The sequence below is a fragment of the Zootoca vivipara genome, chromosome 13 (genome assembly GCF_963506605.1).
Source record: "Zootoca vivipara chromosome 13, rZooViv1.1, whole genome shotgun sequence".
Taxonomy (NCBI): Eukaryota; Metazoa; Chordata; class Lepidosauria; order Squamata; family Lacertidae; genus Zootoca; species Zootoca vivipara.
Genome location: NC_083288.1, coordinates 12355734 through 12644091, shown reverse-complemented (window position 1 = coordinate 12644091; position 288358 = coordinate 12355734). Strand labels below are relative to the sequence as shown.

The 288358-nt window shown below is 45.7% G+C and overlaps 6 protein-coding genes across 12 annotated transcripts; 5 read left to right on the top strand and 1 right to left on the bottom strand.

Annotated features, from left to right (window-relative positions):
- Nucleotides 1–50825: 50825 nt before the first annotated feature.
- MEIOC (meiosis specific with coiled-coil domain) lies at nucleotides 50826–67546 on the top strand. Of its 4 annotated transcripts, XM_035135831.2 has the most exons (8): nucleotides 50826–51001; nucleotides 51881–52009; nucleotides 55700–55860; nucleotides 58769–58873; nucleotides 59367–61215; nucleotides 62731–62865; nucleotides 64421–64601; nucleotides 65913–67546. In XM_035135831.2, the coding sequence occupies exons 2-8, from the start codon at nucleotides 51968–51970 to the stop codon at nucleotides 66140–66142; spliced, it is 2703 nt and encodes a 900-aa protein (XP_034991722.1). In that variant the 5' UTR covers nucleotides 50826–51001; nucleotides 51881–51967; the 3' UTR covers nucleotides 66143–67546. The 4 variants fall into 4 exon arrangements, with proteins under 4 accessions (XP_034991722.1, XP_034991723.1, XP_060138305.1 ...); XM_035135832.2 differs by lacking the exon at nucleotides 50826–51001 and having other exon boundaries at nucleotides 51196–52009; XM_035135834.2 differs by lacking the exons at nucleotides 50826–51001; nucleotides 51881–52009; nucleotides 55700–55860 and having other exon boundaries at nucleotides 58199–58873; nucleotides 61091–61215.
- A 2020-nt stretch (nucleotides 67547–69566) lies between these two features.
- CCDC43 (coiled-coil domain containing 43) lies at nucleotides 69567–79170 on the bottom strand. Its single transcript, XM_035135835.2, has 5 exons — nucleotides 78989–79170; nucleotides 75418–75505; nucleotides 72906–73041; nucleotides 71464–71522; nucleotides 69567–70386 (listed from the first exon to the last, which is right to left on the bottom strand). The coding sequence occupies exons 1-5, from the start codon at nucleotides 79151–79153 to the stop codon at nucleotides 70199–70201; spliced, it is 636 nt and encodes a 211-aa protein (XP_034991726.1). The 5' UTR covers nucleotides 79154–79170; the 3' UTR covers nucleotides 69567–70198.
- Nucleotides 79171–83070: 3900 nt separating this feature from the next.
- Nucleotides 83071–103245, top strand: DBF4B (DBF4 zinc finger B). Its single transcript, XM_035135105.2, is given in 14 exon segments — nucleotides 83071–83124; nucleotides 83840–83947; nucleotides 86486–86655; nucleotides 87812–87985; nucleotides 90046–90096; nucleotides 92583–92652; nucleotides 95655–95707; nucleotides 96427–96463; nucleotides 98227–98272; nucleotides 98657–98764; nucleotides 99479–99599; nucleotides 101337–101458; nucleotides 102538–102983; nucleotides 102986–103245. Coding segments are annotated over 13 exon segments (1674 nt in total). The 5' UTR covers nucleotides 83071–83124; nucleotides 83840–83910; the 3' UTR covers nucleotides 103225–103245.
- A 5747-nt stretch (nucleotides 103246–108992) lies between these two features.
- On the top strand, nucleotides 108993–172121 carry ADAM11 (ADAM metallopeptidase domain 11). 4 transcript variants are annotated; one of them, XM_035134762.2, is made up of 27 exons: nucleotides 108993–109395; nucleotides 110755–110972; nucleotides 121386–121462; nucleotides 127245–127311; nucleotides 132918–133003; nucleotides 133776–133842; nucleotides 135738–135804; nucleotides 141006–141073; nucleotides 141523–141597; nucleotides 143130–143201; nucleotides 143564–143730; nucleotides 145098–145182; nucleotides 146157–146247; nucleotides 147157–147208; nucleotides 147332–147431; nucleotides 149072–149143; nucleotides 149820–149912; nucleotides 151770–151850; nucleotides 152194–152244; nucleotides 153210–153273; nucleotides 155345–155444; nucleotides 155586–155705; nucleotides 156498–156666; nucleotides 157250–157364; nucleotides 158227–158317; nucleotides 161230–161247; nucleotides 168860–169438. In XM_035134762.2, exons 1-27 carry the CDS (start codon nucleotides 109329–109331, stop codon nucleotides 168873–168875), a joined length of 2349 nt encoding a protein of 782 aa, XP_034990653.2. In that variant the 5' UTR covers nucleotides 108993–109328; the 3' UTR covers nucleotides 168876–169438. The 4 variants fall into 4 exon arrangements, with proteins under 4 accessions (XP_034990653.2, XP_034990656.2, XP_034990655.2 ...); XM_035134765.2 differs by lacking the exons at nucleotides 161230–161247; nucleotides 168860–169438 and adding an exon at nucleotides 171432–172121; XM_035134764.2 differs by lacking the exons at nucleotides 161230–161247; nucleotides 168860–169438 and adding an exon at nucleotides 171429–172121.
- A 5123-nt stretch (nucleotides 172122–177244) lies between these two features.
- Nucleotides 177245–270841, top strand: SCN4A (sodium voltage-gated channel alpha subunit 4). The gene is made up of 26 exons (XM_060282321.1): nucleotides 177245–177361; nucleotides 197534–197861; nucleotides 199351–199471; nucleotides 200005–200092; nucleotides 200952–201080; nucleotides 204225–204316; nucleotides 205946–206245; nucleotides 209676–209739; nucleotides 210826–210967; nucleotides 212056–212268; nucleotides 220219–220377; nucleotides 221383–221500; nucleotides 224500–224738; nucleotides 229570–229743; nucleotides 232920–233276; nucleotides 237672–238118; nucleotides 247115–247247; nucleotides 248029–248183; nucleotides 248951–249124; nucleotides 250077–250199; nucleotides 252235–252522; nucleotides 254814–254867; nucleotides 255012–255149; nucleotides 257984–258088; nucleotides 260444–260714; nucleotides 263886–270841. Exons 2-26 carry the CDS (start codon nucleotides 197592–197594, stop codon nucleotides 265202–265204), a joined length of 5673 nt encoding a protein of 1890 aa, XP_060138304.1. The 5' UTR covers nucleotides 177245–177361; nucleotides 197534–197591; the 3' UTR covers nucleotides 265205–270841.
- Nucleotides 270842–275959: 5118 nt separating this feature from the next.
- CD79B (CD79b molecule) lies at nucleotides 275960–285309 on the top strand. Its single transcript, XM_035135812.2, has 5 exons — nucleotides 275960–276115; nucleotides 278349–278633; nucleotides 280110–280228; nucleotides 282748–282789; nucleotides 283597–285309. The coding sequence occupies exons 1-5, from the start codon at nucleotides 276046–276048 to the stop codon at nucleotides 283696–283698; spliced, it is 618 nt and encodes a 205-aa protein (XP_034991703.1). The 5' UTR covers nucleotides 275960–276045; the 3' UTR covers nucleotides 283699–285309.
- Nucleotides 285310–288358: the final 3049 nt, after the last annotated feature.

Below are 288358 nucleotides of genomic sequence, written 5' to 3'. Positions count from 1 at the left end.
GCTGCAAGGCTGTTGGAAAGAAAGGAGGGGAGACCACACTTCAAAGCTTCCATCCCTTTCCCCAACACCTCCAAATCTTCCAAAAAAGGGGATGGGAGTCCCGGGATCGCAAAACACCCAGGGCCACAGAGTGTCTCCCATTCCCTATAGCGAAATGGCATGTACTGTTTTATCCACCCTCCATTACTCCACTCATGGTAGCAGCAACCCCCTTAAGGAGAGGACACAGATACAGTAAATATGTACCATACAAAAACAGGGGTTGCTGTTGACTTGAGTGGATCACGGGCAATATTGTGTCTCGGAAAAATAACCAGCAGATACTGGCAACTTTCCTGAATGGGGATGGGACAGCACAACCTGATGGGATGAAGGAAGCTGAACTAAATGAAAGGCGTCCTGGGGGCAGGACAGGCCACTCCCTTTAACTCAAATTCAGGGCCACAAATATGCTGCTTTTTGCTTTCTGAAGTTATTGTTACCAGCTTAACCCCTCAAAAGGGACTCTTGGCTTTGCAAAGGTCACATTCAGATCTCTCCAGGAGTGCATCTTCTGTTTCATATACCCTTTGCCTTTCCCACTGAGCTACCCCCTGAGCTTGCTTTTGTAGCTACCGTTCTTCTTATGCAAGTAGTGGCTTTCTCGCAGCCTCCACCCCCACTCTCCTGCAAAATGCTGGTCCCAAAACACACAAAGGCAGAAATACAAATGTTTTGTGGGCAGTGCTGTTGCGTTGGTCTGCATAGAGGCATTGTTCTTACTACAGGGCTCCAAGGACGCCTCCAAGTTCTTCATATAGCCCTTCAACTACTATGACACGGAGACTTCTGCAGGACGTAGTTTCATTTTGGCTTCCTCCTTGGGTGTTGTGTGGAGAGTGTTGTGTGCATCGGATTAAGAGTGCTGTCATGGCATGGTGGCTGCCTAGCATAGCAGGAGCAGAAGATCAACCAGTACTTTCCACTGCAATTTTTTACATCTAAGCAGCAGGTTTTTGTCAACTTGTACATTGTAATCTTACCTAGATTACTGTTACCCTCTTATAAATCTTAGCTTGATCACCTCAACCTCACCTCTTGTACAGAATTGTATTTTAAGCCAGCAATGGACCACTTGCCAATTATATCATATTCCTAGGGATTTATATGCAGAGCAACTGAGCTTTTGCAAGCAGCTCTGATAGTAGCGCTTGTAAACATTGTTCTGCAGAGGTCTTGCAAAGTAGTCTGGGTTGCTCTAAAGGTCGTTTTTCCCCCCCTGCAGAGTCCATTTCATTAATCTCATTCCTAGCCATATTGCTCAGGACGACACAATTAAATGTCAAAGACTCATCAGCAAATGTGAACAGTCCTACACCAAGAACCATTTCAGAAATATCACATAAGATGGAGGCTATGAGTAATCTTTCAGCAGTGTTAGAAGTCATGGCAGTTCAATACTGAAATGCTTGGTCTTTGCTCCCTGTGTTCCCAGTCCCTTGTGACATTTTGTATGATCTGCAAATCACAAAAGACAGAAATTTTGTATTTTAAAAAAGCTGGGATTTTGGGCATCGTGAATCCAGAAAACAGGAGATCAACAATAATAGTGTACCCAGAGGCTAGAAAAAAACAGACAGGAGAACTGCCCTTGCTTCGAGGGGGAGATGGTTAGCAGAGAGACCTCTCTCTCCTCTGCTTTGCCATTCAACCTTTCTAATTCACTTGGGTTTTGTCAGATTCAGTTTCAATGAAATTTGCTAAGCAATGTTATAACAAAGTAACAAACCGACTTCGCAAATGCTGAGCTTAGCTGAGCAAAGTCAAACATTTTGCCAGGTAGCTTCTCTGCAAGTATACAGGCACCTCCCCAGTTGTACATGATCAGCACATGTCTGACCGCTGACATGTGTGCCATTTTCGGCACCAAAATGGGGTGGGGGCAGAACGGGGACAGAAAGAGATGGAACCAACTTGTGCAGGGACTCCCCTGGATAAAAATATGCCTTATAAAATCCATGGGCAAAAATAGGCTTTATTTCACTTGGGTCAAAGACCCAGTTTGGCACGCCCTCTCCCATGTGCATTTAATACGTACACAAAGGCACACACAGAGGCTGGGAGCCTCAATGGCGCCCCTCTGGGGGCTTCACCCGGGGCAAACAACCTGGCTAGCCCATAGCTACAGCACTTGCAAGGCACCATTTCGGGTAAACTTTGCTAGGCCTGAGCTGCTGAATCATTCAAATTAGTCTCAAAAGCTAACCAGGAAACTACATATGTATGAATAATAAAGACCCTAAGTCACAACTTATCCTTAAAGCATTACAATGAGCAATATCTTGAATGATTTTCCTTTAGCATAGAAATACAAGTGGAATGATTGCAAATAGAGAATTTGGTCTGGCAGCATCAAACTTCCCCACATCTCCTTGCCATGGATGACCCCTTAGGAAACTGAGGGCTCTCTTAATCCTTTGGGGGATTTTCCTGGTCAAAGCCACAAGGGACTACCTCAGAAGATAGAATCATAGAATGGAAGGCACCCTGAGGATAATCTAGCCCACCCTCTGACAGAATCAGCGCAGAATCAGAACAGAACTGGAATAATATGATATATCCTGTTGGTTCGAGGAACAAGTCTAACTGCCACATTCTAGACAGGGGGGCTAATCTGTGCCCCCCCAAATGTTGTTCAACTACAACAGGCACCCCCAAACTCAGCCCTCCAGATGTTTTGGAACTACAACTCCCATCATTCCTAGCTAACAGGACCAGTGGTCAGGGATGATGGGAATTGTAGTCCCAAAACATCTGGAGGGCCGAGTTTGGGGATGCCTGAACTACAACTTCCATCACTCCTGACAGTTGGTCATACTGGCTCATGCTGTTGGGAGTTGTAGCTCAGCAACACCTGGAAGGCTGCAAATTAACCATCCCTACCCAGCAGAAGTTTCTATACTGTCTTCATGCCCCAGTGTAGAGTGAATTGCAGTAATCTAGGGATAGGGAACCCCCAGTCAGCATGGCCAATTGTCAGGGACGATGGGAGTTAGTATTATTTATTACATTTATATCCCACCTTTTGTCCCAGGAGCTCAAGGTGGCAAACATGATGTTCCCTATGTTATTCTCTCACCATCAAAGGAAGGGGCTAGGTTTGGGTTAGTTCACCCATGGATTTTCATGGCTGAATGGGGACACAAGTTGCTCCTGGCCACCAGTGCCATCTGCACGTCCATAAACAAGGATGGAGTACCCCTAAACCTGTGAGGCTGTTTCTTCAATGGAAGGGCAGACCCGTTCAGGACAGCTTGAATATCTTCCCCGGTTCCTCTGAACCACCAAAACAACAGCTGCTTTAATCATATCCGAATTATGTTTCACTTAGTTCAACCTCTTCTGTTTCAAAATGGCCTCCGGGCACCAGTTCAGAACTTCCACTGTCTCATCCCATCCCATGTCAGATTAGATCATACAAGAGCTCTAATGTTGGGTGCAACTCCTATGTTGATGGCAACACAGGCCAGATCTCCATATGACCTCAACTGGAAGTTTCATGTAGATTTCAACAAGTGATGGGGACAGGATGGAGTCTTCTGGAGATGTATGTGTCAAAGGCCATGGGCTAGTGCAGAGTCCCCCAGCACCACCTTCAGAGATTTGCACTTTAGGAAGTATTGAAGACACCACAAAATGGTAGCCCCCCAAAACTCAAGCCTGCCAGGCTGCCCAGAAGGATAGTACAGCATCAAAATCTGTGAGAAGTCCAAAACAAGGAACAGAGGTACACACCTTCCCATCTATCTCCTGGTGCAAGTAATTTTTATTTATGTAAGTATTTGTATACTGCCATTCATTAAAAAAAAACAAAACAAAGTAATTTACAACAATCATACAATAAAAACTATGTATAAATGTAAAAACAGAAATCAGCTAACTTCCACAGGAATGTATTTTCTTAATTGCCTGCATAAGCTTAGCGGAATAGAAGAGTTTTCAGCAGGCATTTAAAGACTGAAACCGAATGCACCAACTGAATCTCTATTGGCAGAGCATTCCACAGGCCTGGACTGATGACACTAAAGGCTCAGTTTTTTGTTGCTGTCAGATGAGCCTTGCTAACTCGGCAGACAACCAACAACAGGCGTGAAGATGATCTCAGTGACTGAGTTGAAATATAAGGGTTGAGGCGTTAGGTCAAGCACCCCCAAACTCGGCCCTCCAGCTGTTTTGGGACTACAATTCCCATCATCCCTGACCACTGCTCCTGTTAGCTAGGGATGATGGGAGTTATAGTCCCAAAACAGCTGGAGTGCCAAGTTTGGGGATGCCTGGGTTAGGTGATCTCTATGGCACCCATCCCCCCCCCGGACCCAGGTGGCTCTGTGGGTTAAACCACTGAGCCTAGGGCTTGCTGATCAGAAGGTCAGCGGTTCGAATCCCTGTGATGGGGTGAGCTCCCGTTGCTTGGTCCCAGCTCCTGCCAACCTAACAGTTCGAAAGCACGTCAAAATGCAAGTAGATAAATAGGAACCACTACAGTGGGAAGGTAAACGGCGTTTCCATTTGCTGCTCTGGTTCGCCAGAAGCGGCTTTGTCATGCTGGCCACATGACCTGGAAGCTGTACGCTGGCTCCCTAGGCCAATAATGCGAGATGAGCGCGCAACCCCAGAGTCGGTCACGACTGGACCTAATGGTCAGGGGTCCCTTTACCTTTACTTTTATGGTACCCTGGGCCTAAGGGCTTTAGAAATACTTGAACCTTGCTTGGTAGTAGTTGGGCAGCCAGTCTGAATATTTTAACAATGGTGTCATATGTGCAGATTTGTGTCCCCATCAACAATCTGGCCCGCACATTCTGTACCAAATGGAGCTTCTGAATCAGGCTCAAGTGCAGCCCCCCACAGAGCACATTGCAGTAATCCAGCCTTGAGGTTACTAATGCATGGACTGCTTTGCCTGTCTAGGAATGGCTGCAGCTGACCAAACCACAGAGGACACCTGGGCCTCTATGACAGAGATGCATCCAAGAGTAGTCCCAAGCTATGCATCTGCTCCTTCAGAGGGAGTGTGACAGGTAACTTTCCTATCTTCCAGAAAAGGGAACCACCGACCTAAAGAGCCTCCACCTTCCAGAATCCAAGCACAGTTTATTGGTGCTTATCCAGTCATCTACCAGGGTGACCTGTTAGCCTGTGCTGTTGGCAGCCCCTAGCCACACACCAAGCCCTGAGTTGAGGTGAAATCCTACATGCTTACCTAGAAAGGCCTTGATCCAGCGGTGGCAGGGAGGCACGGCATGGGTGTAGGCCTTTGATGTGTGGCTTTATTTTGTTTCCCAGAGGGGCAAGTCAAAAAAGAGGGCAAGCAGCCAGGCACAAATGCCTGCCTGCCTCTTCTTTGCCAGACGTAGGCAAGGTGGCTTTGCTTTGATGTGAACTAATTACCCCTGCTCTGTTGTTTCAGCTGGCTCAGTTTGGCTCAGTTCTGGGAGAAGTCAATTAAGGGGCCGAGCCTAACTGCCACCCACCCCCTTGCACCATGTCACCCATCCCCCCCCGGCCACCTCCATCGCCCAATACTCAATATGTTCCCAAGGCCTGCCAAGCAGCCGGAAAGGTCCCATTCGTTCCATGTTTGGCCATTTTGGCACAAGCCAGGTGCTGGAAAAGAAGAGGGGCAAGATGAGGGGAAATCCAGCTGGTTTGGAGTTCAGCTGACTGGATGTTTCTGCTAATGTATGCTAATTGCAACCTTGGCGGAGGGCGTGCAGGGGGTGTTTGTAATTTTCAAGGGAGTATGTGTGTGTGTATATATGTATAAGCAATCAAGGTATTCAGCTGAATGCTGCAGCCCCAAAAGTGCAGTAGAGCAGAAAGCACTGGACAATGCAAACATCACTAAGGTTTTAAAATCTACCCTTCAGAACCCTTCCATTCCCTCTGGCTGTGGGAAGAAGTGGGCTGCGGATTATCTCTCTCTCTTAAAGAAAAGTGCCTGGAAAGCATTTAGGGAAGAAAGAGGTTGCTAGCATCTCCAGTATACCGCTACAATCCAAAGTAGGAGAGAGACAGGCCTTGGCTCTTATAACTCTACCTCCTCCACTCACATTCATCCTGGCTCTTCAGAGCTCCCCTGCTAGCCACAGTGCTCCAGGCACACCATAAATCAGGCCTGAGGCCTGCCCTGGATGCACCACGCCAATAACAGCACTGCTGTTCAATGCAATTTCTGAAAGAGGGAGACAGTGAAGCCTATGCTGAAACTGGGGATAGGACAGAAGTCCACAGAGAAAGTGACACCCTCACCTGCCCTGTTTTCTTCCTGCCTTCCATTGAACCAGGGGTGTGGAATCCCCTTCTGCCCAATGGTACCCATGGGAAACCTTCCAAGACTGCCTGTCAGTGGTCTGTGGAGCCAGAGGGGAACATCGGTGGGACTAGAGGGGAAAGTGGGTGCAGCAACGGATATGGCTCTTTCCTTTGCATAGTAGGCTACATTCCTGCCGCAGAAGAAGCCAGACGTTTCTATACGAACACGCACACACACCCCACACACTTCTTCCTCCAGGCAAGCAACAGGCATCATTATGCTTCAAGGACGCACTGCAACCCAGCAAAGACTCTTGAGGATGTTCAGCGAGAGAGCTAATGAAGGAGCCAGGGGGTGGTGTGCCCTGAGGGAAAGGGGCATGGCTTGGGGGTAGAAAATGCCTGTGAAGAGTGCAGAAAGGACTGGACGAAGCTTTCTATGCCCTGCGTGAAACCCTGTCAAAGTGAAAACCTGAGGCTCGGCTTCAGTCCCTATTTATAATATAGGGATAGTCGTCATGTTAACTCACTTCGTTGTGAGACGTCTTCAGGAGAAGAAAAGGCTCAGGAGTAAACCCTACACAAGTGGAATCCTTAAGATGGTTGAATGGTGCCTTGTACACCTCCTTTCGGCAACTACTGCAGCTCTGCTTTACTTTGGACCCCATCAGTGAAGCCCAGAGACAGGTCTGGTCGCCTGGAAAGCCCAGGACCTCCATACACACTGCCCAGGCCTAGTGGAAGTCACTTCAGTGCTGCTAATGTAGCAAAAACAACGCGGGAGGCAGCATTTACTAGTTATGAGTCTCTGCCGCCACAGCAAGCACTGTGATTCTCCAGCAGCTTGACTTCACCCCCGGAAGTACAATCTATTGTCTCTCAAGACAGAGGGATGCCCACAATAATCATCATGACCAATCTTAAATGGTTGTTGGAAGGACTGACAACAAAATAATGTACTGTATGTGTATGGATTGTTTTGAACACCCAAAAACACTACAGTGGTGCCTCGCTAGACGAAATTAATTCATTCCACGGGTCTTTTCTTATAGCGAAAAATTCGTCTAGCGAATCCCATAGGAATGCATTGAAATTTTTTTGATTTTTTTTTTTGCCCATAGGAACGCATTAATTGAATTTCAATGCATTCCTATGGGAAACCGTGATTCGCTAGACGAACTTTTCGTAAAACGCATTCGTCTAGCGAGGCAACCTCCGCTCGAAAAATCCTTTCGTTAAGCGGAAATTTTGTTAAGCGAGGCACCACTGTACAGAAATACTATTATTATTATTATTATTATTATTATTATTATTATTATTATTATCATTATTATTATTATTATACAAATGCAACAGTGCAAATGTGTTGTGGGCCATGCTGTTGAGTTCATCTGCATGGAGGCATTGTTCTTGTAGCGGGGCACGTATCTTTCTCTGGGGATCTTTATCTGAGTTGTCCAAACAGCCCTCTAACTGCTTTGCCATGGCGATGTAGTTTCATTTTGGGTGTTGAGTGTGAGTACGTGTGTGTGTGTGTGTGTGTGTGCGCGCGTGCGCAATGGGGAAGAGTGATGTCATGGCATGGTGACTGCCTGGCATAGCAAGAGCAGGAGATCACCCAATATTTTCCATTGCCATGCTTTAAACAGCAAAGTAGTTCATACTGTAATGGTATGATTCAAGGCTGACCAATAGATTTAAATCCTTTTAATTCTGACACACATTTCTTTTCCAGTGGCCACAAATAGGCTAACTAGGAGCAAATTAAATAAATGTTGGGCAAATTGAGCTGTCACTCTGGTCTCAGGTCTTGGAAGCAGAAATTGCAGGGTTATAGATATGAGAGCTCTGCCTCTGCAGCAAATCAGATTGAGAAAAGTTAACTACAGAGGGGTCCTTCAAAGCTTGCAGAGCAAATGACCTTGCAACATGCTTAGCTTTTTATGAGCTGTTAATTGCCAATAGCATTATTTAGAACATCTTAATGAAGATGGTTCTGACCATAAACAAACAGGTAATTGGGGCAGAGGAGACAAGGCAGGAGCGGCAGGAACAAATTGGTTCAAAACCGCCATCTCCAATTTCAACTAGATATCTTGGCAGGTCTGGATGTGGGCAGATGCATTTATCTGTAATCCTGCATATATGTGAGTAAAATACATGCAAGTGAATGAGCCCACAAGCATAGCTAAGAACCAACCCTGTAAACTATTAGAAAGTTGAACTACCGGTAGGGGTCTGGTTTCTAGCCTCACCATACGTAAAATGGGAAAAGCACCATCACCCTGAATCAACGGGGGCATTTCAAGACAACCTGTTTATTGAACATTTATCCTGATTAATTTGCATTGAGATTAGATGATGCTGCCAACTTAATGAGCGTTCGTTCTTCCTTGTTTGCAGGGAGGTTAAATGCTGTTGTATCCAAAGCAAGTGTTCTCACATTTTCCAGCGCACTTTCCAAACACTTTCCTTATTGCCCAAAAGTCCAAGCTTTTGGGGAAGCAAGTTTGTTGCACAAGACCCCCCCAACCAACTATAACTGTGTGACCAGAATTAGCCAGTGCGCGATTGAAAGTTACCAAAAAAGAGCACATGGAAGCACCCAGAGTTGTGGAGAGAATGTGCACACGCAAAGGTTGCAGCTGGTAAATGGAAAGGGGTCTATAAAGAGGCAATACTTTAGTAACCACCTCTCTCGGACACCCTTGACTTTATCTCCCAGGTAACGATTATGAAGAGCAAAGCCCAAGCTCCCCATAGGCATTCTTGATGTCTGCCCCAGAGCTTCCCCTGGAAGCTTCAATACAGCTATTATTTAGGCTGGCTTTTAACATCAGGATGAGCGGGTGTTGAACAATTTCAATCTATTTTCATACAGTGTATTTTTAATCAGATAGGATTTGAGTGGGACTCCCCCCCTGCACCCTTGAGACTAGGAAGGGAGTAAGAAAAAGACATCTTGCTGCTCTACAGAGTGTGAAGACACTCTGATTGTCAGCAGAGATACATAGAGAAATCTGGCGTCTCCAAGGAAAAGGTCATGACCGATAACAAAAGGGCAAGAGGCCAGTTCTGCCCCACAGCCAGAGATCCTATTTCCAGGGATGGGGGAACTTGAAACAAGCCTGTTTGCTGCCCTCCCATCACCTAGGAATAATCAGGACAGGGGGCGGCTGTGTCAACAAATTATCAACCCCAGGACTAGGGAGGGTAATAAAGAATGAAACATGCTGGACAGCAGAGAGGTACAATCTGCAGTCTGCGGTCCCCCACAAAGCCTGAAATAACTTGTCTGCTCAGCCTCAGATGATGGGACGTTTAGTTATCTGACTAAAGCACACACAAAGAATGGCATAGACCAGGACACATCTGAAGGGAAGATTCCCTACCAGACCATGTTTCAAATACCAGAGCTCTCCAGCACCAGACTACATTTAAGTGGGGTATCAATGTCCACCTGCAATATGGTCTAGAGTCTAGTGAGATGGGCTTACATCTGGGGATGGGAGTGTTTGAGCTTATTCACACTTACCTTTTGCTCTGCTCTTTCCAGGCTCAGGCCCACAATTTAAAGTTCAGTGTTCGAGCATTTTGTTTTTCTGTTTTTGCCCTGGAGCTTTCACTGCCAAAACCTGCTCTTTAATGCTCAGTCAGAGCAAACATCAACTCAGGTTTTCCATGGATTGCTGCTTGCTCTGAGTGAGCTTTAAAGAGCAGGTTTTCACACAAAAAAGCTCTGGAGGAAAAAAAAGGGTGAGCAGACATGGAGCTTTAAAGAGTGGACTATGTCTGGAAAAAGGAAAGGAAAGGTAAGTGTAGATAAGCCCTTTGTTTCAGTTGCTGGGCTGTGTACTCATTTCCAATTTCCTCTGCATCTAGGGCACTCTCACCACTGGTCTGGGAAGTAATGTACCCATCATGTCAGACACAATTCATACCTACTCTGTCATTTCTTAGGAAAAACTGCATTTTGAGGCGCACCCCCTCAAAAAAAAACCCCAGCTTCAATCCAAATGAAGAATAAGACAAACCTGGCTGCATTTTAAGTTGGTGATGAACTTTAGAAAGGCTGCCTCAAGGATGATCTAGTTCCAATCCCACACTGATGCAGGAAACCCGCAGCTAGAGCATTCAAGATCCCCATAGGCGGTGGCTCATGCTGTCAGAAGGTTCTCCCTAACCTTTTAATCTATAGCCCCTTTTTTGAATTTTGAACCCAATGGACCAGATCCTACCCTCTGAAGCATCAGAAAACAAATGTGCTCCATCATCTATGTCAGGGGTGGCCAACTCCCAAGAGACTGCCATCTACTCACAGTTAAAAACTGGCAGTGATCTACCCCCTTTTTGGGGTTCAGGTCAAAGTTATTGAGCTTTTCTAAGGAAGGAAATCCCCGTTTTTTAGGGGTCCAGGGCAAAAGTGTTGAGCTTTTTTTAGGGGAGCCAAAGTTGGTGGGCTTCTTTGGGGGAAGACAGTGATCTGCCAGTGATCTACCACAGACGTCCAGTGATCTACCGGTAGATCATGATCTACCTGTTGGACGTGCCTGATCTACGTGAAATCCCTTCAGATCTAATGCATTCACATTCATTTTGAACTAAAGGACAGCACGCCAGCAAAGGGATATGAAACACTGACAGGGAGACCGTGTGGACTGTATACACACCAGACCTTTAAAGCACATTCAAAGTGAGTTCTGGGCCCTGAGTTTACCCCTTACAGAGCTACAGTTCCCAGCAATCCTTAACAAGTGACTGTGCCCAGAATTATTTGAAGGAAAGAATGCACTTCAGAGGTGCTATAATGTGTTATGATGGTATACTTTATGGCATGCAGCCCAGAAATTAGATGATAGGGTACATGGCATGGGGGTGACACAACTGAACAGGTACACAAACAAACCTCCTCGGGTGTAGAGAACCAAAGCACAGTTGTTCCAGCCTGCATAGGTTGGTAATGACCTGCGTAGATTGTGCTGTAGCTATTTCCTTCTCTATGGATCATCTCAACTCTTAAGGAGTAAATTATCACAACAGCTTTATATCCATTTCTCCCCCCCCCCCCCCGCAGCCCTGGGCCTATTTTCTTTTCTTTCTTTTTTCTTTTTTTGAATATAAAGATCTTTATTGCATATTAAAATTTCAAAGACATACAGAAAAGAAAACACATATATATAAGAAAAAACAAACTTTACAACAATTCAAAAATATCAATTGATATAACTAAACAAACTTAAGAATCTAAATGCTCCAAGCCTTGGATATAAGGAACCGGAAAGAAAGAGAACTAGAGAGAGGAAGAGAATCGAGCAAGGAAAGTATCTAAGGTAAGTCGGTATGGGGGGCGGGGGGAAAGAGATAAATAGACGGGCAAGAGTTGATGAAAATAGTTAAAAGAAACAGTGCAGAGTAAGATTTGACTTCCAAACACTTATAACCGGTTTCATTTCGTAATTAAATTCAATTAGGCTTCTCCTTCTTATCCTACATTTAGCTAATTTTCCTTTTTCCCATTTCTTTATTTCTTATCCACTTGTGCCTCTTAATCTAAACATATCACCAACTTTGTGCTGATCTTTTGTTTATGAAAATAATCCTCTACATATTTCCACTCTTCTTTTACATTTTGTTTAGGTGTCTTTCTAATTAAAGCGGTTAATTTCGCTAGGGTCATATATTCTGCTAGCTTTATATACCACTCCTGTATGTTTGGGATCCTATCTCCTTTCCAATTTTGGGCGATCAGCGCTCTGGCTGCTGTGCATGCATAGAGGAGAATGTTCCTTCTGTCCCTCGGTATATCCTCCGGGATCATGCTCAGCAGCAGGATCTCTGGCTTTTTTTCAAATGTGAACTTAAGCATTTTTTTCAGTTCTTCGTATATATCTGACCAATAGTTACTAATCTTGTTGCACCCCCACCAGCAATGATAGAAATCACCCAATTTCTCTTTACACTTCCAACATTTATTTTGTTCATTTCTATAAATTTTAGCTAATTTAGCTGGTGTCAGGTGCCATCTAAATGCCATCTTCCATATATTTTCCCTTATTGCCATGCACGCTGAGAAGTTTATATCATTCCTCCATAATTTTTCCCATTGTTTTACATAAATTACCCTCCCTATATCTTGAGCCCATTTTATCATTGTATGTTTAACTAGCTCATCTTTCATTTCCCACTCAAGTAAAAATTTATACATTTTTGCCAATTGTTTCCCCTGATTTTCTAATAAAATTTCCTGCAATTTTGATCCCTTTTCCTCAAATCCTACTGCTTTATGTTTCCTAAATATGGATTGCACTTGGAGGTAATGTAGCCAGCTCTGACAATGTTGGTTAATCTGATTATATGGTTTAAGCTCATACTGGTTATTAATTTTCCTAATCAATTCTTTGTACGTTGGCCAGTTGCCCCCTTTAGGTTCTTTATTTGTCGCTGACATTTCTAGCGGTGAAATCCACCAGGGGACTTTAGGTTCTAGTAAATTTCTAAATTCTTGCCATATATCGAATAAGGGTTTCTTAAAGACATGATTAGTAAATGATGAGTATTCTTCTCTCTTTTCTTTCAATAGGTGTGCATGCCAGCCTCCGATGTTCCTGAAGCCCTCCAGTTTGAGTAGTTCTATATCGTCCAACAGGAACCATTCTCTCATCCAACACAAGCAGGATGCTGCATAATACAATTTCAAGTTTGGGACTCCCCAACCACCCCTTTCTTTTGCATCTGTTAATATCCTAAATTGAACTCTTGCTTTCTTACCTTGCCAAATAAATTTGTTTAGATCCTTCTCCCATGTCTTAAATGTGTCTTTTTTAATTTTTATCGGCAGCATTTGGAATAAAAATATCAGTTTTGGTAATATCATCATTTTAATTGCGGCGATCCTTCCTGCAAATGTTAAATTTAGTCCCTTCCAATTCTCGAAATCCTCTTTTATTTTTTTCCAAATCTTCTCATAATTATTATCAAATAAATCCACATTATTATTAGATATAATTATTCCCAAATATTTGGTTCTTTTCACTATCTCCCAATCGCTAATCCTTTGTATTTCCTCTTCCTCCGCCTTCCTTATATTTTTGATCATCAATAGGCCCTGGGCCTATTTTCATGCAGCCCTCTATGAGCAATTGGTGCAATAATCTGTTCTGCCCTTACAGGCTTCTTGGGAGTGAGGGCCCCAACCACCCCCTGCTGTTTGTCCACCCTTGGCAGGTGAGGGGAAATTTTGGCCCTCCAGATGTGGCAGAACTACAACTTCCATCAGCCCTAGGAAGCATAGCTAATGGGCAGAGATAATGGTAGTTGTAGTTCAGCAACATCTGGAGGGCCAAAGGTTCCCCACACCTGAGATAGGGTCTCTGTGCTTGAGGTCAGGTGGTTGGCAGGACTAGTGCAATACACAATTTAGCTGCCTGAAGGAAAAGACAAGATGGTTCCCCTACCCACTATCAATTCCACATGCAGAAACCAGCTGGCCTGGCAGCTGAATATTACTTCAATGCTATTGATGGGAAAGCATCCTCCACTACACCTGATAGCATTAAGGTAAAAAAAGATAAAGGTAAAGGACCCCTGGTGACTATGGGGTTGAGGCACTCATCTCGCGTTCAGACCAGGGAGCCAGTGTTTGTCTGCAGACAGCTTTCCGGGTCATGTGGCCAGCATGACTAAACCACTTCTGGCGCAACCGGACACTGTGATGAAAACCAGAGCCCATGAAAACACCGTTTACCTTCCCGCTGCAGTGGCACCTCTTTATCTACTTGCACTGGCATGGTTTTGAACTGCTAGGTTGGCAGGAGCTGGGAGAGAGCAACGGGAGCTCACCCCGTTGTGGGGATTCGAACCGCCAACCTTTTGATTGGCAAGCCCAAGAGGCTCAGTGGTTTAGACCACAGTGCCACCCGCTTAGGGGGATGCAAGGCACCCGTATGATACACAGAAGGGAACAGGGCAGGATGGTGGTGACTGCCACAGCTGTCCCACCACTAGCCATCATATTCTGCCTGAAGTAGCAACCTCAATCTGTCTAATGGTAGAGCCATAGCTGTCAAGTTCTCCCCTTTTTTTTAAGGGAAATTCCCTTGTGCTGAATAGGCTTCCTCGCGAGAAAAGGGAAAACTTGACAGCTATGGGTAGAGCTGGTCCTGGTGGCTGGACAAGGTGACCTGTTGGTTCCTTTTCCAACGTAACATTTTGCAAATTTCCTTTTCTCTCTTTCTAGGCTTCTCTCCTACCCCAGTATCACTTTCTTTCCTCCAGCTGCCCTCCCTCTCCCTTAATTACTTTCCCCCACTTTCCACTGTACCCCCTTAGTGCCAAGCCAGCTATGACAAGAACAACAGCAAGGGAGAGGGAAGGAGGGAAAAGGCCTATAGAACAAAGCCCTTGTGAGAGGGGGGCGATTTCCTCTCTTCAAACAACTCCAGATGCTGAGACACACACTGAGCCAACAGCTGAGGCTTGAAATGGATGGAAGTGTGTGTGCTGGTGGGGGGGGGCGGTTGGAGGGAGGGGGAGGGATGCATGCGTAAAAATAAAAGAATAATGAGAGCAGGAAAAGGAAATAAATGCAACAATAAACTAAACGAAATGAGAGTGGGGGAAAGTTTAGCAAGGGGGTAAAAAACAAAGGTATCAAGCAAAGGGAACCAGAAAAACAAAAGAAGCAGATCAAGAAAAGAGAATGAGAGAGCAAGGCAGCAAAGGGGGGGGGGCTGCGGGGGGGGGAAACATAAGCAGCAATTAGGCAAGGGAGAGAGAGAGAGAGAAACGTGGTTCTATGTATAGAAAGGAGTGATTGATGAGTGCCCAGCATTGGAATATGTGTCTACATTCCACAACATTTTCCTGAGGCTAGGAGAAGCCCGGAGGGAAGAAGGGAGGAGGCTGTGGTGTAGCTCTCCAAGAAACATTTACAGTATGAGCGAAGTCTGGACTGCAAGATGAACTGCAAGCAGGCACACATAGCTTGCACACCATACCCAACTGCAAAACCACACGGCACAGAGCAGAGCACACCATGGAAACACCTAAAGCTCCCAGGGACACATGTAAGCCATAGAGCACAAAAAAGGCGTGGATGTGACAAGAATCCTGGCGAACCTCAAACTTTTATGTCATTCTTACTGCATTTTTTGTGTTAAATTGCAAGCCAGTCTGGCCTGAAGCTAGTGGTGTATAAACGTAAGCTCACTAATGAAAGCTAAAGCGACTCTATTTTGCAAACAGAAAGCCCAAATTCTCTGCGCCGACAAGCCAAATTCTGCATTTGTTAGCAACCAAGCAAAGAAAACCAAAACTGGTTACCTAAACATTTGTCTTAGGTTGTGTATACACCATACATTTGAAGCACATGACTTCTCCCAAAGAATCCTGGGAACTGTGGTTTGTTACGGGTGCTATATCTTTCTGAGGGGTAAAGTTCCCAGGATTCTTTGGAAGAAGTCACACGCTTTAAATGTGCTTTTAATTGTATGACGTATATGCAGATTTAGAATCATTATTCAAAGATGGGATAGGCAACTCTGTACATTTTAGATGGCGCTGCTATACTGTAGTTTACAGTAGGTTTCTATGCAGCTTCTATGCAGTAGGTTTTCTATGCACCTACAGCTTACTTAGGTTTCTATGCTCACCCAGCAGCAACATCAAAAGTAAAAAAGGTAAAACATAAAGGACCCCTGGGAGGTTAAGTCCAGTCCAAGGCGACTCTGGGGTTGCGGTGCTCATCTCGCTTTCAGGCTGAGGAAGCTGGAGTTTGGCCACAGACAGCTTTCAGGGTCATGTGGCCAGCAGGACTAAACCTTTATTGGTGCAACGGAACACCGTGATGGAAACCAGAGCGCACGGAAGCACCGTTTGCCTTCCCGCCACAGCAGTACCCATTTATCTACTTGCACTGGTGTGCTTTCAAACTGCTAGGTTGGCAGGAGCTGTGACAACAGTAGTGGCAGCAGGGAGAAAGAGGAAAGTAAGAGCAACACACACACACACACAACTTCAGAGCTCCATGGAAATAGGCATCACTGCTGCTGAAAGAGAACTGGCATGATGGGGATGTAGAGTATGTGCAAAGGAGAACAGCAAAAAATTGGACTCCATCACCAAAACTTTGATAACATTCAGATTAGCTGAATGTTATCAAAGTTATCAATGGATGCCCAATGCCCAGGAAATGACTGTTTTGGGAGGGGAGAACCATTCCGGAGAAAGGGACATGACTTTCTTTCTCCACCTCCCCTTTCCTCGGCTGGGGATGAGGTCATCAAGCTGTCTGCGTGCAGAAACAAAGACTCTGGAGAAAGGCAGAGAACTTCCATATACTGAATATACTCAGCCAAATGCAAATATTAAAAAACCTTATTCTAAAGAAAACTGGACTCAGGTTAAGTGCTTCACCCTGAAACTTGACCACTTGGAGAATTGAGGAGAGAACAACTAAATTGTTCTTGCAATAACCATAAAAGCTAGAAATGTGAGGCTGGTTTTTTTTGTTTTTTTTAAAAGCTATGCCAGTGAGCAACTAGATGCTGATCATTTCCCATGGTTTACAGCTAGTGCTTATCAAGAGAGATGCCTGGGATCCAGCAATCCTTGCATTCAATCCATTGTCCCCCGTGTTACATTGGCTACTGAGTGTGTGCTTTGCTTGTTGCGTCCTGTGGTCTCCACCGTGCAAGACGAGCTGGGTCAGGTGGCCCCCTTCATCCCACCCAAAATGTTTTCTGCTTGGGGGTTCAGCAGGTAATGTGAGCATCTACCCCCTGCCTCTTCACCCTCCTTACCTCTTTGCTTCCCTCTCCTCCACCACCCCTGCCTCCTTCCGCACTAGCTAGCTTCCACACATTTCTCGGCACTCAGTAAGAGTCTATTTGAAAGCTGCTCAAGTCCCTGGACGAATTCCAGAAGAGACATGGAGATTTGCTGGCTGCGAGTAGCTCTGAAAGGGAAGGTGGGGGATGGGTGGGAGAAGGGGAGCAGCAAGGTAAATGAAGCCAAACATCATGGCTGAGGTAGTTTATAGGCCAGACTTCCTTTTCTAACATCCATCGAAGGATGGAGAGGAGAGGCTGTGGCTCAGTGGAAGAGCACAAGCTTTGCATGCAAAAACCTCCCAGGTTCAATTCCTCCAGGCAGGCTGGGAAACAGTCCAGTCTGGAAACCTAAGGCACTTTGCTGCTTGAGGTAAAGGACAAGATTCCACATACAGAAGCCAGTCAGACTGGCAACTGACTCTTACATTGAAACTAGCAACAGGACAACATCATCCATTGCATCTGAGGCCAGCAGGCTAGTTTAGGGGGTATAGGGCAAATTGTGCATGCTATACACATGCCTGTCCTCCATCACCTCGGAACCACTTCCCACCCCTGGTATCTGCCGCCTAAAGCAGCTGTCTCGCTCTGCCTAGAGATGGCACTGAGAGGCTTGCCAGGATAGTTCAGGGGTAGGGAATATTTTCAGTCTGGTGGACTGGACCTTGAAGTCCCCTACCCTTGGTGGGCCATTTCAACAGGGCTGCCCACCTGTCAATCATACCGTGGTGTCAGGTGACCATTTCCCCCTTTTTGCACCACAGCTTGAGCTTAAAGTGTCCTACAAAGGAAGATCCTGGCCAATCCAGGCAGGACTTGAAGTGACTGCCAAGCAGCTGGTGGCAGATGCAGACCCTATTGGGTTTGGTTCCACATGCGAGTTCCCAATCAGAAAGTCCGGAAGCAGCCGATCCTAGCGGGGCCTGAAGTAACTGCAGATTGGTTGAAAGTCACATTTTCAGCAGGGATCAGCTCCACTCGGGAGCTTGGATTAGAAAACCTGGGCCTGGATTTGGTGTCACACACGACCCCCTACGCACAGGTCCTTTGGGACCCAGAAGAGAGCAGAATGTGGGTGGAATTGGGCATAACGGGGCAGGGTGGAGTGTAACAGGGCGGAGAAAGCTTATGACCGCTCTGCCGAAGCATGCAGAGCAACGGAACCCCTGTGCAAAATGGTTGTCACCTGTATTTAAAAGTCAGTGGATATAAGCCTTGCTTGCCAAGAAACAACTGAAAGTGCATTTCAATGCTCCTAATTGTTTCTTTGCATCAACAATTTTACCTGCTTCACACTTGATGCCATGTATGCTATGTGCTAAACCACAGAGCCTAGGGCTTGCCGATCAGAAGGTCGGCGGTTCAAATCCCTGCGACAGGGTGAGCTCCCGTTGCTCGGTCCCAGCTCCTGCCCACCTAGCAGTTCGAAAGCACGTCAAAGTGCAAGTAGATAAATAGATACCGCTCCAGCGGGAAGGTAAACGGCGTTTCCGTGTGTTGCTCTGGTTCGCCAGAAGCGGCTTAGCCATGCTGGCCATATGACCTGGAAGCTGTACGCTGGATCCCTCGGCCAATAAAGCAAGATGAGCACCGCAATCTCAGAGCTGTCCACGACTGGACCTAACGGTTTGGGGTCCCTTTTACCTTTTTATGCTATGTGTAGGGTAGGTGGACGTGACTTGGTGGAAGGACCCTCGTGGGCCAAAGTAGGACTACTAATTTGATTAGGCTTGCAGGCTGGAGGTTGCCCACCACGGAGACAGACAAAACGGAGATAGATGGATTAATAGACGGACGTGGTAGAAGGCAGCTTAGTTCCTCCGTTCCTATGAAGTATGGCAACTCCAGTGACAAGAAAAGACTGGGAATCTTCCAGAGGGTTTAAATGAGGGAAGGGCTATGGGGCAAAAGCAGTGCTTAATTCCAAAAATTTGAGAAGCCAGGGCTCCAGCATGGCTAGGCATTACACACCCAAATTCCAGTTGTATATGAGGAAAGGGAGGAGTCCTTAGCTTTGCAGTGAGCAGGGAGAGAGAGACTCTGTACTATACTGTATAAACCCTTTTCTTTATTTCAACATCACAAATAGCAAGCCTGAACACAGTGACTGAAGAAAGCTGCAGGTCAATCTCTCTCTCCATCAGGATGAGTGGGGAATGGGGAGGAAACCACTCTGCCCATGCTCAGAGGCACTCTTTTTTACATTTCTCACAGGGCTGAGCTTTGGTACTGAAAACAGGTTCAAATTGGGGCCTATTCCAACACCACCATGACACGGACCGCAAAAGCAGATATTAGCGGGAACTCCCTTGTGAGTAAGGTGGCCTGTTGCATTGCCAGCCACAGAGGCATTTTTTTCCACACTTGCAACATAAAGTGAAAATTGTTGGAGATCTTTCTTTTCTTTTTGTAAAACACACCCTGAGATGGAGCCTGGAGACTGCAAAATGGAATTTGCTGCCTGAAGCAGCTTGTTTATGTTGTTTCATGGGAAGGCTGAGCCAGTGGGACTGAGATGTTGCAGGACCATTGCCTGTCTTAGGGAGATAAACCAGGCCCAGTTAAAACACATGCTTTAACACAGCGTGGTCTTTTAAAAAAACCAACCTGTAAGTAGCAGCTGCTGTGGAGGCAGTCAGGTTTGTGATTGCAGCGCATGGTGGTAGAGAAGGATTCTGTCATTTGCCTTGCCTGCCCGAGTCCCAGTAAAAAATATCACCTTACTGATGCTGCTATTTACATTGTGAGGCGAAGACGCTCCCATTGGCATCAGTGTCAAACTACGGCCAGAGAGACGCAAACCAGGGCTTTGTCCCATTTATGTTGTGGAATCACTGGCTAGGTTACCTGTTGGCCTCAGTTTCCCTTTCACTAAAGGGTGACCTAGTTATTCGGGGCTGTACTGAGGATAAGTGTTCTTATTTTTTTGCAGAGCTGTTGCACATGTTAAAAGAGCAGAAAAAGAAATGAATATGTGCAGCTCAGGGTGCTCCTTAATATCACACATTACCCTGATGCACCTTAACTTTAACTATAAGTGCTATCATTCTATTCTCCCCCCACTTTATTGTGGTTGCTTATTGGCCAATCTATGGTATCTGTCTCCCTCCACCCAGTCTTGGAATCACAGAGCTCCTGGCCTCAGTGCCCAGCGTACCATTAGCAGTAGCAGGCGCTACTCCTGCCCTCATCCCTACAGTGCCACCTGCTGGAAGAGGTCAGAAACGAAGCAGCACGGGTGACGTTGCTCCATGTCCCATTTGGTCATATAAGACTTGGCAGTGAAAACTTTCCTGCCTCCTGTTTGTAACATTTTTAGGAGTCAGAAAGAGACTTTGCTCCCTTTTCCAAACCCTCCCCAAAGACTTTAGGGAGCAGCCAGAGGCCCAATCAGCTCGCAGACAGTGGTTTGGCAAGCGTGAGGCCCAGGTCCACTTTCCCAGCATGCACTTCTTCCTCCCATGGGTTCTCACCTTAAGCAAAACAATGCCCTAATGGAAAGCGAACCTCTCCAGGCTTACAGACTTGGTGGAGGGAAGTTCCGGAGCAGCTGTCACCGAATTTGGGGGAGGGGGAGGGTGGAATTTGCCTTGGTTTGGGAGGGAGGAGGCTCCCGGAGACAGGGCCGGCTATGAATTCTGGGAATGTTTATGCAGCTGCAGTCTATTAAGGAGGAGGGATCCTTTCCTTTTATTAATCCCAGCCTTACAGCTCAAAAGGAGCCTCCTAAAGGCAGGCGTGTGTGCGCTCGCTCACTCACTCACGTGTGCAAATAGGTGCACAGTGACTTCAAGGATATCTCTGGGGAACACGGTGCGCTTGCTAATACTTCCAGCTAGCCAACGCATCGTTTCTGGAGTGAGGGGCGTCAGGGCTTTGTCCTCTTAATTCAATATGTGTCCTGGATGGACTACTTGGGGTGATGTGTTAGGGAGGGAAAGCACTTTGCACGTGCTCAGAGCATTATTTTTTTTACATATCAAGGTGTGCATTTTTTAAAAGCATTAAGGTACCTGGGGTTAAACTCAACTTAAGCCATAAGCCATAATTCCGGATTTCGGGTAAGGCGAAAAGGCTGAAAGCCTCATTTCAGACAACCACCACTGTGCTTTCTCCTGCAAACGTCAGAATGAGAAACATCCGCACCTTCTGACACGTTCACAGGATGTGTTTCAGCTCCAAAGCCAACACAGTCCTATGCTCACAGCTCAGGCCATTCACACACAACAGAGTCAGCCGAGATGTGCCCCAGACATGCCTACAGTCAAAGTCCAAGCAGCAGGTTGCAGGGACCCTCCCTGCCTCGCCTGCTGCCGGGGCATGCCCTTCCCAGATGCCTCAGCAGGGTCTAAGACTTGCACACTGCTGCTTTTACATCCCTCTGACTTCCCACGTGGAGCTCAGCTGCTGCACAAACACAATCCCTCTCTCTCTGTAATCCTTCAGCCCTCGTTGGGCGTAGAGGTCCTTTAAAGGCATGCTGTGTCAGGAATAGGGCTGTTGGTGTCCCACAGTCATAGAGCGTCGCTGTGGCACACAGAATTCAGCATCCTGAGAATCTCAGAGCCAGGCTAGATGGGACTCAGGAGTTCCATGATACTGATCTTCTGCATTCATTTAAAAAATGGACAGCAGCCCTGTCTATGTGTGTGCATGTGCACATGTGTGTTTGAGATTCATATCAGAACTGTGGCACTGGGGAAGAAGGGATTTAACTCTTTCCCTCCATGCTATTTTCCAGATGAAAACTATATAGTACTTCTCACTTGCTGGATCATCACCTTGTCATGGTGAGTGGGCTTGCACGTTCCTATGAACCTTGTGAGCAAAGCCATCGGGAGTCTCGTACTGGAATTCACTGGAAATCTGGTCTTGTAGGCTACTTGGCCAAAGTAAGTTCAATCCGCTATACTGACTTGATAAAAGGGATTATTCTACGAAAGACTCAAAGATGCCTCCTGATGAAGCACCAGCCCCCAACAGAGCAGTGGTGATTTGTGGGGTCGCCTGTATCCACTAAAAGTGGCATCACACCAAAATTTCACAGTAGGAGCTCTCTGCATCACATGAAGCCACCTCTTTAATAAAAAGACCAGCCAGGGAGAATAATATATGAAAATCGTGTTCTATAAGCCTTCTGGAGATAGACTGCATCTGCCTATCAGGCAGTTCTGATTCTTCAGAAGCATAGTAGAATGTCTGTGTGTTTTGTGCCAATAGGATGAGACGCCCATTGAAACCAACAGGATGTGTACCTCTTCTGTAACTGACTCTAAAACAGAGATTGTTTCCCCCATTTGTCTGAAATCCCACCCCATGGCAGCAATTTGAGGATAACATTTCAGCTGAGCAACACACATGAAAGGGTGGCACCATGGATCTTCTTCAACTATAAAGGTTTGTGAATCAAATGAAACCATCTGTATATATTTCTCACTAATTTTGGCCTCAAAGTTACACATGTTCTCTTAATTACATCTTTAAGGTCTGAACCTTGAGAAGTCTAGCTGGCACAATCTGCCAGCCCTTGCTGTTGGGAATGTACGGACAAGTTCCAGGCCCCTGTGGGGCAGTGTGAGGACTCGGAGGCACCTCTCTTTGGGGCGGGGGCAGCTCAGAGACCAGGGGTGGCAGCAGCGACTGCCCAGAGGACTCCCAAGGAGGGGAAGAGGAGAGGAGGCTGAGGAAACACAAGAGTGATCGAAAAAGGATGAGAGGCTGGCGGCTCTGCAGGCAAGTGGTGACATAACTGGCCCCTGAGCCCCACAGGGGCAGAAAGAATGTAGCTGGTCAAGGACTGAAAAAGGTTGACAACCTCTTGTTGGGGTCTGAGTTTCCAGGTGGAGATGACCACAGCTAGGAAGGAGGATTGTAGAGCAGCCTGTATCAGAGGAAGCTGCCAGACCAGCTAACTCCATAAACTGGTGTGTATGCAAGATGGAAAGTTGAGAAAAACTGCAGGTACCCTGTCTTTATTTTTCAAGTAGGATACCAAAGTCTAGATAACTGAAGATAAGGATTATGTTTACAGAAACCTGCCATCGCAGATGGTTACACTGATTAGACGACCCTTAGGGCAACTTTGAACCATTGTGGTGCAGCTGTTAACTGGCTAATGTGCTTCACTCAAGATGTGGTTTCATCTCAGAAGCCTATCAACTCTACCTCAGTATCCTTTGGTTAATAAAGGCCCTCTATAAACCTAACATGCAATTATTCTATCAGTGTAATGACCTAGACTAGGCAGGCCGTTTCACCATTAAACACCAACCCAATACACCTTGTTCAAATTCTGGCTTTCCCATTTTAATAAGTGCCCTGTGGATAGAGACACTGCGCCATAAAGTGCAAAGAGGCACACCCACCCTGCTCCACTTGGTTGTATAAATTCCTGCTTCACAGTAAACATGATTGAATCAACTCCACAGAGAAAGCTTGTTTTTCACGAAAAGTCCCTCAATGCTTTATTGGGGGAAGGGAAGGCAATTGATAACAGCAGGTGAAGAGTGAAAACTTCAACTGTGCAACACAGGTGAGAGAATTAATACGGGAGCCAACAATGGAAACTCAAAGTGGTGGTTTGTATCACTTTCAGCAGAGGTATTTGCTCAGAAGTGGGCAAACTGGGAACAGGAAATGCATAATAGGACCACATGTATTATGAAGCATCTCTGGTTTCTGGGTAAAAAAACATTTTATTTATATGAAGAAAATAGTTTCAAGTTCTCTCGCACACACAATTTTTCTTGAGACACAGAGCCCTCTCCATTCCAATTATAACATTTCCTAACTTTCATGATTACAAACATTGATTCCTCACTGTATTCTTCTAAGACTGTAATCCATGCACACTTACATGAAAATAAACTCAACTGAACTCAGTTAAGGCTCACCCACACTTCAGCAGAAGCCCAAGAGATTTTCAGCTTGTCTCTACAAAACATGAGTCCGAGCAGTTTTCTGTTTGCTCTGCTGGCTTCCCCAGGAAAGCCTGCTACTTAGCGCTGAATTATTAGAGCAAATGTCAATCTGCGAATTGATGTTTGTTCCAGCTGAGTGGTAGAGATCACACTTTCCCAGGGGGAAGTGGTAGGACAATATTGGAATAGAATAGAATCATAGAGTTGGAAGGGACCCTGAGGATCATCTAGTCCTGCTTCCTGCAATGCAGGAATATGCAGCTGTCCCTTAAGGGGATCGAACCTGCAACCTTGGCATTATCAGCACAACACTCTAACCAACTGAGCTATAGATGAGCCCTGAAACCTAATCACTATGGAGTAAGCATTCATTGGATCAGGCCTGATAAAGACAGTTTGGTCTTCAGTCATCTGTAATGCAAACAGCAGTACCAATAATGACTAAATAATCTTACAAATAGTGGTTACCATTTCAGAATGCTGCCCTGCTCTTCTAAGCTTTCAGAGGCTACCCTGAGCTAGAGTTCCCATCAAAGAAAAGGGCAGAAGCTATAAATAATAATAATAATAATAATAATAATAATAATAATAATTCCAAAAGATATAACATCATTCCCTGTACAATTCTTTTCCTCACTCCTCCCTTTTCTCTGGATGTTTCCAGCAAAGTTCAGGCTAAGAAAACATTTTCATTCTAACACTGCCAACTGCCAACTTGAACCATGAGAGATAGAGGCTGCACTCAGAATTCCAGAAATCTAGCAGAATCTAAGTTTAGAGTTCACTTCCATGTTAACTGCTTCCAGATAAAATCCGTTTGCATCCCTGCAAAACCCAAAAATGGTGGGACAAAATTTGGGACAGTATTCCAGCTCTTCATATGGATGAATCATGGGGGAACAGAAGTGCACGTGCGCATAAAGGAGGGGTGGCAACATGCCCGATGACGTCTGCTGTTGTGTCACAACACACCCACTGGTGTGAAGGAAATTCAGTGTGAAATGGGGGTATATCAATAAAAAAATCCACATGTGACAGGCAATGGGAGAATAAAAGGAACTTTAGAAACTGAGACAGAAGCACTAGCATTATAACCAAGAAAACTAACACAATAATTGCTATGTCTCAATACAACCTGCACACACTTAAAATAAAAGTTATAATCAAACTCTGCCCACTTGTTTTCAGTCTGGAATCTCTACTACCGGTAGCTCCAGTTAGCAAAGATAAGATTAGTGGTACCTACCCCAAATGCTTCTGCAGAGTGGCTTGTCCAGCTTCCTGCTTGTCCACATCTTCAGAATTTGCGTTAATGATCCAGACAACAGTAAACTTTAAATGCCTGCCTGAGCCACATCCTTCTGAGTTCACTCAGTCCTGTCAGAGAGGAGGAGAGACATGAGTTGCGAGGGGCAGTTTCCACGACATCCATGGTGAATGCGTTTGTGGATTCCTGGTCAGGAAGGGCGGCTTGGAGGAGCACAGATTGCACGGCCCCCTAAGCCCTTTTTCAGAGGTCCAAAGAATATGCAAGAACATAATTTCACAAAGTATGTAGTGAACATGAGGACACGCATACCAGCCAGGGCCACAGCACTCCCAGCCACTGTTGGGCTAAGTGTATTTAAAAAGCCTCTCCACGATCGCAGGGTAACACAGGGTTCTCAGACCAGGGCAGGGACTTGTAAGCATGTTCAGCCGGTTGTGCATACAAATGCCGTCCAGACCTTTCCACTCAACATGGGAAGGTCTGTTATGGAGCAGCGGGAATTAAGATATCACAGGCATTGGTCCCCTAGCACATGCACCCCCAACCTTCTACATATTTTATGCTCATAAGCATTATTTGAACACCTGAATGGGACTCTAGTTTTGAGCACTTCACTTCTGAATCAAACTGGCCGGCAGCAGCACAGATTGGTGGATAAACCTAACTTGGGAGGAAGAGACCTTCAGGATGTCCTCTTTGAATTATTGCTAGCCTGGTCAAAATGGCTTCCTAAGGCTACAGAAAGTACTTCTGCTTCGTTTTTTAAATAGCAGCTAAGGCTGCTTGGGTGAGCAAGCAGAAGCAATGCAAGGCTCCAGCCCTCTTCAGCAGAAAACTGAAATAAAGATAATTTAGAAGAAAAAAGATGGCTCCCCTCAAGGGACTGTACCACCCTGCCACCTGAGTAAACCAATATTTCTTAGCAAGAGCAGCTGTGGATCACAAAGAGCCTGCCACGCACTCAACAACAGTCCCTCACTTTTATGGCATCCTGGAGACATGGCTTGAATGAATTATTTACTTCTTGTTTTCTTATTGTAAAGATTAATAGTAGCCTGGTATGTATAAGGAAATCAGAATGGCAATGCAGGACAGGAAGAGAGGTGTTAACCTCCCCTCTTGCAACTCTACTGCCAGTTACAGCTGAAACCCCACCACCCAAAACTGCTCTACCCTATATGGGAAAACAAATAGGTATCTATATAATGTGTTTATGATTTCCCCTGCAGGACAAATACTTTGAACGTACATATGTCTTTAATTTATTGGTGGCTTTCTACAAAGTAATTTGCACAAATAAAATTCCAATACACAATACAAAATTATTTTTTAAAAATCAAATATAAAACCAGCAGGGTGATCAGAGCTTAAGAAGTACCTCCCTTCACCTGCTTCTCTCCACCCTCCCCCTGCCCCCAATGTAGCCTTGAACACCAAAGAGTAACTCAGGAAGAGACAAACAACTGCTGCAGAGATTCTTGGTGCAATGGGTGAGCACGTCTGGCTGTTATCCAGAAGGTTGGTGGTTCGAGTCCACCCAGCGATGGCTGTGGGCAGATTCCTGCATTGCAGGGGTTGGACTAGATGACCCTCGGGGTCCCTTCCAACTCTACAGTTCTATGATTCTTAACATGTAAATGCCCAGGAGGAGAGAAATGTCTTTGTCTGATACCAAAGTTGGTAGTATCTGCACAGCAGTTTCAGGGGCAGTTTTAAAATCAGAAATATGGTAACGGTGGAAAGTGGTAAGCCCTCTCTCTACAGTGCCATGTTCCCAATCCAATTCCTTCACTGGATATGACTACTAAAAGGCTTTTTTAAATATTGTGGAAGATATTGGTCACACATCTCCCAAGTCATGTCTTGTTATGGCATAAGGCTCTGTTCAGACAACACATTTTCAGAGATGTGAAGTGTCATGACATACAGAAGATGTTAATTTGTCTGTTGCACAACTGTCACCAGCAGTTTCTTTCCCTGGGCCTTGATAGGAACCTCCTAAATATTGAAATGCAATTCAGAGGACTGCTCCACAGCAGTCTTGCAATCTCTACAGCAGCTTGAGGGAGATAATTTATACTAGGACAATGTTATGGGCAGAAAAGGTTAAATACCTCCAGCTGTCCTAGCCAAATTAGCACCCCCAACTCTTTGACAGTATGTCATAAAAAAGAAAAAAGTGGCATCAATAGAAATGAAAGAACAAATCATAGATATATGAACTATCTGGAAACATCAACAGTACCTTTGAAAGAACCTCGACACAGAGAAGAATTTTAAAAAGTACTTCTGAGCCAGAGCAGAACACCCTGCAATGTTAGCAAGAACAAGAGAAAATGATGTTGGAAATGGCTGAAAAAAGGGAGGGGAAACAGTAGCTCAGACTTGGCAGAGGTAAGTTTGAGACAATGGGCACTCATCCAAGGAGAGATAGCAGAGACTGGGGCCAAGTGATGAAGGGTAAAGATCAGGTAAAGAATGTGGAGTTGTAGGTCCTTGGCATAAAGGTGGCATTGAAGACCAAATGAATGAATAATGGAACCAAGAGGGAGATTATGAAGAGGGAAAAAGAAGAGGAGTGAAAGAAGAAAAAGGGGGAAAGTAGGACCATTCAAATACACTAAAAACAAACAAACATACCATTAATAAATACATGACAAAATGGTACTCCAAAACGCCGAGAGAAGTGAATGGTGAGGTGTATCAATGAAGGCTCGACTGAGATTCAAAAGAAATAGTACAGACAAAAGATCCTTAGCTCTTGCTGTTAAACAATCATTCATAGTATATATTCTTATGGTCACTTGCACACTCTAACTCCTATTTCAGCTATGTGAAGCAGTGTCAACATGTGAGTCTGACTTGCTCAAGGCCACCAAGAGATGAAATCTGAACTCAGGTACCGAGGAAAAGTCCAGCTCTTCCATCTGATCAATTGCACTGGCTTCATAGTAGTAGCCAGGAGCCACAGTTGCTTCTTTGCCCTCAGTCCATCAGTGTCAGGATGTAAAGTGACAGAGGGCAGAAAAGGTGCCTCTGTTGCTCAGGGTCTTGGTAATAATTAGAGAGGGGCTGAGGAAGAGCACTTCCTCTCCAGTTATCTCCCATGATGGCTGAAGAATGAAAGGCTGAGGATGGCCCCGGGGAAGACTCACCTTGAACACACAAATATTACAAAGCACTTGGCATCCATTCCAAGGATGCTCCACCTTCAGAGACAGATAGACAGCCAAATCACCCATCTTAGGCCAAGCTACACGAGACACTTTTAAGGGAAATAGCAGATGTTGGAACACAGTACGTGGGGGAGCGGGGGTTAAACCTTTTATCCCACACCACAGCCCTGATAACTGTGTCTACCTCTTAAGCTGTTGTTTGATGTGTGGAGAAAGTTAACTTCAGGAATCCTGATGAGAGCTCTGCTTTAAGGGAGCCAATTCTGTGTAGTCCACAAAGCTGACTTCTCCCAGGTAAAACTGGGTTGTTTCGGTGAGTGGAACAGCAGGTGTCACTGATTCCATCCACAAGGGAGCTGATGGTCATAGAGCTAAGTCTATACCCCTGCAACAGACTATCAAGTAAGAATGTCTAATGAAAAATGGAACATGCTTTGGGGGGGGGACTTTTAAAACTGTTTCAGCCCGATTAAGGGAATCCTCTTTGAATCTCTTACATAGGTAGCCTCTTCCCCCTTGTGAATTAATCCCACATGATACCAGGAGCAACATCAACCTGTCGAAGGGGGTGTAGGGAGGCTGGATTTTACATACATATGTGGTAGTTTTGCAAATTTTGGGTTTTGTTATTTAAATAATTGAGTTTGATATACAAAACGGATCTACAACCTTCCCCTCAACTTGCTTTATTTGGAATAAATGACATGCCTGCTCCACCTATTGCTCATAAAGAACTTTAAATGTTCTTCCTTGTGGCGACACACATGGAAATAGCCATACGTTGGCGTACTGCCTTGGGCTTGAAAATTGAAGCATGATACCCCAGAACATGGACAATAGCCCTGGCTGAAAAGCTGATGTGCCAGATTCCTGTGACCAAAGGGAAATCTAAACCACATGTTTTCTATAATGTGTGGTAACAGTTTTGGATTATATGTATCAATACAACTGTGTTTATAATGCCCTGTGATCTCATGGTAATATGTGGAAATATTTTTTGGACTGAACTTTAAGAATTTGATTTGATGTTTTTAAGCAACACGGTTGATGTGTTGTGAGTTATGTTGTTTTATTGTGATGTGAAAAAATAAAAGAATTTTAAAAAGAGACCCCCCCCAAAAAAATTATACCCCTCCAGCATGCACTTATCTGCTGCCTGCCTCATTACCTATGAAGGTAATGTTATGAGCGCAAAAGAGACCAAACTACACATATACAATTCAATGTGCAACATTGGCACAGAAATTTGTTCTATTTTCTTTCAAAATGGAAACTCAAACCATCAGCATGTTGGTGATTATATGTAGCATTTACATATTTGCACATATAAATATGCTCCTCCGTGCATCTGTTGTTTCTTTTTGAAACATTTATACAGTGCACTTTCCATGTTTGTTTATTTGTATACCACTCTTCGATTATATTCCCAGGATAGTTTACAAAGAGAATAAAACAATTAAAATGTATACACAAAACAACGCAAAATAAAACAAGTAAAAGCCACAGAATCATAAATGAAACATACCGCAGGACTAAGACTGAATCTAAAAAGCGCGGGGGAAATAAAAAGGACTTTGCCTAATGCTGAAAGTGCTCTACACACAAACTGCGTTCAGGCATTTGTCAGAACACACAAGGTCTTAAAACAGGGGGAGGGGTGTACCTGTGTCTAGTACCAACATCTTTGCATTGAACTGCCAAGATGACGGGGAGGAGAAAGAGAATCTAGGCACAAGGGGTGTAGCAGGGCCTCACAGGATGACGGAGGATGGCAAGGGGATGGAGGTCAAAGTACAGGAACCAGAGCAGCAGAACCCATCACAAGAGGAGCCTGTCCTCCACGATTGCAGCAGGCTCTGAAGTGTAGGGAGCAGTGGGAGAGGGACTCTAGGAGGCTGAGGCATACAAGGGTGCAGAGCCCAAGCTCCCTAGCTGGCTAGGAGGGGCTTGCTGGCTCCAGGAAGAGGTGTGATTCCTCAGCTGGAGAAGGCTTGGGACAGGTGAGGGTCACATGCCTTATCAAGCCCAGATGCTGCAACCAGCATGCCAAGTACAAAAGGGAAGCAGAACTGAGGTGCTATGCATGCTCAACTGCCCATGTTGATTGACCTCTATGGGACTGTGATTTGGGTTTGATGCTGGACTGTATTCTGACTGCTGAATTTCAGACTTGGCTAGGCCCTGGACTGTGTTTCCTGGACTTTGCTTGTGTCATGGCTTGACCCCTGGACTTGGACTTGACACACTAACTTGCTGCCAGGTAGGCCAGGGGTTCAGGACCACCTTGAGTTGGTTTTTAAGAGGCTTCTGTTGAACACGCTTAGAAACTTTCCAATGGCATATTTCAGGTTTTTTTGGAGGGTGGGAGTGAGGATGTGGGGTTAGGGTGAGAATTAGCTACACCATTAACTATGCAGATCTTCAAAACGCTTAACATGATTTGGGATGCTTCTAAATTGCAGCCACCTCTGGGGTGGCTCACTGCAGCTGTTTAACAACTGATTATGCCACTACTGTACATAAAAGTCTGCCATGAGCGGGATTGGGCAGCCCACTGAAACTCCAGGAGCAATTTAGGGGAAATGATTATAACAATTTGTCTGGCATTTGTCCAAGGCATCCTCAAAGCCAACGAAAATGCCAGGGGGTGGTTAATGAATGCAGATGATTAGGACCTTGGCTCTGTGCCTTACCCTAATGATGTTCAGTTTAACAAATCATTGGATGCAGTGCTCGGTGCCATCAATAATAAATTGAATTTTTTCTTTTCATTTCTCCTTCACCCCTGCTTACCCCTCATATCTTGCCTTATTGTCATTTAGATCATCTTTTTTTGTCTCCATTTGCTTCTGTGCAATCCGCAGCGCCATAAATTAAGATAAACAACACAGATTTTTTTTTTAAATGACAACAGCATGTGACCCTGAACACAGGGTAGGTCATTCATAAATTCTGATTGAAAATCAGGAGAAGCTTATTGAATAATTTAAGCGGCATAAATTCTGAAACAGTCTTTTTGCAACAGCCTTCCCCAGCACTCCAGATGCTGGACTCCGGCTCTGATCATCCCCAACCAGCAGAGCCAATGGACAGGGATGGTGCAAGCTGTAGTGCTGGGGGGCACCAGGTTGGGGAAGGCTGGTCTGGCAGATTTGTGGAAGCAAAGCATCTGACTGGATTCATGACAAAGCCCTCCATGTTGTCTGGGGCTGATGGCAGCTAAAGTCTAAAAACACCTGGAGGGCCACAGATTTCCCACCTGCATTCAGAGATGTACCTAGGCTCCCTTGTGCCCTTGGCAAGGAGCTGTATTGGTGCCACCCCTCCATCGCGCAATGGTCAATGCCAATGACCAGATTCCTCTGCCGAGGCACCCAGAAAAGCCTGTGCGCCTTGCCCGGCTGCCCAGAGCAGTGGAGGAGTGGCCCAGGAAGTGTGCAGACAGGTGGGTGGGCTTCTAGCCATTCTGGACCAGAGTGGAGAGGTGCCATTTTTTGCTCCCCCACTTGGGCTTGCGCGCTTGGCGCAACCCCTAGGTACGTCCCTGTATGCATTAAGTGATCATGGCACCAATAGACCTATCCTTCATGTCCTAGTTAGATTCATCTCATTTGTCTGTGCTTCACCTTGCCTCCCTCCCTCCCTCCCAGTATTCCAAGTCTTTTTGACAGAAAGCTTTTTCAACCAAATATGCCAGTTGCTGGCCCAGCCGTGCTTGCCATACATTAATCAAGCCAGCTCTGTTTTCTTTCTTGATAACAAGGCCATCCCCTCTCCCCTTTGCCTTCCTGGCTCAAGGATTTCTCAGGAACTGGGCTGTCAGAAGAAGCCCTTTCAAAGGCACACCAGAATGTTTCTCTTTCATCTGCCTGTCTCCAGGGCCCTGCCCTCACCCCCTGATGCACAGAATGAACAGAAAGACTTTCTATCTTCCCCAGGCACCTCTTCATAACTTCCTCTTTCTCATTCCCACCTTCCTTTCCCCATCATAATGGATGGGCTTCAGGGAGTACGTGAGCCGGGCGCAAAAGGAAATGACTTCCCCAACGCAATAAAATCAGATCAAATGCAAAATTGTGTATGTGTTTATGTGCATTTTTCTGAGCAGGGAGGTCGATAGCTTTCATAATATTCTCAAGGGGGTGCCTGACCCAAAGAAAGGACCACTGCTTTAAATTCTCTGTGAACCCACACTTTGGGAACTTTCCACCCACACTAGTTCTGCTCAGTACTAGGCTAGACTGCCAAAAGTTTAGCAAGCATATTTGGGCAGGGGCAAAACTAGGTTTTATTTCACCCAGGTCAAAGACCCAGCTTGTCACCCCCCCCCCCCTGCACATTTACACACACACACACACACACAAACTGGGAGCTTCAATGGCCTGGGGCAAGAAACCCAGCTTATAGCTATAGAACTGGTTGGGAGCAAAGGTAAATTTGCAAAGAAACCAACAAGAATCAGTAGCCCATAAAAAAAAATTCTGACCCATAGCTTCCACACATTTATAGCCTAAAAGACCTTTCATGAAACCTTGGTTCTATCCTATTTGTGGATAGAAAATTGGAGGGACTGTTTCACCAAATTTCTCCAAAGGGAGTAGAACAGGGGTCAACAACCTTTTTCAGACGTGGGTCGGTTTATTTGCATCACCCACAACCTGTACTACTGAGGAAGCCCAGGATGGCGAAACAAGGTTAATATTACGGAAATCCTTGTCTTTGGAACTGGATTCTGTGGAACTGAAACTACTTGTTATGTGGATTGCTGGGACTTTATGAACTGACGCAGGTGGAACAGACACTTACAAATGTCTAGATGTAATCCATGAACTGATTAGAGTATGAACTGATCCACTGGATCTTCTGCTTTTTCCATTGAATTTTATGACTCATTTCTGTTGAAATATATTCTATGATACAGTGAATAGTATACTTGATTTTGCAAGAGTGCAGCTGGTTATGTCTCGTGTGATTATTAAGTGTATTTTCACGTAACCCAAGGTTTGATGATGGTTTGACTCTAGAAGTGAAGCAATAGACAATAGACACATCTGCTCACTGTGGTGGGTCTCCATGGCTGATCCCCAAGTTCTCTCCCACAAGCCAGGAACCCCAGTCCTAGAAAGCCCAACCCTTTAACCAGATGCAGCCCTGCAAACTTGAGGCACTGTGGGGTCGGCAGCTGAGGAAAACCCATATTTGAACTTTTGTCCGATCCTTGCTCCTAGTTATTCCTGGCTGTCCCGCCCATCCCTGTCTCAGCAGCATTGTGAGTCAGACGGGATGGAACAGCTTGGCCTCCCATGGGATGCCTGATGCCTGCCAAGGGTAGGGAGAATGTGGTGTTTTTACAAGCTGCTTGCTCCAAGACTACAAAGAGGATGCATTCCTGCATATGCTCTTATCACTTGAAGTGCTGTTACTGAGGAGGAACACTTAAGCAAAACCAAAGAAGGGAGGCCTGAGAAATGCACAGACGCAATAGCCATAGTTACCCAATGGAACAAACCAAAGGCCTGTTTACATGATTAGAAGTCCTGGGATAGCCACTTTTGAACTCTAGGAATATATTTACATGCTCTAGGAGAGAGGATGAAATAGCTTGAAAGAGTGTCAATGACCCTTAGGATTCCCTCTTTCATTCCAGAGTAAGTGACCATGAGAACAAGAGCAGGGTGGTTGTCTCTGGTGGGGAGCCTTGACAATCCCCCAGAGAAATACTGTGACCTGTGATAGAATTGACTCTGTAAGATAGACAGGGTGGGAGTGTGGCCTAGCTACTCATGTTAGGACACCAGAAATGTTATACGGATGATTGGCTTCCCAAATTGACCAGACGAAATCTCAGGCAGTTTAACAGATTTTATTGGTTTGTCGGACAAAACAATATGGAGCAGCAGGGAAAAAACCATTCCTCATTCTGCCCGACCCTTGTCCATGTACAGAGAGCTTTTATACCTTTTTGACAGAGTGAAGGTCCGCCTTATTGCAATATCTCATCAACCAATCAAGAGAGAGCACTCCAAGATACAAAGTCACCCGCCCAACTCCACTAATTGGTGCTAATTGTTCATTATTGCAAGTGGAACTACCTGACCCTTGCCTGACCCTGATATATGACCTCCTAATTACCATCTGCCTCCTGACGCTGCACCCATGTCTCCCTGTGGTCTAACAGCTCATAACGATGTCTCGCACCTGTAGACTTGCGGTGAGCTGCGTCCTGGAGAAACGGTGTGAGGGACAGAAGTTATAGACAGCCGCCTCCCATCTTATCCACAAGCTCTTCCCCAAGCGCATGTGGGAGCGGGGAAGGGGATGTCTCTAGCGAGGAATCAGGAAGTAGGAGCCAGGGCTCGGGAAAGGCAGCTGAGCCAAGGCGCCACTTGGGAACGGAAGGGGGAAGCAGGGAAGCCGCGGGAAGAAGACCGATCCCAGCGACCCCGGAATTGCGCAGGAAACGTCGTGGGTGGAGATTTAGTATCCCCAGGCTACTTTGCTGGAGGAAAACGCGGGAATCTCCATTCGGAGGTTCTGCACCCGACTGACAACATGTACATAGCACTGTTTCAGCACTGTAAATAGACTGCACTAAATAAAAGGATAAAATGCAGAGCTGTGAGGAGTTGTTACTCTAGAGTAGCCACCAGCGCCACTGTGACAAACGGGAAATAACAACTCTTGTGGGGAGCTAAGTTTCCTCTTGCAAGTTTGTGGCGAGCTGCAGGAACAGGAACAGGCGCAGGGCAGGAGGTACAATGATTAGATTTTTGAAATTCCCTAAATTGAAGTTCCCTAAACCACTTGGTCTGCTTCTGTGCTGCACTCTTGAGCTGAACATAATATTTAGCTGAAATGGAGTTGCATACATAAAATGGAATCAGTCTAGCTCTCACAATGTTCCGAGATAGGCCCCTGGCCTTCACTCCTTCACTCACAAATTTATTTCTGACATTTGTATTATCTCTTTCCTCCAATGAGCTTAGGTCAGTGTTCCCTGCAGCTCTCCCATTCAGGAGCTGAGCAGATTCAGACCTGCTTGGCTTTATTTTATGTGTTTATTGAATTTGTAAATTTGTATGCCCTTCCTTCATCCGTAGAACAATATAACAAACACAAAATACACAACAGAAATAAGAGGAAAAAACAAATCAATAATACCCCCTCCCACAACACATTTAATAGGGTATCAGGTGTTAATCAGCCAAAGGCCTGGTTGAAGAGGAACGTTTTTGCCCAGTGCCTAAAGGTGTATAATGAAGGTGCCAGCCAAGCCTCCCTGGGGAAAGCATCCCAAAAGCAGGGAGGCACTGCTTTCTAACCCTAGATGGCAAGGGAAATGCACTCCATACGTAGTAGCTAGAACCACTTTCTTCTTTGGTATTACATTACATTCCTGGCCCAAACTTGGCACTGAAAACAGGCTCCAAAGTTAAGCTACAGCTCAACCTAAGCCAGAGCCCTGAGCATGCTCAGGGGAGGAGCCAGTGTGGTGTAGTGGTTAAGAGCGGTAGACTCGTAATCTGGGGAACCGGGTTCGCGTCTCCGCTCCTCCACATGCAGCTGCTGGGTGACCTTGGGCTAGTCACACTTCTTTGAAGTCTCTCAGCCCCACTCACCTCACAGAGTGTTTGTTGTGGGGGAGGAAGGGAAAGGAGAATGTTAGCCGCTTTGAGACTCCTTCGGGTAGTGATAAAGCGGGATATCAAATCCAAACACTTCTCTTGTTATGACTACTGCTGCTTTACACAACCATGATTAATAGGACAGGAGTGAGGAGCCTCAGGCCCAGGGGCCAAAAGTGGCCCTCAAGGCCTCCCTGTCTGGCCCTTGGGAATCTCCCCAGACCATGCTTCCTCTCCCCAGTCTCTTTTAAGTATTTTTGACAGGCTGGAATGTGCCCTTAAACTATGATAACGCCTCCTACCTGCCCAGATGAAGCAACGCATGTATGCGGGTGTGCATAGGAACTGCTTGTGAGGCCTACTAAACAAAATAAAGGGTCGCATCTGTTTCCCTGGCCACTTCTGCTTCTCACCCCACCCTCCACTGGCACGTGCCCAAGACTGCCCATGAGAGATTGCAGGCTGAAACAGCTTCCCTCACCCCTGGTGCAGAGGGGCAAGCTAACAATCTACTTGCCACAAGTTGCCTAGAGAAAACTGCCATCCTGAGTGTCATTGGTTTTTCTAAGTTGCAGCCTTATACTGGTAATCAGTGGTCCTGTGCTTCCACCTTCAACCACGCATTTGGATGGTGTCCGCCTGCAGCCGAACACCTTTCTGATCACTCCATCTGCCCATCCTTCCTACACTTTGGCAGACTTCTGAGATCGAGCCAGAAGAAGAAGAAGAAAAAGAAGCAAGCCAATGTGAAGCTGAGAGGGGTGTAGGTCAGGAGTGGGGAAGTGGGGGAGGCGGAGGCATAACGTGGCCTGGACACAGAAGTCTTTGTGGAGATTTCCAAGCATTCCGTTTGAAAACACTTCATATATCAAGTGCAAGTCCCTTCTCTTGGTACAGGCAAAACGAATCAAAGGGGGCCATGAGCCAGCTGAATGGGGGTGGCGGGGGAGGAGCAAGCATTATTGGCTCCCTCCCACCCTCCTCCTTCACTTCTACCTACCCACCTCCTCCTGTCTGTCACAGAACACCCTTTGTTGTAACTTGCTACATGCTTGCCACGAAAAAAGGTGGCGAAGGCGGCAATCTTTACGCATCGTTCCACTGAAGTCAACAAGATGCGTGCAGGGGTATTATAGCTTCGTCCTAAGGACCAGAGGGGTTCATTTGCCATCAAAGCCTTTGCAAGGGCCACAGCTCTCAAACACCCAATCCGGTCGGGAAAGGGGGAATGATTTGTTATCAGAACCTCTTTGGTTGTTTGCTAAATGCTGATGCTAAGCATGGTTCTTAGGAAAAAAGTTGGACCTCTGATTGCACCTTCTTAGTAACATCAGAGATAACTTTTGTGGCGAAGGGAGGAAGAGAAACTCAGCTTTTGTTTCAGGCTGGTTTTGCAGATAAGTGCAAATAAATGTATCAGTCCAATTAGAGATGGAAGAAACTGCTAGATTATCTCGGTTTCTTGTATTTCCAGTCTTCAGTTCTCCACATTTCTGCCTCGATTTGTGATTTATTTATTTTTTTAAAAAGATGTCATGAAAATTCACTGTCGTTTTAGTGCAATTTTCTCCTCTTTTGTATGCTATCTTGCCTCATGTACACGTCCTCCTCCCCCCAAGCAATTTCATTTCCCCTAATATAATGCAGAAAAAGGGAAGTGAGCAAAATAACATAAGGCAACCCTGCTGGAACAGGCCAGTGGCCTGTCTAGTCCAGCATCCTGTTCTCATAGTGGCCTCCCAGATGGCAATGGGAAAACCACAAACAGGACCAGAGCACAAGAGCTGAACCCCATTCAGGACCAGGACCAGAGCTGAACCCCATTCAGCCTTCCTGGGGTTTCCAACAAATAGTATTCAGAAGCATTACTGCCTCTGACCTAGCTGCATTCGAAGTCTGTAATGTGTACACTGCATACCGAAGCTATGCTCCGATGAGTCCTCCTGCAACGCTGCAACACTCCATGAGCATGGAAAAGAATACCATGTTCTAAGAGGGCACTATTATAGCCAGCTGTATCTATCTGGGAAGACAAAAGAAGCTATTTGAAATCCTAGAATCACTTGTGCTGTCTTTCACTGGATCCTTCCACTGATGTTTTTGTTTTTTTAAAACCTTTATAGCCCAATTACCCAAAACTTCCATGGGGAGTTAGGGAAAGGGTAGTACCTCTGGTGGAGGACATGCCATGCTCCTTCTGGGATAGTTTGTCCACCTTTGGTCCCCACCCTGCACTCAGCTTTCACTTGATTTTAAGGCTGCCACTTAGCAGAAAGGTAGTATTATACATGGCATCAGCCAACATAGTTATGTGTGTGCTGAATAAGGTGAATGCAAAAGTGGTGGGTGGAGGGGGGAAGCTAAACTCTTCCCTCACAACCCACCATCTTTGCTCTTTTTGCCCCACCACCTAAACTCTGAAGCCAGAAATAACCTAGACTAGGAAGAAAGAAGACCATGGGATGAGGATGGTGGTAGGTACCGGTATAAGTGATGGGCAAGTGAAGGGCTAAAGGCTCATCCAGACGTTCTTTTTGTGTAGCGTTTCTAGGCACAGGTCTGCATTTTGAAGCTCTGTGTCTGAGCGTTTTTCTTTTTGCCCCAGTGCTTTCCCAAAGAAAACCCGCTTTTTACTGCTGAAAAAAATTTCCACAGAAAACCTGAATTGCTGTTTGTTCTGATTCAGCATGAAGAGCAGATTTTCCTAGGGAAAACGGGGGGGGGGGAGCATGCGAACTGCGAAAGCACAGACCTCTGTCTAGAAAGCACAGGGCAAAAGTTATGAGCCCCCAGTTAATGTTCCCACCTGATATGTCTCCCCTGAAATACAAGGAGCCCTACTAGATCAGGCCACAGGCCCATCTAATCCAGTATCCTGTTGCCAGTGGCGAACCAGATGCCTATAAGAAGCCTGCAAGGACATGTCTTTTAACCCCACTCTCCTCACTTGCAAGTTCCAGCAACTAGTATTCAGAGGCCTTCATCTGCATTCCCACATTAAGCAAACATAAAGGTGGGAACCTGTAACCCAGGCATTGCTATGCACAAACCTGGCACAATTTCTAAAAAAACAACCAAGCAAAGACTAAGCCTGCCCCCACCCCAATGTAAAAAACAGTCTACTCAACCATTACAGGAAAAGAAAAAACAAATGTACTTTGCACAGGAGACTGCATGCAGAGCTTGTGCTGTACCAAGTACAGCGATGCATGGGGCCCACAATAAAAGATGATGTTATGAAAGAAAATGTACTGAAATTGCATTAGTGTGGGCACAGCTTTACAAGAACTGACGTTAGCAAGCTTGGGGCCAGGCCAGATATTCTTTACGATGCTTGAGCCTTGACATACACAAACCAAGCCTGATAGGGTCCAATAAGGAGACGTTTCCCGGTGAAACAGGTCAGATGAAGGTGTGGGGGTTTTTTTGTTCAAAATACTAAAATGGCCACAATAGCAATAGTTGGAATCAGAGTGTCCGGTAGGTATTCTGTTAAAAGCAGAGTCCAGGGCAGAATCTAAGCGATAGCCCAGATCATTCCTGAATTGTCAGAATAAAAGCTGCTCAAAATCGAGTGGCCATTGACACATCCCGCTCCCTGCCAAAAAAGAAAACACATCGCCAAAAAAAGAAAAAGAGGAAACAGGTTTGTATAAAATGTGTGCTGATTTATATGTGTAGATGCAAATGCATACAGTATATTACTATAATTTAAATAGGAATGCAATATATCTAACCATAGAGAAAGAATCTGACCAGGTGGTCTGTGGGACTGCTCAGGCTGCTGTGCAAGGGCTGTTTATGGTCAACCTGAAGGCCCGTCCTCTCCCTTCTTATGGTTCTTTATCCTTAAAGTGGACTTGGATTGGACAGTTGAGGTCTGCCCTCTGTAAAGTAAGGCACGTGAGCACTCTAGTTCAAAAGAGATGGTGCCTCAAGAGCAGAGGTCAGCAACCTTTTTCAACCATGGGCCGGTCTACCATCCCTCAGACCATTTGGTGGGCCGATATTTTTTGGGGGGTGAATGAATGAATTCCTATGCCCCACAAAAAAAAAAAATCCAGAGATGCATTTTTTAAAAAAGGACACATTCTACTCATGTAAAAACACACTGATTCCCGGACTGTCCGCAGGCCGGATTGAGAAGGCGAATGGGCCACATCTGGCCCACGGGCCTTAGGTTGCCTACTTCTGCCCAAGAGGATCCACTCTTAAGTGCATAGGGAAAAGTTCAGATAAGGAAGGAAGGAAGAGCAAGACAATGGTCTGGAGAAAGGAACCATGTGCCTGTACCAACCAATCACAGGAAGGTTTGAACCTCTTTAACAAGATGCAAGTTCTCATAGGCAGTGTGCAGGGGGGCAATGGAGGAAGGTATATTGTACAGTACAGTAGTCTCATGCTCTCCTCTGTAGATGCAGCTGGTCAGAATCCACTGGCGGCGGGGGCGGGGGGGGGGGTTCACTGTGGATAACCTACTAAGGCAGCTCATGTTGCTGCAGTGACCACAAAATCCAGCAGAACTTTAAAATTTTACGTTAGGAAAAGGCTCTGAAATAAGAATAGACGATAACAAACCCCCTTGAAAAGCAATGTGGAATCTGTACTGAATCCTCCCTTTTGTCCATGGTGTGGGGGGAGGGAGGGAGGGAATCTTATAAACTCCAGTGAAGTCCACTGCACACACACCACATATCAGATGGTATTCCCCTCACAGACACACCTCCTCCCTCCTCCTCCCTGCTCAGCCTAGGTAATTGGAGACAGAGCGCTGGCCTCTGGGCTGAGTGGAGGGTCCTTTGTTCCCCTTTCTGGGGCCTTGTTTTTCTGCCTCTTGTGAAGCTAATCCAGTGAGAAACAGGCACATAGACACATGGAGCCTTGCTCCAGAGCTTACTGGCTAAATGTATAGTAAACACTGAAAAATTACCTAACAATGAGCTGGAGTGGGCAAGCACATTAAAGCTTTTGCACTCGGGCATGCCTGGTTTAAGCTCAGGCCACTGGAAGCCAAGACTGAACAAAAATAAATGGAAACCCAACTGTAGCTCTGGCTCATTTATTCTGCATTCCCTCTGAAATTTCCTGCCAATCAGACCACATGTATAATGTGATCTGTAGATCCCACTTGGCCAGGCCCCCCCAAGATCCCCATTTTTCTGTGTGGAGTGGGTCCTCATGTGGGTTTTCATTCACAGAATGCAGAGCCTGCTTTCAGTACACCGCACCCTGGTGCATATGGACTTAACAGGTGCTCCAGTCCTTAAGCACAGGGAGCGTCTGCAAGGATATGGCTCACACGAGATTCTTGTATTTTCAGCTTTCATTTTAAAGAAAAACAATAAAGGGAAAACAACTAGCTAATTTATTGGAAAGGAATAAGGAAAAGTGTGCAGAGAGTATTGTACCCTAATGCCCAGTAGGAAGCAAACCTGCTCCCACCATACAGTGTTATGGAAAATGACTGCAAAAGTAATGGGATAGCTGACAAGCATTAGAGATTCATGTGAATAATACAATTATTATTACTAATTGTATCATTTTATTAAGTTATTACATTTTCTGGTTGTTCTCTTTCATTTCCTACCATCCCAGTGTACTATTTCTCACCATACATTTTTGAGTACTGCAGGTACTGTATTCACACAACATCTCTACCCCATTCATGGAGGAGTTACAAAATATGGGGCACCCAGGCCTAGGGATTGGGGTGTTATCCTATGTTGGAAAAGCTGGGCACAATCTAGAAAAAAATGTGTGTGTGGTTCCAAGTGCCCATGAGGGCTTTGGTCTTGTGTTTCTTAAACTGCACCACTGTGTTCTACGTGTTACTTTTCAAGCATAGCTGTCAAGTTCTCCCTTTTTTAAAGGGAAATTCCCTTATGCTGAATAGGCTTCCTCGCGACAAAAGGGGAAACTTGACAGCTGTGCTTTTCAAGAGCAGTTTTTTATAAGACATGGTAAGGTCTGATACTGTATTCCAAAAGAAAAAGGCAGAATTTGCTGAAGCATCTTAAGCTGTTCCCTGTTTTGTGGACAACACACATTGACACAAGGATACATACACCACATTCCAAGAGCATACAGTATACGGTACTGCTTGTGTCAGAGTTAAATGATTGTTTGAAATGCTAAACATCGTATCAACTGGCTGAAAACTGTGTATGTGAAGGGGATTTGGGGTGTGGGTATGGGTATGTGCAACCTCCCCTCCGGCACTTTCAAAGCTTGCAAGATGGACCACAGACTGTCTGAGACACGCATGCCAAAAAAGCAAATATATTTTCTTTGGCAACAAAGTGATGAGTGAGAAGGGAAGCCATACTTGTGACCAGATCAAAACTGCTTGTTTAGAGCTGGAAAAATATGGCTTGAAAGTTTGGGGGCTGCATCAGAGTGATGGGTCAAGGGCTGTAAGGATTTGAGACCCAACCAATCTCACTAAAATGTCAGATTGTACACTGGCAAGAGATGCAAAGAGCAACATAACATAATATAAAATAAAAGTAAAATCGCAGGAGATGAAGGGAGTGGAAAAATGCTTGGAACACATTAAGTGGAGTTTAGCCAGAGCATCCCAAGGTACAAGGAGGTGAACTGCAAAAAGAAGAAATGGGAGGAGCCAGGTAGGCTGTAGGGCCTAGGCCAGGCATCCCCAAACTTCGGCCCTCCAGATGTTTTGGACTACAATTCCCATCTTCCCCGACCACTGGTCCTGTTAGCTAGGGATCATGGGAGTTGTAGGCCAAAACATCTGGAGGGCCGCAGTTTGGGGATGCCTGGCCTAGGCTGTAGGGCAGTGTTTCTCAAACTTGGGTCCCCAGCTGTTGTTGGACTACAATTCCCATCATCCCTGACCTCTGGTCCTGCTAGCTAGGGATTATGGGAGTTGTAGTCCAACAGCAGCTGGAGACCCAAGTTTGAAAAACACTGCTCTAGGGTCTGAGGCCAACCTGTGTGTGTGTGTGTGTGTGTGTGTGTGTGTGTGTGTGTGTGTACGTATTGGGGAGTGGGAGTGCTGAAAGCATCAGATATGGCAAATACAGTTAATTCAATGGCTGAATTTTTCTGGCTCTATCACATTCATATTGTTATAGCTGAGGCACTTCAGTCTGTTAGTGAATATTAAAAACTAATAATGGTATTTAGATAATGTTTGGGATATGAAGGGAAAATACAAGCTGCAGATCTGTGTCAGACAATGAATTCATGGGTTAGCTTATGCAAACCAGCCAATACAAGTACAGAGCCATTGAAAAACAATGGGGAACTGAGCCAGTGAGGAACACTGGCAGTGAAAAAAAGCTGTCCTGCCCACCCTCATCCCAAGCAGTGGACAGAGACGGGAGAATTGGGAGGCTGCCAAGGTGAGGCAGGGGCATGTCGTCACAGGAAAAATTGTCCTTTATGAAATCTAATGGTTTGTTGGGAAGGAAAGGGGCAGAATTCCATGGGCTGCTGTGGAGGCAATAAACAGGAACAAAGAGATGGTGTGTAGGATGGCTCTGAATGCAGTGGCAGGAAAGGACAAACTACTCCTGAGAATGCTATAAACTGCATTTCCTTCATGTACCCTCAGATTGTACATACAGTATATGTTAACAAACCATATTTTTTAAAGACACTGCAGACTCCACTGTGCCTTATTTCTCCCCAGGATCACAATACCTCAAGGACAGTCTCTCCCCAAATGAACTAACCCAGACCATGGGACCCAAGGCCCTTCTTTGTGTGCCCCCTCCAAAAGAGGTCTGGATTGTGGCAACATGAAACAGGTCTTTTCTTCAGTGGCTCCCCATTGGTGGAATGCTGTCCCCAGGGAGGCTCGCCTGGTGCCTTCATTACATATCTTTAGGCGCCAGGCAAAAACGTTTCTCTATAACCAGGTCTTTGGCTGATTAAACAATCTATGTTTTTTTAATGTCTTTGTGGGAGAAGAATCATTGGTTTGTTTTTGTTATATATTTTGTGTTCTCATTTAGGAGCTTTATGTTGTGAACCTCCCTGTGATCTTCGTATGATGGACAGTATAATCAATCAATTTAACAATCTGTTACCATGTCCATGTCCAAAGAGCTAAGAATACATGCAGCTGGGTGGTTAAGAATGCATGTGGGCAGGTGAAATTAATGCAGAGCAACCTATAAAGGTATTAAATACAGGTATTATTCAAATGTGTAAATCCATTTAATTGTATTAAATAATTATAAAGTGCATTATAATATTTAACAATATGCACTCAGTTATTCCAGTGCCTTTGTCAAAACATAAGAAGCCAGGAGCAGGTTGACTTCTTACTGAGGAATCAGGTAGAAGACAGACTGAACTATCTTCCTTGTATATCCACAAGCTCTAATTAAAGCTAAACATTCAGAAAAGGAGCCTAGAATGAGAAGTTAGTGAGGCATGCAGGCTTACATACTTACCTCAGATTGGCTTTTAAATACCCTGTTTCTCATATTTTAAGACATACCCATAAAATAAGCCATAGCAGGATTTTTAAGCATTCAAGGAATATAAGCCATACCCCGAAAATAAGACATAGTGATAGGTGCAGCAGCAATGCCGGCCATGGCAGGAGGAGGAGAAAAAAAATAAGACATCCCTTGAAAATAAGCCATGGTGTGTTTTTTTGAGGAAAAAATAAATATAAGACATGTCTTATAATATGAGAAACACGGTAATAGTCTCTTTTTGGTTACTTGTCATGCCCAAAGCTAACAAAGGTTGTGTTCACAGTAACCCGCTTGTAACACAAGTGTAGTTTTTCCTCAATCTGGAATCATTCATGCTCATCCTCAACATGCTGCTTTATCAATCTAAAATGATTCTAGATCCTGCCATCCAGGAGTGGGTATGGTTACTTGATACACATTTGAAAACTCTTCCATTGATGAAGCTATCCACACCTTTTCCTCCCTACAAATATCCCAGAAGAACAAAGAAGGAGGTGGTGATTGCTGTCTTTGTATATGCACACCCAAAATGTCATTACACAAATGTGGATACACACACACACACACACACACACACACACACACACCTTTGCCAGGACTGCCTACATCTGTTTTCAAATAGATGCACTGCAGGGTAATGCAGACTTAATCTGCAATGAGCTTTCATTTTCTGAATGAAACTACAGTCATACCTCAGGTTAAGTACGCTTCAGGTTGAGTACTTTCAATTTAAGTACTCTGCGGACCCGTCTGGAACGGATTAATCCACTTTCCATTACTTTCAATGGGAAAGTTCGCTTCAGTTTATGAACGCTTCAGTTTATGAACAGACTTCCGGAACCAATTGTTTTCATAAACCGAGGTACCACTGTATAGTATCCTGAGAGAGGGCATGGTTGGCTAGCAGGCAGAAACCTGAGAAAAACACTTCTGCTGTAAGGTAAAGATACACAGCAACATTTTATGGTAGGTCCCACTTAATTTCAAAGTACGGTACATCCCACAGGAAATTACCGGTAGATGGCCCAACTCCTCCTGATAGGGGCTGAGTAGGAGAATGCTGAAACCTTCTATGGGGGTTCACAGCATTCAAACCCTCCCTACTCTCCACACAGAACCTGCTATAATGATGACCATTTTTGCTAGTGAAATTATTGCAGATTATATCCATTTTTATTTTCTTTTTTACCGCATGTCAATTTATTGAGTTGACTGAAATCATATGCTTTGAGCCATGCAATTGTAATTATTCCCAACTTGCACTGGTAGGATTTAGATATAAGTAAATCTAGGATCCTGACCCCAATGCTTAAATCCCTTGTCTTTTTTCTTGCCCCATTATTGGCAGATGAAATGAGTGCCTGTTCTAATCAAGGTGGTGGTGGTGGGTTTTTTTTTTTAAAAAAAAAAACTTTCTTTCCCCCACCCCCACTCTCATACTCTGATTCTAGATACATTTGCTCAGCAGTAGGTCCTGCTTAACACAATGCAACTTATTCCCCGGGGGAAGTGTGCAAATGACTTCTTTGTTAATCTTCTTTTCCTAAGGCTAAACATACCTCTTTCCGTTCCATCTTTCCTTGCTTTTCTTTAAGAGTTGTTTTCTCAGTTCTTCCTAATCCAATGTCCCTCTGGGACTGCAAACTTGGTTCCAATTCTGAGTCCTAGAGAATAATAGAACAGGTAAATTGTCTGTCTGTTACTGATTGGACCAAAGTCTGTATGTATAGGGTGCAGCACAAGTATTTCAGTTCTACAGATTAGCATTTATTGAAAATGCGCAGCTCTTTTGTGCCAGCAAAATGTGTCTCGGATACTTTTGTACCTGCATGAAAGGGGGAAGAGAAATTTCCAGAAAGGAGCTCCAAGTGTTGTGTAAAGAAAATGAAAAATCTCCCATATCACTGGTAGACAATGATCAAGCTATTGCCATCCGGCCTTAAAGAGTCTTTCAGACTAGACTGCTGCAATGAGATTTATGGAGGGTTACTTTTGAAGTCTGTCTGGAAAATGCAGATAGTATAAAACATCAGCACCAATCTGCTGACAGGTATGGCTAAGCTAGGTAATAACCTATAACACCTGTTCTGAAAACTATTTAATGGTTTCAGGTTGTATCTGGGTCCACTTAAATGTTATCATCTATCGGAAACACCGGCTCTTCTGCCGTGTCTCCCGGAACTGTGATAGTGTGATAACATGCTCCTCTGAAAAACCTACTGATATTCTTCCTTAGCCTCTCCAAACTTTTGGAAATTGGGTGTTTTCTTATTGTTGTTTTTGTCAGTGATTTTAGTTAGTGTTTTATTTCATTTTGTTTTATTTTTATACTTTGGATTTTTGGCAACCACCCTGAGCTCTGTTGTTCTTAAAATCTAGAATTACTGGTAATGAACAGAAGAAAAAACCTGGGCAGCACATTCTGCCACTCTGTCTTTGGAACATGACTAAGGACTATTAGTTTGCATAATCTGCCAAAAACTCTGAAGCAGGGTGGGAAGCCAGTTCTTTTGCAATTGGGAAGGCTACAATACTTTTGTCTGTACATTGGTAAAACTTGGTTGTGGACTTACTGAGCCAAGTTGTCCCAAACTAGCGACACCATTTCCGGATCAATTCGTACATATTTTATGGCGTAGGCAGTGTTATTTTACTTCCATTTACAAAATATTGTTTGTGGGGGAGTGGGGAAGAGTAAGAGGATTTTGGGGCAGCCAAGTTGAGTATGCATGTGTGCGTAAGTACATCTAATTCTGCATTGATTAGGCCTTAAATATGGGTTTGAGAACTTCAATGCTCTATACTGTGGCAAAACAAAACAACAACTGGGAAAACCTAGCCAACTCCCAGCTGAGGCTCACAGAAAATTCCTATACTGATTATTTAAAAAAGCATTGGACACAAATATAGACTCAAGCAATGAAATTTGCCTTTGCTTCTAGCACCATCTGCTGTCTGTTCTGATTCCCAACCTGTACAGTATATACTTCACAGATTTTAAACTGTTTTCCCCATGTTTCAATAGAATATTAATTGAAACATATACATAAAAATAGTTAAAATCAGTTTAACATAGATAAACTATACAAAGCACCACTCAAATTTATTACAGTAACTTCTAACTTCTGCATTGTGTGTCATGGTATTGACATGCTGTTGGTACTAGGAGAAGAGAGAAGGTATGGGAGAATGGATGGAGAGAGAGGCCAGAAAAGACAAATCACCAACAGAGGTTGGAAAAGATCAGGATGCTATGCAAGTTTACTACACTCTCTAAGTCAGGCATCCCCAAATTGTGGCCCTCCAGATGTTTTGGCCTACAACTCCCATGATCCCTAGCTAACAGGACAAATGGTCAGGGATGATGGGAATTGTAGTCCAAAACATCTAGAGAGCCGAAGTTTGGGGATGCCTGCTCTAAGTGGTGATCCTATCACAGTTGTATATCTAAGTGGTGACAGGATCACTCCTGAGTTCCCTTACACAAGTAAATGCAAAAGACGTGTGGGTAAACTCTAGGGAACCTGATTACAGTACACTGTATGTAGGACTGCCATTCAGGCTCTCCCCCCCCCCCCCCCGGAAACTCCAGTTTGTACAGAATCCACCAGTTAGGCTACTAACTGACTAGTTACACTGAACTTATATTTTCAGTTCTTAAACAGCCACACTGGTTGCTGCTCTGTTTCCGGACACAATTCTGCTCTGTGCTGGTAAAGGTAAAGGGACCCCTGACCATTAGGTCCAGTCATGACCGACTCTGGGGTTGCGGCGCTCATCTCGCGTTATTGGCTGAGGGAGCCGGCGTACAGCTTCCAGGTCATATGGCCAGCATGACTAAGCCGCTTCTGGCAAACCAAAGCAGCGCACGGAAACGCCGTTTACCTTCCCACTGTAGCGGTACCTATTTATCTACAGTACTTGCACTTTGACGTGCTTTCAAACTGCTGCTACTTGCCTATAAAGTCCTAAGTGGCTTGAGATCTGGGTTCCTAAAAGGACTACAATATAATGTCTAATTTCAGGGCTGCGGGGGTGGGGTGGGGAGGACACCAGAGGCACCAAGGAAGACATCTGCAAGGAAGACATGTGCCCCAGTGGGTGTCATGTTGGACAGAAATTCAGAGACAACTGCATATACTTCAGACCAGCACATAGGGCTGCATCCATGCTACAGGATAGAAGAGATACTGGTGACTTAGAGTCGATGCTGAACGTATTCATGTCGAATCCCACTTGGGCCATGAAGGGGTTAATATATACCGTACCTCACCATCACAAGCAACATTTCCATTAGACAACAGTCAACCAGCTACAAATCCACCTAACCTCATACAGCCCACATTTTACCAACTTCTCTGTAAGAATATCATTGGGGACTTACTGAAATCAAGATACACTATGTCTACAGCATTCCCCTAATCCACCAAGCCTGTAACTCTATCGAAAAAAGAAATGAGATTTGTCTGGAATGAGACACCCATGCTGGGTCTTAGTAACCACAGCATCCTTTTCTAAGTGCTGACAGACAGAATGTTTCATTATCTGCAATGGATGATGGTGTCATGGGGCCTGGCAGTGACGAACCAGGAACAAGACCTTGGGTCATAGTGGACAGCTTGAAGATGTTGACCCAGTATATTGGCAGCTGTGGAAAAGGCAAATCCTATGCTAGGGATCATTAGGAAAAGAATTGAAAGTAAAACTGCCATGTTATATAAATCTGTATCACAACTGCATTTGAAATACTGGGTATGAATCTCATCACCTCACCTCAAACAGGATATTGGAGGGTTGGAAAAGGTTTGGAAATGGGCAACCGAAATGATGGAGAAACTTCCCTATGAGAAAAGGTTGTGGCATTTGGGATTTTTTCAGTTCAGAGAAGCCGCAAATAAGAGGTGACACGATTGAAGTTTATAGAATTATGCGTGGAAGTGTTTCGTTTGCCCTTTCATAAAATTAAGACACTAGCAAAACTGAATGCCAGGATATAATAAAGTACCGGCACTTCTTCACACAGTGCATAAACGACGGAACTCACTCCCACATGAGGACAGTGACGGCGACCAACCCGGATGGCTTTAAAAGAGGATTAGGGGAATAAAGCTGTCAGTGGTTACTGTCCATAACAACTGTATTCTACCTCCAAGGTCTGAGGCAGTATCCTTCCGAAATCAGGGTAGGGGAGAGTGCTCATATCCCACTTGTGGGTTTACCATGGGCATCTGGTTGTGAGACCAGGATGCTGGACTAGTTGGGCCACTAGCCTGACCCAGCAAGCTTCTCTTAGGTTTTTATGCAACCCCTAAAATGGTCGAGGTGCAGTGGGGCTCTCCCCGTATCAAATCCTGAATACAGTGCATATGCAACATATTTCCTTTTCACGTGTTTTTATTTTGGGGGGGGGGTGGCGAGGAGAATATAGGGCTGAATCTTAGCCTGCTTGTGCCTGAGTCCTTCTCAAAGCTCTCCTTCCCCATGCTACGTGTTCACCAGCTGTAGGTTTACCTCAGGTTTTTTTTTTGGTTCAGTTCTTTAAAATTCAGTTTTTAAATCTACCCTCTTCTCTCTCTCAATCCCACCACGGATTTCCTCAATCCGCTTCCCCCCCCTCCCCCGCTTTATTTTTTCGAGCGGGAAAAGGGTTGAAGCTCTACTACTCCAACCGCCTTTTGCTTATCACCGGGTAAACAAACCACTTTGCCGGCTTCTCATTGGGCAGGCGGCGACGCGTCCAATCGCGCGCCAGGTGACCCTCGGTCCGCTGAATGGGGTAGGCGGAAGGGGACAAAAAAGAAAGGAGAGGTTGCGATTGGACGCGCGGGCTGCCCAATGCGCAAAGAAGCCGGCGCTGATCTGGGGGTTTGGAGGAGGAGGTGGTGCGCCCTATATGAACATGGGATTGGCCCACCTCTCCGGAGACGGACGTCAGCAACCGCCAGTTAACGCGAGCAGGGGGAGGGGAGGCGTACTGGAATCACACTTAGGCTTTTGCCTCGGGCTCCGCCCTCTATTGGTGGCCCTGAGCTCCATACCCTCGTGGTTAAATGTCTTGAGACCTGAGGGGGGAGGAGGCGGGCCTACGTGGGAGGAGGAAAAGGAGCGGAGGGAGGAAAGTCGGCGCCTTATTGGCCGCACGGCTGCAGGTGCAGGCCAATCGCGCGGTGGAGGGAGAACCTCGGCGGGCCCCTTCTCTGCCACCCGGCCGTCCCCTCCCCTCCCCCCTCCCTGTCAAGCTTGGTAACGGCTGCCTTGGCTGTTCTCGCCTCCGCAGCGCCGTCAGAGCCAGTCTGGGCTGAAGGGTGAAGGGAGCTACCACGCCCCCCTGTGCGGTCATGGCGGGGGCAGCGCGACGCCCCTCTTTGGCCCCTGGTTTCCCTTGAAGAGGGGGCGGGTGTGTGTGGAGTTAGAGGCGCCCTTAAACCTGTGTAGGGAAGGGGATGGAGGTGAGGGGGTGGCCGAGCGGAGGGAGAGCAAGCGACGGGGGTTGCTCTCTCTAGGGCGGGTAGGTTGAGGGGAGCGGGGCGCTGAGGGGGGAGAAGGGCCCAAGGGAGCCGCGCGGGGGGGGGGAGCTGTCGAAAGAGTAAGGAGGGGGCAGAGGGGTCTTGAAATGGTGGGGAGAGCTGCGCCTGGTGGGCTCCCCCTCCCCAGAAAGTGGGAAAGCAGCTCTTCTGAGTTAGGTTTGAATAGGAAGATGGAGGGGGGGAAGGGGTCGTCGGAAGGGGAGAGACGAGAAGGAACGGGTGTCGCGGGCTGAGGAGTCTGAGGAAGCAAGGCGGGAGTGCAGAGGGCGGCATTTGGGGAAGCGGACGACTCGACAAGTTCGGCGTGTCCCTGGGATACCAGAATTGAGACACCCGGTTGTGTGGAACCAACTGTTGGCCGAGTCGTGGGTGGTTGTTTTGTTTTGTTTTTTTTGTTTTTTTACACCACAATTTTCCTCATCTGCCTGCCATTTCTCAGCTGTTCCTAGGCAGAGAAATGATTGCCTTCAGAGCAGCGACACCTGTTTGGCTCTGAGTCGGCTTAGGTCCCTAAAAGCAGAGTTTGAAAGAGTCAAATGCACCTGTGCAGCCCCCCCCCCTTCACGGCTCTCACACACACAGAGGGAGATTGATTGCAGATCAGGGCTCGTTGACACTTTGGAGAAATGGGGAGGGGTGTGTATGCAATAGACTGGCTCTCTCAAACTCAGCATAATAATGCAGTGTGTAGGCAATCCGAAGGGGTGTGTGTGTGTGTGTTGGTATCTGTAAAACAAACAATTTAGATGTAGGTTAATTTGTCTTTCCACTTTTTTGTCTCAGCCCAAAGTAGCGTTCAGAGGCACCAGCCGCTATTTGAATAGTGCAGAGTCCAGTGGAAGACTGACGGATGTGTTCAATAACGTTATCATGACAGGTTGCAGCTCCTTCTATGATTGCTACAAATTGCAGGTTCAGTCAGTTTTTAATCATCTTGAGATAATTGTCTTTTAGAAACACATTAGAGAGTATTCATAATAAAGCATTATGTAGCATTACTAGCATTACACTATTGGCATGGTTCTACAGTATTTGATTTTACTGGCCTGATAATAAACACTGTATTTGAAATGGATTAGAGCTTCTTCTCATGTGATTTCTGTACTTGAGTAATAACAGGGTACTATAAATTAAAGTATCACGGGGGTTGGCTCTTTATATGTTACTCTAGTTCAGTGGTTTCCAAACTCCCACCCTCCAGGGCAACTTGAAAATTCCTGAGATTTTTTGCAGGCCACAATTATTTTTTATGCCTGTTGTAGAAATTGCAGTTCACTGTACTTGATGCTGTACAATTTTTAATTTTACTTTTATTGCTTCTTTTAGTTCTTATATATTGTATTTGATTCATTGTATTATAATTTAAAGCCCATCAAATTCAAATTGTAATCCAGTAAAATACAAAATGAGAAATAAAAGAAGCAATAAAAATACAATTAAAAATCAGTATGGTGTGGCTATGTCATCTTCCACCTTCAGCCACAAATTCAGACACACTGCAGACCACCTGAATGTAGCTTGCAGACCACAGTTTGGGAACCCCTGCTCTAATGCTTATTTCCTTATCATCTCTGTCCTACAATGATATCCAGGAGGGCAGCCGTCTATATTCAGTGTCTTGTCATATCTAGAAGAACTTGGAAGGGATGGGATTACATGAAATACTTCCCCTTCTAATGTGTTACATTTCAACACTCACTTCTAAGTACATGATAACTCATTATAGCTGAACTTTAAGTTAAACATATTTGACTGATATCAATTAAAACAATGTAAGAGATGGTTAAGTTTTAAGAAAACCTGGGTGAAAAAGCATATGGCCATGTTTGAATGGCAGTTAACTCTATTAACATGCAAATTCTCCAAGGAGTTCCAGAGTAGTGTGTGTGGGCTTTCAAGCTGATCTGAAAGGTAAAGAGTTCCTTATTTTCAAACACTGCTTGGGCATCTATAGTAGAAGTATCCAATATTTTCAGTGAATAGTGGACTTTCTTTCTTTTAAATTATCTTCACACCCCCAATTGCTGTATTAGTGTGGTGCCATGTCCTCTAGTTTGATGAGCTGATGTGCTGATGCAGCCCTGTAGATTAATGATCCAGGTTCAGAGACAGTGTTTGACTGAATACCTGTTTCTGGGACAACAGTGTGGCAGGGCTATTGCTTTCTTGCTCTGTTAACTTGATGGTCATTTACCGGTAGTTTGAGCTAATTTGACTAGTAGGGTACCTCTTTCTTACTTATAGAGCTACAACTATATCAACTGTCCTAGTAAGCTACCTATTGTATGGAGTGCTAGACAAATACAAATTGTGATATAGAGAGGAAGGTTCATACTTCTCCATACCATGGATGGCTTGTAGTGTACAAATACAAAAGGGCTTTCTCTGGCAGTACCCCATCTCTGAAACCCTTCTGAGGAAGACCAGACATACTTTTTCCAAGGCTGTGTTCAGGAAGAATTTGAATACATTTTTATTTCTCAAGGTTATTGGAAGGGGATAGGTATATATAGGCACTGTGGTTTCTATAACCAATCCTTAATTATTGAAAATTGTGTCTATGGATTTTATGTCGTTAGCTGCCTTCAGCATTCTTCAGGAAGAATAGATGGGGAATAAATTTAATTAATAAATGGCCCCATCTTTCAGCGAGAGAGTAGTACACAGTATCTTAACTCCTTCTGACTGCATCTGCAAATAAAATAATATAGCCTTTAAAAATAAAATTTCTGAATAGCTAACTATCTTCCATTTGCTTCTCAGCTAACCATCCAATTTTGATAGATAATTTATAGGAATCCTAACTTTTAATGGGATTTAAAAGAAAGGTTTAGGGACCCAGGTGGCACTGTGGTTAAACCACTGAGCCTAGAGCTTGCTGATCAGAAGGTCGGCGGTTCGAATCCCTGTGACGGGGTGAGCTCCCGTTGCTTGGTCCCAGCTCCTGCCAACCTAGCAGTTCGAAAGCACGTCAAAATGCAAGTAGATAAATAGGAACCGCTACAGCGGGAAGGTAAACGGCGTTTCCATGTGCTGCTCTGGTTTGCCAGAAGCGGCTTTGTCATGCTGGCCACATGACCTGGAAGCTATACGCCGGCTCCCTTGGCCAATAATGCAAGATGAGCGCGCAACCCCAGAGTCGGTCACGACTGGACCTAATGGTCAGGGGTCCCTTTACCTTTTTAAAAGAAAGGTTTAGCAAATTCAGTTTAACACTTGCATGTTAAAATGTACTACTAATCAGATTGGTGTAACTTTGAATTGTCCATAATGAATTTGTGCAACCATAGCTGCTTCAAACATTTTCATATTCTCACTTAGCCATGAATTGTCTAGCTTGGGTGGGCAGAAGGTAGATTACTATCTTCCAAAAGATCTTGGAGTAATTACTCCAAGTATAGTAGTTTGGCAAGTATATCCAATTCTCAATTGTTTAACAAATAAAGAAAGCTTGTGTGAGGGAAATGAGGGATTTTTAATGCAAAAGTAATGTAAACTTAGTTCTGATAGAAAAAAAGAAAAAAATGAATTAAAAGTAAAACCTGCTTTAGGTCTTATACAAGTCTTGTCTTTTTAGCTCCTTACAGCTGGTGCAGGTTGTTAGACTTGATGCTAGAATATAAAACTAGAAAATATTTCAAATTCATTTTTCAAAACATTAAAGAGAATTGTAAAATATTTTGTTCATTAAAAGTACTGTATAAATGATAATATATGTGAATGAACAGCCATGGAAACTGAACAAGGAATCATTTCACCAATTAAAATTAAATGCATATAAGGCATACTCAGTTTTCATTTTCAGTTACTTTGATCAAGTATCACAATGCACTTATAAGCTTATATTTCCTGTGGAGACAGAATGTGTTGTAAACCACATGGGCTTAGGCATGTAACATTACACACATTACTCTATTGCTGGATGTTTCCCCCTGGACATCACACTTTCGTGCATCCAGTATACAAAAATGTGGATTAGGATTACTTCATTGGGGTCATATGATGAACACATCACTTTGGCATACTTTATTCATTTACACAAGTAAAACTGATTGCACACTGGATGCCTTAGTAATAAATGAAAGTACAAAGTGTTGTATAATTTGTTAAGTTTCAACAACATATTCCCTTTAACTGCCAGAAGTAATAACTTACTCCTACCTCAGAGATTAATTTGGAAACAATTTTTATTTACTGTTGTTTACTGGTTTTCTTAGAAACTAGAAAACAGAAGTATGTAAAATTTTAGAACATTATCTCTGGAACTGTGGGGATAAATATTCTCAAGCGTTTTAAAGCAGAATGTAACTGTATTTGTGGTTGCTATTATATACCTTCGCTGTAGCCTATTTCAGATCAGTAAAAGTCCCCCCCCCCAACCAGTCAAAGTGGTTGAGTAATCTCTCTTTAGTGTGTTGTGATGTGGCTACTTTGCAGTAGTCATGGGGATGACTTGTACTGTCTGGAACCAATTAGCTGAACTTTGGCCTTTGGTCCTTTCCAACCAATTTATTCTCAATTTAGGAAATTAATTATGAAATTAATGTAGTAAAATAAATAATATTTTAATATTAATTTTCTCTTCTTGAATTTAAAATACAGAGTGAAGAGAATGTAGACTTACGGCAGACTTACAGTACTTCAATTTCTACAGCTTCTGAATGTTCAAACCACGCTGATTCTTCTCTTTTCTATGTCCCATGGTCTACATATGCAGATGATATTAAACAACCCCCTAGTTCTCAGATTAGTGTAAAGAACAGGTACATAATTTAACTGTTATATGACTAGGAAGAGAAAAATGTATGGTAAATAGTTTGCTTATTTTCATTGCATTAATTGGTCATTTCTACAGGACTGAAGGGTACAAGTTGACAATATATGTCCAAAAAACATGATGGGTTTTTATTTTTTATGTTCAGATTCATCTTGACTCTATATTTGGTGTCAGAATGGAGTTCTTTTCAGGTCAGGCTAGCAACTCTGAAGTTTTTTTGCTTTTTGATGTAGAATGCAGCTGTGCTCACTTTCTTTAATTTATATTCCTTTAATTTGTCCCATAAAGGTGTAAAGGTGTCTGTCAGGCACCAGCCACTTCATTCTGTTCTTACCACCTATTTATAGCATACGAGATGAGCGACCCCTCTGATGCTTTCCTGATTGGTTCTGGGTTTTTTCTGGGCTTTCCATATGAAAACTTGGAAAACTAAGGGTGGGTGGGTAGGTGTGGAAATCCTGAGCCAAACTTAGAACTCAGAAAGGTGTTATTATACCCTCTTCTATACCCCAAACACACTCCCCCTGCCCATGTCATTGGTGGGAGCAGCAGAGGCTATGGGAGAGTTGAAAAGAAATATTTCCTTTTCCCACCCCCCACCCCTCAGTCTAATAGAGGATGGATTTGTGGCTGTAGTTATTTTAAGAGCTCCTGAAGTTGCAAGAACTGTAAGAACTACATTTTCCATAGTTCACTGCACCCCATCACACTTTGTATAATCTACTGCACCACATCAGTGAGGGCAATAGAAGAAGGTAGGGAGCAAGCGAGGGAAGAGAAAAATTATTTGTGCTGTTGTTTTTCCACTAATGGGGGAAGGAAGGCTAATGTTCAGAGTGTGTAGCAGGGATGGCTTTAGGGCGTGGAGAGAGTGGCAGATTTTGATTTGAGTGGGAGAGGAAGTTTGGAGTATGTAAAATAGGTGTTAGGAACTTTTGGCCGTCTAGATATTGCTGAACTACAACTTCTAGCAAGCATGGCCAATGACAATGAATGATTAGTTAGAGGGCTGAAGTTTCTTCACACTTGCTATAAAACATACCTTTCCTTTTGAGGTGGGTTTTCCAGTGCCCTGAAATACTCTTCTGCACCTGGCTTGGGAGAAATTTGCCAGCACCACTAGAAGTGGGTTAGTGTACAGCATATGTCAAAGGACAGAGGTGTGATTTAGATGATCTTGAGATCCTGGTATAGCTCACTGAATCTATGGATCCCTTATTTGAAAACTTTCCCAGTGTTTCATTCTTCCATGGAAATTTTCTATTTCATATATTTATTAGCAACAATGAATGGCTGCCAAATAAAAATACAGCATTGTGCAAATACAGTATTAGGCAAAGTTGGTAATTTCACATTTTTAGCTTTGTTTATTAAAGTAAAATAAACATGGCAAGTAAGATCACTCTCTAGGGCATAAGAAAATTGATACAAATTACCTGAGTTCAAAATCTTCTGTTAAACCACATCACTGTTTATCAGTTGATTTACTTACAACATAGTAACATCATTTATCTTCCTGCTGTCTAAAATCTTAAAAGAGATTGTTTAGCTAGGCTGCCTCAACTTGGAGTGGGGAAGCTGGGGAGGCTTTTACTTTTAGCTCACCATGCTCTTTTTGGCAAGCCATGCCTACCTGCTCCATACATGACATCAGGCGTGAGGCAGGTAAGGGCAGGCCTTCAAAGGAACAATTGGGAGCCTAAAATGAGTTGCCAATTGTTCCTTTGCTATAGCAAGACATGCTTTTACTGCCCATTAGCTGATAGGTGGCAGAAGCAGCCTTGCTCCAAGAGCAGTAAGCAGTTCTAAACTGTTGAAAGACACAGGTGGGTGGGACCTCCAGTTTAGCAGCAGTTTCAATGGAAACCATTTCTCCATCCTTGCACTGCTTCTTCGACTTCTGACAACCAGAGGTTCAAGGAGCAGTGTGGGACTGTTTGAAAGCTCCTTTGCAAGCAGCCCCACTCTGCTGTTTGAACCTCCTGTTTTGAGAGATTCATGTAGCAGCATGGAGCTATTTACAGACTTTCAAACAGTCCTGTACTGTGCTTTGAAGTCAAAGCTCAGTGTCACCTGATATCACGGTGATGGGTGAGTGACAGGTGGGTAGACATGCTTACCTGTCAGATTTGGCCCAGCAGGGGTAGTGAGATAAGGATCTGTCCCACCAACCCATAGCTGTCAAGTGCTCCCCTTTTTTTTTATAAAGGGAAATTCCCTTATGCTGAATAGGCTTCCTCGTGAGAAAAGGGAAAACTTGACAGCTATGCACCAACCAGAAAAAGTTTCCTACACCTGTCCTTGGGATTAGCCTGCAGCACGGATGAACACATTGTATGTGGTTCAAGTCTGCATGCAGTCAAATACGCACAGTCTGCATGTGAGGCGGACAAGTTAAATTATTGAATCATTTGTATATTCCACTCATCAGCAGGTGGAACATGCTGTCATTCATACTAGTCTGCGGGAATTCTGAACTTCAGGGTCATACAATATGTCTTGGTGTACAATGTACTATAAATAATCTGAGCAAAAAAAGAACTTGCTGGGCTTCAAGTCAACATGATGGTTGTGAAGTGGGTCTTTGTAGGCTTGGGAAGCAGCACAGTCAAGAGGTTAAAGGGATTTAGGTTCTTTCCCCTCTTTTATAGATGGTGAAATGTCTCCGTGGTCTACATTCAGCCTTTACATTCCATGCTAGCTCTCAAACAATCTGTTAATGTGTGAGATCTTTGTGGAACACAGGCAGCTCTAAAAGCTGCAGTTCCAGGATATTGTTGTTGATTTATTTATTTTGGTGGCAAATGTTATAGCTAGAAATAATAGAAATGTAAATATGAATATAGGCAGACATTCTTAGCAAATACTTAACCTACTTTTCTCACCCCACTTAGGATTCAAACAGAAAGAAATGACTATGGCAGTGAAACAGACTTATATGGACTTGTGTCTAACATCTTGGAAGAACAAGATAAATCTCAGCCATATTTTGCTGACGGGTTGGTAGTATATTCAACATAGGATAGTAATTTCCTACACATCTACTCACTTTTTCCAGCTACTCTTGTTCCACTGAGAATATTCTGCATCTGCCATCAGTGGAAGCTTGTTATTTCTGCTGCCATTATCAGGAAGGCAGCAATGCGTATTAACCTGAATCTTACATTTTTTATTAGTGTATTTGTGGTTTTTGCAAGTACTTTAAACAGCTTATTACACATCATTCATATATAAAGATGTGCATTAAACAAGTAGTATGCCAACTACATGCAGACCTCAGGGATCGGTTTTGAACACACACACCCCAAAAAAATATTAGTGTGATCTAGCTTGATACATGTCTCTGGCTTTCACAGTCTTCATTTGAAATTATAGCAATAGCTCTGACAACACACTGGCCATGGGATATACCAAAAGTAAAAACAAAGATTAGTATAATAGGGTAAAATCTATGTAAGGAATTGTGCAACTGTTTATGTTTCATTCTTGTAGGGCGTGCGCCTCCAACTTAAAATCAGTATGGCCTGTGAGCACAACCCGATTTACAGACCACCCTGACCTGCTGTCGGAAACAAAGAGGCCAATAGATGGAGCCATCCCTCAACAGACTTTTTATGGTGGAGAAACTTTGCCCGTGTCTGACAAACAGTATATGCATGCTGGTCCTGTAGCATTGCAACAGAAAGTGGATGACCTTTACCATGGGCTCACTAACATCGACATTGATGAGCAATGGCTGTACCCTTCCAGGAATGATCATGTCAGCTGTTACAATATTCAGAACAATGAGAATGCAAAGACACCACAGTTTCAAGACTATTCATATGTGAAAACATGTTTTGCCCCACAAACCAGTCTTTTAGAAGCAATAAAAGAATCAGGAGCAGATACTTATGCTTATGGAAGGGATAAGGTAGGTCCTAAAGGACATGATGCACAGGTGCACCAAAAGAGAGCTGAGATGCTTCTTTCACAATTTAGTAGATATGGTGAAAGTGCAGATTATTGTAGATACCTGGATTATTCTCATCCAAATAAAACAAAGCATAATAAAAATGCAAATTATAGTGTTCAAGAGAGTAAAAAATTACCAAGTGGAACACCTGAGTTACCAGCTTTAGATACTGATAATTATAGTAAACTTTTTCAAAATAAACCAGCTGTCCAGAAGAAAATGGAAGATGTCTCTTCAGAACAGCAGAATTTTACATTTCAAAAGACTACCGGACTCATGTCAGAAAAGCAGTTTGTGAATGAAAATTCATTTACCCCTGACTTTGGTTTAAAATCAGATTTTGCCCTCAAATCTCACACAGCTGTTTCGGGGAGTGGTGATTTTGCAAATGCTACAGAAAATTCAGAATATTTCAAATCACTGAATATCTTATCAACAAACCCAGTAACTTCTTCATCAGGCACAAATCTAAGGCCAACATGGATCAACATACAGACTAAAAACAGTTCCTCCATCCCTATTCGGAATCAAAGCACCTTGATAAAGTTGAATAATCATTTAACTGCTGGTTCAAAAGGTTCCAATCATTCTTATGATTTTTCTCAGTTGCCATCAAGCAATGCAACTTTAAGCAATAATTTGTTGCTCCAGAAATATTGCCAAGAAAACCCCACAGTATTTTCCGGTTTTGATTTCAATGATAGCAATGCTGGAGACAGAGTTCATTCTGCCAGTCATGCAGAAGGACTGGGAAAGGTAACAGAAGAAAGTCTTTTTGAGTCCATTATTGACAAAAAAATCAAACCATCAAATGGTTTTTGTGATAACTATACGCAGCAATATGGGATCATTGAAAATGTGAACAAGCACAATTTTCAAGTTAAATCACAGAATGGACATTATGATGCTGAGGACGGACAAAAACATCTAGATGGACTGTCACAGAATACTTACCAAGATTTACTGGAGTCTCAAGGTCACTTCAGTAGCCACAGGCAAGGAAGTGGAGACAATATTGTCAGTAACCGTGTGAACCGCACTCAGGCTTCTTGCTTTTCAAACAATTTCATGATGGGTGACTTGAGGCACAGTCCAAGTGTTCCACAGCTTAATTCCAACAGATTTCCTTTGAAATCTACCCATCCTTTTGGGCATTCTGTCATTCCCCTGATGGATTCCTATGATTTGTTCTCCTATGATGATTTAAGCCACTTGTACCCTTATTTTAATGATATGATGTATGGAGACAATTCTTTCACAGGCTTCATGCCAACATTTGGATTTCAAAGACCAATGAAAACTCGGAGTGGGTCAGCCAGTGAACTTCATATTAGGTTGGAAGAATGTTACGAACAATGGAGAGCTTTGGAGAAAGAACGGAAAAAGGTAAGAAGAAACTTATGCATATGAGAAGGGAGTACAAAACGGAGTAGATACAGTAGTGAACAGAATCTTTGAAACTACTCAATATGGTACTTATTAAGTAGTTTCAAAGATTCTGTTCACTACTGTATCTAAAAAACAGAAGGATTAGGCTAAGCTTATAGGAACAGCTTGATTATCAATGCCTATGACCAGGGACAAGGAACAGGCTGCCCAGTCCTCAGTCCTGATCAATTGGAAATTGCTGGCATGGTTGTTTAAACCAGTACTACTTTAGGTAGGTCAGGGTCTTGTTAAATTGTTTGGTAATCTGATCCTGTTTAAGACAGCCTCAAGCTTGTCAGAAAGTTTTCAGAGAACATAAATCTAGTGCCAGGTCCAAGAACTGATAGTTTTGATTGCTGCAAAACTTTTCTGTGGACCACTTGAGTGGAATTAAGCCCAATGGAAAAAAACACTTCTGACAGTTTTCCTAACATTCCACAATTCTATTCTAGCAGCCTCCTTTGGGCACAAATTCCTGCATTTTTTGCAACATAGTAGCATTTTAGAATGTCACTTGTGCTTGGAGCTAAATCCTTTACTTAGTTGTATGATGCAACTTTGATTGCCAGTTAAAAGACCTACCGTTTTGGCCCAAATATAAGCCACTCCCTTAAAATTATGCAGGCACTCACACCCGTTCCGTTTTACTGTAAGTCTGTTTCAGCAGCGATATCATAAAAGCCAATTTTGTAAGGTCATGAATTTAACCGCACTTTAACTTTTCATGGTTGGAACTTGGGGAAAAGCCAACACGGTATACAGTATACATAATGCATATTCTAAATTGCTGTGATATGTTTTTAGTTCTAACACCGTTCCAATATAAGTGGTATTTGGAAGCTAAAATAATGGACATTAAAATTTGCCTGTTTTACTTTTTGAAGGCTCTGAATGTAATTTTTTATGGTCTGTTAAAATTAGTAGGGAAACCTTCACACTGACCACTGTAGATCTAAATTGTACCCTTTCTACAGAATGCTGCATAATTCTTATTCTCTGCAGGCAACATGGCAACAATTAGTGCAATGCAGTTACTTATTTTGCAGTACTTTGGGTAACATTATTGTTTTGTTTTCAGTTTGCTACCTCAGCTGCAGGTGTGTTTTGCTTCTTGAGATCTTGAATTAGCCGCCCAGAGTGGCTGGGGAGACCCAGCCAGATGGGCGGGGTATAAATAATAAATTATTATAATTATTATAATTATTATTAATTATTCTAGCCTAGCTCAACACCCTTTGTCAAATTAGAAATAGGATGCTGAGTTTTGTAAATATGTGCTATAGGTTACTACCCTATTTTTTTATTTTCAGGAGTTTGGGTTTGGCTTCACAATTGAGATGCCAATAATGGCTGTGTATTCAAGCAGATATCCTCATCATTTGTATCCCAAAAGAAGAATAAGTCAAGTTTCCTAAAATATACTCCCCATAATTTACCGTCTTTAACATGACAGTTTAATTGTATCTTTTCCAGACTGAATCAGCTCTTGCCAAGAATTACCCTGGGAAGAAAGTGTCTAGTACTAACAACACTCCAATTCCAAGACTGACATCAAATCCATCCAGAGTTGATCGCTTAATTGTGGATCAGTTACGAGAACAAGCCAGAGTGAGTTATTTAATGTCAGAATACCAAATGTTGACTAGTTTGGACCCTTCACGTCCAAGACCTTATCAGCCTCTTCTGTTCCCCAAACTGGCATAAGTATACCTCTAATTCTGCCTCTCCTTAACATTGGAATTGTGATGCTAGGTGTTCTAAACACAAAACATATATGGTTGTTGGAGGGTATTCTCATATGGCTTGTTCTTCCCAGTTGTTCCAGTTGGGAGGACAATGCAAAATAGCTTTGTGTACTCCATTCTGTGTGAGTCAGAGCCACTCCTAATTCCAGTCCTATCTGTCTACAATTTACAGAGCCTTGGCAGAGGCAACAGATTAAAAAAGGAGACATTTTGTCTGCTTCTTGGCTTCATACCCCTACTAGACTGGTCTACACAGCATAGGAAACCCCAGCAGTACCTTCCCTGAACCTCAAGTCCTTTGGGAAGCAGAAGGGTTAGAAACGCAACACTCGAAAGTTGGACCACTTCATCCATTCCTGAAAGTTGGAACAAATCACACACAAAAGTGAAATGAAAACACAGGGCCAAGTTACACGTGTGCAATGGAAGCTCAGTGGCGGCTTCTTTGCTTTGCTCCAAAAGCTGCTTGAGAAATGACAAGGAGGAGGCACTTAAACCTTTCTCCATCTCATATTACCTCCCTAAGTGAAATATGACAACCTTAATGGGGCTGAAGTTCCAGGCAAGTTGGGAGAAGTGATGTAGTAGATCAGAGGGCATCAGAGATGTCCTGTTTCAGTCTCTTGTAAAGCAAGGATTGGATTAGTACCCAGTGCATAGGAACTCACATCTCACAGCAGGTTGCACACAAGAATACCTGCACATTCAACTGTAGAAAAGGTGTTTGGTTGTAGGGAGGGGTGAAAGGGAGCTGGAAAAAAGTTGGGGAAATGATTATGTAGTTGGTTCATAGTCTTCTGACCTACTTTAGATTACTAGATTAGCAACACAGTGTTTATCTTCTGAAAAGTCATTTCATAGGGATATCTGGTCATTTTTCATCATGCGTTTCTTTTGAAGACCTGATCCAAAATGAATTATCAAAACTTTTCCTTTGCTTTCCTGGCCAAACCTGGCACTGTCCTTTCTGAAGCTGTCAGTGTAGTTCTTAATCTGTTTTCTGTATGTTCCCGCAGCCAACCTGCCAGTAAAGCGAGATGAGCGCCGCAACCCCAGAGTCATTCACGACTGGACTTAACTGTCAGGGGTGCTTTACCTTTACCTTTTTTTACAGTATGTTGTTAAAGTGAATTAGGACTCGGCCTTTTTACTGCCAGGATAACATTACTTAGGAACCCTATATAGACCCCACAGGTTTATGTTAAGATTATTTTAAAATCAACCTATCTTGCTATATGACTTGGGGATCTGCTCTTTCAGAAACACAAGACCAAAAGCTAATTACATGGTTCTGACATAAATGAGATGTTTGTAGCTGTGGATTTATAGACAGACATCAACAGACCTTATAAGAACTGCTTTATAGGAAGGAAGAGAACTATGAAAGAATTTAAATTGCTGTCCTTTAATATTTGGAGGTTGTGACTCTGCTGGGAAAAATGGAACGCCTGCGAAGTTCTCCTCTTCATGCTAACATCTCTACTGCTCTTGACAAGCACCTGGAAGCAATTCACATTGTGCAGTCCCGTAGAAAGGATGAAATTGTCAATGCTTCACATCGGCAAAGACAAGGAGCTCCCAGATGTCAAGATGATAGAGGTGCACTTTTCTTTTAATATTTGTTCTCCCAGTTTCTCTACCTTGAGCCGTTTCAGGGCTTTTGGCCCAAATAAGAGAGGCATGTTTAATATATTTGTTCGAAATTTACACACTTAGCAAAGAGTAAGCACATTGTGTACTAAATAACAATTTCCAAAATAGTATTAGATTCAGTAGGATTTCACCAAGGCTGCTTTGGAGTAAATTACTTGAGCACTACAATCCAATAATTGCTGTGCAAGCAAATACTTTTGACTATGGTGTATTGACTGCTAACTCAGCTTACTGCCATTTACTGTAAGTCTCCCCTGGCACTTTTGGGTTTTTTATTACAGTGCTTGTACAGTGGTACAAGGTTCAGAGTTGAGATGCCAGATTACTTGATGCAATGAATCCAGAATGTCTTCTGGAATTAAGGAGTGGTATTCCATCCTGGACAATGGTTCTTCTTTTGTGCTGTTTCTTTTTTACCCAGCATCTGAAACAGTGGTAATTGCAACACTCTGAATTATAAAAAAATTCCTTCCAGCAGCACCTTAGAGACCAACTAAGTTTGCTTTGGTATGAGCTTTTGCGTGCATGCACATGAAAGCTCATACCAATGACAAACTTAGTTGGTCTCTAAGGTGCTGCTGGAAGGAATTTTTTTATTTTGTTTTGACCAACATGGCTACCTACCTGTAACTAGAACTCTTAATTATGTTAGTAGAATGCAGAAAAAACACCCCACCACTCCTTCTTAAGGAGAATTAGGAGACCCAAATTCCTTTAAGGAGCGAGAACTTGTACTTACAGATGTCTTCTGCACTCACTACTTACAAGGGACTTCATGGAAAATTTAGTCTCTAGGCCCTGCCAATAGTAGGATTTCCCAAAAGATGTTTATTCTTTATAAAACAACTATCAGTTACTGTTTACATGACTTGTAGGGAAAGCTGCTTCATTCACATTATGCTTGTGACTGATTAGCTCAGTAATCTTAATCTCCTTGAATATCTCTTGCAAATGGATTATTGAAATAGTGGGAGGTATGCAAAAACACAAATGTGAGTTTAGCTGTTCCTTTTTGTTCACTGAGTCTCTGAATAAGTTCCTTGTGGATTGTGTTCTTTAGGGGGAGAATATGTATTTGGCATTCATAATTTGCATACCTTGCATTTCTACCACTGTTCAAACTGACAGGAATTACTCTTGTACAACAGCCAGGGAAAGCAGCAAAACATTGATGCAGTTTTCTATGCTAAAGTACACAATTTTGAACACTTCAAAAGAGTATCAACATCAAATATTGTTCCCCCCCCCCCATCTCAGATGTTTTTGCTCTTGCGCTGGCCATTAAAGAGATGTGCATAGCAACACGCAAAGCTCGCACTACGCTGTGGTGTGCTCTTCAGATGACCTTGCCAAAAACAACCCCTACAACTGGAACTGCGGAGGTGGAAAAAGCCTTACATGAGCTAGTCCTACCTGAAGATAAGACCTATGAACCGATGAATAGTGGCAACCCTGCGATCCAGAGGGGAGAAACAAAAAAACATTGAGGAAAAAACAAAGATAACAGATATGGATGTATTATAGCACTGTACTAAATATTGTAAATGAACTTTTAAAGCTTTCCTTCCAGATTAAAAGTAAAGAGATATGTGAACTGATGTTTGCTTATCCTAAACCCAGCAGCTACCTGCTGAGTAGCTGTTAACGCAAGCCAAGAAGCCTTTGATGTTATCAGAATCAATATATTGACTGGGCAGATCTAACGTTATGTTAAATAAATCAGAAAGTTTTAAACTGCCAAAGTAGAACTTAAATCCATTCTACAGTGCAGGCATATGCAATGATCATTTTGCCTGTGTGATACAGTTCTTTTAGATTTCGTTAGTAATTCTGTTTTCAAATAATGAATTTGAATTACTGTCACATGTTACTGTGTGCAGTCTAGTAACAGATAAGTTTTGATTGTGATAGAAAAAGAATTGTTCTCTTTAGACTATGAGTACCTGGAAACAGGAAGGAAACAAAGCTAAACATTCCCAGTATGAATGTTAAATGAAAATATTTAAAAATACTTATTTATGAATTTGAAATCTTAAGAATCTAAAAGAAATTGACCAGATTTTCTTAAATTAGTGATATTATATAAAGCCATTATCTAACCATGCATGTTAGGGAACATTAAAAAACTTACAAAAATCATTTGTACCTATTTTAAATAATATCAATATTATCTGTTAAAAGTATTTAAATGTGATCAAAATTACATTTATATAATTGAGCCTTTAGCAGTTGCACTGCAGCTGAAATAATGAATATTTTAACACCCTTGGTTTACTAATTTTAAGGAGGGTATCAAGAAGTTCTGAAGTGCACTTTCTTTGACGTTAACTCTTTAGCCAGTTTGGTTTGAGATTGTTTGGTGTATATTTTGTTTTCTTAGTTTGCTTCTGCATACTTTAGCACTGTTGAATGCTTGGTTTTTTTTTCTTAATATCTGATCTTTTTATTGTATGTGAGTAATTTATTCAATTAACATGTTATTATGTGGCTCAGGAGATCTTGGGTTTTAACAATCTAGCATGAAGATAAATACATAATGTCTGGATAAAATTTACTTATCTACCCTTGGTTAGGTACACAGATATTTTAAACATCTGTGTTCTTCCAACTTTTAGAAATCCCGGTATGCTAAAAAGTGTAATCAAACTACAAATTGCCTTTAGATGATGTAAGGGACTGATTGAGATTGCAGGAGAAACTGTAGGGGACCATTTTGATCATTGATATGACTTTCCATGCTGCCCACATAAACTTCATAAGGCAGCAGACTCATACCACCATACCATAGTAGCCACAAAGATGGGTTGAGTTTTGACATTGATACGTTACATGTTATGAAAATAAATATTGTACTATCTTTACTCTCGCCTAATAAACTGGCTTTTTGTTGAAAAGAATGCTACAATTTCTACGTTTGTATTCCTATCTTTGGACGTAATTCAGGCTCTGTTTTACTGTCAAGCCTGAGGCCTTCATAGCAGATCATGTCCCTCTCTCTTTGTTTTATCACTATTTCCAAGACTGACCATGAGTCACCACAATTATAGAACGCCTTCCCTTTCAAACAACTTGACAAAAGTATGATCTGAGCAACTTTTAGAAACCATGCAAGCCATTTCTTGTGAAGATGTAGGTGCTGAGGTTAAACAGGCATTCTGGAAGACTGGTGGCTACAACTGTCAATCTGTACCTAAATTATAGACAGCTGCATACTAGAACATGAGGCAATACTTTCCACTTCATTTTTTGAAGTAAAATTTATAAGCTTCCAGAAGTCTGAAAGTCACATTAGAAAGAACTTCAAACCCGTAAGACAGAATGCCCTCTGTAAGTATCACCCATGAGATGCCTGGGCAGGCTTTATGGGCTACACCTACAAAGACAGGTGAATGCCATCTATTGTCATTCATATATTAAGTGCCTTTTCTACTGTATATATGACCCACCTTTAGTTAAAAAGGGATGCTAATTTGATACAATAATGTGGAACACCCTAGAATCCACTTGAGATGAGTCTTCCATTTTTCCTTCCAACTCCTTGTTCACCAAACTTAATCCATCTACTGAAAGCAGTTTCCTTCCCTTGGCAATAAACAGCTTTCTAGAAATGAAATCATCCTTGATAGCGCAAACACACACCATAGATGGAGAGGGAGGCCCATGATGGTCATGTTTTCAGAGGGCTCAATAGGTGCCTCATGAACAAGACATAATGTCCTTGGTGCCCCATGCCTCAAGGACAGCCTCTCCTTGTATGAACTGACCCAGACACTGTGATCATCATGTGAGGCCCTTCTTTGTGTGCCTCCTCCATGGGAGGTCTAGAGAGCAGCGACAAGAGAGTGGGCTTTTTCTGTGGAAGATTAGGAAGTTCTTTTACTACTAGGCGATTTGTTCCATTTCCCTGGTCCCACTTGTCTCTCAACAAAGTAGGTTGCCCCTCCCAACAGCCAAGCTCTCTCTTTTTTGTTCCCACCCAGGGCTACATTGTGCCAGGGTTTAGCTCAGGAACCTGTTTTCTCAAGTCTGATGGCAGATGTTCCTCCTTTTCCTTCACTGAAAATCCCAGGTCCCTTTTTTTTCAGCAGCTTCAGAATTCTTCCACAGAGTTCCCGAAGAAAAAAAGACTGGCCTGATAAGAACTTAAGTCTGAATGAGGCAGATTCTTCCTCTTTACGATAGAAAGGGAAGCAGCACCACTAAGAACCTCCAGTTTAAACATAGTCATATACCCTTCACCCAGACTCAGGTACTGGCATCTGGACTAGGACTGAGCAATATTTTGATATATTGTTCAAAACCATTTTGAAGTCTGTATCATGATAACCGTTTGTTTTTGACCTGGCAATATATTGTGAATCATGGTGTGTGTGCATGCTATGCAAAAATCACCATGTGGGAGAAACAATGAAGCCAGCCAATGCCTCTACGTAGCTCCATCCTTATTTCAGACATTGTGATATTTCGCAGTGTTGAAAACCAAATATTGCCCAGCCCTAATCTGGACACTCTGGCATTTAGCTTCACTATCTTCTGAGAGTAAGGTAAAGGTAAAGGACCCCTGGACGGTTAAGCCAAGTCAAAGGCGACTATGGGGTACAGCGCTCATCTCGCTTTCAGGCCAAGAGAGCCGGCGTTTGTCCATGGACAGCTTTCCAGGTCGTGTGGCCAGCATGACTAAATCGCGTCTGGCGCAACAAAACACCCGTGATGGATCCACACAGTTCTCCCTTTCACTGGGAATTTTAACCCTGGCAAACTATCCTTTCTTACAGACTCTGGGCTGTGAGCAACCTGTTACAAACAGCTTTGGTCCCTCTGTCCCTCCATTCCAGCTCAGCTTGTCAAGAGGTTTTACTACAAATGCCGTACATGACAAAGAGCTAAGGATTCAAACATGTCACGCGCTAATAAAATTCACAGAACTTTACTTAGATGGCAATAATACAACCTTGTTGAAGTTTACAGAGATTTACTAGCCCAGCCCCAAATGAGAAGAAAAACAAAAATTAGGTGATACTTGGCTGCAGAATATTACGGGTGCTGCACTAGGCTCTTAATTCAACTTCATAAAGGGTGTTGCCTCTCCCTGGCTTACATACGTTGGAAACTGGGTTTCATTCACAGTTCCACCAACCAAAAGCAACCTTTGGCTAGAGTGAATATATAAAGAGGTTTCCAAATATGTCCCTCAACCATACAGTTTCCCCATATGTAGTTAATAAAAATAGAAAGGGACGAGGGGAGGGGGAAGGCAGCCACCACACAGTTCTTTGGTTACAGATGTTGGCCACGACCACTGAGCCCAACAAATTGGACAACAAAATGTGTGTGCAGTTTTCTTTCAGTGCTTCAGAGGACTCCCTTCACCCCTCCCCAAAGTCCTTGCCTAGGACAGATTTGCAGCTTTGAAAGCCAACACACACCAAAGTGTTTGAAAGGATTCCTTCCTCTGAGCACTCTGGGTCTGTGTGCATGCTGTGCCATATAAGATAGAGGGGAGGGAAGAAAAGAAAAGAGAAGAGTCCAGCTGTAGTTCCACGCTACCGCTTCCTCTCGCCTTTCTGTGTTCTCTTCTTCTCTTTCTCCTTACGTTCTTGCTTAGCCAACTTGTCCTTCTCCCGCTGGAGTTTGTCTTGCTCCTTCTTCCGATGCGACTCATCCCGCAGGTGCTCTCTTTCCAGCTTCCGGGCATTCATAACGGCTTCCAGGTTTGTGTTTCTGAACAGAGCTGACAAGGAGGGAGTTGAGGAGAACAAGGAACTCGACACACAGAGTGAATTCTGAGTTGATTGCAACAGCATCATTCTTCCTGCGACTGGCACATCAAGACAACTGACCAGAACCGGTTCATGGAAAGATTTAGAGCAAACTTTTTCCGCAGGGGGCCTGTCCACTGTCCCTCAGACCCTGTGGGGGGCTGGACTATATTTTGGGGGGAAATCCCCCCCCACGACTCTCCCCTCCCTTCTCCACAGCACCAAATGAGCCCCGGTGGCTGCTTACCTGTGCCTTGCGAGTGGCAGGGGCTGGCGGTGGCGGCGGGGGATAATGAGGGGTGCAAAAGGGGCTCCAGAGGGGCTGTTTAAAATGGCGCTCAGCCAACCGCGGCTCAACAAAGCCCAGCCCCCTTCCGCTTCTAGGCAGGGCGGGAAGAAGCCAGGAGGTGCCCCCGCGGTGTGTGTGAGGGGAATGGCACAGCCCAAATGATCAGAATCTTCACACCTTCTCAGACCGTCCGCGGGCCGGATCCAGAAGGCAATTGGGCCAAATCCGGCACCCAGGCCTTAGTTTGTCAATCCATGATTTAGAGCCTGGGATCCCTGCATTCAATTCCCTGATCTGTACCCTTGATTTCCAATTACTTTATCTCAACGAACCTCACTTGTATTGAGAGGTAATACAATGAAAACCACATAGCAGCTGCAAATTAGGAAGTGCTTTATAAATTACCTGTAATATCTGTTGTATGAGCTACAGTAACCCAGCCAGTTTAGCTTACAAGAAACAAATGAAACCAAGCTGGACCAGCATCTATTGGCAGATTTTTTCCCCTAGAACACCAGATAAAAAGTGACTCAATAACTCACTATTTACAGCTTGCAACCCAATCACCACCCAGTAGGATTGTTTCATCCTTACCTTCTCAATATTTCCTTCCAGAGGTTCCGTACTATATACAATTGCTACCCCCTCACAGTATTCCCTGCCAATTACTACCCCACTTTTGTTCTCAACCAAGTCAACATTCCCCATCTCACATTACTAGTAATATTGTGGCCTCAGAATACCCTATTTGAAAGGATACATTTTTCGGAACTGACGGTCACTGCTGCTGCCCCAGGATCATCTTCGCCATCTGCTTCAGTGCGCCGAGTTAAGGGCATTTGGTCACTAATTAGGATTTGGGTGATAAGGAATGCTGTGGTGGGAGGGATGTTCTGGTGACAACACAGCATGACCACAACCCCCCAAAAAGGACTGTGAAGCCATACAAGACACTGAAATTTGATTCCCCATTGCCAGAATATTCTGAAGACATTTGCTTGTAGATAAGTCATCCTATCATGAGTATGGCAAGATGGAGATATTCAACCTCTGCTTCTTCCCAGAAGCTGACAATCAGATTCCTAGCCATCACATCTCATAGGTAACAATAAACTGGCCGTTCATGATTGTATCTAGACCATTTTGAAAGCCATCTGTACTTGCACTAATCACAGCAATTTTTTCTGTTAGTTTGCCTGACCAGTCCGCACCAGTTGGATATGTGACAATCACAGGCTGCCAATGTATGGTCTATACTGCAATGAAATAAAAACCTATTTTCTATCTGATGGATTGCCATTGTTGAAATCTGTTTTGATTTAAGGGACAGTTTCAGATCTTTTATTACCCCTCATTAACCCATAATACACATACTGGCCCACAGTGAATGTTCTTATAGTCCAAGGCAGAGAATTTTACTATAAATATGCATGTACAGTGGAACCTTGGTTCTCGAACTTAATCCCGACTCCCAAAATGTTCAAAAACCAAGGTGCGGCTTCCGATTGGCACAGGCAACCCGGAAACAATTGCCGACAGCCGCATGGGATGTTTGGCTTCCGAAAAACGTTTGAAAACCGGAACACTTACTTCCAGGTTTTCAGCGTTTGGGAGCCGATTTGTTCTTCAACTAAGCTGTTCGAGAACCAAGGTTCCACTGTATACTGTAATTTACTGTATACTGTAAACTAAATTCATGGGACAGAGCAGGCTATACTCTCTCCATAGGAACTTGGACCCTGAGATCATCTTTTGAAGCCCTTCTTCGTGCACCTCCTCCACGAGGTCCGGAGGATGGCAACAGAAGAATGGGCCTTTTCTGCAGTGGCTCCGTCTGTGGAATGCTCTCCCTAGGCAGGTTTGGCTGGCACCTTCATTATACACCTTTAGGCGCCAGGCAAAAACATTAATCTTCAAACAGACCTTTGGCTGACCAACATCCAATGCTCTTTTAAAATGTCTTGGGGAGCAGGTGGTTAATTGGGTTGTTTTTATAATATATATATATTCTGTGTTTTTACATTGTGATTTTATGTTGTGACCTCCCTGAGACCTGCGGGCATAGGGAAGTATACAAAATAAATAATAATTATAGTAATAGAGGGGGGAAGGAACCCACGGACTCCAGCCCCTGAATTACTGGATCAGCCAGTCTACAGAGTAGATTCAACATGATTTGGGAACTTGCAGCACAAAGGATATTCCTCATCATCTGTCACCTCAGCATACTGTGCCAGGAGGGCAGCCTTCTGTAGTGTCTCTTCCTTGGCGACCTCTTTGGGCTTCACCACGATTTGTGCCTGCTTTTCAATTATGTTTGCGATAGCTTGGATCTCATCTGGGAAGGAAAGGGGACAAAGCAAGGGTAAAGAAAGAGAAGTCCATGATCACCCTTCAATAATAATAATAATAATAATAATAATAATAATAATAATAATAATAATACCCCACCCATCTGGCTGGGTTTCCCCAGCCACTCTGGGCAGCTCCAAATAGAATATTAAAAAGATGATAAAACATCAAACATTAAAAACTTCCCTAAACAGAGCTGCCTTCAGATGTCTTCTAAAAGTCAGATACGGTAGTAGTTTATTTCCTTGACATCTGGTGAGAGGGTGTTCCACAGGGCGGTCGCCACTACTGAGAAGGCCCTCTGCCTGGTTCCCTGTAACTTGGCTTCTCACGGTGAGGGAACCGCCAGAAGGCCCTCAGAGCGGGACCTCAGTGTCCGGGCTGAACAATGGGGATGAAGACGTTCCTTCAGGTATACTGGGCTGGGGCCATTTAGGGCTTTGAAGGTCAGCACCAACACTTTGAATTGTGCTTGGAAACATACATAGGCGAGCCGAGTCCTATTTGAATCTCACCCTTGGGGGCTTATGTTCTGTAGTTACAGCACAGCCAAGATACTGGAGAGGAACAGCTTGTGGCCAGTTTTCATGTGCTATTTTGAGCACAAGGCGAGTAACATTTGGAATCAACATCAAAACAATTCGGTATTTTAAGCAGGCCCCTAAAATAACTTCTTGCCCAACTCATCCCAAATTGCTTGCCCGAAATGCATTTTTTAAATCTTGCATCACTTCCAGAAGATATTCAAGCTCTGATGACACATGGAGGGCAGCACAAAATGCTGCTTTGAGCTGAACACAGAAATCATGAAAGATGAAGGTCAGACCCAAGTCATTTTAAGAACACTGGGCACATTTCTACTACTCTTAAACATTTTGATTTTTAAAACTATGTAAACATCATTACATCCATATGTATTTATACGCAAGTGTTGTACATACAAGCATTCATAATATATAACAAAGATTAGTGTTTAAATTTGTCATTTTACACACGTGAAATCAATACCATCTTTGTATTTCCTTAGCTTGTAGATTAAAAGAGGAGCCTATTGATCAGACAGCACATTATTTTACATAATTAAGCAAACATATCACAGGACTATATACTGCATAAGTTCCTAGCATTGCTCCTATTAGCTGTGTAATAATTCTCCAGTAATGTTAAATGTATTCCCACCACAAGTGGCTCAAGTCTCCTGTTGCTGCTTTGCAGTACCAACATTTGCTTTCTGTACCATACATCTTTTGTATTTTCGAAGGCAAAAGCCAATGTTCTGTTATAGCCAGACCTATGGAAAAATATCAAACTTTTATCAAACGGATAACCCTATTAACCTCTTGATAACTAATAAACCTTTATGCCATTTATTCACAGACAGCTGAAAAATCCTTATTAAATCTATTGTTTATAATCTTATAGGTCTCATGTGCTCTTGGTTTTGTTGCACTGCTATAGCTTTGAATTTATGCTTTAATATTTTATTTTATATATACAGTATACTGTTTTTACTGCAAGCTGCCCAGAAAACTGTGTTATGGAGTGGTATATGGGTGCCGCCAAAACAAAAAAAAAATTCTATAGGAAATGCATGCAATATAGAATAGGGGGTAATTTTTCCTTTAATCTGTAATTGCTCTTCAGATTTATTTATTTTTACTTATTTATTTATCCTGTCCTTCCATGCAAAGGAGCCCAGGCAGACAAACAATAAAGCACTTAAAATTTTTTATTATAAACAATTTCAATAAAGGTGCAGGCTGAGAAAGATCTCAATTTAAAAGGCTTGTTGGGCATTTATACAATAATACTGAGAACTCTGGGAGGAAAAGGTGGATTTTTTTGGGGGGGGGGGAATCTCCCCTCCAGAACTGCTGATGGAAGAATGTTTAAATGCATCAGAGTAAAGGCTTTTGTCTTGCAATATACTTATGAGTATTCCAATAAAAACTACTTCCATTGCATATAACAAAAAAAGGCATGTGGGATAGAGGAAGGGCTTCAGTAGGGGCCGAAAAGCCAACAGAGCTTGTCTAATATTCAAGGGGAGGGAATTCCAAAGGGCAGATGCCACAACACTAAAGGCCCAATTCCTACGTTGTGCAGAACAAGGCCTCCTGACAAGACAGTGTGTGCAAGAGATCCTCACCTGCAGAGTGAAAACAATTTTTCTAAAAAGCTTCCGTTATTGTTCCAGGGAACAGATGCCTGACAGATCAAGGGGGAGGGAAATAGGAAATAACGAATAGGGTAAGGGCAGAAATGGGAGAAAAGACTTTCAAAGTTTTGGTCCAGTAAGTTGAAAGCCATGCAGAAAGCATCCAGCAACCACTCCAGTATTGCCAAAGGGAATGTGAAATACCTTCTTTCTTTTCATTACTTCCGTCACTTTGGGCCTTTGACCACCTTTCAACTATTTCTCTGCAAACTTCTTGTAGTACATCTTCATCCTGATTAAAAGAAAAGATGCTTGTCAGTGGAAGAGAAAGGCTTGTCCATCACCAAGACACAGTAAGGGCTTGGAATGCCAAACCTGGACCTGCCCCCTGGCCATTTTTTTTAAAAAAACCATCATAACCCTAACAGAATTTAACCAAGGTGTACCAAAAGTTTAGCTTAGTTGTTTTTGTTTTTATTGTGTATTTTGCATTTTTTTTATATTGCAATTTTATGTTGTGAACCGCCCTGAGATCTGTGGGTATAGGGTAGTATACAAATTTAATAAATTAATTAATAAAAGCTACTTTGCTCTTTTTTTTTACTTTGTACATCACATGTCTGTAACATGCTCATATTTGTATGGTATGCAATGTCTGAGTGCAGGTACTCTATAAATGGGATGCCCACCCCCCGACCATGCCAGTTGGAGCCAATGCTATTAAGGAACTTGATCATTTGGTGAAGAGACTAATTCACAAAGCGAAACACTCTTCAGGTGCACCCACTGATGACTAGTGTGGCAATACAAAAGATGAGATCTTTGATCTCTCTCTCTCTGAAGCATGATGAGAGTTACAACTCATGGAGAGAATTATCTGAGAAAAGAAAATGGCTGGCATTCAGTCTACCAACCTGGTCCTATGAGATGTATCGTGTGAGGGAGAGCAGGGACTTCTCCCTTTTTTTCACTAGCCGTGCCTATCTGTTGCACTTGTCCTGAGTAGGTGGCTAGATCTTGGTGCGATTTAGAACCCTGAAGTGGGGAACCTCCCAATTACGCAAGGGGCCTCAATGAGTACAGGTCCTCCATGTTTCAGAATCTCACCCTTCAACCCACAGGGGGCCGAGGAAACACAACAAGAGAGAGGACAGGACTCACCACCACGGTCCCATGAATAAATAGAACACCTGGGGAGGGCTATTATCTCATTGGACCCCTTACGACAACCCCGCGAGGTAGATCGGCATTGTCCCCACACTGCAGATATGGGTGGAGGGGGAGCTGGTTGGGGGAGGCTTAAAAAGGATACCAACCAAGTTCATGACAAGAAGCTAGATCAGGACCAGGAACAGTGTGTTGAAATTTCTGCCCCTTCAAACTGTACAATGATTCTATGAGCCTTTTTAGCCAGTACGCCACACAAGACTCATTGCATGGGGCTACCTTTGAAGGTGACCCGGAAACTACAATTAATCCAGAATGTGGCAGCTAGACTGCTGACTGTGTTTTACACCTGTCCTGTATGTTTCCAAGCACAATTAAGTGTTGGTGCTGACCTTTAAAGCCCTAAATGGCCTCGGCCCAGTATGCCTGAAGGAGCATCTCCATCCCCATCGTTCTACCCAGACACTGAGGTCCAGCTCCGAGGGCCTTCTGGCAGTTCCGTCACTGTGAGAAGTGAAGCTACAGGGAACCAGGCAGAGGGCCTTCTCTGTAGTGGCACCCACCCTGTGAAACGCCCTCCCATCAGATGTCAAGGAAATAAACTATCTTGACTTTTAGAAGACACCTGAAGGCACCCCTGTTTAGGGAAGTTTTTAATGTTTAATGGTTTATCATGTTCTTAATATTCTGTTGGGAGCAGTGGCAGAGGAAGCTGCTTGGGCACCCGGAGCGGCAAACGTGATGTGCACCCGGGGGTGGGCTGTTGCTACCGTGTTTCTCATATTTTAAGACGTGCCTATAAAATAAGCCATGGCACGATTTTCTGAAGCCTAAAAAATATAAGGCATCCCCCAAAAATAAGACATGCTGGACCCGGCATGAACTAGCAAAGGCAGCAGCCCGCTGGGCTGGGGTTTGCCTTCCTTGTGAGTCTGTTCTTTTACCTCTTGGCGTCGCTATCACTCACTCACGTCAGTCTCTCTTTCTCCTCCTCTCTCTCCTCCCGCTTTGCGTTGGAGATCTAGGCTTCAGGGGCTTCTCCTCCAGCCGCGCTGCAGGCTATTGTTTCGCCCTGGTTCACCCCAGGGCTTTTAGGGGGGCGCTTAGCCTTGCGTTGCCCCTAGACCCCTTAGGCAGCAGCTTTGTGCACGGAGCTTTTCTCGGAGCTCCCGCAGAGCGCGTCCGATGCGAGCGCGAGGAAACCGGAAGTCGGCTCCCGCGCGCTTTGCCGAGCTCCAACGGAGCGGGAACCAGCGAAGGCAGCAGCCCGCCGCCGGCTTGGAGCTCGGCAAAGCGCACGCTGCTGCCTTTGCCGGCTCGAGCTCCAAGCCGGCGGCGGGCTGTGCTTTTGCTGGTTCCCGCTAAGTCGGGGCTCAGCAAAGCGTGTGCTGCTGCCTTTGCCGAGCCCCGACTGAGCAGGACTGAGCGGGAACCAGCAAAAGCACAGCCCGCCGCCGGCTTGGAGCTCGAGCCGGCAAAGGCAGCAGCGCGCGCTTTGCCGAGCTCCAAGCCGGCGGCGGGCTGCTGCCTTCGCTGGTTCCCGCTCCGTTGGAGCTCGGCAAAGCGCGCGCTCAGTCGGGGCTCGGCAAAAAATAAGACACCCCCGAAAATAAGCCATAGGCTTATTTTCTTGAGTTAAAATTAATATAAGACGTGTCTTAAAATATGAGAAACACGGTATGTAGTGTGCATTTGTTGCGTCGCTACGTAGCAACGCTGCACATGCGCACTACGTAGCGGTTTGCTGCTGTCGGCGCTCCATCGCCGTACAGACAGTGCCGGGATCCTCTGCTCACGGCTGCAGCAGCGAATGGAAGATCCTCCACATGTGGCTGCGTGATGGCTGCTCACACTGCCGCGACGGGGCGCCATCTTGTCACCCCTGGAGACACGGCACCGGGAGTGCACTGTCCCCCTCCCACCCCCCATTGCGACGCCACTGGTTGGGAGCCACCCAGAGTGGCTATTTTATATGGAGAAGGGGACAACAGAGGACGAGATGGCTGGACAGTGTTCTTGAAGCTACAAACATGAGTTTGACCAAACTGAGGGAGGCAGTGGAAGACAGGAGTGCCTGGCATGCTCTGGTCCACGGGGTCACGAAGAGTCGGACATGACTAAACAACAACAATTTTATATGGAGAGATCTCTTGGCATCTAGGGCAAGACATGCCACCAACACTTCCCCACTGCCACAGATCGGGACCAACACCCTGGTGGGGTGGGAGGTGCATGTCACCCAAAACAGTTGCTTCCCTGGCGTGCCAGCCATGCGAAGACAGAAAGCTAGCTCGGGGGTGGGGGTGCTAGACTGGCGCACTTTTCTAGGCACCTTTCCAACACCCCTCACAACTGGCCGCCCGAGGTAGCTGCCCTCATGGCAGGGCAGGGCCTGTGGGGAGAAATCCAACCCACTCCTCGCTATCCAGATCAGCTCCTCAGATCAGAAGTGACTCACGGGAGAACCTGGCTTCCAGGCAGGCAAGGGGGGGGGAAATAAGCTCTAAAACAGAGAGGTGGCACCCGAGACTGTCCGGGTCTTGGCCCCCTTTCCCCCTCGGTTTCCCCCCCTTGTGCTGCAATGCGGTGCGGGGGGTGTCACGCTCACCTGCTCCCCCGCCGCCAGCGCCCCCGCCAGCCCTTCCAGCCGCTCGGCGTCGCACTCGGCCTCGCGCAGCACGCCCCGTATGTACCCGCCGTACACGTCCCCGTCGAGACCCAGAGCCGCCAGGCGCCCCTCCAGCCACGGCTCGAACGCGCAGGGCGCCGCCATCTTGGCTCGCCACCAACCCTGGGGAGGAGGAGGAGGAAGCGGCGACAGCTGCGCGCCTGCGCGGCGGCGGCGACAGCTGCGCATGGGCAGTACGGGCCAGCTCGCGCTTAGCTGCCTCCAGAGGTTGCAGAAAGGGCTGAGGCGACGCCCGCGAAGAGCTGTCAACGGCAAAAGAAACCAGCCCCTGTCGCTTCTTGGCTACCCAGAAACCGAGGGCGGTGAGAGAAAAAGAGGCGCGTTGCTGTGAATTCACGAGGATATGTCATGGGGTTCCTGCAGACGTGCTCGGAAAACCCGAGGGTTACCCAGGTTGCTGCCATTCTGCGTGTCAGCGCAATGCTCAAGTGCAGACCCTCGTTTCGCTCCATGGGAGACTTGCCCCCAAGGAAGCGCGCCGCGTAGTAGGGTTGGGATTTAGCCTCGGACTTAAGGACGGACAGATCCTGCTTCTTTCAGAGCGATCCTTGCTCGACGGTGTGCTCTCTCCCCTTCCTTGGAGGTTTTGAAGTACTGTACAGTAAGAGGTTTTTTAGATGGCCATCTGTGATGGATGATCTAGCTGAGAGATTCCTGCACATGCACGGGGTTGGAGTAGATAACCCTCGGGATCCCAACTCTACAATTCTTTGCAGAGGGTTTTGCCATTTGGAGCCACAGAGAAAGTCTGCTCCAGCCCTTTGTCCTGACAGCAGCCCTGGAATGCCTCGTTTTTCCAAGATAAACATTATCCTGGAAATACTTACTTTTCCAGACATAACGCACCTCACACCGTCCCAGTCACTCACCTGTTAACATGGCTCCAGTCGGTCCATGTCCTCCTTAAATCGGGGCATCCCGAACATGGGCGTAGCCAGGAGTGGGGGGGGCAGCTGCCCCCCCTAAATCAAATAAATAAATAAATAAATAAAAATACTTAACTGGCTAATTGATAACTCAGTTCTGCCCACCCAACCCAAGCCTGCCCACTAAAAAATAAATCCTGGCTACGCCCATGATCCTGAACTACTCAGTAGATGATCCTCATGGTTTTCTCACAGTTTCCACTGTGGAAGGATGTGTGGATCCAGAATTGGCCTCCACAGTCACTTATGGACTCACTGGTAAGACCGTGTTCATTGAAGACAATCTTACTCGGCTATGAGTGATCGCTAAAGAAGAAGAAGAATGGAACTCATATGTATACACTGCACCTTTAGAGCACATTTGAAGGACATTATTTCCCCAAATAATTATAGAAACTATAGTTTGTTATAAGGGACCCAGGTGGCACTGTGGGTTAAACCACAGAGTCTACGGCTTGCTGATCAGAAGGTCGGTGGTTCGAATCCCTGCAATGGGGTGAGCTTCCGTTGCTCGGTCCCAGCTCTTGCCAACGTAGCAGTTCGAAAGCATGTCAAAGTGCAAGTAGATAAATAGGTACCGCTCCGGCGGGAAGGTAAGCGGCGTTTCCGTGCGCTGCTCTGGTTCACCAGAAGCAGCTTTGTCATGCTGGCCACATGACCCGGAAGCTGTCCGCGGACAAATGCCGGCTCCCTCGGCCTATAGAGCGAGATGAGCGCCACAACCCCAGAGTTGGACACGACTGGACCTGATGGTCAGGGGGCCCTTTACCTTCATAGTTTGTTACAGGTTGCTGGGAATTGTAACTGATGGTTAAACAACAATGCCCAGGATTCTTGGAGGGAAATGATGCGTTTTGAATGTACATTAAAGGGATAGTGTGTTCACAAGCATAGACTGCATTAGCTTCTGGATTCTTTTCACATGATCAGCCACCACCACCCATTTTTTTAAAAAATGGGACCAGCATTTACTCCCCACCAGTCTCCTAGCATCTGACCCATTCTCCCAATAATTCTGAAAGATTGTCAGTAGCTCTGAAATACAGTAAAGTACTGGTATATCAATACAGTAAAACATCAAGCCAGCAGAGAAGGCAGTTTAAAACTGGTCCCAATAGTCAGGAAATGCCTAAGAAGAAAGTTAAGTTTTTATGAGGGGAACATACTGTCAAGGAGGAACAAGTTCTTAAAAATCCCCCATCCAAATTCAAATGGCAGGCCAAATTCAAATAGCTGTTCAGTTTTTCTTATATTTCCTTTAAAATACTAAAAACATCAAACAGCTACAGTGCAAGATTCAAGTAGCAGGTCAAATGTATGGTGTTCAGCACAGGCGAGTGAAACCAATTGTCTTTATAGCAACTGTAGGAGGCTGGCAACCAACCAGCCACCTGCCTCTGCTAGTTGATCGATTTCTGATGCATACCCCTGTTTGTGCCCACCATATTTCAGATGTGTTTGTTCCACAAAACAGGTGCCATCAGAAGCCCCTTTAACACCCTAGATGTGCTGTGAAATGAAAATGTTCAGAAGCCATTAAATATATATATATATATACTTGGAAAGATACCGTAGTGCTACACAGAATCAATGCTACACCACCACCCCAAACTAAAAAATGATTGCTTTGGGGTTTCCAGTATTCATTGCAACTGTAGTCTAGGCTGGAAGGATAAAAACCCTGCTTGCTCTCCTAAATGAACCTCAACTGACAAACAAAATGCCTAGTAAGCTGTCTTCAACCCTTGTCATGTTGACACCTTTCCATTCCTTCTAAATAATTCAGACATCTGGGAGGGTAAGAAATAAACTGGCCTGCCCAAAGTGATGCTGAATGAAATGCCTGTACTCAGATTACTATTTAGAAGGCAAACTATTTAGATTAGTTACCCTAAAGCGCCCTAACCTCAGAGTTCTCCATCTTGCTCTTTTGGGTGGCATGATCTATAGAAAACCATCGCTTGCAGCTTTTCCCACCATGGGATTGCAATGACGATGAGGAAAGCCACCCGCACAGCTGTGAAAGTTACAGAATACTGATTCCCCCACCTCCAACCCCAGTAACCTACATCAGGGTTGCCAACCAGCCAAACAAAATTAGCTTGGCCTGCTCTTCTGTCCATGATTAATAACTGCTGCACAACATGCTCCTCTTAAATGCAGAGTCAGACTGGAAGGGACCCTGAGGGTCATCTAATCCAAACCCCTTCTGGTGCATCATCTTTAAACTGGGCTTCAAGTATGGACGTAGCCAGGATTTATGTGGGGGGGGGGAAGAGAATGGTGTTTCCATGCGCTGCTCAGGTTCGCCAGAAGCGGCTTAGTCATGCTGGCCACATGACCCGGAAGCTGTCTGTGGACAAACGCCAGCTCCCTCGGCCTATAGAGCGAGATGAGCATGCAACCTCAGTGTCGTCTGTGACTGGACCGAACGGTCAGGAGTATCTTTACCTTTCTATATGTGTATGAGGGGCAGCTGCCCCCCTGCCCTCCCTTGGCTGCTCCCATGGCTTTAAGTGGACAGCCCTTTCAAAAGAGGACTGGTTCATGTAAAACAGGATACATCAGCACTCCACCCTTGTGCCATGTGAGGGCATGGTTTTTGATCCATAGCTGCCAAGTTATCCCTTTTTTACAGGGATTTTCCCTTATGCTGAATAGGCTTCCTCGCGAGAAAAGCGAAAACTTGGCAGCTATGTTTTGATCAGAGCCTGAGTAGTTGACTTTCAGCCCCATAACCAATAAATCCACTGAGCTCCCAGTTAGTGGGTGGGAGAGCATAGCTGCAGCATAGGATTATGTAGCCTATTTTATGAAGTAACCATGAATAACAAGGAAATCAGAGGCAGAGAGGTGGTGTTGAGTGAACCTCTCTCGCCTTTAATTTGAAGCCGCACTCTTGCTCCCTTTTCCAATGCAAAACGCGATCCGAATTGCATCTGGAGGAGTTTCCTATGTGAGCTTCCCCCTCTCAAGCCCCACCCTCTCCCCTCAGTTTTGCCCTTCCCGGCCGCCGTAGCTCACGAACTCTTTAACAACTATAGCTATTGGCAGGAAATTTAAACTTGGTTCATTGGCAGTTTCGGGAAAACAAGGTCTTAAATTCATGGGCGGAAGAAAGTTTTACATGTAAGTAGAACGTTCGGTTTTTAAGGAATGCTGGCTGAGGATCCCGCTGATGGGATCTGCTTAAAGCCTTTTACTCAATTGCAGTGTTTTTCACGAGACCAAAAGCTTTAGGGAAGCTTTTAATGTTTAATAGATTATTGTAGTTTAATATTCTGTTGGAAGCCAACCAGAGTGGCTGGGGAAACCCAGCCAGATGGGCGGGGTATAAATACATTACTACTACTACTACTACTACTACTACTACTACTACTATTATTATTATTATTCTTTCACACAGTATTGCTAAAAAGCCTTCGCTATGTTAATGGGTCCCGCTATGATTTTGCCTGGTATTTCCCAGTGAATGCAAGGGTTATGATTCCCCAGTTACATACTGTGTATTCTTTTCTTGAATGGGCAATGTTCCTGCAAGGGCAGGTGCGGTGGGGGTCATTGTGAAAACAAAGCAGTTTTTGTCATGTGAATTTGGAGAAAAAGAAAGCTGTGAGTTGGCTGAGGTATGCTTGGGGTGCAGTTTTTCTCTCTTTAAGGGCCTGTTACAATGTTAGTGCATTTGGCTGCCTTAATATGAGAAGGTTTTCTCGTCTGCAGTATAGCAGAACTTTTATCTGTGCTCTTGGGAACTCTTTGTTTTAAATATTCTTGGAGCTTCAGCAAATGTCCTCAGAAAGTGACAACTTCAAGGCTGATTAACTTTATTTTCCTTTTATTTTAGCCTTCTGAAGTGATTTTTTTTTAATGCTGAGGATTCTGCTGGCCTAGCCCATCCCAGTTTTCTCTGCTAAAATGGCTGACTGGACACTTCAGCACTGGCAAAATCTTGGTGAGTGAATGCAGCAATGGGGTTATATTCAGCTATCTTTCTAATTTTACTCAGAGTAGACCCACTGAAATGAATCTGAATAAAAGCTGAACACAGCACACAATCTCTAGATGAGGCAGAGTTCCCTAGCCAGCATAGATAACTGTGGATTTATTTTTATTTAAAATGCTTCTGTGCTGCCTTTAAAAGCAAAAGCTCTCTCAAAGTGGCATCCATAAAAGCAGCCTAATGCAATCACAAATAATAAAGATTGACAAGCCAATACATAATAAAACAGACAGATGAAATTAAAGTCCAATATAATCAAAATCAACAGCAGCAAGAAAATACAGCAGTTTCTTTTAATTCCAAAATTCTTCAAGGAAAACTTGGCAAGAATAGTTGAGTTCTCGGATCTTTCCAAGAGCCCAGTTGATAAAGAGTTCCAGAGCCTTGGGGTACTCTGGAAAATGTTCTCCCCTTTCTAAATGCCAATTTAATTGCACTTGGTGACAAGCAGGACTTCCACCTGTTGGTTTATAAAAATTTATTTAAAAAATTAAGTTTGGCATATAACAAACATATCATAGCTGCCAAGTTTTCCCTTTTCTCGCGAGGAAGCTTATTCAGCATAAGGGAAAATCCCTTAAAAAAAGGGATAACTTGGCAGCTATGAAACATAAATACAACAAAAAACAAAACCACAGATCACCAACTGACTGTAACAAAATTGTCTACAAAAACCTGGCAGCATAGAAGTTGTTGTTTTTTTAAAGAGTAAAGATTAATACAGAATACACCTGCTAAATCTCTGTTGGGACAGTATTCCATACGATTGGGCTGATAACACTGAGGAGTTGGTTTTGTGTTGATATCAGACGTTGCGCTCAAAGTGCTCTTGGGCCTTCAAATAACTTTGACCCAAAGCTTTTTAAGGCTTTAAAAGAGAAAGGAAGGGTAAGGAGTTCCTTTCACGTTTCATTTTTAATTCATTACCTGCTTTTTTGCACTGCTGTACTCGAGGCAATTTACAACCCATAGAAGTGATGAAATAATGTACAACATAAATCACATCCTGTAACAATTCAGTCCAATGTAAATAAGTCCCCATGAGTAGTGTTTTAAATCAGGTAACATAAAATTCAATAGATGGTGAAATAATATCTGCTAACAGAATATTGGCAAGCTATGGTTTTGATGCAGAGGAAGGGTGCTTTAGTCCCAGTGAAATCGGTGGGCACAACTTAAGTCCCATTGGGTTCAAAGGGACTAACACTGCAATCCTGTGCATGTTTGCTCAGAAGTAAATCTTAGAGTGTTCAGTTGGGCTTATACCCAGATAAGTGTGCATAGCATTGTAGCTTATTAAAGGATAGCTTAAGGCTGCAATTTGTACATTGTAGTATACACACTTCTGAGCAGACATATGTAGGATTGCCCTGTAAACTTTCTCTGCCTTCAACCCAATAATGAAACCAAGTCACTCTGAATGATTACAATAAACGTTTAGTTATAAACAGCAAAGATGCAATATGTAGAACACCATCAATCTCACAAATGTTTAACATAGGGGGCAAGGTCACATCAATTTACAAAATTCTATTAATTAATTAATTAATTAATTAATGGATTTATGTTGTTGTTTAGTCGTATAATCGTGTCCGACTCTTCGTGACCCCATGGACCAGAGCACGCCAGGCACTCCTGTCTTCCGTTGCCTCCCGCAGTTTGGTCAGACTCATGTTGGTAGCTTCGAGAACACTGTCAAACCATCTCGTCCTCTGTCGTCCGCTTCTCCTTGTGCCCTCCATCTTTCCCAACATCAGGGTATTTTCCAGGGAGTCTTCTCTTCTCATGAGGTGGCCAAAGTATTGGAGCCTCAGCTTCACGACCTGTCCTTCCAGTGAGCACTCAGGGCTGATTTCCTTCAGAATGGATAGGTTTGATCTTCTAGCAGTCCATGGGACTCTCAAGAGTCTCCTCCAGCACCAGAATTCAAAAGCATCAATTCTTCGGCGATCAGCCTTCTTTATGGTCCAGCTCTCACTTCCATACATCACTACTGGGAAAACCATAGCTTTAACTATATGGACCTTTGTTGGCAAGGTGATGTCTCTGCTTTATACCCTGCCTTTTTCCAAAGGGTTCAAGGTAGTATACACTGTTCTCTCCCCATTTTACCCTCACAACAATCCTGTGAGGTAGGTTAGACTGAGAGACAGTAACTAGCTCAAGGTCACCAAGTGAGCTTCATGGCTGATTGGGGATTTGAACCCAGGTCTCCTGGAGTAACCACTGTGGTGCCCTCCAGACGTTCTTGACTACAACTCCCATCAGCCCCAGCCAGCATTGCTAATGGTCAGGGGTGATGGGTATCGTAGTGTGCAAGAACTGGAGGGCACCATGTTGACTATCCCTGCTGTAACCACTACACCACACTAGCTCTTGGTGTGGCGAACGGAAATAGCTGGCAGAGGAGAACAGAGAAGAAAGCAAGTGTTTGAGCAATTGAGTAAAAAAGAAGACTGTGATTGGAGGACATCCCTCATTACTTTGCAGCCAGCCTAGATGGCCACGCCCAGAAGAGCCAGATGAAAGCGACAAGGAAACGAGAGGAGGCTGCCCGTTCAGCCAGAAGCCGTCCTTTGGTTGGGAAATCTTTCTACCTGGACCTCCCCAGGGGCAAGAATCTGGAGTTTCTGGGAGAGTGTGTGAAGCAGCTGGGTGGGGTGAGTACAGTGCGGTTGTTTCTCTCACTGATCTCCGTTAGGAAAGCCAGTGTTACAGTTCAGTCAGGCATAATTGTAACTAGAACCAATTTAACAGGGAGGACTCCACCTAGAATGCCTCTGAGCATATGCAGAATGAGTGTCCCTCATCCATGAGTGGACAGAGTTTGCCCATTGCACCAGGAAGTGCAATGTCTCCCGGGAAGCAGGTGTGGCTTCCACACAGGCATGAGTCCCAACATTTTTCTTTGTACTAGTTCAGCACTGTAGCACAGTTAGATCAGAAATGGGTAAGTGTATTTCAGTCATCAGTTTAAACGTGCTAGCTTACTATTGGCTCAGTCAAGAGATGTGCATGGTCTTTTCAAAGTTCAGTACTATTGGCCACCCCCTTGCAACTTAACCGCAGGGGAAACTGGGACATACCAAGTTTTTCCTTGCATGCTGTCGTCTTTTCCTTAAGGCGCTGCAGTTTTCGAAGCAGAACAGGAAAGACATTGCCACAAAATTGTCAACTGTTCCAAATTATCAGTCAGATTTTTTTTATTAAATGAACTGGAAGCATTAGTTGGTTGCACTGATTATAACTTGCTGAGGGAATCCACTTGGCATTGTGTGGATATTGCATGATGTGTGTGAACAGACAGGCTCAGACACTTTTGCCTGGATACACATGATGTACCTTTAAAGCACGTTTGAAGCACCTTATTTCCCTCAAATAATTCTGGGTGCTGTAGTTCACCCTTCAGAGAGTTGCAGTTACAGCAAGCAACCCTTATATAGAGTGCCCAGAATTCTTTGCAGGGGAAAACATGCTTTAAAGGTATAATGTGTATGTAGCCTTCATACCGTTGGTCTTCCATCAACCTTCTCGATTTAGGGTTGTTTGTTAGCAGGATTGGCAGCACACACGCACCGTAGGTTTCCCCCAAAGAATCCTGGGAATTGTAGTTAATCCTCATGGAGCTACAGATTTCATCACTCTTAACAATCCACCATTTCCAGGATTCTTCGGGGGAAAGTGCTTTGAATGCATGGTGTGTGTGTAGCTGTTGTGATTCTTTCCAAGCAAGAAATGTCCACCATTAATCAGTCAAGTGCCCCATTCCCCGGTGATCGGCTGTGAAACTGTCTTCCTGTTTGTTTCTGGCTCCAGGTTGTTGAAAGTTTTCTGAGCAAAGAAGTGACTTGCGTTGTCTCCAGTAGCCAAGAGGCCAGGCGGGAGAGGTGGATGGAAAAGCAAAGTAGTTCTGCGTTGAAGGATGCTCCAGCTGGACCCCGGCCTTCTGCAGAGCTCAAAATGGGTCCCTTGCACAAGCCAATAGACACTGTAAGAGATGCGGGAGGTGGGGGACTAGGACTGGGAGTTTTATGTATTTTTCCACAGTGGAACTCCCACCACACCACCTCCAGTGCTCTCCTCAAATCTGGAGAGCTGGGGGGAAACCCAGAACAAGTTTGTTTGTTATTGTATCTATGTCTCACCTTTTCTCCAAGGAACTCAGGGTTGGCATACACACTTCTTCCTCTTTCCCCATGTTATCTTCACAACAACCGTGTGAAGTAGGTTAGGCTGAGCGTCACTGGCCCATGGTCACCCAGTGAGCTTCGTGGCAGAGTGGGGATAAGAACCCTGATCACCGATGTCCAAGTCCAACACTCTAGCAATTACAGTCATACCTTGGATCCTGAACGCCCTGGAAGTTGGACATTTTGGCTCCCGAATATTGCAAGCCCGGAAGTGAGTGTTCCGGTTTGTGAATGTTCTTTTGGAACTCGAACTTCCTGCAGCCCATCAGAATCCCCAATTTGGTTTTTAAATGTTTGGAAGTCGAACAGACTTCTGGAATAGATTCTGTTCGACTTCCAAGGTATGGCAGTACACCACAATGGTGCACAGGAAGAGAGAGAGGGGAAATCCCATTGCCTGGGCAAAAGTCCTTGTGCTGATGGGACAAGTGCATTGAATACTGCCCTAAAAATTAACTTCCTTTTTGTGGCATGCTAGCAGCCCCTGCGCTCAGTATGAGAATTACTAGGCTACCATACTTAAATATCAACCTTGCCAATGCAACCCTTTTTTTGTGTTTGCTCTGAATTCTTAAAGAAAACCTCTGGGCTTTGAAGCATGTTTTCAACTGACATTTTTAAAAGATGGATTGGTTCATTAAAAAACAAAAACAAAAAACTTCACTTGTTCCATGTTTCCCAGTACCTTTTTCTTTTCTGTTTTTCATGCTGGAGACCAAGAATGAAAGGAATGGAAGGGGTTCTCAGGCTCTGGTTCTGTTTGAGGCAGGACACTGGCCCATCTTTGGACCGAATCAGATGTGATGTTAATAGCGTGAATGAAACAAGCGGGCATCTTTTTGTAAACAACCACAGATAGGCCTGCAGTGACCCAGAAGTAGAGTTAAGTCCTTTCCCTTCTGCCATGGTACCAGCAAAAATCCCCCCTACTTTTCCATCAGGATGGAAGCCCATGTTTATCACCCATCACTGTCGCCAATGGGGAGATTTTTTCCCCCAGCCCTGATGTTATTTAGGCTATACAGTACTGTATACCAAAAACAGCAAAGTGCATGCTAGTTCCAATTTACACAATTGTCATGTCTAGCTCAGCCTTTTTATCTCTCTCCACTGCCCAAAAGCAGTTTTACTTAGCAGTGCAGAGGTTCCCGCCCTCCCACAACTTTATTGTTTAGGCTAAAAAGTAGAAAAATGTGCACAAGCCTCCTTAGTCCTAATAAGCTGCAGAGGTTTTATCCAGACAGATAAACATTTTCTTCCAGTGTTTGGGCTAGCTAGGAAGAATGGCTGCAGGCTGCTTTTTTAAAAAAGCATTTTTTTTAAAAAAAAGAGGTCTTCTGTTGCCTTGGATGCAAAACACCCTTCTGGTGGGACAGGGTTTCAAGCATCAGACAGCCATGCCCCATTTTACCATAAAAAATATCTCACTTAAAAACAAACCAGGTTTTCAAGTGCTTACTGTCACTTATGTCTTTTCTAAGAAGGAGAGATCTGGATGGGCATTCCGTTTGCTGACCTTGACATAAGTTTTGTTTTTGTTTTTTCATCCCTGGCCATTCCTGTTCCTGCTCCCTGTATGTATGTATGTATGTATGTATGTATGTATGTATGTATGTATATCCAACCATCCCTTCCCACTTCTGCTTTTAGAAGTCCAGATGTGATGCCCCAAAACCCGTTAAACTGAACTAAGAGTGCACAAATAAGCCTAATGCTAATAAGGGTGGGTGCATATGAAGAAGTGATGAATAGAAACCGATAAAACCCATTGCCAAAACCAGTGAAATCTGATTTCTCCATTTGTTTTAACTTGCTCTTTCCTTTGCCCCAATTCTTTCCCCTCCCCATCTCTTTATGCAGAACCTGATCAGTCGTGGGAAAAAGCTCTTGCATAAAGCCATCAGGGGACAGGTGAGCAACCCTACCAATCACTTTGTTCATCCTTGTGGCGGGGTGATGGGTCACAGTTGTGGATGAAACAACAGAGTTGACCTAGCTCAAGCCCCTGCTTAACGTTTAAACTGAACAATAATTCAGTGAGCTGAAGCTCAGCCCAGACAAGACAGAGATGCTGGTAGTTAGTTAGTGGGTGGTTCCCCTGACCAGATGAGTGGAGTTCAGCCTGTTCTAAATGAGGCTGCACCACCCCGGAAGGATCAAGTTTGTGGCATTGAGGATTCTCTAGGGTCCTCTTCTGTTGCTTTATTCATTTATTTATAAGCATTTTAAAAACTGCTTAATATTTAAAATCTCTTACGTAAAACAGTATCATAAAAAAACAGAAATCCTGTTTTATGAGTCATAGAGAACCTGGGCAAAAATAGGTATTTTGAAGCAACTGATGGGTGATTTAGAGAGGGAATGGGGGCAGCAGCGGCTAATGCCAGTTTTAGTTGATATTCTGTAGGGTGCAGAACCTCAAGTAAAACTTCCCCAGATGATCCAAACTATCTTAACAGGGCAGATGGTCTTTCAGGTAACCTGGTCACAAGATCATTGGGGCTTTTATGTGACCTTGAACATGGGTCAGTAGCTAATCCACCGCTGCTGTAGCTCCCTCCTTATAGGTAAAATATGTGCGAGTCCAGGTACTCTAGTTAGCAACAATCTGTACCAGTGGCAGCATTTAGTCCAGTCTCAATGCATGCCTCACTATAGTCCAGTTGTGAGGTTACCAATGCATGAATCACAGTAGCCAAGATAACCTTGTCCAGGTAAGGGTGTAACTGGCATACCAACCTAAGTTAGTAATAGGTGCTCCTCACCAGGAAGACTGCCTAGCCTTCCAGTGACAAAAATGGTTCTGGAAGCAACCCGAAAGCACGTACCTGTTCCTCCGGAGGGAGTGCAATCCTGTCCAGAACTGGGAATCTGTTGTGCCTGGGAATCACTTCCTCGCAGAGTTGCCTCCTTACCAGAATTCAGTCTTAGTTTGTTGGCCCTCATCCAGCTCTCCATTACATCCAGGCACCGGTTCAGAACAGTCACTGCGTCTCCTGATTCAGATGTAAAAAAAATCCCTAATCTATGTACAATATAAAAACAATATCCATTAGAACAAAAATACAATAATGTTCTTTAGGGTGCAGTCCCATGAGTTGAATTTCCCCTGATCTAAGTGATCTTATAGTACTGCACAGGGGCAGGCAGTATTTCAGGATGCCGTGGCCAATGGTATCAAAAGCCACTGAGAGATCAAGCAAAAGCAACAGGGTTGTACTCTCTCTGTCTCAAAACTGAGCTTTAACCCCGACTGAGACGGGTTAATGTAATAGACACAGATGGCCTCAGTGGCACGAATGTATTCCCCCAGCTTTGGATGGTGGTCCAGCTGTACCCATATCTGGGCAGGGATGGCCTGGCTGTGATGATCTATTTCCCAGTATCCTCTTGATTGGATTACTGCGATACCTGGTGTCGATGCAGCCTCCAGATTACCCATGGGACTAACACCAGTATTGGCACAACTGCACTTCCTATGTATAGGTTTTGGGGACCAATTCAAGGTGCTACTTTTAACCTATAAAGACTTATACAGGCCAGAACCACAATACCTGATTGACTGCTTCTCCTGGCAAGATTATACCAGGACCTTATGAGTGTCATCTGAGGCCATTTTCCTTGTGCCTCTTCTGAGAGAGGCTTGGAGGATGACAATAAAGAGAGGGCCTTTTTCTGTTTCCCCCACACACCCCTCACCTGTGCAATGCTCTCAGATAAGGCCCTCTTGGCACCAGCACTGACATCTTTTGGGTGCCAGGTTCAGGCTTTAATTTCCATCCTGGCTTTCAATGAAATTTCACCAAGATGAGTCAAGGCTAGGGTTGGGTTGGGTTGCTAATACTGTAATACCCCCCTCCCCCTTGGAAGCAGATGTTTTCTCTCTATCATATATTTATTAGAGTGTTTAGATTTTAATTGTGGATGTTTTATAACAATTTTGTACGTTTTCAAATCTGATGGTAAATTGCCTTGTGTCAGGCGACAGACAAAACAAATAGATACGTTAATAATCTAGGTCTCCCCCATGCAATCCAGAGAGCAGACATACTACATAAATATGCCCACCAAGCAGACAAGTTGCATGTGCTGCAGGGGAAACAGAAAGCTCTCAGTGTTATTGTCAAAGATAATCTAGGTGGTATGAGCTTGTATGCCAGACAAACGCCAGTCACTATTAGTGGTAGTCTGTTGCTCCATGAGAAAGTTGAGGGTTGGCCTTCCTGAGACAGCAGAGTACTGGCAAGACAACCTTTGATTCAGTGAGTTACCTTGGTCCTACACCTGTTTCGTGAAAAGTATTCTCTCTGCCCCACCTGATTTGTATAGGCGCTCTGATTAGTAATTGCTATATACATTCTCTGTTTTTCTTTTCTTTCTTTCATTCTTTCTTTCAGGATAGCACCTGTGGCAACAGCATCCTTGCCACTTCGCGATCCTGGGGGGTACAGATTATACACATAGATGGTATCCTTTTTCTAATCTGGAGTGGGGGGTCCATGCAGATGGCTTTGCAAAGATAGATCATGTATTGCAAAAGAAGCATTTTAGTCTGACAGTGAAGGAAGAACTCTCTGGTTTAAATATTTTACCAATATTTTACCAATACAATCTCTGGTTTAAATATTTTACCAGCGTGGCTCCACGATTCCCACCAGGGCTCCTACCTAAGAGAGACAACTTCTGTGAGCTGATGTTTTGTGTATATATACAGTATAAATGTAAAGGACCCCTGACAGTTAAGTCCAGTCACGAATGACTCTGGGGTTGCGGCGCTCATCTCGCTTTACTGGCCAGGGGAGCCGACGTTTGTCCGCAGTTTTTCTGGGTCATGTGGCCAGCATGACTAAGCTGCTTCTGGTGAAACCAGAGCAGCACACGGAAACGCCGTTTACCTTCCCGCCGGAGTGGTACCTATTTATCTGCTTGCACTGCATGCTTTCGAACTGCTAGGTTGGCAGGAGACAGGAGTGCCTGGCGTGCTCTGGTCCCCATGGAGTCAGACACGACTAAATGGTTGGAATACACAATTTGTGCGCTTCATTCTTCCAAGCAATTTGAAAGTTTCTCCAACCCCGAGGTCCTGTTAAATCTTAATATAAAATTTTCTGTCCTGCTATAGGGGCTTAGGGTTGTCTGGTGCTGCCTTTGTGACGGTCTGGGAGGCTAGTTGGGCTAAAGGTGCTTGTCTGAAGGTATTAAGTGAGCTTTGTAATTGAGCAGGGATACAAACCTGGATCTCACGGGTCAGTACTTGGCATCATCCTGAATAATAGGTGAATAAGAGAACATGGGGCAGATTCTGGAGTGCATGGAGGGTGTAAAATGATGAGAGACAGAGCTAGGGATAGATGTGTATATTTTAATCTGTGTCCATTTTGCATGCATTCAGGTATAAATCCTTTCAATTCTGTTTTTGCATGAATCAGCAAACCTTTTTCATGAAAACTTGTATTTAAATTTATATTTTATCTTGATATATCTGAAGCTATTTTATCCTAAAATATGGGTTGCAATGCCAAAGGATTTGAATTCTGCTTTTGACTTGCCTTGAGGTTTAGGGTAGGTTTTCTAGCTCTGGCAGAAAGTGTGCTTAGCACACAGAAGATTCCAGGTTCAATCTCTGGTTTAAAGGATCAGGGATCTGGTGATGGGCAAGTTCTCTGTGTTGGACCCTGTAAAGCTACTGCCAGCCAGAGTAAACTACAGTACTTGGCTAGGTGGGCCAATATAAGACATTTTCCTGTGCTACATATGGACTCTGTTTAGATGCAGACCAATATGCTCGTTATTTGAGCAACTAGTTAAGAGTGCATGCTTGCTCAGATAATGATGGATTTCAAAACGGGAAACTTGATGTAAATCAATGATTTAAATTGGTCTTTTTCCCAGAGTGATTTAAATCGCCTTGATTTCAATCAATAACACCGCATTATAGAGGCAAATCTCTTTTCTGCATGAAATAGCGCAATGCTATTTTGTTGCCGGAAGGTGGCAGGCGAGAGCAATGGATGGAAGAGCTTTTCATTGGTATGGGGTGGTTGCCGGGGAGATTTTCCCTCACTCTCTTCTGCATGGGTCTTGATTAGGATTGCTGACTGTCTCACTAGCTCTGACTCCTGTGGCTCAGCAGATTGATCAACAGACATTCTTCTCCACTGAAATGCCTCATTTGCTGAGTTGTATTTTTGTGAGTCAGTCTGCTGCTTTTCTGTCAGTTGGCAACCATAGCCTTAATTGGACCAAAAGACTGATGTAGTTCCAGCCTCTTCCTTACCAGGGAGGCTGGAACGACATAAGCAAATGCTAGCAGGTAATTTCTGTGATTCACTATACAAAAAGCTTTGCTTCTGTACAATGTGTGCATAAAATTTTAAAAAAGATATGCACATATTCTGTCTTGCTCATTCAGTTTCAGAATTGTTAAGTATATTTAGCAGGTGTCCTTGTTGAGATGTTGCAGAGTTCTTTGTGGCATCAGTAGCGAGCATCTGAAAAAGCTGGGGTGGGAGAAAAGAAGGCTTGTTCCTCAACTTGAGCGCTTGTTGGTTCATGCAAACATTAGATGAACTTCACCTTATTTGTGGGGCCCCATCTCTCCTTTATGCCTCATTCTAATCCAGGGGCCAGCAAACCTTTTCAGCAGGGGGCCGGTCCACTGTCCCTCAGACCTCGTGGGCGCCGGACTATATTTTGATAAAAAATATGAACGAATTCCGATGCCCCACAAATAACCCAGAGATGCATTTTAAATAAAAGCACACATTCTACTCATGTAAAAACACCAGGCAGGCCCCACAAATAACTCAGAGATGCATTTTAAATAAAAGGACACATTCTACTCATGTAGGCCTTAGTTTGCCTACGCATGTTCCAATCCCTCTGGCAGTTAGTTTCTGACACAGCTTACTTAAATTGTCGGCTGATCAACCTTGTTCCTGTGCTTGATCTGCAGAAATTAGCAGATGAAGTTTTAAGATAGCTTTTTCCACGGTGTGAAAATAAGTGTGATCACTTGATTCTGCTGATCAAGCTGCTGTTCAGGACACAGCCGCAGCAGCTGCTCGAAAGGTTGGTGACCTAACAAGTGCTCAGAGTTGGTTTGATAACTGGGTGTGGCCTCTTTCCCCCTCCCTCTCTCTTCTCCCCCATCCAAGTGCTGAAAGTGTGAGGCTGTGTCCACACTCCCATTTATTCCACATGCAGTGCAAGCCCACCACTGGCGTGAGAAGCGGTGTACACATGATTTCAGCCATAATCAATAGCTTCCTGTTGTTTCTTTTGAAATACAGTGTGTTGATGCGTTCTTTCCCAACCCAGATATGATCTGAATTGAGAAACGCCTTCCTGAGTTTCAAGCCAGCAATGTATAGACTGCCTGAGTTAGGTTGTGCTCCTGTTCCCCTACTCTTATCTTTTTCTAGGGGGTAGAATATAATGTTGGCTCCTTAATGGCCCTTCCTCCTCAGAAATGCTGTCCTACATACGACTGTTGTCTAAGAAGCACCCTTCCGCGGCAAAGGTTGGTAACGTTAAGAGGTACATTTTCGTGCAGCTTTTATGATTTCAGGATCATAACAGGCCCGGGAAATGCCATGCTTAAGATGTGGTAAATTCTGCAGGAGGGGCAGGATACATCATGGCCTATCTTTCTGTGGCTGATTGACACCATTTGTCTGGAAGGCTAGGTGCCCGCACGATGGAAATGATTGTGGCCCTATTGGCTTCCCACAAACAGGCTCTGTTTTTGTCCCACCCCAGAGCAGGAGAGATTTAGGTAGAAGACTTTTGAGGCTGTTTTTCCAGGCATTTGCCAATTCTTAGGAGATAATTTCATATTATGCAAACAGGTTCTCAAAAGCACAATGTAACTGTGGGGTAGAGATGACTGAGAATTTGAACTTGGGTTTGGGGAGACTACAGAGCTCCGCCTCTTCCATGGGCTTGTGGCTTCTAGTTCTAGAGCACACCAGCACAACCCACTTTCATATGCTCCAGTGTTACATAAACTGTCATGTGAACAAGCTTGTTCCCTGACCAGTGGCACTGGGAGAATGGGTTGGGACATTACCTGCTACATGCACTGGTGGTCAGTGCCGCTGGGACTAGCTGCCAGAAACCTTGAAGACCTCTGCTGCCGTGTGCATTTAGTTTGTTTTCCCCTGCCTCTGCCAGCCTTTTTAATGCTTGCTGCACATTCATTGTCCTGACATCTCTTACTGTGTATTTCCCTTGGGTTAGGTGAAGATGGTTGCTTCTGGGTTCCAGCCTTCAGAAGGTAGGCATGGAGGTTTCAGTGTTGTTGGAGGCCAGGGCCCGCCCTGTGTTGTCACCTGCCCATCACCTTGCATAAACTCCAAATCCATATTGCGGTTTGGTGATGTACACTCTGTGCTTAAATGAGAGGGAGAGAGAAAGCCAGAGAGGTTTGCTACAAGAAAATGTATATACTGTAAATCACTTCATGCAAAATAAAGAGACTTGAGTCAGTTCCAATTCTGAACACTTAAAAAAACACAACTCTGAATTAGTGGGAGAAAGTTTCGCTGCAGGCAAGAAATAGGAAGAAAAGTTGCCGATCTGTGGGTAGGAGGCAGCATTGTCCAGATCAGTTAAAGACCCATCCCTTCATCTTGCTTTTCCAAACAAGTGTTGCATGTTTCCAAGCCTAGCGATAATAAGAGCTCGGAACTTCCATTGGGTTTTGCTAACTCAGAAGTTTTCAACCTTTTTGAGTCCACGGCTCCCTTGGCCCACAAATTATTTATGTGACACTCCTGTGGGTCTCAGGAGCCCAGTTATGTCACCTCTTGCCTGCAGAGTTTGGCAGCCTCTCACCCTTTATCGAACACCCTCTCTTGTGGAGTGCTTCCTCAGCCTCCTCTCCCCTCTACTTGGGAGTCCTCCGGGCAGTCACTGCTGCCGCCCCTGGTCTCTGAGCTGCCCCTGCCCCAAAGAGAGGTGCCTCCTCACACTGCCCCACAGGGACCTGGGACTTGTCTGTCCATTCCCAACAGCAAGGACTGGCTGGCTGGGCTACCTCGCCCGCTTGCTTGCTTACTCTGAGGCCGCTTCAGCTTCTGGCAACCGGCACCCCCTGACCAGCTCAGGAGGCACCATTTGCCTGCGGAGCTTGTAGCCAGGTCTGCTGCAACAAACAACTGTGTAAGCCTAAGGGAGGCAGAGATGCAAGAGAGCATCAGAGGAGGGAGGGAAAGAAAGAGGGACAGAGGCCAGTGTTGCCCGCAGCACCCCTGACCATCATTCAAGGCACCCCAGGGTACCGCAGAACACTGGTTGAAAACCACTGTGCTAACTTATTTATTTTTCTTGTGTACATTTTAGCATATGCTTTGTATGCCATGGTGGTGATGATTATGTTGTTATCTATCCACCTTTCACTCTTAATGTCCCAGGATGGGTTACAACAATTAAATTAAAAACAACTTCCAATCACAAGCATAAAATAGGTCCTAAAAATATACAGCTCACTGTACATCATTCACTCTCTCTGTAGCCTCTCCCCCCTTCCAGGGAAATCTCCAGTGTCCCCTTGGTATTTAAAATTGCTGATGGGCTTTCTTTGTGCCGGCAACAAGGTCCAGCCGCATCTCCTGTTCCCTGGAGATGTGCTATTGTGGCTGCCAGTTCTGGACTGTCTCCCACTTGCTAACAATGCAGTGTTGGTGTGGTGCTGGCATGGTGCCTGCCCATGAGGCAGGCTGTTGTTTTAATATAATAATCGCCTTGTTGCACAGTGTTTAAGTAACAGTCACCTGCAACAGCTTGCTCAGCTGTTTCCCCCCAGAGCTGGCTGCTTAACTGCAATCCTTCCCCCCCCCCCACCTCCCAATTTCCTCAAATCTGTAATGACTTGATGCTTAGCTTTTTAAAGAGAGGTGCCCGGGCTGCCTAGCTTCCTGTGACCTTTCCACTAATCCAAAGTCTGGGATGGTGGTGGCTGTATCTATCTTTCCTCTGATATTTTAATAACGAGAGCTGCCAACAGTTGCTTTTCTTCTTCTTATGTTTCTTTCCTAGTAGTAAGACTGAAAGCGCCATTCCTGAAAATTGAAGATGAGAGCAGGTAAGAGTCATGGAGTACGGGACTCTACCCTGCTTATTAATTTCTCAAAGACTAGAAGCTTGATGTCATCTGGCTCTCTCGAAGCAGTCCATGGGGGAGTTCTGGATCTGGCTCGCTAGCCTGATCCAGTTCCCCATGCCCTGGCCTCTGATGTAGAAACTCTTACTTTCCCACATAATGCAGGGGATGGGTAATGGTTTCTCTGGTAAACCCATTGAGAGGTCCGGGGGAATGAAGTGGGCAATGATGTCTCCCATCTTGGCATGATGCCCAGCTATCCCCCCATGAAGGTCCTGTAGGTGGATCTCTGTACACGCTGACTTCCCAAGGGCCATTCTTGTTCATTTCCCAAGTACTTGCTGAGAGTTTTTTCTCTCTGTCTAGGCAACTCAGGCCATTCTTTCAACAATTCAAGAATTTCCCCCAACTGTATTTCCAGCCACTGAGAAGACATAGCCCATTTCAACCCCCACGAACCTCTTCCAGCTCAAAGTAAGTGTTTGTGGGGGACGGGTGGGTAAGGTAGCTAATGGTGTGGGAGGAAAACTTATGAAACTCAGCCAATTAATATAAAAAGGTAAAGGTAAAGGGACCCCTGACCATTAGGCCCAGTCGTGACCGACTCTGGGGCTGCGGCGCTCATCTCGCATTATTGGCCGAGGGAGCCGACGTACAGCTTCCAGGTCATGTGGCCAGCATGACAAAGCCGCTTCTGGCAAACCAGAGCAGCACACGGAAACGCCGTTTACCTTCCCGCTGGAGCGGTACCTATTTATCTACTTGCACTTTGACGTGCTTTCGAACTGCTAGGTTGGCAGGAGCTGGGACCGAGCAACGGGAGCTCACCCTGTTGCAGGGATTCGAACCACTGACCTTCTGATCGGCAAGCCATAGGCTCTGTGGTTTAACCCACAGCGCCACCCGCCAATAAATATACAGGACAAATAAAATCTGTCTATGTGGTGGAGAAACCAGGTAGTTAAACTGGAATCTTGCCCATAGTACCAGCTATTTTTGCTGCAGGTGTAAAAAGGGAAGTTCAGAAACCAAAGGTAGTCCTGGATGGGACTCCCAAGTGCTGAGGAGACTATAAAAGTTTTAAATTGTGTCGACAAATCTGAAGGTGGGGGGAACAAAGTAGGATACTGGGTTTGTGCACCAGGGGAATGGAATGTTCTGAATACGTATGTTTTGCCCCTTCTGCAGAGCACCTGAAAGCAAACAGTCACCCAATGAACTCTTCCCTCCTTCGGCCTGCTGTATCATGCCAAAACCACAGAAAGGCTACTGTGAATGTTGTGAAGAAGTCTTCGCAGAGTTGCAGACGGTAAGAAAGGCCTCAGAGCTGGGCTGAAAGAGAACAAGCCCACTTATACCAGTGTCTGCTCATTCCTGGGACAGCTACCTATATTCTGAACTGCATGTACTAAAGCTACACCAGGCCTTGCAGCTTCGGCCTTGGAGGACGTAACCTCTGCTCCATTGTAGTACTAGGTCTAAGCTAGGCAGGGTACTAAAGCCTTTTCCTATACCAATCTATATCATGTTCAGCCTAATGCTATGCTGAAAATGTCCCCTGCTCTTTTTGTAAACCTACAGGTGAAACTCAGAAAATTAGAATATTGTTGAAAAGTGCATTTATTTCAGTAATGCAACTTATTATTTTTTTAATTTTTATTTTAATTTTTACAAATGCTTTCTTTTGGAAATTCCACAGTAATAAAACAAATAGTTACAATAATACTACAATTAACATCGCTATTACATTTCATTAACTACATTCCATTTATAATTGACCTGCCTAATGACAAATAATTACAATTAAAACAAATAAAGGCTTGGCATATCTTGCTTTGCATGTCATGCATCTATCTCATATATTGGTTTCACCTTTTAAGTTGCATTACTGAAAAAAATGCACTTTTCGACGATATTCTAATTTTCCGAGTTTCACCTGTATTTGCAGGCAATGACAGCATTGGGGGGATTTATGCAATTTTTGGAGGAGGCATGAGGAGAATATTAAATTTTCAGTGGTGAAGAGCTTTACCAGAAGAATGACTTTACCCCAAAATTCCTCGAAACAGCTGGTGGCCACATCTGCCCTGCAATGACTCCTCTGAGTGGCATTGCATCACAGCATAGTGTTGTTCCAGGTGAATTTTATATGGAGGTGGGTGGAAATAGAATTCCATTTTTATAAAGGAAATTGAAAGTCTTTGTTGCTGCTGCCGTTTTTCAGGTAAAGCTCTTTGCCACTCCAAAAATTTCACAATTTACCCCCATCCCCTGAATATGTATTGCCTTTACACACACACACACACACACACACACACACACACACACACACACACGTGACCACTTTGAAAAGTTCCCATTGGAATTTCAGACCCAGCTCTCATCCAGCCAACTGTCTGGCTTTGGAGACATCAGCACCATTAGGCATGTACTAACAGGCGCATCTTTGCAACATAAGGGATAAATCTGCTTGTGTTTTTAAAGAAGCTGAGCTTTTCAGGAAGATACGTTCTGTGACAGCGTCACATTCTGTGCTCTTACAGAATCCCAGCATATGCACAGCTCTGGGTACTAATGTCTCCCAGGCCTGGTAGTGCAGATGTCACTGAAGAATAAATGTATTCAGTGCTGAATAGACTGGGAGGAGGGACAAGTCCTCGTGACTCTGTTTACCCCTCCTGAGAATTAAAAGTCTGGTAACTTCCTTGGAGACCAGTGGTTTTCTGTTGCGCAGAATGCAAAGCCCCCAATTGGTCCAGTTTCTTAAATATTGGCACAAACATATTCAGTTGGGCACTGATGATTACTTCCTCTCCTCTGGCAGTTCTAGTCTCCTTCTCCATCTCCCCACCAAAGCAGCTTTTCTTTGGTGGGTAAGCTCCTGAGGTTGTATCAGTCTTCCCAGCTCCTAAACAAGGCAATTCTTCATTTATTTATTTTGTCTGGATGCTTAAATAAAGAGGTTTGCTGGTACAGAATATTTCATTTCCTTCCCATCTTCAGACCTCTCCCATTGCCTCTGATGCAGCCATTTTGCCTTTTGCAGCACCTTCAAAGTAAACGGCATAAAGAATTTGCGCTGGATCCGTCCCACTACACTCTCGTGGACAGCATCCTCTCTCAGCTGACCAATGATTTTGTGGTTTCTTCCTCCTCTCCACCACTGAGGTGAATGTTTAACTTAAGGGTTTTGGAGGGGGTGAAGAGTTAATAGTATCCAGCTCTTTTTGAAGGACTGAGGAACCACTGCATAAATCTGATGAGTATTGTGGCTATATTCAGGGATTCTGATCTGCTGCCTGGCTACACTTGTAGTAACTGACTTGGCAGGAAGCTCAGGATGGACAGAAGGAAGCACTTCTTCATGCAGCATAATCCTGGATTGCCAGTAGTAGATGTAAAAGGGATTTACAGGTCTTACTAGATCACAAGCTTAACATGAATCAACAGTGTAATGCAGTAGCTAAAAACACTAATCAAGGGGAGTAATAGTCTTTCTCTATTCTGCCTTGGTCAGACCACATTTGGAGCCTTTTGCGGGACAGTTGAGGAAATTGGGTATGTTAAGCCTGGTTAAAGAGGAGACAGAAAGGAGATATGATAGCCACCTTCAAATATTTCAAAGGCTGTCACGTGGAGGATGTTGCGAGCAAGCTTGCTTTCTCCCGCTCCAGATGATAGGACCTGAACAACTGGATTCTTGTTACAAGAATGGAGATTCTGACTAAACATCAGGAAGAACTTCTGACAGTAAGAGCTGTTCAACAATGGAACAGACTCGCCAGAAGGTGGAGGGCTCTTAAGCAGAGGTTGGATGGCCATTTGTCATGGATGCTTTAATTGAGATTTCTGTATTGCAGGGGGTTGGACTAAATGACACTTGGGGTCCCTTCCAGTTCTTTAATTCTATTATTCCCTTCATTGCTTGTGGCAAAAGTTTGTCTAGGTGGCTGAAAAATATAGAAGAGTATCTGTCTTATGGTCATGCTTCTGACTGAAGAAAAAAATGCAGGGTGGGGCCATTTTATTTTGTTTAGTCTAGATAAAGCAGTCCAATGACATTGTTCTTTGTGTAATATGATAAAATTAAAACTTCCAGTAGAAAAACTGGACAGAAGCAGATAATTGGTTTGGGAACACTAAAATAATGGGTTTATTTTTTTTTAAGGTACGAAAAATATATTCACCTGGGGCCCAAATGTGCTATATTTATATCATTTGCTATATTTATATTCTCTTTCTCTTAGGGTGCCTCCCAGTGCCTGTATTGGTGACTATTCTGAATTTCATTTGGAGGACTATTGCATGTTTGCTGGAGGACAGGCTGTCGACCCAGAGGCTTCAGCTCACTTGCTCGAGGACCAAGACTTTCTCCATCTTGCAGAGCTGCCCATAGAGATGCTCCTCAACCCAGCGCCATTTGGCTCCTCCCAGGGGTCAGCATCTGAGCATCACAAAGCGGGCAGACTGGTTGCCAGCACTCGCTCAGAGGCCTCCGCCTCCGCCGAGGCTGACCATGGTGCCGTTCCCCAAGAGAGGGGGCTCTTAGTTCAGCCTGCTGTGCTGCCTCGGAAACGCAAGCTCTCGGGCAGCCTGCATGGGCAGACAAGAAAGAAGCGAGCCTTATCCGAGCATACCTCAAACGACAGGTTGCCGGATGAGAAGTTGCTCCCTGGGAACCAGGAGGATGCCCTCTGAATCGGTGTGACAGCCAGATGGCTTCCAGGCCCCTCGGCTTCTCTGCGGTACCATTCAGCAACCTTGGCCCATCACACTTAACTCGGGACAGTCTGTCTTCTGAGCCTCTTGCTATAGATACTGGCTGCCTCCAAGACACAGTGCAGCAGCTGAGCCAGGGCAAGGTGGCTGCTCCTTCTCCCTACCAAGGGAAGGACGCATGCATTTCTTGGGACTTTCCCAGCCCTAAGTATTGAATCAAGAAGCATGTCTGGCTTCCCCATGGGCAAGCACATAGCCCCCACGCTGCTGGGCTCTGTGGACCAGCACTGCTTGTCTTTCATGGATATATCTGAACTAGCTTGGTGTGTTACCACAGCAACTGGGTCTAGGCCCTAGCCATGGCCTCTCTGCCCACTTCTGCCCAATGACTAGTCTTTCTCCTGAGGCGAAGAGCCCTTCTTCCATGTCAGAATGGGATTGACTGCTTTTGTGTGAGCCGGCAAGGGCCTCCCATCGCTCCTTCAAGAGCTTGACGGATGCTGCACTGCTAGGGACCTCTGTCAGCAATCTCATGTCTGTTCTGTGCTCCAACAGAAAGCAGCCGATTTCAGGCTGCAAGGAGGACTAGGGTTACAGGAACATCTCTGAGCTTCTTTCTCCCTCACTCCCTTTCTCCTCCCTTTCTTCCTTTCTCCTCCAGTAGCCTACGGAGTCAGGGTTCATAATTGCATCCTTACAAGTGCTCTTTTACTTGAGTGCTGCTTTATGCGGCTTTTTTCTGCTCTGCGCCCCCTTCTCTTTGAACCGAAATAAACAACGGCAAACATTTGACTGCACTTGTTCCGTGTCATTTTCCTTTAAGGTCCTGGTTACCAAAATTCACTCATTCCTCTATATTTTGAATTCATGGAGAGCATAGCTCCATTGGTAGAACATAAGACTCTTCAATCTCAGTGTCGTGGGTTTGAGCCCCACATTGAGCAAAAGATTCCTGCATGGCAAGGGTTCCACTCTCCAATTCCATGAATCTCTGCTTCTCTATATGAATATCTCGCACCCTTGAATTCCACATTGCTGTTAAATTGGGAGTCTACTCTTGCAGTATTAATATATAGGAATTAAGATATCACGCTTTGAGACCCCACGAAATGGTGACTTCCCAGGATCCTTTGCAAAAAGTCTGTCTTTTGCTCCATGGAGTCAAGGTTTCCCTCAAAGTATCTGCCATCGCCACCTATTGACTCAAAAGAGATTAGTTTCCTTCTCCCTTTATATTATTACCGTACTTGAGTACATCTACATCAGATGTGTGAGTTGAGCTATATTTGCTTTGGGATCCTCTCAGATCGGAGCAAAGACCGTTAAACGTAGGTCCCTGATGAAGAAAAGAAACATTCTAAGCCAGTCATCTTTATATACAGAGTTCTTAAAAGTTCTCGTTTCCTGACCTTACATAACCATATCTTAAATGTCACAATAGCTGTCCTAACTTTTAAATATATACTTTAAGGTTTCCCTTGTCTCATTTCTCTTTGCCCCTCCCCCCACCTCTCTGTCCCTCAGAATCTCAAACTCATTTCCCAACTGCCACACTCCTCCAGACCCTCTGTTCACTGCCCTGTTGTCAATCATTTTCTCACTAACATTTCTGTCACAAAACCATCTTGCGGCTCAAAACCGATCAACTGCCCAACCCTGTGTAACATCTGGCAACTTTTATGGTGGGCATACTGATATCAGAATGTCAAAAATGCTATAACGCTGCCCAGCTTTTGTAGTCTCCCTCAAATTGTGCTCGCCTCAGAATTGAATGCTCTGCTTTCCCCCCTCTATATATTCTTTGTTGTTGTTTAGTTGTGTCCAACCCTTCTGTAATTAGAGATAACTTATGCTATGTATGCAGGTTGAACAGAGCAAAGCCTCATGGGTGGAAATTCATATTTCACCCTGCTCACAGATTTTGACAAAAAAAAATACACGTTTAAATCATTACAGGAGAAATGTATCCTTTCAGCAGGAGTGTCATGGCAGAACGTAGAACATGAGCATAAAGCTGAGGTAACGTTTGACCCAAATGTGCTTAATGCAGTGGACCCACTGGAAATCCAGCAAACACTTGTATTCTGTGATGCACAACAAGCTAATCCCTAATTTAGAAATGAAATTAGATTCCGGGAAAATGCAGAGCTCAAAATTTCAGGTAGTGTTTTGCAGGCCTGCTGTATGCAATTTCAAGTTTCCCACATTGGATATTCCCTTAAAGTTAATCCACAGGACGTATTGGACACCGGCACCGTCTAAGCCTTGGGGATCCAAACAAATGATGAGAACTGGTGGTATAAAATCAGAGTGAAGTCATTTACTTTGTTTTCACAGCGCCCGGTTGTTGCCTCTTTTTGGAAAGAGGTTGAAAAAGTAGAATGCGTTTTAGTTTTGGATAGCACTTCAGAGATTACTGATAGTTGGCCTACGTATCATATAAATGGGGACCATGTGAGGGGGTGGTTTAGCAAAGCTGTGCTGACAGCCTAAAATAATAATCTTGAGGCGCTGGAAATCTAGGATGACACCAAAGATGGAAGGGTTGGATGCATGATCTGCTGCGTTGGCTGCTCATGAAAGGGTTCTCTGAGAGATGGGGGCTTCAAACAGATTTGGGGTGGATTCATAGAATTGTATGCAGATTAGCACTAAGGAGAGAGATATCACACAAACCAATATTTCTGATACACAAATTGACATCACCTCCAAAGGTGCACTCTATTGTCTCCCGAGGCAGATGGATGCCAACCAATGATTAATAATAATATTTTAAATTTTCCATTCCAATTTTTGTTTCTTTGGGGAAGTGGGGATGGGTTATGTTTGGGCCAATGGGGAGGCTTGGGTGGGTGTTGGGGGAGTGAGTTTTAGGGTTGCCAGACTCAATAGAGGACAGGACTTCTGTGCCTTTAATTGCCCTGCTCTCTTTTGAGTCTGGAAACCTTAAAGAGAAACCAGCAGACCCTTTGCTTGGAAATTAAACAAAGGGTCTGCTGGTTTCTCTTTAAGGTTTCCAGACTCAAAAGAGAGCAGGGCAATTAAAGGCACAGAAGTCCTGTCCTCTATTGAGTCAAGCAACCCTAGTAAGTTTGGATGTATTGCATGCTATACGCAAAGTTATCAACAAACTGTTAATGAACCACACAATCATGTTGTGGTTTCTCACATGTCCTATTGCTGTATACTTGCAGCCAAAATGGAAGTCTATAAAAGCCATTCTTAGACAGAACCTTTGCACTTTAAATGCCCTGCACTTTTTAGAATAGGGCCTGCCGCAACTTCTAACGTACTGAAACAAACCAGTCACATGTGGTGACTTGTAGTATAGTAGAGTTGGAAGGTACCCCAAGGATCATCTAGCCTGACCCCCTAAAATGCAGCTGTTCCATACGGGGATTGAACCTGCAACTGTGGTGTGCTAATAGTCAGAGACTAGTAAACTGGCAAAAGGTGATTTAGGAGTTAGCAGGTTTGGGCTCTGGCTGGAAAGATATGATAAGCCATGAGTTTCACTGGGCCAGCCACTATCTGAGCCTAGACTACCTGATGGCACACACTAAAGTGAGGTGCTTTATGCTCATGTTTACCACCCTGAGCTCAGGTGCTGTACCTGCTGACATTCTTCTCTGGAAAAAGTTTCAGCGCTGCAGCTTGTGTTGCCACTCCATTATATCATTAAGGATGGACCATCCCTTAATTAATGGAACATGTTAGCCCCCATAGTGCCCAGAATACAGATTACACCAAATGTTCCATCCTACAGTTATCCATTTGTGTCTCTGAGCACGTGCAAATTACCTTTCCCTCTTTACCACAGAGTACCAACAGACTGCCCCTACCCAGATTGGATTGCACAGGAGAGGGTACTCCTAATAAACTTCAAATCTCACCATTTAGAAATTTAAGCACTACCATAGGGTAAGTTGGAGGAGGGACTTCGTATTGTGCATTCAATTCAGCAACATTTGATTTGTGCAATTAATGGAGAGACTGCCTTATCCCTTATACATTCAGTGGATTGCTGTGGGAGAGCTTCTCCTGCAAGTTCCAAAGGTCTCAGAAGCCCACTCTGCAATAACTCAGAGCAGGGCTTTCAATGTAGCTGCCCCTGTTCTGTAGAACAGCATTCCCTGGGAGATACAACAGGCCCCCACTATCTGCAATTTCTGGAACCACCTGAATACATTTTTGTTCTGACGGACGTTCCAAGCTGGATAAATGGGTCTGAACCACAAGTGTCTACTTTGCATCATTTTAATTTTAAATATATTTGCTGTTTTTGTATTGTTAACTGTTTTAAAATATTTTTTAGTGTACATAGCCTTGTGATGGTTGCTTAGAAGGCAATTAATGAATTGATGGTGATAATGATTTCAGTTCACTGCCAGACTTCCTGAAACTATTCAGGTGAACGTAGAATTCGATCAGAAGGGTAGAACCTAAAGCCATTTAATTTGTCCCCTAATTCCATTCCCATGTTTCAAGACAGGATCTTCTGTCTGCCAACGCATATCTAATCAGCCCACACAACTCTAACTGTGGCATGATAAGACAAAGAGGTGCTGTTGAAAAGCCACCTGGCAGGAGATCTAGCTCCTCAAGCAGGTGAATGGAGGTATATGCTTCAGGAGAACATATGCACACTAGGCTTGCTTACCAATTTGACTTGACCCTGTAGTCTAAGGTTACCAGATTCGGGGACACTTTTTTTAAAAAGAGAGAGCGCCGCTGGGCATTCGGCCATGTGGATGGACGCTCTCGCTCCCGGCTCGATTTGGGTCGCGGGGGGGGGGGTCGGTCAGTGGTTCTCCCAGGTGACGCAAGGGCATCCCCGGTTCCCCCTTGGCAGTGGCAGCCTCAGCAGCCCAGAGCAAGCCTGGTAGTGCAGTTGGCTCTGGCTGGCTTCAGGAGCTACTCGCTGCCGTGGCGCCCGCCATTTTGCCTCGCTGGAAGACCCCATATGATGATGTCTTGTGCCGTTGAACCAATCAGGCAACATTCATTCCCTACTAATAAATCTACGACACTTAACCGGCCCGGAACAGTCTACCAGAGAGAAGGTCGCCAGCCATGGGACAGAAGGACATCGATGAATGATAACCCAGCTTTTACCTTGGGTTTTAATAGGTTTAATAGGTTTTATTGGTAACCATATATGTAATGTATTTTTGTTAGTGTTTGTCCTTTTGATGCTATGGCCTGTCGGCTACACAAATAAAGTTTGATTTGATCCAAGACACTTAAAATATAAATCCAGGGACATTAAATGAAATCTGGGGACATTCTGGGGACGGATTTTGTCCGGGGACAGATTTGTAAATCCAGGGACTGTCCCCGGGAAATGGGGACATCTGGTAACCATACTGTAGTCTATAAGTACATGAGGACTATGCAAGACCACACCTGATTTGACTGACCTGGCATCAGCTACCAAACACTTCCCCATTTCTTCTAAATAGGTCATCCTTGCTCCTTAATCCCAGATACGTTGAACGAAGGGGGTGAATTTTGGTGAAAACTACAGGTTACCCGGTAATGATGGCAGGCACTCTGCGTATACTCAGAGGCATTCTTCCTCTCTTCCATGTTCCAGTGCTGAATCTCCAATTCATCCCGAGACCTGAATCAACTTGAGCTCCTGGCCTAATCTTCCTGAAAGAAGAAACAATTCCATGATTTGGGAGCGTGTTTATTCCGCCTTGATTTCCACCGGAGCAAACGGGTCTGATTTGCCTGTGTGCATGTGCAGAGAAGGTTAGTGTGCGCACACCCTGCTTCTCCCACCCCCTGCTTTTTGCTGGTTCCTGCTGCCTGTCCATACAGAAAGAGAGTAGGAAGGGGGGGGGAGAGAGCGACAAGAGACAGCTCTTCCATGCTAAAAAGGCAGGAGGGAGGGATCTTTGCAGCTCACGTGTCCTTTCTCTCCTTTGCCTCCCCCCTCCCCAACTCTCCCCATCTCTCTCCCTCGCATCATGTTAGACTCTTGTATCCATCACTGCAGAGCCAGGATGGAGAAATTTCCGTATCCTCCCTGCCCGTTCCTGGCTCTTCACCGGTTTTGATTTTGCCTCTGCAAAACATTCTCATCTCTCCTTTCTCTCTCTCTTTCCTCTCCGCTCCTCTTCTGACCACCTTCCTCCCCTCAGCAACAATTCCGAGCAGAAAAAGAAGAAAAAGAAGGAAGAGAGGCAAGGACCAGGGAGTATCCCAGACTTTCAATGCAAAGCAAAAGAAAAAGAAGAAAGGGCACTGAGACCTGTCTTCCTCGCATGCTGTACCAACTGGTGCCAGCCCTGATTCCGATTATGAAGGCATTATGAGCTACCCGCTACAGAACTGGGTGTTGTTGACAGCCTTCCTTTCTCTGCTGCTTTGTCATTCAGGTGAGAGGAGCCTCTCTTAGCTTTGCCCCCCCTCCCAACAACAACTTTCCCCAGTCCCTTCCTGAATTGCATTGGGGCAGAGGGCATCGTATGGGGCGGGGAACCTGGGTACCAGCAGGTTGGAGCTAACAAAGGAGTGGGAGTTACAATGCATGCATCTCTCTGAGCTAACTGGGAGCAGCATCATGTTGCACCACCGCTGCTCCCCTCTCCCAAATAATACATGGTTGCTCCGCACCGCCTTTTTGAATTGGGCACTTGAAAGGTGTGGAGGGGGGTGGGCAGGTGGGTTGCAATTTGTTACTTGTAAACATTCCCCGAGTTTGCTGGGCACCCCTTCCCCACAGTCACATTTCTACACCCACCTCGCCAGTGCTGTGACTGCAGTCTTTTCTGCTGCATAGACACATTTTTCTGCAGTTCCTTCCAGCCCTAAGGTGGAGATGGTTGAGCAACAGCTGGGGTGGACAGCGGAAAATATCTTGTCAGTTCTGCCTGGGAATGGCAGGGGTGGAAGAGAGAGTTGAGGGAAAGGGGGGGGAGGGCTGATATACACAGCTTGGGCTCACATTTCAGAGGGGATGTGTGGGTTTGGATCAGACTCTGATCACGAATGTATTGCCGAGTGTTGTTGGGTGGGACTCTGACCCCCAAACTGCTTGGGAACAAGCCCAGGCTCAGCCCTAGGTGTCTATTTATGTCAGGGCTCCTTAAGCATGTGAAGAGTGCATTTCCATCAGCACTGAACAACCAGAACAGTCCTGCACAGATCCAGGATTTGGGCATTCAAGGCATGCGGATTCTAAAAATGCTTGAGCCCCAGCACCCTTTCATTTTGAGAAACTAATAAAAACACTCATCCAGAGATGCCCTTGCAGGGAGCATACCCAGAACAATACTATGCCAGCCTAGCTAAGGGCCTGGCAGTGTAGAGTTTGCAAATGCTGAGATGGTTGGAGGAGCTCCATAGCCCTTGTTCCTTTGGTATGTAGGCCTCTCTGCAACATGTTGAATTAATTTTGTATCCTCCATGGCTTGATCTGATGAGAATTTAGCCCCCCAACATGTCCTGGGACAAACCTGAAGTCTGGAAAAGAATGCATCCACGCATGATTTAGAATACCTTTCCTTCCCCACCAAGTGACCTCAACCAACCGCCATTCCCCTCTCTGAGTTTATAAGTAAGTGTTTTCAGATCAGAAAAGGTGACCTGCAGACTGGATGCAGCCCCTCTGCCTGCTTTAGCTGCTCCTCTCAGAAATGAAGCCCCAGCTCATCAAGTCCTCCCTCCTTTCCTTTATCACACCATGATTACTGGTTTTGCATTTATTTCTTTTCTCCCCCCTTTCCTTGGAGTAGGTTTTGTAAAAGCGGGTACGCAACCTGGCGATTTGCGGAGGCGGGTCCCGAATGCCAGCTGGCGCAAAAGATGGGGTGTTTCGGAAATCACCCACCCCACCAGGCTAGTGGGGCAGAGTTCCGGGGGAGAGGTCCAAAACCATCAGCTGGACACCAGGGTGAGAAAAGAGCCTGGCAGCAGCGGAGGAGCAGGAGGTGGCGGAAAAGGAGAAAGCCCTGTAAGTGAACCCTGTCTCTCCATTTCTCTTTCTCTCTCTCTTTTTTTTTAAAAAAGGAAGACATTGTCCTAAGGCTCTTCTTAACATTATAGCAGGGGTGGGTGTGGGCGGGGAGAGCAGACTCCAAGCTGTTCTGTGAAGCCAGATGGTATGCACGCACAATGGTTGGGTGGCAAGAGCTGCTTCCAACTTTTTAATAAGATACTGTTATGCAGTGATCGGTGACAGAGCAGAGCTGCCTGGCCTCTTGGGCAGTTTGAGCATTTGTCTAGGAAGTTTGCGAGTAGCCACATGTGCATCTCGGTTGGCATTCCCCATTGCCCATCTGGCTGTAAGGAAGGTGAGAATGCTGCTCCTTTCCTAGAAACCAGAAAATGCACCCGGGCAAACAACTGTTACATCCTTTCTGCCCTTGCCCCCACCTGCATAGAATAGGATACATATCTAATTCTTCTCAGCCGGCAGCAGCTCTCCAGGATTTCCAACTCTCTGGTAGGGGGAGGTCAGGCTGCCCACCTGGCCTAGATGGAGGGACAAAATTGGGGCAGATGGTTAGCAGCGCTTTAGCTACTGAGGGTCCCAAGGAAATGAGGGATCAGGTATGTGGTGATCACATGGAAATGACAGAATGGGTATTCAAGGAAGGCAATAAATATTGCAGCCCCAGCAGCCTCCCTCCTTTGAACAGGAAACACTAGCATTTATGGTTGATCTTGATCTTTCCATCTGGTCCCTTGAATTTTGTTTTGGGTAGTTTTACTGTTGCCAAGGATTCCTAAGACAATTTTTTTTTGGCAATTGTAGGTAAGCTTTGGAAACTAAGAACTACATCAAAGCAGAATGCTTCACAAGTTCTTAACTCCTCTACAGGATAAATAGGAAAAAGCTGTGAACGACTGAAACTGTTAGATAAAAGCAGAGCTTCGTGCTCTTGTTTAAACTATTGACTAACATTACATTGGCTAAATCTGCGTTGCCCGATAGCTTGGTTCTAAGGTTGTGTGGTAGCTGGGTTCCAAAGTTGTGCAAGTTCATTTTAAGAGCATAATCAAATAAAACTGTGATCAGAAATTGTGAACAGAGTAGAACAATATTTGGATATACCATTCAAGTCTTAAAACATGGCAACATGAAATGCTGCAACTGTAAATGTCCTGACTTAGAGCAGAATTATAAATCTCTGCCCTGGTTTCCTGGTACCAGAAAAAAAGGGAAGGATGAGGAATCAGAGAAAATTGATGGGGCCGGGGGGGGGGGGAACAAGTATGCAGTAGCCTTCAGGACCCCCAAGCTCACACCTCACTTTTAACTAATCTCCCAAATGGGGCCACTTTAGATTTTTAATGTCTTGTGTGTTACTTATTCCACTGTCTCGCTGTCTGGGTCTGCCTCTTCACACACATCAAAGGCAGATCTAGGGGAGCACGATTGGTTTGGTTCCACCAGCAACGACTTCCAAAGGAAGATCTTGGCATCGCACAGGGCGCAACTGAAATTTGAGGTGCCAAGGTCTGCCACTGTGCACGCACAAATACACACACCTTCCCCATTGACCTTATAACTTTCTGTGCACATCTTTTCTTTTTCCTCTCTTGTTGGAAGATGCTTGTGGCCCTGCTGGTTTTGGATTTGGGGTGTGTGTGGAGTTTAGACAAAATCATGACCTATGTGTTGGTTGAAGTCCCCCAGTTGAAGATCAAGGATGCAGAGGGGTTGGGGTGACCCAGGGAAAGGCCAGAGTCAATTCTCAGTGAAGCACTGCTGCTCCTCAATAACAGGAAACCTGATTTGGTATGGATCCCATTGTAAGCCATCGGAAAGTTAAGATGTATTAGATATGGTGTGGTGAACCCATGGCCCTCCAGATAGGACTACGACTCCTGTGGTTCCTTCCTACTGGCCTTGCTAGCTGAGGCTGATGGGAGTTGAAGTCCAACAACATCTGGAGTGCCAGAGGTTCCCCGTCCTTCACCTGGATAACCTTCCCATGTACTCTAGCCTAACAATTCCATATTTCAGTGCTAATTTCATTGTCCCCTGGATATGAAGCTCTTTACTGTTTGCTTTCCTTCTAGCACTCATGATCTTTTTTTGTGTCTGCTGCTCTTTCTTTCTTTCCTAACTTTTGCATAGAGGACTGGGTAGCAGCTGTGATAGCAAATATAACCTTGCAAACCTTGTTGCAAATCACTTTGAAATTATTAGTGGAAGGTGATGGAAGAAGTTTGTAAATAAATAAAGCTGTAACCTTAACCCCTCTTACCTGGAAGGAAGCCCGATTGAATTCAGCAGGAGTTTTTAGAGTAGACATGGTTAGGATTGCAATGTACATCTCCAAGTTCAGAAGCAAAACATCTCTTACTGCTGTTTGCAGGCAGGCAAACAGCAGAGGAAAGTTGCTGCCTCCATGCCCTGCTTATGAGGTTTCCTTGTTGCATCTAGTTGTCCACCACTGGAAAATGATGGCTGGATCTGATCTAACATGTTGTTAAAATCCTGAGCTACACACAATACAGAATTCATTGCCACAAGACCTATTGATGACAACTAATTGAGGCTGCTTCCAGATGACCTATTTATTGAACATTTATTGAACAATTGCAGGGAGATTAGGTGATGTTGGCCATTTAATGAGCATTCTTTCTTGTTTTGTTTGCAGGGAGGTTAGAAGACATTGTACCAAAGCAAAGCAAAAACTTCCATGTTCAGAAGCTAGCTAGCTGGGGAGGGGGGCAGCATGATGGGGGCTGGCATCATTCCCTACTGAGAGCTTCATTACTGAAATATTGCTGACCCCACTTGGTTTATCGAAGCAATTCTTACATTCTTAAGGAAGACAGAAGCTGTTGGTTTGAACCACATGACTTGGCGTGCACCCCCCCACACACACACACCATGGTTTTTAAGGGGCGCTGTTATGCAAGCAGTACTTTGCTTTGCACCAAATCCTCCCACGAAACACGCTTGAGAAATACAAGCTTGTCTTTCTTGCAAAGAATAGAGACATGTTAATGGATTTATTTTTAGTATAGGTTGTTAGATATATCAATATTCCAACTAGAACCTAAAGGGGAGATAGTACAGTACATGTGGCTGTTCTGTGTCTCAAAAACCACATTTCCCATACTGGTTATCCTCCTGCTCTGCCCCACTTAAAAACATTTGCAAACCATTCTTTCCCTTCTACCTTTGGGTCTCCTGATCTTTTTTTCACATCTCTTTCAGTGGAAACAGTTCAAAAAAATCTCTTTTTCTCTTGACATATGGAGTTGCCAAGCCACTTGACTACAGAATGAATCCTGGAGTTTGTTTGGGTCTCTCTCTCTCTCTCTCTCTCTCTCTGAAATGTGTTTGGCTCAGCCTTCCGCGAACAGTGCAAAGATGCAAGGGAATTAAGAGGAGAGAGCAGTGGAGACTTATAGACAGCCAAACAGAACTGAAGGCTCCTGGCATCCTTTTAACAAGAGGGATTCCCCACCACCACCACCACCAGTAGCTCTACTAGGAATTGACAGCTGGCAGCCTTGGATCTCAACAGCCCCCTCCCCCAGTGGGGCAGAGGTCTGGAGATTCAGAAGACAGAACATCTGTGGAATTTTTTGGCAGGATTCAGAGCCTTGGCTCCCTTCCCTGTGCATAGTGGCCTTTTTGCAAAATCGAGTTGTTGTCCAGAGATCTAGGCTTTTGGTGGGAGAGTCATTTCCCCCCATGCCAACAAATGCAAGTTAGCCCCTTGGTTTCCATGCCTCTGATAGCTGAGGTCCATTTTTGGAAATTAAAATTGGAATTACCCTTTACTCTTTCACTCCGGTCATGCACTATGCAAAAGGCATAGCCCTTAGAGGAGCCCCACCTTCTTTGTAGGGTTGCCAGACTCAATAGAGGACAGGACTTCTGTGCCTTTAATTGCCCTGCTCTCTTTTGAGTCTGGAAACCTTAAAGAGAAACCAGCAGACCCTTTGCTTGGAAATTAAACAAAGGGTCTGCTGGTTTCTCTTTAAGGTTTCCAGACTCAAAAGAGAGCAGGGCAATTAAAGGCACAGAAGTCCTGTCCTCTATTGAGTCTGGCAACCCTACTTCTTTGTGCATCACTGTTCTGGGGATGCTTCCTGATTGAAAGGAGGCAAACTCAGATCAGTGACTCATGGAGAGACCCAACAGGCAGCATCCTTCAAAGGCAGGTGAATTTTCCGTATCTCTGCAACAGATCAAAATTATCAGGTCATTCAATTCCTCTGGATCCTGAAGAGCTATGGCAGAATCACCCAACCCAAAGCAGGCTAATTGAAGAAGGCTAGGCCTGGTCAATAGATGATACAGAGATGCAGAACTCTGTAAGTATGGTAGGTGTTTGGGAGTCACACAAACATTTTGTTAAGAATCCTGGGAACTGCAGTTTGTTAGGAGTACTGGGAAGTGAAATTTGTGGTAAACTACAGTTCCCAGGGTTCTGTGGGGAAATCCATGTGCATTAAACGTGTTTATATGTCTGGTGTGAATGTGACCTTGGGAATCCAGGCACAAGAGACTGCCTCTGCCTATGAGGAAACATTAGCAAGGCACTATTGAGAATGGGGGTGTTGTTAGTATAGGCACTTTAAAAGACTTGAGTGAGGCACAGGCTCCTGGTACAGATTTGGATGAAATTTGCATATACGGTATGTCTCCTTCCCTGCTCCATCCAATTACGGAGTGTGCCTCTGGGTAAATTAAGATGGTGGATAACTCAAATCTTATGATAAAACAACGGCTTCTTAAAAAGATCAAGTTGGGTATGGAGTTATGAGCCAAAGAGATAAGTAACTATACAACCCTTAGAAGACATCTGAAGGCAGCCCTGTATTGGGAAGTTTCTTAATGTTTAATGTTTTATTATGTCTTTATATATGTTGGAAGCCACCCAGAGTGGCTGAGGCAACCCATTCAGATGGACAGGGAATGATAATAATAATAATAATAATATAGGACGTCCCTGTTTTCATTGGAGTAATGTTGGAAGGTATGCTAATGTCTCCCACACACTTGTAAATGTTTCCAATCCACTCTTCTCCCACCCCCACCTTCAAACCCTCTTTAACAGATTCCATTAAACTCTCTGCTGTAGGTGTATGCAAGTGCTAAACTAGATTAAATGGGAGGCATGTAGAAGATCTCATCCATAATGAATAAGATAATCACTCAGCCACGATGGAAGCAAAGGTAGAATTGCTTCTGGTGGGGTGGTGGATTGCTGGCTGGGGCAGGGTGGGTGGGGGCAGCCCAACGTGCTGAGCAAGTGTGATGCACAGCTGATTGCAGTGTGGATGGGTTTAAACCGCAGGTTGTCCTTTGTGATTTTCAGTCCCTCCCCACCCGCTTCCAGGCGGTAGCTAACTCCAGAACAAAATCTTTGCATTGCCTAGATAAGCGAGTGAGAAGATTGATCAGGCTGGGCGTGGCAGGATTCTGTTAAGATTCCTCACTGTGCATGGTACCATTTTTGTGTCCCAAACACCTTGACAATCTTTATCCTTTTCCTTGCGACAGCTGCCCTATGGAGATTTTTTTGGAGGGGGGTGGGGCTTCACAGGCCTCCATCCCACAGAATGTGAAATGCTAATGAAGTGGAAATGCTTCTGGGCATGTACTAAGATTGCTTCCATACTAGATAATTAGTCTGGAATTGCCATGCTTCGTTCACTCACTGTTTGCAACGAATGCATTTGACGTTGTTGCAAAGCCACTGCATCCCAATGTTCATAGGAGCCAACTCCTAGGGGCTGAGGTCATTTCCACCCCCACCCCCCATTAAAATATTTGAAGCAGCCGAGCTTCCCAAAAGTTGATGGGCATTGTCATTCAAATGGTGTGCATGTGATTGGTTGGTCTTGTGATTGGTTGTGCGGGGTAAGGGCTACCTGCCCCCAACATATTTTAATCAAGTTGGCACCCCTGCCAATGTTGCTTCTCATCTTTTTCATATCTGATTTTTGTTGAAGTTGTTTGCAGTGAACCAGCAGCCTGTTCAGGAGTGAGAAAGCACTACTGAGTTTTTTCAAGAGACATTGTGTCTTTAATTAAAAGCTTCTGCATCACATATTCCTGTTCAGCATGGCTGGGGGAATTAGTGATGAGCTGTGACTTCATTCATCAGCTTCTGTTTCCTGTTTTGTGGGGAGGGATAATTACTGGTTTCCTTTCATTTTTGCTGTGAAAGAAATGAACAGGAGACCATTAATTAAAGACCCTCTCCTGTGAAAACAGATGCGGTAATTAATCAGCAACACTGCACCAAACAGGAAGATAGGAAACAGAATTTGCAAAGAGGAAATCACTAATTAATGTTGCAGGGGACCTTTGCTTAGCAGGAAATGGATTCTGGCTATGGGGAAAATACATTGCTGGGCAATATAGTGCTATATCAGGTGCTTTGTGGAATCCATATTTTAATTACGTTCTGTTGATTCTTTCTGTTGATTGAGGGAAAAGCCTCAGCTTTGCTAAAGGGCTGTAATGTGGAATAACTTAGGTGTCTAGAAACCAGCAACTGAAATTATTGAGCAAGGCTTCTAAATCAATTTAAGTCTGCAATGTCCATCTGATCAGGCAGTATTTTTAATTCCAGTCATGTACAATTACTTTCCAAGATTTACTTGGTAATCAAATGATTTTTTTTCAAAAGTGTTTACCAATTAATTGCATGTAATAATTTGTTATAGTTTATTGTTTTGTGCGGGTTTTTTAATGTTGTTGGTGATGTTTTCGCTTTGTGAGCTACCCAGCAAACTCTTGTTATAGGGTGGCTATATAAATGTAATAAATAAATATCTCCTAGTTTCAACTCTGCAGCTAACTAACTGCAGGGCCAAGCTAACAGTAACAGGGCAGCCAGATTTTTACTTGGGGAAGAGAGCTTTATAAGAGGTGTACACAATAAAAGCAATAAAAGTATTGATTGATAGAACATAAATAAAATCCACAAAACTGTTAAAAATGAATAAAACACCGAAGGAATCTGTAAAACAGAAAGCAGAATAATGAATGTCCAAGTGCATTTGGTATTTATGTGTCTGCCGTATACATGTAGAAAATGTATGTGGGGAAACTAATGTTTTAGCCCCCAAAGAGACTCACGGGTGAAGGGAGCTATGCTCTCTCCCTTCTCTTCCCCTGCCTGCTTTTGCTGCTCTCTGTCAATTTGGGCAACTGTTGCTCACTGGATTTGGCCGAGGATAATACTGAACAGGCAGCAGGCAGCAAGGTCAGGTTGGGAAGCGTTCAGCTCGTGGCTCATTTGAAGCAATAGTTAGACCCCACCTTTTTTTGTTTTAAGTGAATATAGTAGACATGAAGCACTTCCAGACTGTTACTATTTTCAGGTGGGATTTGATCACATACTGTGATCCATGTGGTATGACAGACACATATCACTGTCTGATATGTAACTGGAGGAAGTTACGAAAAGTCAGTGGCGCCATACTGAGGACTCATTTCTGCCATTATGTAGAATGGACCTCCGGATCCCTTCTGTGCAGTCAGGTGTATATACTTTGAATGCATATAGGGACTGTGCAGTCTAGTGAAAATACCTAAGTCACAGGTGGACCTGCCATAACAATCTTGCTTCTCTCTCTCTCTCTCTTTTTCTCTCTTTCACAATACTTATATACTGCTTGATGGTAATAAAAAAAACCCAAGGCAGTTTCCTTTATGAACAAAGTGAAAGTCATGGTCCTGGTACAAGTGATCCCCAATCGCTTACGTCTCTCCCATTGTGTTCATTGTCTATTTATTCTTACTCGCTGCTTGCTTCCTTTTTTTTAACCAGTTTGCCATTCCGTAAACGGAGTTGCCCTCTTATTCCATGTCTGCTTAATTGACGCAGGGAAAGCATTGCACTTGGGGAAAAGCCCTTCGAAAGTCCAAGTATGCGAGAGGATACCTGCTTGACGATATTTGTATTCAGGGTTGTTATCCTAAATGGCAACAGCTGCTGGCTGACAAGGGATTCCATGGCATTTCAATCAGATAGCCCAATTCTTACTGCTTTTTCTTGGCCGGTCCACTAGCTACTGCTTGCTTGTAGGGAACTCTGCATGCTACCTTTCTCAGCACACCAGATATACAAGTCCTTCTGGGTTGCCATATGTCATCTTTTTCCAGGACGTGTCCTCTAAATGGATATGTAAAATCAGAGTCGTAGCAATCCATAGTTAGAAGCAGAAGTCGGCAAATGTGTCCTCTTTTTTGCTCTTCAGAGTATGGCAATCCTGTTTGTTTGCACACAGCTGATTATCCTGGCATGGGGCAAAGACGAGTCAAAACTATTTGGCCTTGCTAGGGTTCCTTTTTCCTCTCTTCTACCCCATTTTAGCCCCACCCCCCCCTTGAATCTATATAGAAATAAGGTTTGGAGCAAATTTATTGCAAGATGCTAAACTGGATGCACAAGTCAGCCCACAGCAAGAGTTAAAACACATTTCTGTTGGAGTGTTCAGTGAAAGTGTCATACCCTTCAGTTATCTTTTTGATTGCAGCTAAATATGTTGATCCCTTGATGTCTCTCCCTGGAAATCTTATTTTTCAGTCCTTGAAATGCTCTTGTAATTTCACCCTGCGTTTTCCTTCCTTTTCTCTCCCCCCCTCCTCCCACCTTAAAGAAAGGAGAGAGCACACAACAGAGAAACCAGAACTGGCCCTAATGTTTGAGTCACCTTCAGATCCAACCTTAGTCACTCCCTCCTCCTCCCCCCTCTCCCTTCCTTTCCTCCATTGCACAGCCAAAAATTGCATTATCCCAATTTGCTGCAGCAGCATTTGAGCAGGGGTTACCGTACTTTGAGCCAGGACTCAACCCCAGAAGCTTTTAACCTGCTACATCCAGTCATTCTGAAAACTTTTTTTGACTCAACTGTTCAGTACTCACCCTCCCTCCCAACAGCACATAGCTCTGCCCTGTATATGACATTCTTTCCCCATCTCAATGGATCTTACAAGTCCATCACTTTTTTCACTTGATGCGATTAGGTCCAGGAAAACATGCAGTAAATTCTGTTGGCAGTACATTCTGGACTGAGGGAAAGGAGGACTTTGCAAAATACAGCATTGACTTACGGAATTCAGTGCCACAAGATGTGATGAGAACCACCTGCTTAGAAAGCTTTAAGAGAGATCAGACAAATTTATAGAGGACAGGTCTGCCAGCAGTTTATTATCCATAATAGATAAATGGAACCTGCATGTTCAAAGGTGATATATTTCTGAATACCAGATACTTGGGCAGATGGACTTTTGGTTTGGTAAGTGGGAGTTTTTCCAGATAGCCATCTAGAATAGGAAAACCGCTATGTGCATAGTTAAATTCCTTTGAAAGAGAGCGAGAGCGAGAGCATTGCAGCAGCTTAAGCCAAGCCAATATAGAAACCCATTATCAGAGATGTATGGAGGGAGTATGCTTAATCAAAAGATGAGGGAATTGCACTCTGCACATGCCTAGGGGTGTGCATTCATAGAATCATGAAGTTGAAAGGGACCATAAGAATCATCTGGTCCAGCGTTTCCCAAACTTGGATCTCCAGCTGTTTTTGGACTACAGTTCCCATCATCCCCGACCACTGGTCTTGCTAGCTAGGGATGGTGGGAGTTGTACTCCAAAAACATCTGGAAACCCAAGTTTGGGAAACACTGATCTAGTCCGACCCCCTGCAATGCAGGAATATGCATCTGTCCCATATGAGGATCAAACCTGTGACCTGGTGTTATCAATACCACACTCTAACCAAATGAGCTATCCAGGCCATTGTATTATTATTATTTCATTGGGGCATAAGAAGCTGCCTTCTTCTGAGTCAGCCCATTGGTCCATCTAGTTCAGCATCACCATCGTTAACTGGCAGTAGGTTTTAGCCAGAGTCTTAGCCCTATATGGAGAAATTGGGTTCAGGATGGGACATGACTAAAAATTGTGGCCTTAGAGAAGACATGGAGAAAGGATATGGAAAAAATATCTTGAGTGACAAAATTGGGGTCTTAACAGACATGCTAAGACATAAAAAGGGAGAAGTTGACTAGTTTTGGACCGTCAGCAAGACTTCAGGGGTATGAACCTGGGACCTTCTGCCACTGGCGGAGGAAGAGGAGTGCGGGGGGAGCATACTTGGTTTTGAAGGAATATTGCAGAACAACCCCTGTCAGTACTGGTTAGCCCAGCCGTTGCCCAGCCTTTTGCCTTCTGGATGTTGCTGGACTCCAACTCCCATCAGCTCCAGCCAGCACAGCCAGTGGTTGAGGATGATGGGAGCTGTAGTCCGGCAGTTTCTGGAGGACAGCTGCTTCGGAAAGGCTGGTGTAACTGATACACTTAAAATAAATGCCAGGGAAGAACCTGAGAATGTGTCACTCTGCCCTCACATGGTCTCTCTTTGTTTCCATCAGGTTATACACCTGGCCCAGGTGAGTTTCCTTGTCCATGCCTTTGGCTCAGCCTTCACCTTGGACCTTGAGTTGAACCAGTAAGTATTCTCTGCATCTTTCCTTCAGACTCAGATGTGGGTGTTCCCTTGTATGTATGAGGTGTGTGTGTGTGGCTGGTGACTGGGAGCAGCCTCCGGGACCATATAACACCGGTCCTGAAAGACATACATTGGCTCCCAGTACGTTTCCGGGCACAATTCAAAGTGTTGGTGTTGACCTTTAAAGCCCTAAACAGCTTTAGGCCCAGTATACCTGAAGGAGCATCTCCACCCCTATTGGTCAGCCCGGACACTGAGGTCCAAGGGCCTTCTGGCGTTTCCCTCATTGCGAGAAATGAGGTGACAGGGAATCAGGCAGAGGGGCCTTCTCAGTTGTGGTGCTCACCGTATGGAACACCCTCCCATCAGATGTCAAGGAGATAAGTAACTATACAACTTTTAGAAGACATCTTAAGGCGGCCCTGCATAGGGGAGTTTTAATGTACTGTTTTACTATGGTTTTTGGGAAAGCCACCCAGAGTAGCTGGGGCAAATCCAGTCAGATGGGTGTGAAATAATAATAATAATAATAATAATAATAATAATAATAATAAATTGCTAGTCAGTTCTGTGGCCATGAATATTTGTTCCAGGCAGATGGTGAGAGGGCTTAAAACAAAAGTCAATTGCTGGAATGTACAGCTTCATAATAAGGTAAGGGAGAGGGAAAGGTCTTCTACAGGTATCTTTAAAAGCCCTGATCAAAACAGCTTTTTCATTAAAAAAGAAAGAAAAAAGAAATGCAGGGCCCTACAGATATTATTAACTGTTCTGCATCCTTGCCACATGCCACACTTGTGATCTGTGGACTAGATTTTGAGAACCCATGAAGAATTCACTGCCAGAAGGAACCTACAGTATTTTATTCATGTAACAAAATTTATATACCACTTGATGGCAATAAAACAGGCAGCCCCAAACTTCGGCCCTCCAGATGTTTTGGACTACAATTCCCATCTTCCCTGACCACTGGTCCTGTTAGCTAGGGATCATGGGAGTTGTAGGCTAAAACATCTGGAGGGCCGCAGTTTGGGGATGCCTGCAATAAAACCTCTGAACTCTTAAGATATGGTGGTCTTTAGATCAGAGATGGCTTTTTAAAAGGATCAGACAGATTCACAATGGACAAGTCCATCAATTAGCCACACAACAAAATTGCACTGTGCTTTCATGTCCACAGTTGGTCTAGCAGCAGATGCAAGGGCAGTCTACAAAAAAGTTAGTTCTGTTCCTCATGCCCTGCTTTGTGTGCTTCCAGAGGTGTCCACCACCATATGTGAAAACAGAATGCTGGATTATGCCTGCTTCTCCCCACTGTGTGAACCCCATGCACCTGAGAGTCACTTTACACCTCTGCTTAGAAATTAATCCTTTTACATACCAGTCGAACTACCAGAGTGGAAGCTACAGAAGTGCAGTAGTTGCATGTGAAGTTATCATGACAATAAACCTAAGACTTTAATTGGTGCCTGTGGATGACATTTCTTTTCTTTCTTTCTTTTACATATAATTTTTATTAAATTTTCTATTTTATAATTTAAAATACTCATTTTACATCCTTATCAATTATTTCCCTTATTTCCCTCTTTCTCTTCCCATGGTTCATTTTACATATCATAAATCCCTGCACATTTTGTAAAAATTATACCTACCAGTATTCTTGCATCCATCAAAACTTGTTTAACCTGTTGAATTTATCTTAATGCTGCCAGCGTTTTCAGCTGTACACAATTATTTCCCATTTATTCAATAAACGTTTTCCAATCTTCCAGATGATGTTTTTATAGATATGGAATGACTTGGGACAGAGGATGTGATTTCCATCAATCTGGACATCTCGTTTTATGGTCTTATGGCCCCTTGAAGAATAACAAATTTCTTGTGGCATAAAATGACCTAACCCTTCATCAGATGAATGAAACAGCTGACATCTAGATGGATGGGGACAAGACTAGGGTTCTCCAAACTTGGGTCTCCAGCTGTTTTCGGACTACAACCAGGGGCGTAGGAAGGGGGAGTGCGGGGGTGCAGTCCGCCCCGGGTGTCATCTTTGAGAGGGGTGACAAAATGGCACGCCGTGGGGGTCGGCACTTACCGCAGGACCTTGCCTGCAGCGCACCTGAGCCACGTGTCTCTCCAAAACGGCAGCATGGCTTGTGTCTGCCAGGCGGACTCTCTGGGGAGCTCACTGTGCCACCCCCGTGCGCAGATCGCCACACCGCCCCCATGCGGTGCCCCCATGCACAGATCGCCGCGGCACCCCTGTGCGGCGCCCCTGTGGGCAGCTCGCCCCGCCCCCCTAGGTGGCTCGCCCTGCCCCCACCACTCCTGGTGCCGGAGCAGCTAGCTACGCCCCTGACTAGAACTCCCATCATTCCTAGCTAGCAAGACCAGCAGTCAGGGATGATGGGAATTGTAGTACAAAACCAACAGGAGACCCAAGTTTGGCAAACCCTGGACTAGAGAGAGAAAAGTTAATAGTGGAGTCAAATAGCTATGAAGTGCAAGAGGGGCTGTGTGCGACAGTTCAGCAGAAAGCTTCAATGTATACGAGATAAGTGTCTACATTGCCTCTTTTCAACAACAGTAATTGGTGATAGCGCGACCATCCAAGCTTTGCTATGTTAATTAACACCTGTAGTAGTACAGAAAACAGTTGTCTCAATTCAAGCTCTTGGTTTTTGTGTTGTTGTTTTTTAAACTGGGCCTGGGATAAACAATGTACAGAATGCCAAGCTTGTCTTTGCACTGGAAGTCTCATGAGAGGGGCTGCCACTTGTCGACGTGTGAGGTGGTGTGCAAGGCCGTAAGGGAATGGATGTGCACGTGCTTGTGTTCTTAGCGCATGACTGCCGCCGAGTGTGACAGGATAGGAGCCGCAGTGAAGGTGTATCTGTGTGCTGATTGTGTATTCCTCACGACATGCCAAGGTATGTGTGACAAGATGTGTGCGTGGGTGCAATCGTCCTACTGGCACTGCTTGTGTATGCATGAGGGAGTTTGTAATGGGAGGCTTACTGCATGAGAGGGAGAACCACTGCACGTTTACACCAGCCCTATCCCATTCTTTTTTATGGGGCAGTTTTGGAGTAAACTGTGTGTGTATTGCATCCCTCGGCTGGTTACAGCCTTGAGAAAATGGAAGCGGAGAGACAGAAATGTTCTGTGCAACTCTCGTTCCATGTTGGAGAATCCTGATAAAATAAAAAAAAATTCCTTCAGTAGCACCTTAAAGACCAACTAAGTCTAACTAACTAATCCTGATGTTAGCTGAAGCACAAAGAAGGTATTGTTACAGGCCACCTCAATCTCTGCTGAGTGATAGCAAGAAATCCCTGGGATCTTGGCACTTAACCAGGGTTTGTGTTCCTTTGGAAAGAGATGAAGCAGAGACCAGTACCTTTAAGAAATATGGTTTTTTAAACACACATTTACACCTGAAGCCTTCCATGGAGTGGGTTCAGAACACTACACTCCAAGAGTGTCCCTCATTGCTTCTCTCCCTTTGCCCCTCTCTCTGGCAAAAAACCAAGCTCTGATTAAACCCCAGCACCCAAGAATCTAGAGGGGGGAATATGGCACCCAGGGATCTGGGGGATCCCTGCTCCCCCACTAACCCATGACACCATGTAAGGGGGGGAACAGTAACTGATTTCTGAAGCAAAATCTAGACTGCCAGGAAGTTGTATATTCTGGCCTGGCTTGTTCCTGACTCTATTTTTGCAGGTATTCCTGGAAGTTGTGTTTGCGATTATGGGTGTAGATATGGGTGGTGGAATACAAACCATATTCGTGCATGTATGTAGAATGCAAAATGCAAGTGTGACTGAGCAAATTAAGGTGAGATTGTGCGCCTAAGAGTTCGGCCATGTATTTTGTGACACTAGACGTGCGTCTCTGTGTGTATTATGAGTTTGTCTTAATTTATAGAGCGTAGTTTGTTTGTTTATTAAATTTGTATACTGCCCTTCATCCGGAGATCTCAGAGCATTCCACAGCCTAAAAATACAGAATAAAAGCAAATAATAAGGATAAGAACAAGAACAAAACAAATCCCCACTGTGTAACAGTGCTGGGACTGCGTGCACTGCTGTAATGATCTGCACTGTGCAGTGAAGAAGTTTAGCTCCCCCCCCACATTAGTCACCACATATGTAATAATAATAATAATAATAATAATAATAATTTATTATTTATATCCCGCCCATCTGGCTGGGTTTCCCCAGCCACTCTGGGCGGCTTCCAACAGAAAAATGAAATAAAATAATGTATGAATATATATATTTGTGGGAAGTTTATTTCCCCCTCTTCGGTGAGACGGCAGTGTCTGAAGGCTGCGATTAGGTGAGTGCCCTTGAATATTTAATAGGGCATCTGGATTTCTGCCTCTCCCCTGCCATCCTGCAAGTAAATTAAGCTCAAGGCACCAGGTTACCCGTAAGACGAGGTGGCCGATGAGTCTTGGGCTGTAACCAGAGATGGTGTGATTAACCGCATGTGTCAGGTAATTGAGTTTTGCCCCTTGCCAATACGTGCTTTCATCCAGGAGCCCAGATGCCCTGAGCCTGACGGAGCCTGATCCCAGAATCTTTTTCTTAGCGCTGGGATTTGCCTTGACACTGTAGAACTGGCGGGAAGCATATTCTGGCCTCTGCAATTGGCCAGGACATTAAGGGCTGCTGGGGTTGTGCATGTCAGTGTCTGATTTGATTTGTATTCTTGCAATCTGTTGTAAGCAGCCCAGAATATCATTTGAGTGGAAGGTGGGACTAGGTATAAAGATGCACCTCTTTACCCTGGCCTTTGATAGTTAAGATCTGTGTGTTTTTTGTGGGACCACCTCTGTGATTGATGTACATCCTTTGGCTTGTTTTAAACTGTTTAATTGGGTTTTTAAAGCGAGATGAGCGCCGCAACCCCAGAGTCGTCCGCAACTAACCTAATAGTCAGAGGTCCCTTTATATGGTTGTAACCTGCCCTGGGACTTTATGGTGAAGGGCAGGTAAGAAATCTCTTAAATAAAATAAATAAACTCCTAGAAATAATAATTATTTTGTAATAATAGAAGGATTTTGTTACTGCCCAAACCAGCCATGCCATAGAGGAAATCTCAATTACCAGTAGCTGCATTACAGTAATTCAAATTCTTTTTCTCCCAAGGAATCTCCTGGCCTAGGCCTTCCAGGGAAAGTCTGCATATTCAAAGGGCTAGGCTGGCAGAAGCCAAGAGGAGCCAGCTGCTGGTGCATTGGAATGAATGGGGTGTCAGGGCTCTTGACACCCAAGGAAGGGATAATGGAAACTCATTCATGTTGGTTTGGGGAGCAGTGGGGCTCATTCCAGAGCCCTGTTCAGGCCATTGAGCTTCCTTAGGATGGGCATGCACACAGAAAACATGCCAGGTAGGGATGAGATGCTAGCAGCCACCCTGAGCGAAAAAGGTGAATGGGCACAATGGGCACAGTGCGAAACGGATTTGGTGTGCCATCTCTACCAGAAAGTCTAGGTAGGTTTATTCATTCCATGTGATTTGGTAAGAAAGGAGTGGGGAAAACAGGAGGGTGGGAGTGTGATTCCATGTATCATAGCAATATAGAATTGGAAGGGACTATGAGGATCATCTAGTAGTCCAACCCTCTGCAATGCAGGAATATGCAGCTGTCCCAGACGGGAATCGAACCTGCAACCATGGCATTATCAGCACCACACTGTAACCAACTGAGCTACAGTATATCTGAACATAATGCTCTTCATGCATCTCCCCTTTCCCTTCTCTCATCAGCCACCTGCTGTCTTCACATTATGTGGAACGCCATTTCGGGGAAGATGGAAACGGCAGCCACACCACGGTAAGGGGACACAAGCTAAAGAGGCTTTCTTGTGTTTATGTAGATACAATTTTTCAGTGCAAGTCCCTTGTTTGAGTGACAAGCGACTAATTAGTTTAATAAATGAATGAATATTTGCTCCTCCTTCCCTGAGCGTAAATAAAGTGCTTTTTCATCCTCACTGATCACAAAACATCCCAAGATCTAAGACCAGGCGGCTAGGCTTCTGCATTAGAGGATGGGGGTTCTGGGAAAGTCTGAGACCCGGTGTTTTTTTTAAATTTTAAATTAACCTGGCCAGTCTCCTGCACACGAATCACAACTCAGCACAGTTTACAGTTGTCCTAGGCTGGGTCCCTCTCTCTGTCTCTTCCACCACCGCTTCCTCCCTCAGACATGAAAGAGCTGCCAAGAGGGAGATTGTGGAAGGCCTCTCGGTGTTTGCAGCTGCTAACGCAGTGAGGTGGATTGCAGACGCTGAGTCTTAAAACGAATGAATGGGAGCTCCAGAAATAGCCCTGCTCGCACAAGCCAGGAATTGGTGCAAACGAGAGCTTCACAAGTGGAGCATCAATAATTCTAAGTGTTTGCTAAGTGGTTGGTCATGCACCCTCACAAGCAGTGGGCGGCCAGATCCTTTGAGGGCCCCCCCCCACTTTTTCTCCCCTCTCCCTCTTTGCATAGAGCTCTGGCTTCCCCCATCCCCTGCTGAGCTAACCTGAACCACACTGCCTTCTATAAATAGACCTTGGGGGGGGGAGTGGGAGGGGGCTCTCGCTTGCCTATCAGACTGCAGCAGCAGCCTTGAGCACCAGCCTGTGTGTGCAGGGGCACACGTGAACTGGTGCATGGCAAGACTCAGGGAAGGGAGGAGAGCGATCGAGGGAGTGAGATAGCAGGCCTCTTCCCCGACGCAGTCCATGGTGGTATGTCTCTGAGCTAGTTCATAACCATGGATCCCCTATTGTGTGTATGCATAACGTGCGAAGGTGTCCATTGTCTGGCAACTGGTGGCAGGGCTGGACCAAGACATTTTGGCACCCGAGGCAAACCACAAATGGTGCCCTCCCTGCCTGCCAGGGAAGAAGGGGTGAGTGAAGATCTACATCAGGAACCGGGGGGGGGGGGGAATAAAGATTTGCGTCAGGAATGAGGAGGGAGGGAAGATATACATTGGGAACAAGGTGGGGAATCGTATCAACCTTATCTGTTGGCTGAAGTGGGAATCAAAGTCTGTAGCAGTGGGGAAAGGGACCTGCTCTGAATCACACCATTTCCTCCCTAGAGATGGGAGAAGACCAACAGTGCCTTCTGTTCGCAGAGAGGCCACCAAGGAGGTGGCAGTTCTGGCTACCAAGGAGTGCGCTGCAGCTGTTGCTGCCACTGCAGCAGCAGGCAGCAATGCAGTCCTTGGAGGTTAGCTCTTTTGCCCCTGTGGATTCTGCCCCCCCCCCCCCGAAGCCTCATGATGGGCTGGCTGTGACTGGCAGTGTCCCACATTCCATTGTTCTTAATTGCTGCCTGTGTCTATTTGATAACATTGCTAAGCTAACTACCTTGCCTTTATTTTTGACTTCTCTTTCTCTTTTGAACCTCACCTTCCTTTTATCACCGTCACACTGATTCTCCTTGCAGAGCATGGCGTAAAGTAAACCTACCTTTGCCCTCACTCCCATCCATTCTAGCTCTGGTTTGCATGCTCCTCTGGTCACTTCTCACATGGACCTCCACAACTGTCTCTCTTTGGGCATATCCACACTTAACTTTCCTCCACACTTTCCAGGCACGTTCCACGATTTAAAGCTCAATGTCCAAGTGCTATTTTGTTTTGGAGCTTTCCTCATGAAAACCTGCTCTTCACTGCTGAATCTTCAGCTTGAAAGAGCGGGTTTTTTGTTGGGAAAGCTCCAGGGTGGGGGAAAAAAGAGCATTCAGACACACAGCTTTGAAGTGCGGATCTGTGCCGCAAAAGGAAAGGGCAAAGGACAAGTGTGGATAAGCATAGATCAGGGATCAGCAAACTTTTCCAGCAGGGTCCATTGTCCCTCAAACCTTGTGGGGGGCCGGACTATACTTAAAAAAAAAATGAACGAATTCCTATGCCCCACAAATAACCCAGAGATGCATTTTAAATAAAAGGACACATTCTACTCATGTAAAAACATGCTGATTCCTGGACCGTCCGCGGGCCGGATTTAGAAGGCGATTGGGCCGCATCTAGCCCCTGGGCCTTAGTTTGGGGACCCCTGGCATAGATCATTTCATTGCCCTCTAGTCTCAACTATCCAGAACTCAGATGCCCAAATGGTTCACTTTCTCCTGTTGTTCAGTCTGCAACACCACCAGCTTCCCATTTCCTTCTGGCTAGGACAATAATAATATTAATGATGATGATGATAATGATAATGATAATATTTATGCCCTGCCCATCTGGCTGGGCTGTCCCAGCCAGATGGGCAGGGCATAAATATCATCATCATCATCATCAATATTATTATTCAACACTGGCTCCTTGCCCTTTAAAGTACCCATTGTCCTTCCTGGATCCTATCTTTTGGCCCAACATGTCCCTGGCCACTGCCTCTGCATCCTGAAGAACATTTGCTCTTTGAAACTTAGGCAGTGTACACACCACCATCTTGAAACGCAGCTAGGTGGTTCTTTTTCTCAATTTGGATGGAAGCTGGGTTTTTTTGGGGTGGGGGGAGAGGCATCAAAACTCATTACTGTATTTCCTAAGAAACTACAGGATAGCTCTGGATGTGTGTACATCACTTCCCAAACCGACAGTGGGAGCCCCCTGAATATAAATGGGACAGTGGACCCAGCCAAGTATTTCTTGCCTCCCTTTATGTCTGAAGCTCTGTTCCCAGACTACTTATGTGGTACCGCCTGTCTTTCTCTTGCACCCCTTCAAATCCAGCCTCCAAACCTCTGATAACTCCCCTATCTATTAGTCTCCTCCTGGAACCAAATCCTCAGTGTGTGCAAACTGCATTTGTACATAGCCACCCCCAGTTGCTCTTGCCTCCCTCCCCTTTGCAACAGCTTCATTGTCACTTCATGGAATCATAGGGACCACGAGGGTCATCTAGTCCAACCCCCTGCAATGCAGGAATCTTTTTGTCCAGTGGACTCAAACCCATGACCCTAAGGTTAAGAGTCTTGTGCTTTACCAACTGGTAGAGCATGCTGTATAGCATTTAGGGCCAAGCTATACAGGGTGGGGCAGCCTCATTCACATATATGTAAGTACCCTATTCACTTATAAAGTGGCTGTGGGGTGAGTCTTTTACTTTACACAAAAAATGTGGGGGGAGCTGAGCTTGCCGCATTTTCACACCTTATCTTGTGTAGTAAATAACATTTATTGTACTAGCCAAAGGCCATGACAAAACCATATAAACACTATCAAAGAGAGAAATAGCTATAATACTGTAAATCTATATATCCATATATAAAAACAGAACCTCTGCCTAAACCAGGCATCCCCAGACTTCGGCCCTCCAGATGTTTTGGACTACAATTCCCACCTTCCCCGACCACTGGTCCTGTTAGCTAGGGATCATGGGAGTTGTAGGCCAAAACATCTGGAGGGCCGCAGTTTGGGGATGCCTGGCCTAAACCATCAGAATCATAAAATGCAGACACACACATAAATTGGGGTCTCCACATGGCATACAGTATTTTTCTTTTTAGACCTCTGAGTCTCCCTTGCAATTTTATCCAGATTCTTCCTCTTAATCTTTCTTACTGTCAGCACAAAGAGGGCCACATTACGAGTCACTGGAGCATTAGCATCACTGAGCACCTTGCCTTGTTGCATTTCATTGCTTTAAGCAATTTTCTCACTGCCTGGCTCATGTCTTCTGCTATTGGAGCAAACTACAGGGGAAAAAACTGCTTAGAACAGGCAAGACAAAATGGGGAAGGGGGGTTGCTTCTTAGATCCACATGTTCCTTGTTTGTAAAACATAGGATTCCCCCACTCACCCTTTGTATGTGAATGGGACAGGGACAGCTGCGTCATCACATCTAGTTATTGCATGCTCCTCGGGACAGGGACCTTCTTGCCTATGCTACTCCTTGAACTTTTATTTCTTTATTTCAAACAGGTTTGCCCTGCTGTTAGCCAAAAAAGGCTCTCAGAGCAGCTTACAGTGCAGTAAATAACAAGACAGTCCCTATCCTCTTTGTGTCATCAAAACGACATGACACAAAAGGAAAATATAAGGAGGGAAGAGGAAGAAAACAAACCCAGGCACCAATTCTTAAAATTCAGTAGTTCTCATAAATAATGACCAGCTGGAATGGAAATGGGGCCAATGGAAGCCTGGTGGAGCTGATCTTTCAGCTAAGTCTGATGGGATGACTAGATAACTGGTGAGGGAAAGTGCCATGTATGTTGTTGTTGTTGTTTAGTCGTTTAGTCGTGTCCGACTCTTCGTGACCCCATGGACCAGAGCACGCCAGGCACTCCTGTCTTCCACTGCCTCCCACAGTTTGGTCAGACTCATGTTGGTAGCTTCAAGGACACTGTCCAACCATCTCGTCCTCTGTCGTCCCCTTCTCCTAGTGCCCTCAATCTTTCCCAACATCAGGGTCTTTTCCAGGGAGTCTTCTCTTCTCATGAGATGTATGTTGATGGTGCCATAAAAAGTAAAAATAAGCTTGCAGCTCTTTATAGCAAAAGCTGCATCATTCCAAAGTGTCAGGGGAGGTGTTAAAAAATTGGTATGAGGGGAAGCCTATTTAAACCTGGTTTAAACTGCAAAATTCCTAAGCATACTGACTCAGAAATAAGTCTCACTAAGCTCAGTGGGTAAAAGCACGTATGGAAATGCAGTCTAAAAAGACAAAGCAAGCATATGTGTTCTCATATATATCATTCCAAGAAGAATAAAAAGAACTAGTAAGGATTATTTCACAAAAACCACTCTTCTCTGTTTTCCTTCTCAGGCACCTACATAATTAACCCATTTTATTGTTATTGTTCCATCTCATATCCTTTTTAAAATACTTGTGAAGAGTTTGGTGGAATTTTGTTCCTATGGGCTCACTGTTTTTAACAATTAGGTCAGAGACAAAACCTCACCGCAGCTCAAAAAGCTCACAGAGCTCAGCCCAGAAACCTGTCTTGGATACCACAGATAAGCCCTGGAATGTGTGAAAAAAACCTGCAATGCTTCTGAGTGTGTGCAGAGTGCCTTTTACACACCACCAAGCTGCTGCAAGGCACACCTGTGCATTTGGGGTCAGAGAACAAGAATGCATCTTCTAAGCAAGTTTGAGCCATGCCACCTGCCCTTTTAGAACCTAGAATTGTTGTCTATATTCTCTATTGCTAAGGGAGGGCCTCTTTGAAAGGGGGTATGGGGTATGGTAGACTTCATCCATGTGCATAAGAGGAACTGCCAAGCCAAACCATTCTGCTGCTGCAGCAAATATATTCCTCTTGCCTCTGGATTGACAAGCATGGGCCATATGGTACCCCTTGAGGACTGGGTTTGACCCAGAAGCACCCAGTTACTGATTCTGGCGCTGAAGGGGCTCTATGTTAAGAGGCAAATTAATCTGATTTACATAAGCTTGAGAAAGAGGTCCTTTTCTTTTACGGTCTGTTTCAGGGAGCCGGAGAGCACTGTTACTATCAAGGCGGTCTCCGCGGGGAAGCAAACTCTTTTGCGGCTCTGTCCACCTGCCACGGCCTCCAGTAAGTAGCAAGCACTGAAGGAAGGAAGTGAACCAGGGGGGGGGGGGAATCCATTTCCGTCAAGCACGTCCGGTTCTGTCATTGGGTAGAATGAAGCAGCCGCCTCCAGGAGCTGTGTTCGGATGCCGTGAAGGGAAAGGGACACAAAATGTTCCATTTATTATTGTAATTTTTACTCTAGGAGAGTGATGCTAGTGGGATTCTCTGCTACACGTGCCAAAATAACTTGGCCAGCCTCAATCTGAAAGAGGGCAATATTTGCTGTTCCACCTCACACAACTACATGTCTTGAATTGGCCCTGCCAATAAGCCAAAGCACCTCTGGCACTGTGGTCTAAACCACTGAGCCTCTTGGGCTTCCGGTCAAAAGGTTGGCAGTTTGAATCCCCGCAATGGGGTGAGCTCCCATTGCTCTGTCCAACCTAGCAGTTCGAAAGCACTCTAGTGCAAGTAGATAAATAGGTACCGCTGTGGCAGGAAGGTAAACAGCATTTCCGTGCGCTCTGGTTTCTGTCACGGTGTGCCGTTGCACCAGAAGCTGTTTAGTTATGCTGGCCACATGACCTGGAAAACTGTCTGTGGACAAACGCCGGCTCCCTCTGCCTGAAAGCGAGATGAGCGCCGCAATCCCATAGTGCCTCCGGACATAAAATCCGCCTTCCTCCAAACTGGTGTGACGGGCCTCACTAGGTGCTAGCAGTGAGTACTCTTCCGTGTAATGGCCACGACTGACTGACTAACCTCTCTGTGTTTCTTTGCACCCCTCCTTCAGCGGCGTTTTCTCCGATGGAAAGGCCACGTACCTTCTGGAGCCTCACAATTCACCTGAGCACCAAGAGGTAAGTCTTGGACCAGGCTGTAATTCCATCACTGCCACAGAGATGCCTCACTTGGGTTTCATGCCCAGAGGTGAAAAGAAGGCCGAGTGAAACAGTGCATGGATTAGCTTGCATTTTATTTATCTTGACTGCCACCTCCCCCCCAACAGCAACCTCAACAAGAACAAAAACCCTTTTTAGGCTCTAGGAACTTGTTCTAGGAAGAAGCCCGTAATAACAGAGTAAGACTCAGTATGCGGCACCGGTATATGGAATAGAATGTTAGCTTTACAGCGCTGAGATCTGGTTTCAAATTTCCAGTCATCTGTTAATCTTGCTGACTGAACTTTGGTCAGTCATTCTCTTTCAACTTAACCTACCTCTTGGGGTTGTTGTGAGGCTATAGTGGGACAACTCTACGTATGCTTCTGCCTCAAGCAGCATTGAAGGAAGGGTGAAATACAAATATAATAAATGTGTTTTATTTTTTGCTCGGTTGGCATGACAAAGCAGACAGAAGGGCGCCACTGTAAAAACCATGAGGGGTAGATTTTTCCTATGGCCAATGTTTCAAAGCAATTGTTTTGATTCCTCTGTTTTTCTTCGTGTGTATGTATATTGCTCAATTTATCATTGACATGCATGTGAATTAGGCTGTATATTTCAAAGCATGGATTTCTCTCTCCCTCTAAGGCAATTTCATATAGTAGGTTTCTTTGCTGAACAGATAATTGAAAAGCCCCCAGCATTTGGCAGAGACATGCATGATAAAAAATATCCACTGTAAGTTAAAAAAAAAAATCTGTACCCACCTAAAACCTGTCCCCAAAGAAATCAAGTACTTCTATAGCATTATATCTTGATGGTGTATCTTTAGGGGTGGGGTGCCCAGGCATCTTCTAAACATGATTTTTTCCCTGCATTGTGCCTAGTCCCAAACATTTCTTTGCACAAGCAATCTTAAGGAGTTTCCAAGGGTGCCTCCTTTCACTCTTGTTGCCATGGCAGCAAATGGATGGAGATTCCAATTGCATCTTTTCATCCCCTCCTTGGAGAGTCCTCAGCCTCCACACTCTCACCCTTCAGCCACTACAGCATGTGGTATATCAATGGCACAATATACCTTTCTTCCTCAATGTGCCCTTTTTGAGGGATTGTTTGGGTGGGCAGAGAAGTTGGGTGGAGCAGAGGTAGGGGCAAAGAAACTGATAGAATATAGGCTGTTTGTTAACAAAATCTTGGAATAAAAAAGCACAGTAATGGTAATATAATATAATATAGACTTGAACTAGGACACTCTGCCAGGGTCTGGAAATTGATTTTCAGCCCCAGGGCATTTGGGAGTGTGAATCAATAATAAAGGAGAGAGGGCATCTGAGCATAAACAGGTTGTTCTTCACTACTGAATAACTACAAAATCCCTGTGAAGATTGACTAAAATCTATGAATACTCAGCATGATTTGGGTCATCTGCACAGGGCTTCTGTAGTTATTCAGTCAGGAGGAACAGGTCAGCTCAGAAGCCCTTTATCCTTTTCACTGATTCTCAAACTACAAAGCTGTACAACCTGGTAAAATCAGTTCTAGACCCTGGCAATGAGCCCAGTTCAAAGAAAGAAGGAAACAAAAAATTAACTAAAGGCTTCAAATTTTCACCACTGTAAGATTTTGGGAGGGTCCATGGAAACGGGCTTTCTTGACAGAAGGTGCAACCTAAGGAAATCTTGAGCCCAGAAATACCTCATACAGTTTCCATACAATCAGTCCAGGAATTGGGGTATTGTTGTACAACTTGAGGCCAGCTCTCTTGGCTGGTCAAAGAGTGAGAATTCTTGACACCATTTCTGTAAGCCCCTGTTAAAAGGATAGATGCCTGGGTATTAGCAAATGTTATATTTTGTTGTTGCCTAATGCAGGGTCCACTCCCTCATCTGATCTACAAGACACCTGTACCTCGCACTGCTCAGGGTTGCACGGAACCAGGTAAACGTGACTATCCTCCAAAAGAACTTTGTGTACTTTTGTTCTTTAGGAGTTGGAGCAAATTTCCAAGCTTTGCATGTGAATAATCTTCCAGCCTCCCACGTTTTCCCAAAAGGAAGTACATTAACATTATAGTTGTACCTTGGATCTCAAACACCTTAGCTCCCAAATAAATCGGCTCCCGAACGATCGAAACTTCAAACGATTTTCGGAAGTATGTCCAGTGCGGCTTCTGATTGGCTGCAGGACGCTCCTGTAGCCAATCGGTTTTCAAACGGTTCTGGGAGTCGAACGGACTCCCAGAACACATTCTGTTTGAGAACCCAAGGTATGACTGTATAAAATATTTACAATATAAGACATGCACTCAATGTTTCATATTTTGAAATTTGGCATGCTTTTTCTTTTAGGTGATTCCTATGTTTAGATTAGAAAACTTTAGAAGAAGAAAACATTTCTCAGATTTCAAATCTGAATGTGGAAATCCTAATTTCTGGATCCAAATTTTGAATGTTTTAATGCACATCTATTTCTTTGATTCCATTGTTCCCAGTGCTTATTTTAGGTTGGGGTCCTACTTTGTCCATTTCAAAAATAATAATTATTCAGGTAGTTATAATGGTCTTAATAAATTATAAAACTGATGTTGCTAATTGGCTGGATCTGTTTTCTATTGCTGCAAGAAGAAATGCGCCTCTGAGCATGTACAGAGTATCCTCTTACTTCTGAACAGAGATGCTATTTCAGACTCTAACCATGTGCAGGGTGGAAGGAGGAGAAATTTGTCATTGTCCGTTTTAAGAACATCTGTGATTATTATTTCCCATTAATAAGTAAAGCTGTGTAGTAGCAGCAGCACATGTAGAAATATTGGTTTCAATTGTAATATATTATTGACATACAAGCCTCCTGATTTTGTAACTGGACCGGGTATGTATGATTTTAACAGACTGGTACAATAGTTTCCTTGCTTTTAAGCCACATTTTGCCCCTGTTCCCTAACAAGCAGGAATTCACTCCCGCAATCTCTTCAACCATAAAGTACTTCATCTTAATAAGTGCAGACAAAAAAGGTGAACAGGAGACATTTGCTCCACAATGAGTGTAGGGAGGCGGGTGGGGCCACTCACAGGGATGTGCCGGGGAATGGGGAGAGGAGGGGGCAAAATATCTCAAACAAAATAAAGGGGGCCTCTGAAGGTGAGGGAAGTCTGAAGGGGGACTCCGAGGGTCCATTTAACAGACTGAGCCACAGCAACGCATGGCCGGGTCAGCTAGTTCTTAAGATATAATTGCAGGATCTATAACGCACCCTGTAATGATTTTGGGGCATGTCTAGACTACAGATTTAAACTACTATTGCCTTTGGGCACTATAGTTCTCTGCAGGGGGCTGGGGAGTCCATGCATTACTAGCAAATACTTATCAACACCTCACCATACTCTGAAACGGCTGGGCCTGAAAGGTTGAAGATACATATACGCACCCACTGGTACTCTGGTACCATAGACACCTGCCAAACCCATCAGGCCTCCACATGCCAGATTGCAAATGATGATGCAGGAGATGTCCAGCACTATCAAAGACACTGGCCTTGGCACCCACCCCTGCCCACCTGGGCCTGGCAGCCTTGCATGGTAGCCCAGTCATGCTGTCCGGGAGGGGTCCAAGCCATATGATGGGATCATCTCTGCGTACTGGAAAATGGGGAGTCACATCCCTCTGTGCCGATTATCAGCTGCAGTCAGGCTCTGGGGCCTCCAGCCACCACTTGCATCCTGGGATCTGCAGATTGAAGGCAATGGACGAGGCATTGCCCTGTGTGCACGCATTGCTGGGGTTCATTGGCATGGCTGTGGTGTGTGTACAGGATCGTGTGGGTGGCAATTGCAGTTGCCATGTGCTTGGGAGGCTGGTGTGAGCACATGCTTTTGTTTACAGAGTCATGCTTGGCTGCACTTGCTGTACACATGTGTCAGTGGATTGGCCAGGCAGGTGGGGGGATGGGGCATGCATGCCTGGTGGGCAGAGTGTTAGGAGTGGTTGTTGGCAGCAACACTATGGGCACCATGGAATTGTGTTGTAGCCTCCACTGGGCTCAGGTGCTTTCTGCTGGCAAAGTTTGGATGCAGCTGGTTTTGCACTGTCAGATTTTGCCCACAAAAAGGCAGAATTCCCATCATTTGGATGGCTCTGTAAGGGTAAAGGACCCCTGACAGTTAAGTCCAGTCGCAGACGACTCTGGGGTTGCAGCGCTCATCTCACTTTACAGGCCAAGGGAGCCGGCATTTGTTGGCAGACAGTTTTTCCGGGTCATGTGGCCAGCATGACTAAGCTGCTTCTGGTGCAATGGAACACTGAAACCAGAGCAGCGTACGGAAACGCCGTTTACCTTCCTGCTGGAGCGGTACCTATTTAATGTCAGTTGAAGGCCTGGATGTACTGGATGCCCCAAAAGCTACTGAAACTTAATGCACTGCAAATGAAAAGTTCATTAATGGAGTTGTGCAAAATTAGAATAAAAAATGAAGCTAAGTTTATTGAAAGCTTAAGTTATCAGAAGGTCGGCGGTTCGAATCCCCGCGGCGGGCTAAGCTCCCATTGCTCGGTCACTGCTCCTCTCCACCTAGCAGTTCCAAAGCACGTCAAAGTGCAAGTAGATAAATAGGTACCACTCTGGCGGGAAGGTAAATGACGTTTCCGTCCACTGCTCTGGTTTGCCAGAAGTGGCTTAGTCATGCTGGCCACATGACCCGGAAGCTGTACACCGGCTCCCTCGGCCAATAATGCGAGATGAGCGCCGCAACCCGAGAGTCGTCCGCAACTGGACCTAATGGTCAGGGGTCCCTTTACCTTTACCTTTACACCCCCTCCTCCCACCCCTACTATAGTGCCAGTCAGTCTGCCAAGGGCAGAAGGTCTGTCTCGCCAGCCCTCACCTCCCATAATTTCAATTCTTGGGGGAAAACATGGCTTGGCAGTGAGCAGCTGCAGCAATCCAGATGGTAGTTCAATAGCCTATAGATGCTCTTAATCCTCCGAGTAGTAGGTCAGCCAATCTGGAGCATGCTTGAGAGCACAATCGGGAGCCTAAAAACTGCTTCAGGCTCCAAACTTGCAGCTTGCTCTTGAACAGTTGGTAAAGAGACAGCTCCACTTAAAACAATTTCCAGAGGGAAAGCTGTGTTTAGTCACTTGCAACAGAAACACCAGGGAGTCTTCTTGCACCTTAAAAACCAACCAATTCATTAGGGCTTAAGCTTGGGGAGGCAAGAGTCCACTTCAGATGCCTGAGGTGTCAGCTTCCAGAGGCTTCCTCCTCGAGGGGCTTCTTCCTCAGACTGCTCTTTCCTTGAGCAGCTTATGCCAGGATTCTTTAAAGGCAGGTATCAGAAGAATGGTTCTGTACTTGTAATAATCCCATACTGTATGTCCAACAGTATTTGTACTCTTAGGATGCCCTGTCTATATTATTTTGCCTGCCCATCTGCCACTCCTTGTTCTTGCAGATCTAACGGTCAGTTCACTGAGTCGTCAATAAAGAGTGATTCAAACTTAGGCCCTCCTGGCCGACCCCTCTCTGGAAAACTCAGCCACATTGCAAATATTCCAAAATCAGATTTCTAAAACAAAGGTTTTTGCCGACTCTTAACCAGTCAGTCGCCTTTCCTTCTTCTTGGCTCAATTACATTGCTTCTTTTGTATTTACTCCCAGTATGCCACGGGAGCCCTTGTAAGGCTGGATCGCATGATAGCATGGCTTCTGGGTGGCAACTGATCAGATGGTTTCTTCTTTCAAAGGCATGCCCCATAATTCTTCCGGGGAAGCCATGCCAGTTAAAGTGGTGTCAAAGGGTTGATTCACTTGCTACTTGTGTGTAAGGTGTGTGAAAAGTATGGACTGGGGTCATAGGTTTAGCCTAACCCCTGACAGTGTGCATGGAGTCATCTGTAAACAGAGCCTAACATGTGCACTCCTGCCTGTGTTGTAGGGGCTCTGTGCTGTTGGGACTGCTGCACATCTGACAATCCTCACTGCATGGAAGCACAACCATTGACCTTTGGGCTTTCTTTATAAATAACAGCATGGAGCACATGGTGGTTGAAAGAAGATGTAACTTTGAAGACTTGGTTAAAATCACAGCCCATGTCCACACATTTATGTCTGATGCTAGGGGTGGAGAACCTCCATTTCGCCTTTGACAGAGCTGTAGTTAGGGACGGTGGTGTGGGGGGCTAGCCAGGATTTTTGCCCCGGGTGAAGCCTCCAGAGGGGCACCATTGAGGCTCCCAGCCCCCCCCTCTGTGTGTGTATATGTGTGGGAGGGGGGGGTACCAAACTGGGTCTTTGACCTGGGTGAAATACAGTGGTACCTCGGTTTACGAACTTTATCCGTTCCGGAAATCCGTTCTTAAACCAAAGCCATTCTTAAACTGGGACGCACTTTCCCTAATGAGGCCTGCCGCTGTTGGTGCCCTTCCACCGTTCGGCTTCTATTCGTAGACCGAGGTAAAGTTCACTAACCGGAACACTACTTCCAGTTTTGCGGAGTTTGTATACCAAATAGTTCGTAAACAGGGCTGTTCTTAAACCGAAGTACCACTGTAAAGCCTAGTTGCACCCCTGCCTTTGAGATACCCCCACAGGCCACAAACTCATTGTGCTTTTGCCTGGCTGGAATGTATCATTGAACTGTGATAATGCCACTTGCTTGCTCAGGAGGAGGATGGAGGGCTGTGTGTGTGGATACCATTGACGTTTAGTATGTAGCTCTTGGAAGATTACCCAGGGGCGACACTAGGCTTTATTTCACCCGGGTCGAAGACCCAGTTTGGGACCTTCACCATGTGCATTTGGATACACACACACACACACACACACACACACACACACACACACACACACACACACAGAGGGGGGGGGGCTGGGAGCCTCAATGGCACCCCACAAGGTAATGTGATCTTTGGGCTGGAAAAGTTTCTTCACTTCTTCCCTGCACACAAATAACTCATGAATGAGTCCTCGGGTCCCGGGTCTAATATTATGCTTTTGATTCAGGAGAGGGGGATTTCCAGGCAGGCTTGAGGCCTAGCAGCCTGCTTATTAGGAATTAAGCAGCTGTTTCCTTTCTCTCTCTCCAGTCATGCCCCTTTCCTCCCCCTCAAAATCTGATGTGTACCCGCTCTTGCCCCCTACCCAGGGTGTTTATTTGCTGAACTGAACTACTACATTCCATCTGGGCTCCCTAAATTGCGACGCCGGAGGCAGGTAGGTTTACTTCTCAGCCAGCCAACTCCGCGGCCGACTCCAGATGTTTTGGCCTACAACTCCCATGAACCCTAGCTAACAGGACCAGTGGTTGGGGAAGATGGGAATTGTAGTCCAAAACATCTGGAGGGCCGAAGTTTGGGGATGCCTGTGCAAAAGCTAAGATGCAGTTGGGGCCTACTTTGACTGATCTAGCAAAATATTATGATGGCATTCCAAAATATACTCTGGAGAGTGTTTCATTTGCACAGTGCATTCAGATCTCCTATTATGAGTGTCCTCAGTAAAAAATAATAATGGGAGAAGGGGTGAGTGGGCATGGCAGGAAGGGTTGGGTATACTCAGGGCTGCATATAAAATCTATGCCTGTTGGTGGGGAGAGTGAGGCAGTTCTAAGAGGCCTAAGTAGTACCTATTTGACCTTGCATACTTCTCTCCACCCTACCCAGGTTCACCGAAGTCACCGGACTGTCCACAGCGAGACCAAATTCATTGAACTCATCGTAGTTAATGACCACCAGCTGGTGAGTGCTACCAAGAGGTGGGTCCAGGCCTGGGAAAAGAAGTTGAGATGGGTGTACTGTGTTGTGGTTGCAGACCTCTTAGAATGGGTCATAGGGAAGGTAGCCCAAGAGGACAGAATGAAAAATAAGCCATCTCACCATAGGTACACCTGCCAACTCTGCTTCTTTGAGCAAGTGGGCAAAGTGCTTAAGCAGATCTCCTTTCCAGTCCCACTCTGTAAGCTGATTACCCACCTCTTTTTTAAAAGGCGTGGTCAGTTTGTCCTTCGTTGAGGTCTTTCTCCGCTGACAATTCATTCCTGCAGGATCAGTGTTGAGCACCATATAACTCAGTGACTTTGCAAGCTAATGAAAATGAGTCAACAGCTAGAGCAAATCAGAGCTTCACACAAGACCTTAATTCAACAAAAAGATTGCAGCTGATTTTTCACCTGCGGTGTGAAGCTGGGCGTTCCAGAAGCACATACTAGCAAGTGAGCTTTTTGTCAGCCTGGATAGCTGCCTCACTGTCAGGAGGGCACCACCCCTCTGCATCAGCCATTTCTGCTTTTTGTTCACTCTCTCTTTCCAGGGAATCCAGATTACATCATTGCCAGTCCATTGCATTCCAGCGTTTTCTATATTGTCCTCCCACCCTTTTCAGGCCTGATTTGTATATTAAATACAATTACACTGCCAACCTGTCTAGTATGAATTGACAAATTTTCCAGTGCTATTGTGCCTTTAATTAGCAGCTTCCTTGTGACAGCTTCTGTGCCTGCTACTGCATCCAGTTCAGTGCAGCAGTAACATCATAGAGGACCAGCCTCTTGATTAGTCATTTCCTGTTCCTTCTTGGGGAGTGGTAAACTACTGATTGCCTCTCATTTAAATGAAGCGTTAGTGGTGAAGGAGGAAAACAGTTATTTAAAGCATCCTACCCCACTCAGATCAGGAACTGTCTGATTAAGGGCATTAAGATTAAAGGCATCGGTAACACTGTGACTGTGCTGATCAGGAAGAGTAGAGGCTGCAATGTATTGGCTAAAGTATTGGAAGTGGGACCTGCTCAGCTATAAATATTTGCATCCCTGGTATCTAGATGGATCTAGGGGAGATTCCTGTCTGAAACCCTAAATAGCCACTGCAAGTCAGTGAACTGAACTAGAAGATCCAAAAGTCTGTGTCTCTATAAGGTGCTGCCTTGTGCTTCAGAGCACTTCTGGTGATCAGGACTCATTTCCGATGAAACACCAGGATTTGGCCACTAGGGCAATCATTGCCAAATAATGCAGTGGTTGATTGCAGAAGAGCAATGATTCAGCAGCACTCAAAGGCCTTAGTGTGGAAGTAATCTAGGTCATTGCTTGTGGCTTCTTTTATGCATTGAAGGAAACTGATATTCCCCACCCCCCCCCACCCCCAGAAAGCAAGGGTTGAGTAGAAGGAGAAGCCACACATCCACACCCAACCATCCATGGCTGCTCCAGGTTCAGGGTCTTCTAGCACGGGGTGATGTCCCTTCAGACCCTTTTTCTTATGTTCTGTTTCAGTTTGAGCAGCTGCGTCGCTCCGTACTCCTTACCAGCAACTTTGCAAAGTCTGTGGTGAACCTTGCTGATGTGGTGAGTATGAGGGTACATTGCAACTCTGTCCAAAAAGGACCCATAATGGTCACTTCCCACTCCCCAAAAGGTGAGAATTATCAAGGCAGGAGATACTCTGCCCCGTGGGAAAGGATTCTATAGGGTCCTGTCAGCCACAGGAGCTACTCCCCATGCCATGATAACCCAAAAGAAAATGAGGATACGAAGTATTAAGGAGGGAATGTGTTTTGCTTTAGCTTTGATTTGGCATTGGGGTTGTTTGTTTGTTTGTATAGTCCACAAAGGCTTCTTTATGCCTGGGGAGGATGCCACAGGTATATGATGGCTGAGTCCCTCTTCCCTTGAAGCAGGACCTCTGATTTGCTATTTCTGGTGCCCAGATCTATAAGGAGCAGTTGAACACAAGAATTGTGTTGGTTGCCATGGAGACATGGGCATCAGGGGACAAGGTCCAGGTAGACGAAGATTCCCTGGAGACACTGAGCGAATTCATGAAGTACCGCCAGGATGCTCTTCCTGAGAACAGTGATGCTGTACATCTCTTCTCGTGAGTTTTGAATGGGAACCTGACTACCTTGAAAGAGGGTTGCCAGCTTTTCACTTGTTCTAGCCACTGTAGCTCTGCCTTTGATGCTAGGCTGAATGTTATTCATGTGTTCAAAGAACCCATGTGGGCACAAAACCTCCAACATCCCTATCCCATCCTCCCTAACAGAAAAGTCCAAAGGGGGAATCTTTGGGCATTAGGATAAATGTGCTTAGAATTCTCTCCAACTCCGATATTCACCCAGATGCACTCATCAAAGAAGGTTGGGGTGGAATTGGTTGTGGATGGTACTGCTTTGCATGTCTCCTCCACAATTTATACCCACACGTGTTCTTTCAATACATGAATAAGGCTATTCACAAGTAACAATGCTCATCTTCATGTAATGAAAAAGTTCACTTGCTGATTTCTGACCGTTACGTTTTTATGCAGGCACAAGTTCAGGTCAGGCTGGTCTGTGGCAGCTTTAAGTGGCAAACCTTCTGGTAGCCTGGCAAATGGTCTTTGCTAGTACTCTCCAGTGTTGTAGCCACTTCCACCTGCAAGTCATGCTGCGAGTTATATTTCTTTCTAGAGATTTTCCAGATATCATTATTTGAGCTTTCTTGGCAGGTGAAGCAAAATGATACCTAGCAAGAAGTGAGATGCTAGAGCTCATAAGCTCTGTAATTTAATTAGGATACATTTTGCAAAAGGTTGCCTGTGAAATTAAACTAGAGCGGAGTTTTTCCCCCCTAGCATGATAGGCAAAAGAGCAGCTCTTAAATCAGTTAAAATTAGAATATATGGACAGACCAAAACAAAACAGGGACAAACAGTCTTTGCAATCTAAAGTATGCCAGTACAAATGGTATCTCCTTTTTAACGTGCATCTTGATAAAAAGCATGGGCTTATGGGTGTAGACTTTGGATTCTGGGTGCTAAATGTGTTTTGGGGTGGGAACTTTTGATTCAAAGGGAAGAGCACTTTCCTGGAAGGGTGATGGTGGAGGTGTTCATAACTTGACCAGTATGGCTCTCCCCAGCTCTTCCTATATCCAGAGACCACGAGCCGACATATGTGATTGCCTCTTTTCCACTACAGCCCTGAATCCATACTCTTCTCCAGTCAACTGTTCTAGCTTGTAGTATGGGGATGAGGAATCTGTGGCCCCTCCAGATCTCCTTGGATTCCAGCTCCCCCCACCCTCTGCTAGCATGGCCAATGGTCAGAGATTATGGGAGCTGCAGTCCAACAAGATATGGAGTGCCACAGGGCAGCCTGCCCTGCTGCAGTAAGTGAATAAGAGGGAAGCACAGAAGTACTGGACAAGGCTACCCTTTCCCTCTCCTGTACAGTGAACCCTCCTCCTCTCTTCTTCCTCCAGCGGACACACTTTCAGAAGCAGCCGCAGTGGGACGGCATACGTTGGAGGAATTTGCTCAGTTACCCGAGGTGGAGGTGTCAACGAGGTGAGCGGGGCAGATACTGGACCTGAAATTTGTGGGATATTAAAAGTGGGGAACTAAAGCTGCATGCTCCTCCAACTCTGCCACTCTCAGCTGCCCAAGATATCTCCTAAAACTCCCCTCCAGTTCTCTCCTGCTACCTCTCTCCTTGAGTACCTCTATGATGCCACCTCTCTCTCTCTTTCAAATTCCTCCCAAAGCTTCTGTTTCTGTGAAGCCTTGGCCACAAAGATGAGGAACCCGGGGCTTTCTAGATGCTGTTGGGGCACCCAGTCCCAGTCAGCATGGCCCATGGTCAGGGCTGATGGGAGTTAGGAGTCCAGCATCACCCAGAGGGTCACAGGTTCCCCATCCCCATCCCCCCACTCAAATAAAGATTAAAGTTTTGTACTTGCACTTGTTCCCATTTATCTCTTATTTCTTTTTTGTCCTCTCTACATTTAGATTGGGGGATCCTTGAGAAAGGGGTGTATCTTGTTTGCTTACATTAGTCTGTAAAGCACCATAGACTGTTATGAGACTACATAAATAATTAGCATAGGAAAGATCACAAGCAGGTGCGGATTATGCCCTGTCCTACCATTGGGTAGAGTGAGACAGCCAATTCTGAGTGTGATGAAATGGCAGGAAATTGCTAACTTATTTAATTTGTTTTATTTTTGCTGCCAGGGAAGGAAGAGAGGTGTTTGTGGTATTCTCTGCCTTGAGTACCAGAATAAGCACCTTAGCTGGCCTTGGGTACTGTGCACCTTGGCATGGTGGAAGTAGGCTGCTCAACCTGCAGCTGTAAATGTATTGGGCTGGCTCTGGTGCTGATCTTCCCAGAGTTGAATGCCCAAGGGAGGCCAGTGACCTTGGCCACTTGAGCTTGAAACTGGCCACAATAGGGGCAGAGATAAACCTACCGTACTCAAAGCAGCACTCCACAAGATGAGCCTTGGCTTCCTAACATGATGTCATCTTCTTCCTTCCCAAAGTATGGCAATGTGGGAGCAATGGCTGTAACGTTAGCACAGACCCTGGGGCAAAACATTGGAATGATGTGGAACAAGCACCGTACCTCTGCTGGTAAGTAGCTGGGTGTCAGACTGAATGGAGGGATATCCTGACCTGACCGTAAGCAGGAGTCCACAGGGCACAGTAGACCTCTAAGCATATTTAGACAGAAGTTACATGACTTCGGACAGCCTTGAACAGACAGCTTACGCTAATCAGGTCTGGAGCTCCACAGGCTTTTTATTCCAACTGATCATCTAATGCCCCATCCCCTTCTTGAAGAGCGGAGAGCTTCAAGGGGTAGCCCTCTGGTCTGAAGCATAGCACTCCATGGAATCTGAGTCTGTTCTCCCCTGGTGCTTAAAGCACCCTGTGCTGCTGGGCAGGTACCAAGGAGTTCAAGGCCCCAAGGAATCTGACTCAAGGATTGCTGTTTCTGGGGGTCCCAGTTTTGAAGGCTGTGACTCATGGGCCTCATGACTAACAGGCTTCAACTTAGTATCAGGGCCCAGGTGCGGGTTCAGCACCTCAACAGCTTGCATCACTGGTCGTCCTGAGGCAGCTGGTTCATCTTGCTCTTCTGCGTCAGAGTTTGGCTGCTGATCAGGGTTCAGATCATGACAGTAGGGAGCGATGACAGCCTCTGACGCATCTCTGAGAAGAGTGAGATTGCAAATATGTACACGCTCTGATTTCTGAACTGGAGGCATACTTTTAAGGCAAGTCTGATCACCTGAGGTTATACAGGCAGAATTGCTGTTAATGGGATGTATTGTCCTAAGACAGAGGATGGGATAAATGACACCTGGGGATAGCAGTCCTAGGATTCTTTGATTAGAAGGTTCCATTTGAACGAATAGCTACAGATTTTGGAGACACAAAGTGTAGGCAGAGAAAAGAAGGGGTCATAGAATATACCCCTCCCAGTTCCTTAGCAAGGTATGTATCTCCCTCTTTTCTTATCACCCCATTTCTCTGCAGGCGACTGTCGCTGTCCTGACTCGTGGCTGGGCTGTATTATGGAGGACACTGGGTGAGTGTGGGGAAGAGATGAGGCTCACCAAAGGGAAAAACTTGTTGTAGCAGTGCTTCACTTTGCAGTCAGGAACAGCATCCTCATTAATGTATGCCCATGGCTCTCTTCTCTAACACACAGATTCTACCTGCCACGGAAGTTCTCACGCTGCAGCATTGATGAGTACAATAAATTCCTGGCCGATGGCGGGGGAAGCTGTCTCTTTAACAAGCCACTGAAGGTAAACCCAAAGCACTCATCTGCTCACCTATAGCCTACAGCCAAAGTATCTTCCAAGAAAGTGCAACTCCATTCAGAAGCCTTGCCACTTCCCGGACTCGATAACTTGGAACACATAAAACCTCCCATCTTGTCTGGATTCAGCTTCATTTTCTTTGGCCTCAGTCCAGCCCATTAATGCCTCCAGGCACCGGTCCAACACCTGGACGGCCTCTTCCGATTCAGATGGCATGGAAAGATAGAGCTGAGTGTCACCTGCATATTGATGACACCTTGTTCCAAAACTCCTGATGATATTTCTCAGTGGGTTTGTGAATATGTTAAAAAGCACCGGGACAGGAGGCAGCACTGTGGAATTCCTCAAGTTCTGGAATCAGTAGAAAGCAGTGGGCTCACACCTCCATGGCATTGGTTTGGTCCAGAAGGTGCTGTGGCCATCAAAAGCCACATAGAAGTCAAGGAGAATGGACCTGGTTATCAGTCAGAGTGACCAAGGCAGTGTCCATACAACTGACTTGAAATCAGAGTGAAATAGGTCCAAACACTCGGCTTCCTCCAAGCATTGGTCCAGCCACAATGTTAGGATGTGGCATAGGGTACATTCTGTTGGTGGTGTGAGTGTATGATTTGGGGGCGACCCCAAAATTATTTGGGGATACATAGCTCAAGTTCTGTATTGAATTATATGTACATTGGCAAAGCTTGGTGTGGAGGCAGCAGAGATGACATGGACTTGCATAGAAATGAAGCATTTGAGTCAGTTATGGGGCTAGTGCACCTCAAAGACCACAGATTTCTAGTGAAGTGCTGGCCCAGAGCTGCTTATGGGGTGCGCACTTCCACCGCCTTACTCATTTATGCTTATACTGGCAATTACTCTTGTGGGCCTCACACTCTTTTGACTGTGTCTTGTGCAAAACCGCTACAACTACCCTGAAACACATTGGGCTAGGGCCTCTCTTCAGTAACATTATTGGGGTGGCAGGAGAGGGGGGGACTGAAGTGGCACAAGTGGAAAGGAGAGACAGCCATGTGCTGGGGGCTAGTTGCTCTCTCTTACACACACATTTATCAGATGGTCAGAAGGGCATAAATTGGTCCTTTTTTTTCTTTCTTCACCTTGCTCCCTTCAAAAATCAATAGAAAGAAGCCTGTTAATTCTTTTATAACGTTCAAACCTGGCAGCATCACCGTAGACATAACTTCTTATGTTCATGAAATATTTGAAGATTGAACCCTGGCCATCTGCTGATGATACTTTTGGAAGGGCTTTCCTGGGCCGTGTTAAATTTTTAATTTATAAACTAGATTGCTCCGTCATTGCAAGCAGCACAGTGTCAATGCAAGTAAGGCATTGTCAATGAAAAAAGGTGGTCAACTAGGCTGCCGCTTGGTGCAGCAGTGGAGAAATTTAGTTTTTGGAAGGATAACTAAACGAAAGAATACCACTTCTGTTTCTACTCCAACAGCAAGCCTCCTCCATTCCCTAAAAATGGGGCCATTTTAGCACAGTTTTAGCACAGTTTTGGCCTAGTGCTAAAAGGAGGTGGGGGTGGAATATCAAGGTATACATGCAAAAATGAGAAGATGGCTTGGAGGCCGCTAAAGATTTGATCTCTTTCCTGCCCCCTGTTGTTACAGCTCCTTGATCCCCCTGAATGTGGTAATGGATTTGTAGAGGCAGGAGAAGAATGTGACTGTGGGTCTCTGGCGGTAAGTTTCAAGTGGGGCTGAAATTGCCATGGGGGTGGAGGTGGGGTGACGTGGGAATGGCATTGCTGGACTTGGGCCTCTTATTCAGTCCTGCCTTCTGCACGTTTATGAGCTCCTCATATTATTTCAGGAGGCTGGGGTATGATGGGAGTTGGTCCAAAATATATGGAGAGCACAGACTTGTGGAAGCTTACCTGCCATAGAGGGAAAACACAGGCAGTGAGTGGGGGCAGAAAGTAGTGGTAGAGGTTAGGAAAACAGACGAGGCAAAGGTGAACACACATAATGGCAATGTTGACCCTGAGGCTACTGTGCCTTTTAGGGCAAGAAATTGTACCTGGAAGATACTGCATCACTAAAGCACTGCGGTGGAGTCTGAGACACATGGCGAAATTCTCTCAGTGAAAGCCTTGGAGGAAACTGGCAGTCTCCAGTCTTACACAAAGGGCCCAGTTCAGAATTCCAGGCACGCATTGTTAGACAGGGTTTGTTAGCTCTGATCCAAAATTCCCAGCAAAGTGTTACACCTGGCTATTTTCTTTCTTTCTTTCTTTCTTTCTTTCTTTCTTTCTTTCTTTCTTTCTTTCTTTCTTTCTTTCTTTCTTTCTTTCTTTCTTTCTTTCTTTCTCTCCCTCTCTCCCCCCCCCCTCATTCTCCCTGCTTTGCCCCCTTGAAGGAGTGCGCCAAAGGTGGGGGGAACTGCTGCAAAAAATGCACACTGACGCACGATGCTATGTGCAGTGATGGCTTGTGCTGCCGAGGGTGCAAGGTAAGTGGGCGAGATTGGCAGCAGTGGGCGGGCGGGCGGGTGGGGGGAGGTGTTCCCATGGGCATAAGCTCCACTCAGAGTCTATTTGGCACTAGTTTGAAGCGAGGCACCTTTTTAAGGAACTCTGCAGCAGATGAAAAATCAGCTGTGCCTGTGGGTGTGTTGCAAACTAGGCCAAAACACAGTGGGCACTGCCCATGTGAGGCATGAATTTTTATTGCACAATTGTCTGGTTTTCTACAAAATAAATTCAGACAGATAAAGCATCATACATCACACGCATATAATACATACACACATCATGCATGTGCACGTATATGTATGTGACATGCTCCCCTTTGAGGTCATTAGTCTACTCCACAGCTGCTTAGCTTCAGCTGTCTTATAAAAGCTTCTAGACTATTCACAGGGATTGAACCCCAACATGTTGTGTTGTGTTGAAAAAGTCCAGCCCTCCCACCAGATGTCAAAGAGAAAAACAACTACTAGACTTCTAGAGGACACCTGAAGGCAGCCCTGTTTAGGGAAGCTTTTAATGTTTAATAGATTATTGTATTTTAATATTCTGTTGGAAGCTGCCCAGAGTGGCTGGGGAAACCCAGCCAGATGGGCGGGGGTGTAAATATATTATTATTATTATTATTATTATTATTATTATTATTATTATTACTGTGGGTCCTAGGCATGAGGTGAGCCTTTCCGCAACCACTTGACTCTTTGGGTGCTTCCAGACTGTCACTATTTTTGGCTAGGATTCAGTCACTTCCTGGCAGATTCAGGCAGTGGCATAGCGTGGGGGGCTGGTTGCCCTGGGCGCATTTTCTGAAGGATGCATGACTAGACGCCCCTACAACAGGCTCCCATCGGAGCCTGACTCTGAAGCTGCGGAGTTAGCTTCCTTCTGTGCAGCTCCACTTCCGGGTCACCTCTGACCCGGGGGCGAAGTGGAGAGTCGGTGGCAGAGAGCTGCTGCGCCCCTCTCCTGGGTTGGGCCACATGCAGCTACATAGCAGCACAGAGAGGCTGCGGGGGTGTAAGGCATCTCCCAGGTTAAGCCTGGCCCGAGGGGCAGAGAGAGGTTGTGGGCACACAATGCACACAGCCATGGCTCCTCCTTCCCCTGAGCCATTCCTGACTGGGAAGGTGGGGTGGGAGAGGCTGCGGGTGCGTGAGTGAGAATGCAAGGCAAGCTGCAGCCAGCTCTCTCTGTGCCCTGCCCCCCTTGGGGGCATCCCCTGACCCTGGGTTGCACAATGATAGTTGATTTGGTGGTCTTGCATAACAAACCCACTTCCGTCAAAGACTTTTTGCAATAAGGAAAGTGTCATAAAAATGTGTGGGATGCATAGCTGCCAAGTTTTCCCTTTTCTCGCGAGAAGCCTATTCAGCATAAGGGAAAATCCCTTAAAAAAAGGGATAACTTGGCAGCTATGGTGGGATGTGGGGGATAACAATGTCCTCTAACATTCCTGCAATCAAAGCAGAATGAATTTTCAATAAATAGCCAATGTTGTTTTATGCAAACAAACCTGGATGAACATTCGGTAAACAGATGTACAAGCAACTGCAGGAAGTTGCCATTGCTGCTCTCATTATTATTATTTTCTATCAAAAGAAATGAGATCACAAATGCAGCAACCCATGCTGCTCCAGGGAGAGTGCAGACAATATTTCTCTTTCTGCATTGACAATGGTTGGGAAAGGAGTGTTTGAGTAGACTGCGGAGCCTAGCTTCCCCTCACCTCCGAGGCCAGCACACTGAGCAAGAACAATGGGGAGATGTTTCTGCCTGTCCCCTTTCCTTACCAGCCAGTATTAAATAACTCTTTTGCTTTCCCCCCATCTTGTACCCTGCAGTATGAGCCGCGGGGTGTAACCTGCCGAGATCCCGTGAATGAGTGTGACATCCCTGAAACCTGCACAGGTGACTCCAGTCAGGTGAGATGGGCAAGTTACCAGGCAAAGATCTGATCAGGAGGATCAGGGAGATGCACTTCAGGGTTCCAGTCAAACCACCTCCCTTTTGAACACCAGGGGATGCCTCCTGCACCTCCAAGATCTGATTCTCCAGAGCTTTAATTTCTAAAAGAAGATGCACATGGACCAAATTCTGGCAGGAAGCTCTCAAGCTAATCTGGATGCCCTATCCTCCAATCCTAGCTATGTGGAGAACTGGTTAATTTAGTGACTCTTGAGCTGTGAAGTATTGTGTCCTGTTCTATATTGAATATTTATGTTTGCCTTTCCCCCCTCTCTGTATTTTTTTTTCTTTGCTCCATAGTGCCCACCCAATTTGCACAAGCAGGATGGCTATTTTTGTGACAATGAACAGGTAAGGTTGGTATCTCAGCTTCACACTTGGGTGTGATATCCCTGGCATTGTTGCCAGTGAGGGGCATGCATAGTCAATTGCATCCATGTGCCTTTGCCATGCACAGGCTGGAGAAATCCTGGTCAGTTCTAGCACCAGGGAAGGAAAGCAAGGGAATGAATGTATGATTAAAGCTGTTGCACTCACTGCCAGAGAAGTGTGCCTGTGCCTTTTAAGGGTTGCATAGTGGGTGAAAATTCTGCTAGGCACAATTTCTCCTAGCAGTGCACCACTGTGAAAGGGGAAAGCCAGCTTTGGTGAAATGTTCACTTACAGGCAATTCAGGAAAGTACAGAAGTCATCTCAGTGTAGAGATTGACACAGCCCACAGAAGGAGCTCACTGCTAGCTTCTATTAGAATTAATAATGTCCAGAAGAATGGAGAGGGAAAACATATCTTTGTAGAGTGGCCATATATTGTACAGCTTGAGAGTAGGGAGGAAATCAAGAGTGTGATAGGTCAGGTCCCCTGAGCATGATGCAGTTTGTGTCTGATAGTTATATTATCAGACAAAGCTGATCAGCAGGACACACCTTTATTTGTGTCTACTCCCTCCTGCTCTGAAAGCAGCAAGCTTTTCATGCTGGTCAGGCTCCCAGTGTGTTAAGATTTCCTGGGAATGCAGCTTCTTGTCTCCCTACCCATTAATTTATGCTAAAGGAACTTTCATTGGTTCCAAATATGTAGAAAGGGAAATTGCTTGGGGAAATGCTAGTTTATTCGTAGTGACCCCAAATTATCCAGACCTCTGCTCTGTAGAACAACTACTCTAACGGTTAATGCAACCTTAGTACTGCAGAGACCTGAGGACCTGAATCTGCACCCCCAGGCCCCATACATTAGAGCCTTCTATTTGTCCACGGAGGCATATGATCAAGTGAGGAATCTTGTGAACCTCTAGCAACTCTGACTTTCTGCTGCGCAGGGCCGGTGCTACGGAGGCCGTTGTAAAACCAGGGACCGCCAGTGCAGTGCATTGTGGGATCGTGGTAAGTAGTGCTCTTGGTCACTCAGATGAGTGGGGGATGCTGTAGCGAAGCCTGGTTTCATGTTGCTACTACGTCCCCATAACATCAGTGGGTGATGTATGCTGGCAAAAGGGAGGCACTAATGGCCGGGGCAGGGGGGAGGGATGTGCAGGTAGGACTTCTTTGCTCCTGTTTCCCCAGTGATGTGCATTGCTGCTGCCTACCAAGATGGGGAAGCACAGGACATTGGGAGCTTTGGTGTGGTGTGGGTGCAGCAGTAGGACCAATCCCTTCCTGCCAGCGTGCCTGCATCACACCAAACTCCCCACCTCTGTAAGTGACAGCAATATGCAGCTTTGGGAAGACGGAACAGCCACCCTACCTGCATAACCCCACCAGGTGCTCTTCCTGAAGGCTCTTCCTGTGGCTTTAAAAGGAGCAGGGCAAGGAGGATGTACACAGCTGTATTGCCTCTCATTTTGATACCCACTCTGTTGCCCCCCTGCTATCTTTTGCTGGCAGTGGGGTACAACTAGGGTGAGAGGCATACTGTTTGAGTTCTGGCCAGGAGGTTAATGACCTAGCAACCTTAGCTGGAGGTGGTTAATGGCTTGAGTCCACGAGGGACAACGTAAGGTCATCCTGCGGCCATGCCAAGGGCTGAGAGGCTGATGAGGGTTCAGCACCAGAAAACCACTGATGAACAGACAGCAGTATCCTCAGCCTTCCCTGTCATTGCCTCCCTAAGAGATGCTAACATGCAAAATTTAATTGCGAGACAGAGAGAGTGAGTCTTCAAACTCGTCCATCTATAGCAGGCATCCCCAAACTGCGGCCCTCCAGATGTTTTGGCCTACAACTCCCATGATCCCTAGCTAAGAGGACCAGTGGTCAGGGATGATGGGAAGTGTAGTCCAAAAATCTGGAGGGCTGAAGATGCCTGATCTATAGGCTAGTTTCTCAGTGATACCCAGCCAATCTCTTTCTCTGTCTGTGCCTGGCTGGCTCCGATTCCATCTTGTATCCTGATTTTTTCCAGTGCCAAGTCAAGAGCAGAGGGCAAGGGCTTTGCAGCATTTCACAACATTAGTATAATGAAATAGTCAGGGCTACACCACAGCTAAAGACCAGACATGCTGTTCTTGTTTGGCACGTTGTAAGAGGGGCTTAATTTGTAGTTAACAGTCTGGGTTGCTTGAGTTGGATGCTCTCTGAAACTGGCACTGACTTGCAACAAAGCTTTGTACCAAGATGTCCTTAGAAGGCCCCCAATGGACTTGCAAGCTTGGTATACCGTAGTCCAGCTCCTTGTCCGATCGCAGACCTATCCACCAGCAGCCTCACTTAGGTTAACACTTGCAATCCAGGTAACAGTTCACCACATGCAGAGGCGCCTGAGGAACAAATGCCCCTGAATAACTCAAGCTGCTGATTTAGACCAGTAAGTGCTATAGCCTAAGAGGTGTCCAGAATCATTGATGAGAACTTTGAAGGTAGGGATAGATCATTGTGAAAGTAGAGAAGGGCAGAGCGAAGAAAGCAGCATCTTGACCCCAGTCGCCACAACAGTGGCAGCAAAATATACTGTCACAATCCGGTTAAACTGTGGACTATTCAGTTATGAAGGTTTGCCTCTCTGAGTGTAAAACTAAAACCCCAGATACCCAACCTGCTTTGCATTTGCCCTGCTGTTGTTGCATTGGGATCTTATGATACTAGCAACATTTTTGAACGAGTAATATAAACGCCAAGGCCTCACCAGCTTTGAGTCTGGTAAAAAGTTGTGTTCCAAGGGCTGGGTCCATGGAGATCTTCCCAGTGTCACGGTAATAAATGAGTAAACTGCCGATCATCTGAAGGCACCAGCGCCACCTTCAGACCAATGGTAGAAGTACACCCTTCGTTGCAAAATATTTTTGGAGCACCCCACCCCCAGGGTTTTTGGCTTTCGCTAGAAGCCCTGATGAGCAGCTGTTCAGAAGAGTAGTTCTGTAGAGAATGTAATGCCGAGGTCAGGGAAGTATGGAGTCTATGTGTGTTACGTTCTCTGGTATGCCATTCCTCCCTCTTCTTTTCCTTCCTGGGACTCAAGCTTCGGCTGAAAGGTTTTGCTATGAGAAGCTGAATGTTGAAGGCACTGAGCGAGGGAATTGCGGGCGCGAGGGGAACCGCTGGGTGCCCTGCATCAAGCAGTGAGTAATCTCAGATTTCGCCCTTTCCCAGAATGCACTGTGTCCCCTTCCTACAATGCACCGCACCAGAGCACCACAAGCTGGTGCAAAATCCCTTCTTTTCATAGCTTATCTGGTTCTTTCTCCTCCCCCTGCACTCAGAGATGTGTTGTGTGGATACCTCCTCTGCGCCAATGTGACCGGGTCTCCACGTATGGGCGAACTTCTTGGTGAAATCACCACCATGACTTTCTATCACCAGAAGCGTTATGTTGACTGCAGGTTAGTAGAGCCTCACTCTTTCCTATTGGGCTTACTGGTGCATTGCCACTGGCCTCTCAGGGGCGCCCCAGCAAGTGGGGGAGCTGCGCGGCTTTCCCAGAGGCCTCACATTTCCCTGCATGCACGCCAGGTGTGCCTCGTCAACCATATGGCTGGCAGGCATGCAGCTTGCCACCCAAGCCTTTGTGGAAGGAGAGCAATCCCTGCAGAGGCTTAGGATGGAAGCTGCGCCCCTCCAACTATATGGCTAGAGGACGTCCAGCTTGCCTCCCAAGCCTCCGTGGGAGGAGAGCGGTCCCCACAGAGACTTAGGATGGAAGCTGGGCCCTGCCATATATGGCTGGCGGGCGTGCAGCTTCCTTCTCAAGCCTCTGTGAGAGGAGAGCGATCCCCACAGAGGCTTAGGGAAAGGTTGACAACTCTGGGAAAGGCACTGGAGGGATCTTTGCACCATGATGCTGGATATGCTTAAGACGGCCCTGACCCTCACAATCTAGATCCATCCGCAGTGGGGGGGGGAGGGTTAAGCACTTCCTCCCCAGGTGTTCTTTTCTCAGCAAATTAGCAAAGTCTGGCTGGCAGAGTCCTACAGGCACACCACCACAACTTCCATGTGAATTGCAGGTGTCCCTCGCAGTAGATCATGAGATGCAGCAAACAGGAATTGTCAAAAGAAGTCGCTGGTGGGCCCCTCTCCCTCCCCCATTATCTCCACCAGCATTGTAATTATAGAGCCTTGTCTCTTTCATGTGTGGGAGCAATCACAGTGGAACTATTCTTTTACTCTCCTAGGGGCGGCCACGTGCAGCTTGTAGATGGCACGGATGTGAGCTATGTGGAAGACGGGACGCCCTGTGGACCCAGCATGCTGTGTCTTGACCACAAATGCCTTCCTGTATCCGCCTTTAACTTCAGCACCTGTCCAGGCAGCTGGGGTGGCCAGATCTGCTTTGACCACGGGGTACAACTTGCAAACAGTTCAAAAGTGCCTTGCTCTTGGCACATGCTTAGCAGTACGGTCTGCACAGATGCGAATATTGAGCCATCTGCTCCAGTTTCCTTGGTTTTATTTCCTCCAGGGCCCAAGTCTTGGGGACAATGATTTTGAAACTGGGGGGTTGAGAGGAAGCCTCCTTTAGTCTTTTCTGAAGTTGGAAAGTATGGATCAAAATGGAAGTATGTCATCATGACCCAGTCCATACGTTTAATCATTATGTTCTATGAGCATAATATGGTGTATTACGTGATGGCAAAATTGAAAGTGATGGATGCATTTAATTTGTTTGAGAATAATCTCATTCAGAAGTGGTCTCTCCCCGCCATGGGGGAAAAGGCTAGAAAACAATGCTTTGGCTTTTTGTTTAATGTTGTTGGGGGATTTAAATTTGTTTATCCCATTTCATCTTGTAACTGTCCATGCCACCATAGGGAAAAGCAACTTGCTTCTTCTGAAAGCAGCCCATATGGGCATTTTTAGGATACTAACTAAACATCAGAGGAACATCTGCAAGGACCAAAGCATACAGTTTCTTTGTTGGTTATAGGTCTGCAGCAATGAGGGCCAATGCATCTGCTATCCTGATTGGACAGGAAAGGACTGCAGTGTCTATGACCCTATCCCAGATCCAAAGCCCACAGGGGAGACAGAAAAGTACAAGGGTAAGTTTGCAGGTCAAGATTCTCTTAAAGGAGGCCAGAACCTTATCTCATGCACTTGCAAATCAAAATTGCAAATGTGTTGGTCCTTATACCAACATGAGGTCGTAGCAGAGACCCTCCTCTGTGTTCCCTCTGAAGATTCCAAAGCCCTTTCTCGAATCTGCTGTTGGCTTCCACATGCCTTGTTTTATTTATCACTTTCTAAATTAAGGGAGGAATACAAAAATATCAAACCTCTGGGAGAAACCTGAGTACATATCACTAGTTTTCATCAGTTTATCCTGCTCTGGTTCTTTTCTACCACAGCTGTTTTTGGAAGACTGTCCCAGAATCATGCAGCTTCAGTTCTTTGAAAGCCACCTCTTGTTTTGGTTGTCAATCTAAATGCACAGATTAAAGTCACGAGTTCTTACACCCACCGTTTTCTTTAAGCCTGCATTTAATTATTTCTCTCTTAGCTCAGACTGGCTGCTCCCTCTTTCTAATTCAGGCCCCACCTAATTCAGGCTCTGTCAGTCAAGCTCCCATATTCTAGGACCTCTCCTTTTCATAGGAACATGGGGAGGGAGCTGCCTTATACTGAGTCTGAACATTAGTCCATCTAGCTCAGTATTGTCTACACAGATTGGCAGCATCTCTACTGGATTTCAGACTGAGGACTCTCCCAGCTCTACTTGGAGATGCTGGTGATTTAAATGGGGACCTTCTGCATGCAAGGCAAATGCTCAGCCATTCACCTATGGTTGTAACCTCTCTCTCTCTCTCTCTCTCTCTCTCTCTCTCTCTCTCTCTCTCTCTCTCTCTCTCTCTATATATATATATATATATATATATATATATATTGTCCCCTCTTCCTCTGCAGGTCCCAGCGGAACCAACATCATCATTGGCTCCATTGCTGGAGCAATCCTGGTGGCGGCTATTGTCCTGGGCGGCACCGGATGGGGATTCAAGTAAGCAGCGTTGACTTGCGCATGCTGTGCCGTTCAACTAGTGCGCCCCTGCGCTGTATTGCCTGGGGGTGGGAGCTCTCTCGCATGTTCTGCTCCAGGTGCCCTTTGCAGTGAGCTCCTTTGGTGCCTGCACTCAGCTCTGGGGATGGGGGGGGGCATTGAGCTGAGGCATGTCCCACCCCCCTACCAAGTTCAGCTTTTGCCGTTTTTCTCAGGGTGGATTCATACAACCACGGTTTTTCGGTGTTGTTGTTGTGGAAAGGCCACTTGCTAACTGCTTCACTTGGTAGTGTAGGGAAGGCATGGGGGGGGGGGTTCCTGGGGATGGTCCAGATACCTGCCTGGACTGGAGACGGGGATCGGTCTTACCTGATGGATCAACACCCTGTGGCCAGTTCCTTCTTTGCAGGACCTTCAGTCAGAAAATGAGGAGCTGGGGATTGATTTGAGAGCCCCTGCCTTTCAGGAGACTCCTCAACCATCCCAGGAAGTAGCCATCGGTGCAAGGGGGAGGGTGGCAAAGGAAGATTTGCACATGGTGCTTACTGCCATGCAAAATGGGGCACCGACTGGTAGTCTGTATCCACCCTCAGACAGATAGGGGTTGGCTGCAGCAGGGAAATGTGACAAGCCTGGGCTGCAGGCTTAGGGAAAGCAGAGAGAGGCACCAAGCCTTGGAGAATATCAATTGATGGAGGCATTTTTGACTCCACCTCCAGCCCAGATGTGGCCACAACTTTAGGGAGCGTTTCAGGTCTGCTCCTGAGCCCACTTGTCAGGCTTACTCTTTAACCCTCAATGCATTTTGCACGGCGCATGTTATGGAGAACGGAAGGCACCCTCTTGTGTTGAGAGCCACACTGGGAGTGGTGGGGATGGGGGCAGACTGATGTGGTGAAGCCCAGCTCCTGATGAATGGGGGCACACCAGAACAAAATGTTCACCATGTATGATGTGTTACAATTGCTTTCCGGTGTTACTTTGCCACCTGTAAAGGCAGAATATGAACTGGTCTTAGGGAGCTTTCAAATGGAATCGGTGACCAGGCTGGGGTACACTGGTACAATTGCAGTTTTTGATATGCCATTAGCTTTCCCTCATGAACCATTTCAGGCAGTTTGCCTGTACTTGCAGCAGCTCTGGAGCAGGATCTGTTTCCTGCCCCCACATGAACATGTGGCCTGTAGGAGTTTGGGAGGACTGTAAGCGCTGTCATCTCCCACCCCAGTTCTTAAAAATCTGTCTTAGGAGTGCATGTACCGGCACACCTTTAACTGCCATCTGCATTGCTTTGAATTGGGGCCTTTGCATCCTCTCTAACCTCTGTCCATTGCCCTCTCACCTAACAAACTGGGCTTTTTCACCCAGTTGACCTGCAGCATATTACTGCGGGGGAAATTTGTTGGTCCAGCACCCTGAGGTTTTGCTTTGGGTAGAAGGGTCACTTGGTGTTAGATCATCTAGACATGGGCTTAGCTACAGATCACTGTCTGCTTTGGGAGGATGGGGCTGTTTTGGGGGGAGGCAGTTATTCAGCAGTGTGGACTGGGGGTTAATGGCAGCATTCAGAAGGTGGGTTGACGGGGGGGGGACTGGTGGTGGTGTTGGGGTAAACAAATAATGTATTGGGGAGTCACACTCTTCCTCTCTGATCCACACCAGGCTCCCTGTTTGATGTTCTGCATGGACTGACACTTGCATGAGTGAAAGAGGAGTGTTTGAAATAACGGTCGCATGACTCAAAATACTGGCTTTAAGGAGATGGTGGCTGGAGGGAGGGGATGTTGGCATGGAGGTGGGGTGGGGGACAATAGAGTCCGGAAACTTGTGTCAGGTGCCATCCTCTACTAAGTAAATTCCGAAGGCACAAGCTGCAGGAACCTCAGAGTTGGCTCCTACAAAGTGAACGGTAACCCACTCAAACCCCCACCCCAAATCTCCCCCACCCACAAAAATAATTGCTGGTATTTGTATGTTGTATATGCCTGCCTGTCTACACTACTGCATTGGAAAGCAAGGCACAACAGACCCAGCCAAACTGCTGTTCTGGACGCTGGGATGAGGGAGAGGATGGGGAGGTGTGGAACATGGTCTTGGCCCTCCGGTTTCTAGCTAAAATAGCTGACCACCTTCTTTCCAGGTCAGCAATTTCTTCTCTGGAATTACGAGCATCTTCAAGTCTCTCCCCATCACATCCCTCAGCTATATACTTCTCAAGCATTTTGAATTGTTGTTTTTCGGAGCTTTTTTTTTTTTTTTAAGGAGAATATGCCATGAGATGATCCAAATGTGCTTTGAGGAAAGGGTTGGTAGTCAAATTCCGATTCTTTCCTTACTAGAACTATGGGGTGAAGGTGGTAAGAAAAATCAAAAGGTGTGCCTCAGCAGAGGGCTCTATAGCACGAGGCTAAAGGAAACCATAAAACCTTTGCTGTGTGGGAAATCCCCTCTCCTTAATATAGTGGCAGCTTTGACCACATTTCTTCTGTTTTCTAATTGCTACCTGTTTTAAAGATGCTCATTTAATTTGCTACTGAGGGCTAGAAACATGCTTTAAGAAGCTCATACCCAATATTAGAATTTCAGCTCAAACATAGACTTTGTACTTGAGGCCCTTGTGCCGCAGGGGAGATCCCAGCGAATCTCTTCCTCCTTTCTTGGCCTTCCCAAGGCCCTTTTAAAGTTCTGGCAGGAGCTATGTCAGCTAAGAAGAATAGTGGTGGTAGATCTCTGCACAAAAGCTGTCCTGGATGGTAAGGAAGATGTTGCATGCATGGCTGGGTTTTGCATTACCGACCATGGCATGCGGCACGAAGACTTGAGGCAGTTAGGCCAAGGTGTACCCAGCTGAAGTTACCTGCTAACCCCCGTCCCCCTCTCTCTCTTTCCTTCTCTCTCCTCGGCTTGCAAAGGAACATTCGCAGAGGAAGGTATGACCCGGCTCAGCAGGGCATCTAAGCACCACACCTCGCCACCACCCCCTCCATCGCTCATCCCCTCCATCCCATCCTCCGCATCGCCTTCATCCCGCACTCCCTGCTTGCAATGATCATGTGGGTGGCTGAACCAGCTCTCTTGTGGAGGCCCCTCTCGACCAAGAAGATCTCATCTGCGCCATGCCATCGCTTCTCTCCACGCATCCACCAGAGCCGGCATCAGCAACGCTTTGCTCTCCATTCCTTAGTTGGCTTGCGGGAGGAGGGCCTTTGGGCAATAAGCAGGATTGTTAAGGATTCAGCTATCTAACACAGCAACAGGCCCTGCTCTCAAATATTGGATGATAATGATGAGGTGCTTGATGTTAACCTTGGCCCTTGGTCTCTGAGGCCCACGTTTTGACATGTTACCTTTTCTTATCTGATGTGGTAAAGTCCCCGTGAGAGGAATTTACCCCCATTGGTTTCACTGTGAGGATTTATCCTTTTGAGTGGGCCCTCATGGTGAAAGCAGGTATTTGTCATGAACTGTGTTTGTTCTGACATGGAAAAAATGGCTCTACTTTCAGGAAACCCTGTGTTGACCTCTCCACCTCACCATTACATGTAAACCAATCACTGTATTTTCTGTGCTCCCCCCATTCTGTTAAATGAAAGGATGTGCACCATATTTTAGCACACATACAGGCCCTCGCATATTATAATGAGCATTTGCAGCCCTGAGATGTATTAAACCCGCCCAAGAAACCTACAAGATAAACCATTATTCCTGGAGAAACTGAGGCCAATAGAGTGCAACTTGACTAAAGTACTCTGTGGGTAGCATAGATTTAAACCCAGGGGCCCCGAGGCCCAATGCTGTAGTAATGAACTTCACACACACTTTTTACTACCCATATAGATACCTGTGTTTGTGCATACACACATGCCCCGAGTATATAATTACCTAGGGGATTTGGAGACCAGGGGCTTTTGTGTGTCCCCTTCCCTCAATACATGGAGAATTTGGTTTGAACTGAGGCCCCCATAACATGTAATGCTCCATTAGTAGTATTTCAGTGGTTCTTTCTCACCCAGAGTAGCCCTGGAGGCTGCAGCATTGTGGGAAGGAAACTACTCAGGTGCTTTCCTGCTCAACATTGCTTCCTGTGCCTTTGGTATGTTTCCACTTGTAGGGGAAATATATATGGTTATCCTTTCCTTCTGTGTGGCAAAAACAGCCAGGGGAGAGCCATTTTGAATGGGAAAATGGCCAATTAAGAAACTCCATTAAGGCAACCCTTAAAACTCCTGTTCTCAGGTGCCTGATTTTATAGGGATGCGGTTGGGGGAATGATAAAACCATACAACCAAATTTGCACGTGCTATACCTTTCAAGCATATTCTTCCCCTGAAGGAAATCTGGGTACTGGTCTGTTAAGGGTTGCTAGAAATTGTAACTCTGTGAGGGGTAAATTATAGTACCCAGAATTCTTAAAGGGGTGTGTGTGCTTCTAGTGTGTTTTACAGTTATAGTGTGAATGCAGCCTAAGTGTTGAGTACAGCCAGAGTAGAGAGGACCCACTCAAGTAATTCTTTGCTGCCATTTTTTGAAAAAGGAACATCTTAACTCACAGGTGCTGGGTTTACTTGTGTGCAACTGTATGGACATTGGCTGTGAGTTAGCCTAAAGATTCTGTGTATGGCTCGGACTTCTCTGCCTGCCGTGTATAGAATGTAAACCTTATATAAATATGGTCTCATCAGGACCCACAGAGTTAGAAAAACTTCATCGCAACAAAATACACCACCTGGTTCAGCCAGGAAGTCTTTCAGCAGATTCATTTGTAAAGTTGTAGTATGCTATAACTTACCATAGACCTAGACATAAGCAACAACAAAGGCCTAGTTCTTGCACACAGAAAGTAACGTAACTTGAACATATTGAATTGCAAGAGGGGACTAATGTGGTTCAATGCCCTCCATACAAAAAAAAGGAAATTTCCCTGCACGTAAAAACAAAACAAAAACAAGTTGTTAGGGGAAACGCTTGGCTTGAACAGTTAACCCTGACATACTAATTTTCCATATACACACAAAGGGGTATGGAGCAGTTTGCAGAACTGGACCCTAAATTGCAGTATTCGGGTATTACAAGGACTGATGGCTAAGTGCTCATTAACATTCCCAACCACGGTAGGTTGCAAATTTGGCCCTTTGAACATATTGCAAAAAGCAGGTGATGGCCAAAGAGGGACTTCTTTTAAATCGGTATGATTACTTCTCCCATTAACATGCCCATAGGAACAAGCTCTCACATCTGGCCACTCAGTGATTTTCCTTTCTGAAAACCACGAATGTCCCTTGGAACCTGGTAACCACCCTAATGGGGAGAAGACAAGATCTGCCCCTGCTGTGCGCTATGAGAGACACATCCATGTTTATCTGCTGCTATCTGTCCATTGCGTATTTTGTGAATGTGACCTGGCAATCTCCCTTGGCATTCCTCTCATTTCATGGCTTCATTGTTCTTTGGAAGTTTAAAAGAGCCAGGAGTTTGGGAAGTAGGGGTGGAGATTCTCCTCTGCGGGTGGAGACTGAGCTAGAACAGATTCACACAAATATTGGGTTGAACAAGGTAATGGTGTGATTAAGTGCTTTTTCATTCAGCATAGTAGAGAGAGGTAAACAAAAAACCACCCCAAACACCATGTTATACGTTGCGGCAATGCGGCTCTTGTTTTAACTGCTAGCACCCAGTCATGGAACATGTCAAGTAGTAAAAAGAGGATCGCACCTATGGCCACATGCAAAGTGCATTCCTTTCATAGAATCATAGAATTATAGAGTTGGAAGAATTATATGATTCTATGTCCCCAGCAATGCAATTCTGGGGTTGGATTCTAGTCCAATCCCCTGCAATGCAAAAATCTCAGGTGGTCGTCCAACCTCTACTTAAAAACCTCCAAAGAAGGAGAGTCCATAATCTCCCAAGGGAGACCGTACCACTGTGAAACAGCTCTTGTCGTCAAAGTTCTTCCTGATGTTTGGTCGGAATCTTCTTTCTTGTAACTTGAAGCCATTGGTTCAAGTCCTATCCTCAAGAGCAGGAGAAAACAAGCTTGTTCCCTCTTCCACAACCTACCGTATAATACATATATTTTCTTACATTTCTATCCCACCCATTTTGCATCATGGCGCCAAAGCTAGTATACACGAATATAGCACATACCCAAAGGCGCATGTTGGATTATTAGGGAGGACTTTCAAGAAACTTTGAGCATGCACATCTTTTACTGGAGGAACCTGTGTGATAATTTGTAGCCATATCACATTGTAAATAAGTTTTATTATTATATGGATATTGAATAGATGCTGCCCTCCACCCCGAGTAGGGTGGCCGCCTTTATTATTTGCAGGGCTTCATGGACAGGCAGAAATTCAATAGAAATTCAAGAGCTGAAACTGCACCTGTTGAACAAACGTCTCCCTTTCATTCGGGCCATCACAGGAGCCCTGCCAAGCAGTGATGCATTTGGAACAGAACTTTAGGGTAGTGGTCCAAGGCCTAACTCTGCAAAAGTCCCCCAAAATACAGTGAAGTGAAGCACATTACCATCCAAAGCATGGGTTGGCAAACTAAGGTTCGCGGGCTGAATCAGGCCCAATGGCCTTCTAAATCAGCCCCATGGACGGTCTGGGAATCGCTGTGTGAATCTCCAGTGCACACGTTCTTTCCCTCTCTCTCCCTCTCCCTCACACGGCACTGGCACCTCCCTCCCTCCTCCTGGCTTCTCCCCGCCCTGCCTAGAGGAGGAAGGGGGCTGAGCTTTGTTGGTGCCAGCCCCTCTCCGGAGCCCTTTTGCGCACCGCTCATCATGCCCCTGCCGCTCACAAGACACAGAAGCCGTGGTTGGCTGAGCGCCCCTCTCGAGCGCCTGCCATTTAAAGCAGCCCCTCTCTGGAGCCCTTTCGCGTGCTGCTCATCATCCCTCGTTCATTTCCCCCCCAAAAATATAGTCCAGCCCCCCACGAGGTCTGAGGGACAGTGAACCGACTCCCTACTGAAAAAGTTTGCGAACCCCTGATAAAGAGCACACACACACACACATCCATATGACCGTTAAGCCCAGAGATTACTGCACCACTGATGCCAGGAAAGAAAAGTGAGCGCCTTATCCATGATTTCTCCTGATCAGAGCAGGCAAAGGGGAATATGTGGAAGGAGACTGTTCTGTGAGATATGCAGGATTTGGGCCATCTAGGGCTTTTAAAATATAATAATCCACACGTGTAGGGATTGCAAATCAGATTGTATTTGTCACTTTGGTTACAGTAGCAAGGAGTTTTCAATATATTATTTCCCCAACCACTCCCAAAGTGTGTCTCCATGCTTTTGTACTACAATTGCTGCACAATATCTCTCCTAAATTTAACATTTTGAAAATGTCAAAATTCAGGGCACAAGAGGAGAATGCTGTCTAATTCCCAAAGGAATGAGCTTTATGCAAGTTGCTGACAGATACAGAATCAATAAAATATGTAAAAGAAAGGTTAGGCTACATTTTAAAAAGATGGTATACCAGATTTAGTTTTATAGGGGTACTTTAAAAGCAGAATATGATTATGGACTTAAAACTAAATCTCAAGTTGACAGGAGTCCACTGCACAGAAAATTAGCAGGTGAATCTTTGTCTGCCATGGAGATAAATGTTAGGCAAAGTGTCACCCATGTAATTTCCGTGAATCAAAGGGGTGGTGGCGGCGGCCTTGAATCCACTTTTTTGCATCCTGTGTTTCTAAATCCAACAACAAACACAACAGAATATTACAAAACAGAAAATTAAAATAATAGCGTAGTGGTGGGTTTTTTTGTGCAAAATTTAGACATTAAACATTCCCTTGATAATTTCCCCCGTTTGATGCATACTAGCAGCAATAACCCCTTCTATAGAGTTAGAAAATAGATAATTGCACCTATTAGACTGGAATGGCTTAAGAGTAGATGCTTAACAAAATCCTATGTTAATTCAGAACTAAGGTATAGATCAGGCATAGGCAACCTTGGCTCTCCAGATGTTTTGGAACTACAACTCCCATGATCCCTGACCACTGGCCCTGTTAGCTAGGGATCATGGGAGTTGTAGTTCCAAAACATCTGGAGAGCCAAGGTTGCCTATGCCTGGTATAGCTTAATCAATTTCAATTTCTGTTCATCATTTTTCCAGTTTTAAAAAAATCAGTCCAACCCATTTTTGTTTCAGTTAGTGATTTTTTATATACAGTGGTACCTCGGTTTATGAACACAATTGGTTCCGGAAGTCTGTTCATAAACTGAAGCGTTCATAAACTGAAGCGAACTTTCCCACTGAAAGTAATGGAAAGTGGATTCATCTGTTCCAGACGGTCTGCGGAGTACTTAAACTGAAGCGTTCATAAACTGAAGCGAACTTTCCCATTGAAAGTAATGGGAAGTGAATTAATCCGTTCCAGATGGGTCTGCGGCGTTCGTAAACCGAAAATTCGTAAACCAAGGTGTTCATAAACCGAGGTTCCACTGTATATAAAAAAGCTTCCCTCAAAAATTGTCAGAACTTTTGCACGCATTTCTCCTAATAGACACATTTTTTGCAAGTTATTTCATCTAATGTAATGCTAAATTAGGAAAAATTGCTTGCAATTTTTTAAGATACATGCATACTTGCCCCCCTAATATACCCATTTCTATACAAATCTTTTTAGTTGGAGAAACTGCATCACAAATTTGGTAGCTCTGCTTCTGTTTGCATAGTTTCTGGAGATGTGAATTAGGGAGATTTGCATTAAAATGCAGAGTGAACCAAATTTTCATCCCTGAGTCCCTCAAAGTTCAATGGACTTGTTCTGTTAGAAATGTGTTAACTGCAGTTGTAAATTATTAACAGTTTTAGAATTCTGAAACGGATGTCATTCTCTGCTGCATGTGTAGCCTTGGGCCCATAATGCGAGGAGCGAATAATTTCTGTTGTGGCAGCAAACTACATGGTACAAGATAACTTGAATTCTTCCTATTTCCACAACACTTGCATTGGAAAAAAACAACCTGAGTTTGTAAAATAGCAAATGGTGCTCATGGCAACAACAATAATAAAAAAAATTTTTTGCCACCTTTTCCAACCCCTGCCCCCTATCATGGCAAAATCAAATATTTGCTGGTATCACCAAACCAGCAGAGGGGCCCTCTGCCTTGACACTTCCACTATTTTCACTTTCTCCAGCTGTTTTTGGACTACAACTCCCATCATCTCTAGCTAGCAAGACCAGTGGTCGGGGATGGTGGGAATTGTAGTCCTAAAACAGCTGGAGACCCAAGTTTGGGGATCACTGATCTAAAATGTGTGAGAATTGCCAGAATTTGCACATCCCAGTTAAAGGGCCCAATGAGAGGGCATTGATTTAAGTCCCCAAAAATCTTGCCGCCAGCATTGTGGGTTGGGAAGCAGTGAATCATGAAAATGGCAGTTAGGTGAAGCCCTCATTGGTGACCCAATGTCAGACATTGGCCCCCTTTGTACAGGCTGGGTGAGTACTCCCAACCCTGTTTATCGCAAAGGCATTTCAGAGCATTGCCAGACATTCAAAAAGACTTTGGGATTTCCGTTTCTGTATTGCAAATGTGAATCGTACATGGGTTAGAATGTACATTCAGTTGAAAAATGGCCCCGCTGGCTTTCCGTTATGTATTAACGACATTTTCGCAGGCACCCAACTTACACAAGAGTATTCTCTGTGTCAGTGTCTGCAGGTCTGCACTGTAACAAGTTGTGGAGTTATGCTTAAGAAGACCAAAGCCAACGGTCTTGTCCAATGCATCATCTCTCCTTCCCATCCCAAAAGTATGATACAGTGGGACCTAGACTCCAGTGTTCAGCAAGCAGAGAGAGAAAGCAAACCACAAACAGGCATCTCTCCAAATCAGTGCAGCCTCGGGTGCAATTGGGGGACGTTGAATAAAAATAAGGAGGCGGTGGAAACATAAAGAAAGAGGACAATGTTGAAAAACCATTTGTACATGTTTCATCTGTTGCGTAATGATGCTTACCGCCAGGTCGGGTGCTGTTGCAGGACGGCGACAACGCCTCCCCTACATCCAGCAGTCATGCTGGAGGTGAGGGGTTTTCCTGGGCTGGGGTCAACCCTTTTCAACTTCACCCAGGCTGGGGAAGTGGAGAGCAGTGAAACAACAATCACGGGACCAATTCTATTCTGTCAAATGCCTTCTCGCCCCTAACTTTTGCTGGAAACTCCTTCTCTTCTCACCCATGAGGTTACAGCTAGAGGAATGATGCTGGGGAAGTGGATTGCAGCTTGCCTGCCCATTTGGCCAATGGAAGGCAAGCTGTGACACTGGCCTCACCCCTTCAATTTCCACGGGGCATGGAGTAATTTTTTTCTGAAAAAGGGGCGGTAGACCAAATAAGTTTGGGAACCTCCGCTCCAGATGCTTCTATCATGTACAAATGAATGACAGAGAACACATCTGGCTCTTTTAACCTTGCTGAGGAATCGCCACCATTACTTCTATCTTGCATTCCTTTACTGCTCTGCATTCCCACTAAAATTACCCCCCCTTGCTTCTGTGTTTCAGGTCGGGAGGGGCTTAGCCCCAGCTCATAACCCTGATCTTTGTGCTGCTGCTCTGGGTCTGTATACTCACCATAGGGTGGGGAGGAAGGTAAAAACACCCTCCTTTCCTCTTCCTGGTCAGCAGATAACCAACATCCCAAGCCACCAAGTCTTCCATTGCCTCCTGGACGGACATGGGCAGGAGAAGCGCCCTCCTTTGGAGGGGCAACGTGCACTGCACTGCCTCGCACTGTGGGAGCAGCTCCCCACGGATGACCCTTGCCGAGGGCACCATGTCACGACTTCTCGCAACCTTTCCTGGGGGAAAGGGCCATGAAAGGGATGCTACTTCACAGGTCTACAAGTGTGCCTCACTTTGCTAATCCCACCGAGGAATGTACCATGTTGGATCCACCAAAAAGCCACGCAACACAGGGGCACAGCAATGCTCCTCTCCTCAGCTATTTCTGTGCCTGGAAGACGCACTGCTCCCTTTCCCGTGGAGTGGAAATCGAGCATTTGGGGTGTGTGAGGACAGTTGGGGTGTGTTTTCTTCCACACGTTTTCACATGTATGAATGCCACGGTAGTCCTGATATTCTCTGCCCTTTTTTTGGTTTGTTTGTTTTGTTTTGTTTTGTTCCTGGAGAGGTGCTTCCCACAGCAACACAAAACTGCTCCTGGGTGGACTAGGAGGCTAGATCCCTTTTTTATCTTTTTTATTGTCCACAAGCTCACCACCAGCGGTGCCAGGTTGTCCCCAAGATGGTGGAGTGGGGTCGTCGCCCGCATGTGATGTTGGAGAGAAATAAGTCTCTACTTTTAATTCTGTTCCACTCAGCAGGAGAAGGTGGGGTTCCAAAACTCAACAGGGCTGGCTCACCACATTACCATAAAAAGGGGTCCGCCCATTCAGTTTGGAGCCTAAATTTACCTAATAGCAACACTGAAGAAAGTGGGCCTCAGCTAGCAGACAGTTGGGAAATAGCGGGCTAAAGGAGGGTGGGGAACCTGTGGGGCCTTCAGATGTTGTTGGACTACAGTTCATAATCATTGGCCATGCTCGCTGGTGCCCATGGGAGCTGAAGTCCAGCAATAGCTGAGGGGGCACAGGGTCCCCAACCCTAGTAGAAAGCTGTAGAGTATTCGTACTCAGATGCCTCTCTCTTTATAAGCAGAGAATGATATGTTAAACCCCAGTTGAAAATTACAGCCCTATTAAGAAGAGAATAGTAACTCGTTGAGGCTAATAATCCCCTACAGTTCTCCGCAAAGATCCCTCCCTCCAACAGCCGGCAGAAAAGGCTGCTAACTCCTGCAACAGGTTGGGAATAAGGTCTCGTTCTTCCCTGAGATTGTGTCTGGGTTGTACCATGTCAGGTGGGCTCTTGTGTGAGGACAGGCTGCTCTCCCTGAAGTTTTAAATACCTTCCAACAATACTTCCCTAATCTGATTTGAGGATCCAATAAAAAAAACTGGGGGAACTCAAAATGTGGATCTCTCAACATCTCGGGCAGAAACTATCTGACCTCCTGGCCAAATGCAAGACCACCCAGCTGCTGGTGTCTCTCAGTAGGGCCATTTCAGATTTCAGTAGGGGTGAGGATGAGGTCTTAATAAGAGGGAAGAGATTCAGCAAGATCCAGATCCCGACTCTTGAATGCTTTCAAGGCTACATTGCTACAACCAACAAGAGTAAATACAGGGAAGACCAACTGGGCCTTCTGCCAAATGGGACACCTCTCCTCCTGGCTTGTACAACGGTTGACCCAGGCGGCCATTTTCCTCATCCAAAGAAGCAGGATTTCTGAATGGTACTATAAGGGAACTGAATGGTCAGCTGTCTTTGGAGCTGGTGGCTTGGGTGTGGCTATATTGAGCCACTATTACGGTATTGCGGAACGAAGGCCCCCTGTGCCATCTTGCTGCCCGGAAGCTTACAATGGCAAGGCGTTCCTGCCAGACGTAATTGATGCACTCCACGCTTACCCCTGTCTCCTTGTACTCCTTCCTTATCCTCCTTCCTTTCCTATCTGAGCACCACAGCTTTATGAAATAGGAATGCCGGGCAGTGAAACAACAATCACAGGACCAATTCTATCCTGTCAAATCCCTTCTTGCCCCTAACCTTTGCTGGAAACTCCTTCCCTTCTCACTCATGAGGTTACAGCTAGAGGAATGATAATGGGATTTGTAGCTTCCTTTGTCCCCAACTGAGAGGACTGGCTGTTGGCACACTAAAATCCAAAAACAGGTAAGGTGTTCTTCTTACCGGACCAAAGGTGGTCGATCTTAGGAGCAGGCAAGTTGTTGGGTCACAAAGAATGTTTTGTCAGACTGTGTGATTTGGGGGATCTGAGCATTGTTTGGGCATCTCTATCTGTTCTGTTGTGAAATGATCGGCTCAGGGTTTGAGGGTTGTGCTATTGATGGATGAGTGGCTGTGTGAGTGTGTGTGTGTGTGTGAGAGAGAGAGAGAGAGAGAGATTATGAATATGTGCTTCAATATGAGTGAGTGAGTGAGTGAGTGTAAGCAAGCTGTAGCATTTGGTGCAATGGGCAACTTGAACCCTCTTTTAACCTTCGCACAGTAGCAAGGATCAAGGCTCCTAAAACTTCAAAGCCAGCGCAGTGAGGAAGAAGAGGAGCAAAGGCGGCATCGCAAATGAAGAGCACAACCATGGAGGGAGCTCGCTCTGTGCTACACTCACCTTGGACGCCTGCCATCTCCCAGGACACTCTCCGGCTTGTGGGAACCTCGGACTGTGATTTCCTTTGCACACGAGTTTGTTTGTATATGTATATATATCTATGAGCTGCCTCCCTCGGGGTGGGCAGCCTTGTCTGTATATCGTGATGTGCCCAAAGATTAACTCAAATGCCGCTTCGGGGCATTCATGTAGATACATATTACACGTTCACTGCACACGCTGAATGTTGAAGGCTGGGCAAGTGGGTTGGCTTCCAAACCCATTGATGGGACAATTCTGGGTCTTCCGCTCAGGCAGATGCTAACAGCTGGATGCAAGGCCTTCTCCTTTTGTGTACCCCGCTATGCTGCGCACATACCTGCCAATGTTTGCTAAGTTTGAAAGAGTGCAATCTACTCTTGCTCTCCTGACCTTTAGAAAATCTGGCCAATAATAAAAGCAGGGCCAATATTTTAAGATTTGAATTCCTGCAGAATTCTGTTAATACTAATGTATACTACGAGGAAAAAACACTAAAATGCATCCAACTGCCATATCTTAAGACTGAAAAATAAAGTCTTTCTTTTTGTTCAACTCTTAGCGCGTCTCTTTGACTTGTGACGGATAGGTTGTGAAGTTTAACTTGTTTGTCTAAAGCACACTTGCAGTGGGAGCACCATGGGTTTGAACTAGAGATCTACTGTAAGTCCTGTTTAGCTTAGCCTAATTGGCTTGTCCAGGAGAAGAGCTCTTTTCAAAGGGAACTTTGGTCCTGCAAATTGTACTGTGTTTGTCTCAACCTACAGTGGGATATATTAGCTAATTGAAGGCCCTTGTTAATTGTGTAGGTTATCTCTGACTATGTCCGGGTAAGGGTGCATAGGGCCCTTCCAGTAATTAATTTATAAAGCAAGAGGTGCTTGGGGCTCAAGCTGGACATCACATCTTTTGATTGAGTACCCTTTCTGCTTAATTCACAAATGTGGGAAGGGTGATTAAAGCTACAGAGCACTGCTCTGCGACTGGTCTTTTTAAATGGCATCTCGAGTCAGATATGGCTCATAAACAAAAACCAGGTTCTGGGCTCAGTATAAACCTTGCACTCTGCTTCTGCTCAGAGACTATCTTCTTAATTTGCCCCACTTATCCCAGAGATGGACATTGGCATTAAAAACAAGAGCCTCTGCAGAGCCCAAGCTCTCAGTTCCAAAACTGTTATTCTAGTTCATTGATCTGTGATTTTCCAGCTACACGAAGGTGGCTTTTCCTTCCATTATTTCACCCTCTAGCCGATAGATACAACACTCAAGAGCATACCAGCCATTTGAAACGTCTGCCCGAGAGATGCCAGCCTTTCTGAACTGGAATTCCCTCAAGTCGTCCCTGAAATGAAATGACATAATCAGTTACCTATATATTTTAAGGAGCAATTTGAAGCCCCCATGCCAACTTTTTGAAGGTCCACAGCCTGGGTCTTGTCACTCAGATGCAGTGGCAAGTGTCAACAGGAAAGGAGAAAGGAGCATTTTAAACCCCCAGTCTCTGTTCACAACTCAGGGCAAGAGGGAAGGACAGTTCTCTTGTCTAGCCAATGACCCTTAATGACCCTGTATTGTTCCTTAATGGCCCTAGCTTAGCCAGGATGGTTTTTGCATAGGAATTCCTCTGCAGCTTAATTAAAACATATTTCAAATATACTGGTGCTAATGTCAAGCATAAAAGCATATGACATCTGTGTATGGTACTGTGTAGCAGTTAGACTGCTCTCCATGTCCAAGAAACCTAGGATTTGCAATTCAATGAAGAGTCCAAAATGAGATTCTCAGCCTTCCTCTTAGAGTGAACTTCACAGTTTATTCTGCAGTGCAGAAAGTAAGTGAAGTGGCAAACCCGGGAGAAAGCGGTGGAGGAGACCACAAACAATAAAGCATTTGGTAAACCTCTGGAGGGCCTGAGGATGGCACTGTGACCCCATGTCCTCCGACTGGGCACTGATATTGGATACAGCCGCAGTACAGACAGAAGCATTCGTTGCCTCTGAGAAACAGCCTGTGGAAACGGAGAAACAGGCTTGACTTCAGCTCATCTGAAGTAGCGTCTAGTTAGGACTCTCCAGGAGTCCGTCCGTCTGTCCCCAAAATATTTCGGTGAATGTGATCACTGGGGATTTGAGTGCACCTGAGAGGTCAAGGTAAGTTGTCCACAAGATCAGGGCTTAAATTTGGTTCTTGGCTGGCAAAGCAATAAAGAGTCCCTCTGAACATGGGGAAAGCAGACCTGCTGCTAGTCTGCTGTGTTTTTTAAAAAGAGCACAATCCCAACAGCATTCAGGCATTTGACTTGACAGAGCTGCCATGCGTCCGGACTTCCCCCAGATATTATTGGGATTTCAAAGGTGGAATTGACATGTGGGGGGGGGATTTCCAAAATGCAGCACTTTTCCCTGGATCTTAGGAAAGTCAATCGAAAAAATCACAATTCGGGGTTTGTCTAAAATAAGCTCAACAACTTTCGGGGTGATCTGGTTTTTACTTTTTGAAATATGACAACCCTATGTGAGATTTAGGCATGCCTGTCACTTATTCAAAGAGCCTTAAAGACTGTTATTTAAGCATGATATTTGTCGGCCACATCAAAATATATATAACATGGACTTGGGAGGTTGTAGGTAGGCACAAATACACTTGGGTTGAGGTACTCTTGAAGAACAGCATTTTTTTTTTTAAAAAAAGACAATTACCTAAAGTTAGCAGGGGATCCAGAGAACAAGCATTGATTGCTGAGACATGGGAAGAATCCACATTTAATTGTAAGTGTCATTTTTCCCCCCTGAACACCAGAACAAAGTTGAATGGGGGGCAGTTACTTTTTGTTGTGTAGAAAATGTGCAGAATCCTTATTTGAGCCTTGAGACACGAGACCAAACAAGGCAAGGGGGATTGGAGACTTATGAAAGGATTCCCCATGTTAGCTTGCTGTTGATGCTTTAAAAAGAAAAAAAGAAACACAGCAATGGAGGGAAGGACACACACACTTTGAATTTGATTGGGGCAGCAGATCCCCTTCTCTGTGAGCCACATGCTTCATTCTAATTTCTATTTATTGAGAGTAAGTGATAAATGGTGGATTGAAGCAACTCACAAGGAAACATGATCCTAGGTGCAGTGGTTCCGGAAGTCTGTACTTAACCTGAAGCGTACTGAACCTGAAGCGAACTTTCCCATTGAAAGTAATGGAAAGTGGATTAATCTGTTCCAGACGGGTCCGCGGAGTACTTAAACTGAAAGTACTCAAACCAAAGCGTACTTAAACCGAGGTATGACTGTACTTGTTAACTGCAGAGTGGCCAGCCAGGCAGTATTTTTACTACTTACTCTGCCCTGGAAAACTATATTCTGTCAAGGAACTAGCCTTGGGATCTGAAAAGCCAGTGAAGTCCACATTCTGGGGGAGTTCAGCTGATTTCTACAGGTTGAAAGAAAACACCGGTGGGTGGCTGGATGGGTGTCATAAGGCTGCATCATAAAGCTAGCCCCTTTCCTCACTGCTTGTGGGTACCGGCCTGAGGGGTGGGGGTGGGGGTGGGGAAACACATGAAATCAGATAAACTACCAGTAGTTGGACAAACAGCTCCAAGACAAGGAACCAGTTTGAACAGTCACGTGAAACACAAAGATTACAATAAATAAAATGGGTGGTACATATATTTAAAGCTGGACCAACTCACACTTAAAGCACATGACCACCCTGCTCCACCCCTCCACGAAAAATCCTGGGAACTGTAGTTTGCTAAGGATGCTGGGGGTTGTAGTTCTGTGAGAGGGAACTACAGTTCCCAGAAATTTTCTTGGGGGGGGGGTTCATGTGCTTTAAATGTGCATCGGATGTAGTGGCCTAGTGGATTGCGGCCTGGTCCAGGGTGGGTCGCGACAGGAGCAGTACCACCATGCAGGTATATGGTAAAACATGAAAGTGGGGTCCTGGATCTGAAAAGAGTGGAGATACCTGTTTCAAATGCATGCCGTCGATCTGCCCAAGGTTTTTCCAGCTGGAGATTCTGGGCCTAGGTAGGACCTTCCTTCCTGTGGGCTAATATGGCAGGAGGGCGCTAGTTAAATCTGTACCTGCAGCAGTGTGGCCTGGCAAATTTCCATTGAGACTTCCCCTAGCTGGTGGCCTTTTACTTTATTGTTTTCTCCTTGCCCCCCCCTTTTTTTTACAGTGGCTTGTGCTTCTTGGGTACCGGCCCAGTCATCCATCTTTCTATCTATCCAATTTAATGAGTGCTAGGTAGGAAACAAGTCGTTAAATAATCCACTGTCAGGAAATAGGAAACTAATTAATAGGCCTCTTCAGGAATGCCATGAACAAGGAGATAAGCAGTTAAAGTGCTTCCAGGGGAAAAGGGAGCTTTGCTCAAAGGGATTTATTTTGCCTCTGAGTGAACATATATTAGAATCTTGCCCGCAGGGGTGGGGTTTGTGGGAATGTGGGATAAAAAACTTCTCAGTACAGGGCTGTCTTCAGATGTCTTCTAAAGGTTGCATAGTTACTTATCTCCTTGGCTCGGGGGGGTCGCATAAATCTATACCCTCCAACATTTCTCCGATGAAAATAGGGACGCCCTAAGGAAAAGTAGGGCATTCCGGGATCAAATTTACAGTGGAACCTCAGTTTATGAATTTTTGGTTTACGAACGCCGCGGACCCATCTGGAACGGATTCATTCACTTTGCATTACTTTCAATGGGAAAGTTCGCTTCAGTTTATGAACGCTTCAGTTTATGATGAATTTTTGGTTTATGAACGCCGCGGACCCATCTGGAACGGATTCATTCACTTTGCATTACTTTCAATGGGAAAGTTCGCTTCAGTTTATGAACGCTTCAGTTTATGATGAATTTTTGGTTTATGAACGCCGCGGACCCATCTGGAACGGATTCATTCACTTTGCATTACTTTCAATGGGAAAGTTCGCTTCAGTTTATGAACGCTTCAGTTTATGAACAGACTTCCGGAACCAATTACACCCATGCTTCGGGTTAAGTACGCTTCAGGTTGAGTACTCCACGGACTCGTCAGGAACGGATTAATCCACTTTCCATTACTTTCAATGGGAAAGTTCGCTTCAGTTTATGAACGCTTCAGTTTATGAACAGACTTCCGGAACCAATTGTGCTCATAAACCGAGGTACCACTGTATTGAAAACCAGGACAGCTTCTGTAAATCCGGGGCTGTCCCTGAAAAACAGGGAGACTGGAGGGTCTGGGATGGGATTTGTGGAATTGTAATGAGGGATATAAAATTTTGTGCGTGTCCTGTGGAGCTATTGTTGAAATCCCTCTTCATGCTGCATCCAGAAGACCAGAATGGACACACCTCTGGGGAATACTGTAGCCCCTGAGCACATAAGGCAATCTTGACATGTGGTATAAGAGAGAGAGAGAGAGAGAGAAATTGCAGGGTACATATTATTCTGTGGGTCAAGTCTGCCACTCCTCGAGCGCAGAAAATGTAACCTCGGTGTTCCCTTTGTGCGAATCCTCGGGTGGCTGTACAATCGGCCGGCACTACGAGATGGAGCTGCAGGGTTGCAGGAACCATCTGATACTTGACCAGCTGCCCAGAAGGGCGAGTGCCAAAGCCGAGAGAGGACGACGATGCTACCTGAAGAACCCTCCGGTCCTCAGGTTTCAGCATGACCATTTGAAGGGAACAGCAGCTGTTCTGCCAACAGGCAGCAGCTCGGCCTGAAAGCTCCCACTCTCGGGGCAAGTCTGAGGGGAGCGGGGGGAAAGGCCTTTTCTTTGGGATATTGCTCACTCCATTGAACAGTAAGTAGGCGGCGGAAACCCCCCACCCACCCCCAAAGCTGGTGCCTGGCAGAGCTTTTGCGCCTCGGAAATGCCTCGTTGCTCTTTCTCGCAAGAAGCGGGTTGACCTCCACCTTCTCTGTTGCGTGGCTGATTATTCCTGCCTGGCTTTTTGACTGACCCATGGAGAGTTATGTGCTGCTGTTGCTGCTGCTGCTGCTATTGCTGCGACACCTTTGGCTAAAACACTGGCTGTGGCTTCCTTTCCCCCCCTTTCCCCTTAAACCAGTTAACCACCAGCTTCCTTCAGCCATATTAGAAAGAAAGAAAGAAAAACATGGGTGGGTTGGGTTGGGGGGACACTGCTGCGGGGAGTTGTTGTGGGTGGGTGGGTGGCGCACCCAGGGGCCATAAACAAAGCTGACAGGAGGAATGGTGCGACCAAGATTTAAGCAGGCACCAGCCTGCGAAGAAGCTGCTAATGGCTTGTGAGAGCGGCAGGGCTGTAAGGCGAGATGGGCTGGCTGACACCATCTTCTCCGAGCTCCAGGGGATGACTAGAATCTTGGCTTTCGCACCAGAAATGCACCCAGCTCTTGCTGTCTTCAACTATCATTCTAAATATAAACCCAAGCCACGCACAGGGCTCTTAGCCGCTGCTTGCTAGGGCAATGTTCAGAGACACTTAACCCTGAAAGCTGGATACCGCTTGTGGCAATTCACTGCCCAAGACATTTGGAGATGGGCCGGAATTCAAGCCGCCTTGCGCATGTTTGGACCTGGAAGTCTTTCTCCCCCACCCACCCCAGATTCTTGATAATGTGTGCCCTGGCAGTGATTTCTTGAACAATGGGTAGGGAAAGGCGCTTTGCCCATGCTCAGAGGCACTCTTCTCTGTGTCGTTTACTTTGCACATGCTCCAGCGTTGGGTTCCGGAACCAGAAACAGTTTATGGGACTGTAAAAGCCCTGTTTTTGAAAATAATACAATTGAATGGGATCAGAAGATGAAAATGAGTTTTCTGGCTCGGGAAGAAATATCGGTTCGTTCGCCTTTTCGCACCAATAATCCCCCGAATTGCTTGGCACACCTGGCGTCTGGCTGTTTTGCCTGTTTGCTCAGAACGTCTGAAGAGCTTAAAGTAGAATTGGTGGGCCTATTTTCCGCCGCCAACCCTCCCCTTTGGCTCATCGATGGAGGAGAGATATGGTTTCGATGTGTCACCCAAGGGCTTAGGCTCCGTGATGCACCAAGCAAGGACACTCTGCATTTGAAGCTGAGAAACTGATTCAAGATCTCTCACTGGGATCAACAAAGTGCAGGGGCGGTAGAGAGAAATAGAGGAAGGAGAAAACACATTTGAACGCTCCTGTAATGCCAGATCTTGAGTTTGTGATGAAAAGGGCGTTTTTTTAAATTATTCAAACCAGTGTTTAGCTTTGGTCCCAAGGGGGAGGGTGGCCACACATAGCTAATGCCACCCTTTGTTTAGGGATTGCCACACTGTAGTGAAGACCAATCACTACACACTTGTTTCAGCCATCCAGAGCCATTTCTTTTCCATTAATTTCCCACTGCAGGGGTGAACCATTTCTCTGTGTTTGGGGATAAGGGGCTGCAGCAGCAGAGATACATTGGAGACGACTGAGGCGTTTCAGGGGACAAGGCTGTGCTTGTTGGCCCATGGGAGCTTCCTTTCAGATTTGCCAGTCTCACAAAAATAAAAGAAGGTGTGCGCAAGATGTTTCCTACATCAGGTGCAATCCATACTTTTGGAAATGAGGGCTGCCAGGGCCAAAGTCGCATCTTTCCACCTTCTTGTCATTCTAACCCCAGGTCATTAGAGGCTCATTGAGGTTGTCTGTAGGAAGGGCACTCTGTGCATGGCCAGAGGCACTTGTTTTCTTCTTAGCACATTTTAGGGCTGAGCAATGGCACGGGAAATTGGTTCTAAGTCCAGCAAGCCACAGGTCAGATAATGCGCTGCTCCTTATGGTGTATATTTAGCGGAAGCAGCTGTGGACCTATTCACCGTTTGAGCTTATGTAAGGGCATACAGTCATATTCGTGTTACGTTAGGTTCATGTTGTGTCTTTTCGGCTTGTGAACGCGGCAAACCCGGAAGTGTATACTTCCGGGTTTCGCCGCACGCGCAGAGGCGTTCTGCGCGCTTCATGCATGCACAGAAGTGTTCTTCATGCTTCGCTCATGCACAGAAGTGCTCTATTGCGCTCTGAGCTTGCACAGAAGTGCAGCTCTAGTAGCAGACTTTTTGGGGTGCAAACGGCACCCCGGAACGGATTGTGTCAGCAACTAGAGGTACCACTGTACAATTGGCATGGCTTTTTTCAAAGATCCATGGGAACATTAGTGTGATGAAGTGCTAAGGATGCTGTTGTTGTTGCTGCTGCTGCTGCTATTATTTTATTTATAGAATTTATAAACTGCTTTTTCATAGAATCATAGAGTTGGAAGGGACCCTGAAGGTCATCTAGCCCAACTCCCTAGGATGCAGGAATCTCCGCTAAATCATGACAGATGACCATCCAGCCTCTGCTTAAAAACCTCATCAGAGGTTTGAAAGCAGTTTCTAACAATAATAGAACAATATAGTGAAACAATTCAGTAGAGCAATACAATAGCGAAAATGGAAGGCGGTTAACATCAAATATAGAAAAAAATTAGCAAGACAGCCGTGAATAAATAGCCTAAAACCCCAGAGTAAATGAAACAATTCCTCCAAAAGCCTGGGAGAAAGGTAGGTTTTGACTAGACGATGCAAGGCCAACATTTCTGTCCACACCTGTTGGGGGAGCGAATCCCAGAATCTGACCATCTTACATCCCAACCCAACAAGCGATATTCGCTGGTAATGTTGCAGCAAGCAACTCTTCCCAGTCGATGTCAGAGTCCAGGATGGCTAATATGGGGAGAGGCACTTCTGATGGGAGCATCTGCTAAGACCAGGCATAGGCAAACTCTGGCCCTCCAGATGTTTGGGACTACAATTCCCATCATCCCTGACCACTGGCCCTGGAGGGCTGGAGTTTGCCTATGCCAGAGCTAAGACTCTATTTCTTTAATTAATGCACATACCACTTACTCAAACAAAAGACCTCTAACTGGTTTACAGAACTCTAGCGGCAGTGTTTTTTATTACCGGTAGCTGTCGTTTCTAACAGACTTCAAGGCTAGTAGCCCCATGCAGAGAGCATTGCAGTGAATCTGCTAGAGATCTCTAGGCTTCTCACAGAACTGTGGCTTCCAAGTAGCGATTTCCAGTGGGGTTCCCGTGGCTTCCTAAAGGGCAGTTAACGACCATTAAATCAGTTTAATTTATACATATGCCCAGACAGCTTGCTTTTACAGTTCAGAAGGTATTGCAGTTTTCTGGCTATAACGTGGGGCCCTTGACAACAGTAATTTCACAATTAATCTGTCCAGAACTTCGCCCCTCACCTGCTCTGTGGCTACTATAATTATTGCAACTGCATGACGGAAAGCAGGAGAAGCCTTTTTCCAAATGACATGTATAGTGTGAGGGTTTTTTTTTGGTGGTGGTGGTTAGGCTGAGTCCATTCTAATTCCTGCATTCACCAAGTGTTAAAATCTAACAGAGGATCCCGTTGTTGAGTTAGCCATGGCCCCTAAGGAAGTGGTTCTGTGCCACAGGGCAAATAATAATAATAATAATAATAATAATAATAATAATAATAATAATATTTATACCCCGCCCATCTGGTTGGGTTTCCCCAAACACTCCGGGCGGCTTCTAACAAGATATTAAAAATACAATCAAACATCAAACATTAAAAACTTTCCTAAACAGGGCTGCCTTCAGATGTCTTCTAAAAGTCAGATAGTTGTTTATTTCCTTGACATCTGATGGGAGGGCATTCCACAGGGCGGGCGCCACTACCGAGAAGGCCCTCTACCTCATTCCCTGTTACCTCACTTCTCGCAGGGAGGGAACCGCCAGAAAGCCCTTGGAGCTGGACCTCAGTGTCTGGGCTGAACGATGGGGGTGGAGACGCTCCTTCAGGTCTAGTGGGCCAAGGCTGTTTAGGACGTTAAAGCTCAGCACCAACACTTTGAATTGTGCTCGGAAACATACTGGGAGCCAATGTAGGTCTTTCAGGACTGGTGTTATGTGGTCTCGGCGGCCGCTCGCAGTCACCAGTCTAGCTGCCGCATTCTGGATTAGTTGTAGTTTCCTGGTCACCTTCAAAGGTAGCCCAACGTAGAGTGCATTGCAGTAGTCCAAGTGGGAGATAACTAGAGTTTTGTGTGAGCTAGGCCAGAGAAGGTTGCAGGGAGCAGTCCGAGAGGGAGAGCCATGCTTGATTTCTGCTGGAATCCAAGGCAGTGACAATGGGTGAATCAAAGACCTTCTGGAGTGTAAATGCTGTGAGCCCCTCTGTCGTAGGCTCAGGTTGTTGTTGTTGTTTAGTCGTTTAGTCATGCCCGACTCTTCGTGACCCCATGGACCAGAGCACGCCAGGCACTCCTGTCTTGCACTGCCTCCCGCAGTTTGGTCAAACTCGTGTTTGTAGCTTCGAGAACACTGTTCAACCATCTTGTCCTCTGTCGTCCCCTTCTCCTTGTGCCCTCCATCTTTCCCAACATCAGGGTCTTTTCCAGGGAGTCTTCTCTTCTCATGAGGTGGCCAAAGTATTGGAGCCTCAGCTTCAGGATCTGTTCTTCCAGTGAGCACTCAGGGCTGATTTCCTTCAGAATGGATAGGTTTGATCTTCTTGCAGTCCATGGGACTCTCAAGAGTCTCCTCCAGCACCAGAATTCAAAAGCATCAATTCTTCGGCGATCAGCCTTCTTTATGGTCCAACTCTCAAGATGCTGTCTAGGTTTGTCATTGCTTTTCTCCCAAGAAGCAGGCGTCTTTTAATTTCGTGACTGCTGTCACCATCTGCAGTGATCAAGGAGCCCAAGAAAGTAAAATCTCTCACTGCCTCCATTTCTTCCCCTTCTATTTGCCAGGAGGTGATGGGACCAGTGGCCATGATCTTGGTTTTTTTGATGTTGAGCTTCAGACCATATTTTGCGCTCTCCTCTTTCACCCTCATTAAAAGGTTCTTTAATTCCTCCTCACTTTCTGCCATCAAGGTTGTGTCATCTGCATATCTGAGGTTGTTGATATTTCTTCCGGCAATCTTAATTCCGGCTTGGGATTCATCCAGTCCAGCCTTTCGCATGATGAATTCTGTATATAAGTCAAATAAGCAGGGAGACAATATACAACGTTGTCGTACTCCTTTCCCAATTTTGAACCAATCAGTTGTTCCATATCCAGTTCTAACTGTAGCTTCTTGTCCCACATAGAGATTTCTCAGGAGACAGATGAGGTGATCAGGCACTCCCATTTCTTTAAGAACTTGCCATAGTTTGCTGTGGTTGACACAGTCAAAGGCTTTTGCATAGTCAATGAAGCAGAAGTATATGTCTTTCTGGAACTCTCTAGCTTTCTCCATAATCCAGTGCATGTTTGCTATTTGGTCTCTGGTTCCTCTGCCCCTTCGAAATCCAGCTTGCATTTCTGGGAGTTCTTGGTCCACATACTGCTCAGGTTGTAGATATGTGAATAAACCCCATATCCTAAGACACCAAGGTCTACTACGCTGTCCCTCATTCGGAGAAAAGTGAACATTGCGCAAGCGTCTGGAAGCCCCCGAGTCTCACACCGGTTGGAGATTGGGGCGTTGGGCAACAATATTTTAGTCAATGTTACAGGTGCAAGAAATGATTTACCCATCTTTGTATGTGAAAGTCACTTAATTCACCACTTGATTTTGGAATAGAGGGCCAGGGAAGGCTTCCACTGACCATGCAATCTTGAAAGCAAGGAGGGGTCTAATATGAATTCATGTAATATATGAATGGTGTGCCATCCTATCCATGTCTACTCAGAAGTAATTCCCATTGAGTTCAGAAGGGCTTGCTCCTGGGTAAGTAAGTCTAGGACTGCAGTCTCCTCCCGTCAAAATTGCATTTGTAAACAAGATTTTCAGAGTGCTTGTGTGCCCTCTGATGCAGGTATCTGCTTTCAAAGAAAAGCACTGGCGTTTCCTCTCTCGGGCTAAGTCTATTCCAGGAGTATTATTAATTCCTCTGCCCTCTCTCCTCCTTCAAGCCACATTTAAAGACCCAGTTCTACACAAACCTTACTATATCTGGGTACAAGGCTGACATGACACATTGTGGTCCCTTTCTCCCCCCCTCCCCCAAAACGTGGCTTCTATTTGCAAAAATGTGAGAACAACATACAGTATTTCTGCATCTCCATCCCTGTGTCTCGTTTGCTTTCTGGGGCAGCTTTCTACAGGGTTGGCATTCTTGGGAGGAGGAGACTGTCCTGGAGTTCCATGATAATGAACTTGCATCAGGCCAAAGGTCCATTGAGTCCAGTGTTTCTAACATTAGCAACACTCTGGAAAGCAGGGCCAACCCCTGCAGCATTTAGCATTAGGGGGGGAAATCCCAGCAAAAAGCCTCACATCAGCGCCCATGGGAGCTTTTTCTTACTACTAATAGGAGCCCATGGTGAGGGAATATCACAGGAAGGCTTAAGCCAGGCACCCCCAAACTCTGCCCTCCAGATGTTTTTGGACTACAACTCCCATCATCCCTAGCTAACAGGACCAGTGGTCAGGGATGATGGGAATTGTAGTCTAATTTGGGGGTGCCTGGCTTAAGCCTTCCCCTGACCTCCCCACACACTGTAATCTTGATAACAATGTCCCTTCCTTAGCTAGCATTATTATTATTTTTTTTAAAAAACCAGTTACATGGTTTTTAATCATGTTGGTGACATAATGTGCAGTTAAGGCCCTTAAAAAGCAGTTTGTGGCCATTTCTGCACTTTGTATTGATGAATTCCATGTTTTCTCAAGCTGTACTTAGCTTTTTTTAGGACTTGGGGCAACTGCCGGTATGTTGAATCCCGTTTCATTTTGATTGTTGTTGTGTAAGGTGGATGACTGGCTTCCCAAATTGACCAGACGAAATCTCAGGCAGTTGAACAAATTTATTGGTTTGTCAGCAAAACAATATGGAGCAGTAGGGAAAAAACCATTCCTCATTCTGCCCCACCCTTGTCCATGTACAGAGAGCTTTTATACCTTTTTGACAGAGTGAAGGCTAGCCTTTCTGCAGTACTTCATCAACCAATCAAGAGAGAGCACCCCAAGATGCAAAGTCATTTACCTAACTCCACTAAGTGGCGTTATGTACCTGGTACTTTCATACACGTGTCTATGTGGAATTTTACAGGCACAATTGTGGTTGCGCCCTACTTAGAACTTGCGGTTGGTTTGTGGCGGGCTACATCCTCTTCAGATGGAACAGAACATCTTGCGGTTAAGCTAACTTCCTTTTGCAATGGGTTACAGAGAAAGGTACAAACAGAGAAGTGCTGTCTAATTTGAGACAGAGAGATTTAGAAAATGGAGTTCCTCTTGCTCTTAGGGCCTGCGTGGCCTGACCAGGATTATTCTGGCCCTGGTTATTGCCACCCTATAGTTGTTTTTATATATCTTTTGTATACTTTTAAAACATTTTAATATTCTTAGCTGCCTTGAGTTCACAAGGTTTTTGGGTTGTTGTTTTATTAAAAAGGATGAATATACCGTTTTTTAAATGAGTGAAATAAATATTGAGAGAAACACAGCCAGCTTTTGAAATCAACATTTATTCAAATTTTGCAGTGATGTTCCTCAGCCAAGTAACCCAAAGATCCATTGGCTAAAGTGCCCATAAAAACCTTTGTGCAAAATGCATTATATTAGACAAAACTGCCTTGCAAAAATGTGTGTTTTACACAAAATTACATACAAACAAAATGTGCATTTTAGGAGAAATTCTTACTAAAGAGGACTTATAAAAAGAAATTGCAAGCTGATGTGGAAATGTCGAGAACTGGGGAAGAGATGAGAAAATGAGAAGAACCAAAATGGACAGAGTCACTCATCCCTATTGCTAGTAATGCTACTTTTGTTTCCCTGACCGTTGATTCAGAAATGGCAAAGCGTCGAGAGGGAGACCTCACTCAGTGGCAGATGACCTGCCTGCGCCAAGAACGCCCCAGCTTCAATCCTGGCCGTTCACAAATTTGAAAAGACGTAAGAGTTAGCTTATTTATTGGGTAGTAGTTCAGACCCTGCCACTCAAAGCCACTTCCCCAGGGTGCGTTTACAATGAAAGTACGGTACCAATCCAATTAACAATGCAACAAAAGTAATAAAATGCACAGGACAAAACTGACAGCAATAAAATCTAAAACAGCAGATGGCAGAGCAGCATTAAAAATGGGGGTCATAAAATTTAAAAATGGCAGAGTACTGTAGTTGGAGGCGGCAGGCAGGAATGAGCTAGATGCGATCGGTGGTCTGATGAAGTACAAGGCAGCTCCGTATATATTTTTTAGCTCTCCTTTTACACTTTTTAGTTCCTGGTAGGAAGGCTGTCCTGAATTACAGAGGAGAATTTCTCTATTAGAAGGTGTGCTCTGTTTCAAGGGCTGTTTGGCCCAAGCCTGGATTTCGGATAAAAGAGATCAGCGGCCTTGAAGTTGTGCACCAGCACAAGGGCAGCAGATTAAGCCAGTACATAGGGCCGGCCTGCCCATGAGGTGGAGTGAAGCAGCTGCCTCGGGTGGTGGAATCGGATGGAGTGTCCCACCCCGGCCACCACGGTGGTCATCTGGCGCTAACTGTTGCAATATCTCGCCAGAAAGCACCCAGGTAAACGAGGCTTTGATGGGGCGGCGGCAGCGCCTTTCCGTTTTGCCTCAGACGGCGAAATAGGATGGGCCACCCCATAGCTGCCAAGTACCTCGTTTTCTCCGGGAAAACCCTGATTTTACTAACCTTTTCCCGGTGGTCCCCCGTATCACTTCGTCTCCCGTTTTTCTCCGTTATTTTCTCCTGCCAGCAGCCATTTTTTTCTTTCCGATTTGCCCTTCTATGGGCACAAAAAATGGCCGCTGCCGGCTTCAAAAGTCGCATCTACGCATGTTCGGAAGTGCATAGACGCGACTTCCGGTGTCGTCGTCGGCCATTTTTTGTGCCCATAGATGGGTGGAGCGACACCGGAAGTTGCGTCGACGCACTTCCTGACATGCGTACAAGCGACCTTCGAAGCCGGCGGCGGCCATTTTTGGTGCCCATAGAAGGGCAAAGCGACACCGGAAGTTACGTCGACGCAACTTCCGGTGTCACACGGCTGCCGGTTCCGGATTCTGCAGTCCGGGACTTGGAAGGTAAGGGCCACCCCTGTGCATGGGTCTAGACATGGCCTGCCCCACAGGGTGCAACTGCAATGCTGGTTTCCTGGCGGTGGGGTCATTGCTGCTTACCCAGAGCTGGGAGTGGGCAGCAGCGGGAAGATCAGTGCAGTGCAGGCAAATGGGAGATTGGCTCTGCCGGTATATCCAGACTTTGCTGACTTCTCCACCGCTTCACCCCGGCTCTCGCCCTCCCTCCGTATAAGCAGTATCTTAGGTCAGGCTTCCTCAACCTCGGCCCTCCAGATGTTTTTGGCCTACAACTCCCATGATCCCTAGCTAGCAGGACCAGTGGTCAGGGATGATGGGAATTGTAGTCTCAAAACATCTGGAGGGCTGAGGTTGAGGAAGCCCGTCTTAGGTAATCTATACCTGTATACCTGAAGGAGCGTCTCCACCCCCCCCATCGTTCAGCCCAGACATTGAGGTCCTCCTCTGAGGGCCTTCCGGTGGCTCCCTCACTGCGAGAAGCGAGGTTACAGGGGGCAGAGGGCCTTCTCAGTAGTGGCACCCGACCTGTGGAACGCCCTCCCATCGGATGTCATGTAAATAAACAACTACAGTATCTGACGTTTAGAAGACATCTGAAGGCAGCCCTGTTTAGGCAAGTTTTTAATGACTGATGTTTTAATGTATTTTTAATCTTTTGTTGGAAGCTGCCCAGTGTGGGGAAGCTCAGCCAGATGGGTGAAGTATAAACAAACAAACAAACAAACTATTATTATTATTGTTAGGCCATAGTTTTGATTTGTTATATTTCCAGTGAAATTAAAGTCATTACTAAAGTCACACATATACCTATTACCATGTGGAAATGCTGTTCAAATCTATGCCCTTTTTCAGGGGTGGGTGGCAAGGTGTAAGTGGCCACGCTAGTTCTAGCTCTGCTTGTTTAGAAACAGCCTCCTGCAGTCTGGATACCTCTAGTTGTTTTGGAATGCAATTCCCACGAGTCCCAACATCCTAGGATTATTTGAACTGTGGTCAAAAACTCCTCCAGGGCACCAGGTTTGGGGAAGGCTGGTTCAAAACATTTCTATTGCAGTGTCAAGGCTCTGTCAAGGCTTCGGGAAAGCTATTCCTCCTCCCCCCCCCCGGTTGCAGCAAGAGCAGAGAAAACAAGGTAGAGTCCTTTTTAAAATGAGTTTTATTCAATCCTAATAGCGAGAGACAAAAGAAGGCAACAAGCCTCAACAATGGTGGTGCTGCAAACTGGGCTCCTCCTCCCTAGCAACAGTTTACAGTGGCCACCCGTGGTCAAATGTCTTTGAGTCCATCGGCCCTCCAGATGTTTTGGACTACAATTCCCATTTCCCCCGACCACTGGTCCTCTTAGCTAGGGATGATGGGAATTGTAGTCCAAAACATCTGGAGGGCCAAAGGTTGGGGATGCCTGATATAAGACTTATCCACACAGAATCAGAACAAATGGCAATCGGGTTTTGTGCAGGTTGCTGTTTGTTCCAATTTAGTGCTAAAGAATATTTTTTTGGGGGGGGGGAAGTGGAGGGGAAAGGCAAAACCGATCAGATGCGTTCCGAGAAAGTGTGGGACCAGCAAAAAAGATGCTTCCAGTGGTTCCTTGGTTCTCGAACTTAATCCTTTCCGGGAGTCCCTTTGACTCCCGAAACCGTTCAAAAACCAAGGTGCAGCAAGCTTCCTGCATGCAAGCGGAAGCCACATCAGACATTCAGCTTCTGAAAAACGTTCGCAAACCGGAACACTTACTTCCGGGTTTGCGGCGTTCTGGAGCCAATTTGTTTGGGAGCCAAGTTGTTCGAGTACCAAGGTACCACTGTATTCACCTGCTTTCTAGGCATGGACAAGCAAAAGTGTGGATGAACCTCAAGTGTTTCTGTGTATGGAAGTCACTACAATATATGCAGAGAAGGGGACGTTGTACATGTGTGTGCATTTTTACATGGCTGTGTATGTGTGTGTGTGTGTGTAAGAGAGAAGATGACCCCCCCCCCACACTTTGGTTTCGGCCCCACCCACCATGGACCATGGCCACGTGGTCCCCAGAGGGTTCACCACAAGGGGATGCAGCCCCACCCTGCCCTAGAAGGATGATCGCAACCTAAAGGCCTTCTTCTTTGGCAGTCACTTGTAGCGGAGTAAGATTGTCTTCCATAAACACGGTTTTAACAATGAGTCCGTAAGTGACTGTGGAAGCCAATTCTGGATCCACACGTCCTTCCACAGTGGGGACATAGGTTTCCGGGCAGGAGTTGATCACGGTGTGGATTTGCTAAGCGTGCCTTCCTCTTAGCACGTTTCTCCCTTGCATCCTGAGTTTGAGGGTCTTCAAAGCCCATGACACCTTTGGCAAAGGCTGTTCTCCAACTGGAGCACTCGCAGTCCGGTGTTTCTCAGTTGTCGGTGTTTATACTACATTTTTTTTAGATTTGCCTTCTTTGAACCTTTTTAGCTGACCACCAGCATTATGCTTACCATTTAAAGTTTGGAATAGAGTAGTTGCTTTGGAAGACGATAATCAGGCATCTGCACAAACTAAAGGTATTCCCTCCATAACACATGCCCATCAAAATGGCAAGCATTTCACTAGTGGTTGTAAACTAACTGCAATCACAACAAAGTGTATGAAATGGGGTGGGGGCATGTATTTCTACTCCAGCATCAAATGCGTCCGTCTACGAATCACCAGAAAGTTCCGGAAAGTTTGTAATATTTTGCATTATTCTTCCAGACGAAGAGTTGAGGTGTGGTCATTGTTGCACTGATATTTGCTTGGCAGTTATGGGGAATGGAACAATGAAAGATAGAGCTGTAAGAGATCTGTTTTCATCAAGTGCGCTACTCCAGTCTTAAGCACACTTACTTGGAAATAAATCTCATGGATTTCACTGGCTAGGCGTTCCTTCTCAGGCATTCTTAGGACTGTCACTTTAACTTCCTTTTGCCATGTATACATTTGTGTACAATATACAGTACTCTGCAATTTAGGACACCTCAAGACTGGCAGGATTAGGCTCTGTGCTGTTGCTTTTTAAACCTCTGTTCCGGATGGGCCTTTTCATAAGGGCTCTTGTTTCACCTCCTAGGATAAAATTCTCTCCAGCTAGCCGCTAAGTCAGCTTCCTTCAGGGCGTCAGATAATCCCGGAAAGTGGAGGGAGGTTCTTTGTGCAAGTTTCGAATCAGGAAGTTTGAAGGAACAAAGTATGCCATCAAAACCGCAGAAGGAAATGGACTCGGCCAAGTGGCATTGGGTTACAGGGACAATTTTAGGTGTGAGAGAGGTCTGTATTTTCAAGCTACCTTTTAACCCAATGTTTAAAATGTGTGGTGCCTGAAGTTCAAGCCCAGCTGGAAACGGTACCCTCTCCCCTTGCAATCTTACCGCTTTTTCCTAGCTGTGTGTGGCTCAGTTGTAGTAACACAATCATGAGAAAAATGACATGTTGTCAGTAGTGAGACTAGTTAGGCATGTTCCAGCACTCTTTGATCTAAGTTTGCTTAGAGCCCTTGATACTGCTGAGGCTTTGCTTCCCCACAATTAGCTGGAAGTGGAATTAAAATGGCGATTTCACAAAGCACTTTATATATCACTTAGTTGTTCAGCAGTGTTGTCGTCAAAGCTAAGATTAGAAAGTTTATCCAGAAGTAAGTATTATTTAAAGGTCCCCATCAATATTAATTAGTAGTTTCCTTCTCGCAGGTTCTGCCCTTTTGCTTTCTTTCTGTGTAGTGCATCATTGCTGATGAATTATGTCTTAATTAGTCAGTTCCTATTGCCCATGGGGAGGACTAACGGGGAATTCATTACTACTGCCATGCTCCATTGAACATCAAATGGAAGAAAGCAACAATGTGGAAGCTTTTAATTAGAAGGACAGTAGCCTAGAAAAGCTTCAACAGCATGTTGACTATATACACTGCACATGCTATAATTGTATTTCAGCTGGAAAAAACCTGCCACATACCAAGTTTGAAAAAAGGCCACGGGGAACACAGGAAACACTGAAATGGAACAGGATGGCAGTAGCGTTGTCCAGATTCTCCAGTTTGCTTCCAGGCTACACTAGGACTCTTTAGCGCTGCCAATACATTGCTCTTTCACAGTCAGCTGGGATGGAATTAGAACAGTGGCCCTGCATAATTTGTGATTCAGGGCTGTGTCCCCCATTCTAGTCTTGCATTGCCTGTCCTCACAATAAAGGCAAAAGTCAGGTCACATTACAGTATTGACATGAAGCCTCCCAGTGTGATCTGAAGTGTCTTTACTCAGAATTCAGTCCAGTGAGACTTCCAGCAGAATCCTAACTAGGTTTACTCAAAAGGAAGCCCTGTTGAATTTAGTGGGAAGGAGAGTTAGGATTGCAGCCTTAATCCCAAAAGAGTGTGCTTTCTTAATGTCCTGAACTGCCCTGTAGTTACTTGCTTCCTAAACTCAAATGCCACCTGCCCCTGCAGAAATCCTTCACATCTTGATTTCTGTGCCCCCCCACCCTCCGGTCTTCCTCATTGACAACCCTCCCATGGTGTAGTCTGCACTGTCGGCATCATTCCCTCCCCCCTTTTCTCTTTCTCCATTTCACATCCAGCCAGGAAAAGCCAGACAGGCTGAGTATTATTTTATTAATAGTAATTAGGAAGGCTTCCCCCCTGCAGAACAACTGTCCTCACAAAGCTGGTTCCATAAAGATGAAATGCTCACCAGTTACAAAAATTGTCATAAAACCATGTACAGCCATAAGAACCAACCAGCATAATAGAATCTAAAGCCAGTGTTCTCTCCTACTTCCCACTGTGTTTCCCCTTCACTTTCCTCGTTGCAAAGAAAATTGCTAGCCTTTGGGGAAGTGGGCTTGTTGCTCAAGAGCTCTGAATCAGCTTTAATTGTTTAACCAGAATTTGCTGGTATAGGATTGAATCCCACCTGAAAATTGCAACAGTTTGAAAGCTCCCTTAGGGCTTATCCGCACTCATTTCTGCCCCATGCTTTCTAGGCACAGGTACGCGTTTTCCTGGTCTGTGTTCTGAGAGCCCCACCGCTTTCCCCAGGAAAACTCAGATCTTTACCACTGAATCAGAGCAAATAGCAATTTGTGTTTTCCACGGACTGGTGTTTGTTCCGATTCAGCAGTAAAGAGCAGGGTGGTTTTTTTGTGTGTTTTTTTTTGCAGGGAAAGCACCAGGGCGAAAAAAGAATAAGTGCCCGGATCTGTAACAGTTTTGTATTGTTGTTATAGCAGTTTGCACTGTATTTAATCTTTCTTTTCAGATTTTATTAAGACTTTTCATAATGCATTACAGCAGAGTAACGAATCTAAAAAAAAAGAGGAAAAGAGAAGAATATAAAGTCCTCCTTCATGGGTAGATCTTAGCTTTTTTTTTTTTAAACATACTTTTTATTAATTTTACAAACTGCAAAAAAGAAAACGGTACATACATAAACACCTTTTCCACCTCCTTCCCACCCACCCACATGGATCCTCCCCTGCCACAGAAGGATCTCATGTAGGTGAACAGTCAGAGATGGTCCATTTTATGCTTGGATTTCTGTCCTCCTCCCCCTCCCCTGACCCCAAAGCCCCCCCCTGCCACCAGGGAGCTCCAGCAAACCAGGGCAGTACGCAGGAGGACATCCATCCAACCATCTATTGTCATACCAAAAAAAGAAAAAAATTGAAATAGGAAAAAAGAGAAAAAAGAAAGAGCAAAAAAAGAGAAAAAGAACAGTACAAAACAGAAAATTTTTTTCTTACATTCATAATTGTAAAACCATATTTTGTGGGCTTCCCCTCCCCCCCCTTCCCCGGTTTTCATCCCTTTTTTATCATCTTTAACAGTTTCTTACTTTATAAAAATACACCTTTATATCTTATACAACTTATAAATCAATTATTATCATTTTCACCTAATGTTCAAATCACTGAAAAATCAAACTCCCATTTTATCTTCCCGTGCCTAATTTTTACTCCCTCTATAAGCCTCCATATTTTCACATTTTTCCAAAATCCATTCACTTTTAAAACTATAACTATTCTCAATTTAACCTTACATCCCCGATTACCGGCTCCACCCCCCCAATCCAGCAAATTCCATAATCAGCAAACCAGTTATAAACCTGTTAATCCATCCTTATAATCACAACATCACTTTCCCTTCACCCCACCCCCTGTTTACAGTCTTTTGCCATCCAGGCCACCATACAAGACCCCTGAATTTCTTCTCTTCTCTGCATATTTTTTCCTTCTTCCCTGTGGGTGTTCTGGAGTTCCAGTAATACCAATCGTGCCCCCCTCAAATGCAGGGCACTCCATCCAACTTTTTGTAGAGTAAAGTCATCATTTTTTTCGTGGTGTGCTTCATTTTGTGTTGAATCATCACAGTCCTCATCTTCATCTTTTTCTTCCAAATCACAGTCACCATCATTGTCATTCTCACATTCATCTTTTTCAGTTTCAAAAGCTTCATCTTCTAGAAAATCATATTCTGCCATCACCATCTGAAATTGTTGCTGTAACTCTTGCCGTTTTGTCTCCTCTTGACATAGTTCTATTCTTGTTTCCCACATTAAGGTCAAAACAGACCGCTGGAACTCAGGGGAACACTTTTTTGTTGACATAGTTCAATCCTGCCAAGGTCAAAACTTGTCACGTGGGGTGGAATATGATCACAGTTTATTTTCTCGACTCCATTTTAACAAGCTGGCTGCATTCTTCAAGTCTTATTGACAATAAAGTTTGAACTCACATTTCACAAAGATTTAAACCAAAAAAGAATTTCCACAAAGTTCAGAAATACAGTGAAATAAAAATTGACTTATAAATCCTGATCAACTCACTGGGTTGTCTGGGCTGCCGGCTCCCGAGGAAAAGAAAGGTTTTTCTTAGTCTTTACCTCTTGCTGCAGGGCACTCACAACCACAGTCTCTCTCCCCTTTCACCCTGCATTTAGGGGAGATTCTCTTTGATGCCTTTGAGGGATCCTTTTAAGTTAAGATCTTCTGTTTACGGCTTCGGGTTTCTGTTTACTGTCTCTTATGTTACCGTGGGGGGGGGTGGCTTCCTCTTTCCCCCCTCTCTCCCAAATCCAAATTGCCTTAATTTAAATTCCAAACAATCCAAATTACTCACAGTCTATTCATTTGCTAATTATTCTTGGAAGAATTGGCCGCCTCCACTTCCCAGACTCGCAGCTTCGCGCTCTCAGAGCAGCAGTGTCAGCCTGTCCGCCGCGGTTCACCTCCTCGCTCTCGGGGGCTTAAACAAAGCCGATCCGGGGAGGAGAGAGCCCGCTTTTGGCGCCGCCAGGCAAAATCCGTCCCCAAAAAGCTCGATTTGGGGCTTTTAAGGAGGTTTTGCTTCGCTGGAGCAATTCCCTCCACCTCTGAAGCGCCGAGGTCCGCTCCGCTGATCGGACCCCCGTCTGAGCAAAGATGGCGCGGTCAACCGGAAGCCCCCCATGGGTAGATCTTAGCTTGTCTCATGCAGAGACATCAACTCACTATCACCTTCATCAACTAAATATCAACTGTATTTATCTGTCTATTCCTTTCGCATTTTAAGCATTTTCATGTATGCTGCCCAGAGCTTTGGTTATGGCATGGCATTGAAATACATTTAATAGCAATATATAAAATCATCCCCTGCGTGGCAATGATATTTGGGGGTGGGGGGAGACCTGGGAGCTTTCCTCTCTAGCAATAATTGCTGCTTGAGGGGATGTCGTTGGGATTGTGGCCGGACAGGGAAGAGTTAAACCTCTCCACGCTATGTATTGCTGTCCCAGTGACCCCCAGATTTTAAATGGGCAGTCCTGTCATCAAAGTAACATCTGGTTTGGCCCCGAGTGACGCCAGCCACATGCCACAGGAAAGTAGTAGTAGTCGCAGCAGCAGCAGTAGTAAATAGTTACAATCATAATAATTAATTTGCAGTCTTTCCACCTGGCCCAGATCAAATATTCATTCCATTATCTCAAATTCCCGAATGTGGATATGATCAAAATCCTACCCCCCCCCAATAAAATACTCCCATGGTTTTCTTTTCTTTTCTTTTTTTCTAATAATTTCTAATAATTTTGTATTAGTTTCCCCCCAATTTTTTTTTAAATTGTTCAATTCACTTTCAATATAATAATTTATTACATTTTGACTTCCCATCCTTACATCAGTGATGTTCCTGTTGTAATCCTTTCTTTGCTGCCATAACTTACATTTATTTCCTAAATGTATCTGAAGAAGTGTGCATGCACACGAAAGCTCATACCAAAATATAAACTTAGTTGGTCTTTAAGGTGCTACTGAAGGAATTTTTTTATTTTGCTTCGACTCAGACCAACACGGCTACCTACCTGTAACTACATTTATTTCCTAATATATCTTATATTGCAATCATTTATTTATTCTGCTTCCCTTGCCTGTAATTCAAATCCTGCTTGCATTTTCATTTGACTATACTGTACTGTATATATTTTTCTTAAATAGTCCAAAAATAATCTCCAGCAACATTTCCGTCTCATTGATCTCTTATTTTTGCCGTCAGCTCCGTCATCTCTGCATAGTCCGGTAACTTTAAAATCCCATGGTTTTATTTTCTCAGTGTGTGTGGTTACCAGTTCTCGATCCTGGGATGGGTGTGAGTCCATTATGGGGCATTTGAGGGCCAGAGCTGAATGCTAGCTGTGGTCAGGGCAGTGTCCGAGATCAGTACATTTCTGTAGTCTCCAAAATACTTCACAGATAAGGATACTCGGGCAACACCCTAATTCTCATGCCAAAAATTACTGCCTTCCCCTCCCTGGCATTAACTACAGATCTCCTCTGACATATTGCTGCATTTATTTTCTCTGCAATGACCTCCACTTATCCAAATAGCTGTCAACCCTCCCCTTTTTTGCGGGAAACTCCCTTATTCCAAGCCACAGCTGTCAGCCTCCCCCTTTTTTGCTGGAAATTCCCATATTCCAGCGCCGTTTCCCGCTTCTATCCTGGATTGTTAGATATGCCGTAGACCAGGGTCCCCAAACTAAGGCCTGGGGGCCGGATGCGGCCCAATCGCCTTCTAAATCCGGCCCGCGGACGGTCCAGGAATCAGCATGTTTTTACATGAGTAGAATGTGTCCTTTTATTTAAAATGCACCTCTGGGTTATTTGTGGGGTCTGCCTGGTGTTTTTACATGAGTAGAATGTGCCCTTTTATTTAAAATGCACCTCTGGGTTATTTGTAGGGCATAGGAATTCGTTCATATTTTTTTTCAAAATATAGTCCGGCCCCCCATAAGGTCTGAGGGACAGTGGACCGGCCCCCTGCTGAAAAAGTTTGCTGACCCCTGCCGTAGACTGTCCCCGGGACAGGTGAGGCTGCTGCTGATCCCTTATTTTCAAATCCGAAAGTTGACAGCTATGCTTATCCCCAAGCCAAGATGGTTTTTTTTTTTTTGTGGACTTAAATGAGGAAGGGCTGGCTGCTAGAATGGGGGCAGAGGCCTACATAGGGGTCCAGTGCGGCTGACAAGTGGCACAGCGGCCGGCCTGGAATCTGCACCTGGCATCGCAGGACAACTGCCAGGCTCCAGTGCCCCAGCAGGCTGAGTGCCCAAGGCCCTCCACATGGAGCAGCTGGGCCTGAGTGCTTCCATTTTAATCGCCCCAGTGCCCTGGAGCATTGTGGGAGCTTAAAATGCCGTTTCCCAGCTGCCCTGGAGCAGCCCTGATGGTGGTGAGCTGCAGCCCTGTTTCCATCTCACATGCGTCTTCCTCCTCCTGCCTCCTCCTCTTCTTCTTCTTCTTCTTCTTCTTCTTCTTCTTCTTCTTCTTCTTCTTCTTCTTCTTCTTCTTCTTCTTCTTCTTCTTCTTCTTCTTCTTCTTCTTCTTCTTCCTCCTTGGGAGGAATGGCCTGAGTCATCTTGTTGCTGAAACCTGACGCTTTCTCTGATGGTCCACAGCAGCTGGAGAAACTGCCAAGTGCAGGAGGCTGCCCAAAGGCTGCCTGGCTGTGTATTGGAGTCAGGATCCCACTGGGAACTGCCGCCACCATAGCAGCGTACCTTCCCCATCAACATTTCTCCAATGAAAATAGGGGCGTCCTCTTCCATCATCATCATCATCATCATCATTTTATTATTTACATGCCACCCATCTGACCGTGTTTCCCCAGCCACTCTGGCCAACTTCCAACACATATAAAAACACAATGAAACATTAACAAAGCTTCCCTATACAGGGCTGCCTTCAGGTATTTTCTAAAGTTTGTAGAGTTACTTATCTCCTTGGCTTGGGGGCCGCATAACTCCGCACCCTTCAACATTTATCCGATGGAAATAGGGACGTCCTAAGGAAAAGTGGGACATTCCAGGATTAAAACCGAAACCAAGGTGGCTTCTGTAAATCCAGGACTGTCCCTGGAAAATAGGGACACTTGTAGGGTCTGTGGTTGTCTGAATGCATCCAGTCATTGTATGAATGAGCTTGTAAGGTAGAGGTAAAGGACCCCTGGATGCTTAAGTCCAGTGGAAGGCGACTCTGGGGTTGTGGCGCTCATCTCGCTTTCAGGCCAAGGGAGCTGGCGTTTGTCCACAGACAGCTTCCGGGTCATGTGGCTAAACCGCTTCTGGCGCAACGGGATACTGTGAGGGAACCCAGAGTGCACGGAAACACTGTTTACCTTCTGGCCGCAGCAGTACCTACCGCTATTTTTCCGCTTGCACTGGCGTGCTTTCGAACTGCTAGGTTGGCAGGAGCTGGGACAGAGCAACGGGAGCTCACCCCATCACGGGGATTCGAACCGCTGACCTTCCGATTGGCAAGCCCAAGAGGCTCAGCGGTTTAGACCACAGCGCCCGCCACCTGCGTTCCTATGAATGAGCTTGTAGTGGAGTACAGTCTGGTGCAAAATGAAAATTTCCCCTTCCTTCTTGTCTTTCCAGCCTCCGCACCACTGCCCTGTGGCACCAGGCAGAATAGGCCCAGGAGCAGAATGCAAAGATGGCAGCCCCGCCGCCATACATCCCTGGTCCAGAGTGCCTGCGCCCATTCACCCGCGAGTCCCTCCAGGAGATAGAGAAACGGATCGCGGAGCGAGAAGCCGAGAAGTTGAAGCCTAAGCATGAGGAGATTCACGATGAGGAAAAGGAGGCCAAACCCCGCAGTGACCTGGAGCAAGGGAGAAGTCTCCCAATGATTTATGGGGACCCTCCCCCAGAGCTCATTGGGGTGCCTCTAGAAGACTTGGACCCATTCTACAAAGATCAGAAAGTAAGCAGGAAGAGTTGGGTAGGAATTGGGAAAGTGAATAACTCAAACACCGCTTATAATATTTCAGGAAATACAAATAAATAAATGTGAGCTAGCATTGTACCAATAGACCAGGCATCCCCAAACTGCGGCCCTCCAGATGTTTTGGCCTACAACTCCCATGATCCCTAGCTAACAGCACCAGTAGCCAGGGATGATGGGAATTGTAGTCCAAAACATCTGGAGGGCCGAAGTTTGGGGATGCCTGCAATAGACCTTTGAGGCTGTCCTGGGTTGCTTGGGGTGTGAAGTTGACTTGGGAATGGCTCAGGCTGAATGCTCGTATACAGGAGCACATCATAAATGCTATGATTTTATTTTTTTATTCATCGGTTAATTATTGCCCTTGAAATGTCCATATTGGCTCACCCATCCTCTTACGCACCAGTTTACTAGTGTTGAGGAAAACAAAGATTGTACCTTAGGAAATATTCTGTGAAATCAGAAATTAGAATGTGATCCTTGGATGAAGGGTGCTATAGATATAATAATAATAATAATAATAATAATAATAATAATAATAATAATAATAATTTATAAGGTCTGGAAGCCTGGAGATAAGCAGGCAATTGAGCTGAGAAAGAGGCAAGGCAGTCTGAGAACAGGTAAGCATTCACTGTTTACTCAAGTAGTGATGCTCAAACTAAGGACCCTGGGGCTCAGTCAGAAGCATCTATGCTGTGCTTATCCCACACAAAAGTCAAGTTCTCTCCCCAGTTCTGCTAAAATTATGGACAGTTCTCGCATCTTGTATGCATTGTTGTAGCTAAAAGATTATAAGCATGCTATGTGCAAAAACACTCCAGGTTTCGTAAAGTAAACACCACATAAACAATTCATATCACTATTGAAATAAATATGCTTTTATAACATTTCACTGCAGAAATACAATACAGAATACAATATGCATATTCTGTTATGTGTCCGGCTGGCAATAATCTCATAAAAGGTAAAGGTACCCCTGACCGTTAGGTCCAGTCGCGGACGACTCTGGGGTTGCGGCACTCATCTCGCTCTATAGGCCAAGGGAGCCGGCGTTTGTCTGCAGACAGCTTCTGGATCATGTGGCCAGCATGACTAAGCCACTTCTGGTGAAACAGAAATGTTGTTTACCTTCCCGCCAGAGCGGTACCTATTTATCTACTTGAACTGGCATGCTTTCAAACTGCCAGGTTGGCAGGAGCTGGGACTGAGCAACGGGAGCTCACCCCGTCGCAGGGATTCAAACCGCCGACCTTCTGATCGGCAAGCCCTAGCTCTCTGGTTTAGACCACAGCGCCACCCGTCTCATAGACGCTTCCAAACACCACATTATGCTCGGGAAGCCGCGAGTCCTCATTTGGGTTACAACATACCTAGATAGCACATGTTTGCAGGCTAAGTCGTCGTTTTGAAAGAGAACTTGCCATGACTTGAGGTTAATAGCAATGTCTGTTTCTCCCTTCCTCAGACATACATCCTCCTCAACAAAGGAAAGTCCATTTTCCGGTTCAGTGCCACCCCTGCTCTCTATATGTTGGATCCTTTCAATATTGTCCGGAGAGGTGCCATCCAAGTGCTTATACATTCATATCCTTTGCACTCGCTGAGAACACGCATGGCATGGCTTCACTTGGGAGGAAGCTGTGGGGTTTTGCTGATGTCATTACTGTAGGACCAGACGGGGGGCAGCTGCAGCGGCAGAGGCCAGCTGAGTATTTCACAAAAGTGTCATTTAGTGTCCTTGCTTTCTTGTAGTAGTAGTAGTTGTTGTTTAGTCGTTTAGTCGTGTCCGACTCTTCGTGACCCCATGGACCAGAGCACGCCAGGCACTCCTGTGCTTTCTTGTAGTACATGAGGAAAAGAAACACCCTTATACTATTTCCCAGTGCTATTTTTCTAGAGAAAGAGGTGCCGAGGTGCCGCAACTCACCATGAACACTTCCCTTGTTCTCTCTCTCTTTTTTTTAAATAAATTTTTATTGATTTTACATAATAAGGAAAAACATACACAACATATTATCCGTCTTAGTGTCCGGGCAGAATGATGGGGGTGGAGACAAACAGCTTTGTCTTGGGAATTTCAGCAGAGTGCTTGGTAGATTTCCTTGACCTTATTTCAAATTATTCAGCATGTTTATCATGATCACCATCTTAGCCAACTGTGTCTTCATGACCATGAGTGACCCTCCACCGTGGGCCAAGGATGTGGAGTAAGTGTTAATTTTCTTTCTCTTCCCCCCCCCCTACCTTTCTCTTACCAGTTTTCTGCCTGGTCGCTATAGGCTGGGCTGTGGGAGGGGGAAATGGAACCAGAGGAGCAGCTTGCAGGCATTCTTAATCCAAAAGCGAAGCTGGGGGCCAGATGAGGAAACTTGAGCGATCCGAAAACTTGGCAGTTACTACAATGTTTCAAAAACATCAGGCGGGTGACTCAAACTCCCTGAGAAGCAGTATTCTTGTAACCTGGCTGACATGAGGAGAAGATTATAAGGCAGGTTGTGGGGTTGTTTCACTCTTCAAAGCCATGCAAATTATTTTGGCTTCGTAGTATCTGTGAATACAGGCAGTGAGTGTGCTTTCGTTTTTTTTGGGGGGGGGAGGGAATACACCCATCTCTTCCACCATTTATTTTCAACTCTCCCTGCATAGGTCCATTAACCCGAATCCTTCCCTTTAGCAACTGATCCTACAGCCTGAGTGTCAAAGGTCCTTGGGTTCATTTTCTTGAGTACATCCAATTTTTAAAAGGGTCCGAGGTTCTAAGAAAGATCTCTGGCGCTGGAGTGAATTTGAATTTGGGAAGTACAAGTCCAGCAAATTCTACCTTCTAACTTAAGAGTTGCTTGCAAAAGGTATCCCTGTATTCTTCTGCTGCAAATTGTTTACAAAATGCCCTATTTTTATGCTCTTGGATCGAGAGGCTTTTTAGGAGGACAGGCTGCAGGATATTTAATCTTGATATGTATTTTTTAAAAATACATAAAATAAAATCAGTAATAAACCTTGCACATATTTTTTTTGCTATTAATTCTGCTCCCCTTTTCCTCCGTAACCCTTCCCTGTTCACAGGTACACTTTCACTGGCATCTACACCTTTGAGTCTATGATCAAGATATTGGCCCGGGGATTCTGCATCGACAGCTTTACATTCCTGAGAGACCCATGGAACTGGCTGGATTTCAGTGTCATCGTTATGGCGTATGTTGCATTTAGCAGGAGCAATGTGGTAAACCAGCTGGGGGAAACAAGGGCGTCAGCATGTGGGTGTGGGGTGGAAATCCTCATGCATGTACTGAGACCATATTTCCAGTTAGCTACCGTCTCCTGGACATACCCAGAATACCATAATTGGAAGTGTCAACAACTTTTGTGTCCACACTTTTGCTTTATGAAGCATGGCAACTCTACTTTAATGACTTTTGAAACTGCCCAACCCCTTAGCCAAAGACCACCTGAAAAGCGTCATACATGTGCCGCACAGAAAGAGGCGGTCTACAACAGAAATTTGAGAGTGTTGTTTGTCTCCTGTCTGACAAGATACTTTATAATGCTCACTGATTGCATTACCTGGCCAGTGGGTGGCGCTGTAGTCTAAGCCACTGACCCTCTTGGGCTTCCCGATCCCCACGATGGGGTGAGCTCCCTTTGCTCTGTCCCAGCTCCCGCCAACCTAGCAGTTCGAAAGCACGCCAGTGCAAGGAGATAAATAGGTACTACTGTGGCAGAAAAGTAAACGCCGTTTCTGTGCACTCTGGTTTCCATCACGGTGTCCCTTTGTGCCAGAAGTGGTTTAGCCATGCAGGCCACATGACCCGGAAACTGTCTGTGGACAAATGCCAGCTCGCTCGGCCTTGAAGCGAGATGATTGCCGCAACCCCAGAGTCACGTTTGACTGGACTTTACCATCCAGAGGTCCTTTACCTTTACCTTTACCTTTACCTTACCTTTTGAAATGGTAAATACCTTCGTTCTTGAATCCAGGTCACAGGCATTCCTCATTTATACACAAAATATACCCTTAAAACAGGACTTGACATGAGTCAGCAGTGTGATGCAGCAGCTAAAAAAGCCAATGCAATTCTGGGCTGCATCAATAGGAGTCTAGCATCTAGATCAAGGGAAGTAATAGTACCACTCTGGTTAGACCTCACCTGGAATACTGTGTCCAGTTCTGGGCATCACAGTTCAAGAAGGATACTGACAAGCTGAAATGTGTCCAGAAGAGGGCAACCAAAATGGGCAAAGGCCTGGAAACGATGCCTTATGAGGAACGGCTTAGGGAGCTGGGTATGTTTAGCCTGGAGAAGAGAAGGTTAAGGGGTGGTATGATAGGCATAATCAAATATATAAAAGGATGCTATATAGAGGAGGGAGAAAGGTTGTTTTCTGCTGCTCCAGAGAAGTGGACACAGAGCAATGGATTCAAACTACAAGAAAGAAGATTCCACCTAAACATTAGAAAGAACTTCCTGACAGTAAGAGCTGTTCGGCAGTGGAATTTGCTGCCAAGGAGTGTGGTGGAGTCTCCTTCTTTGGAGGTCTTTAAGCAGAGGCTTGACAGGCATATGTCAAGAATGCTTTGATGGTGTTTCCTGCTCGGCAGGGGGTTGGACTGGATGGCCCTTGTCGTCTCTTCCAACTCTAGGATTCTAGGATTTGTAGCATTTGTAAGTGAAAATAACTCCTGAGAAAGGTTTGTCCAAGATACTTCCTTCTGCAGAGGAAATATTTAGAGTCATTAGAAGTCAAGATGGCTTCAGGATTGCTCTCCTGTACTATTTCAGACATGTGGTTTATATACTTATGTATGTGTGTTTATAATCAACATTTATTTTATATTTGAGACCTAATAATTCTTATAACACCCTGCTCTAATTTATTGGCTCCTGGTTGCAGTGCTGGAGACACAGAAAGTGTACTGGCATGATAGCAAATGTTTCCTTTACTAAATATTGCCAAGGAGACTTGAGACACACGGTTCTGGTGGACTCATCACCCCCTGACAACTTGCGAGCCTCCGAAATATAAGGAGGCTTTATTGCTGTTGTTGTGAACAGCTTGTGTGTTTCCTGCCGTTCTCCTATCATGCTTGGTCAACCTGTAAATAAAAAGATTCTTACCAGTGCTTTCCACCCCAAAGGAAACTTATTCTGTAAATGTTACCCTGAATGTTGCGCCATGTGAGAAGCAAGATTGCAAAGCGATATTTAGCATTCCTCCTCTCCCGAGGAAGAATTGTGCAGGATTTTAAAGTTTCCATACACTTTCTATCAAAGTAAATGACTGAGCATACGTTTTGCTTTGCCTTTTCCTATCTTTTCAGCATCCTGACCTGACACAAGTCCACACTGGACATTGTAACAGCAGCTCCATCTAATTAAACCCAGGCTCTGTCCCAATGAAAGGGGCAAAGGGTCCGTTTTTAACAGCAAAGGTGCTCAGCCCTCACTTGCATGCTGACTCTGATCCCACAGTCTTATCTCCTCAGGCACTGTCTCCCTCAGCTGAGCTCTGGTGCCCTTGATATGGGTCAAATGCTGTTCGCAGATCCTGGTTTTAACTCGGAGATTTGCTGCCGTCACAGCTGACTTCAGAGCTGTGTCTCCTACATAGTTCCATCCCTGGAGGAGTTGTTTCCCTCTTTTTGCCTGTTGATAGTGTGGGAATGTTAGGGATGTGGATTAGGATATATTATTAGATAGATCCTATCCAAGCTTGTGTTAGCAAGCTTCCAATATCAGCAGAGTGACATTCCCCTTTTGTGCGCAGTAAAGCGTGAGCGTTAGGTTTGTTAGAACCTCTGCAACAATATTATACTTCAATGTTATACTTCCTGGCAAGTCCCCTTTGTCCCTCTTAAAAGAAATACACGACACAATAGTATTAAAATAAGATAGAGTTTACTCACATGACACCCTGAGTTAACAGCATAATCTCAGAAAGGCAGGTTTACGTAGAAAAGTTACAAATATGTACATCTGGAGTCTACTTAGTAAAGTGAGGCTCCATCTGGTCTCTCTCTTGGCAGCAGGCCAAGAGGGAGAACCATCCTAACTGGAGATTCTCTGGAGATGTGTTCCCGTTGAAGGAGAGAAGGCTAAGAGAGAGAATGGCTGCTGGCTAGGGGCTTTTGTCTGCCAGCTAATCCATCTCATCTGCATATCTAGAGGAACAGGAAGCTGAATTTAGTCAGGTGTCCCTCCAGGTGAGTTCATCTTAGTGGACACTCTAGGAACTGTTGTGACTTGTCTGCCCCAGTGTTCCATCCCACAGATAGACCTTGTTTCTATACTTTTATATGTTGCCTTTCAATGAACAGCTCGCTTGCCCTCTCTTTTCCAGCTATGTCACAGAGTTCGTAGACTTGGGCAACATCTCTGCTCTACGGACATTCCGGGTTCTCCGGGCGCTTAAAACCATCACAGTCATTCCAGGTGGGTAATGGGGAGGGTGGCATTGATGGAGGCGAAGACCTTCAGGTAGATTTCATTTTTTCATATGCATCAGAGATTTCATATGCATCAGCTTCCAGTGGGGAGCATTTGTTGGACGCAACTTGTATGGGTCTGGAAGCTCTTCATTTGCTTTATGCCCAAGAGTTGCCTGTTACCCCCCCAAAAAATTTTTAACATGCCCTGTAGAACACATTACCAAAGCACACCCTTGATCTTCTTCAGGGAAAGAGGTAATTGCAGCAAAGGTGGAAATGTTAAGATCCTTGTTTTTGAAGATGCAGTGTACACTATCAGACGAAAGCTCCTCCAGTGCATTTGTTGCTTTTTACAATGCGGGGGGAAACGGGTAAAAGTGGCTGCTTTTCCTATCTCTGCAAACCAATTGACTTTAAATTATATTGCAGGAAAACCAGCTTAAAACTATTAAAGTACAGGATTTTAAGGTTGCTTCCCAGCACATGGCATATAGTTAGCTATTGTCAAGGGTAACACTTACAGTTGCTTCTGTACTTTATATACTTTGGGACGTGGGTGGCGCTGTGGTCTAAACCACTGAGCCTCTTGGGCTTGCCGATCGGAAGGTTGGTGGTTTGAATCCCCACGGCGGGGCGAGCTGCCGTTGCTCTGGCCCAGCTCCTGCCAACCTAGCAGTTCAAAAGCACGCAAGTGCAAGTAGATAAATAGGTACTGCTGCGGTGGGAAGGTAAATGGCGTTTCCGTGCGCTCTGGTTTCCGTCACAGTGTTCTGTTGTGCCAGAAGCAGTTTAGTCATGCTGGCCACATGACCAGGAAAGGTGTCTGTGGACAAACGCCGGCTCCCTTGGCCTGAAAGCGAGATGAGCACCGCAACCCCATAGTCACCTCTGACTCGACTTAACTGTCCAGGGTTCCTTTACGTTTACCTTTATACAGCTCTGAATCCTCCGGGTACAGGGTGGTATATAAATAAAACAAATAAAATAAAATAAATGTTGGTCCCTTACCAGAGAAGAATGAAGCTATTGGACTATGCTAAAATGGCAAAACTGACTGGAAAGCTCAGGGAGACCACAACTTTAATAAGGAATGAGGGGAATTTACAATTTACCTTAAAGAACACTGAAAGCAGCTGAAAACATTAGCAGGACTGCAATAACGCTTCTAATGTAATGAGAACAATGGATAGAATTAGTTACAGGTAGGTAGCCGTGTTGGTCTGATGTAGTCAAAACAAAAAATAAATAATAATAATAATAATAATAATAATAATAATAATAATAATTCCTTCCAGTAGCACCTTAGAGACCAACTAAGTTTGTCATTGGTATGAGCTTTTATTATGGATCGAATGGATTTATAAATAATCAGGATTATTTTTAAAAAATGCAGTAGAAAAGGTTTAATAACAGAAACCATGGAGGGGAAGGTGGGAAGTCCAGAAATTCGGGAGAATCTTGTAACTTTGGATGTGTTGCGATATGATTGTAAATTTAAATATATAAAATCAAATATATAGAGAGATAAATATAGAAATAATAGAAGGAGTTTGGTTTTTTATTTTTAAATAAAGCCACTAAGCTCAGTTTGTTGCCCGTAAGTAATGCTGTTTCCCTCCCCCCACGCAACTAGGGCTGAAAACTATTGTGGGTGCGTTGATCCAGTCCGTGAAGAAGCTCTCCGATGTCATGATCCTCACAGTATTCTGCTTGGCCGTCTTCGCCCTCATCGGCCTTCAGCTTTTCATGGGGAACCTGCGGCAAAAGTGTGTGCGGTGGCCGCCGTTCACCAACGACACACTGGATGGCGATTTCATGGGCAACACCACTCTGTACGACAATGATGCCCTGTATGACAACAGCACCCTGTACGACAACGGCACCCTGTATAGCAATGAGACCTTTGACTGGGATGAGTACATTCACAATGAAGGTAAGGGCTGCTTTTTCACTTGGCTAAATGCTTTCCCCTCTGCAGTGACCACAGGTAGATACTCGCAAATTCCTTATCAAGCCCGCCTGTGTGCCTGCAGTCAGGGAGTGCCAGATTCACTGGTCCATATTCTTTTGGACTGCCCTTTTCACAGCGGGACGCGGGTGGCGCTGTGGGTTAAACCACAGAGCCTAGGGGCTTGCGGATCAGAAGGTCGGCGGTTCGAATCCCCGCGACGGGGTGAGCTCCCGTTGCTCGGTCCCAGCTCCTGCCAACCTAGCAGTTCGAAAGCACATCAAAGTGCAAGTAGATAAATAGGTACCGCTACAGTGGGAAGGTAAACGGCGTTTCCGTGCGCTCCTCTGGTTTGCCAGAAGCGGCTTTGTCATGCTGGCCACATGACCCGGAAGCTGTATGCCAGCTCCCTCGGCCAATAATGCGAGATGAGCGCCGCAACCGCAGAGTCGGTCACGACTGGACCTAATGGTCAGGGGTCCCTTTACCTTTACCTTTTTGCACAGCAGATTCCGCAAACAGATGCTGAGCAAGATGTTGGACCTATAGCCCACGGCTCCGAGAGGAAGCCAAATGAGGTTCCTCCTAGCGGATAGGGCCAAGGACGCTACTGCCTAAGTGGCTTCCTTTTTAATCTCCATTTTACCCGAAAGGGTTCTTATTTAATCATCGCTCTAGGGTGAAGCAGAAGAATCGAGTGCCTTGTGACCCTCGACAGCCTCACCTCTGTCCCTTTTAAACTTATCCCAGTGATTTGAAATGTCTTAACTTGTAATGCCAGCAAAGGTATTTGTATTGTATTGTACATAAATTTATTGGTCGTAAGACTCCACGGTCAAAGCCTTTCGTTGCCTCTTACAATCTTATATCACGAAAGCCTTTCCTTAATAGTTCCTTGCGCACGAAGGGGGGATTCGTAGGCAGTCTTTTAATTTTTATTACATATTTTGCTGATAATAATTTTATTAGTTTTCAATTACAGTCCAATAATAGCCTCATTGGGGACCCAGGTGGTGCTGTGGTTAAACCACTGAGCCTAGGGCTTGCTGATCAGAAGGTCAGTGGTTCGAATCCCTGTGGCGGGGTGAGCTCCCGTTGCTTGGTCCCAGCTCCTGCCAACCTAGCAGTTCGAAAGCACATCAAAGTGCAAGTAGATAAATAGGAACCGCTACAGCGGGAAGGTAAACGGCATTTCCATGTGCTGCTCTGGTTTGCCAGAAGCGGCTTTGTCATGCTGGCCACATGACCTGGAAGCTGTACGCCGGCTCCCTCGGCCAATAATGCGAGATGAGCGCGCAACCCCAGAGTCGGTCACGACTGGACCTAATGGTCAGGGGTCCCTTTACCTTTATCTTTTTAATAGCCTCATTGTAACAATGCCAAATTATAATACAATTACTAATACCAATCATTCAGATACTAAATTATATATTTTAGGTGTCGTCGTCCTGCGTGCTAGAATCTATTACGTATTTTGTGTTTTTTAAATTGTGATTTTATGTTGTGAACCGCCCCGAGATCTATGGGCATAAGGACGTATGCAAATCTAAGAAATAAAATAATAATAATAAAATAAGCTATCTTGGGGCTCATCCAGACATGCTTTTGCACTTTCCAGGCACAGGTCAGTACTTTAAAGCTCTGTATCAGAGAGTGTGTGTGTGTTTTGGTTGTTGTTGTTTTTCGGTCCTACTGATTTCCCCAGGAAAACACACATTTTACTGCTTAATCGAAGGAAACAGCAATCCACAGAAAACCCAATTGCTGTTTGCTTCGATTCAGCGGCAAAATGTGGGCTTTCTTGAGGAAAGCACCAGGATTTTTTAAAAAGCCCACTTGGACATAGAGCTTTAAAGCCAGGGCCTGTGGCTTAGATACGTAGTACAAAAAGAAAGTCTGGGCGAGCCTTTACACCAAGTCCGGCCATTTATCCATGTAACTCTGTGTTGCCTGATCTTCTCTCAGACAGAAATAAATATTTCCTTTTCCTGTTACCTGAGATCCTCTTCAGATGCCAGAACTTGAACTCCGAACCTTCTGTGTTCAAAGCCTAGTTCTCAGGAGTGGGTCAAACATGAATGCATGTCTCATCACTTGATAACACTTTTAAAAACCCGCGTGAACAGTATCTTTTAAAATACATTACATGCATATAATGGCAGCAACCCTCAGTTAAGACTCAGCTCGAAACGTGCTGATTCTATTTCTGCTGGTAAGCTAGTTCAAGGGAAATCGCTCCACGATTGGACAGAGAGATTTCCCCACCGCCACCAACTTTCATAGCACTAAGACTCACAGGTTAAAACTCACAGGTCCTAGTGTTATCAAAGCTGATTTTTTTGGGGGGGGGGAACCTCTCTGTACCGGTACATACTTAACCTACATATTTTAATTATTTTATATCTGTATTATTTACCGTGCCCCAGCTTACAGAGTTTAATTTCAACCTATCTATATTTACATGTTCTCTATCGTTGTATATGTCCATGTTTCTGGTCTGTGACCATAATAAATCGATTCATTCATCCAGGACTCATGGGTCTTCCAATGAAACTTCGGTGCATGACATACAAAGGAGATGCTTCATCTAACACATCGCTAACTTGTGACATTCATTGCCATAAAGTTAAAAATGGCCTCAAAAAAGACTCGCCCCTACTCTTAATCTCAGGGTCGTGGGTTCGAACCCCACATTGGGGGAAATTATTACACTGGTACCTCTACTAACGAATAACTCTACTTACGAATGTTTCTACTTACGAATGGAGCTCCGTCCGCCATCTTGGATGCGGTTTAGATAGGATTTTTTTCTACTTACGAATTTTTAGATAGGGTTGCTTCTACTTACAATTTTTTTCTCCCAATGCATTCCGATGGGATTCGACTTACAATTTTTTTCGACTTACAAATGTGTGTTCGGAACGCATTAAATTCGTAAGTAGAGGTACCACTGTATTAATAATAATAATAATACCGTAATAATTTATTATTTATACCCCACCTACCTGGCTGGGTTTCCCCAGCCACTCTGGGCAGCTTCCAACAAAATATTAAAATACAATAGTCTATTAACATTAAAAGCTTCCCTAAACAGGGCTGCCTTCAGATGTCTTCTAAAAGTTTGGGTGTTCCACAGGGCGGGTGCCACTACCAAGAAGGCCCTGCATTGCAGATTCCTGCATTGCAGGGGGTTGGACTATAGATGACGTTCATGACCCCTTCCAACGCACCATGGGCCTGATCCAGTTTGGCAAGCCCCACCCCACCCCATCTGCTTTTAAGCTTCTCTGGTTGAGATCCTGATTGCAGGTTTCCTGTGTCATATCTAGTTTGACTCTTCAATCATTGCTTTAAGCCTGCAGTTGTGTTACAGTACGAACTTTATTCTCACACCTCCCTTTTCTTTCTCGTGAAGAAAACTTTTATTTCCTTGAGGGTGCACTTGATGCCCTGCTCTGTGGGAACAGCTCCGACGCAGGGTGAGTGAGATCTTTCCCGACCGCGGGTCCCTCTTTGGAGTGGGGGTGGGGAGGGGATCTGTCTTCTAGTGACTCGACCATTTTAAATCAGTGTGAAAACTGCTGATTTAAAGAATGGTGAGGTGGAGGGCGGAGTCTCTCAAACATGGCACCCTCAAGAGGTTTTTGATCTCCTTGAGACAATTGGACACGCTGTTTGGGACTGATTTAGAATCCTGGAACATCTAGAGGGTACCACATCGGCCAGCTGTCACGGAGCCGGCCGGTTGATAAATCAACACAGTTCAAAGTTGTAGTGAACTCTGGATGAGCAAAAAACACGATCTTTACAGGCTCGGCTGAGTGTCACGCCTAATGAACACAGCAGCTCACTCCCTGTAGGTCTTACAGCATGAAACCAGTTGCTGAGACTAAAGGTCCCACCTCCCCCTAAACCACTGAGCCTCTTGGGCTTGCTGATCAGAAAGTCGGCAGTTCAAATCCCCGTTACGGGGTGAGCTCCCGTCGCTCTGTCCCAGCTCCTGCCAGCCTAGCAGTTCGAAAGTGTGCCAGTGCAAGTAGATAAATAGGTACCACTGTGGCGGGAAGGTAAACGGCGTTTCCGTGTGCTCTGGTTTCCGTCATGGTGTTCCCTTGCACCAGAAGCGGTTTAGTCCTGCTGGCCACATGACCCCGGAAAGCTGTCTGCGGACAAACGCTGTCTCCCTTTGCCTGAAAGCGAGATGAGTGCCGCAACCCCATAGTCGCCTTTGACTGGACTTAACCATCCATGGGTCCTTTACCTTTTAGGTCTCCTGTTCTATGTCTAGCCCTGTTCTAATTCCAAGAGTCAATAGACCTGACAAGAGCAGAAGCCCATCATTACCTGGTAGCTGGTTACTGTAACTCTCTGCTGGAGGAAAGTGTTGGATGACGGACTGCTATGCAGTTCTCAAAGCTGGCAACCCTATACTGAGGAAGGGGTGTGTGTGTGGAATGTGGTTATTTCATGCCTGGCTTCTGCATGGATTTAGTAGGGACTTGATGCTGCTCTTATGATCTCTCCTTGCATGATGTCATGCTGATATCCTTTCCTCCCTCTTGTAGGCAATGCCCAGAAGGGTATCTCTGCATGAAAGCTGGCCGGAACCCAAACTACGGCTACACAAGCTATGACACCTTCAGCTGGGCCTTCCTCTCCCTATTCCGTCTCATGACTCAAGACTACTGGGAGAACCTCTTTCAACTGGTAGGCCATACTTATGTTGTCGTTCCAAGAAAACCCGGGACTTTGAGGCCGCATGTATGATCTAGTTGAGATTCCTGCATTGCAGGGGGATTGGACCCTCGGGGTCTCTTCCAACTTTAAAGTTCTATGATTCTATATTCCAGAGAGCTTTGTAGTTCCATGGAAGCTCATTAGGAGTTCCTTGGTGTTCACATGTAAGTATTGGGTGTAATACTAAGCCATGGTTTACCAGGCATGGGCAAATTGTGTCTGCTTTGCTGCTAGCATGAACTGGGAGGAAACAAACCATGTTTCCTCACTTAGCATCATGTCCAAACCAGAGATAAGCGGCCACATCTCCAATCGCAGCAGGACACTCTTGCCACATTTCAAAACAAGTATATTACCTCTAAAGAGGAGATTCCTACAAATCCATTGCACCTAGAGCCTAAAATTACCTGGGCAGTAAAAGGAGTGTCTCCACCCCCATCGTTTAGCCCGAACACTGAGGTCCAGCTCCGAGGGCCTTCTGGTGGTTCCCTCCCTGCGAGAAGTGAGGTTACAGGGAACCAGGCAGAGAGCCTTCTCAGCAGTGGCGCCCACCCTGTGGAACACCCTCCCATCAGATGTCAAGGAAATAAACAACTTCCTGACTTTTAGAAGACATCTGAAGGCAGCCCTGTTTAGGGAAGTTTTTAATGTTTGATGTTTTATCATGTTTTTAATATTCTGTTGAGAGCCGCCCAGAGTGGCTGGGGAAACGCAGCCAGATGGGCGGAGTATAAATAATAAATTATTGTACACTTATTATTATTATTATTATTATTACTGGTTAAATCCATCACACCACAAACACCATGGCCCTGACCTGACTCTTGAGTTGCTTTTTACAGAAATGTAAGCAGGCAAGAGATCCAGTGACAGCCTCATCCACTTTAGTCTCCAGTCCCAGAATTAGGTATATTTTCAAATGCTAAGGAAACGTGAGAAGTAGCAACACGCAGAGGTGCCCTTGAGCATGCACAGAGAGCAAAAGCCTGTATCTGAAGTTAGAGGTGAGGGATCCTTCGGTAGAAAGGGTGACAGCGCGCTCTTCTTTTTCCCCATAGACCTTGCGAGCGGCTGGGAAAACGTACATGATCTTTTTCGTTCTGGTCATATTCTTGGGATCCTTCTACCTCATCAACCTGATCCTGGCTGTGGTAGCGATGGCTTATGCCGAGCAGAATGATGCAACGATGCTGGAGGAGCAGGAGAAAGAGGCAGAGTTCCAGCAGATGGTGGAGCAGCTGAAAAAGCACCAGGAAGAGCAACAAAGGCTGGTTGGTGGCTTTTTGATGGTACTCCTTTACTCAAATGAAAAGATTCCAAGAGCTCTGGCCAGGTAGCAGATTAATTTTTAGAAAGTTTTAAGTTGAGAATAATAAGACAAATTCCAGTAGCAATCCATTTTTTAGGAATCCAGGACAATGCCCTGTTTCGGTTTATTCTTCATTAGCTTTAGTTTCAAGTTCAAAGCGTACCATTCATGTTTTTCTGGCTTTTGCTGCCCAGCTCCCCAAGGGACAACATCATGGGTAGGCAACTTAAGGCCCGGGGGCCGGATCCGGTCCAGTCGCCTTCTAAATCTGGCCCGCAGACTGTCCGGGAATCAGCATGTTTTAATAGGAGTGGAATGTGTGCTTTTATTTAAAATGCATCTCTGGGTTATTTGTGGGGCATAGGAATTCGTTCACCCCCCCAAAATATAGTCTGGCCCCCCCGCAAGGTCTGAGGGACAGTGGACCGACCCCCTGCTGAAAAGGTTTGCTGACCCCTGTCCATTATTGGTCAGAGATGAATGGATGGAAACAGGATCCAGAGAAAGCAAGGCAGATCTTTCTTTTTCTGTTGGAACAAGAGTTCCCTCCCCCTCCTTGCAAGGAGGTAAGAGAGACCCAGAACAAAAGTGTGCAAGCCCCTTTAAAGTCTTTTGAAACTGCCCACCCCTTAGCCAAGGAACACCCAAAAAGTATTATGGAAGGTGGTGGTCTCCAACAGAAATTCGAGAATGTTGCTTCTCTCCTGCCTGCCAAGGTACCTGATAATGGTAGCCAGATCATTCTATTGAGATGGTAAATATTTCAGTTACCTGAATCTCTTATTTACAAACTTACACCTGTTGACAGTTTGCTCAGCTTTACAGGAACTTGCAAGACTGGAGTTGCGGTGGGGGGGGGAATAAGCCCCCTAGAGATTCCAGGCCAGGGCCGTCTTATGCATATCGGGCGCCCGGGTGCCGTGGTGCAAAGATCGCTCCGGCGCCCCGCCCCCCGGCCACGTTTCCCACCGCGGCTATTTGGCGGGTGCAGTGCGCAGCACAGCTGCTGCAGCCACACGGCGCCCCCTGGCACCCTGTGCCCCCCAGCCTTGCCTTAGAGCCGGCCCTGTTCCAGGCAGTTTTATTAACTGGATTTCCTCCTACTGCAGAAGAATATTTTGAGGTCATTTTGGGAGAGTCAAAATGGCCTCAGGATTGTTCTGGTTGTTGTGTCTGTCGTAGAGTGCACCCTAAATTTTTACAACACAGGGCAACTTTAATAGGGTTGATTTCTTTTTGTACAAGAGAATGGACTCATCTGCACTTCAATTTGGTCTGTGTTTTATTCTGTTTGTCTCAGGGGGCGTAGGTGTTGTCAGCCCCCTCCATATTCCTTATCAGGGGGCTCCGCAGCCCCCGCCCCAATGTTAAGGGGGCAGAGGAGGCCAAACCGCGAGGTTGCACCGGCCTGTAAAGCATTGCCCAGCAGGGCGGGGGGTGGGCAGGTTCCTGGAAATATACATCTCAGGTGTCAAAGGCCAAGTTAAAAAGGTCCTTTGGAGGGATAATTTCAGGGCACCTGTGCAAGTTGGATAAAACCCTCTGCCTGCCTGCTGCTACGAATTGAATTGGCAGTTGTTTTATTTGCCTCCAACTTTTTCCAGCTAGTATTAAGCAGGCATGGGCGATTCTCAGAGACAGTGGAGAGTATCATGTCTGAATGGATTTGGTTTCTTTTGTCGGTTTCTTTGTTTGGTTGACTTGCTTGGTTAAAAGAAAACGAAGCACCGGGAGACGATTCTATTTGCAGAGGGGGCTTGGTTCGCTTGCTTGTCCTTTAACCATTTTAGTTGTACATCCTTCCAAGTCGTCAGCACAGGGTGGAGTAACAGAAGTTCGAGTGCCACTGCCGGGGAGCCTGCAGCAGGATGCTATGAGCCAGCAGTTTGCCAGTCCATTCCTGAGCTGTGACGCAGCCCCTTTGCCTCCTTGTTTACTGACAGCATAAATATATCTTGCCGTCAGCAAGGCTCGCCTCTCGCTTCCTGGAGCTGCTTAAAACTGAACAGATATAGAAAGTCTCCTTCTTCCCATCAGTCCTGAACAAATGAAGCGCTTGGAGTGGAAAAGCCGAGGGGAGAAAACTGCACCCTAAAAAAGCACATAATGCCAGGGATTTTTTTACACTGCCGGTGGTGTGGTTTGATTGGAGTCCCTTGGTATTGTATGCTTCATGGTGGCAGAGTGGGCACAGCAGCAGAAGATGGGGAAGCAGTGGCTTTTCTGCACCCCATTGAATCCCTCTAAATTGGGCATAATGTCACGCCAACTTGCGGGGGTGGGCGATTGGGGTCTGGTGGGGGTATACTATATGGCATATGGCTACTCCTCCTAGTTGTGCCCTTGTCTCTGCCCTGTTTCGGTTCCCCTGCCCACAGCACTGGCATGGACTTCTGCTGGTGCATTTGCGGCGTTGCAGATCTCCAGCGGCAAAGGCATATCTTAAGTACAGCATAGTGCAGCAGCAGGGGTGCCGGGTATATGGGGTGCAAGGGCCTCCAGGCCCCCCCAATATTTGGGGGCAGGCTGAACCCCCTCATATTGAGGGGGCCGCCCCCCTTCTGCCGGGTGCCTTCTAAATGCCCCAGCCCTAGCCTCCACCCAGCAGCCCGGAAGCCCAGGAGCCGGGCAGTGGGCTGGGAGGAGCGAGGGAGATCTTTGCCTTTTTTTATTCCCAGCCTCTGCCCGGGAGCCCAGGAGTTGGAGGGTGGTTGGGGCGAGCAAGCATGAGGATTGCCCTCCATGCTTCCCAGGCGGCATCATGTGACCCATCATGTGACCGCACCCCACTCAATGTGGGGGGCACGTCGGCGCCCCTGTGCAGCAAGGCTCTCATCTTAGACTAATACATTCTTCGAAACATAATCTTATAAAACCTTTTTTTAAGGGTTAAAATGGAATCAGCCCATGCAAACAGGCAGCGGTCTCTCTTTCGGAGCACCCTCAACTCTCAGAAAAAAAGTATACAGTGGTATACTTAATCTGTTCCAGGGGTCCGGTTGACTCCTGAAACAGTTTGAAAACCAAGGCGCGGCTTCTGTTGGGCTGCAGGAGCTTCCTGCACTCAATTGGAAGCCATGGAAACTGTGTCGGGCGTTTGGCTTCCGAAAAACGTTCGCAAACTGGAACACTCACTTCCGGATTTGCAGCGTTCAGGAGCCAAAATGTCTGAGTACTAAGACGTTCGAGAACCAAGGTACGGCTGTAATTTGCCTTCAGCCTGACCTGCCTGCTATGCGCTTCTCATATGTGAGCTTCTCCTTCGGCCCCTGATGAATGCCAGCCACATCAACCCATGGTGAAATTATTGTGTGCCTGCTTCTACTCAGGGCCAGCAAGGATTCTCTTGTGGCAGCCCATCAAAAAGATGGTGCATGCCTTTTTGTGTGTGTGTTAAAAATTTTTAATAGTTTTCCATAACTTTAACCAATTAGTTTCAAATTCGTTATACACTTCTCTTATGATTTGATTCCCCACCTTTCCTTCCACATTGTTTTTTATACCCCTCCCTTTTACATACTGCACAATGCCACATATATCAACGAGTGCTTATTCCTCTATTATATCACATTTGATGACCAATACCTGACAGCTTCAGTGGACAAATATTTTGGTTTCCGTTTCTCATTTTTCCACTTTCCATTTCTCCAAAGTTCAGTTCTCTACATTTCCATATCAATTTGTGATATTATTTTTTTAAAGGCCCTCATGAAAATTCATTGGCATTCTAATGTGAATTCTCTTACTATAACATTTTCACTTGCAATATTGCCTAATAGGCACATTCTGCATGTTATCTTCATGAATATATGCACTTTTGTGCAGATTAAACTAGTACAGTATATTCATTTCTGTGAGGTGATTTTGTTTGTGTTTTCCCCTGGCAATTTCCCTGTGAAAACCCGCTCTTTACTGCTGAATCGGAGCAATGGCAGTCTGCATAAAATTGCTGTTTGTTCTGATTCAGGGCTTATCTACACTTGTCTTTCCTCCTCTTTTTCCAGGCACAGTCTACAATTTACATCTCTGTGGCCAAGCACCCCCCCTTTACCTTCAGAGCTTTCCCCGTTGAAAACCTGCTCTTTAAAGCTAAATCAGAGCAAACATCAAACCCCAAACTGATGTTTGCTCCGATTCAGCTTTAAAGAGCAGGTTTTCACGGGGAAAGCTCGAGGCAACCCCCCCCCTCCCACTTGAACATGGAACCTTAAAATCAGGGACAGCCCTTTGTCTAGAATGTGCAGGGGGAAAGTCAGTTGGATGAGCACTTAGGGGAATGCAAGTTTCGAAGGATGTTTCAGTTTGCTTATTGTATCGGAAAGAGCAAAGTTTGTAGGTTTGCCTTTAAATGCAAACTGAATCAAATTTCACTCTCACCTCCAGCCATATCACATCCATTTGCCCTTTTTTGATCCCTGTGTCCTGCGCTAGCTGCTCTTCTGGCCTTGAATGTCCTCGTCTGTTTTTTGTTTTTTTAAAAAGCATCTACAAGGGATGGCATCTCAGGCATCTCAGAGTTTGTAACAGGCTTCTGCCCTGCCAGCTGCTTCCGCCCACTTGACCCCGAGCCACCCATACAAATGGGTTGTGCAAATATGCAGTTGTCCATATGTGTGTGTAGAATGGTGTCGTGTATTGTAGCCTTGTGCTTCTAATCTAAACATTCGGAAGTGGATTTTCTATTTCCAGACAGCGAATATCTTCTCGGGAGGGGGACTTGGCTTGAGACGAACGCCATATATAGTTCAAGTCTTAACAGGACTCTGGGCTGATTTCATTACCTACGGGGTCTGTCCCCTTTTTTGATAGAAAGGTGTAACTTTGTGAAATAAAATGAGGGAATTAAACAATGACAGGAAAACAATGCGGATCTGGGGATAAGCAAATGGTCACTTTTGGTTTCTCTCCGTTTCTTATTTTCCACTATTTCTGATTTCATCACATTTCTACCTCTATTTGTGATTTTTAAAATAAAAAAGTCCTCATGAGAACGCACCAGCATTTTAGTGCAAATTTCTTTGAACATGCACCCATTTCTCTGCAGTTTCACCCAGTGGGTGCATTTTTTTGCTGGAGAACTGCAATGCAAAATTCAAACAAGTGCTAGTATTGATTGCTGCCTGGGTTTAAGTTCATGTATTGTTTTGGAATGTGCCAATTATGTAGATAGGTTTTGCCTTTGGATGCAAACTGATTTGAATTGATCCCTCATCTCTATGCGAACCACACAAAAAGAATCTTCAAACAAGGTCCTAAGCACCACCACCCATCCTTTTCCAGGTCACTGTCTTTCCTGACAAATAGATGTGGGTTTTCTGTGGCCAGGGATAAGGCCTTCAGTTCCCCCTCCATAAAAGCAGAATAAAAATAGAGGGGGGGGGAGGGAAATAGCCTGCCAGAATATTTATACTTTAAGTCTTTTCTGCACAAACAAGCAAATTCTACTTACAGTGGTGCCTTGCTTTACGAATGCCTCGCACAACGAAAAACTCGCTAGACGAAAGAGTTTCGCGTTGCGCGAGGCATTCATAAGACGACAAAATTTTCTATGACCGCCGCTTCGTCTTACGAAGCGCGGCCATAGAAGGCGGCAAAGGAAGATCAGCTGTCAGCGCGGGAAGCTGACAGCTAATCTTCATTTGCCGGGGGGGGGGGGAAGCTGAAATGCTGCGGTGCGGCGGCTGCCCCTGCCTGTCTTCCCCTTGAAGCCACTGCACCGCAGCGCAAAGCCGGCATGGGGTGCAGTTTCAGAGGCTTCCGAAGCTGCACCCCACACTGGAGAAGGCAGGTGGGAGGCGGCGGCAGGAGAAGCTTCCCCCGCCGCCGCCTCTCGCCGCGCACAGCTGGCATGGAGTGCAACTTCGGAGGTCTCGAAGCTGCGCTCCATGTCGGGGGAGTCAGGCAAGGCGGTGGGTGGGAGAAGAGAGCTTCCCCCCCAGCCGCCTCGCACACAGCCGGCATCGGACGGGGCTTCGGAGACCTTCTCCGAAGCCCCGTTGCATGCCGCCGCCAGTCCCGCAGAGCCTAAGTTTCAATGCATTCCTATGGGAAACTGGGACTCGCTAGACGAAAAATTCATTACACGAATTGACCCGTGGAACGAATTAATTTCGTCTAGTGAGGCACCACTGTACTGCATTAACAGATCCCATTCAGCTATGATTAGGCAGACCCTCCAAGTGCCTCTATTTTCCAGGGACAGTCCCTTATTTAGAGAAGCCATCCCAGTTTCTGATTTGATCCTGGAATGTCTCTCTTTTCCTTAGGACGTCCCTATTTCCATTAGAGAAATATTGGAGGGTATGGAGTTATCCGACCCACAAGCCACCTGAAGGCAGCCCTGTATAGGGAAAGGTTTTTTATGTTTAATTTTTTAAAAATATATTTATTGGTTTTATAAAACTGAAAACACATATAAAACACAAAAATACAAAGAATCACATAAAACACAAAAATACAAAAAGCAAACCATATTTATCATTTCATATGTTCTGACATTGTTGACTTCCTCATGTCCCTCCCAACTGCGTTTCGTTGTATATCATCCTTAGTAATTTCTATATCATACTTCAAATCTTCTTATTTTTACATTGACTGACATATTTCACCTCTTATTACTTCCCTAACAAACATTTCAGTTCTTAATTAACAGATATATCTAAATCTTAATATACTATAATACCTCTACAAATCCTATGTTTAATGTTTTTATATGTGTTGGAAGCCACACAGAGTGGCTGGGGCAACTTAGACAGATGGGTGGGATATAAATAGTCTAATAATAATAATAATAATAATAATAATAGGAAATCCCTATTTTCATCAGAGAAATGTTGGAGGGTTTGTTATATTGCTTAGCTGATATAGTGGTTATAGTATTGCAAGCCACCTCACATATATGTTGAAATACAACCAATCCAGGATGTGGCAGCTAGACTGGTGACTGGGAGTGGCTGCCGAGACCATACAACACCGGTCCTGAAAGACCCACATTGGCTCCCAGGACGTTTCCGAGCACAATTCAAAGTGTTGGTGCTGACCTTTAAAGCCCTAAACAGCCTCCGCTCAGTAGACCTGAAGGAGCATCTCCACCCCCATTGTTCAGCCCGGACACTGAGGTCCAGCTCCGAGGGCCTTCTGGCGGTTCCCTCCCTGCAAGAAGTGAGGTAACAGGGAACCAGGCAGAGGGCCTTCTCGGTAGTGGCACCCGCCCTGTGGAACACCCTCTCATCAGATGTCAAGGAAATAAACAACTACCTGACCTTTAGAAGACATCTGAAGGCAGCCCTGTCTAGGGAAGTTTTTAATGTTTGATGTTTTATCGTATTTTTAATATTCTGTTGGGAGCCGCCCAAACCTAGCCAGATGGGTGGGGTATAAATAATAAATTACTGTATTATTATTATTATTATTATTATTATTATTATTATTATTATTACAATGAGTGCTTTAATGTAGGTCACTGTTATTGTCCCCCACTAGTAAGGTACAGAAATAATATTCCTGTTCTACAACACTTTAATAATAAAGACGATTATGCATCAGTTAGAATTGGCCAAGGCAAAGACATGAAATGGCACCCAGTTATTTAATGTGGCTCTCAGCTGGAAAATCATTACCATCTACCGTAAATATATATATGTATAGATCTTTATTTATTATTTACATTTTTATTCCACCTTTTCTCTGAGATAGAACTGGTTCTCCCTACCCCTCAATTTTGTTCTCACAGGTAACTCTATCAGGTAGGAGGGAGGGAAACCAACCCTGTGTGTCTTGGCTAAATGAGTTGAACCTGGGTCTCTCCACCCTTAGTTCAACAGAACTGAGCCCAGTCTGTGCTGGGTACCTCCAATAAATCATTATATATATATGGCAATGCTCTTCACCCAGATATCTGGTTTCTCCACAGCTTCAAGAACATCACAGCTCCGCAGAGAGCGTTATCGTGGAGAAAAAAAAGATGGGAGAGTCCGATCAAGAGGCGCCTAGTGATAAAGATGGGCCAAAAGACTGCAACGGCCGGGTCATCCCACGCTTGGTGCTGGATCGGTCAGCCACAATAGACGAGGTGTGTTGCCTGCGCAGGAGGAATTGAAGGGTCCTTGTACAAGGGCATTCCCCGTCCTTCCTGATAGCTCCCTGGAAAGGCCTGGAGGGCAACACAAGAACGGGCTTTTTCTGCATCACCTACCTACCCATTTGTGGGATGCTCTCCCACAAACGGTTCACCTGGGACCTTCATCTTTAGGTACCAGGTGAAAACATTCCTCTTCAACTTGGCCTTTGGCTGATTGATATTCTACAGCAGGCACCCCCAACCTTTGGCCCTCCAGATGTTTTGGACTACAATTCCCATCATCCCTGACCCACTGGTCCTGTTAGCTAGGGATCATGGGAGTTGTAGGCCAAAACATCTGGAGGGCCAAAGGTTGGGGGTGCCTGTTCTACAGGCTCTTAAATGTGTTTGTGGGAGGGAGGATATTGTTGTTTTTGTTTTAACTATTTATTTGTGCTTTTACCTTGTGTTTTTGTCTCGTGAACTTCCCTGAGATCTTGTGATGAAGGGCAATTTATCACCATCACCATCATTATCAACAGCAGCAGCAACAATATTGAGGAGCTTGGGGGTGGGTGGGAATGAATTGCACGTTGAGTGTGAAAGGATTACAGGAGACGGGTAGAAAAACTTTGAGAGGCATGTCTGGGTGGGAAGGGAAAATATGAAAGACAAATGCTTCTGGATGAGCATATTCTGTCCCAAAATAGGGGTGCCGGGCCATGATACGTCCAAAGTAAATGTGTGTGCCTAGCTTGAGAAAAACTGAGCTATGGAACTCCTTGCCACAAGACAAACATGTGACAAGGAATTTAGCAATTTCCAGAGATAGATTAGATATCCGTAGAAAGCGATCCCAGTAATTGACCATTGATTTTGCCAAGCTCTGACACTGTGTTTCCACCAATTTTGTGAGTGGTTTGTGGGCCTCCGTCATTTTCAGCTGTCGCATGTGGGCCCTGGAGGCAGAAGGTGTGAGATACCCTGCACTAAATCATCCTTGTTTCCCTGTTGCAGTCAGATCCGGCAGAGGAGCACGAGGAGAAACCTGACCACAACCACCTCAGCGCAGAAGAGATAGGCTTGAATAAACGAGCAGAGAGTGCCCTCAGCATAGTCTCCAACACACTGGAAGGTAAATTCCTCCATGACTTTGGGAAAAGCTGGATTGCTTCTGGCATTAGGCAAAACAACAACAACAACAACAACAACAAATATCAGTGCATATTATAACGTTTATCATTTTTAATATTGTGAATTGCTGCGAACTAAACGAGAACTAAACTGGGCCAAAGCAAACAAGATGAATTTTAACAAGGAGAAATGTAAAGTACTACACTTGGGCAAAAAAAAAATGAAAGGCACAAATACAGGATTGGTGATACCTGGCTTGAGAGCAGTACATGTGAAAAGGATCTAGGAGTCTTGGTAGACCACAGACTTGACATGAGTCAGCAGTGTGATGCAGCAGCTAAAAAAGCCAATGCAATTCTGGGCTGCATCAATAGGAGTATAGCATCTAGATCTAGGGAAGTAATAGTACCACTGTATTCTGCGCTGGTCAGACCTCACCTGGAGTACTGTGTCCAGTTCTGGGCACCACAGTTCAAGAAGGATACTGACAAGCTGGAACGTGTCCAGAAGAGGGCAACCAAAATGGTCAAAGGCCTGGAAACGATGCCTTATGAGGAATGGCTTAGGGAGCTGGGTATGTTTAGCCTGGAGAAGAGAAGGTTAAGGGGTGATATGATAGCCATGTTCAAATATATGAAAGGATGTCATATGGAGGAGGGAGAAAGATTGTTTTCTGCTGCTCCAGAGAAGTGGACACGGAGCAATGGATTCAAACTTCAAGAAAGAAGATTCCACCTAAACATTAGGAAGAACTTCCTGACAGTAAGAGCTGTTCGACAGTGGAATTTGCTACCAAGGAGTGTGGTGGAGTCTCCTTCTTTGGAGGTCTTTAAGCAGAGGCTTGACAGCCATATGTCAAGAATGCTTTGATGGTGTTTCCTGCTTGGCAGGGGGTTGGACTGGATGCCCCTTGTGGTCTCTTCCAACTCTATGATTCTATGAGAACGGGGATTGCATAAGCCATCAAATAAATACAAATTAACTTGGCAGTACTGTAGACTGTTGTTTTAGTCAGAAGCCCAGAGAATAAGAGAGGTGCTGTTCTAGTTCTGAAAACTCCAGATGCCTTTGGTGGTTCGAAAAAGACGGCCGCACCCTGGGAAGGGTCCAAGCCTTTTCCAATAGTGTAGCACACCTCCCAAGATGTGTTTCCTTCTGTCACGTGTAAGGGACACAGCACACAGACTTGCTCATGAGTGACAGGGCCTTTACTGGTGTTGGCCCCATTGCCCTTTCCCTGTCTCCCAGAAACAGTACTTCTGTCTTGGAGAGGGTTTTCTTCCATACTGTAAGAGCAGATGTAGACACCTGTGGATTTGCACCTTAGGTCACATTCCAGCCATGCAAAAGGTAAGAGGCGCACCCACTAAGCTGCACAACTTTGCCTCTACCCCGGCAGAAGATGCCTCAAAGGGAACGTGGCCCTCAGACTGAAAAGGGTTCCCTGGCTCTGGGTGAAATTTTGGTCTCAAATTTAAGCAGGAGGCTGCAATCCAACTCGGACGGGCAATGGTGGAGCTTGAATGCAGGCATTCATTCAAAAATGCCCCTTTGCTGTGCTAGCTCCCGGATTGGCACAGCCTAGAGGTCCACGTTGAGCCCATTGCTGCCATGTGAGCACAGCAGGGGCAGCTCAGGATCCAGCACATCCGATTCTGGAGAGGCCCAGCAACTTCCTGCCCCTGAAATGCCCCATTTGGGGGGTTTCCGCTGGCTACTGCTCTTTGGGGTACATGGGGGTGCTCCTTGCAGTGGAGCTTGGTTGGCCAGAGGAATACCTTCATGCCATCCAAACCCCCTTGGGCATGGTGGATCAGGGGTTTTGATTGTTATGCCCATTGATTTGTCTGACCAATTTATTGGCTGAAGTTGGACATCTTAGTAAGCGCAGTCGTAGCTCGGAAGTTGAACGGAATCCGTTCCGGAAGTCCGTTTGACTTCCAAAATGTTCAGGAACCAAAGCACGGCTTCCGATTGGCTGCAGGGAGCTCCTGAAGCCAATCGGAACCCACATCAGACGTTCGGGTTCCAAAGAACGTTCCCAAACTGGAACACTCGCTTCCGGGTTTGCGGCGTCCGGGAGCCAAACGTTCGACTGGCAAGGCGTTCAACTTTTGAGGTATGACTGTACAGTGGTACCTCGACAACCGAAGGACGACTTCCAAAGGTTTCGACTTCCAAAGTCGACAACCCTGGAAGTCTTTTCGCCGCACGAGCCCTGCGTGCACATTCTACACCTGCGCAGAAGCAGCATGCGCAGAACGGGTGCTTCGAGAATAGAAGACTTCGACTTACAAAGATGGCCGCAGAATGGATCGTCTTCGTAAGTCGAGGTACCACTGTATTGACTTTGACTGAGTGGGGGGGGGAATGATTGTGTGCCAGAGGCCCTTGTTATTTTTTTTTATAGAAAACCTTTTTCAACTTTATTAAGAAAAGTTAAAGTGAAAAGGAAAGAAAAAGAATACATAAAATGTTTTAAAAAGGCAGAGGAAAAGAACAATAACATTATGACAAAAATTATATGTAATTAAGATTAGGTAAAGGTAAAGGGACCCCTGACCATTAGGTCCAGTCGTGACCGACTCTGGGGTTGCACGCTCATCTCGCATTATTGGCCGAGGGAGCCGGCGTATAGCTTCCAGGTCATGTGGCCAGCATGACAAAGCCGCTTCTGGCAAACCAGAGCAGCACATGGAAACGCCGTTTACCTTCCCGCTGTAGCAGTTCCTATTTATCTACTTGCATTTGACGTGCTTTCGAACTGCTAGGTTGGCAGGAGCTGGGACCGAGCAACGGGAGCTCACCCCGTCGCAGGGATTCGAACCGCCGACCTTCTGATCAGTAAGCCCTAGACTCTGTGGTTTAACCCACAGTGCCACCTGGGTCCCGTAATTAAGATTACGTATATGTAAATGAATTAACTTATTGTTTCCCTCAAATAGCCATGGGTCTCTATGGTTTCAATCAATACGTTCCTTGTTAATGTTTTGCTTTCAGAGCTGGAAGAGGCGCACCAGAAATGCCCGCCGTGGTGGTACAAGTTCGCCCACGCAGTCCTTGTGTGGAATTGCTGCCCTCTCTGGGTGAAGATGAAGAACATAATTAAGCTCATTGTCATGGACCCCTTTGTGGATCTGGGGATCACCATCTGCATTGTCCTCAACACCGTTTTCATGGCTATGGAACACTACCCAATGACAGACGCATTCAACGAGGTTTTGAATGTGGGGAACCTGGTAGGAGAACCACAAGCCCTCTGTTCTTTTTTTGTATATAATTTTATTAAATTTTCTGTTTTGCAATTTTGAATGCTCATTTAAACAGCCTTAAGACATCAGTGACTTCCCTTCTCCTCCTCTTTCCATGGTTCATTTTACATATCATAAATCCCTGCGTATTTTACAAAAACTATACCATTCCAGGCATATTCCATTATCCCACCCATGAAAACTTGTTTACACAGTTGAATTTATCTTAATGCTGCCGGTGTTTTCAACTGTACACCATTATTTCCCATACTGTATATTCAGTCAACGTTTTCCACCCTTCTTTAAACGTACGTTCTTCTTGTTCTCTTATTCTATACGTTAAGTCTGCAAGTTGTTGCATATTCTGTCAGCTTAAGTTGCAATTCTTCTTTTGTTGGGACCTCACTCGTTTTCCACTTTTGGGCTAACAAAACACGGGCCGCAGTAGTGGCATACATAAATAGCCTTTTTTCGAGCCTTTCCACCGTTCTAAATCTTCTTTAATTTCTTTCCAAATTTTTAAATAATTATTATCAAATAAGTTATTATTATTTGGGGTAACCACAATACCTAAATATTTTATTTTATTGACTATCCCCCCCACTCCGTAACTGATTCTAATTCAACTCATTCATTCTTTCCTATCTTTTTAATTATTATTTTGGTTTTTTTGACACCTAGGAATTTCAGTCTGAATTATCCCCAACAGAAAGGACTTTGGGTTTGTTTGTTTTTGGTGGGGGGAGTATACTTTTAAACATTTTTTTCCATTCATTATGGATCATTTCCCAGTCACAAGCCCTCTGTTCTTCATTTTGTGGCTTGATGCCAGCTATCTTCAGTAGATGATCCTGATACACTGTGGCTTAAGAGAGGGACAGATTCCAAATGAGGGTCCTTGCCACGCTATTCATAATTTAGTAACTTACATCATATCATTTTTGCCCAGCAATTATTCCCCTAAAGCTCAAAAACCCAACTTTTTTTAATCCTCAAAGTTTTTATAGGGCTGAGCTAAAATGCCACTCCTCATTTTTCTGTACCATTTCTGGGTATTATTATTATTATTATTATTATTATTATTATTATTTATTTATTTATACCCCGCCCATCTGGCTGGGTTTCCCCTGCCACTCTGGGCGGCTTCCAACAAATACAAAAATACATTAAGATATCACAGATTAAAAACTTCCCTAAACAGGGCTGCCTTTAGGTGTTTTCTAAATGTCAGGTATAGGGACCCAGGTGGCGCTGTGGTTAAACCACTGAGCCTAGGGCTTGCTGATCAGAAGGTCGGCGGTTCGAATCCCTGTGACGGGGTGAGCTCCCGTTGCTTGGCCCCAGCTCCTGCCAACCTAGCAGTTCGAAAGCACGTCAAAGTGCAAGTAGATAAATAGATACCGCTCCAGCGGGAAGGTAAACGGCGTTTCCATGTGCTGCTCTGGTTTGCCAGAAGCGGCTTTGTCATGCTGGCCACATGACCTGGAAGCTATACGTCGGCTCCCTCGGCCAATAATGCGAGATGAGCGCGCAACCCCAGAGTCGGTCACGACTGGACCTAATGGTCAGGGGTCCCTTTACCTTTACCTTTAAATGTCAGGTAGTTGTTTATCTCCCTGACCTCCGATGGGAGGGCGTTCCACAGGGCGGGAGGCACTACCGAGAAGGCCCTCTGCCTGGTTCCCTGTAGCTTTGCTTCTCGCAGTGAGGGAACCGCCAGAAGGCCCTCGGCGCTGGATCTCAGTGTTAAATGAAGGGGGCATTTTACAGGGGGAGGCGTGTTTCCCCCCTCACCGAAGCCCAATAAGTAATGCGACAAGATGACAGTGTTTCAGTTACAGCGGCCATCAAATGTCCTCTCCCAATTCATTGAAATCAGTTGCTGAATTTTGGAGCCCACTCCCCTCCTGGCTGAAAATTGAACCGAAACTTCCTTGTTGAGAACCTTCATCTGTCTGTTTTATCCCCAGTACAAAGAGTAAAATAAACATTGACACATTCAATATGTTAACACGGGGGCAGGGAGCCTATAGACCTCCAAATATTTGTTGGGCTACAATTCCCATCATCCCTGACCATTAGCCATGCATGCTGGCTGGGTTTAATATGCATCCCTGCATTAACAGCACAGTTCTACTCAGAAGTAAATCCCACTGAGTTCCCACTGAGTTCCCACTGAGTTCTTAACTGCCAGGTATAGCATTGTGCCCTTAGTAACTTCAGACTAGTTCTAGTTACAGGTAGGTAGCCGCGTTGGTCTGAGTCGAAACAAAATAAAAAAATTCCTTCAGTAGCACCTTAAAGACCAACTAAGTTTTTATTTTGGTATGAGCTTTCGTGTGCATGCACACTTCATCAGATACACTGAAACAGAAGTCACCAGACCCTTATGTATATTCAGAGGGTGGGGTGATGGGAATGGGTGATGGGCTGATAGGAGTGGTAAACCTGTTGATGACTGTTAACGACTGTTAACGACTGCAATTGGACAAACAGGCCAAACCCTACGCCAAAGGATAAATGGACATAAATCTGACATCAGGAATCACAAGACAGAGAAACCAGTAGGAGAACACTTCAATCTCCCAGGACATTCTATACAAGATCTCAAAGCAGCTTTTTTATTACAGAAAAATTTCAGAAACAGACTGGAAAGAGAAGTTGCTGAATTGCAACTCATTAGCAAGCTTAAAACCATGGAGCCACCTGGAATGAACAGAGACATAGGATTCTTATCTCATTATACATGATCAAGCTTTCCTTAGCACCTCAGCCCTTGCTTCCCCCCCCGCAAGACCAATTGCAGTCGTTAACAGTCATCAACAGGTTTACCACTCCTATCAGCCCATCACCCATTCCCATCACCCCCATCCCACCCTCTGAATATACATAAGGGTCTGGTGACTTCTGTTTCAGTGTATCTGATGAAGTGTGCATGCACACGAAAGCTCATACCAAAATAAAAACTTAGTTGGTCTTTAAGGTGCTACTGAAGGAATTTTTTTTTATTTTGTTCAGACTAGTTAATATTTAGGTGCTTCCTGTTTTGCACTAAAGTCCTCTGATAACTCTCAGCATACAACCCCCCACTGTGATTCTCGAGCTAGGCCTGCAGCCAGCTTCTAACACCTCGTAGGAAACACAGTGGGCATGTTTTGTCCTATTAATCCCCTTGTATTTCCTTGATGAAACCCTACCCCAAGCAAGCATGCTGGTTTCTGGGACATTTGCCAGGTCCCAGATAGGTTGCCAAGATATTAATGCTCTGCCAACACTGGAAGGTAGAATCCAGACACAACGGTGTGATCTTGATATTACTAACGCAGTGCCATTGATGCACATGGCAGGTCATCGGGTAGCACAAGCAAAAGGCAGGTCCCTAACATGAGTGTTAAAAAAGACAACTAGGGACAGAAGGGGAAAGGAAGAAAGACAGAGTCAAGGAGGTTGCAGACTCATTCACACTTATGCTTGCCCAGCAGCATGGGTCCACGCTATTTTCCGCTTGTCCTGTGAGCTTTTGCCCTTCCCCAGCCACGTTCCCCTAGAAAACCTGCTCTTTAGTGCTAAATTGGAACAAATGGCCATCTGGGGAAAACCCACATTCTGTTTGTTGCAATTCAGCACTAAACCGCAGGTTTTCCCAAGGGAAAGCATTGGGGCAAACAAAAATATGGATGAGCCTTCAGAGGATGAATATGCACAGATGCAGTTGTATATATAATTAGGGTAAGCCTCTGTAGGGTATGAGAACTAATGGGATTAGGATGAAAGCTTCTCGGAAAAAATAGTGATGAATTAGCAGAATCAAGGAAGCTCTTGTGGAATTAACAAAGAGACACTCGGACACCATGTGAATTTAGCAGGGAGCCTGCCCTGTTGGGATGAAAGGGAAAGCTAGTCGGTTTAGGTCCGTTTGTACAATGACCATGTTTCCCCGAAAATAAGATACTGTCTTATATTTATTTTTCCTCAAGAAGACACACTATGGCTTATTTTCAGGGGATGTCTTATTTTTATTACGCCTCCAGCCTCGCCTCTTCCTTGGCGCCCTCCACAACTGCGCCTATCACTATGTCTTATTTTCGGGGTATGGCTTATATTGCGCAAATGCTTAGAAATCCTGCTACGGTTTATTTTATGGGTATGTCTTGTTTTCGGGGAAACAGGGTAATACACACATCAATAAAGCACAAAGAAATTCAAAGTCTTGTCCAAGCGAGGCGAATAAAGAGGAACACAAACTCTGGCAAAAGGAATATGTTTGCTGACAATAAAAGAGGCAAGAATGTAATTCGAGAACACCTTTGCTAGAAACCTAATCCGGGCCAAGGACAGTTCGGGAATCAGTGTGTTTTTACATGAGTACAATGTGTGCTTTTATTTAAGATGCACCTCTGGGTTATTTGTGGGGCATAGGAATTTGTTCATTTCCCCCCCCCAAAATATAGTGCGGCCCCCCACAAGGTCTAAGGGACAGTGGACCGGCCCCTGCTGAAAAAGTTTGCTGACCCCTGACCTGAGTTCAGGGTTGGGTGGCCCTGACATCACTCACCCCAGGTTGCCAGCAGGATCCAAGATGCAACACCTGTGCCATGATGGGTCCCTGATGCTGGTTAACTCCCAGCATGTGGGCTGCTTGGGTCATGATCAGACTTATTGCCATACCAACCCCTCTCATCTGCTACAAGCCCCAAAGCTGTGGCCTAGTTTAACCCCCTTGACTGTGGCTTTCTTTGCTCCTCTGCCCCTTGTCCGTGGAGCAGTCGACTTGGCCCTCCTCTCACTGTGTCCTCTTTCTCACGGCACTTCCTTGCAGGTCTTCACTGGGATATTCACTGCCGAGATGGTGCTGAAGCTGATTGCTCTGGACCCCTATGATTACTTCCAGGTTGGATGGAACATCTTTGACAGCATCATCGTCACGCTCAGCTTGGTTGAGCTCGGCCTCGCCAATGTCCAGGGCCTGTCTGTGCTACGCTCCTTCCGTCTGGTAGGTAACTTTGTTATGTCATCCTGTGTCCCTGCGGCTTCTTTCTGAAGCAGGGCCAATATTTTTCTCCACCCCGCCCCCGGGCAGAGCAGGAGCGAGGTGCATAGGTGCCAAGTTCTGGATTGAAAAGTCCGGGATCAGCAGCGCCGCAGCACCGGATGTCGCTTCAACGCACTTCCGGACATGCTTAGAAGCGACTTCCGATGCTGCTGTGCCCATTTCCAAAATGTTCGCAGCACCAGAAGTCACTTCTACGCACTTCCGGACATGCGTAGAAGCGACTTCCGGTACCGGCGCGGCACCAGAAGAACATGGCTGCTGGCAGGAGCTCCGTAATCCGTGGAAATACGGTGTATTTTGCCATTCGGGCCATCTGCGGGAAACGGTAAGAAAATACGGGGGTTTCCCGGGGAAAACGGGGTACTTGGCAGCTATGGCGAAGTGTCCCTGTGCTATTTTAGAAGGTGCCACAAGCCACCTCGCCAGCGCTTGCACAGAAAACTGACCAGTGCCAGAGGCAGCCTCACAGCCTGCAATGTATGTGTTGAGTGCCTGTTGATTTGTTCCTAGTCTGGTTGCCTAATCCACCTTTAAGGTAGAGCAGGCTTCCTCAGCTTTGGCCCTCCAGATGTTTTGAGACTACAATTCCCATCATCCCTGACCACTGGTTCTGCTAGCTAGGGATCATGGGAGTTGTAGGCCCAAAAACATCTGGAGGGCCGAGGTTGAGGAAGCCTGAGGTAGAGCAACTCTACTAAGACACTGGTGATGTCGACAAGGAAGCTTGTGCCATTGCAGCCATCAGTGCTAGCTAGTCTACTATTTGCTGGGCAAAATTTGGCCTTGCAAGAATATCAACTGTATTTTGTTCAGAGAATAGCCAGTTTCTAACCCTTTGGGTTTCACAGCATGGGTGTGTGGGTGTGTGGGTGTACGCTCCAACATTTCTCCATTGGAAATAGGGATGCCCTATTCAATTACAATAGCAGCAGCAGCAGCAACAACATTACAATAATATTATTATTTATTATTATTATTTTATAATTTTTATTAAATTTACAAAATTACAGTGACTTCCCTTCTTCTCTTTCCATGGTTCATTTTGCATACCATAAATCCCTGCATATTTTACATAGACTAAACTATTCAGTATTCCGGTTACAGGTAGGTAGCCGTGTTGGTCTGGGTCAAAGTAAAATAAAAAAATTCCTTCAGTAGCACCTTAAAGACCAACTAAGTTTTTATTTTGGTATGAGCTTTCGTGTGCATGCACACTTCTTCAGATACAGTGAAACTGTATTCACTGTATTCACTGTATTCACTGTATCTGAAGAAGTGTGCATGCACACGAAAGCTCATACCAAAATAAAAACTTAGTTGGTCTTTAAGGTGCTACATTCAGTATTCCATTATTACACCCATCAAAACGTATTTACACTGTTGAATTTATCTTAATGCTGCCAATGTTTTCAAGTGTACACAATTTACCCCCATATATTCAATAAACATTTTCCAATCTTCTCTAAACATATGTTCTTCTTGTTCTGTTATTCCATATGTTAAGTCTGCAAGCTGCGCATATTCCACCCAGTCAGATGGGAGGGTTTAAATGGTAATATTATATGCGCAATAATATTACTATTTAAACCCTCCCATCTGACTGGGTTGCCCCAGCCTTTCTGAGCGGCTTCCAACAGATATAAAAACATAATATAACTAAACATTTTTTAAAAATCCCCCTAGAGGGCTGTCTTCAGATGGCTTGGGGGTTGGATAACTCTATACCCTCCAACATTTCTCTGATAGAGACAATCTGCCACACATTCCAACATTTCTCCGATGAAAATAAGGACATCCTAAGGAAAAGCAGGACATTCCAGGATCAAATCAGAAATTGGGATGGCTTCTGTAAATCCAGAAGAGCCCCTGGAAAATAGGGACATTTGGAGGGTATAGAACAGGCATCCCCAAACTTCGGCCCTCCAGATGTTTTGAACTACAATTCCCATCTTCCCCAACCACTAGTCCTGTTAGCTCGGGATCATGGGATTTGTAGGCCAAAACATCTGGAGGGCCGCAGTTTGGGGAAGTCTGGTATAGAACTAGATTTTGACATCCCACATCCCCAGTGTTAGAAACAGAGATATGAAAGCTAGGAGCTTAAATGGCCCCTTAAACCTAGGTTATGGGTGCAACAATGGAATGTCTAGGCATGCTTTTTTAATAACAAGAATACAAAGCCGAAAATGAATGAACTGCAGCTAAAATATTATGTTCATTTTCCACATGGCCTACTCCTTCCCCTGCCCAACTCCCTAATATTCTTAAGAGGGTCTCTTCTCCAGCCTTCAGAAAGTAGCTGGAGGGGGAGAGGCAGGAAAGGGTCCTTTCACTCTGCAGTTTAAATCTGAAATCTTAGGCACAGTTCTGCGCCCAGAGCTCAGAAACTGCTTGCGCTAATGAAATTCCCTGTTGCAAAATGTGCCTAGAGCAATGGCAGTTTCAAACACTGCGCAACCCCCATGGGCCATTTTGACAGGTGCGCAAGTCTGCCCACCTGTCAATCACCTGATGTCACCGTGACGTCAAGTGAAGCGTTTGCACGGCTTGAATTCAGACTGCGTGGGAAAAGTCACACGACTTTGCAGGTGCCAAGAATCAGACGTGGCAGCAAACTCGACTTCTTTTGCCTATGAAGCTTGGAATCAAGCCACAGAACCAGCAGTGGGTAGAGCCAGAGGCCAGAGTGGGTGGAGCCAGAGCCAACAGGCCTCCCACCTTAGCTATAAAGAGGAGTAGAAATGTTACGTCTGCTAGGTGAGGTTCAAGTATCTATAGACTACTAATTAAAGTTAACAACACAAGGCTGTGGCTGCAGCACTCCTAGTCTGAAGGATGGGCACGGGTTTTCAGTATAACAACTTGCAGGTGATCAGCTCTAGATCTCCGTTAGCTAAATATGTCCTCCTAAGCATTAAGGCAAGGATTGAGAAACTGTGGTCCTCTTGTTGGACTGCAGCTCCCATTGTCTGTGGTCATTGATGGGGCTGATGGGAGTTGGAGTCCCAACAACATTTGGGGGTCCACAGGTCCCCCATCCCTGCACTAATGCCTGCGCCTTGTGGTTAGCAGCTGAGATTTCCAGGGGCTAAGCAGGATTCCTCTTGCTTTCGCAGATGAGAGTGTTCAAGCTCGCCAAATCCTGGCCAACGCTCAACATGCTGATCAAGATCATTGGCAACTCTGTGGGTGCCCTGGGCAACCTCACCCTCGTGCTGGCCATCATCGTTTTCATCTTCGCCGTGGTGGGGATGCAGCTGTTCGGGAAGAGCTACACCGAGTGCGTCTGCAAGATCAGCAGCGACTGCACGCTGCCGCGCTGGCACATGCATGACTTCTTCCACTCCTTCCTGATTGTCTTCCGCATCCTCTGCGGGGAGTGGATCGAGACCATGTGGGACTGCATGGAGGTGGCTGGGCAGACCTTGTGCCTCATCGTCTTCATGATGGTCATGGTCATTGGGAACCTGGTGGTGAGTAGAAACTTGGACATAATAACATGGGAGGGCCCAAGTGTTTGGGGGGACCTGCACGGTCAAACAGGCACTTCTCACTGCAAATCGAATCTGTCCATTGGAGAGGTCCCCAATGCCACATAAACAGGGAGTAGACAATAAAGATGGCCAGGGGTGAGTGCAAAGCAATTCCACTTTTCTGCACCATGATCCTGCCATCCAGCTGGAATGAGAAGGGCTCTGTGTCACTCTTGGCTTTGCTTGGCATTTTTTTCGTGGCCCTTCAGCCCTTTCTGAAACCATGCCAGCTTTCCAGAAAAGCCTACTGTTCTTTTTTTTTTAATAGATAAATTTTTTTTATTAAGTTTTACATTGCAATTTTAAAATCAAACATTAAACATCAACATCATTTAGGATTCCCTCAATCCTTTGACTCACCACTGCCCTTCCATGGTTACCGTTTTCAATCTCTTTCAACTGCTTCGCTTATTTTCTCTATTTTTCTTAATATTTACCTTGGATTTTTAGTACTTTACAAGCGTTACTCAAATCCTGCCAAAGTTTTTAGTTATTTACAGTGTTCTCTTAAATACATTGTGAATTTCCCCCATTCCTTCTTAAAGTTCTTCTCTTCCTGGTTTCTGATTTTCACGGTCATTTTCGCCATTTCGGCATAGTCCATCACCTTCATCAGCCATTCATTTCTGGTCGGGACTTTATCTTCTTTCCATCTCTTGGCCAGTGGTCATCTGCGCTGCTGTCATCACATACATAAATAATAGTTTCTGCTCCTTTGGTATCTCTGCACCTAAAATTCCTAATAAAAAAGCCTCTGTTCTTTTCACAAACGTTGTTTTAAACATTTCTTTCAACTCATTGTATACCATTTCCCAGAATGCTTTTGTTATCTTGCACGTCCACCACATGTGGTAGAATGTGCCTTCCTTCTCCTTACATTTCCAGTATACATCTGAAGCAGTTCTATACATCTTTGCTAATTTTATAGGTGTGAAAGACCACAGATACATCATTTTCATATAGTTCTCCTTCAGCGAAAAGCCTACAGTTCTTAATCCATGTTTTCAGTGCTGGATTTACGTATAAGCTGAACAAGCTATAGCTTAGGGCCCCACTCTCTTGGAGGCCCCCCAAAAAATTTAAAGGAAAAAACAACAACAACAATAATAATAATAATAATTTATTATTTATACCCCGCCCATCTGGCTGGGTTTCCCCAGCCACTCTGGGCGGCTTCCAACAGAAAAATAAAACACAATAATCTATTAAACATTAAAAGCCTCCCTGAACAGGGCTGCCTTCAGATGTCTTCTAAAAGTCTGGTAGTTGTTTTCCTCTTTGACATCTGTTGGGAGGGTGTTCCACAGGGCAGGCGCCACCACCGAGAAGGCCCTCTGCCTAGTTCCCTGCAACTTGGCTTCTCGCAACAAGGGAACCGCCAGAAGGCCCTCGGTGCTGGACCTCAGTGTTCTGGCAGAATGATGGAGGTGGAGACGCTCCTTCAGGTATACTGGACCGAGGCCATTTAGGGCTTTAAAGGTCAGCACCAACACTTTGAATTGTGCTCAGGGTGTACATTTCCAAAATATAAGATAAAAAACAAATAAATAAAACCTACATACAGCAACAGTGGTTTGTGTTATGTAGGCTCCTTCGATGTAAGTAATGGGCCCTGCCTGCTCGCCTGCTCCCTAAAATATTCAACACAAAAAACAAGTGACAATTTGTTGTTGACAAAGGACAGCTGGACATATAAAGGGCCCCATTACCTTCAGTAGCTTAGGGCCTCATCAAACCTCAATCCGGTCGTGCATGTTTTAGGACTTAGTCCTGGTGCAGAGGCAGATTTATGGGAACGCGACTGGTTTGCCCATCCTGGGTGCTGTGCCAAGAGGGTGTCACAGGGGGCACCGCAGTAATGACATAGAACGGAAGGCGGGTGGGGTGGGGTGGAGGGACGCCTAATTTTGCTGTCATCCAAGGCACTGCTTAAATTTGAAAGCCCAAAGTCTGTGTTAGTGACAGAGAGTGGGGATGAGACCTGGCGGATCCGGCCACAAATTAAGCCCTCTTCATCAAACCCTCCCTCTCCTTGGCATGGAGCTTCCTGATCAAGGAAGAATATGAACTTGGACTAATATTCAAGCTGCTGCACTGCTTTCCGTCCTTTCGCTTCACAGGCCTTTGCTCTTCAGTTGCCCTCATTTTCTTTCTTTTTAAGGCTAAGGCTGGGGAGGAATCCCAAACCCACCCGAAGTGTGGAAGCTTTTGTCACCCGCCGGCCACTCGCTCTCTGAGTTGAGGAGCTTTGGAGGTTTCAGGAATTCCTGGCGGCTGGGCCTCCGAAGATTGACAGCCTGCTTAGGGTCCCTTAATCTTGAAGGAATTTGCTGAGAAAGTGATATGTGCAGGGGAGCCTTCCACGGTCATTGAACGGGATGACCTGGGACGAAGGCTACAGCTATAGGGTAGAATAAAAGGGAGCACCTCTGGAAATTAAACCAGCACAATACTTAAATTCATTGTAAGGCAGTGGCTCCTTTGCCAGGAGTAATGTGTTTAGCATTAACTCTGGAAGTGTATACAGTCATCCCTCGGAAGTCGAACAGCTTAGTTCCCGAACGTTTTGGCTCCCGAACGCCGCAAACCCGGAAGCGAGTGTTCCAGTTTGCGAACTATTTTTGGAACTCGAACGTCCGACGGGGCTTCCACGGCTTCCAATTGGCTGCAGGAGCTTTCTGCAGCCAGTCAGGAGCCGCACTTTGGTTTTCGAACATTTTGGAAGTCGAATGGACTTCCGGAACGGATTCCCTTTGACTTCCAAGGTACAGCTGTACATTATTTTGACGAAACAAAGCCTTCTAGAGCAAAATATACAATGGGAGGCTTAGTTTGATCGGAATCTTGTATACACTTCCAGAGTTAACACTAAATACACGCTAAATTTGTGCCCCGGGCTTTTTAGACTTGTCTACCCATGTACCCATGTTTGCCAGAAGCGGCTTTGTCATGCTGGCCATATGACCTGGAAGCTGTACGCCGGCTCCCTTGGCCAATAATGCAAGATGAGCGCCACAACCCCAGAGTTGATCACGACTGGACCTAATGGTCAGGGGTCCCTTTACCTTTACCTTACCCATGTACTATCTGAAACCAAAGGGGCACATTGGTTGCCAGATGTAATTCCCCACCCCACCCCAGCTCTCCTACGCCACTAATGGAACCTTTAAGCAGTTTACATACATACCAGATGTATGTATGAGTGCCTCTGCACTCGGTATATTTCTAGAGTCCCTGAGCTGGCTACCCCCCCCCCCCCAAGCCATCACTTCAGGCATTTCCGATGCAGGTTTATTATGAGAGAAACGGCGGAAGCCACCGAGCGGAAAAAGCAAATGACTTGAGGAACCTTTAGGGTTACGAACAGCAAGCCAGCGGCGCTCTTGGCTCTAACTGGCACTTCAGAGAAGCACCCGAGAGCTGCAAGGAAACTGGAGGGGTTTATATAAAGGTCCTAGTTAAGTCATGAGGCATGAGCCATGTGCAAATAGACACACCGACGACCTTGAATATCAGCAAAGTCCCGTCTCAAATGTGCTCCTGGCAGAGGAGAGGCACAAACTCCGACAGCTGTGAGTGGGCAGGAGGCTGGCTTTCCTCAGCAAACACATTCCGCTTTCTTGCTGATGTTACTGTACATCAGTACATCCTACCAGTACCCATACCCTCCAACATTCCTCTGATGAAAATAGGGATGTCCTAGGGGAAAGCGGGACATTCCGGGATCAAATCAGAAACCGGGACAGCTTCTGTAAATTTGGACTGTCCCTGGAAAATAGGGATACAGTGGAACCTCAGTTGGCGAACGCCTCCGTTGTCGTATGTTTCGGCTCCCAAACCCCAAAAACCCAGAAGTAACTGCTCTGGTTTTCAAACGATTTTTGGAAGCCGGATGTGCTACGTGGCTTCCGTTTTGAGTTTCGCTATTGTATTGAGGCTTCCACTTTCAGTTTTCAAACGTTTCGGAAGTCGAACGGTCATCCAGAACGGATTACGTTTGAAAACCAAGCTTCCAGTGTACTTGGAAGGCCTGTTCTTAAAGATAAATCAGAGCAAATGGCTATTCAGGTTTTCCGTTTGCTCCGATTCTACTTTAAAGAGTGGCTTTTCACAGGAAAATCTCCAGAGCAGAAAAAAGGGTGGGTGGATGCTTGGACAAGGAGTTTTAAAGCACAGAGGAAAGGTACGTGTGGATGAGCCCTAAGGAGAGATCTGTAAATATTCCACACAAGTACAGTACCATACTTGTGTAATGAAGAAAGTTAAGGCGCTGGGAGCATGTTGCTGAACATTGAGCTGGCATCTGTTTGTTTCTTTGTTTGTTTTCCCTTCCAGGTCCTCAACCTGTTCTTAGCTTTGCTGCTCAGCTCCTTCAGCGCCGACAGCCTGGCAGCATCTGACGACGATGGCGAGATGAACAACTTGCAGATCGCAATTGGCAGAATCACCCGGGGGATCGACTTTGTGAAAAAACATGCCCTCCTCCTGCTTCACCGGCAGCTGAAGGAGAAGAAGGTTGAGCCACCTGCCGAAGACCAGGAAGACAGCAAGAAGGAAAACTTTGTCCTCAATCATTTGGACACAGGCCAGGACTTCAAATCCGACTACATGGATGGGATAGCCATGGACGGCATAGCCAGGAAAGAGCCACGCATCGATGAACTGGACCATATGAACTTCATCAACAATCCTCACCTGACCATTCATGTCCCGATAGCCTCGGAGGAGTCTGACCTGTATGACGAAACCGACACAGGAGAAGAGACTGCCGAAGACACCAAGGTGAGTCCTAGATCCCAAAGAGGACGGAGGCAGACCCAAAGCTACTCAGTACTAGGGGGACTAGATTGCTCCCCTAAATGCTCCCAGTAATTTAGAGTATTAAAGTCTGCTGTCTCCTTCCTCAAACCCGGGGAGCTTCTGCCTGACTTAGGGAGGGAGGCTCGATACTCTGGTGGGCTCCAAGAGCTCTTCCACCACCTTAGAATAAGAATAATAATAATCGGCGCTTTTTTCTTTAAAAAAATGTGTAGTGATACTCTCATTTTGACTCAGGAGAATCACCATTTTATAGTTCAAATCGGGAAAAATAAATACAGTAAATGGACAAAAGTATAAAGATTCACAAAATGTTTACCCCTGCATCCAGTGGCGAACCTTGCCGCTTGGCTTGCATGCGCGGTCCATCCAGGCTGGCGCTGCTGCTCCTGCGTAAAGTTGCCTGTGGGGCCGCCATGTGCCAGCAGCAACACATACTGACTGTGCATGTGCTCTTGCGCACTCCATACGCGCCGGGATGCTGCACATGCGCAGTCAGCACGTGCTGCTGCTGGTGCATGGTGGCCCCACGGGCCGCTGCTCGCACACAGCAGCCCGTAACAGGCTGCCGCTCTAGGGGCAGTGTTTACTTCCGGGTTCTGCTGCGCACGCATGCGCAGAAGCACTTTAACGGTGTTTCGCGCACTAGCGCTATTGCCGTTCGGGTTAAGTACTTTTCGGGGTGCGAATGGCACCCCGGAAACAATTAAGTACTTAACCCGAGGTACCACTGTAAATGTTAATTTTTTTCATCTACAATACTGGCTTATTTATTTTATAGTACAGTACATTGATTATTGCCTTCATTTTATGGATCATTGGTCTTGTTAGACAGTAAAATTCGTGTTAAATTGCTGTTTTAGGGGGTGTTTTTCATCGTCTGGAATGGATTAATCCACTTTCCATTACTTTCAATGGGAAAGTTCGCTTCAGGTTAAGTACGCTTCAGGTTAAGTACGGACTTCCAGAACCAATTAAGTACTTAACCTGAGGTACCACTGTACTGCATAGCCTTTTTGGATACTTTGGAGAGGTGCCTACATTATATGTGGGCAATTTGAATGGGCTCCGCTGTGTAACACAGTAAAGCCTCCCCTACCTATAAAAGTCTATCCATTCTTAGGGTGGATAACTGAAAAGAGGAGAGAGCACCTGCACCTTTAATACTTGCGAAGAAGAGGGAATTTTTAGCAGGTAATAAATAATAATAATTTATTATTTATACCCCACCCATCTGGCTTGGTTTCCCCAGCCACTCTGGGCGGCTCCCAACAGAATATTAAAAACACAATAAAACATCAGACATTAAAAACTTCCTGAAACAGGGCTGCCTTCAGATGTCTTCTAAAAGTCAGATAGTTGTTTATTTCCTTGACATCTGATGGGGGGGGGGGCGTTCCACAGGGTGGGTGCCACTACCAAGAAGGCCCTCTGCCTGGTTTCCTGTAACCTCACATCTTGCAGCGAGGGAACCACCAGAAGACCCTCAGAGCTGGACCTCAGTGTCCGGGCAGAACGATGGGGGTGGAGACGCTCTTTCAGGTATACTGGTGTAGCTCATACAAGCAACACCTGCTGAAATGCCTACTTCAACAATACAGTGATACCTCTACTTACCATAGCTGCCAAGTTATCCCTTTTTTTAAGGGATTTCCCCTTATGCTGAATAGGCTTCCTCGCGAGAAAAGGGAAAACTTGGCAGCTATGCTACTTACGAATTTAATGCGTTCCGAACACACATTTGTAAGTCGAATCCCATAGGAATGCATTGGGAGAAAAAATTCGTAAGTAGAAGCAACCCTATCTAAAAATTCGTAAGTAGAAAAAATCCTATCTAAACCGCATCCAAGATGGCGGACGGAGCTCCATTCGTAAGTAGAAATATTCGTAAGTAGAGGTACCACTGTACTTTTAAAGGTGCCAGAGCCTTTGCCTTTCCCCCCAGCTGGCAACCCTATCCATACTACAGACTTGAATGGGCCTAGCCATAATTCCCTTTGCAGCTCTTCAGAAAGGTCCCTGGTTTAATCCCCGGCATCCCCAGGTAGGAGAAACCCAGGAGAGCTTCTGCCAATCATTGTCCTGAATTAGATGGGCCAAAGGTCTGTCTCAGGAGAAGGCAGTTTCCTGTGTTCCTAACGGGAGCTAATGATCTCTCTCAGACTCTGTTTCTGAGGATTCCTAGGATTATTTGCAAGCACCCGTAACTATTCCGTTGGTATAAAACCAGCAAAAGCTCTTAAGTGCAGATAGAGCTTAAGTCCTGGGCAGATGATGAAATGCTTTGTGAGATCAATTGGGCATTCCCACCAGACTTCTCCATTTGCCAAGTCACACATACCTGCCTTACACCTTATTTTATGGACTTTTCAGGCCTTCTATGTAAACTTTGTGATTTTTTAACCTGGCAAGAGACTGGTTCTGCATACTTTATCTTATTTTGCTGCTGTATTTTGTGTGTGTGTGTGTGTGTGTGTGTTTGTCTGTCTCTGTTTTTAACTATTTCTAGCTGCTCTGAGATCATTTGTTGAAGGACCGTGTAGAATGTACTCTAAACAAGCAAAACCAGCACTTTGAACTGAGCCCTGACATTAAGGGCTCCTCCACACTTTTGGTTGAGCCATATTTTGTGCGCCTATTCACTCCCCCACTGTCAGGGCTGGAGTCAGACGCAGGTCAGCATGAAAGACACAAGGCTGTGTTTCCAGTGAAGTTTCTTCTTTATTCAAGCAAACAGCATACTTCTCAGCAGGTCCCTGCCTTCCACCCTTCCTAAGGCTCCTCCTCCTCTGGATGTTTCCCAAGCAGTCTCAAACTGCATCTGTGGACCTCTGGCCTCTGTTCTGCTCTCAATATCCTGCATGTACTTGGGGACCAGCGGGGAGGGAAGCTCGTCGCATCCAAAGAGGGAGATTCCCTGGATTCTTCAGCAGCCTCTTAACCTCCCCACCTCTGCTTTAGCCTCAGAGTCTGAACTGCTCCCTGTCACCGGCTCTTCCTGCTCGCTAAACCCCGTTGCCCCTTTAGCATCCAATTCTCCCTCTGACCTCTCCTCCGTGTTGCACCACCAATCCCCGGGCTCTGATCCTTCCTCCTCTGGGGTTTCCCTTGTGGGGGTTCCCTGGCTGGTGCCTCTCGTCACTCCCCGTCCTTGACACCCAAGTCCAAGAGCTTCTCTTATCCTTCCGCTGCTGTGCCTTGCACACACACACAAAATGGATCTTACCCGCTGAATCCTATCTTATCAGACATGCAGAAAACCCGAAGAGAGATTCGGCTTAGCCGAGCTTCAGTGGGATTTTTGCAACGTGCGGCTGCAGAATGGCGAGGAAAGTGCTTGGACCCCGAGGAATTAATTGGTACGCAATGCAATCAAAATATGGGTCAAGTGAAAGTGTGGAGGCGCCCTAACCGGTCACCAGTTCAGCCTTTAAAGCACCAGTGGCTCTATAGTCCCTGGATGGGTGCTTGTTAACATGCCACAGCTGCATGCTGGTCCATTTGCAGTCTCCAAATAATTTCCAAGTAGTCCTTCTGCTGAGACCTTCAGGGCAACGGGGGTGGGGGGTGGGGAAGAGCCTAGACTTATATCTTCAAAAACTGGCACGTCCTCCGCTGGTAACTGTGTGACATCAGACTGTGACCAGCTTTCATATATAATTCCTGGGGCTCATTAGTGCTGTGCCTCTCCTAGTTACATTTAGAGGCAAGGTGCGACGGCTCAGGCTTCAAAGCCTAGCAGCTTTTCCATGCGGGGTGGGGTGGCACCCGCCTCCCAAGGCTCATCGTCACATGTCCACAGATGACACCCACTGGGGTATTAATGCCAGATCCAATTGTAGAGGGGTCAGCAAGTTTCCTTAACCCTTAGGCTCCTCTGCCTTCCCATCCCCCAGTCATTTATAATCACGCTTGAAAAATTCGTCTCCATGCATGCTTCTTCACCCTCGCCTCCCTGCCAAGTCCTCCTCTATTTGTTGACGTATCATGTTCCTTAGCAGTGACTTGGGACTGTGGGGGCAGAGGGGCTGTCAGGGTCTCTCGTCCAGCCCCTCCCCTCCCCAGTGTCAGAGCAAATTAAGCCCCCAGCCAGCAGCCAGTTTTGCAAACAGATGCTTATAGTTTGTGGTTCGTTCGTTCTCTTTCTTTATTTGGATTTTCAAATCAACATTTTACGCTCACATATCCAACATACACCATAAAATTGAGATGCCAAAGAATCTCCTGGACTTCCTCCACCTCCCATTTATGGACCCTATTGTTAGTCATTTCCTCCTGCATCGTTTATAATAATCCAAATCTTTTCCATCTCCATTATGTCCAAAATTCACCATTAAACTACAAGTGTCATTCCAATCCTACTAACGATTTTTAACTGTTTACAATGTTTTTTTTAAGATAAATTATAATTTTCTCCCATTCCTTATTACAATTTTGGTCTTCCTGATTTCTGATTCCTCCTGTCATTTTTGCCATTTTGGCATAATCCATCAACTTAATCTGCCATTCTTCTCTGGTCGGGACTTTATCTTCTTTCCATCTCTGGGCCAATGACATCTGTGCAGCTGTGGTTGCAGATATAAATCCCGTGTTTTTCCGTCTATAAGACACGCCCCCTAATTTCTGACATTATTTTTATACACGGAATAATTTATGACTAGTTTTATACACGGAAAAATACGGTATTCTTGGGATTTCGGCACCTAGAATTCCTAAAAGAAAGGCTTCAGGTTTTGTTTGTTTTTAGAAAAAGTTATTTTAAACATTTTTTCCCCTATATATATATATATATATATATATATATATATATATATATATATGTAAACTGAGCATGTTTGTGGGTCTCCACTTTTCACCGAAACCGCTTGACCGATTGCGTTCAAATTTGGACACAACATCACATGCGAATACGCGAGGGATCACATAATGTTTGCGTAGACAGATGTCACACCTGCGGCAGGTAAAACACCTAAAACCCAGTGTTTCTGACCTCAAGAATCAGAAAGCCGGGCATGCTGGGAGCATCTAACCCAGAAGCTCCACCTCCGAGGGCGGGGGCAGATCGTTACGTCAACATACTATAACTGCCACCACGGCGACTCCTCAAAGGACAACGCCATGATCCTGCCCCTTCCCCACTGGGTCATGCCTTTAGAGGCAGGCCGGGCCCCGCCGCCACAGCCTTCGCTGCCTCCGGGAGAGGCAGGCCAATTCCCCCCGCAGCTCCCATCACCGCCACGGCAATAAAATACAGGCCGGGTCCCACCTCCAACACCACCACCACCACCAACGGCACCTCCAGGAGAGAATGGCCGCGTCCCGCCCCTACCCCACCCCTGCACGCATAAAAAAACCGGCAGGTCCTGTCGCCACCGAATCCGCCACATCCGGGAGAGGCAGCCCGCGCCCCGCCGTCGCCCCCGCCGTTGCCCTTAAAAGACAGACCGGATCCTCCGCCAACACCACAGACTCCGCCGCCTCCGGGAGAGGCAGGCGGCACAGACACTGACAGGACCGGATCCTACCCCTTCACCCACCGGGACCCGCCGGGAGAACCAACAAATCTCTGCGCCCTCATACACATTCGGTATACGGGGGGGGGGGAGAGAGAGAGAGGTCGGGGTGCCGGATAACATCACGCAGAACAAAGATGACGTAACACGGGGAGGCCAGAAACAGGGGTGTCGCGACATCATGTGACTGGGGTGGGGAACAGGGACGCTGAGTGGGGGAACCCCAACCCTTTGGGAAGGATGAAAGGGTCGGAACAGGGTGGGGGGATTTTCAAGAACGACATCACACACTGGTGGGACCACAAACAGGGATATCGCAGCATCATGCGCCTGGGGTGCGGAACAGGGACGCTGAATGGAAGAGCCCCATGACTGAGCCACAGCAATGCGTGGCAGGTACAGCTAGTTCATTATATATATTTCCCAAAATTCTTTTACTACCTTACACATCCACAACATATGATAAAAGGTGCCTTCAGTTTGCGGTTCGCTCTCAGCTTTTGCCACTACCCTCAAACCCCCCCCCCTTTCTGTAGTGCTTGGGCAGTTAGTGGGGCCCACACATTCTTCCCTGGATGCTCTGCCCTCTAACCGCAGCCACTTGGTGGGTGGTTATCCTTGCTCCGTGGTGGGAAGGTGGCGCTCTGCACATGCACAGAGACACTTCTATCTCTGATAACCACTTTGTGGTTTCTGGGGCTGAGCACGACAGTGCGGCACAAATTCCACTCATCTCTAGCCTGCAGGGTCCTGCTTCTGCCTCTGAGTTGCCTGGTAAAGATTCAGAAGGCGGGGATGAAGTGAAAGGATCCTTCCAGTGGTCAGGGAGGGGGAGCTTCAGTGATTTGCATAGCCAATCACGTGGGGAGTGGGAGTGGCCCAGGCCTTCAGAAATGTATATAAGCAGTTGCTTTGCCCCTGTTATCCAATTCTGTTAGTTCAATAAAGGTTATTGCTGTTATCACTGTGTCTTGCCTTGTGGGAACCCACCTACACTTCATAAACCATCCCAGAATCTGCGTTTATCATCTGACGTCCTTCTTTGTGTGCCTCCTCCACATGAGGTCCGGAGGGTGGCAACGTAAGAACAGGCCTTTGGCTGAAATGTTCCTTTTCAACCAGGCCTTGGGCTGATTAATATCCTACAGCCACAAATAACCCAGAGATGCATTTTAAAAACACACTTTCTACTCATGTAAAAACACCAGGCAGGCCCCACAAATAACCCAGAGATGCATTTTAAATAAAAGCACACATTCTACTCATGTAAAAACACATTGATTCCCGGACCGTCCGCAGGCCGGATTGAGAAGGCGATTGGGCCACATCTGGCCCCCGGGCCTTAGTTTGCCTACCCATGGGTTAGATCAGGCTTCCCCAACCTCGGCCCTCCAGATGTTTTGAGACTACAATACCCATCATCCCTGGCCACTGGTCCTGCTAGCTAGGGATCATGGGAGTTATAGGCCAAAAACACCTGGAGGTTGAGGATGCCTGGGTTAGATTCAACAAATAGGTGCTCACTAGGGGTAGAGGGAACCTGCCTGCCTCCAGCTCCTGTCAATTTCACCATTTCTGAACTGGCATAAACTTTGACCTAAAAGCTCTTCCACGTAAGCCGAGCTATCGATGTTTCAGAGAACCTAACTCGACCGTACTAATTATATCTCAGGTTATTTGTCACATGTCCAACTGCGAGGGAGCCAACTGAAAGGGGGTTAGCAAAGGCTTTGAAGCTTGGTAGGAAAAATTATTTTGGAGAGGTTGGGAAATCCCCTCCTCCTTCATTGCTTGAAAGAGGTGCTGTGTGCTTGTGAACTCGTACTCCTTGCAGGGGGATCTAATTACAGAAGATACAGGTTGTTGCAGGAATTTTAAGGTCTTATATAAAATAAATGTCCATAACTGTACAAGGCAAACACATACAAAAATATATAAACCACATGTCTGGAAACAGAACAGGAAAACAGTCCTAAAGCCATTTTGACTCTTTCAGTCAGTCACCTCAAATATTTCTCTGCAAGGAGGAAGGAAATGGAAAAGCCTCCCCATTGTCTCTTTGTTCACAAATCCTGTCTTAAGGGTGTGTCTGTGTATGAATAGGGTGGGTCTGTGACCTGGATTCAGGAATTGCCGTAAGTAGTTATCATCACAAGGTAAAGGGACCCCTGACCTTTAGGTCCAGTCGTGACCGACTCTGGGGTTGCGGCGCTCATATCGCGTTATTGGCTGAGGGAGCCGGCTCTTTAGAAAGTGCCACATACAGCAATTCATCTTTTCTGCAGATTGCTGTTTGATCCAATTCAGCTTTAAAGAGCAGGCTGTCGTGGGGGAAACTTGTGGGGTTGGGAGGAAGACAGAGCTTTAAAGTGTGGGCCATGTTTGGAAAGCATGGAAGAAATGTAAGTGTGGATAAGCCCTCAGAAGTAAGAAGTCTAAGACCCAGGAAACTCCTTTCGTCTGGGCCAGAAAGCCACGTCAAAGGGCTAAGGAGATGTTATGGCAGACACATGCTAGTGGCTGCTCTCTCCCAGGTGTCTCCTGGTAAGCTCCAGTAAAAGGAACTGATGATGTTATATAAACCAGACCCTACAAGTGCCCCTATGTTCCAGGGAAAGTCCCGGATTTACAGAAGCCGTCCTGGTTTCTGTTTTGATCCTGAATGTCCCGCTTTTCTTTAGGACATCCCTATTTTCATCGGCGAAATGTTGGAATAGGACATCCCTGGAGCTTATGAGCCGGAACTCGGTTCTGGCATCCTCTCAGTTGGGCGCCATTGCCATTATAAGAGAATAAGTGTTATAAGGAAAATGAATACCTCTAATTCTGTTATGGCGTATCTAGAGCCTGTATAGAGTTCCTCAGGAGATCTCTATTGGTTGGAGAGAAAGCAGAGGCCAACCAATATTGAAAGCAAGGTGCCTAGTAAACCTGATCTTTATTAATGGAAATAAACTGTTGCAACAGGATCCCCACTCACCACACGAAGCAGGGAGGAGAACCCCGAACAATGGTGTTCAAGCCCCAGAAAGACTTTTGAAATTGGCCACTCTGAGGTCAATTTGGGAGGGTCAAAATGGCTTCAGGATTGTTCTCCTGTACTATTTCAGACATGTGGTTTATATACTTATGTATGTGTTTGCTTTGAACATTTATTCTATATTTCAGACCTTTGAATTCTTATAACACAAGGCAGGCGTTCATGGTGAATTCCGGTACCTCTTTTTCTAGAAAAATAGCACTCCCTTTTAATGGGAGAAATGTTGGAGAGTATGTTGTTGTGGGCTGCTGCTTGCAGCTGGGGAGGATGTACTTAATGCCCTGCTATCCGGTCATTTGTTCATTGTAATAGATGTAGGCCCATAACTGAACATCGCTTGGTGGCACACATACACCCCGCATAAAATCTAAGGCCCTTCTGTCGTTCTCTTCCTTTGCTCTTCTCAGAAGCCTCTGTCAGATGGGACTGGGTCGTCCATATGCAGCACTGTTGATTATAAGCCCCCAGACCCTGAGGAGGAGGTAGATGCGGCTGAAGAGGCCGGCGAGAATGATGGGCCAGAGGAATGCTTCACTGAAGGTAAGGTGGCCAGACAGCAAAACGGGTCTTCTGGGAAGGACTTGAATATAGCCATGCTCTGCTCTGGTACGTGTGAAGAAGAGAGTGCATAATGCTTTGCCTTGAGAGAGCCAGTGTGGTGTAGTGGTTAAGAGTGTTAAGAGCAGTGGACTCGTAATCTGGTGAACTGGTTTCGCGTCTCCACACCATATGCAGCTGCTGGGTTACCTTGGGCCAGTCACACTTCTCTGAAGTCTCCCAGCCTCACTCTCCTCACAGAGTGTTTGTTGTGGGGGAGGAAGGGAAAGGAGATTGTTAGCCACTTTGAGACTCCTTCGGGTAGTGATAAAGCGGGATATCAAATCCAAACTCCTCCTCCTCCTCCTCTTCTTCTTCTTCATCTTCTTCTTCTTCTTGACTGACAGGGCCCAGGCCCAGAACCTGCTTTCATTGTTAAAACAGCCTTAGAGTACGTGACAAAGTAACAGAAATATGTCCTTGCGCATATGCAGGGTTTTTTTTAAGCCTGCAAACCAGACATCATTAATTAGTTGGGGTGGGATTTTGGGGTTGTTGTTGTTGTTGTTTTTGCATTTCATTGAGATGATCGAACATTATATAAATTGTTACATAACGTACGTTAAGCAGCAGGCAGCGAGATAAATAGCATAACGTTTGGCAGAAACCAAACCGCAGCAAAATGGAAACAGCGCTGGCTGTGACAGGTACAGGTCAGAATGGAAACTGCAGCTTTCTTCTATTCCTAGCTGTGGGCTTACTATTGGCATGTCTCTACCTGCAGCCTGTGTCCGGAGATGCCCTTGCCTATACGTTGACGTCAAGACAGAGAAGGGGGAGAAGTGGTGGAATCTCCGGAAGACGTGCTTCAAGATTGTGGAGCACAACTGGTTCGAGACGTTCATCATCCTCATGATCCTCCTTAGCAGCGGAGCCCTGGTAAGTAAAGGGAGGAAGGGCAGTGGTTTCAAATTGCTCCAAAAAGAGAGGGCAAAATATTAGGCACAGTCCTTCAGGAATCCAGTCCCACATATCTTCCTGGGTGAAGGAAGAAAAGAGACCTCACTTTAGCTTCAACAGGGTTGTCAAAGCCTGTGACACGGAAGAGGGAACAAGCTTGCTTTCTCCTGCTCCAGAGGGTAGGACTCGAACCAACAGCTTCAAGTTACAAGAAGGGAGATTCTGACTCAACATCAGGAGGAACTTTCTGATGATAAGAGCTGTTCCACAGTGGAACGGTCTCCCTCCGGAGGTTGTGGACTCTCCTTCCTTGGAGGTTTTTAAGCAGAGGTTGGACGGCCATCTGTCATGGGTGCTTTAGCTGAGATTCCTGGACTAGATGACTCTCGGGGACCCTTCCAACTCTGTGATTCTAGAGTTCTTCTCAAATAAGTTGCTAGTGGGTGTGATCTCTGACCTCATTGCTTCCAGGTGGGTGTCTCCTCGTGCTACCCAAGCATTGCTTTTCCACTATGAACGGCAAATGGAATTGCACTTGACTTTTCACACCTGGGAGAGGGTTGTACTTTTTTGTTGTTGCTATAAACATCCCACTGTGTTCTGCCCACACTGGGAGGCATGGCATGAGAGAGAGAGAGAGAGAGAGCAATGAATGAGTCACACTGGTCTCATGGTTGGTATCCTGTCCTGAAATACACCCATGTGGGTAGGTTGCAGAGATGACTCTGCGCCTCTTCCTCTTTCAGGCTTTCGAAGACATCTACATAGAGCGACGTCGGACCATCCGCATCATCTTGGAATATGCTGACAAGGTCTTCTCATATGTTTTCGTTATCGAGATGCTGCTTAAGTGGGTGGCCTATGGTTTCAAGGTCTACTTCACCAATGCCTGGTGCTGGCTGGACTTCCTCATTGTTGACGTAAGTTGTGGCTTGGGGGAGGGGGGAGTTGTTTCAGACAGGAGTCCATTTTTAGTATCATTGCCGGCTACCCCAATCTCTGCCAAGAGGCGAAAATTCCAGGGGTCTTAACCAGGGTTTGTGGGGGGGGGGAATGAGCCACAGTGGAGGCTGTAGTGCAGGCATAGGCAAACTTGGCCCTCCAGATGTTTTGAGACTACAATTCCCATCATCCCTGACCACTGGTCCTGTTAGCTAGGGATGATAGGAGTTGTAGTCCCAAAACAGCTGGAGGGCCGAGTTTGCCTATGCCTGCTGTAGTGTCTTTATGAAATATGGCTTATTTACACATATTGACTCCCAAGTCTGGATGGAGAAAGGGTTCTGAGCATCACACCTCACAAGGGACTTGCTGCCCACAGAAGTGGACCATTGATTTCAAAAGAAGCCAAGACAGCATCTCTGTGTCTCCTCCACACAGCTTGTCCATCCCTCAGCCTGGATGGCCTCAGCTCCCCCCCCCCACTTCTTCTTCCCCCAAACCCTTGCTAAAAACACAACCCAAGCATTGGGTAAAAAGGACATTTTTTCCTGTGGTGACATCACGCCGCCTGTAATCCTGGCAACCCCCCCTCCCAACCCTGCTGTTGTCTTTTGCTAACAAACACACAGCTGTTACTCTTGCCCCCTGCAAACAAATCACAGTATTAACCGTAGAAGCCGCCTGTCAAAATTTGATTCTGACAGCAGATGTATCCATCTCAAACACTGGTCTCAAAACGTGGGTCACTAAAGGGGTAACCATGTTCCTTCTTGTGGATATTTTAAGGATGTTTGACAAGAAACTGAGATCCTGACCAGGGATCCTGTGGCCAGCTGCTTCTCCTGGGGAGGATGAGGGCGATCATATCCATTTCTCTTGTCATGCTTGACAGCTTTGTCCCTAAGCATTGTGGTTCCCCCCCCCCCCCAGGTCTCGCTCATCAGCCTGACAGCAAACTGGATGGGATATTCGGAGCTGGGGGCAATCAAATCTCTGAGGACGCTCCGTGCTCTGAGACCTCTTCGGGCTTTGTCCAGATTTGAAGGCATGAGGGTAAGTTTTGCGTGGCATCCCGAGGTTTCGCTCCCCACTCCCCCCCCCTGCCGACAGTGAGGATTTCACAGAGTGAGGACTTCGTGTCTCTTGGAAGGAGGTTGTGGGGCTCAGGCTGGCCTCAGAAATGTGTCCTTTGAGCAGCGGTTTCTGGTGCCTAACTTATTTAAAGATGTTTACATCTCCAAGGAGCTCATAATAGTGGCCACCATGGGCGTACCCAGGATCAAAACTAGGGGGGGGGCAAGGGGAGGGGCCAAGGCACGGAAGGGGAGGGGCCACAAAGTGGGCGGGAACAGCGAACTCGCGTTCCGCCGGGCTGTGCCCCTCCCTAGCAGCAGGGCTGGTGGGCGGAGGCGGAGCCCAGCCCAGCGGAGCGCGAGTTCAGCGTTCCTGCCCGCCGCGCCGCGCTCTCTGGTTCCCCGCCGCGCTTGGCCTTGCCAGAGGGCGCGACGGGGAGCTGGAGGGAGGGCGCAGCGCGGCGGGCGGGAACGGCGAACTCGCGCTCCGCCGGGCTGTGCCCCTCCCTAGCAGCAGGGCTGGTGGGCGGAGGCGGAGCCCAGCCCAGCGGAGCGCGAGTTCGGCGTTCCCGCCCACCGCGCCGCGCTCCCTGGTTCCCCGCCGCGCTTGGCCTTGCCTGAGGGCGCGCCGGGGAGCTGGAGGGAGGGTGCGGCGCGGTGCGGCGGGAATGGCGAACTCGCGCTCCGCCGGGCTGTGCTCCGCCTCTGCCCACCAGCTCTGCTTCTAGAGTAGGGCAGCTGCCCTAACTTGCCGCATGGTGGGTACGCCCTTGGTGGCCACTGAGTTGTCTCTCCCGTTCTGTCCTTGCAACAACTCTTCTAAGTGATAAGCCAGCATGAGAGATAGTGACTGCCCAAGGTTACCCAGGGACTATGGATGAATGGGGATGAGAAACCAGGTCTTCCCAGTCAGAAAGTGTGAGGCAAAAGCTAAGTGTGGGTGAGCCCTAGAGTCTTGTATGTTTCCAGTACACTGGATCCTGTAATCTCAGCTTTTTGAGGGCTGGATAGCATCACATCTCACAGGTGAAGAGTCTGCTATTGTATCCACATGTGCAGAATATTCTCCACTCCATTATGACACTGAAAATCCTTGATTCGGCAATCCTTGCTTCAGACAACCCTATAAACTTTTGGTAACTCTGAGGATCATTCCCACTTACCGTATTGGCCCGCAAATAAGCTGCACCCGCAAATAAGCCACACCTTTAAAATTCCAGGAGAAAAAAAAAGACAATACCTAAATATAAAAGGTAAAGGGTAAAGGGACCCCTGACCATTAGGTCCAGTCGCGGACGACTCTGGGGTTGCGCGCTCATCTCGCATTATTGGCCGAGGGAGCCGGCGTACAGCTTCCAGGTCATGTGGCCAGCATGACAAAGCCGCTTCTGGCAAACCAGAGCAGCACACGGAAACGCCGTTTACCTTCCCGCTGTAGCGGTTCCTATTTATCTACTTGCATTTTGACGTGCTTTCGAACTGCTAGGTTGGCAGGAGCTGGGACCAAGCAACGGGAGCTCACCCCGTCACAGGGATTCGAACCGCCGACCTTCTGATCAGCAAGCCCTAGGCTCAGTGGTTTAACCACAGCGCCACCTGGGTCCTAAATATAAGCCGCTCCCTTAAAATTCCACAGGCACTCACACCCGTAAATGGCAAATGTAGAAGAAAACCCTACAGCAATATTGTAAAAGCCCATTTTTGTAAGGTGGCGAATTTAAGCTGCACTTTTCACGGTCGGAATTTGAAAAAAAAAAGGTGTGGCTTATATTCGGGCCAATACGGTATGAATGTTGTTAAATTTCCGATAAGCTGATATACAGTACTGTACTACATTTTTACCTTTCCTAGCCTACAAGCAATATAATTTGAAAAACTCTAAATGTGGGATTAATTACTTTAAGTTAGTTAGTTTGTTTTTTAAAAAAGAAGATTGCTGTGTTCTGCATTTGTGAAAAACAAAAAATCAGTTTCGGCATCACTTTGGTTAAAGCGCCTCTTTCTCTGGGAGCCAGGTGGTCGTGAATGCCCTCCTGGGAGCCATCCCTTCCATCATGAATGTCCTCTTGGTCTGCCTGATATTCTGGCTCATCTTCAGCATTATGGGGGTCAACCTCTTCGCAGGGAAGTATTATCGCTGCATCAATACCACCACGGGCGACTACTTCGAGCTCTCCGTGGTGAACAACAAGACCGATTGCATGACTCTCCTCGACGTTTACAATGCCACGGATGTCCGCTGGGTCAACGTTAAGGTCAATTTTGACAATGTGGGCATGGGATACCTCTCCCTTCTGCAGGTGGTGAGTGTACCTCCTTCACCCCCCTTCTCTGCCTACTAGGGGAACCTCCTTTTAATACGCTTCTTCGGAGGACTTTTCTCCCATAATGCATTGCAAGGAAAAACCCCACTGTCACGTCTATGTCAATGTGGCAACCTTTTTTCATACTGCATCCAGACGTCTCCCCGGTGGTTTGCTGTGGTTATAAGAGAAAACTGCTCCACTTCCCTTATGGGGTATTCCGGAGCGCCTATAGAGTCCTTAAGTGGGTTCCTAATCGGTAGGAGAAAATAACAGAGGCCAACCAGAGTATATTGAGAAGCAAAGCAGCTAGTAAGCCTGATCTTTATTCAAGGAGCTGTTGCAACAGGGTCCCCACTCACCACACGTAGGAGGGAGGAGAACCCTGAAAAATGGTGCGCAAGACCTTATACTGTATAGACTTTTGAAATTGCCCACCCTGTAGCCCGACCACTCCCCCCCCAAAAAATCATACATACATCACAGAAGGAGGCATCTACAGCAGAAATCCTGTCTGCCAGGATACCTGATAATCAGTGCTGGATTTACATATAAGCTAAACAAGCTATAGCTTAGGGCCCCACTCTCTTGGGGCCCCAAAAAATGTAAGGGGGTGGGGAACCTGGATGTACATTTCCAAAATATAAGATAAAAAACAAATAAAATAAAACCTACATACAGCAACAGTGTTTTGCGTTGTGTAGGCACCTATTTGTTATGTGCAAGTGGCTTTAGATACCTATTAGGTCCATAGATTACCATATAGCAAATATTCAACACAAAAAACACTGGCAATTTGTTGATGACAAAGGACAGCTGGACATATAAAGGGCCCCATTACCTTCGGTGGCTTAGGGCCTCATCAAACCTAAATCCGGGCCTGCTGATAATGGTCACTGATTTCATTACCTGAGCAGTCTCACCATGTTTTGTGATAGTTAATACTTTAGTTCCTGAATCCAGGTCACAGGCTCACCCTTTTCATACACAAAGACGCCCTTAAGGCAGGATTTGCAAGCAAAAAGACAATGGGAAGGCTTTCCCCATTTGCCTCCCTTACTGCAGAGTAATATTTGAGGTCGTTGGGAGAGTTAAAATGGCTTCAGGATTGCTCTCCTGTACTATTTCAGACACATGGTTCATATATTTAGATATGTGTGCATTTATGAATATTTATTCTATATTTGAGACCTTAAAATTCTTATAACACTGTGATGCTTACTCATTGGGGAGGCACATTTGCCCTAGTTTCTAGTTACTCAATAGCGACCGCACAATAGAGATTCGGGGCACACAGCCCAGTCCCCATTTGGTGCACCCCCCTCTCAAACTCTCTTTCCCCTCCACCGGTTGGAGGGTGAACTTCAGAAGCAGGAAGTCTTCCCCATTTGATATAGAACCCTACATAATCATAGATTCAGAAGGGTCACCTAGTTCAACCTTTGCAATGTAGGAGGAATCTTTTGCCCAACCTGGGGCTCAAACCCATGACCCTGAGATCAAGAGACCCATGCTCTACCAACGGAGCTAACAACCAACGTTCTGAACTGCATGGTGAACTTCCACAGGTATAGGAGCACTTGTGGCAGGGGAAGGAACTGAAAAAGGGAGGTGCTGGTGAGAACCCTCCCACCCGCCATCTTATTTAGCCCCAAAGCATCCATACGTACTGCCAAAAAAGTTGGGTGCCTCCCCCCTCTTTCTGCTAAGTGGTGGCAAGAACCTAGGGGGTTCCAGGCACTCACCTGGGGTTTATGGTCCATTTTGAGAATCGCCATAGCTTTAAGAAATAGGGTTTATTCACCTATTTATACCTTCAGTCTCTCTCCCAGCCAGCCTTCAGCCATCCTGCCCAAGATGGAGCCCAGTCTTTTCTTCTTCTCACCATACCTTGCTAAAGACCCAGTTACCCTGGCAACCTTCGAAGTCTCCAGTCTATGTTCACACCTCAGGGCAAGGAGGGAGGGCAGTTCTCTTGTACTGCCAGTGGCCCTCAATGGGTCCTGTATTGTTTCTTAATGGCCCTAGCTTGGCCAGGGCATAGGATGGTCCAGGAATTCCTCTGTGGCTTGTATTTCTCCCTTCACATCCCAAATAATCAAAATCCTACTACTTATTAATTTCTGGGTTTGGGGTCCCCCTCCAAGAGTATAAATTGACATATGCACATTTATCTTGTTCTTGTGGATCTCTGCCTCGCCCCCCTCCTTCCCAAGTGCTTAAAAACCTAGCAGCAAGACCCCACCTCTGTCGGGTGCCACAATGAGTTTATCCTTCTGCGTTCTCCATAGGCCACTTTCAAAGGATGGATGGACATCATGTACGCAGCCGTTGACTCTCGTGAGGTAATTCTGGGCTGAGGAGGAAGTGCTTGCTCAGCCCCACAAGTCTGTTGTAGGGGCAACCGGGTCTGGCCTGCACAATGGGGGAGGCGGGGGGCCCGACCGCAAATAGAGGGTCTCTTCTCAACCTCTTCTCTGACCTCCCAGGTCGAGGAGCAGCCAGCATACGAAGTGAACCTCTACATGTACATCTATTTTGTCATCTTCATCATCTTTGGGGCTTTCTTCACTCTCAACCTTTTCATTGGTGTCATCATCGACAACTTCAACCAGCAGAAGAAAAAGATAAGTGTCTCTTGGCTTTGGGTTTCAGCTGTGGGCGTCACCGCCACAGATGGGGTGGCTGTTAGTGGGCACCTTGCGCAGCAATAAATTGGACTTTGAGGCACAATCCAGACATTTATCTTTGAGTAGAATGACTGAATGACTCCCACGTGCTAATTGGAAGCGATGCTCACACTGTCATTGAAATTCTACTCAGTATTGATCCAGAGTGGATTCCAATGTGCAGTAAGCAGAGTAAAAACCTAAGCACGTTGCAGGATTCCCAAAAAATAGGCCAAAGGCATTTCGTGCAACAGAGCTTTACTGCTACTGAAGGCAAATGAGCAGAATGGTCACAAATCCAATATATTCAGGATTGGCACTGTCCATAAGAAATCCAGTCGCAGCAGACTTAAACTTAACAATAACTTATAATAAGTCTAAACCAGGCATCCCCAAACTGCGTCCCTCCAGATGTTTTGGCCTACAACTCCCATGATCCCTAGCTAACAGGACCAGTGGTCGGGGAAGATGGGAAATGTAGTCCAAAACATCTGGAGGGCCGAAGTTTGGGGATGCCTGGTCTAAACCTTAAGGAAAAGAGATAGAAAGTGAAAGTGAAACCCAGGCTCCTTCTGGCCTTCATTTTATAGTCAGCATGACCTTGACAGAAAGAGATAAGAGAAACAGTTTAAACCAGCTGTACTCAGCTTCTCTGAGGGAATAACCCAAACATTATGAAGTTTCTTTCACACAGAGAAGCTTCCAGAACCCTCTTAAATTAAATAGAATTGGGAAGATCTCTACACATCAGAACAATACTTTCTGCACTAAGAAATGCAAACTGACACACACGGCTCCGACTACAGGAGTCAGTATCTGGTACAGAGTTCAGGGACATCAGCAGGGACCAGTTCAAACAGCTGGTTTTTGAAGTGGAAGCCCACCTTGATATTGAGCTCGGGTAGGAACCCAGGTGGCGCTGTGGTTAAACCACTGAGCCTAGGGCTTGCTGATCAGAAGGTCGGCGGTTCGAATCCCTGTGACGGGGTGAGCTCCCGTTGCTTGGTCCCAGCTCCTGCCAACCTAGCAGTTCGAAAGCACATCAGAGTGCAAGTAGATAAATAGGAACCGCTACAGCGGGAAGGTAAACGGCGTTTCCATGTGCTGCTCTGGTTTGCCAGAAGCGGTTTTGTCATGCTGGCCACATGACCTGGAAGCTGTACGCCGGCTCCCTCGGCCAATAATGCAAGATGAGCGCGGAACCCCAGAGTCGGTCACAACTGGACCTAATGGTCAGGGGTCCCTTTACCTTTACCTTACCAAATCTGAGCTCCACAGTCAGGCCTGGATCCTATTCTCTCAGCGCCAGGACTGCATAATAGCAGAGATTCACGGAGCATGTGCAGATCAGAGGGCTTAACTTGAACCAAGGCTCATGCCTCACCAGTTTCTGTGCCAGAAGTAAAACTTCCCCAAAGGGCAAAGAGCATAGAAAATGGGGGAAGAGGAGACTCATGAGGAAAATAGGCTTTGTAGACAACATAGCCAGCTGGGGCTCCCCTGCAAATGTACATGGAATCAGGGTTGGGGGGTGATTATGTAGGCCACGTGTTCCATCTCCCCACTCGATGAAAAGGAATCTAGAATGAGAGCATTATCTAGGCTGTGTAGACACAGCCCTCATAGAGCTATAATTCCCAGCACCCTTCATAAACTACAGTTCCCAGGATTATTATTATTTTGTCACACACACCCCACACATTGAAAACACATTATTTCCCCCAAAGAATCATGGGAACTGTAATTTAAGTTTGCTAGGAATTGTGACTCTGCAAGGAGTAAACTATAGTTCCCGTGATTCTTTTTTTTAAATAGGAGTGGGGGAGTCATGCACTTTAGATATATGTTTAAATGTTCTTTAAAGGTATGCTGTGGGTGTGACCTCTGTGGGGAGCAATGTGCTTCCATCAGCTGCTTCAAGACAGTAATGTGAGAGCCCACTCCCTTTAAGCTACAGGCTTTCAAAAATAATGGAACCATAGAATTGCAGAGGGACCCCGTGGGTCATCTAGTCCAACCCCCTGCAGTGCTTTCATTGAATCAAGCCATTTCAAAAAAAGAGACAGCTACATATTCCCTGGACCTCTGGTTAGCCGCAGGCACTTGTGTGTTGCATCAGGGAGGGAAACTGCCTGCCCTCTGAAAGAACAACTTTTCACTTTCCTGGGCCCTTCTTTTAATAGACTGAAGTGGTTTGGCAGGGAGAAGGGAGAAGGTGGCCAAACCCATTTTTGGGATTGGGCCAATCAAAGACAGCTATGGAGCAGAGCTGAGAGCAGCCAGTTAGATAAGTCCTGGGCTATTTAATTAAACTAAGGAAAGGCATAAGACCACAATAGAGTAGCCTGGCAACAACTGGGACATCTCTAGAAATCCAAAGCACTCACGAGACACTGAAGAGTGAGTTAGCGTCATTTGGCAGGATGGAAGCGAGGGGAAGCGTTTGAGGCTTCTGCTGTTGAGCGACAAACTGATCGACAGAGGAAAATAAACTAGCACTCATGAACAAGCCAGGAGACATGTTACGAGTGGAAAGCCAGGAGGGGAGTTTGGGGTGTTTGGGAAAGAGGGAGGCAGTCAAGCGAAATTGACAAAACTCTATAAATCCAGCCCAGTTACCATCGCTCAGCCTCATAAATTAAAAGGCAGATTCTGCGGTTCACACTGAGCCCTGGAAACTGGGTGTGGATTGGGGATGCCACTCAAAAGACTGCGGAAACCTTGCGTGGGTCTTGGGCACGGCAACGAACAACTTCCTCCCATGTCTAATAAGTTGTGATTCCCTTTTTTACTTTGGAGGAAAGGATATCTTCATGACAGAGGAACAAAAGAAATACTACAACGCCATGAAGAAGCTAGGCTCAAAGAAGCCGGTAAAACCCATCCCAAGGCCCCAGGTATTTATTTATTTACTTAAATAATGAGAAGCCAGCTTTCTGGTCCAAGGTAGCCAACAATAACTGCACCATAAACCACAACATTATACAGTGCACCGTAACAAAGGCTTGACTCTGGCATATTGTATGATGTTGTGTTTCACGGTTGTACAATTTTTCAAAGCACAAAACCCAACAACGTATTAGAATATAAATCGGGAATATAAATCGGGATGAAACAATTTCCCAAGTTTAGGGAAGCTTTTAATGTTTGATGGATTTCTGTATTTTAATATTTTGTTGGAAGCCGCCCAGAGTGGCTGGGGGAACCCGGCCAGATGGGCGGGGTATAAATAATGAATTATTATTATAAGCCACAGCAGTAAAGCAATAAAACTAGCAGTATGTGCAGAAGACCCATATCAATTAAAAGCCAGTGGAAACGGCACATGAGAAATTATACCAAGGCAACTAATGCAAACGTAATTTGCAGCAAGTGCAGCCACAGTATCCCCCTGTTACGAGTGAGTGGCTTTTTGTCCATTGCATCGAGAGATCTCGAATTCCGGCACCCACAGAGCCAGAGTCGCAAGGTGCCCAACATTCATTTGCTCACAAAATGCCAGTTTCCTTGATGTGTGAATAAGAGACCCTCCTTTTGTGCGCTGAGCCAAGATTCTTGCAGGAAAGGGAATGCAGGGCTCTGGGTTTCGTAACAACAGAGGATGCGTACACCTGCCTGCAGATACCAGGGCCGGCTCTAGGTGTAGGCTGGGTGGCGCGGGGTGCCAGGGCGCCGGCCCGGCAGGGGGGCGCCGTGCTGCACCCTGCGCCCGCCCACCAGCTGCGCCAAGAAACGGGGCGGAGCGGGGGGCGCCGGAGCAATCTCGGCACCACGGTGCCAGGGCGCGCGACACGCTTGAGACGGCCCTGGCAGATCCTGTGCACCCCTGATGTTGTTGCAGATCTTTGTAAATCTATTTGGAACAAGGGAGGGAGTGGGGAAGGGGAGACCTGGAATTGCTTCGCAGGCAATCTCCATCTGTTCTCCACCCCTGCTACCATACCACAACCTTCCCATTTTTCCTTCTATCTCACTTTTGCTTCCCAGTTTCTGCTGAGATCAAAGTCCCTCGACTCCCCACTGCTTCCTTCCTTTTTTATTTTATTTTAAAGCTTTTTATTTTTACTTTATTGAAAAATGCAAACTGAAACACCACTGCATTCTTGCACAAGCCTATGATTTCTTTTTTCTTAGCGCCGTGTATTTTCTGCCCATGAGGTTATCTAGGCTGCAGAAAAAGAAAGAAAAAATGCCGTTTTTATTAAAGTTTTTCTTTCGAAACAAATAAACAAATAAAACTACACATAGTGTTTCTACATACAACTCATAAGAGTCTTATTCACAGGATCACCATTCTGCTTTTGGACTAGTCAGGGAATTTCTGTCCTGCTGGTTCTTAATGACCGCAGGCATCTCTTAAAAGAGGGTCTGAGCAAAGGCTTAGGAAAACCAAAGGAGGCAAGTGTCTGTCTGAAACAGAGGATCAGAGGACAAACTTTCAATTTGCCACAGAGCTTTTTGCCCTTCCTCATGGTTAGGACAGTATAAATAAACCTTATGTGCATTTACTTTACAGAAGGCTCAGAATTTTCAAAACAAAAACAACTTCCTTCCTTCCTTCCTTCCTTCCTTCCTTCCTTCCTTCCTTCCTTCCTTCCTTCCTTCCTTCCCCTCCCTCCCTCCCTCCCTCCCTCCCTCCCTCCCTCCCTCCCTCCCTCCCTCCCTCCCTTTTCTATCCTACAGTTCTTCCAAAGAGCTCAAAGGTAGTGAGTAATTCATGGGTTGTTCTCTATGTTACTTTCATAGCAGGGTCTCCCAAACTTGGGTCCTCTGCTGTTGTTGGGCTACAACTCCAACCATCCCTGAACACTGGTCCTGCTAACTAGAGATGATGGGAGTTGTAGTCCAAAAAACAGCGGGAGACCCAAGTTTGGGAAACCCTGTTTTATAGCAGCCTTGTTGGCTCGATTAGACTGAGAGTTGGTTCCTTGCCTCAAATCATCTCAGTGAGGTTCCTATTCAGCCAGCTGTGTTCCCAGGCAAAGTCCAGCACACTGTCCTGTTACTCCACACAAAAACTTTTTGGAGCACACATACACATCCATTCTTAGATCATGTTCCATGGGGTTGGATGCTGGGCGATTGAGTATTTTCCCATTTCTTTGCCCGTTTGAACGTTCTTGTGTGGGGTTTTCTCCTCCATTTCTCTTCTCTTCTCTTCCCTCGTCTGTCTCTTCCCGTGTGTCTTTGTCCCTTTCCTGTGTCTCTCTCACACACCCGTGCCTGCCTGCCTGCCTTCCACCTTACTAAAGAACAAATACCAAGCGATGATCTTTGACTTTGTGACCCAACAAGCCTTTGATATAGTCATCATGATCCTCATTTGTCTTAACATGGTGACGATGATGGTGGAAACAGACGACCAAAGCGAAACCAAGATAAACATCCTCTTCCAAGTCAACCTGGTCTTCATTGTCGTCTTCACGGCCGAGTGCTTCCTCAAGATGATTGCCCTGCGGTACTACTTCTTCACGGTCGGCTGGAACATCTTTGATTTCGTCGTGGTCATTATCTCCATCATAGGTGAGGAAAATGTGAAGATGGCCAATGGGCAACATTTCCTTTCTTAGGTAAAGGTAAAGGGCCCCCTGACCATTAGGTCCAGCCGTAACCGACTCTGGGGTTGCACGCTCATCTCACATTATTGGCCGAGGGAGCCGGCGTATAGCTTCCAGGTCATGTGGCCAGCATGACAAAGCCACTTCTGGCAAACCAGAGCAGCACATGGAAACGCCGTTTACCTTCCCGCTTTCGAACTGCTAGGTTGGCAGGAGCTGGGACCAAGCAACGGGAGCTCACCCCGTCACAGGGATTCGAACCGCCGACCTTCTGATCAGCAAGCCCTAGGCTCAGTGGTTTAGCCCACAGCGCCACCTGGGTCCCTGCTCTCTTTCTTAAAAACTCTTAAATCTGACAAAATAAATTGTCCAGTAGCACCTTAGAGACCAACTAAGTTTGTTCTTGGTGCTACTGGACAAATTTTTTTAAAAAATAATAATAATATATATTTCGGCTGCGTCAGACCAACACGGCTACCTACCTGAATCTTAAATCTGACAGTAGGCATAATGGGGAATAGTAGGGCAGAGGCGTTCAGCAGAGTAGTGGAGGTTACATAGGAGCATCTTTACCACGTTCCGCCTAGAAGCACATTCTCCTCTCTTTAGAGAAATCTTATTCTGTAGCTCAGCAGTGGGCAGAGGCGCCAGCTTCTCCAGTCCCAATGTCCTGATACCTGGATGTTGCACATACAACATTGGGCGACGTCCTCTGTGTGGGATGGAACACTGGGGCAGACAAGTCACAACAGTTCCTACAGTGTCCACTAACAGGAACTCACCTGGAGGGACACCTGACTACAGGTCAGTTCCTGTTCCCTCAGACATGCAAATGAGTTGGATTAGACAAAAGCCCTAGCCTGCAATCACTCTCTCTCTTAGCTACTTCCTCCCTCGATGAGGACACATCTCCAGAGAATCTCTAGTTAGCATGGTTCTCACTCTAGGCCTGCAGCCAAGAGTGAGACCAAATGGAGTCTTACTTTACTAAGTAGTCTCTAGATGTATATATACTTGTAACTTTTCTAAGCAAGCCTGCCTTTCTGAGATTATGCTGTAACTCAGGATGAAACTGTAAGTAAACTCTATCTTATTTTATAAACACTGTGTTGTGTATTTCTTTTAAGAGGGACAAAGGGGACCTTTGCCAGGAAGTGTAATATTGAACTATGAAGTGTAATATTGTTATAGAGATTCTAGCGAATCTAACGCACATGCTGTGCTGCGCACAAAAGGGGAATGTCACTCTGCTGATATTGAAAGCTTGCTAACACAAGCTTGGATAGGATCTATCTAATAATATATCCTAATCCACATCCCTAACATTCCCATACTCTGAACGTTGAGGGGGCCTGGCGAACAAAAACCGGGGAACCAAAACTGCCTCGGCCCCTAAGAGTTGGCGCCTATGGTGGTGGGGGACCTTCAGCCTGTGAGCCTGCCAAGCCTCTTCATTTGCCTGGCAAGGCCATTTCAGTTAAGTGAGGCCCACCTGCCTGACACCTGACATCAGGGATATGTGCGGGGCAGGTAAAGACACAGATGGGCCCAAAAAAGGGTTTGTAAACGCCACACATCACCCGACGAGCAAACACCGCAAAGCCCTGTGCGTACTTTGCAAGCGGCAACAGTCAGCTGGCTGGCGGGGCTACAGACATGATGGTGATCCCTGCTTCCGCGGGGTTTGACTAGGAAACTGGCACACACAGCTGAATCAGGCAGGATCAATCCCCTCTCCCCACTCACCTTCTGCTGATGATCCAATCTCCCAACAGCTGCTGTCAGCTCCTCCCCCCCCATGTCAGGTGGCAGAGGAACCAACCCCCAGGGCGGGTTGCCAGGAACGGCTAAGACAAGGAAAAGTTCTTACCAGCTGCTTTTTATTCAACATTCACAGAGAGAGGCTTGGGAATGCAGCCTCTCGGAATAATGGCGATGCCCCGAGTGAATATCCCCCCCTCTGTCTCTCCCACTTTCTCATGAGTCATCGCTCCGGGTGCTGAGAACTGCCCTCTGCCTTTGAGCTCTTTGCTCTCCTACTTTCAAGGCTCTCTGGGAGAGGGCGGGTCTGGAATGCTTTCTAAAGATGCTGAGTCCGTCAGCTGTCTCTCCCCTGGTGCTTCCTCCTCCTCCTCCTCCTCCTCCTCCTCCTCCTCCTCCTCCTCCTCCTCCTCCTCCTCCTCCTCCTCTCCCATTATTTCCCAGCTTTTCCCCTCATCTGCCTCTGAGCTGTGACCTCCCTCAAACCTCTGCTGTAATTCTGAACTGTCTTCTTTGTCTTCTCCGGAAGGGTCAGGCTGGGGAGGCGGTCTCTACCATTCCTCCTCTGCCCAGTCCCTGACATCACCTGGTGGACGGGTGGGTGTGATTTCAGCAAGATGGGCTCATGACCCCGTCCAGGTGGGCCAAGGTTGTAGCAGGAGCCTGAGGTTGTCCACCCCTGCTTTACGCCATCAACATTTTATAAGCTCATAGGTCCCTATCAGATAGATGGTGGTGTTTTAAAATGCCATTTCCTTTTAATTCTTTCGTGCTTCTTTGCGCCTTTGACATCTCAGTTTAGCTTGCTGTTAGAACAAAAGACGGAACTTTTTCTACAGTGTGAATAATAATAATAATTATTATTATTATTATTATTATTATTATTATTATTTATACCCAGTGCTTTTTTTCTGGGAGGACGCAGGGGTATTTTGTGAATCTTTGTACTTTTGTCCATTTACTGTATTTATTTCCCCCAATTTGAACTATAAAATGGTGGTTTTCTTGAGTCAAAATGAGAGTACCCCTAAACATTTTTTTAGGAAAGAAAGGACTGTTTATACCCCACCCATCTGGCTGGGTTTCCCCAGCCACTTTGGGTGGCTCCCAACAGAATTTTACGATAAAACACGATAAAGCATCATACATTAAAAACTTCCCTAAACAGGGGTGCCTTCAGATGTCATCTAAAAGTCAGTTGTTTATTTCCTTGACATCTGATGGGAGGGTGTTCCACAGGGCGGGTGCCACTACCGAGAAGGCCCCCTGCCTCTGCAAATCCATTTGCTATTAACAGTTTTTTTTAAAAAAAATATCTTTTTGATGATGGTCAAGAGCTTCTGAAAAAAATGACGTCTTCCCAACTGTCTTTCAGGACTTGTCCTCTCGGACATCATTGAGAAATACTTCGTATCGCCCACCCTCTTCAGGGTCATCCGGCTGGCCAGAATTGGGCGTGTCCTGCGGCTGATTCGGGGAGCCAAAGGTATCCGGACGCTCCTCTTTGCTTTGATGATGTCGCTGCCGGCGCTCTTCAACATCGGCCTCCTCCTCTTCCTGGTCATGTTTATCTATTCCATTTTTGGGATGTCCAACTTTGCTTACGTGAAGAAGGAATCTGGCGTGGACGACATCTTCAACTTCGAGACTTTTGGCAACAGCATCATCTGCCTTTTCCAGATCACCACGTCAGCCGGTTGGGACGGCTTGCTGAATCCCATCTTGAACAGCGGCCCCCCGGACTGTGATCCCGAACTGCAGAACCCTGGCAGCCACGTGAAGGGCGATTGCGGCAACCCTGCCATTGGCATCTTCTTCTTCTGCAGCTACATCATCATCTCCTTCTTGATAGTGGTCAACATGTACATTGCCATCATCCTGGAGAACTTCAACGTTGCCACGGAGGAGAGCAGCGAACCTCTGTGTGAAGACGACTTTGAGATGTTCTATGAGACTTGGGAGAAGTTTGACACTGAAGCCACGCAGTTCATTGATTACGCCATACTCTCGGACTTTACGGATACCTTGCAACCTCCGCTGCGGATCCCTAAGCCCAACAAGATCAAGCTGATCACTTTGGACTTGCCCATGGTTCCTGGGGATAAGATACATTGCTTGGACATCCTCTTTGCACTTACCAAAGAAGTGCTGGGAGACTCGGGGGAAATGGATGCCCTGAAGCAGTCCATGGAGGAGAAGTTTATGGCTGCCAACCCCTCAAAGGTCTCCTACGAGCCCATCACCACCACACTGAAAAGGAAGCAGGAGGAGGTGTGTGCCACCAAAATCCAGCGGGCGTTTCGACGGTATTTATTAAGGCGGTCGATGAAACAGGCCTCTTACATGTACAGGCACAGCCAGGATGAGGAGACCCTGCAGGAAGGAGCCCCAGAGAAAGAAGGATTGATTGCGAAGAAAATGAATGAAATATATGGGTCTTCAGGCTCAGAGGTAGACACCCAAGTGCTTCCAGAAACGTCCCCACCTATTGAACTCAAACCAGTCGCCAGCGCAGAGACTACAGACGACCCTAGCAAAACCAAGAGAGAGGCAGATCGTGGGGAAAAGGAAGAAGGCGACCCCAGGAAAATGAAAGAGAAGAAGGAAGATCCCAGCGGAACAAAGGAAGACGATCCCAGCAAAAGTAAAGAGAAGGGGGGCACCAAACGTGGTGTGAAAGAGTCGTTTGTATAATGCAAAGCACTTTTGGCCAACCGTCAATTGGCACCCGGATCCAAAAGACTTCTCTCGCAGGGGCCCTTCCAAAATCATGTGCTGTAGTGAGCTAACCACCTTCTCTTACTAGGTTCCCGGTACTCAGCTCAACATCGTAACTTTGGAAACAGAGCCTCTTCTGGTTTCAAGTTGGGGTTTTGTCGTTGTTGTTGTCGTCCAAATTTGCCACAATGAGCGAAGATGCCTCGTTTTTTCCTCATGAGGTTAATGTGAATGATCTCTATTACAGGTGAAAAGAACAGGTGTTTTAGTTTAACGGTAGGCGACGTCCGGTGTCACATGTTCCAGGGCCAGTTCTGTTTTCAGTGCTTCCCTACTAGCGTTTTTAAGAAGTCTTGGAAGAAGAGTCAGAAGAGAAGGAAATGGCCAGAGATGCAAGTCTTCATAATTTCAGCCCTGCCATGTTCAAGCTTAGGCATGGAACCAGAAGACCAGTTTTAAGGAACTCAACCAGAGTTGTGTATATGCTTCACTTAAAAAGAAAAAGGTATGAAAAACTGGGTTTTGTGGCCTGAATCAATTACACAAATTTTCCCGTGGCTGCATATTCTGCATAATTTATTCTGCTTACCAGGGGCGAACAAAAAACTTGCCTCTGTATCACTGGCATGCAACAGACATGCACATACAAAAAACTTTCAAGCTTTATGTTTGCAGCCTCAAGGCCTAGATACCTGCTTGCTTTTTCAACAAAAGCAGAGGTTTTAAAGATGCCGAATTCAGTGCCCATACGATCACGGAAAGTAGAATTCACAGAGCCCTGCATTTAACAACTGCTATCTGCTGGACAAACTTTGTGAAAACTTCTGTCTTCACCCATTTTCGTTTGCTTTCCCAAAAGCAGTGAAGAACTGCCGTCTGTACTGGTTCTCAGACATTAACATCTGGATAGGGCTCTGTGGAGCTGACTTCTTATGAAAAAAGGACGTATTTCTTAAAAACAGACTGATATGCAATTGGCTTAGGATTGTTTCCAGCATGCAAAGGTGTGGTGAATGGAGCTGAATAATAATTGAAATGAGGGGACAGATTGGTGAACAAAAATCCACAATGTCTTAAAAAAAAAAACTTGCTTCAGCTTTTTCCTTTCGGGTATTTGAAAGGACTCACAAGATTTTTTTTGTGTTAGAAATGGTTTAAAGTGCAATTAAGAGTCTTAACCATTTGAACGCTCTATTTCGTTTATTTTTTAAAAGTAAAAATAAATAAATAGCAAAAGTAATGTGCTGATCTGTTCTCAGGGTTTAATGTCAGCTTTAAAATTGTTCTCACTCTCTACCAATTACCTAGGAAGATGTGCTGCGCTTTTACATAGTACTATATATTCTGTTCAGAAATGATAGGCCGTTTTGCTTCGCCTCTCCCTCCGCTCCATCAGTGGTGCATTTGAGTAATTTTAGATTCATTCTTCTGCATGGAGTCCTGGACTTCTGCCCCAAAGTCCTGTCCTGACGGTACCACTTCCCCACATTGCCCCCCCCCACCCCAGTCCACACAGCAGGCGGGGTATAGAAGCATAGAAGCTTGGAGTCTGCATTGGTTTGTTCCCATGTGCAGGGTTGAGGAAAGGGAATCTCAGAGGCTGAACTTCAGGGACCTGCTATCTGGATAACCCAATAGTTTCCTGAACCAGCCCCCCAGAAATACAAAGGCAAGATATTCCTGGTAAACATCCGTTTATATCAACTGCACCCACGCAAGAAGATGTTCCCAGTGGCTTGTGCCCTCAGCCCAGCCAGTTTAAATAATGGGAGACACATGAATATTTAAGAACGGAAACAGTACCGGTTTTCGCTACCCTCTCTTAGCCCTGCATCACCCCACCGAATCTGACAATAAGAAATTGGTTTATTTGTTCTGTTTGCCACACTCTACCTCTGAGGCAACCATTATTGCCATCTGTTAGAAACAGTATATTGGGCAGTGTGGATCATTGACCTCCTCCAGCAGTTGATCGAACTTTGAAAAGGCTGCCACCCACCCAAAAGGGGAGGGGGGACTGCAGTTTTGTTGATGTAAGAATCCAGTCGGGTTATAAAGCTTTTGTTGTTGTTTTTTCCACTTGCAGAGATAGATAGATAGATAGATAGATAGATAGATAGATAGATAGATAGATAGATAGATAGATAGATAGATAGATAGGAAGGATGTGGGTGGCACTGTGGTCTAAACCACTGAGCCTCTTGGGCTTGCCGATCAGGAGGTCGGTGATTCGAATCCCTGCAATGGGGTGAGCTCCTGTTGCTCTGTCCCAGCTCCTGCCAACCTAGCAGTTCGAAAGCACGCCAGTGCAAGTAGATAAATAGGTATCGCTGCAGTGGGAAGGTAAATGGCGTTTCTGTGCACTCTGGTTTCCGTCACAGTATTTTGTTGCACCAGAAGCGGTTTAGTCATGCTGGCCACATGACCTGGTAAAGCTGTCTGTGGACAAACACTGGCTCCCTTGGCCTGAAAGTGAGATGAGCGCTGCAACCCCAGAGTCGCCTTTGACTGGGCTTAACCACCTAGGGATCCTTTACCTTTTCATTTTAGATGATTGATAGATAGATAGATAGATAGATAGATAGATAGATAGATAGATAGATAGATAATCTGCACAATTTCCTAACCACTAAAAAAAAGTGTGCAAATAAAATATCCCCCAGAGAAGGCTTGCTGAGCAATTTCAAATAGAACCAGCAAATGGCAGGATGTTTTGACAATGGAAGCATTGAGGTTAATAGAAAATTAGCCATCATCCCTTGACCCATGAGGAGTGAGTGGGTAGGTGGGTGTCATCCTGTGGACTTCAAACAATTCGCTAGATAGTGGGTATGTATAGACATGCATAACTAGAGCAGTCTGTTTTGCTCCACACGTACAGTACAACCTTCTCTGCAGGGTAGAGTCCAGGAAAAACCAATTCTGCTTCCTTCCACCAGATGGCAACTCTGCACAACATCACAAAACCACCACCTCACCTTCTCCAGAGCAGTTTTTAAAATAACAGATTTTTTTAAATAAAATAATCATAATCATACTTTCGTCTTAAAGTATAGATGGCGCCGAGGAATTGTTTAATTGGATTAACTTGGATAGGGCCTGTCAGGGGATTGTTGCGGCTACTCCCGAGTAAACACGCCCAAGTCCGTTCTGTCTTTAACGGTTTTATCGTGCATAGTATTTACAGTGCAGAGATAGAGGAAAACATGACCTCTTAGTCACTCGCAGAATCCGGCAATGGCGCCCTTCTGCTCCGGGGCCAGCATAGTAGCTTGGGCACCCCGAAACGCCGCCCTCTAACCTTGCGTTTTGGACACGTGCCTCAATTCGGGCGCCGGAAGCGGCTGTGCTCCCTCTCCTACTTGTTGGCTAGAGTGGTGCAGGAGCTCTGATACATCGCTGAGCCTTGCCTCCTCCGCTCTGCTCCCATCCTCGTTTCCTCCCCGTGACCCGCTGCTGCTGCTCTCGCTGGGCAAAGTGCTGGTCAGGATGATGCGGGGAGACCCCCTGTAGGGAGGTCCCCTGACAGGGCCTGAAATATTTAAGTCTCCTTCCTTGAAGGTTTTTAAGCAGAGGTTGGATGGCCGTCTGTCTCAGATGCTTTAGCTGAGATTCCTGCACTGCAGGAGGTTGCACTACAACAGTGTTTCCCAACCTTGTGCCTCCAGCTGTTTTCGGACTACAATTCCCATCATTCCTGACCACTGGTTTTGCTAGCTAGGGATGATGGGAGTTGTAGTCCCAAAACATCTGGAGGCACAAGGTTGGGAAACACTGCACTAGAACAGGCATCCTAAAACCTCAGCCCTCCAGAAGTTTTGGACTACAATTCCCATCTTCCCTGACCACTGGTCCTGTTAGCTAGGGATCATGGGAGTTGTAGGCCAAAACATCTGGAGGGCCGCAGTTTGAGGATGCCTGCACTAGAAAGATGACCCTTGGAGTGGGTACCTCCATGATTCTGTGATTCTAAGGGGAAGGGGTATCGGCGCTGGATTTGGAGGCAATTCCATGTGTCTTCTGAGGAGCGGAGCAGGGGGGAATCCGAGCACACGCACACCCGGCCAACAGCAGAACCCAAAAGCTCCATCTCCTGTTTGTATGCGCAGTTGTACGGTACATACCACAGGTCTAGTGCACTAAGACCACACATGGCACCCTAATAGGGTCAGCTGTCCTCCCTGTGTTTATTGTCCTTTTAATGCAGGCATCCCCAAACTCGGCCCTCTAGATGTTTTGGGACTACAACTCCCATCATCCCTAGCTAACAGGACCAGTGGTCAGGGATGATGGGAATTGTAGTCCCAAAACATCTGGAGGGCCGAGTTTGGGAATGCCTGCTTTAATGCATGTGCCGTGGCCTTCCTGTTACCATCCCACACAGCTGGCTTGTGTGCACCCAGTGTAGGTCTCCCTTCAGAAAAAAGTTTTGCACACAGAAGACTTTCACTTGATCAGGATGCCATTCCTCGATATTCTTACTCGACTCGTCCCTGGTCTGAACCCCGGAACTGCCACTAGGTTCTGGGTTTAAGCTCTGATGAACTGCACCTCAAGTCTTAATAATGATAATACAGTAATAATGACTTTATTATTTATACCCCGCCCCTCTGGCTGGGTTTCCCCAGCCCACTCTGGGCGTTTTACAGCATATATAAAACATAGTACAGTGGTACCTCTACTTACAAATAACTCTACTTACGAATTTTTCTACTTACAAATGGAGCTCCGTCCGCTATCTTGGATGCAGTTTAGATAGGATTTTTTCTACTTACGAATTTTTAGATAGGGTTGCTTCGACTTACGAATTTTTTCTCCCAATGCATTCCTATGGGATTCGACTTAGAAATTTATTTGACTTACAAATGTGTGTTCGGAACACATTAAATTCGTAAGTAGAGGTACCACTGTAATCCACCCCAAATCCTTCAAAGCGGGTAATATCTGGAATGCGTTTTTAAAATTTAGATTAGAAGCCTAGCCACCTGAAGCTTTGCAAGCCAATTTCAGGTAGGAAAATGCACTTTGGAATAAATTTATTTTTTTGCACCCCAAATTAACTTTGCGTCTGTCTCGGCGTCTAATCTGATCGCCAAAAATCACTGGTTCGGTTTTGCACATGCCTTTGGGGGAATGAGAGAGAACGCTGCTAATGGATACCTGGCTTATTGCTTGAGCACAGTGAATCTTTCTCCCAATTAAAGGTAATCTTCCTGTCCCGCCCCCTTCTCCAAGCAGAGACTACAGTTCTTTGGGGGCATCTTTCAGGATCGGATGCCTGCATTTTAGCCAGCGGAGTCTTGTTGGGGATGTTTCTCCTCCTAAGTGGCAAAACTGGAGTTTCCCAATTGCCTACTGGAAAATCCAATTTTTTTTCAGCTACTCCACGGAGCAGGGGGCCATCCAGGAATTGTGTTACCTGAGACGAGAGTTTTCAACTGTGGAACAGCTGTGGAAAAGAGGACTCTGCTCCATTTCAAATAGATTCTGTTGCTTGTACATTATGTGACACTCTGTGATAAAAAGAAAGAAAGAAAAAGCTTTAACTCCATAACATTGTGCAATGTTTTCTTTGTACATTTCTTAAAATAAACTGTAAATGAGCTATTGTTACATTCAGAACTATAAGCTGGTTTTCTTACTAATGCTTCCACCCGCACCTGCCTGCCTTTCTTGGTGTTTAAAAAGAGAAAGAGAAAGAGGTGATGTGGCTTAAGCCTGCCTGCAAAACATGCCCCCCAAGTCCTTTCCTTCCCAATAGGCGAAGAGCTGCTTGCCATTATTTTGATATGAGAAAGGGAATATCTGTTCATACTGTTACAAAAGTTGGGTGCGACCATCCACACTCTGCGAGAATCCCAGGGGGGTTCCAGGCACTCACCCAGGGTCTGTAATCCTTTGGAGAATCGAGACACATCGGAGACTGTCGCAGCTTTAAGAAATATGGTTTATGAACCTATAAACCTAAATTTCAGTGTGCATGGAGGGAGTCCAGACCTTACAGCATGGTCATTTCAGGAGGGGCTTGTACAGCCTCGGAGTCCAAGGCACCTCTTCCAACCAACCTTCAGCCAGCCTGCCCAAGATGGATCCTACTCTTTCTCACTCCTTCCCAGAACAGCCTGCTAAAAACTCACTTTTCCTGTCACCTCGAATCCAGTTACCCTGGCCACCTTTCAAACCCCCAGTCTCTGTTCGGACCTCAGGGCAAGGGAGAAGGAGTTCTCTTGCATTGCCAGTTGGCTCTCCATGGCCTTGAATTGTTTCTTAATGGCCCTCACTTGGCCAGGTCATTTTGCATGGACTAGCTCAGGAATTCCTCTTCCATTCACATCCCAAATAATCAAAATCCTACCATTTATTAATTCCTAGGGTTTAGGGGGATTCCCCCTCCCCCAATCTATAACAATACTCAAATAAAATAAAAAAAATTCTTTCAGTAGCACCTTAAAGACCAACTAAGTTTTTATTTTGGTATGAGCTTTCGTGTGCATGCACACTTCTTCAGATACCAATAAGAAGTGTGCATGCACACGAAAGCTCATACCAAAATAAAAACTTAGTTGGTCTTTAAGGTGCTACTGAAAGAATTTTTTTATTTTGCTTTGACTCAGACCAACACGGCTACCTACCTGTAACTAATACTCAAATATTTATGCTCACTTTGCTGCTTTGCATCTTATGGGCTGAGCCCTGGAACTGAAAAGAAGTCAAGCCAGGATGGGGTCCTGGAGTAAGTCCTGCATTTGGCACATGCTCAGAGGCCTTCTCTTCTTTTAATTGTTAAAAAATATCACAGGCTTCTGGTGCAAATGAAGCTTTGGTGGGCATCTGAAATGGAGGGTTACTCAGAAGTACTTCTAGTAGCTATGGGAAAGGGCTTTGCCACATCGTAACTCTGTTTCCCGTCATGTTATTATTCTCAGCCCTCAGGGACCCCCTGTGTCTGCTCCCTTCCCAGGTTCCCTTTAGCTGGCTAGGAGAGCAAAAGCAGCTGTTCCTTCTGTTTTGTTTTTATTAATCCATCAAAAACATAGGAACACACGCCAAAAAGAAATATGTCACATGAACAGGAATGCACATGTATTTCTTTTTAAAAACAAAGACCATATGAACTTCAGAAAAAAAATCGCAAACAGATTGGTTCGGAATCATAACACTGCAGCATGGACATAATTTAGTCATATGGCCATATTTGAGCTTATTTTTCAAACACTGAATATGCAATTCCCAGTAAGGTAAAGGTAAAGGGACCCCTGACCATTAGGTCCAGTCGCGACCGACTCTGGGGTTGCGCTCTCATCTCGCATTATTGGCCGAGGGAGCCGGTGTACAGCTTCCAGGTCATGTGGCCAGCAGGACAAAGCCGCTTCTGGCAAACCAGAGCAGCACATGGAAACGCCGTTTACCTTCCCGCTGTAGCGGTTCCTATTTATCTACTTGCATTTTTACGTGCTTTCGAACTGCAGGAGCTGGGACCAAGCAACAGGAGCTCACCCCGTCACAGGGATTCGAATCGCCGACCTTCTGATCAGCAAGCCCTAGGCTCAGTGGTTTTAACCACAGCGCCTCCTGGGTCCCAGTAAATTCCCAGTAAACAACGGCAAATACTTGCACTGCTCTTGAACTACCTGAATGGATCCAATAGTCATGGGTTTTCTGAAAATTCCAGTCTTCCAGCAAGCATATTTGCAGCAGAAGAGTGCTGGTCTCAGCAGCACCTTACATAAACACTCACACCATACATTTAAAGCTCATGGCTCCCCGCCTCAAAAAAAAGGATAATGGGAACTAGTTTCTTAAGGGTGCTGGGAATAGTAGCTCTGCCAGTGGTAAATGATACATCCCATGATATTTTACAGAAGCCACGCGTGTTCAGTGTGCTTTAGGTGTATATTGTGGACATATGTCCTCTTTTTCCAGGGCACATCCTCTTTTTCATGGGTAGAGTCGTCATAGCGATCTATGGTTAAAAGCAGAAGTCGGCAAATGTCTCCGCTTTTTTGCACTTCAAAATATGGCACCCTACTTAGTCCAGGGTTCCCCAAACTTCAGTTTACAGCTGTTTGGGGGGGGGGACTATAATTCCCATCATCCATGACCACTGGCCATGCTGCTAGCTAGGGAGGATGGGAGTTGTAGTCCAACATTATCTGGAGGCTACCCATCTCTACCTTAATGAGCTTGGACACTGAGGAAAGTCCAGCTCAGGGGTCAACAAGGTTTATCTTGCCTGGGCCAGATCGGTCCTGCAGAGAGCCCTCTGTGGGCTGGATCATACGCGCCCACGATTTTTGGTGTCTGTGCAGATGCAATTTCCAGTGCCACAGAGGCGAGTCCCTGCGCCGGTTTAGTGCCAGGCACGAGTGGGCATTTCAGTTTGGGGGCGGCTCGTGGGCCGGTCAAACAACCTCTGGGCCACTTCTGGCCCATGGGTCTTAGGTTGCTGACCCCTGGTCCAGCTCTACCCCCTTCTGGGTGCCAGCTTTGTGTGCTACAATACTTTTTAAACAAGCGAGGTGAGGTCACTTCAAATGTACACACAACTGTGTCCTTATGGTCTTCCTGACAGGCCTTTTTTGCAAATTCATCCACGATTATCTGTTTTCCCCACTTGTGGGAACAGCATGTCCTTGTAGAACATTAATTCCAAAGGCACGGGGCTTGTCCCAGTAGATGGAACATCAGTTCCAGGCAATGAAACCACAGGGAGAGAGATCCATATTTGATCGGATGCAATGCTTGCTGCCCCAAAGATGGCAGTGTGAAACTCGACTCTCTGTTGAATAGGAATGAGTGGCGAAATGGTGCAGAGAGGCGAAGGGGGTCACATCATCACCCGTTCCTGTGTGTCAAACCGGCACTAGAGCAGGCTGTCCGTATTAGCGCTTTGTTAGGAAGGAGCTGCCGCACAAGGACAAAATTGCTTCCACCGAACCAACCTCATGAACAAGCCATGCAGATGAGCCTCGGCAGGCTTCCAGAACCGAGAGAGGGCCACAGCTTGGCCCTTCAGTTACTCTTGCATCTGGCTATGTCAGAGAAAGGCCAGCTGAGGAAGACGAGCAACTGATGAGCAGACAATGAAAAGAGAAAAACCAGAACTTTTCTGTGTTTTGGAACGGACTGCCATGGAAGATCCACGATGACCACAGAGAAGATAAAGGGCTTTAGATCAGGATTAGACAAATTCATTGAGATTGGATCTGTTGGTGGTCAGAAGCCACGACAGCTAAATGGAGCCTACATGCTCAGAGGAATCCCAACCAGACCCTCCAACATTCCTCACGTGAAAATAGGGACATTCTATTCTACATTTGTATCATCATCCCCATGGCCCCTATAAATGCTCACTGCCAATGGAATACAGTCATACCTTGGATCTCAAACACTTTGTTGACTCCTGAACAAATCGGCTCCCAAACGATCGAAACCCGGAAGTGAGTGTTCTGGGTTTTGAATGCTTTCCGGAAGCCGAATAGCATTCACACCCCTTCTCCAAAGTCCCAGAGAGCTCAGAAAGTGTCAGAACAGAAAGCACAGAGGGTGCAAACTCAGATTACAAAACGTAGGAGTAACGTAGATTAATAGGGACGGAGGGGCGAGTATCCCTTAATTGGGAGCACCGCCATTTCTAGAAGATGTGTTCTTTGTTCTCTTGCTGTGATTGTTAAAGATTCTAACTGGTAAGGCGTTCCTTTCATTTGATCTTCTGGGGGGAGGAAACCGATTCCCCAAAGCCTGACACCATCACTGTTGTGAGATGCGCTGAGGACTGCAGCAGTGGCAGCAGGAATCCCTCCCCTCCCCTTGGGTCCCAATGCCACCATGAGGGGCCAGGCCGCCTCCTCCTTCTCCTCCTCCTCCTGCCTCCATGACAGTAGCATATGGTGAGGAACATCACATGCATACAAACGCACACACACCCTTTCCTGTTATCTTCACACCAACACTAGACTGGGCAAAGGCACGTGTGTGTGTGTGTGTTAATTTGATTCAGTTTGCATTTAAAGCTGAATCTCAAATTTTTCGAAATAATATGAGAACTGAATCACAGCTCAAAATTCATCCAGATTTTGCAACATCAGGTTCTCCGAGCGAATAAGCCGTCCCAAAATGAATACATGTGGGGGAAGTGTGCATAAATGTGCATGCATTGCTGAAAATAATATACAATAATGCATTCCGGTCGGAGGGATTGTTTGCAAAAGCATGCACACTGTATGCAAAAAAAATATGAACTTGTTAGGTGAAATTTGCGCTAAAAGGCTGGAAAATGTTCGCGAGGATTTTAAAGCAAAAATGGCAGATTGCTGCAGAAATGTGGAGCACTGAATTCAAAGTGGAGGAAATGAGAAATGGAGAGATCCAAAACTGACTGATCCTTCCAGCCCTAGCTGAAACACAGTCCCTTGACCAAGGTTACTCAGTGAGCTTTGCGGCTGTGTGGGAATATGAGTCTGGGTCTCCCTGCTCCTTGTCTAACACTCTTAAATACCACTACACTTCTGTGTAAATGCATCTGCTACAGGCCAGCCAGTCTCTGTCCCAACTATATGCTTAACCTACCAATGGCCGCTTCTCCATGGCAGCCCTGTCAGTCAAACTGCCCACCCGTGGCAGCCCCTGGTCACATGACAAGAGTGCGCCCTGCCCAAAGGGTCTGCCTCCATCGCAGCTGCATTTACATGGGCAGGAAACAGAGAATCGGCCAGGGAGAGGCCTCGGCACTTTCAGTTTTTCAAAGGCGGAACTGAGAGCTGGTTGTGTTTTCACCAGGTCTGCAGCTGGGCTTGAGTTGGCAGCTTCAACTGGCCATGGCGCCTTATTTCATGCGGGTCTGCGGAGTGTTCTGGGTGATGCTGGGAACCTGCTTTGTGGTCACAGGTATGGCTTCTTCTCGCTCGTGTTCTATTCCCTTCGGTGAAATGGGCCTGTCGGTTTATTCAAATGGGGACGGCAAGTTGAGGGGACAGTGTGCATGTCTCAAGCCAGATGTTGCTGGACTACAGCTCCCAGTTAACATAGGCAATGGTCAGGGATGAAGGTGAGGGCATCGACTCCTTGGGGTGGGGCACTTTGGGAGCCCTATCTTTTTTTTAGGGTGCTTGGCCCCCTCAATATTCAGAGGGTCCTGTGCCCAACGTCAAGACCCTAGAAAATCCATCGGGGGGGGGGCAGAACACCTAGGTAGGATATGCACAAAAAATACCTTAAGGAATACCGTAATAACATGACGTTAACGGCAGGCCTTGAATGACTTCTGTGATACTACGGTAGTCTAAGGCTACAATCCTATACCAGAGAGTAAAGAGGTAAAGGGGCCCCTGACCATCAGGTCCAGTCGTGTCCGACTCTGGGGTTGCGGCGCTCATCTCGCTCTATAGGCCGAGGGAGCCGGCGTTTGTCCGCAGACAGCTTCCGGGCCATGTGGCCAGCACGACAAAGCTGCTTCTGGCGAACCAGAGCAGCGCACGGAAACGCCGTTTACCTTCCCGCCGGAGCGGTACCTATTTATCTACTTGCACTTTGATGTGCTTTCGAACCGCTAGGTGGGCAGGAGCTGGGACCGAGCAACGGGAGCTCACCCCGTTGCAGGGATTCGAACCGCCGACCTTCTGATCGGCAAGCCCTAGACTCTGTGGTTTAACCCACAGCGCCACCTGGGTCTCATATACCAGAGAGTAGGTCATGTTGAATTGAACAAGATCTGTTTCTCAGCAGGTTTACTGTGGCAGCTATCTTCCAACGTTACTCATGGGTAGGCATGGCAGAAGCTGCAGGAGGTGGGGTGGCCGAGCACCCCAAAAGTTTCACATTATGGCGATTACCAAGGCGTGGGTGTCACCCTTTCTGATCCTTTTTACACAAGTAACACGTGACAAGGGCTGCTGTAAACCTGCAACGCTCTAAGTCTGAGCGAGCCCCAGTTTGCTCAGTGCCGCTAATATCTGAGCAAACACGCTGTTGGAAGACTTAACGCACTAACCGCTAGGCTGCGGGCTCTCGGTCAGTGCTGCTGTTTCGTGGGCTTGGATGAAATAGAACAATCGTGCATTCGCACCCACTCTTTTGCTAAAATCGCAAGCCAATGAGAAGGAAATAGCTGGACGCTATTGCCTCCCACCTTCCAGTGTCGTGCAAATTCTTCAGGGTCCTATGCAAAATGAACGCTAAAGCGCCGCCGTAAAAATCATGTAGAAACTGCAAACTATTTCATCTGAATGTTTAAATGGCTCCTTTTCAAAGTGCCTTTCCTCTTCCAGCAGAGATGAACGTGACAGACTGCAATGACTCCTAGAAGCAGCGGCAGAGCTTAATGCTCCGGCACCGGGGGTGGGGGGTGGAGATCAGGTGGGGGTGGGGCTAGCGCGCATCCTGGGGGCGTGGCACCCATCGCGGGTGGGGAGAAGGCCATGCTGGCACCCCACTAGGATCACGCTGCCGGGGGTGGGGCGCTCCCCCCCCCCGCACTCCTCTTCCTCCCCCACTGCCTACAAGAGGCCATGTAAGTTAGAATCCTGAAGACACAGGGCTTTTCCAGACATCCTGTATATTGCACACTCATTATTATTTATGCTCCTGGTGGTATTGGGGCAGCTATATATGACCCCACTTTCAATACTGACGTAAGTTCTGGGGTGGATGTACTGCTTCATTTACAATCGGGGCACGCCTCATAAGTTCCTGCTGGAATCCGGGTAACTTTTACCGATTAAAATAAAGAATTACTAAACTATAATCAATCAGATAACAGCAAGTCACAATGCATAAAACACCGCAAAACAAGGATCAAATTGAGAAAGAAGGGCACACAACTTACAAAATGGATTTTAAAAAAAATACCCCTGAACTCTTCTCTCCTCCCAGCTGCTTTTGCTGTTCTCAAAGTGATAGTCATAGTCTTCCTCCTAGGGCTGGAGCGAGGTTTAATTCAGAGCTCAGATTTCAAAATTGTGCTCACATTTGAAATATGTGTAAAATGGGGTTCCAGTTAGACGTTAAATCACCAGAGAGCTTTGCTTTGTCTTGTTTTGATAAAAAGAGAGAGATCTCTTCACCTCCGCCCTCCCTTTCGCTGCCATTTTGTGGTTTTTCACCTTTTGTGCACATGCTGTAGTTTCCGAGACGCCAACGCAGATACGCTTCATCGCTGCCAGGTGGGGCAGCCAGGTGTCCTTCAGGTGCGTATCCAGCTCTCCGGCAAATTGGTACAAAGAGATGGAGAATGGCAAGCATCAGGAGATGGTGAACACTTCCAGAGTCCAGGTGTTGAGGAACGAATCGGTGGTCCTGATGCAGATCAGAAAAATCCAGCTCGCCGACAATGGCATCTACTTCTGTGAGAACAACAAGACACAAAATAGTCAGCAGCATTGCTGCGGCACTGAACTGCGAGTCATGGGTGAATAGCTTTAATTTGCTTCCATACTCCTTTTCCCTGCTTCCAAGGTCCTGTAATCTGTGGCTGTGAGTAACCATGAAGCAGGGCACAGACCCTCCAAGTGCCCCTATTTTCCAGGGACATCCCTGATTTAGAGAAGCCGTCCCGGTTTCTGATTTGATCCCGGAATGTCCCACTATTCCTTAAAGGTAAAGGGACCCCTGACCATTAGGTCCAGTCGTGACCGACTCTGCGGTTGCGGCGCTCATCTCGCGTTATTGGCCAAGGGAGCCGGCATAGAGTTTCCGGGTCATGTGGCCAGCATGACTAAGCCGCTTCTGGCGAACCAGAGCAGCACACGGAAACGCCGTTTACCTTCCCGCTTGGAGCGGTCCCTATTTATCTACTTGCACTTTTATGTGCTTTCGAACTGCTAGGTTGGCAGGAGCTGGGACCGAGCAATGGGAGCTTCACCCTGTCGCAGGGATCCGAACCACCGACCTTCTGATCAGCAAGCCCTAGACTCTGTGGTTTAACCCACAGCGCCACCTGCGTCCCTTTTCACTATTCCTTAGGATGCTCCTATTTTCCTCGGAGAAATGTTGGAGGGTATGGAGTTATCCGACCCCTGAGCCATCTGAAGGCAGTTCTGTTTAGGGAAGTTTTTTAAAAAATATTTAATGTTTTATTCTTCTTATTTTATATGTTGGAAGCTGCCCAGAGTGGCTGGGGCAACCCAGTAAGATGTGTGGGGTATAAATAGTAAAATTATCATTATGGAACGGGATGTCCCTATTTTCATGGGGCACATGCAGGGAACAGCCACATATTCACAAGGAAAAGGTATTGCCTGGCATCTTGGATTGTTTCTGATCCCATTTAGGGGCCCATCCTTGCTCTGTTCATACAAAGGGAAGGATGCAGTTAATGAGTCTTGTTACTGGAAGCCCAGAACAAGGATGTCCACTTGTGCAATGGAGCTTTCTTTCTTCCCTCCTCCTGCTTTGCCCCCCAGAATTGGCTCCGGGGAGATGGATGGGAGAGATATTGGCTCTGGGTGAGACACCCACCCACCCACACCCCGTGGAGGAGATGGGTGGGGTTGTTCCATCCAGCAAGCCACAATGCTTACACTGACAGACCCATCGCCATAGCACAACACTGGATTCCACTAGAACCCTGGATGTTTATGCAAATGCAAACCATGCTCACAGTCACACTGCATTGTGGGCTGTGTATTACAGTGGGGAGTCGTTCGTGTTCAAAGATGCAAAAGAAACCATAGTCGCATTGCAGCCAAGGTGCCACAGAATGACAGACCATAGGCCAGGCATCCCCAAACTGCGGCCCTCCAGATGTTTTGGCCTACAACTCCCATGATCCCTAGCTAACGGGACCAGTGGTCAGGGATGATGGGAATTGTAGTCCAAAACATCTGGAGGGCTGAAGTTTGGGGATGCCTGCCATAGGCTGAGCTTATCTTGCCTTCTTTTTAAGGTATCAGCACATTTCAGCAAGTGCAGAAACGAAACACCCTGAAAGATGCCATCATCGTGATCCAGTCCCTTCTTATTGTCCTGTTTGTGAGTGTCCCTGTGTTTCTAACTATGGGGAAGGTAAGTGAGTTGGGCCCTCCTGTGGAAATGCCAAATTCTGACATCGCTGGTGCTCAAGCGCTGCTACAGCCCAATGATGTCGTCCTAACCTTATTTCATTCATTTTAAAAGGCAGTTTGTTTGGGGGTTTTTTTTGAGACATTGTGCGTATACAGCAGTAAATACAAACAACCCATTTGCAACAAGGCCATGATAACCGATATGTGGCAAGTCTTTTAAGGTTCAGCCTGCAAGTAGCATCAGCTTGATCAAACTGGGAAGTCTTAGCGTATTGTGTTTTTAATATTCGGTTGGAAGCCCCCCAGAGTGGCTGGGGAAACCCAGCCAGATGGGAGGGGTATAAATAAGAAATCATGATTATATTGTAGCGCTGTTTCCTGACTGCATGCAAAGCAGAGCCAACAGATGACAGCCACTGGGGAGCTGGTTCCACAAAATCAGAGCTACTGTGAAAGAGGACCTGTTCTGTACTTTCCCAACCAAGTCTCACCTCCCATGTAGAGAGACTGGGCTTTGCACAGAACCTCCATGACTAACCCTATTGGGTAGCCACTTCTTGTATCCAGCATGGCGTTGCAGAGGTGTAATAGACAAGAGATCAGGTGCTGGTGCAGATATTTAGGCTAGAGCAGGCATCCCCAAACTTCGGCCCTCCAGATGTTTTGGCCTACAACTCCCATGATCCCTAGCTAACAGGACCAGTGGTCGGGGAAGATGGGAATTGTACTCCAAAACATCTGGAGGGCTGAAGTTTGGGGGTGCCTGGGCTAGAGCTTTAATGGGTGTCAGATCCCAAGAGATCTCAGAACCCCAGGTTACTCAGTTTCATCATAGGACCCCAGTCTATTCTGTTATGTACACAGTCCTTTCTTCTGTCAATCTTTCCTCTCCTTCTTATCCTCTTAGTAGCTTGCCACAGCAGCTTAAAAGCCCCATCCCCCCTTTTCCTATTCCTCTTTCCTTTACCCTACACTTTGTCCTCGCTGGGGCCATGCCATTTTCATCTGACGTTCATCCCTTTTCACCTACACTTCTCCCTTTGTGTTTCTCTCCTCCTTGCCCTCCTGGCTTTCTCTGTGCTTCTCCTCTGTCATTCTTGTCCTCCTCCTCTTCCTCCTCCTCCATCATGTTGGGACTGGCACCAGGCACTCAGCAACACACCAACTTATAAAGAGCTGATCTCTGCCTCCATCTCTGCACAGCTCCACTTCTGGTCCTGGTGCCTCCAGGTTTTCCTGAACTAGCCAAGGCCCACCAAGGACTCCCTCGCAATGGGTTTAGGGCATGGGTAGGCAAACTAAGGCCCGGGGGCCGGATGCGGCCCAATCGCCTTCTCAATCCAGCCCGCAGACGGTCTGGGAATCAGCATGTTTTTACATGAGTGGAATGTGTCCTTTTATTTGAAATACACCTCTGGGTTATTTGTGGGGCCTGCCTGGTGTTTTTACATGAGTAGAATATGTGCTTTTATTTAAAATGCATCTCTGGGTTATTTGTGGGGCATAGGAATTCGTTCATTCCCCCCCCCAAAAAATAGCCTGGCCCCCCACAAGGTCTGAGGGACAGTGGACCGACCCCCTGCTGAAAAAGTTTGCTGACCCCTGGTTTAAGGCCTTCTCAATATACACTGATTAATCTGAATCACCCATGAAGTCCCATGAAACTGTGTTGCTTGGTAGTGTGCATAGGTATTTTTTAGACCATCTTTAGATGGACAGGTGCAAGTTTTTGTAGGCCTTTGGGCAACACCATCTCGCTGCCCACCAGCCCTGGCACTGCCCCTTCAGCATCATCCATGGCAATTTCCCCAAGCCCTTGTTTGAGACAATCCTGCTCAGTTACTCTGCTGATTCTGACGCAACAATTGCCAAGGTCAGTGATGGGCAACCTTTTGAGCTTGGTGTGTCAAAATTCGCAAAAATACCAAGCATAACTTGGGTGGTGTGTCACTTCGAGAAAAAAACCATAATTTTGGTTTGGGAGGTTTTTTTGGGGGGTGCAAAAGTTGCTTTGTTTTTTGGGGGGATGCCCCAAAGCTGCTGCGCTTTTTTTGGGTGGGGGGGAAGAGAACAGAAATAAATGACGAATAATACCTTCACTGGAACTAACACGCAGCACCAACGTAAGTCTACCAAAGTGCCAAAAAACCCCAGCACAGAACGAGTTAAAAAATGAACGCTGTTACACCCAATCATTGTCTGCCAAAGCGCCAGAAAAAACAGCACAGAAAGGGTTAAAAAACCAATCTCTGGCTACCAGCAGCAACAACAACAAAAAAGGATCCGGGTTTTAACAGCGGAGACAAGCTGTAGCGTGAGGAGGAGTGGGAGAACAAATGGGGGGGGCAGCGCAAATGGGCCGGTGGGGAGCGTGCCAGCAGTGGGGGCTCTGCGTGTCACGTCTGACACGCGTGTCATAGGTTCGCCATCACTGGTCAAGGTGAAGGATGCTTCGCTAGCAGTTCCTTTTCAAACAGAGACTAAACAGCTTGGAATAATGTGATGCTATTTCTCCTTCAGGGTGATGCCAAGGATGCACCAGCTGAGGACCACACGTACGAGGTGAGCAACAGAGCGAGGTATTTTCAAAATGGTAAAGCTGGAAAGTGGGGTAGTCTATCTTTGGCAGGAGAGAGAAGGGAAAGTACAGGAATTCATTCAGACATCAGCCAAGGTAGGGGCAAAGAGAGCCAGACTAGAAGCTGTTGGTGGAGCACTGGGTTTGAAGAAGAGCAGAAGTGTTTATCTTGCAGAAGTTATCACTTACTGGTGCTTGGAGGGGGGCAGACAGTATACATGTGTCAGCATCTTCACACAAGTGAAAGAGAAAAAGGAGGAGGCGAGTCCTAAGTGAATGGGGGAAGACAATGGTGTTTGTATATGGCATAATCTGTGTTCAGGTGACTGCTGAGTGCTTTAAAACAATTGTGTGCCTGTCGTCCGGCGAGCGAGAGAAAGTGTTTGCGGAGAAGGGACGTAGGAAAATATATTGCAATCCAAAGCCATACAAGTTGTGTGGTTCTGTAATGTCATTCGGGTCCAGCCTTTTCATTGGTACATTTGAGGAATTTGGGGGTGAGGGGCAACCCAACCCAAAGCAATGACAGCAAATCAACACAAAAATATTGCCACAAATATGAAAATCATAATGATTACAAATCATACATTTCTGTGATTGTGGGGTGGGAAGATAGAATGCTGGTCTTTGCCCCTTCTACCTGCTGCTGCCCGTTGATGGTTGCTACCTGGGTGCCTTTTGGCCATTGCTGGTGATTTAAAAGACAGTGAATGATGAATATGTATTTGTCTGGGGACAAGAGTGGATCCCTGCCTTTGTATACAAACTTTCTCCCTTTTGCTTCCTTGCAGGGGTTGATGGTTGAACTAGCTGATACATATGAAGACATTTGTACTTACCAGGACAGAGTAACAGACAAGTGGAATTTGGGAGAGAGTCCAGGCGAGGAGTGAAAAGTTTTGCAGCATCCTCGGCAAGGTGTGCCACACCTGACTTTGGAACAAGTTTTGCTTGGCTACAATGCTCTTGATGCAGCTCTTGCTTGCTTGCTTGCTTGCTTGCTTGCTTAGCTATCATCAGCCGAACTGCTAGATCAAATGTGGTACTCCTTCACTCCTGATTCCTTGGGCATTCGGTTTGTTGTTAAGAGGTACCCAAAGCTGGGGTACTGGGCAGACCCTATTTAGGGAAACTCCCCTCCCACCCTCCCCATACAAGAGGAAAACACAAAATTGTAAATAATTAAATTTGAGGGTGGGGTTTTTTTTCTAACATTAGTTTGCTTGCCATAAATTAGCATTCTAATTTGAATGGGTTTCCTCCCACACATGCACACATCCTCAATTCTTGAAGCTGATAAATTTAGGGTGGTTTTTAAAGGAAAGCTGGATATTTGAAGCGTTGAATTCAGTAAGCCAATACCAAACGTAGGGATGGGGGAGCCATTGAGTTCAATTCTCATTTAAAGGCGAACCAATGTAATCTGCATGTTTTGAAACAATATGCAAACCGAAACACAACCATCCCGCAAAAGGCACACCGCTCTGAATTTTGCAATGCAGTTCTTCAGCCAAGTGATATGCAGAAAGATGCATATGCTAAAGCATAGTGCGCGGAAAAAAATTGCACATATTGGTGAAAATTATATACCGCAATGCATTGTATTAAGGGGAACTGCTTTGCCGAAATGTGCATAATAGGCTAAATTGCAAATAAAATATACAGCCTCCCATGTATATTGGGAGCAATTCTCCTAATTTAATAATGGAATAATGGAAAAGCAGAATAGAAATAATGAATATTAAATCAAATCTAAAATGCAAATGAATTTTCATGAATTGCTGACGTGTGAAAATGTGGAGTCCCAAATATAAGTTTGGAAAGATTAGAAGCTGAAATCGAAATTCACCGATTCCGAACCAAACATTAGTACTTTAAAACTAACCAAGAAGACATTAAGGTATAGCACACAATCTACTGAAATGTCCTGTCATTTGGCCAGGACATTCCAAATTTACATCACCTTTATGACCCCCCTTATAAGATTTAATGTATTGCCGTTTGCAGTTCTGCAAGGTAGATTTTTTTGAAAATCCCATATTCTGAAAGGTACTGCCTTTGTGGCACAAAACAGATCGAATCTATCACACGTTTTTATTTTATTGCCCGGGGGGGGGGATCTATTTCACCGACTCTTCCAGGGTGTCCTTTCTGCTGAATAACTGTAGGAATGACGTTGTGGAGAATGTGGCAAGATTTTTGCGTGATGCCATGAAACTACATCACCATATAGGTCCCAAGAGCCACCTTTGTATCTCATGATGTCTGGACAGCTTTATCCTAAAGTATCTCCTATTACGACTCGCTGCCAGTGTTGTGTTTTGATCCATGTATACGACGTACTCTTTCTATGCCAATAAAGAAGACTGAATTGAATTGAATTGAATTGAGGAGTCCTGTCACCAAAGCTTCAGTTTCACAGCTCAGACTAATCTCAATGGTGCTCGTGCAAGAGAACCTCCCTTGTGCCTTTATTTTTCAAAAGTAGCTCTCCAATAAATTTTCCAAAAGTGATCTTTAAGCTTTTCAAAATTAAAAAAAGAGTTCTAAAGCTGATTTATTCTATTTATTAATTTTTGAATGTGTGTGTGTGTGTGTGTGTGACCTGTAACCAAAAGTTTCCATGTAGAATTTTGCTGATTTTCCAGTTCTTCCTCTGCCCAGATTTGTCATGCATTCCACGCCCACTGAGCATGCTCAGTCCACACTGGGTTCTTCTTGAGTTCCCAGGCTTAGGTTTCTTTCTGAATGTTTTCATACTCCCTTGTCCACAGCTGGTACCATTTTGGTTCTGTAATAACCACTCACAGCCTGAAAGCTAGAAATGGAGGAGACTGTGTTTCTTTCAGCTCTGGAGTGGATTTTATTGATCCAGAAAAGGAGAGGGGGTATGAGAAAACTCTATGGTAGCTGGCACCATTGTCGGAAACTGTGTCTTGAGACTCCCACATGAGAGAAGTATAGCAGTGGAGAGACACATGGAGTCTGGGACGTATTACTAGCTTGTTAGGTGGAATCTTGTTTGGCCACCTGGACTGTCTCTTCGAGAGCTTATGACCACAGCCCCAAAGAGCAGCAGAAGTGTTGCTATGTGTCTTAGCCTTCTCTCTGATGACTCAGAAGTGTAGAGTGCTTCCTACTGAGTGAATTCACTGAAGAGAATAGCTGCAGCCTGCCTGGATCACAAGCTTAACATGAGTCAACAGTGTGAAGTAGCTGCAAAAGAAGCTAATACTGTTCTAGGCTGCATCAACAGCTTCTGATTGGATCCTGGAATGTCCCTTTTTAGGTCCCTTTTTTGGTCCAGAGCTCTGGCATGAGACAGCCAGCTCACGCCAGACCGTCAGATTGAAAGACACTCGGTTTTTTTGGTCTTGCTCTCTGCCACGAATCAGCTGGCTTGCGCCAGGGCGCCGGGCCAAAAGACGCTTGTTTTTTCGGTCTTGTGCTCTCTCAAGGATCAGCTGGCTCCCACAAGGGCTTGGGACCAAAAAAGAAAAAGAAAAAAAAGACGAGCATCACAATTTTGATTGGTGGGGTGTCAAAGGGTAGGCTACACATGCTGATGTTCAAAGCAGAGGAGGCCCAAGCAAGAAGGAAACAGTGGCAATTTATAATTACACAACACCCTGGAGAGAACACACTTGAACAGTACCAAAGCTTTGGCCCCCGGTGATCTTTTGCTAGGAGTTGGCGGTGCTTCACAGTGTTTCCTCTTGTTTTCGGGTGGTTCACCGAAGCAGATCTGTTTCTTTCCTGTCGTTTTGCATGACTAAATAACTCCCCCCCCCCTGTGCAGCAGGGAAATGGGTACCTGAGGCAGGGGTGGGGTGGGAGGTGGAAATGTCACACGTTCATTCAGGCAAGGCAATGGAAAGGGGACTTTACACAACCAAGTTTCAGTTCTGCCAGCGATGGCTCACCCTTCCATCGCCATCTTAGCTTTGAGACCCTCGTTGGTCTCTGAGGTTGTACTGACTCCAAGGACCTTGACTGCATGTTCCTTTCAATGAGCAGAGATTTCTTAGCCCTTCAATGAAATAGTGTCTTGATTCATAGAATCATAGAATCATAGAGTTGGAATAGACCACAAGGGCCATCCAGTCCAACCCCCTGCCAAGCAGGAAATACCATCAAAGCATTCTTGACATATGGCTGTCAAGCCTCTGCTTAAAGACCTCCAAAGAAGGAGACTCCACCACACTCCTTGGTAGCAAATTCCACTGCCGAACAGCTCTTACTGTCAGGAAGTTCTTCCTAATGTTTAGGTGGAATCTTCTTTCTTGAAGTTTGAATCCATTGCTCCGTGTCCGCTTCTCTGGAGCAGCAGAAAACAATCTTTCTCCCTCCTCCATATGACATCCTTTCATATATTTGAACATGGCTATCATATCACCCCTTAACCTTCTCTTCTCCAGGCTAAACATACCCAGCTCCCTAAGCCGTTCCTCATAAGGCTTTCTCATAAGGATTCCTCATAAGGATTCAAAATTGGAAACAGCACCTGCTGAGTTTCTTCCTGCAAAGAAGCAGGAACCCCATCAGAAAAATAAACCCAGAACTTCTCCTGTTTCAGCTCTTGTCGTGCTTTCCATCCATTTTCCTCCTCCGCACAGATATTTTTTCCTCCTTTTGGTCTGGTCTGGTTTGTTGGTTCTAGGGAGGGAGTGAAAATTCTGTACGTTTGCATTTTAATTCGAGCCAACGTAACTGGTTTTCTTAATATTTATGTGCCCGATCATTACCTGCTCCCTGGAAATTAAATCCCACCCACTCCCTCTTCCCCCTCTTGCATGTAATAAGATACAAAGGCAAGTGCCTTGTTTGGATAAACAGATGGCTGTCCCCTGCAAGGCGATGAGGGCGGCAAAGATCAGAGCCCCCACAACACAACACAACACAACACAACACACAGTGGTCAAGGGGTCAGCTAAGGATTGTGGGGTTATATCTGCTAACGGGGGACTCTCCAGCAAGAGATGGAGAGCTGAAACTGGAGGCAGGTCTCGCCATCAGAATCAAGCTCTGGCGAACCAGTTTTCAGTCCCTGGGCTCAGTTATTTTTTTTACAGATTTATACCCAGCCCTTCCGTAAAAAGGATCAGGGCCGCATGTAAAAGTCTACATGAAAACTTCCTCAAACGCAACTGCATTTCTCTGAGCATGTGCATGTTGGAGGTCTTTGTCAGGTAAAGGGTAAAGGTAAAGGGACCCCTGACCATTAGGTCCAGTCGTGACCGACTCTGGGGTTGCGCGCTCATCTTGCATTATTGGCCGAGGGAGCCGGCGTATAGCTTCCAGGTCATGTGGCCAGCATGACACAGCTGCTTCTGGCGAACCAGAGCAGCACACGGAAACGCTGTTTACCTTCCCGCTGTAGCGGTTCCTACTTATCTACTTGCATTTTGACGTGCTTTCGAACTGCTAGGTTGGCAGGAGCTGGGACCGAGCAACAGGAGCTCACCCCGTCACAGGGATTCGAACCGCTGATCTTCTGATCAAGGCTCAGTGGTTTAACCCACAGCGCCACCTGGGTACTTGGCATAAAAAGGG

Coding starts and splice junctions, on each gene's coding strand:
- MEIOC (XM_035135831.2), top strand. CDS start 51,968: ATGACAGGTTGCAGCTCCTTCTATGATTGCTACAAATTGCAG. Junction 55,861..58,768: donor CAGATTAGTGTAAAGAACAG/GTACATAATTTA, acceptor CACCCCACTTAG/GATTCAAACAGAAAGAAATG. Junction 64,602..65,912: donor CAGATGTCAAGATGATAGAG/GTGCACTTTTCT, acceptor CCCCCATCTCAG/ATGTTTTTGCTCTTGCGCTG.
- CCDC43 (XM_035135835.2), bottom strand. CDS start 79,153: ATGGCGGCGCCCTGCGCGTTCGAGCCGTGGCTGGAGGGGCGCCTGGCG. Junction 75,506..78,988: donor CGCTGGCGGCGGGGGAGCAG/GTGAGCGTGACA, acceptor TCTTTTAATCAG/GATGAAGATGTACTACAAGA. Junction 71,523..72,905: donor GAGGTGACAGATGATGAGGA/ATATCCTTTGTG, acceptor AACTCGGCGCAC/TGAAGCAGATGGCGAAGATG.
- ADAM11 (XM_035134761.2), top strand. CDS start 109,329: ATGAGCTACCCGCTACAGAACTGGGTGTTGTTGACAGCCTTCCTTTCT. Junction 143,202..143,563: donor TGGTGAACCTTGCTGATGTG/GTGAGTATGAGG, acceptor TCTGGTGCCCAG/ATCTATAAGGAGCAGTTGAA. Junction 157,365..158,226: donor GGAGACAGAAAAGTACAAGG/GTAAGTTTGCAG, acceptor CTTCCTCTGCAG/GTCCCAGCGGAACCAACATC.
- SCN4A (XM_060282321.1), top strand. CDS start 197,592: ATGGCAGCCCCGCCGCCATACATCCCTGGTCCAGAGTGCCTGCGCCCA. Junction 206,246..209,675: donor TGAGTACATTCACAATGAAG/GTAAGGGCTGCT, acceptor TTTCTCGTGAAG/AAAACTTTTATTTCCTTGAG. Junction 250,200..252,234: donor CCAGATTTGAAGGCATGAGG/GTAAGTTTTGCG, acceptor TCTGGGAGCCAG/GTGGTCGTGAATGCCCTCCT.
- CD79B (XM_035135812.2), top strand. CDS start 276,046: ATGGCGCCTTATTTCATGCGGGTCTGCGGAGTGTTCTGGGTGATGCTG. Junction 276,116..278,348: donor AACCTGCTTTGTGGTCACAG/GTATGGCTTCTT, acceptor CACATGCTGTAG/TTTCCGAGACGCCAACGCAG. Junction 282,790..283,596: donor CTGAGGACCACACGTACGAG/GTGAGCAACAGA, acceptor GCTTCCTTGCAG/GGGTTGATGGTTGAACTAGC.